The sequence below is a fragment of the Lissotriton vulgaris genome, chromosome 6, assembly GCF_964263255.1.
Source record: "Lissotriton vulgaris chromosome 6, aLisVul1.2, whole genome shotgun sequence".
NCBI classification, from domain to species: domain Eukaryota; kingdom Metazoa; phylum Chordata; class Amphibia; order Caudata; family Salamandridae; genus Lissotriton; species Lissotriton vulgaris.
In genome coordinates, this window is record NC_141694.1 from 424,877,456 (window position 1) to 425,165,813 (window position 288,358).

Genomic DNA, 288,358 nt, shown 5'->3' on the forward strand with positions numbered 1-288,358 from the left:
TCAAGATGGCTGGGCTGCTGCTCTGCAGCTTTATTGCCAGGGGTGGCCGTGGACTGGCTCCCATGGCTAATTTTGCTTTAAAAAAGTTGGGTATTTCATGAAGTAGCCGCCAATAGCTAGTTATTAACCTTTTCACGCTATTGAGAGCTCACGTTACTATGCTGGGTGTCAATGGTATACTTGCTTATGCATTTCATCATGCCTGAAAAGACTTATGGATTTCAGATACTTGTTGTTTCCTGTGTTTTGTTGTCAGCATTCGTCTAGGCCACGTCCATCCTTGGTATGGTTCCGCATCACGTTCACACTCAGGTCACCCTGTGGCAGGAGTCAGGGTGATCTGAGTCACTGACATTGTTTGGGGTGTGGGGGGGATGGGGGAGGAGGGTAGGTTTGCATGCACCGCCTACATTCAGTAGTGTTCACGTACAGCAAAATTCTGCCTTGAGTACTACCGACCTACATTATGCTTATTAACAGAATATCATGGTCTAAATAGTGGCTGAAAAAAATATTTTGTCCTTAATAAAGTTTGCAAAAATATACTGGTCAAAGCGCTATAACTGCAGCAGGCGATGATGTCACGCGCGTGCCAGTCACCTACCTGTGGCGCTTTTCTTACTGGCCGCGTCCGCCTCTGCAATCTGTAGCGTGGAAGAAAAAAAACGCAGCTGGTGATTTTGTACCCAAGTATAACGTAACAAGAACCAATGAAGGTGTTTATGTTGTTAGAGGAGACACGCAGATGACCTGCCAGAAACGAGTAGTTGAATATTGGCTGCCTGTGACACTAAACACGTCACTGTGCTTGGCACATACATCCCTTACCTACAGGCAGGCCACTATAGTTTATTTTAAAGTCAGTTGAGGAGTCGGGGAGGCTGGGGTGAGGAGGGTTTTCACTTATCACGAATACATGAGAGGCAGCATAGCCAAACTCAGCGGGAGAGGATATGACGTAATGGCCAGGCCAGAGCTGCTGACTTTAGAACTAGGGAACTAGGTTCGAGCTCGTGTCGGCTCAACATCCTCCTGTGCCTACCAAAAATGAAGATGTGCTTGTGTAAAGTAACTAACTGGTGCTCGGGTGAAGCGCTCGGGTCGTGCTCGCTCCATATAAAACTGCAAAACAAAAAGAAATCTCTGGCATTGTCTCTTTGCCTTCACGTGAACACGTCAATAGCGATGGGACAAAGGGGCATGTTCATGTTGTATGGCCAGCACTGGGGCTTCTCGTACGTTCCGGGCTCAGTTTAACAGGTATCTCCCGGCCACGCTCAAGCCCAGCTTCTGAAAAGAGGCCGCAGCCGGGACTCTTATCGGTAGGAGCAGCAGCAGACCAAGAGGAGCCGGGCCCGGCAGCTGTGCAATCAGAGAGCTCAGTGGAAATGACCTGTCCCGTGTCCGACTCCGAGTCTCCGGATTGCCAGGTATTGCCGGCAGTTTTGCAATGCGCTCATGTGTACAGTACACTTACTGCATCTTTACAATTACTTTGACTGAGGACATTGTCACCATCCCGCAGCACATGCCATCTTTACAGACCGACATTGTCACTGCAGTGAAATCTTGCACATATTTGTAATGCAGATGCTGGCTAGATATCAGATATCACAAAGTCTTTTGCTTTCTTTCTTCCAAATCAGTGTTCACAGGCTATTTATTATTTTCCTGACAATGTACCATGTTAATGATAAAAAGGGAAGAGCGCCGAAAGAAAAGTGTGACATCAAACGTCCTTCTGGAAGTAGTCAAAGACTTTTCAGACATTAAAAGGGACACACTTCTTTTCATTACAATGACATTTAATTGTAAAGTAAACAGGCTGTTTGGTTAGGTTACCTTCCTGACGACTGCCTGGCTTTAGTTAAATATATTGCAAACTGTCAAAATTAAGGGATGTTTGCGCCTTAATTTCTCTCTCACTGATTATTAGTATTTAGGTTTTCCGGATCTGGATTTGCTTGATGTGAAAGATCTTGACCCACTTTTTTTTAACCAGAAAAATCATACAATGCATCACCCTCCCCCCCCCCCCAAACACCCACACCCTTTCTCACCCCTTATCCGATACCCAGGTCCCCCTATAAATGTTCAACCTACTTACAGCAGGTGGTAAATGTATGTGGCAAATCCACATGGAATATGGAGTTTCTTGTGATTTAATGGCTGGAAAAAACGACCTCACGCACTGAGGGGCATATCATCTAGAAACTGAGTTAAAATTATCACCGCTTTGGCGGCAGAAAACTAAATCGGCAAAGATGGGCTTGATAATACGCCCTTGAAAATTCCAATAGAAGCCCATGTTCACAACAGAACATGGGCTTCTATTGGAATTCTCAAGGGCGTATTATCAAGCCTCTTATCTCCACTTTAGTTTTCTGAATTTGGAATGGCCTAATTGTGGGCCCTTTTGTTTAGATTTCTTTTTTGGGTGGACAGTGGTGCAACCTGGGGTTGGTGCATTAATCTGAGCAGGGGCAGGGGCAGAGACATGCTGTGGAAGCTGTACTGACCTTGGGTCAGTAAAACCCAGGGGATACTCCTGTTAGGCAGAGCAGATTTTTTGTAAGGACGAAAGGCTTCCTATCTTGGATCTAACTGGACGTGCTCCTTGTTGTTTTTGAAGCCCGCTGGGGTATTGGTACAGTGCCCTCTCACCAGTCTAAGGGAGACAGGCAGCTAGCTGGTGGCAGCTATGACTAGTGAGTGGAACAGGGGGCTTATTTACAAGCCCCTTGCGCGACCAGTGCGTCACTTTTAATATGGAAAAAAGTGGCGCACCGGCGCGCAAGGGCAGGTACTGTTCAATCATCTAACAACTTTTCTGGACGTATTATTAAAATACTTTCCTGAGCTCCGCCCCGTCCGGACCCCCTCTTCCGGGGCCCCCACTTACGCTCCCTGCACAGGGCTACCATTAGCCTAGAGCCAGCCCTGTTTGCAGCCATGTCAGTGCTTGGCCTTCGACACCAATATACTTCAATCTGCAAAGCAGGATGTTATGAGAGATGGTGTTGAAGGCTGCTGACAAGTCAAGAAGCACCAGGATCATGGGAGTCCCTTCATCTAGGGACATCCTTATACTGTCCGTAACTTCCATCAGGGCCGCCTCCGTACTATGTCCTGCTCAAAATCCCGATTTAGCAGGGTCTAGCAATTGGTTCTGCTCCAGATAGACTGTCAATTGCTGATTGATCATCTTTTCCATGATTTTCGAGCAGCATGGTAGAAGAGAAATAGGCCTGAAGTTTTTCATATCTGATGGATCAGCTGATGTTTTCTTCAAGAGAGGCTTGTTCAATGCATGCTTTCACTTGTCTGGGAAGATAGCCGTGTCCAAAGAGATATTACGGACTTCAGTAAGCAAGGGAGCTAAGATGGAGGACAGTACTTCCATGATGAAAGGAGGAGGGCAATCTGACTCTGCACCTGATTTAGCAGTGCCGCCCTTACTTGCTCTGTAGTAATGGTAGAAAAGGAGTCAAGCATGGGTAAGAAGGGGTTTCTGATCTTCGGGTTGGGAACCCTTGAGGCCTCGCCTCCTCCCAGAGAGTTATAGGTGTTATCTATCTTTTCTCTGAAGTAGGTGGCCAGATTCTCACATAGATCTTGTGTGTAGGGGACTGATGTGCTACTCACAGTGGGATTGGTGAATTCTTATAATATCTTAAACAGTTCCTGTGAGGAATTGTTTGCCTCCCTTTTCCGTAAGCTCAAATGTTCCCTTTTGGCTGATTTGCAGTGGCCTAGGTAGACTCTGTGTGCTTCCTTATTAGCCTGCTTGTGCTCTGGACATTTGGTTCTCCTCCATTTTCTTTCCTGGCCCCTGCATCGGCCCCTCTCCTCTTTAAGTTGTTCTGAATACCCGGGCTTCAGCAATGGAATAATGAAAGCCTTTTGGGTGGATGCCGATAATACTCCAACCTTCCTTGCCTCTTTAAAAACAGCCAACAACTTAGGGGCCAATAAATCAATGTAAGCTGAGTAAACCTCTATGGGCAGCCCATCGGGACCTGGTGTTTTATTACGTGACATGAGTTTAATCGCACTCCTAATTTCCCCCAGTGTAATTTCCTGTCCTAGCAGGTCTGCCTGCGTCTTTTCTAGTTGTGGTAGCGCTATGTCCGCTAAGAAATCCCCTATGGCAACCCCAGTAACACAATTTGCTCTGGTACAACTCATTATAATAGTCAAAAAACAACCTGTTAATCCCCTGTTAGGTATACACCAGATGTCCCAGTGGAGAGGTCAAGTTTAGTATGGGTGTACCTCGAGGAGCAGGGTCGGCCAACCATGCCAGCTGTGTGCTTGCTTTGTCTTGTTCCATGTGCGCTCATGCCGAGTATTTCTTGTGGTCGAAGCAACACAACCTCTCTATTTGAACAGCCACTGCCTCTCTAGCATCCGATACCTACCCCTGTTCATCTGGGTTCTCAGGACGGGCCCTTTCAGCTGTTCGCAAGCGTTGCTCTGCAGCATCTACATCCCGCAATAGTGTCTTCCGTACTCCCACCATTATAGTGATACACAGTCCCCTTACCACCACTTTAAAAGCGTCCCATTCCATGGGTGTCATCGACGCCCTACCCTAATTTTCAAGAAAGTATTGCGTGATTCCTGTCTCGACCTCTTCGCGGAAGACTGGGTTTTCCAACGCCTCTGGTCGCAACCTCCAGGCCATACTTGCAGGTCTCTCTTGGGCCCATTGGATCCACGACAATAACGGGTTATGATCTGAGAGTGTTCTCGTGAGATATTCACTGTGACCCACCTTAGTATGTATGTCTGGGGTGCATAATATCGCATCCAAACACACATGTAATTTGTGCAGCGCAAAGAAAAAAAAATATTCTCGCCTCCACGTTTGCTGCGCGCCCCACTTGTCTATTAGCCCACATCTACTCTGCCAGTCCCGTCTGATTTTGGAAATTCTATATATGGTCAATTCAGGCATTGGAAGATGAGATCTATCCATGTCGGTGTCTGTAATAGAATTGAAATTGCTGCCTATAATTACTAGGCTAGTCAAATATGGCGCTAACCTCCCTGACAGGTAGGCAAAAAAGGCTGCCTGGTCCACATTGGGTGCATACACACTACATACCGAAACATCTTTACCATTAAAGGGACCCACCACTACCACAAATCTCCCTTCTGGTTTCACTAAATGCTGCATCGGCTGAAAGGTGACCCCTGCTTTAACCCATATCTGCGCTCCACTGGCAAAAGCTGAGTATGTTGTGTAAAAAAGTTGCCCTTTCCATCTACGCTGCAGCGCTAAGCCTTCAGCACGACTAATATGTGTTTCCTGGAGGAAAGCAATTTGGGCCCCCCTGCGCACCAAGTAAGCATGCACCCCATGGTGTCTCAGCATTGTATGTAACCCCTGTACATTCCATGTGATGCATTTTAATTCAGATAACGTCCCCATATTGCAATTGAGGTCCCATAAGTGACTGCTCACTCCCTTTGGACACACCAGTGGTCCCAACTTCCCCAAAATGAACCCACAAAACACCCCAACATCCCCACCCCAGAACAGACCCTAAAACTCTAGTTCCCATCCTAACTAATAGGCTGACTTTCCCTCTGGTAGCTAACAAGGAACAACAAACTGAAAAAGGTTGGGGAGATGACTAAGAGCCAAGAGAACACAACTACAGTGCCATTACTATCTGGCGCCATACCCCCAGTGATAATTAAGCCCCAACATCCCGTGGGGCATTCCGCTCTGAGGTAGCTGCATTTTCTAGCCCTCAAATTTTCTCCCCCTGTTTTTTTAAATCAGCCAGTCCTTGATATCATTACATACCAATTGCAAGAATAAACCTATGGAGAAAGGGGAACAAGCAGGGGACAGTCCCTCCTACAAACTCTTGTATAAAAGTCTCACAATATTACGCATCGACGATCTCATCTGCTGTCCCAGCCGTAACATGCAGCAGCTGAACACTTTTGCCTGGTGGTAGTGAGAGAATCCGAAAAGGGGCACATTGGGTGTGGGGAACCTAAAATGATTGTCGCTTTAGGCGGCAGGCACCCTGAGAGCAAAACGAAGGCTAACCACAGACTACAACCAGTCAGGTGGCCTAGGACAGGCTGCAGCCTGCAGGCACCAAATATCTAGGGCCAGAAAATAGCAACTTTCTACAAGTGACATTTCCCAAAATTGCAATTTAAAATCCAACATTATGGTGACATATGAAATAAAAGTGGAGTTTAAGGCTAGGTACAGGGTTATTTTGTCAAATGCAAATTCAATTGTCAGTTTAAAACTGCATTCAGGCTGCAATGGCAGGCCTCACATATGTTTTAAGGGGTTACTTAAGTGGCTGGCGCAATAAGTGCTGCAGGCCCACTGGTAGCTTTTCATTTAAAGGCCCTGGGTATATGGTATATCCCACTACAAGAGACGTATACGTAAATTAGATGGGGTAATCCAATGTTATCATGTTTTAGGGAGTTACAACAAATAGTTTAGCACTGGTTAGCAGTGGTAAAGTGCACAGAATCCTAGGCCTTACAAAACGAATTTCTGCAAAAACTGGAGGGCAAAGGCAAAATGTTTGGGGGCAGACCACCCAACGGCTGACTGGTCTAACAGTGTTGCATTGTTATTTACGTTTTCTACCTGAAGGTTAGTATAATATTCTGATTTGAAGTATTTATGACCATTTATTTACTTGTTTTAAACTTTTGGTGAACTGATTTTGTTGGAGTGATTGGTCTAAATACATGAAATAAACATGCCTCCTTGTTGCTGCCATTGAGTGTCTCAGGCAGGAAGCTAGGTCTTAGTTCTCTCTGGAGGACAAGCAGTACGGCTATTCCTCAGGCTTTGTGGAGGTAGGAAGTATTGCACTACATATAGGTACCCATCGAGGTTCATGTGTTCTTCTCTCCTGCACTGATTTACAGTCCTTCATGCTGTTGAATCGTCATCTTGAACGAAGTACTGGCTGAGTGGGCATGCACTTTTTATTTCCAGATAATCCAACATTGGACTTCCAGAGCCAATCATAGGGGATACACATTTCGAAAACCCCCGAAGGTTCCTCTACTACTTGAGATGCGTATTTCTAATCTCGAATTCATGAGCTACTACGGTGTGTCCCTTTCTTAGGGTTCTCGGGCACTTTCTGCCTCTAAGGATAGAGATCCTTTTTATGCAAACTACTCTTCCGGGTTAGAGAAAGTAATCCGTCATGGCTCACTCGAGCAGGTGAGGGACTTAGAAAGTGTCTAATACAGTAAATAGCACTCCAGAACTGTGCTGGTCGATTGGCATAGATTATGGAATTGCAGAGTTGATTATGTAGAAGCAAATGTCTGTAGAGTTACTGTTGGAAAAGTAATCTTATGCCCCTCGTTCAACGCCGGCCTGTGACCTGCCTTACTGGTCTCCTGCACCTACTCCGGTTGTTGCCTGTCACAGCCCCAGGGGGGGTGCACCATACCATCCCTGCCATAACTGCGCCCGTGAATAGGGGGCCGATGACCACATTGCCCAGAGTCCTCCACGTCGCCTAGAAGCACGTCATCACCCAAGCGCCAGGAGGAGCTTCAGAATCACGCGAGGTCTCCCGCGGGAGGCACGCGGGCGAAGCCAGATCGTGGCAGGGCAGGGCCACGTTATTTGTCAATTGATCCTTGTACCCCTTGAACCCTATTTCCAACAACTAAGGGCAATTCGTTTTCGGACTCTACAGGGACTGTGGGAAGTGCAAAACATCAGAAACAGTGAGTAGTGTGCGATGAGATTGGCCAACTACAGATGACTATCTAGTTAAGGTGGTCAGTGCTATAGACGTCGAAATTAATAGGGCAGAACGTCGCCTATCGCTTGGAGTGGGGAATGGCCTAGAAAACCTATCCACCATGGACTCAGACGCAATGACAGTCATTGTACTAGAACCTACCCCTTCGGTGCACTCCAAGAGCCCTACTAACTCCCGAGCTTCACCACCACAAATTGTGATCCCCATCCACCATCCCCAAGTGGGTCCCCAGCTCAGAAACGGAAAATAAATTGTAGGAAGGATCAAACAAAGCCAGGGAATAAGGGCAAAACAAAAAAAGGGACATCCTCTCGCGACTTAAGCAAGGAACCAGACAATACATGTGTCCCAAGCCTGATGTCGGATGAGGAAGCTAATTTAATCATATCTACCGTAATACAAATAATAGATATAACTATCAAACTTTTGGTTGACAGAATAAATAATATAAACGCGGAGGTGACTATAATTGGTAATATTCTTAAAAACGCTTGTGGACCAGTAAGGTTAATCACCAAGTGATCCTCTTAGTATGCTTAATTTAAATGCAATAAATGCGGTTATAACCAATCCACCCCTTAGTGATACCGTTACACCCCATGGTTCTAATAGGAACCCTGGTGATTTAAGGGCTATCAGCCCCATACTATGGCAGCCAACAATTTGATAGTAAGAGGGGATATACAGGCAGATACGACCCAACGCCCACGCAGGCGCCCATCAGCGGTCATTGCCCAGCAGCGCGCCCCAAGCACAGAGCTGCTGACATCGCCCCCGCAAGCACACTCCACCCCCCACCCCCACCCACTATCACATATATGTTTACATGTTTGTAGTATCGGACCCCTGCTCACGGACGGTGGCCTCTCTGCCCCCTCGTGTTGAAGTAGGCAGAAGCCGCTGACGGCACTACAGATGGCGGCTGCAGGCGAGGACGCTGATAACCACACCGACAGCGAGGCTCCTCAACCTGAACGCCACATGCTCCACTAACAAGGCCAGCGACCGATGACACACCATGGCCCGCAGGGGCTGTCCCACTCCAAGTTCAGGCACACTTGCGCGCGCACACCTCTGACCTCCAGTTGCACTGTAACAGCATCGGCAACCAACACACCGTACAGAGGTGGCACCTACTAACACTGTGCCTGTGGGACAGACTTCGAGTGGGGAAGTCGCGATAGGAACATTGGGACACACCGACACGAACTGTTTTGTTTAGTTTGCCGATTTCATGGCTCAGTTCTGGGAAAAAAAAGAAAAATAAGACGTCATTTATGGACTTTTCCTTTCTTGACTTAAGAAAATGTGATCATCTTCTCCATGTCCTAGCACACCGGGGACACAAGGGACGCAATGACATGCCCTTTTTATGATGGCCCACACCCCCACGTTTACCGTTCATTTGCAGCCGGCCCGCTGGGTTGTAGGCTTTGCTATGTGTACTGTACCTTTGAACATTAATAAACGTCTTACAAAAAAAAAAAAAAAAAAAAAAAAAGAGGGGATATACAGGCAGGATCACAGAACAGTGGGGATGTTGTGGCTAATAAACACCAAATTGCTGTCTCAAATATATCCAGGAAGAGGGATGAGCTTGTAGGACCCATAGTAACATCTATTAACCTACTGCCAGACTGTAGTCCATATGTGGCCGTTATGGTTAATGTACCACCATTAGAAGTAGGTCAAAAAGAAAGTTATGACACCTTAAAAAATAAGGTGGTTCACTGGTTGCACCAAAAATGTAATTTTCTAGTGGGCGATGCAGATCAGGTTTTATTTACTAGAAGGGTGAATTGGATAGGGCCCTCAAGAAAGACTTTGCATGGGGACTGCATTATTATTAACTTTAAAAACCCGTCATGGGCACAAACGTCCCTTGAAAGTGCAGCCCCAAGTGTGCATACTGAACGCACTGTCTCGCTCCATCCCCTTGGCTACTTCTATAGACACTTAAGCCACCCTTTATCAGGGGACAGGAATACCAGTTTGAGAAAACCAATTAATGCGCGTAACCCTCACATATATTCTGGTTTGGCTAATTTCTAATTTCTAATTTCTAGGTTTGGTAAAGCGCAACAGCTACCCCAGCAATGGGGTGTCCCGGCGCTAAGAGACAAACTAACTCTTACAGAACGGGGAGGGGAGGATGAGGGCCCTAGAGAGCGGGGAAGAGGTGGGTCTTGATGGCTTTGCGAAAGGCCGGGAGACAATCTATGGAGCGAATACTTAGGGGGAGACCGTTCCATAGCTTGGGCCCCAGGACGCTAAAGGAGCGGCCACCAGTGCGGCTGAGTCTGATTCTGGGGACTGTCAGGAGGAATTGGTTAGAGGAGCGAAGGTCGCGGCCGGGGACGTATGGTCGGGCCAGATTTCGCAACAGGGGGGGGTTTCCCTGCTTGACGATCTTAAAGATCGTGATAAGAGCTTTGAATTTCACTCTGTGCTCCACGGGCAGCCAGTGTAGTTTACGGATGGTAGCTCTGGCTGAGCATCTGCGTGGGAGACCGACCAGTGATCTGGCCGCCGTATTCTGGATACGCTGGAACCTAGCTATTTCCGCTTTGTTTGCTCCCAGTAGAAGAACGTTGGCATAGTCCAGGCGGGACAAGATGGTTGCCTGGATAATAAGCTGGCGAGCTTTAGAGTCAAAGAGTCCAAGTATAGGCCGGAGTATCATCTAATAGATTCCAACTACTCAGTTCCCTTGACTGTAATGATTGACTGGTTACAGCTAGTATTCCCGAAAAGGGGGTGGGAGTTACTAGGCATTTGGATGAAGGTCCGTCATTAAGAGGTGGGCCTAGCAAAGTTCCCGATGTTACCACTATGTCTAATTGTGCTTTAATAGACAATATTGTATCCACATCCCAAGGAATGTATGAAACTTTCGAAAAAAGGGATAACTCCAATTTGAGTAATAGAACCACAAACACCATAAATACAATTAATAGTGTTACAACAGATGACAGTATAGAGGTTTTTGGTGAAGCTGCCATCAGAGCCCCCATCTGTCAAGGAAGCTCCCCACCTGTATCTATTAAAGGAGTCCCCATGAGCGAAACCGTCACCAGAGCCCTTATTTGTGAAGGAACCTCTCCATATGTATTCCATCAAGGAACCTCTTTGGGCAAAGGCTATACAATAGCTATTTGGAATATAGCCGGAATCGCAAAAAAGTCTGATGACTTAGGATGGAAGGAGTATATTAGCTCACTAGCAGCCCGCCCCAGCGTTGCTTGGGGCGGAAGGGGGCTGGGGGCTGCATTATTACCCCGGGGCAGAAGGTGGCTGGGGCAGCATGTTCTCCGACTCCCCCCCCCGCCGCCGCCCCCCGCCCGGACTCGAATTAAGTTAAGTAGTAGCAACCCCCCGCCCCGCCTCCCGCCTCGCCTCCCGCCCGGACTCCATAAACATTAAAGCCCGCGCTGGGCACCCGCCGACTCCCTCCCCCCTCCCGCCCCAGCAACGTACCTCTCACTGCCACTGCACATTAAAGCCCGCGCTGGGCACCCGCCGACTCCCTCCTCCCTCCCGCCTCCCGCCTCAGCAACGTACCTCTCACTGCCACTGCTCCTCCGGTTCTTGCAGCTCCTACCGGCGCTGTTGTCCTCCGCTCTTCCTGGTTCTGGCGCCGCTCCTCCCCTCACGTCGCTCATGTCGTCGCCGCTCCTCCCCTCACGTCTCTCATGTCATCGCCGCTCCTCCCCTCACGCAGACGCCGCGGCCGGCGCTAGTTGCAAGGGACTACTTTTTTAAATTTATTAATATTTTAAAAAACGTTTTATTTTTATTTTTATGTAGCCTATGTCCTTCTGCTTGCCCTGAGGTTTTCTAAGATGTCTTGGGTGTGTGGATTGGCGCTGTAGTTCCCGAGTTTACCTTGCCTAAAGGTGCAAGTTCTCTCTTTATAATAGTAGTATAGATTTGACATAATATGTTTGCAGGAGACTTGGAGTGCTGTAAGTGTTTATTTTGATGGGTTTTCTACATATAACTTGCCTGCAATACCCTCTCCCTCTGGAAGAGCTAAGGGGGATTGCTAATTCTATTAAAAAACAATTTACCGGTGAAAGTTAAAAGAAGTACCAACATAGGTCATCATTCACAGCTTAATTTAAATGCAATAAATGCGGTTATAACCAATCCACCCCTTAGTGATACAGTTACACCCCATGGTTCTAATGGGAACCCTGGTTATTTAAGGGCTATCAGCCCCATAACTATGGCAGCCAACAAATTGATAGTAAGAGGGGATATACAGGCAGGATCACAGAACAGTGGGGATGTTGTGGCTAACAAACACCAAATTGCTGTCTTAAATAAATCCAGGAAGAGGGATGAGCTTGTAGGACCCATAGTAACATCTATTAACCTACTGCCAGACTGTAGTCCATATGTGGCCGTTATGGTTAACGTACCACCATTAGAAGTAGGTCAAAAAGAAATTTATGACACCTTAAAAAATAAGGTGGTTCACTTGTTGCACCAAAAATGTAATTTTCTAGTGGGCGATGCAGATCAGGTTCTATTTACTAGAAGGGTGAATTGGATAGGGCCCTCAAGAAAGACTTTGCATGGGGACTGCATTATTATTAACTTTAAGAACCCGTCATGGACACAAACGTCTCTTGAAAGTGCAGCCCCAAGTGTGCATACTGAACGCACTGTCTCGCTCCATCCCCTTGGCTACTTCTATAGACACTTAAGCCACCCTTTATCAGGGGGCAGGAATACCAGTTTGAGCAAACCAATTAATGCGCCTAACCCTCACATATATTCTGGTTTGGCTACATCTAATAGATTCCAACTACTCAGTTCCCTTGACTGTAATGATTGACTGGTTACAGCTAGTATTCCCGAAAAGGGGGTGGGAGTTACTAGGCATTTGGAAGAAGGTCCGTCATTAAGAGGTGGGCCTAACAAAGTTCCCGATGTTACCACTATGTCTAATTATGCTTTAAGGGACAATATTGTATCCACATCCCAAGGAATGTATGAAACTTTCGAAAAAAGGGATAACTCCAATTTGAGTAATAGGACTAGAAACACCATAAATACAATTAATAGTGTTACAACAGATGACAGTATAGAGGTTTTTGGTGAAGCTGCCATCAGAGCCCCTATCTGTCAAGGAAGCTCCCCACCTGTATCTATTAAAGGAGTCCCCATGGGCGAAGCCGTCACCAGAGCCCTTATTTGTGAAGGAAGCTCTCCATATGTATTCCATCAAGGAACCTCTTTGGGCAAAGGCTATACAATAGCTATTTGGAATATAGCCAGAATCGCAAAAAAGTCTGATGACTTAAGATGGAAGGAGTTTAGTAGCTCATTTGACATAATATGTTTGCAGGAGACTTGGAGTGCTGTAAATGTTTATTTTGATGGGTTTTCTACATATAACTTGCCTGCAATACCCTCTCCGTCTGGAAGAGCTAAGGGGGATTGCTAATTCTATTAAAAAACAATTTACCGGTGAAAGTTAAAAGAAGTACCAACATAGGTCATCATTCACATCTACTCTGGTCGCACCATAGGGATGACCAGGATGTGTTGTTGATTAATTTTTCAACAATATATTTGAATCCACCCGTCATAGTATTGTTTTAGAAATGAAACAGGAATTAGATAATATTGTTAATAGGGAAAGTTTTTACCCAAATATTGCTTGGTTTGGTGATTTCAATGTTAGTATCTGCCCCTTGTCAATGACAAAGTGTGTAGGTGCCATAATGAAGAGGGTAATGATTACTTACATTTCCCACACACGATCTATGGTAATATCCTTAACGCAGTACTGTCAGAATTTGATTTGGATATTTTACAATGTGCTAAGGATAAGAGAGGACAGGAGATTCCAACTTTCACAGGAAGTTCTGCACATATTTTTATTGACCATGTTATAGTCTCTGTTAACATTGCCAACCTATGTTCCATCCCGCAGGTTGATGATCTGTTGTGGAGTGACAATAATTCAATTACAATGCGATGATATATATGGGGACGCAATAGAGTTGAAACACGTACAGTTATGAATAATATCACCCTGGCCCGCCCCAAAGGTATAAGAATAAAATGGAGTGGCGAGAACTCCTGTGAAATGTTTAAAAAAATCCAGGAGTGTGGCAATGAAATAGACCACAGTTTATTAGTGGGGACCGAACCACCTAAGTTACTGTCCAATTTTATTCAGATCAACGCATGTATTTCCAAACTGTTGACCGTGACGTCATCCAGGAAACAAATACATGCCAGGGGTTGGTTTGACCACTCTTGTACTATCTCTCTGAATCACCTGAAAATAGCACTCACAGATACACCTAGGGACAGTACAGCAGTCCACGCGCTCAGAGTAGAATATAATCTTGACTTAAAACGAAGAAAGAAGGAGCTCCAACAAGAGGCGTGGGACAACCTTGCACTTGCTGCTGAAACCTCAAACAATAAACTTTTCTGGTATACAGCGAATTCTAAAATTTTTAAAATCGAATCTGTCCTAGAACTTTTAACCTATGTGAGTTGTGAGGAATGGGTGACCTACTTTTCTAGTATTTTTAACCCCAGCAGTACATCCTTGGTAGATTTAAACATCCAACACTACTGGCCTTTTCTCCCGCTTGATATTACCTTGGATGAAGTCCTGTTAGGTATAGGAAATAGCAAAGGGGGGAAAGCACCAAGGGCTGATGGTGTACCCATTGATGTATACAAATTCATACCGGAATTTTAACCAGAGTTTTTAATGCTGCTGTAACTGAGGGGTGTCCGTCTTCATGGTGGGAATCTGTTATCATTCCCATCTACAAACAAGGTGATAAATCTGAAGCACAAAACTATTGTCCGATCTCATTACTCGACTCTTCAGTAAAAATTATGAGTAGAGTCCTATTGTTAAGACTGGAAGAGTGGGTTTTGGATAAGGATATTATGGCACAGGTACAATACGGTTTTAGAAAAGGGTTAGGTACGTTGGAACAGTGTATTAACTTGGAGCTTTTAATTGGAAAGTATACTAAAGTGAAACAGGGTCGCCTTTTTTTATGTTTTGTGGATTTAAGTAGTGCATTCGATTTGGTAGATCATGGAGTTTTATGGCCTGTTCTACTTAACCTCCGGGCCCCAAAATCTATTATTTATTTCCTGGCACGGCTATATCAAAATTTCACAACCAAAGTCCGTTATGGTCAGAAGGGCGAATGCACCCCTAATTTTAATGTAAAATGCGGTATTCGTCAAGGCTGTGTGCTAGCCCCTTACTTTTTACTCTGTTTATTAATGAAGTTGATGCTACACTTAAGATGATTCAGGCGGACTCCCCTACAGTGGAGGGCAAGCGAGTGCCGGTTCTGCTTTATGCGGACAATGCCGTGCTTTTATCTAGAACACTGGTTGGCCTCCAGAAGTTAATAGACGGGTTTGCAGTTTTTGTTAATAAGAGGAAGTTGCTGATAAACAAAACAAAAACCTTTACAATGGTATGCGGCCCAAAAATTAAATGCCTGAAGCCTTTTTTAATCAAGGGTAACAAAATACAAAATGTGGATAACTTTTGTTATTTGAGTATTTCCTTCTACTCGGATGGGAAATGGAATTATGAAACATCCCAGGTTCGGGCAAAATTGAGCAAGAGTATATACTGTGTTTTTAAATTTGCCGCCAACCTGGGGGACCGCCGTATTAAAAATAGGATTGAGATTTATAAAGGGAGATGCACATCTGTTGCACTCTATGGGGCTGGGCTTTGGGGTCACAAACTCTGTTACGATATACAGGTGGAAGAAAACTCCTTTTTAAAGAAACTATTATGCCTCCTGGCCTTAGCCTCCTCTGAACTAATCCATTGTGAGGTTGGTCTGAACTATTTGAGGGATTTAATAGCCTTGAGACCGCTTCAGCTTTGGAAATCTTTATTAAAAGAGGAGACTATTTTGACTAAATCCATTATGAATGATTGCGGAATGCAAAACGAAACTCCAGCTATGTCGAAACAGGAGTTAAAGAGTACTTTCCTGTCCTACAAAAATGTACACAGGAGGGAATCAGTAAGGGAACAAACCACGTATAAGTTCTGCCATCTGTACATAGATATGTTGGGTTTTCAAGCCTATCTTTCCCTTGTTACAAGACCCTCCCACCATTATGTACTTACAACATTGAGGCTAGGTATTGTGAATCTTTTGGTTGTGTTCCCTAAGATGAATCAGTACTCCGTTTCCCCCTGTCCCTGTGATGGGATTATAAAACAAAGTACGTTGCACTTTTCTTTTTGTTTTTATGTGACCTGTTTCTGCCCTATAGGATTGCTTATCTTAAACCTCTGTTTGAGAAGTATGAAACCAATATTATTAATGCTGCTATGACCCTACTTTTTGCACTTAAAGAACCTGATAATTGTTTTTATACCGCTATATTCATTCTAAGTGCAATTAAGGCCAGAAAGAGTATGCTGCTCTAACGTTGATTGTATCCCCTATTTTTTGTACAGGAAGTTTTATAGATCATGCACTGTGTACCTTAGTTTTTTGTACCCTTTAAAGCCCATGTGATTCGCTGCTATGAGTCCATTGTTTACATCTGGAGTTACGTCATAATCCATGCACTTTACACTGTAATGGAAAGCTTTATTGATTATGCACTGTGCACTTTAGTTTTCATAGGATTGCTTATTTCAAACCTTTGTTTAAGAAGTATGAAACCAATATTATTATCGCTGCTATGATCTTACTTTTTGCACTTAAAGAACTTGATATTTGTTTTTATACTGCTATATCCATTTTAAGTGCAATCAAGGTTAGAAAGAGTATGCTGTTCCAACGTCAATTTTATCCCGTATTTTTTGATTAGGGAAGTTTTACTGATCATACATCGCGCACTTTAGATCTTGTACCCTTTGAAGCCCATGTGATTCGCTGCTATGAGTCCATTGTTTACATCTGGAGTTATGTCATAATCTATGCACTTTAAATTGCAAAGTGTAGTTGTATTGATTATGCACTGTGCACTTTAGTTTTTGTACCATGCACTTTAGATCTTGTACCTTCTAAAGCTCATGTGACTTGATCCCCCTTAATGGTAACCATGTTATGCTGTTATAAGTCGATTGTTTACTTCTGGAGTTAGGGTATAACCTATGCATTTAAAACTATATTTTGTGAAGCTCCGGCGTTACTCTTAACATGTAAAGTTGCAATGTGTTTATTGTTTACATTAAGTGAACCGATGTAACGTACGATGAATATTGGAACTTTGCTACCATATGTCTATTTAATATGTATGCTTATTTTTATCAATTTTAAAATGTAATGTGTTATATACTGTGCTTTTATGGTTGTCTGTCCCAACCAAATAAAGCTGTTTTGAAATTTAAAAAAATTAATGTTATGTCACCCATAAGACATCTAAGCAAGTTATACGGTTAAAGGCGGGTCTCCAAGGTTATCAATTAAGGGCATCAAATGAATGGTACACATTTTGTATTGCAGAAGTATTTTTTGTTTTTTCATTTTTTTTTTGCAAATATGGGACTCATGCTTGAAAAACTTGTTTTAAATAATAATAATAAATCCAGTATTTGTAAAGCGCGAACAGCTACCCAACGGCATCCCGCTGGGGGCAGTCTGGAAGATTAAGCAAGCTAGTGTCCAGAGTCACATGGTGCTGGACTGACCTGCCGCCGGTGCCTGGCATCACACCATCAGCCCCAGATTCCAGCGTCAGTTGCCCTGGCGGGGGCACCACGCCTCTTGTTTTCTCAGATTCTATTTCACTTTTAGCGGCATACTCCCTTTTGTTTTCCTTCTGCTGTATCACAAAACAACCTTTTTCTTACCACAAACTTCAATGTTTCTGTCCATGCCCTACTTTAGTTCCTGCTCTGCATTAGAAAACGTCTCTTGAGAATACACTAATCAATAAATTCCGATTGATGTTTTTGATTGGACCCTTGATGCCCATCATCTGTTGTAGCTTTTTATTCTGCATTTGCAAGTGCTAAGACACTTCCAGTCGTCGCTGGAGATGAAAGGCTCACAATTACATATATATTCAAAATTGCAATATATAAAACATATTTAACTTAAGACTTGCTTATGAGATGACAAAGACTCAACAAAACGGGACCGCTCTCCTTCCTTCCCATTTGACTCTCCTTATTGACTATTTTATTCTTACTATTTTATTTTGTTTTGGGGTATTTGTAAGTGCAGAGTTCACAATGGGCAGTGTATTTTGCCACTGTTGGAGAGACTAAGGGGCCATATGTATCAAGGAACCAATTTGCGATTCTGTAATAGCGATTTTTAAGAAATCGCTATTTCAGAATCGCAAAATGGTATGTATCAAGAAAAACACATTTTTTTAGCGATTTCTTGATATTCCTTAATTGCGAATTCGCAAATTGCGAATCCCCAATTTAGGAATACTTTACCATTCATTGCTATGGGCCAGGAAGCCCATAGGAAGGAATGGGATTTTTTTCTCATTTTGCGAATTCGCAATTTGCTAATCGCAAATTGAGAATAATTTCAAGGGTGCAGGGGTATCCAAAGGACACCCTGTTGCACCCCTGAAATAAGCATAGGTGCCCATGTGGTGCACATACATGCCCTAAGGCAGGGGCCTTCAAACTGTGGGGCGCGACCCCCAGGGGGGCCGTGGAGCGATGCAAAGGGGGTCGCGCCTTCACAGTGCCTTCAGGGCTTCAGCCCCCCTCCTCCCCCATCCTGTGTCTCAGCCCGGGCTGCTGCAGTGCAGCTCACGCTCCTGGGGCCTCAGGTGGGCAGTGTCTGGAGTCTTATTTTTGGCCCGAGTTTTTCACAGGTCTTTAAAGACCATTAGCATATTTACATGCCTTTGTTAACTGATTACCAAAGCTTTGTTTTTTTATGGTTCCAGTACCCCCCCCCACCCACCCCCCGGACCCCCACTCTGCCTATTCCTTACATTTGTCTTTTTACACTTACTGCTGTAGTGTGAGAATGCATTTAATGAAAAGAAATATAAAGTTGGGTTGCCAAAAGAAACATGCCTGCTATGTGTTGTTTAAAGATCCTGCAGAGACCTGCTCTTGACACTAAATTGAGTTATAAATAAAAAAGTATGTATTAATTTGTTATGTGACTTTTCTGTCTTTATTTTCTTTAATTTTCAGTCATGTATCATTGAGGTATCCCTAGAACGCAATTAAACGTGCTTTCTATTTATATTTGCTGTTCTAAGTATTCACAGATAAGTGCAAAAAATACAGCTGTAGGTGACTGCTTATTTCTGGGCCATCAAAATAATGAGCTGGTAACCCTAATCATTAGACTGGAGGTTTGTTGCAGGATCAACACATTATTTATTTCCTCCAACCCTCAATCCCTGATTAATGCCATTATAGCAATAGTTTAACTTATATCTGAAACCCTACGCTTCAAGTTTCTGGGAATGCACCCTGCATTCAGACTACTCACTTCTCATTTTCGCCTTCACGTTCACGTTCACCCTGCACTCCCTGCGATCACAATGCACTCATACTGATCACCATGCACTCATAGCGATCACCATGCACTCATAGCGATCACCATGCAATCACAGTGATCACCATGCGCTCACACTGATCACCATGCACTCACACTGATCACAATGCACTCACACTATTCACCCGCTCACCCTGCACTCACACTGATCACCATGCACTCACACTGATCACCATGCACTCACACTGATCACCATGCACTCACACTGATCGCCATGCACTCACACTGATTGCCATGCACTCACACTGATCACCATGCACTCACACTGATCACCATGCACTCACACTGATCACCATGAACCTACACTGATCACCATGCACTCACAACATTCACCCACTCACCCTGCACTCACAGTGATCACAATGCACTCACACTGATCACAATGTACTCACATCATTCACCCGCTCACACTGCACTCACACCAATCACCATGCACTCACACCATTCACCCGCTCACCCTGCACTCACAGTGATCACAATGCACTCACACTGATCACAGTGCACTCACACTGATCACAGTGCACTCACACTGATCACTATGCACTCACATCATTCACCCGCTCACCCTGCACTCAGTGATCACAATGCACTCACACTGATCACTATGCACTCACATCATTCACCCGCTCACCCTGCACTCACACTGATCACCATGCACTCACATCATTCACCCGCTCACCCTACACTTACCATAATCACAATTCACTCACACTGATCACCATGCACTCACACCATTCACCCGCTCACCCTACACTCACAGTGATCATAATGCACTCACAGTGATCACAATGCACTCACAACATTCACCCACTCACCCTGCAGTCACAGTGATCATAATGTACTCATAGTGATCACAATGTACTCACACTGATCACCATGCACTCACAACATTCACCCGCTCACCCTGCTCTCACAGTGATCACTCTGCACTAAAAATTTGCTTGCATTTTTCACTCTGTACCTCACCCTGCAGTCACACGAGCACACTTCTCACCCTGCACTCATGTGACACTCCACTCACCTGTTCCCCCCTTACTGCTCAATCTGTAGCTCACTCAAACAAGGCCATCACTAACCATGCACTAATTCGTCCCACTCTGCACTTACAGCCAAACCCAAATTCATATGGTCACCTCACTTACCCTGCAGTTACTCCTTTTACCCTACTCTCACACTGTTGCATTGCTCACCGTGTAGTCATATGGGCACTCGTCACCCACACAGTGCAGAAGGTTAAAGTGCCTGGTACAAAGAAGATGTACCATGCACATCACAGAACTGAGTGTGAGTAAACTATGAGTAGCGCTATAAAAAAAATGAAATGTTTGTCAGACAGGTGATATAGAGAGATGAGGTGTATTGTTGGTGAGTGGTAGTGAGGGAATTCATGGAGAAGGTGGAAAGACTGTTGCACCGTGTGCGACTAGTGCTTGGACAAGCCCTGGCTGGGAGTGTTACCCCCCCCTGAAGTTTGGGTCTAGTGGATCCCCTGCTGCTGCCTATTATTTACATTTGTAGTGCGCTACTGTTACCAAAAGGTGTCCTGGGGCTAATAACCATCTGCCTGCAATGTGAGAGAGGGATCCGGGGTTGGGAGGGGAGAGAAGAGAGGCATGGAAGGAAAGGGGTGAGAGGAAAGGGGCATGGGTAAACTGCTTAACTCTGCACAAGATCCCCACGGTTTGAATGCACCCTTGCTGCTCCCGGCCATGGCCAGGTGAGCTTCTAATGTGGCAGCGCGTATTCCTGCGGATTGGGAGGCCCTTCACAGAGGTTGACTAGACATCTTTCTGATGTTAATTGCTGTATTTTGGTTATAAACTGGTACTGATGGGGTGAAATCTTTCCTCAGTATTACTATGTTTAAAAAAATTCTGAATAATAAATCAATGCTACCCCAAAATACGCAGCATTACAGAACATTATTTACATTTTCTAATCACACAATTTAGTCAAGCCTGTCGCATAATTTGGTCCTCACCTTCCTCATAACCTAGAGGTTTAGAAATTTTTGTCAGGAGGGGGTCCTTACGTTTTAAAATGTTGACAGGGGGTCTCGGCATCCAAAAGTTTGAAGACCTCTGCCCTAAGGGCATGTATGTGCGTCACATGGCACTATAAAAAATGCAGAAATTTGCATTTTTCAAGGAATTCGCAACTTACCACCAACTAGAAGTTGGTGGTAATTTGCGATTCCTTAAGGCCATTTAGCAATTTTTTTTGCCTTCTTACATTGCATTTAAGGAATCGAAAAATTTGCTATTCCTTAAATGCAATTGCAAATTAAGGAATCGCAGATTTTGCGATTCCTTATTTTGCATTGGATTTTCCTCCATACATATAATTTTGCGAATTCCCATTCGCAAAGGCTGAAATTCTGCGAATTTCGGCCTTTGCGAATGCAAATTTCAATGATACATATGGCCCTTAGTAAAATAACCAAAATTAATTCACAGAGAAAATAGATTAGGAAACTAATACGAAGGTTTTAGTTAGCTTACAGAATTTTAAACTATCTGCTTCCCATCGAGTTCCAGCCGAACATCTTGAACACCAAATGATGTGCAACCATAAATTGTGAGCGTAAAATTCCCAAGTTCTTCGCAAGTGTGGTTACTTTGCAGCACTACCACAGTGGAGCAAGACCAGAAAACTCTACAATCCAGGCAGAACTCCCTGGTACACCGAGATGACCCTGCATGAGAAATCTTGATTGTTTAGCGATTTTTATTCCGTTCTTGCCAGCACCGTAATGAAAGTTTGGCCTTAATGCCAGTGCAGATGGTTATGTAGTGGCCAATGTGTTTGCTAATGGCCACCTTGCCTAGTAGCCTATGTGCATAATACATGCCAGGATATTTGCATAGGACTATCCCTTCCAGGTGACAAAAGGACTCTTTTTTATGCTTGATTTTTTAACTGTTAAACATTTTAACTGTGCTAAATTTAAAAAATAACTTATTTTTCCAAATGTATTTGAAAACATTTCTTTCAAATCATACTTTTTCATGTCAGTCATAACATGCACTACAGATGTATCCCACCCTTACCTCATTACATTCTGCCAATTTTGAACTTTGCATTGTGCTAAGTTCTATAGGTGGAGGTTAATGTTTGCAATTCCATATGATATTTTACACATTTTTGTTACTTATTATAGTAAAACATCTAAAAACCACCAACATTTTCTGACATTACCAAGTACCGTTACCTCACCCACAGTTTATGGATAACGTTACATGGAATACTTAGATTATGTACACAAAAATGAGAGCACATTCACCCTAAAGTCAAAGATCTGTAGTGGAGGCGACTAGTAAACCACCTGCCTATCACTATGCAGCAAAAGAAAAGATGATATTGTAATAGGACCACTTGTTATATTTTCAATGGAGTGTTAACATGAATAGACAAGAACAGCTCAACTGACACACTTATTACGTGGTATGTTATGTTATGTTATGTTATGTTATGTTATGTTATGTTATGTTATGTTATGTTATGTTATGTTACTTGATTTCTAAAGCGCACAGCTGCCCCAGCAAAGGGGCGTCCCGGCGCTACCAGATCTAAATGGCACATAGCCCAGAAAGGTTGTCGCAGAGGAAACTAAGCCCATAAATTATACTGAAGAGAAAAGGAGGGTTTTGATGGCTTTTTCAAAAAGCGAACAGGACATCCATACCATGGATATGAACTGGCAGAGAGTTCCATAGCTTGGCGGCCAGATAACGAAACGAGCGCCCTCCTGCCCGGCAGAGTTTGAACCGCAGGACAGTCGCCATGTGTTGTCCCAGCGAGTGCAGCTGTTGACGGGGAGCATACGGGATCAGAAGATCTCCCAGAAGCGCCGGGCCGTCACATTTCAGAATCTTAAAAGATAAACACAGGGCTTTAAACTGGATCCGCTTATCAATCGGAAGCCAGTGCAGCCCCTGAATAGTGGACCCAGCCGGCACCAGCGGGGTAGACCTACCAGGGTTCTGGCTGCGGAGTTTTGGACTTGTTGTAATCGCTGTATCCCTGCTTTATTAGCCCCCAAAAGCAGAGAGCTAGCATAGTCTAGACGAGAAAGTATAGTAGATTGCACAATAAGCTGTCGTACTGCTGGATTGAAAAATTTTAAGAGAGGTTTAAGACCCCTTAACAGGCCTATACAGGTGGCAGCGACTCTTTTTGTATGGGTCTGGAATCTGAGCATGGAATCCATCCAGACCCCAAGATTCTTTACCACTGCCTTAGGCATGGGCATAGCACCGAGGGGCGCTGGCCACCAGTATTCATTCCACAGACCAGCGTTCTTGCCCACCAGTAAGACCTCAGTTTTACTCGCGTTAAGTTCTAAGCAGTTTTTTGCCATCCATTGAACCACGGCTGTCATCCCATCTCTGAATCTAGTGGCCAATATCGATGGTCCCTCAGCTAAGGTGATAACAAGCTGGGTGTCATCGGCATAGGACACCATCGTGAGGTCCCATTTTTTTGCGGCATCAGCCAAAGGCTTCACATAAAGATTAAACAGCGACAGACTCAATGCTGAGCCCTGTGGAACCCCCTGTCTGATGGAGTGGGATTGAGAGAAGAACAGAGGGGCCGACACATGGAAAGATCTCTCAGTCAGGAATGTCCTGAACCACTCTAGGGCAGTTCTGGTGACCCCTGCAACCTCTAAGCGATGGAGAATGATGCCATGTGACACCGTGTCAAAGGCTTCGCTGAGATCCAACAGGATCAGCGCTGCACTTTGACCGGCATCCAGGACGGTCCGGAGATGTTAATAAATTGGGACGGTCTCATGGGATCGGAGGGAGAGCCAGATTTAATTCTGCCACACAGTCTGGAAAATTCCTCCTCAGCGATCTCCTGGATCGCTGATAGAGTAGGGCTGGACTCATCCCTAAGGGCGAAAAGGTGGAGTCGGGGGACACGTGTGGGAAAGATTGATAAATCTTTTGAACTTTTTCCACAAAAAATGTCGCAAGCTCCTCACAATGTTGTTTGGATATTATACTAGGCAGGGCCGCTTTATTACACCGATACTCTTTAAAGATTTTAAATATGCATTTAGTTGGATTCGAGCTTAGCTTTATTTCCTTAGCATAAAAGGCCGCACATGCAGCACAGATGGCTTTGTGGTAGAGCTTGACTTTGGACAAATAGATTAATTTGTCTCCAACATTGTAGTCCCTTCTCCAAGCACGTTCCGCTTTCTTGCAGGCTTTCCTGAGGGCTCTCAGAGAATCATTATAGCAAGGACTCGAGTTGGAGGTGCGCCCCCTGGTCCATCTTGCAGGAATAAAGGTATCCAGGCCCTTTAAGATCCAGTCGCAGAACGCGGTGTAAGCCACCTCAGGGTTGGCCATGTCTCCTAGGGGGTTGGCCGTAAGGAAGGCGTGGAAGTCTTCTAGTTTAAATTTATGCCATGGGCGTCTAAGGACCAGGTTATAAGTATCTAGTCTATAAGAGTCTGTAATGGATAGCCTCAATTCTATCAAGAAATGATCGGTCCATCCCATGGGCTTGGGCGTTGCTATGTTCATGGCTGGGATATTGGAAAAGACCGGATCTAGTATATGTCCGGCTATGTGCGTGGCGTTGGACACTAATTGCTCCAGCTGCAGAGGGTCCAGGTCGGCTAGTAAGTTACATATGGCGCTATCCTGAGTCAGGTCAAAGTGGAGATTAAGATCACCCAAGATCGGGAAATTGGCAGATCATATCACAAGTGCGCTAACCGTCTCCAACAATGCCTCTATGAATTTGGTAGCTGGCCCTGGGGGCGATAGATAAACGACCCAGAGAAGGTAAAATGCGCGCTTATAGCTACCCTAAAACGGGTGCATTTGCACTCCCTGATATTCTCCTTAGTGAAAGAACAGGGATACTGAGAATTATAAATTATTTCAATGCCCCCACCCCTAGAGTCCCTGTTTATGGTACTGATCGAATAACCCACGGGGAGGGTGAGATTGGGTACAGCTGTCATGTCATCCTTAAGCCAAGTTTCGCATAAAAAGAGAATGTCCGGGGACTCCTCAGAGACTAAATCATGAATTTCCATATGGTGCTTAACGAGTGACCGTACGTTTAGTTGGAATATTTTAAGCTGGGCTTGTTGGACTCTTTCTACTCTTGCTCGAGCGAGCCCGGGGGCGGGTGTACTAAAATTACAGATAGAGCATTTCAGTTCTGTTTCCCCCATACGAGTGGGTAGTTTGCCGCAAGCCCCAGCACCTGGGTTCAATGCTAAGAGAGAGTTTCTCTACCATAGCAGAGAGGGTCACTCAGTTTCGCCCAGCCGGCCAGGTGATGATGGACATTTATGGAGGCGGGAAAGGGGCAGGAGTGTCAAATAACTGGGCCGCAACCCTGAAAATACCACCAAAATGGCGGCTTAGCCCCGAATATATCCTGCGACAGCACCTAATTTTCTGCGAGGGATCAAGGGTGGAAATGCGCTGAGTAGGCACAGAGTGAATAGTGTAAATACCAAATTTTAAAACACAATGTTAAAAGTAAAGTTAAAATGCCTATCTTTCCCGGCTGCGCCTCAGGAAAGTGCTACAGATCTAGTTTGCGCGTGAAAATCCCAGTGCGATTTAAATACCAGGAGGGGGTGGGAGTGTCCAACCACTGTGCCTCAACCCTGAAAATACCACCAAAATGGCGGCTTAGCCCGAATATATTCTGCGACAGCGCCTAATCGGCTGCGAGGGATCAAGGGTGGAAATGCGGTGAGTAGGCACAGAGTGAACAGTGCAAATACCAAATTTTAAAAACACAATGTTAAAAGTAAAGTTACAATGTCTATCTTTCCCGGCTGCGCCTCAGGAAAGTGCTACAGATCTAGTATGTGTTTAGATAAGCACTATCTCTGCCGGGAGAAATACATAAAACACAAAAAATCTAAGATTGATTGCAGATTTCTGACGTGCAGGAAAATCTGATGTCACTGTAAAAACATCTTAATATTGATTCAAAAGCAAATGGCAGAGGTGTTAGAGTTGTGGCGTCTAGGGACAGCAAAAAGTGAACTTGGTGTAATAAAATCAACGTGTAAAGAAACAATGCAGAGGTGTATGCGAACATCATCATAAAAGATTTAACTTAATTGCGTTGACAATTCCATGAATTGGCACGACAAGATGGGTTCATAGAGACACACAAAGTCATAACAAATGTCAGAACCAAGGTAAAAGAAGTGAGGTTTATTGTGAAAACGGCCCCTGTATGTACAATGTGCACATAACGCATGTAAACATTTGAATCCACCGTCTGTTATATACATATGACAAGCCCATGTATTTTTTTTTTTTACAAAAATACATATCCGCAGTCTCCCAATTCGTATTTACAACTGTATGGCTATTGCTTTGTAGATTTTTTTTATTTGTTTTTGTGTATCAAGTTTCCAAACTTTTGCATAAACCTTCCAAATTTGTTATCATTTTGTTGGTAGGTCTGATAAGCTGGAGAGTTATAGTTCATCATAGAGGATTGCCTTGTGTAACTGTGTCCCATAGGATTGCTTTTGTGTTCCATGACAGGTGTGTTAGTGTTTTCTGCTGTGTTTGTGGTCTGGGCTGAACCTTCTGTTTTGTAGAATGGTTCAAAGCGGCTATAAAGACGCCTGTCACTCATCCTTGAGATACAAGGAGTAATGTCGTGGTTTCGTACCTCTCTATGTGATAGTTCCCTTTGTGGTAATACCCTGTGTCCCATATCCCTTTGTAGCATGTCCCTTGTTGGAATGTCCCTTTGTAGAATGTCCCTATGTGACAGTGCTCTCTGCAGATGGACCCTTGGTGGCACCTCCCTATGCAACATATCCCTTTGTGGTACCTCTCTTTGCAAAATGTCCCTATGTGGCCTTACCCTCTGCAGGGACGTGGAAACATAAGCTGTGCCGTAACCAACTTCCATTCTTGTTTCTTTAGGATCTTGATACTGAATTTGTTCTGTGTTGAATCTAGGAGCTGAAGCATCTCCTGTAGTTTCTGAAAACTTGCTTTCAATTGGACCAGCAGTTGAACTCAATTTACTGCCCTCGTCTACCACTGATCTAACAGATCTGGCTGGACTAACACAAACACTTTCTTTACTCTTATATATGCTACTCTGCAGAGGAGTTGATGGTAACTTGTCCGGGTTTGGCGATGCCTCGGCCTTATTTTCATACTTCTTTAGTTTTACTGCGTCATCATCTTCTGATATTAATGTATCCGAGCTACTGCACATCCTATAAAACGCGGGGGTTTTACTTTTCGACAACGTTTCTTTTTTGTCTGGTGTAAGACTAAGCAATGATCTCAGTTTCTTTGATCCTTTTTTAAGAAAATTTGGGGAACCTTTATTTTCTTTCCTTGGAGACGACTGTTTGTTTGTTTCATCTCTGTAAGATTCGTTTAGAGAATCATAGGATAAATTTTTATTTGCACTGTCATTGTGAGATTCATACACATTTGCAGACTGTGTACTTGCAGTGTGCACGCTGTTTAACTGCTGAGTATCCTGCTGCACTGCCGGATTATCCGCTTCCCTGACTCCACCCTTGACCAAAGTGCTATATATGTAGTTGTTTGGTGGCCTATTGGCACTGTTTGCTATATTTAACTTTAAGCTCTCAAACATAGGCAAGCTGCGCCTTTTCAGCAGACTATCGTTTTGCTGACTTTTTACGTTGTCTCCTTGTTTATTGGCACCTAAAGATGTGTACAAATAGTTTGTTGTTGGCTTATTTGTGATGTGATTAACACCACGAGAGCATTCAGGAACTTGCAAGCTGCGCCTTTTATCTGCCTCTGGCAGCTGTTGGTGTGTTGCATATCCTGTGAAGGATTTGTCTGCTGTAAGTCTGATATGTGCACTCTCGTTAGATGTAATGGCCTTTGGTGTTACACTTTCTTGTGAGTCAATGATTGTTGAATTTGAATTTGTAGAGTTTGAAGTACAACTAATTGCTTCTTTTTGCTCTGGTAATGTTGGTTTAAAAACTAGTGAAGAGCGAAGGCGAGAATGGGTATAAATTGATGAAGATGGAGGATTTTCAGTTCCATCAGAGGTGTCTTGCCTGTCCCCGATTGATTCCGCATTTGAACCAGCTGAGAAATCAGATTGGTCATTTAAGTAGGATTCAATTCTCCAGTTTCTTAAGAATGACTTTGTTGTACGCTCAAGGGTAGGCATCTTCTGCTGTAATGTACGGACATGATTATCTGTTCCATGAAAAGACCTCCGAAGAGTTGAAGGCTTTTCTGAAAGATTAGGGCCCTTTGGCTGTGCAAACCTGCTAATAAATCCTTGAGTAGATCCGTTGTAGGTACCCATATATCCACCTCTAGAAGAAGATCCAACACTTGGGTTTTCGAGATGTGTTTTCCAGTTATGAGATGGCATGGGCTTGTAGTTAACACCTCTGTTGAGCATGAGATAAGGAGAAGATTCTGGTTTCTCCCCACCAGCATAGCTATGCCTCTTCCAATTTTCATTTCTAGTAGCCTGCTGAAGTTGCTGGATTTTTTGTTGTACGTTATACCCTGAATTAAGGTGTGGCTTATAAGTAGCATTTCTTATACTGTATATTTCATCTTCATTTATTGCATATCGCCCATGAGATTTTAAGAAGCTGGTATCTAATGTGTGCATCTTGTGATGTCTTCCAAATAGGCTTTGTTGACTAGAGGAGGAAGCCAGAGACGTCAGTGAGTGTTGATATATGCCATTATCCAATGACAGTTTGCGAGTTTTTCCAAGACATAATTCTTCCAATCCAAATCCATCGGGAACAAAAGAGCGAGCATACAGTGTCCTAAACTCCTCATCAAACGACTCAACCAGCTGTCCAGTTATGACTTGAACCATGCTCAAATTGACCTTCTCAAATGACCACATAAAACTGAAGGAAAAAGACAAAAATATGCATTAGTGCTAGATTATAATTAGTAAATGCAATTAAAGTTTTTAAGACAACAAAGTGTAAATCATTGCACACCTGGAAATGCTAGTTTTGATATCAGATCACTGAGTAGGAATGTCAATCGACTGAATTAAATTCAACTGCTTACTAAACTAAGTGAACCATATCAGTATTCGAGCAATTGCATATGATCAGATGCAGTACCGACAAAAGCAAATCTGAGGATTTATTACCCATGATGTTATAAGCATAATACTCTACATCACTCTGGGAAATTAAGATTTTGATTGAGGGTGTTTAAGACCCTTTTCAAGCAACAAGCACAATACCTGTGAGGGTGTACCACAAAAGTCACCAAATCAGCCTGCACTTAACTCTGTGGTAGCCTGGCACAAAAGCAATCACGCTTAACTTGGAGGCACTGTCTTAAGTAATTATGCAGCAAACAAACAGTAATAAAGTAAAAACACAACACAAGAAAAATCCCAAACTAATTTACTAAAATAGAGAACATTGTATTAAATAAAACAACACCATAACATATTAAATTCAATCAGCAGATTCAGAGTTATGAAGTTTTAAAGATCTAAGTGAAAAATGGCGCCTACCCCAAGAGTATCTGTTCATGCGAGCCCAGGGCAAAGTCAAAGGCTAAGGTCGACAATGAAGAAGCATATGTTGGGTACTCAAGGTTGATTGGGCATGGTCTCAACTTACCTTGTAACTTGGAAGAAATTTTGAAGAAACATTGCTGGCGAAAGTAAAGTTCAGGGAACAAGGCAGCTGGCAGTATCCAAAGAAGAGGCATCATCATTGGAGAGCTACTGAACGAAGATGCAGTAAAGATTTCTACATTCTGAATTTGAAAATCTCCAGTGGCACGAAGCTGAAGGCTGTAGTCGACAAGGGCTACATGAGGCTTGATAACCCTTGCAAGAGGTCCTGCTGAACAGGATTTGCTGCTGCGGAGAAGTACGTAGCAGGAGATACCACAAAGTGAGGCAGATTGATGAAGCACCTAGGGACTGGAGAGCAGGTATGTCCGACTGTCCTGTTGGTTTTTAGATCACTCTTTAGGTGTAATTTTTCCAAGCACTAACTTTCAGGTTTTGGCTGGAGAAGCACCTGTAGCATCACTTTCAAGGGTCCCGGTCTGGTTGGGCATGACTTGAGGGTCAAGACTCAGAGGCCTGGTGCAAGGTTCATGGTCTTTGAAGCGTGTTATGTACCTGTAGTTCACACAGGAGGCCAGCCACCTAGCCTTTGGGAACACTCTGGTTGTCCTGGGATCAAGCAGCAAGTCAAGCCTCAAGCTGCAGGGCTGTTTTCTGAGGGTACAAGGCATGCTTCAAGCCAGAGGGCATTTCTCTCTAGTAGCAAGGCAGTCCTCTCTAGTAGCAAGGCAGTCCTCTGAGATACAATGGAGGACTCAAGTAGGGGTGCAGCCCTCTGAAGTACAAGGCAGTATTTCCAGGGTTCCTCCACAGGTGAGGAGTGAACTGGAGAATTAGTCTAAGGGTCCAAGATTTGTACCTGGTGTCATCCTTTGGAATGGTAGAAACTGTGGGGCAGATTTACAAGACCCCTGCGTGTCAGTGCGTTACTTTTTGTGACGCGCCAGCGGCGCATTTTACTGCCCCATATTTACAAGTACAGGGAAAGCCACCCTGTGTGTCTTTTCCTCTCCTTGTAAATACAGCCCCTTTACACGCAGCACTTTGCATGAAAGGGGCATTCCATGTGTGTTGCTGTGGGTGCTCCCAAGCAACACCCATGGAACCAGACACACTTCCAGATTTACAAGAAATTGTAAATCTGGCAATGCGTCTTAATGCTACGCCTCCCCAGGGGAGGCATTGTGAGGCAGAACATGGAGAAATATATTAATTTCTTCTCCTTGTTTTCTTCTTTCTATGCATGCTGCATTCTGCAACACACATAAAAAGAGGAAATCACCCCTGGTGATAGTTTATGTGTCCCTTCCTCTACATAAACAATCCTTTAACTCAATGACGTTTTCCAAGTTCTATGTGTGCTAATACAGCACACATAGACGTTGTAAAATGCCATTTTTTATTGTTTGTGTGCAGGAAGGGAACCCTTCCTGTACATGAACAATCATCCCGTGATTCAGGCATCCTTGCACCAGTGTGCAAGGGTGCCTGCATAGGCGCATGGCAACAGTTTGTGCGCCAGCGCAGGGGGAAGAACAGAGATGCAACATATTGTTGTGACTATGTCGTATCCATGTTTTTCAAAACTAATGCAGCGTGGTGCAGCACAATGGCCTACTGCACCGCGTTGCGTTAGTTTATTGTAAATCTGCCCCTTCTAGGCTATTCCCCTATCTGGTTATGGAAATGTCCATCCTTCCCCCTCCACGTGGTCTAAGGTGCCAAAGGCTGTTGTCAAGTTTCTTTGTGAGTGTGCTGGAGGCTTCCCTTTGAAATGTAAGTAGGGCAGGGGACAGCTCAGCCCCACCCTACCAGGCAGGATGGCCAATCCTGTCAACACCTTATTCCTCTTTGTCTCACTGAGGGGTAAGAATATGCAAAGATAAAGTTGCAGCTATTCAGCATCACATGACCCAGAACAAATTCTGACTTCAAATCCACCTTTCCTATAAAGACACTTATTGTACAATTCTATTCAGATAAAACATTAAACATGACATTTCTATTTCTTCCCACTCAAATAGTAGCACTTCCTAAATTTAATGAGTGTCCCAAAGTTATCCTATGGAAGAGGTAGGCCTCACAGGAGTAGGACATGTAAATTCTAAAAAACATGTCCTACCTTCTAAATACAATGCATTCGGGCAGGGTTAGGTCTTACCATAGGGGTGACATATGCATTAAAATGAGAGGTTTAGACCTGATAAAAGGTTTATTATGCCAGGTTGAAATGGTAGTTTAACACTGCACTATGTCTGCAATTGCAGACCTAATCCATGTTTTAAGGGCTACTTAAGTGGGTGGCACAATACATGCTGCGGGTCCACTAGTAACATTTAATTTATAGTCACTGGATACATGTAGAATCACTTAACTAGGGACTTATAAGTAAATTATACTTATAAGCCAACTGTCAATTGGGTGTCGGCCTATTCTGTTCTGTTTTAAACATAAACATTTTAGCAATGGTTTGCAGTGCTGAAGTGCACATAGTCGTAAAGAGAACAAAAACAAAATGTTGGCAAACAGGGTAGCGGGAGAAGTCAAAAGAGGCTCAAGAAAAATATTATTTAACAAGACTCTTGCAGTAGTTCTATCACATTTTAAGTTCACAATTTTACTCTTTTTTACTTGGTCGCAAGCTCAAATGAAAACTTTAAAAATAAGTATGACTTCTCATTTTAGCCATGATCTAGCCTTAGCCCACTGCTCACAGTTATCCCATTTTAGGCCTTATTCTGCTTCCCTGGAGTATAAGATCTATCAGAAGTACTTGAAATTCACTCTCGCGCATAGCATGCGATGAAGCATTGTTTTGCTATGTTTGGGTATCCTGCCTTTGAATTCCTATATTAAACATTGGGAAAAGTTCACTGGCAAAGCAGGAGTTTGTAATCTCTGTAATGGTGGGGAAAATGATGGCTATTATAAATTCTCCGCCAAACGAATTAAAATATAGTTAATCTCGCCGTGCTTAACAAAGAGGAATGTGTCCATCTGTAATGAAACTGGTGCTCATGTAAAGCACTCTGATAGCTGATATGCTCGGGTCTAGTTTGCTCTATATAAAACTCTAAAACGAAACACACACAAAAAATAGTATATACATTTTTAAAATCCTTTCTACCATTTTACTAGCAATTGAAGAACTTATGGAACTCAAGAACTATTAATGCTTATTCTAGGAAAATGTATTTATGATAAAGATGCTGATGGCTCTTATTAATTTTCCACTAAATGAATTTGCAACAATGTATATTAATGTTTTAAAATGACCACTGTAACAGCATTAGTTAATTTATTAATGGGCTTAGTCAATTAACTGACTGGGACCTCTAGGACAGCTTTTTTAACCCCACACAAATCACTTCACTGCACACTCACTTGACAAAACCAGCTCTGTTGTAATCAGGTGTCGTAGCACACCTGAGGCACACTTGGTGCCTCGGGTGGGGCCCGATGATGAAGCATGCCACAAACTAGATGGTGGATGAGGGCCTTCTTAAAAAACAAACTGCTTTTTCCCTCAAAACAATTGCTTTTGACCCAATAGACACATCACCCTTTCCTAGTAGCTAGCTTGTTGATTTATACATACCCCCTGAGGAAACGAACTAACTACTCTAGTACCTTGCTCTCTATTTGATTACAAGCACAATCTATGACAGATATCAATACTGGAGAACAACAGTGTACAGGTAAGTTAGTTGTTTTGTCTCCAGAATTGAATCTTTCATAGATTCACTTGCTTTTATCCGAGTCGTTAGCACTGTAATTCCCTTATTTTGCGACTACGGCGAAGAACTTCATATGCAATAAAGAGACATATTGAAAAATTGACTAATACATATGAAGCATGAATCCAAGTAAATCGTAAAATAGCAAATAAACTGTAGCAACCAAATCTATAAAACAAAAAGAATTGATAGATATGAAAGACTATACCTAAAGCAAACAGATATCTCAGGACAGATTGACCCACTGCAGGGTCCACTTTCCATACTGAGTCTAGGCAGTAATGCTTAGTGAATTTATGCACATCGGACCATGTTGTCGCTCTACTAATGTCTGGAAGTGACACAAAAGCAAACAAGACTGTAGAGGCTGCCATCCTCCTCATGAAGTGCGCAGACACTTTTGCAGACAAAGGCTTCCCAGCCTTGTTGTGGCAGAAAACAATTGCAGAGGAAATCCAACGCGCAATACTGTTCCTTGAAAGGGCTTGGCCCTTCCGTGGTGAAATGAAAGGACACAAATAACTGCTCAGATTTTCTGAAAGTATTTGTTCTATGTATGTAGAACTTGATGCATCACTTCACATCCAATGAGTGCAATGCTCTTTCTGCTGCAGTTAAAGGGTTCCCAAAATACGTGATGAGCACAACTGGTTCATTCAAGTGAAAAGGATTGGAACTTAGGGAATGAATTGAGGATTTGTTCTCAATAAAAGTTTATCCTGTCTGAATTGAAGGAAAGGCGCAGCAATCGTGAAAGCCGGAATTTTACTGATACTTCTAGCTGGCGTGAGGGCCAAAAGGAGAGCCGTCTTCCAAGAAACATATTTTAAATCAGCCTTATGCATGGGCTTCTAAAGGCGATTTCTTAAGTTGAGCTTGATTCCCACAGAACTGCAGGGCACTTTAAGGGTTGGAAAACCCTACAGAGACCTTTCATAAACTCCCTAACAATTCTTGTTGACCACAAAGAAAGTGCACCTGGTTTTCTGCGAAACCTGGAAATTGCTGCCAAGTGAACTTTGATTGATGAGTGAGCCAATTTGATTTAGCTAAGTGAAGTAAGTAAGGCAAAACCTGTTCTGAAGTTGATAGCAAAGGATGCAATTCTTTCTCCTTGCAACAATAGCAGAATCTCTTCTATTTTGCAGCATATGACCTGTTAGTGGAATGAGATCTGGCCGGGTGTAGGATAGACCTGAAATTCAGAGGGATGTTTAAATCTGTGAATTCATAGGCATGAGGTTCCAAGCTGACAAGCTTGGAGAGTTTATTTGAGGATAAACAATATGACCGTTGTTCATTGAGAGTAGGTTTGGCAGTGGAGGTAAGCGAATGTGCGGAGATATCGAGCACAGGAGAAGTTCCATGTACCAAGACTGCCTCGGACATGCCAGAACTATGAGAATGAAATGACATGGTTATTTGATTATCTTGTTCAACACTCTTGGGATGAGGGGAACCAACAGGAATGCATAATAGAAAGTCCCCAACCATTGCATCTGCAGAGCGTTCCCCAAGAGATCCACTGAGGAAACCTGCTGGCAAACTTCTCTCACTTCTTGTTGTTTTCTGTCTCAAAAATATCCAGTTTTGGAGTGCCCCACAGTTTGAAGACTCTTCTGCTGTGGACTACGTTTAACTTCCATTCTTGACATTGGTTCTGGTACAGAATCAGCCCAATCGTTGTCCACGCCCGGAACATGCTCTATTTGCAATGTTATGTTGTGATGAATTAGCCACCTCCAAATCTCCTGGGCCTGTTCTGGTAATATGAGAGACCTGGTGCCCCCTTGTTTGGTGAGATAGATCATTGTTGTGGTGTTGTCTCTTCTTACTAGAACAAAGTATCTCTGGATTCTGGGAAGAAAACCCTGCAACTCCTAAAAAACTGCCATTAGATCCAAAAGATTGATGTGTGAAAGTGCTTCCTGAAGGGACCATTTTAAGTGTATTCGCAATTCCTGGAGATGCGCACCCCAACCGTCCACTGAAGTGTCCATTGTCAAAATATAATGAGGCTGTGCTGCTTTGAACGAGAGACCTGGAAAGATATTGATTTCTTTTTTCCACCATGACTGAGACCATTTCATTGTTAGTGAGAGAGAGATAATGTCGTCGAATGAGCCGTGCACCTGCACCCACTGCATGTATAACAGCTTCTAGGAGGACTCATGTGCAGCTGACAATTTGGAATCAACGGGATGCATGATGAGAGCATCCCCAGTAAGGACTTGAATACTCTCACAGAAGTCGACTCTTTTGCACGTAGAAGGTATGCTAAGCGCATTATCTTGAGCTTCCGTTCTGAAGTGGGATACGCCTTCATTGACTTTTCGTTTAGAAGTGCCCCTAGAAAAACTCGCTTCTGACTTGGAATCATGTGTGAGTTCTCCACATTGAGCTGTAACCCCAGAGACTCGAAGAGCCGCTTACAAGTCTTCGTAGATTTTTTGGTAGAGTGAAATGTATCTCCCTTGACTAGCCAGTCGTCCAGGTAGGGGTAAACCTAGTGTCCCTGCCTTCTCAGAAAAGCTGCTACCGGAGCCATACATTTTGAACTCTGGGCGCTGAGTGAAGGCCGAATAGCAAGACTTTGAACTGGTAGTGATCCCCAGCCACCTCAAACCTGAGGAATTGGCGATGCTTTGCATGAATGGGAATGGGAAAGTATGCATCCAAGAGATCGAGGGACGCTAGAAAATGTCTCTTGTTTATTAATAGGAGAATCTCTTGTAGGGACAACATTCTAAAAGACGTTTTTTTGATGTATTTGTTTAGCTGCCTGAGGTCTATGACCTGTCTCTATTTCCCACATTTTTTCTTTATTGAGAAGAACTTGGAATAAATACCTTTTCCTCGTTGCCCGAAAGGCACTTTTTCTATCGCCCCTTTCTTTAGAAGAGTCAAAATTTCCAATGAGGACAAATGATGATGATGTGTTTTACAAATTTCAAAGTGTGGCCGTGTTACATGATGTCCAGCAGCCATTTATCCTTTGTGATGGTTTGTCATTGATTTAGAAATAGAGAAAGCCGATGGGACCGAAGGTGTTAAGAAGGAAAGGAGGTGGCTGGCAGAAGATAAACGTCACTGACGTCTTGAGGAATCCTGTAATTTTCCTCATCCTGCAGGCTTGTGTCTAGCTGATTGCTGATTGTAAGACATGTTGGAGGCACAAAATTGCTGCTGTTGCTGTCCTCCATATTGTGATCTGTACCCTAGACCATATGGCTAATATCTATAAGATTAGTAAGACGGTCTTTGTTGGAACTGACTTCTTCCTCTACTCCACGAAAGGACTCAAAATGCCTTTGTTGCATCGTGCCCAAGGAACGTGCAGTTTCAGTATCCTTTTTGATGCCCTGAAGCTCCTCATCTACGTGTTTTCCAAAAATGTTTTCCCCATCGAAGGTCATGTCCAGCACTTTCAATTCGACTTCAGGGCAGTAAGACATCGCCCTAAGCCAGCCCTGTCTACGAAAGTCTTCAGCACCTGCCATTTGCCTGCAAGCCATAGAAGACAGATCCATTGTGGGGTCAATCACCTCCAAAATGCTCTAGCACCCTCCTGCAGGAGATCTTTTGCTTCTCTCTTTTAATCCTCAGGAAAGAATTTGAGAAGATGAGCCAGGTCCGACCATAACTGTGGATCATACCTCCCCAAGCTTGCTAAGACGTTAGAGGTCTTGATGGCAGTAGCTGCCATAGTACCGAAGCGCTTGCTGATGCTGTCCAAGTGTTTGCCTTCTCTGTCTAGAAGCACCGAACAAAGAGATTGTGCATTCCTGGAACGCCTCTGGGCAGCCTGCATTATTCTTGAATCCGGACGAGAATGGCGAATTAAACATGCTGGAGCAGAATCAGGTGCTTTTTATTTCTTTTCCATCCTCTGTAACACAGCAGGAACGGAAGCTGGGTTTGTCATTATCTTCAAACCTTCACTCCAAATGTAATCCACAATTGGAATGGATCTAACCGATTTCTTTGATGCATCTTTAAAATCATGAAGGAAGTATCCGGTTTGCACCACAGGCAGAGGCACATCAAACCTTCTAGAATCTCTCTCAAGCACTTCATGGAAACCCCCGATATCTCCCGTGTGGGAAGCCGCCGGGGGAGGGGAAGGCGATGGTAAAGATGCAGCCACATATTCATCCATTCTTAGCCAAGAAGGTCAGGATCCTGAATGAGCTCCCCTTCCTCTGGTTGATTGTCTGCTTCACTCTTGATGTATTCGTCCTGTATTGTAATGCACAGAGGAGCCTGTGTCTCAACATGTGCAACAGGCGGCAGAGTAACTACTGGTGGAGGTGGAGCAACTTGAATACTTGGACCACCGGGTGTCAACAGAACCGGAGCGTGGATGCCTAGAAACCTTTCATAATAATCCTTTAACATATGTCTAAGGTCGGTGACCAAGGCAAGTGGGACCAGCATGGAAACTCTCAGAACCTCCTGATGCTCTTCATAAACCTCATAAGGATAGTGCTCCTGAAAAGAGTCATTACTTTGGGCCTGAGGGCGACCTGAAAATGAATAATACCCTTCCATATCTTCTGATTGTTCTTGGGCTTCCTCTTCCTCATCAGTGTCCTGGCATTTGACTCTGAGTTGTGAGGGACTGTAAGCTGGAACAAAAAAACGTTCATCCCCCGATTCATCCGTATCAAGAAGGTGAGAAGGAAGCAACAGTGAGAGCTTGGGTAATGGTGACAATCCTGATGATTTTGGGTCTAAATGCAGACTTTTTGTATCCGTTGACGAAGCAGTCGACGATAGAAGACGCCTGATATTAATTGTCATAGATACTGACCGAGAAGGATATTTGATCACTGCCGTCACCGATGGTCCCACCGTCGAAGTTGTAGACACGATCATCGACACAGAGAATGTCGTTGTTGTCGACGATGATGCCGTCGACGATGAAAGCATCGTCACTGTGCTCGCTGCCATAAACGAAGCAGTCGTAGCCATTGAAGTCGGGGATTTAGAAGAAGTTCTCGATGACCGGTGTGTAGACGGTGCTTTCTTCGTCGATTAAGCCTGTTTGAGAGGTATGACAGGCTGAGAGGTAGCAGATGATTTCTTCAGGCTTGAATCTTTAGGCTTAATGGCTGTCTTTTCAGCAGTGGAGGGTTTTTCTGCCTTTATTATCTTTGAATCAGCCTTTAATGAGGTGAAGTCCTCATTTTTACGCGTTCTCTCAACTGAGGATGGCCCAGGGCTCTCTTCGACATCAGATCCAGATTCTGATTTTGATTTCTTTTTCTGGAGCCATACCAACAGCCAGGCCTCTTTATCCTTTAGTGTCTTTGCTGAAAAGGTTCTACAGTATTTGCAGTCTTTGGCTGTATGTTTAGGATAAAGGCAATAAAGGCAGTCTTTATGTGGTTCTTCAGAAAAAAGCCTTGCCTTTCCACAGGATCTACAGGGCCTGAAAAGCCTCTTCTTAGAACCTTCAGACATCCTTAAAGTAAAGAAGGTAGAAAACAATACCTTGAGGTGAATTCAAGCAGGGTCAAAAGTTCATTCACTGACAAACTGAGCAGAGTCCAGGGAGACTCCCTTACACACGACGTGTGGTTAGAAATCTAAGGTCTGATGGCTATGACTGGGTAGTTGGGGTCCTGGGATGCTGATGAATGTCAAGTTTGTCTTTGCTGTTGGTAGTTTCTGTGTACTTTTATGGTACTTCTTTTCTAACTACCGCGAGACACCCTCCATGATGTCAGGGAAGATACAAGCATGGAACTCTATGAAAGATTCAATACTGGAGAAATTGTGTACAGTAGCTTGAGTTATGTCATTTATTAGAAATTAAGTGGTTACAGTTTTCATGATAAATGGGAAGATCTGTAGAGTCATTTTCCCAAGAACATCAAAACATCGACCAATTTTGCTTTTTGTTGGGCATGGGTGAGGCGTGTCAATCGTTTTAACTGACTAACATACAAATTGCACTAATATGTCTGGAGGACAGATGAGGGATATTGTGTCTGATGGGTGGACAATTCTTGTTAAAGAAACATAACACTACAACAACATAACAGGCCAGTTTGTTGATACATCAATACAGAATATTGCTGAGTCCCAGTCCATGCATTGGTACATAATACAATAGTTAGGCACGTTACATTTGCACCTATGACTCATGAAAACATTAATCACATAAATCCAAGTGCTCTCTGACAGCAGTGTGAAAAAATATGAAATCAAATACACAGACTAACACAGCTTTTCACAGGTTTTGTCCAGCTCTCCTCTGCCGTATACAATAGTCACCGCAGTTCCCAGGAAAATTAGCATTGGGGATCCGTCACTAAGCATGTGTTATCTATTAGCACTTCATATTTATTCCACAGTTTGCATGTCGCCTGTTTGCTCTGCCCCAGCAAAATCGGTTTGCCCCTGAACCCAGGTCAGGAATGGTTCCCAAATGTTGCGGGTCGGGAAGTGGGGGGCATAAGTTCCCAGAATTTATTTAACTGTGTATGGCCATAGGTGACATCGGCTATCCATCCCTTAAGCGATAGTGCCCTCCTTTTACCCCAGTGCACTGCAATTTGACGCTTAGCGAATAATAAAAGCAGTGCATGCAACTTACGCAGCTTAGGTGGGGTATCTTTAACATATCCTAATAGACCTAGGACAGGAGATGGAGCATCTGATACTCCAATGATTTGGCTCATTGAGGTGAAAATTCTGGACCTAAATTCTGAAACTTTTGGACATTCCCACGCCACGTACAGAAATGAAGCAGGAGAATATTTCCAGCACCAACAGCTATTGTCCTTTCTGAGTCCATTACGATCTGGTGCGGTGTGTATCTCGTGGATGAACGTGGTGGATTTGGGCAGTCTAATCATACCAGCCAGCGTGCGGCCTGGCCTGTCCCTTTCCCTGTACAGCCTTGCCTCAGCTTATTTCCCAAGGAACTTACCCTCCCTCTGTGCCTCCTCAGAAAAGTCCAGCAGCTTGGCCTTCAGGAGGGCGACAGTATCGGGGTCTCAAGTAGAATAAAACCTCTCCTAAAGCTCCCTTATGTGAGTCTCCAAGGAAGCGATCGTGCCCCTAATAGCTTTCAACGCTCCCGCCTGTCTGGCGATGCACTGTCCTCTAATGATGACCTTAAATACCTCCCGGAGTAAAGCCACAGTGTCTACCGAACCTGTATTTATATCAAAATACTCAGTGATATCCGTCTGTATCTCCTGTTTAAAGGCTTCGTCAAGCAGGGCAAATGGTGGGAGGCGCCAGGTGAAAGCGCGTGGAGGCGAGCTTGGGATCAACAGTTTCAACAAGCATAGAGCGTGATCTGACAGTGAGCGCGGCAAGTGCACTACATCTGAATTCGAAGTGGCCACATCACCGGATACCAGCCAGAAGTCCAAACAGGACTAGGCAGCAAACAAGGAATTAATTATCATTTGTTCTCCATAAACATTTTAAATGATTCACTTTTAAAAATTTAATGGCAAATTCAAATTCCTTAATGCCACGTTTAAAGCATTTTCAATTCAATAAGAAAACAATATCCAATATTGCAAATTAAAAAAAACATTGTGTAATTAGTGTAAAAGCATTTTTTTTAAACTGTGAACTTACCTATAGGTTCCATACATAACTTTCTTACTGTCAACCAGTAGAAATTTCTGTTCCATTTTTCCACAAAATTTAGCCCCTGATTTGGAAAAGTAGTCCTGCCCTTTAACAGTTCTCACTCTAATATTCTGTTGAGAAAAAGTAACATACATAAATATTTTAGATACCCGTATTTATTCTGTGAAAGTGGGGCAAGTTTATTTCATACACATTGCTAGAAGAATGTTTTAATCCTAGAAACTCACAAATCTGGGCTTTGCTTATGATCTACCAGTTTCTACTTGGGGACATGCAGGCTAGGCCTCTAGATTTCAGAGTAAAAGATTAATTCGCTGAATCAGTGATTTATTCTAAAGCGTTATCAAGCTTTGAATGCTGTCTGCCATCTGATATTAACCTTACACCTTCTGCTTTGTTCGTAGACTGCCAATTGTTAGATAATTCTCATTGTCTAGATTCCGCCCCAAATGTGGAGACTTCCCCACAACAGAGGGGTCTCCGCCATGAGTACAAAGGCCCTTTTTGCATCAGGGTCTCAGTATCTACTGCGTAGAATCTATTCCCCAATACATTTTGAATGGACGTTTATGGACTTCTTAGACATACGCAGCAACAAAACAACTGAACGTATTTTCAGGAAATTTGGCAGAAATATATATTATGACATGGAAAGGATCCTCTTGGGCTTTTCATGAAAATACATTCAGCCATTTTGGATTCCTGAAGCAATAAATATTAGTGATATCTCAGGTTGCAGTTAGTTTCATGACTTTTCACATCATTTCCCCAAATTTCACCAACCTACTGTGATACATGGCAATGACAAGGCATCATGTTATCAACTAATGACTGACTTTACAAAAGTTAAAGGCAGCCATGTAGGGTTAGGTACACTTTGGCTATATACTGTGTTAAGGGCTTAAATCAAGATAATACATGGTATTATCTTTTTTCTCCACCCATTACCACTTTCTTAAAGTGGTAATAGGCAGGGAAAATGAATGATTTTTTCTATGTATTTTTGAAAAATGTATGGAGTACAGTGGCACTACCTAGGAAGTACGACAATACTTAAAAAACAAATTTAAAGGTGAAAAAATGCTCTTTACTACATTATATTTCACAGATAAAGTGTACTAAAGTTTATTGTACATTTTTAACATATTTGATTCTTTACAAAAAGTCTTCAAAGAACTCTGATAATACCTACAAATCACTGCACTACTTAAAGAAATAAAACATAAAAATAATGTTAAAACAATAAAAATACACTGTACTACACTATATCTCAACTAATAGTGTGTACTACAATGTATTTTTTGCTTTTTTGATATTTTTCTGTTTTTTCTGTAACTACTGGTCTACTTTCTATTTACTAGCACAGTAGTCAATAAACATTTTACAAAAAATGTATACAGATAAAATGTTCTTGCCTATTGTAACTAAATAAAGTGGTAATTGGGAGGGAAAAATAATAAAAACTGCTACTTACTGATATCTAAGGCCCTAACACAGAACACAGACAAAGTGTAGTGAAAACAGCTTGGCTGTCTTTTAGTTTTGTAAACAAAGTCACTCCACTACATTCTATACTACTTCACTTGACTGTATGACATGCTACTCCACTGTACGCCACTACAGTCTACGCCACTCCACTATATGCTGTTCTACTGTACACTACTCCACTCAATGGTATGTAACTGTACCCCACTCTCCTTTGCGACTGTACACTATTCCACTCTGCGGTATTCCACTGTATGCCACTCCTCTGTATTCCTCTCCATGCCACTACACTGTATGCTACTCTACTGTACGATATTTCACTCTAATCAACTCCACTCTGCACTATAGTTCACTGTACACAACCCCACTTTACGCCTCTCCACTCTACGCTATTGAAGTGAATGCCATTCCACTCTTTGCCACTCCACTGTCCTCTTTTCGACTGTATGCTATTCCACTCTATGCCACTCCACTCTACACTACTCCAATCTCGTCACGCTAATATACGCCACAGCACTGCACACTATTCCACTACATACTATGCCACTCCACTCAATGCTATTCCGCTGTACTTAACTTCATATGCCACTCCACTCTATACTATACCACTCTTTGTAATTCCAATCTCCACCACTCCACTGTACACCACTCAACAGTACGATATTCCACTGTACCTCACTGCACTCAGTGCCACTCTAGTCTATACCACTCTATGCTACTCCACTGCATGCCAATATACTCTACAGTATTCCATTCTACAGCACTCCACTCTTCTGCATGACACGCTACTCAGCTCTGTACACCTCTCCACTCTACTCTCTGACATGCTCTTTGTATATGACTCCAAGCTAAAACCTCTACAATATGGGATTCCACTCTACGCCAGTCAACTGTACGCAATCGGCTCCATGCCATTTCCCTCTATGCCACGCCAATGTACGCCACTTCACTCTATGATATTCCACTTTATGCCACTCCACTCTAGGCTATTCCACTGTATGAAACTCCACTCTATGCCACTCCATCCTGCATCATTCCATTCTACGGAAATCCACTGCACACTATTCCACTCTGCACCACTCAGCTCTATGCCTCTGTACTCTACACCGCTTCACTGTACATCAATACACTCCATGTGTCATTCCAGTGTACCCCACTCCGGTGTACACTATTCAGCTCTATGTCACTCTACTCTACACCACTCTATTCTACACTACTCTACTGTATGCCCCCCACTTCATACCACTCTCGTATGCCACTCCACTCTACGCTACTCCCACTCTGTCACTCCACTCTAAGTCATTCCACTCTATGCCACTCTAAGCCTCTTCACTCCACACCACTCCACTCAATGATTCTCAACTCTATACCACTTCACTTTACCCCACTCCATTCCATGCCATTCTACATTAAAATGTCTAAAGTTAGAGTTATACCTTAAAATTATATGTTGCACCTTCAAATTAATATAACTCGTGCACCTCTATATACAGTGTAGTGAACAACCCATGCCTTATTCATTCACAGCTTATACCATTTCATGTTACATAACTCATTGCATCTGAAATCCTAGCATTCATAAGAACGCTTCACATCATTTGTGAAAACATAGTGCATGGTGGAGTGGTGATTTCTAGTTAATGTAGTGTGGCTACCAGTTTCACTAAACTGTGCCTAGGGGTGTGCGAGGTATAATAATTAGAAGGTGGTGCATAATTTAGAAATGTAATAAAGAAGTATTACTTTAGATTTTCTAATGTTTGGCTTGTATAGAAAGAATAAAGTTTTAGTGATTCATAAGAGGTGCACACATTATATACACCATATTCGGGACTACAAACTCCTTAAATACATTAAAGTGCAGGCAGTTTCACTTCATGAAATGCAATTAAGTTGACACAGCCTCAGGAGTGCAGGCAACTTGGAAATGCAGAATATACATTTGGCACAGGTGGCCTGTATCAACTGATTTGGGAATAGTAGTAAAATAAATCTTGTTGCAAACCACTTAAAAAATAATAGCTTTCATCAGGCCAGTATTTTAACCAACAACAATCTGCTGTTTGGAAAATGTCGCTCTGAGTGCTTCGTAACATTATGTATCAAGAAATACAAACATGCCAAGAGTTGAAATTACAAGACTCTGTAAGGAAGTAAAAAAACATCATAGGTTCCTTTTTAGGTCTCGGCTAGCTTAGGCTGCGCATGCGCAGTCTCGCTGGCAGATCTTATGTCTCTAGTAGTGGGGCTTGAACCCGCCCCTCTTCTCCATTGGCTGGCCTCCTAAATGGTGGCCAGCCATTGGAGAAGAGGTCCAAGTTATGTCATTCTTTGTATCTAAGCACTGTCCTTTTCAGATTGGGGGGCGTGTTTTTTTACTTTCTTTCTCGGCTGTAAACAACAGTTAAAAACACGCCCCCCAGTCTGAAAAGGACGGGGCTTAGATAGAAAGAAGAACCATTTGTCTGTAAGCCCTGTCCTTTTCAGACTGGGGGGCGTGTTTTTGACTGTTGTTTACAGCTTAGAAAGCAAGTCAAAAACACGCCCCCAATCGCAAAAGAACGGGGCTTACAGACAAATGGCAGCGCTTGTTTGCCTGTCCAGTCCCTCACACCGGAGCAGGGAGCGTTTAAGGTCCAAGAGGCACCGGGTTCTAGCCTAGCAGGCGGCTCCTCACTATATGCTTTTGTGCAGTTCTGACTTCCCCCTGCTCCTCGCGGACAAGAGTGCCTGCTGTCCGCTTCCCTCGGAATAATCAGACCGTGCAGCAGCACACCGAGCCAAGCTACTTTGACCGTCCACCAACCTCTTGCGTTTGTCTTTACTTTTAGGGTGGCCTGGGGCTTGGGTGTTTAGTTATAGCACTTCCTTCAACCGTTCCTCCGTGGGCATCTGAATAAAGATTACGTAACCAACGATCTGCTAAATAAACACTTGGCGTCTATTATTGCCTGACACCTAACTGTGGAAATGTTGTGGTAGCAATGGCCATTTCTAAGGTGGCAGGCTGAATATTCATTGTTTTACCAACTCAATATCTTGTTGCATACCCACGTCCTACCCTAAAATGAAGAGAAGCGCATCTACTGCAGGAGGATAGTGAGCACTAAATGGCTCAGTGTGCAGCTGCTCTGGTCTGATATTCCGAGGGAGGCGGGCTTCAGCCATTCCTGTCAGTTGAGTGGCAGGTGCTGGGAAATGCGCTCTGTGACGAAAGAATGGCTGAACCTCGGGGAGCCTATAGCGAGGGAAGAGTCCACCCAATACAGGAAGAGTCTGAACTCGGCTGGGAAACGCCTCTTGGGACAGAGTCGGTGCACACTGGGGAACCAGTGAAATCCAGTCAAGCACAATGCCGTGCGCCGTTACGTGAGAGTCTCGCAGACGCACACAGCTCCTCCGGGAGCCTACACCTGCAGAATAAACACATCTCTTGAGTGGAATTATGAGCATAGTCAGAGCATCAGATTTCTTGTTGTGTAACGTTGCTTTGAGAGAAGAGTCTGGATAGAGTGGTTAAAATTATGCACAACACTGCTGCCAAGGTCGGGCTACTTATAAGCAGAAGGGAATTATGCGATTTTGCGGCCGTAGATTTCTCTGCATAATTATGTAGTTTCCACATTTGATAATCTGTAGATTTCAACAAAAAAGAAGGTTTTGAACTGAGCAAGCTATGCTCCATCGGCTGCATATGCACATACTAGTGTCCTGCTTCATACACATTAATCAGCTGCGAGGCTGCGGCTACTCAAAAACATTCCAATTAGTAGACTACTTTCAGGCCCCTTGCATCTTGTGTTTCTGGTGACACTACACTGGCTGCACTAATGAGACCGGCGACTCCGATTTATACCGCTTTTTAAGCATGAACGTTGACTTCCTAGACACCATCTCCATTCAGGGCAGTGCCGATTGCAACCTGCCTTAGGTCTAAGCATGGAGAGGCGACTACTCTGGGAAGTACCTGCATTACTCACTGATTAAATCCTCTTGGCAGCAGTCAGTGATGAGAGAGAAGGTGAGGGAGGGGAGTCACTTTGTGGGATGTCCTCAATCTACAATGGTGTGTGCTTTTGGTGGGTCTGTGGACTCAATTACATATCAGGCAGCACTATAGGAGGGAAAGCCAAAGGCTCAGCAGACTGCTCCCTGGCCAAGCAACACACTGTTGTGCAGCAAAGAAGATGTTAAAGCAAACTTGCCACTCTGGCCTGGTTAATTGGTTTCTTCCTCCACGTGGACCCAGGATCCCTTCAGCTGCTCAGCACAACAGCAAACTCCGAGTCTCACTGTCTGACAAAGCCCACCATTCTACTTATGCTGTCCTGGTGCAGAAGTGAAATGGTGGGTATACCCCATAATTAAACACCACACCATACTACTCCACCACACAAAATGCCATTCCACATAATTACATCCCACATAATTCCAGTACACTTAATACCACATAATTAATATCTACTAATTTCCAGTACATACTATGCCCCATAATTCCACTAGAAAAATTAATTCCACAATTTCAACACACACAATTTCACCACTAACAATTCCAAACCATCTATTTCCAATCCACACCACATATATCCACTCAAATCCAAAACACATGGGTAAAACATGTTCTTATTTACAGTACTACGTCCTCTAAGTGCAAGATCGACTCGCCCAGCCCAAGACACAGGCTCCTTAATTCCGAAACACGTGGGCTAAGGTAAATAGTTTATCATAAACATTAACTGGATGACTTTTTTCCCCCTCACTATTTGCAATTGTAATTTCACAATGGGATTACGACTACTTCCGGCCAAATGGGTAATGCATCTTGTCTCGTTTCAGTTACATACGTTTTTCAATATATATATATATATATATATATATATATATATATATATATATATATATATATATATATATATATATATATATACATATTTTTGTTGATTTTTTACATTATATATTTCAGTAATTCAACGTTGTTTAGCACCAATGTACCACGTGAAAAGCTTCAATCTGTCATTAAATGGAGTTGGGTCCATCCATTCCTTTGACAGACGAAATTAGAAGACGTTAGATAAAGAAAAACTGCAGTAATATAATGCAAAATGTAAGCATATTAGATATTCCTGCAAAACCCCATGGTTGGTATGTTCACCAAGGCATGTCATGATAACACACACCCTCTCACCCTCAACCACCCCCACACCCCCTCACCCTCTCACCCTCATACACCCTCACAACCCCTCACCCTCACACACCCTCACCCTCACACACCCTCACCCTCTCACCCTCACACACCCTCTCACCCCTCACCCTCACACCCTCACATTCTCACCCTCTCACCCTCACACCCTCACCCTCTTTGACATGGCTTGCCTGGGGTGATGACTTCCCTGGTTCCTATGCTTCGAGCCTTTGCAGGCTCTTGGAATTATGCCCTGGGGCTCTGTGTATTTGGCTCTGTATATGTGTGTGGTGCTCTGTGTGTGTGTGTGGCGCTCTGTGTGTGTGTGGCTCTGTGTGTGTGGTGCTCTTTGTGTGTGGCTCTGTGTCTGTGGCTCTGTGTGTGTGGTGCTCTGTGTGTGTGGCACTCTGTGTGTGTGGCGCTCTGTGTGTGTAGCGCTCTGTGTGTGTGTGGCACTCTGTGTGTGTGTGGTGCTCTGTGTGTGTGTGTGTGGCGCTCTGTGTGTGTGTGGTGTTCTGTGTGTTTATGGCGCTCTGTGTGTGTGTGTGTGTGGCGCTCTGTGTGTGTGGCTCTGTGTGTGGTGCTCTGTGAGTGTGGCGCTCTGTGAGTGTGGCGCTCTGTGTGCGTGGCGCTCTGTCTGTGTGGCGCTCTGTGTGTGTGGTGCTCTGTGTGTGTGTGGCACTCTGTGTGTGTGTGTGGCGCTGTGTGTTTGTGTGTGTGTGGCGCTCTGTGTGTGTGTGGCACTCTGTGTGTGTGTGTGTGGCACTCTGTGTGTGTGTTTGGTGCTCTGTGTGTGTGTGGCGCTCTGTGTGTGTGTGGCACTCTGTGTCTGTCTGTGTGGCGCTCTGTGTGTGTGGTGCTCTGTGTGTGTGTGGCACTCTGTGTGTGTGTGTGGCGCTGTGTGTGTGTGTGTGTGTGGCGCTCTGTGTGTGGCACTCTTTGTGTGTGTGTGTGGCACTTTGTGTATGTGTGTGTGACACTCATAGAGTGTGTGTGTGTGGCTCTGTGTGTGTGTGTGGGTGCAAATGCAATCGGTCTTGCATTTGCGAGAGATTAAGCTATTGGCATTGTAAATGACAATGCCATTTATTTATCTGTTTTCAAAACCAACACATAAATAACAATTTTGTCATTTACAATGCCAATAGCTCTAACTTTTGCAAAGGCCAGAGCGTTGCATTGTAATTGCTTGTTTACTTGGGTGACTTGGCAAATGTTATTGGATTGGAATATTTTAGATAGATTGGGGGTAGCATTTATCTGCATTGTATTTTTCTGGTATCATTGAGGGGGCAGCGGTAGCAGCTGCTGCTAGGCCTGGAAATAAATGTGGCTGTCACACGTTCAAAGTAGTAGTGGAGTCCATGATTATCACGGCTGGAGTTGCCACCCTTTTTAAGAAAACATACTGCTCATCATAATTCCCATTATGACCCTTCCTTCAAAAATGATGCCTGCGACGTCACCCAAACAACATGATTCTGTACTTTCTTGATCTTATATCTTAGTGCCGCCCATCTCGTGTTTTATGTATTTATTTGCCTTACAATCCTGTGCATATAGTCTGTGCTCTTTTTTATTTCTCTACTCTCTTTCATGTCTGTCAATCTGCTGCTCATTTTACTTGCTCCTCTCCGATTTCCTTGCCTACTCTCTTTGCTCTCTCTCTTATTATAATGTGTTTGTCACCATGTGCGTGTCACTGTCCTATTTTATTTCTCTCTAAATCGTTCCTCGCTCCTCTGCTGTCTATTTTCTTCTACATGAGCGTCTAATGCACAGAAAGTATATAAAAACGAAATCATGTTCTTGCTTCGAAACAAACACGTTGTCTGCAGAATCAGAGCGGAGCTTGGCGGGCGGGGGGCGGGCGGGCAGGTGGCAGCGGAATTAACCTTGATGTCAGTAACGCACCATTTACACTCAACCACGTCTGTTGCTCACCGTGAAATTGTCATGTGACTATCTGGGAACCGTGACAGTTAAAGGCAATACAGAGAAAATCTGCTCGAGCCTCGTTGGCTCAATTCTGACAGCTGAAATGTCGATTTTGCATAACAGCTCTCTAATATCGATCGGAACACGAGATGTTGCGTTCTGTTGCAGGAAACGTGTGTGCGTGTCTGTCCGTGTATATGTGCGTGTGTGTGTGAGCGTGCGCGGGTGCGTCTCCCTCTCTCTCTCAGTCCGGATGTGCAGTAACACAGTCTGATCTGATATCAAGCACTGATAAACTGGGCTAATACATAGCAAACCCTAATCCTTTCAAAGCCCTAGACTCCACTTGCTCCGGTCGAATCTCAAATGAGCAGGACCAGTTTAGCCGGAAGAAAAGGCCCTGGGCAATGTCTTGGCCAGTAGAGATTAGTGATTACAGGATATGATACTAGTTTTACGTGCTTTAGGCCCATGCTATCCTCAGTCTTCTAAACACAGAAATTACACTGCCCTGGACAAGTTTTTGGGCCTCAATGACTCTGTCCATGACTCCCACCTGTCACCAACTTCACCTCCTCTCGATGGTCCTTTGGCTAGCTTAAATTACTTCTGATCTCAGCAGGGCAACGGTGTAGGCTCAGGCACTTTCGCTATCCTGCTGATATCCCATAGTCCCCACCCACGCCTGTGGCCCCACACGATATATACACCATCCCACACAAAAAGACTCAAAAGTGCAAATTGAGACAACACCTTTTGGAACATTGCTGCAGGTGTATTTAAACTTGGGCATGGTAACGTGTTATTTTACGTGTAATCCACAAGACGGGGAGCGGTGGTAGGACCTAAGCCGCCCACCCGACTGAATCAGCCACAGTGCATTGGACTTAAACTTGAACCTGTGCTTTTACCCTCTGAGTGGATTCACCCCATCTCTGAACGACTTTGAACTCATACACAGGCGTGGATCATTAGCAGTCAATCCCCCATTAGTTAAGTGTGACAAATAGCGCACCAGCGTTAACCGCTGGCACGCACTGAGAGTTCACCGCCCTTGTGCTCAGGCCGGCTGGCGTGAGCGCGTCTATAAATAAAGATGGGCGGAGCCGTGAGGCAGTCTGCACCACACCGCAATACGGTGTGCGCCTTGTTCTTCATCAGCGCGCTGTAACGGACCCGCGCAGCAGTCACGGCGGGAGGGCAGCCCTCCCAAACATTGCATTGGCGACGAGGATGAGATGCAACATACGCCTGCTCCTGCCCTGCTGAGCTTTGCAGCTCACAACAATAAAGCAACAAAGACACCTCCAGAGTGTTGCAGGCCCACATGGTGACACCCCAAGTTACCCTGCCTCGTCTCCGACACAAGCAGCTACCTGGTAACAGCAACGGGCACAGCTGCTCTCCCCTGCATCCGCATCCACCAAGGAGGTCTTCGGTTACACGCTACATGGGGTGGTCATGAATGTACCAGAGGAAGCTGACACTGTATTGGCCCATACCAGCTTGGTGAGTACCACACATCTGCACACATGTGGACCCACACGTTACCCAGAGCCTTTGCGCCAGCACCCATACGCCTAGGCCCACCAAGAGAAGCCAGCGTCCTTGCTAGGCCACTCATCTGAACCTGCGTTTAGCACAATGGGGGATCAAGATGACACTACCCAGGCCCCTTTGCCAGCGGCTCCACATCACCCACCCTCCAGAGTCCTGCCTCCATTCAGCAAGTCGGCAGACCCCGCTACGGCTGCCCCAAGGTGGCAGATCTGGCTTGGCCACCTGAATAACTACTTCATCGCTACGAGGGAAAAGGATGGAGCAGTGAAACATTCGCTGCTGCTCCATTATGCAGGGGAGGACATCTACCTTTTGTTTAAACATCAGCCAAACACAGGGCTACGCTGCAGGGGTCAATGCCCGAAATGCTCACTTCGATCCCCAAATGAACCCTGACTTTGACCATTTTAAGTTGAGGCAAGCAAAGCAAAGAGAGGGCAAGTCAGTGGATGCTTTTCACACGCGGCTCAACAAACTAGCCACCACTCACCTCGCGGGAGACTGAGCCATGGAAGAAATCAGAGCCGAGCTAATCCTTGGTATACATAGCAAAGTCCTACGAGGCCTCATACTCAGGCAGCCGAACATACTGATGAACGACATCCTCATACTGGCATTGTCTCCCAACCTGTCGGTGGCATGAGCGGCAGAAATGGACATGGCATTGGTGCGTGGGGCGGAAAAGGGCGTGACAAACAAAGCAAAAAAGGCTGACGCAGTCCGAACACGAAACAAGACCTACAGACCACGTGATCGCCAGCCGTAGACCCCAAAGAACCACCGTGGGTACGAAGAAAATCCCACACAGGCATGCCGGGCCCAAAAGAAGACCTGCACTAACTGTGGCATTGCGAACCACTTCGCGTCATTGTGCTGGAAGAAAACACAGCGCAATGAAGGGAATGGACCGAACCACATGAGAAGGATGGTCTGACAACTATCGCAAGTCTCTCTAGCATCACAACCCGGAGGAAAGAAGAGGGAGCCAACAGCCTATCAAAGAGATAAGTCCACATCAGATGACGAAGGGGAGACGTACCTAATTGAAATGACTTGGAGTACAGTGGTTAAGTGAGAAGAAGTAGTTTATTCAATCAACAACCCCAGGAGCATTCAAGGACCAACTTCCTCAGCATCTGTGCATCTCTGATCTGCTCCCTGGATTCCACACTCTGGAATCCAGTGAGCACAGTGAACAGATGTATTTGCAGAGATGTTTACCAGACCATCCATTTGTTTGCACTCTAGATCGTTACATCTTGTAATGCTCCTCACATTCCACTGTTTGCCATCATCTAGCTTTACAATATTACCTGTTACACAAATAACTCGTTTGGGTTTTGACCATTTAGAAGAACCAGGTTTCCGATTGCCCATTAATTGAGAGCGTACCCAGTCGCCAACCCTAAATGCATTAGTATTACAAATGATCTTAGAATTGTGATTCTGAACATATTTATTTTGATATTGTTGAACCTTAGATGCGAGATTCTTACCATCAGTCACTTTTGAAATGTTTTTAAGCATCCATACAGGTTTAACCTTAGATCCAGCCTCACGCCCTTTTAATAAAGAAAACGGAGATATTCCCGTAGCTGTGTGAGGGGTATTTCTGTAACACCATAACATTTCCTTGACAGCATCCTTACAGTTATCATTATTGTTGCTGGCAAGTTGGATGCATTCCTTCAACACCCGGTTGAATCTTTCTATCAAACCATTTTCTCTAGGATTATATACAGAGGTGGTAATGTGTCTAACTCCAACTTTTTTAAGATAAGCGGAAAATTCTTCGGCTATAAATTGCGGGCCGTTATCTGATAAAATAGTGCTAGGGTACCCTTCTCTGCGAAAAATACCATCGCAAAATTCGATTATGTTGGAAGCTTTGATATCCCTTACAAAAGCTACTTCAGGCCATTTAGAGTGAAAATCCATCAAGACAATTGCAAACTTATTTTCAATACCTTTGACATGAAAAGGACCACAAATATCAATGGCAACTCTATCCCAAGGCTTTTCAGGAAATGGAGTTGCCGAAATAGTGGTTTCATGCGATTTGTGAGATTTGTCACTAGACATGCATGCTAGACAATTTCTAACACACCTGTCTATATCCTTGTCCATTCCAGCCCACCAAAAGTCATTCCTTGCCCTTCTCTTCATGCTAGTCATTCCACTGTGTCCTTCGTGTAACAAACTTAAAAGTTTGTCACGCAAAAGTGCAGGTACAACTAATCTGTCGCCCCTCCTAAGAATACCATCATGAAAAGATAATTCTGGCCAAACCATCTTAAAATCAGCTAAGATACACTTATCCAAGGATGACAGATCTACACCAACATGTAAATTATTAATGATTTGTTGTAATAACGTGTCATCAGTCACAGCTTGAACCCACTCTTGTTCGCTGATAGCATTATTACATGATTCTTCGATGCTGGCAACTAACCATTCATCTTTATCCTCAGAAGTATCATCATTGTCACACGGCAAGGGGAGGCGTGATAAACAGTCTGCATTAATATTTTTATGACCAGGAACATAATTTATTTGGAAGTTGTACTCCTGTAGTCTATATAACCATTTGGCTATTCTGGGAGTGGCTCTTGAAGCACCCTTAGTTGTGAAGATATCAATAAGAGGTCGGTGGTCTGTTCTTAATTCGAAACAAGTGCCCCAAATAAAAGTTTTAAAATGGTCTACACCCCACCAACATGCTAAAGCTTCTTTTTCAATAACGGAATAAGAAGGTTCGGCACCCTTAAGTGTGCGAGATGCAAACGCTATGATACGTTCAGCTTCATTGTGCTTTTGCATAAGGACAGGATTCCACACTCTGGAATCCAGTGAGCACAGTGACCATGAGACAATGACATCATTGCTAAGATACAACACATCTCCCTTTCTATAAAATAACAAAACTACAATGAAAACTAAAAACACATTTTATATAGATACATATGAGAAATACACCATCAAGGACATATGTAATCCTTCATCCAAACTGGTCGACATTTAGGTCTAGTAGATACCGACATAGAAATGGGTACATCATCTCTTTTCTCTACAGATGTATTTGCAGAGATGTTTACCAGACCATCCATTTGTTTGCACTCTAGATCATTACATCTTGTAATGCTCCTCACATTCCACTGTTTGCCATCATCTAGCTTTACAATATTACCTGTTACACAAATAACTCGTTTGGGTTTTGACCATTTAGAAGAACCAGGTTTCCGATTGCCCATTAATTGAGAGCGTACCCAGTCGCCAACCCTAAATGCATTAGTATTACAAATGATCTTAGAATTGTGATTCTGAACATATTTATTTTGATATTGTTGAACCTTAGATGCGAGATTCTTACCATCAGTCACTTTTGAAATGTTTTTAAGCATCCATACAGGTTTAACCTTAGATCCAGCCTCACGCCCTTTTAATAAAGAAAACGGAGATATTCCCGTAGCTGTGTGAGGGGTATTTCTGTAACACCATAACATTTCCTTGACAGCATCCTTACAGTTATCATTATTGTTGCTGGCAAGTTGGATGCATTCCTTCAACACCCGGTTGAATCTTTCTATCAAACCATTTTCTCTAGGATTATATACAGAGGTGGTAATGTGTCTAACTCCAACTTTTTTAAGATAAGCGGAAAATTCTTCGGCTATAAATTGCGGGCCGTTATCTGATAAAATAGTGCTAGGGTACCCTTCTCTGCGAAAAATACCATCGCAAAATTCGATTATGTTGGAAGCTTTGATATCCCTTACAAAAGCTACTTCAGGCCATTTAGAGTGAAAATCCATCAAGACAATTGCAAACTTATTTTCAATACCTTTGACATGAAAAGGACCACAAATATCAATGGCAACTCTATCCCAAGGCTTTTCAGGAAATGGAGTTGCCGAAATAGTGGTTTCATGCGATTTGTGAGATTTGTCACTAGACATGCATGCTAGACAATTTCTAACACACCTGTCTATATCCTTGTCCATTCCAGCCCACCAAAAGTCATTCCTTGCCCTTCTCTTCATGCTAGTCATTCCACTGTGTCCTTCGCGTAACAAACTTAAAAGTTTGTCACGCAAAAGTGCAGGTACAACTAATCTGTCGCCCCTCCTAAGAATACCATCATGAAAAGATAATTCTGGCCAAACCATCTTAAAATCAGCTAAGATACACTTATCCAAGGATGACAGATCTACACCAACATGTAAATTATTAATGATTTGTTGTAATAACGTGTCATCAGTCACAGCTTGAACCCACTCTTGTTCGCTGATAGCATTATTACATGATTCTTCGATGCTGGCAACTAACCATTCATCTTTATCCTCAGAAGTATCATCATTGTCACACGGCAAGGGGAGGCGTGATAAACAGTCTGCATTAATATTTTTATGACCAGGAACATAATTTATTTGGAAGTTGTACTCCTGTAGTCTATATAACCATTTGGCTATTCTGGGAGTGGCTCTTGAAGCACCCTTAGTTGTGAAGATATCAATAAGAGGTCGGTGGTCTGTTCTTAATTCGAAACAAGTGCCCCAAATAAAAGTTTTAAAATGGTCTACACCCCACCAACATGCTAAAGCTTCTTTTTCAATAACGGAATAAGAAGGTTCGGCACCCTTAAGTGTGCGAGATGCAAACGCTATGATACGTTCAGCTTCATTGTGCTTTTGCATAAGGACAGCACCCAAACCATAAGCACTTGAGTCCACCACAATTATAGAGGTATGATCAGGATCATAAGGTTTAAGAGCCACTGCTTTTGTGATGTCTTTTTTGATGTTCTCAAAAGCCTGTTGACACAAGGTTGACCATGCAAAAGAAACGCCTTTTTTCATCAACAATCTTAAATTATGCACCTTGTCAGCAAAGTTTGGGACGAATTTAGAATAGTATTCCGCAAGTCCCAAAAATGATCGCAACTGATCTTTATTAATAGGGTGGGGTGCTTTTTCAATGGCATCTAAAAGTTTCATTTTAGGTTTAACCCCTTCATTGGAGATGGTATGACCAAGATAATCAATTTCTTTGACTCCAAACTTGCATTTTTCCCCACATACAGTTAGACCAGCATTCTGTAATTTTTGCAACACACCGTGTACAGCTTGATCATGAGAAAGTATGTCTTTCCCCCAGATAAGAACATCGTCCTGAAAAATTCTTACATTAGGTTCATCTTTCAGGACGCTACACATGACTCTCTGAAAAACTGAGGATGCAGATGCCAATCCGAATGGCATCCTGAGATATTGGAAGGCACCCTCAGGTGTAATGAAAGATGTTAAATGCCTAGAATCAGGATGTAATTTGATTTGGTGATATGCGTTTGACAAATCAATTGATGAGAAAAACATGGCATCTTTAATGCTTGAAATCATTTCATTGATGTGTGGCAGAGGATATCTATCAACCCAGATATTTTTATTTAAGTCCCTCAGGTCCACACACATCCTAATTTTTCCATTGGGTTTGCGAGCCAAAACGATGGGACTAAGCCAATTTGAAGCTTCAATAGGTTCTATTACTTTGGCATTGCATAACCTGTCTAATTCATTCTTCAAAGGATTCCGTAGGGCAAATGGTACATTCCTTACTTTATGAACAGATGGAGTATTGTCTGCCTTTAAAATAATTTTGTGTTCAAATTTGGTCAAACATCCTAGTTCTTTACTAAACAATTTGGGAAAAACAGATTCCCATTTAGAAGATGGATCCTCATTAGTTACCAAAACATGCTCAAGATAATCATCAGCTAAGACTACTTGATCAGGATGATTAGGATTTAGAACTAACCCCATTTTTCTAAGATCTATCCAACTCAATAAAGCACGTCCCTGTTCAACAACATAAACTTTGGTAGAACATGATCTACCTTTGAAAGTTATTTTGGCCTCAAAATAGCCAATGACAGGTAATCTAACTCCACAGTAACCTTTAGGTCTTGCATCAGCTGTTACTAAGGTGTACTTGTTACCACTTTCCCACATGTTTTTATCAATGATGGTGTACGGTGAACATGAATCTGCCCACAGCATCATGTAGACATCATTTATCAATACTTCACATTTAGGCGGACAATAATCTTCAGAGATATCATTAACAAAATCATCTTGCAACATCATCACTTCAATATCATTTTCATTGCCATCAATTACTTCCTCATCACTGTCAAGGTGAGATTCTACGAGATTTACAGAACGCTTCCAGTTACTGTAATCACCAGTTCTACACCATTTGGCAAAATGACCGATTTTTTTGCATTTAATGCATGTAACCTTACTAGCTGGGCATTTAATGAAATCAGCAGTGTGTTTCTGACTACCACATCTGTAACAGACTCTCTTGGAAAAACTGGATTTATTTTTGGAAAAACTAGGTTTAACTTCTTTGTTATCGCTTTTATAATCAGTTTTTCTAAAGCCTGTAGATACAGCATTGACATTACTAGATTCATCCTTAGAACTTAACTCTTTGACATAGTGAGACGTATTCTCCATTTTTCTGGCTGTATCAAGAGTTTTCTGTAGAGATGGATTTTTTAGTTCAAGTAAACGCTCTTGAATTTTGATGTTTTTAATTCTATTTATAAACTGATCTCTTATTATTTCTTCGTGTAAATCTTTGAACTTACATGTAATGGCTAAGGTTCTTAAACATGCCACATATTGTTGTACATTTTCACCAGCTAATTGTGCTCTAGAGAAAAATTTGTGTCTTTCAACAACTATACTCGTTTTCTTACCGTAATTCTCTTCTAATGCTTTTAAAGCATCAGAATATACATCAATAGCTGTATCATTGGAACTGGTTTCACTAGTTTCACTTGTTTCATCATTATCAATAACCGTTGAGACAACACGATTTGTTACAGGTAAAGTTTTTAAAACTTTTCTGCCTTCAACACCCAAATTATGTTTAAGTAATGCTAATTTTCTAGATGGTAAAAATACATCACCGCCTATGGCTTCTAAATAGGTCTCAAAGGATTCTGACCAGTCTTCCCAATTCATAGAAGGTGGACCAGGAGACTGCAGGAACTTGGGAGGAGCAACTACAGAAGATGAAACATCCATAATGACTTAATACAATTAAAATAATAAAATAACACTTAGTAAATGCAATAAAATAATAAATTAAAATAATTAATGTAGTCACCGTTGTCAAAGTGGTTTGAAAATAAATAACTAAAATAATTAATGTAGTCACCGTTGTCAATAACTGATATTAGCTTGAGAAACTGTTGTCAGGCGTTTATTTCATCACATTTGTACTTATTGTTCCATGTTCAATTCTTGTTTTAAGTTCACTTCATGGAAAAATGTTTTCTCAAAAAGAAAAAATTAAATAATCTTGTTTATAAATGATAACGTTTTAATAATGCCAACTATAAATAATGAATTGTAGACTTGCCGAATGAAAATTGAGTCCGACGAGTGAAATAATCCTTTTTGTTTACTTTTGACGTCTGAACGAGTGAAGTAGCATTGGTTGCCAAGGTTACTTAAAATGGCCGCTTGCGGAGCGTCAAACGTGATGATGCAGTGACTGCAGCGTTGAACACGCTGATGTGGCAACGCGATGACGCGGTAGCTCAGAAAAGGAATGCAGCGTTGAACGCGCTGAATGATAGCGCGATGTGGAGAAGAATGCCGGTGATCAGCGTTAGACGCGCTGAGTGGCAGCGCGGTGTACACGCGACAACAAACAACACGGCGGCATTATTTGAATACAGCAACGAAGTAAGATGTTAGCATCCTCAGCATTTTCAAAATGACGAAAAGTAGTAGTCTTTAAAGCGATGGAAAAGAAGAAGATTCTTCGTATTCTACAAATGGCATTAAGATTACGATGCAGTATGCTATTTTGACATGTTAAAAACAGTTTATATGCCAAAAACGGTTTGAAAATTGGATTTAGGTTTTCAAAATACAAAAAAAAATCCAAAATGAGCGCAAAATAAGAGTTCATTAGTTTTAAAACGATAACAATAATAAAGGTACCTTGAAACTTTTATAAATGTTCAGGCTTCCTGGGGTTGTATGAAGAAATCTTCAGTTAGTAGAAAAAAAATCTTCAATCCAAGTCTTCTTTTCTTCTTAAAATGAATCCCATCCTCGTGGCCACTGAAATGACTTGGAGTACAGTGGTTAAGTGAGAAGAAGTAGTTTATTCAATCAACAACCCCAGGAGCATTCAAGGACCAACTTCCTCAGCATCTGTGCATCTCTGATCTGCTCCCTGGATTCCACACTCTGGAATCCAGTGAGCACAGTGACCATGAGACAATGACATCATTGCTAAGATACAACACTAATCTCATTCACCTGAGCCCTGAAGAGCAGGAGGCGAACCCAACCCCGCTGCATAGTACAGATCGCAGGGACGGAAGTCAATGCAGTAATCAATACCAGAGCTTCAGTGACTGTAATGAGGGTCTAGCAATACAACAAGTTAAGACTCAGACCGGAACTAGGCCCAGATCTTCGCCTATGGAAGCGACTTGCCAATGCCTCTCCAAAGCAAAATGACCATGCCAGTGCGGTCAGAAGACACCAAAATCACCATTGATATCCACGTCACTAACTAGGAGGTAGACACGCTGCTCAGTGGCCACGCAGCTGAAGACCTGGATGTGGTAATGTTCGCCAAGAGACTACAAGCAGACCAGACGGAAGAACTACTTAGCCAGTTTGGAGACCTGTTCAAGGGGCTAGGGAAGATTAAGAGAGCCCCCATCCGACTACACAAAGACCTGACCGTCCTGCCAATGCCCTAAGACACTGGAGAATCTATTTCCACCTACGGCCACTGGTGGAGGAAGAGTTGCTAAAGCCCGAAGATCAAGGGGTCATAGAGAGTGTCCTGGCCCACGCCGTGGATGTCACTGATGGTAATCGCGGAAAAACCGTGTCAACCGGGGAAGATCGGACTCTGCATTGACATGTGTCTCCCCAACAAGGCCATTCTGCGTGAATGCCACATAACGCTGACTATAGATGACATCTTAGCAGACCTGAATGGGTCCAGATGGTTTTCGAAGCTGGACCTGAATGCGGGCTATCACCAACTAGCCCTCCCAAAGACAGTCAATACATAACAACTTTCAGCACGCACCTAGGCTTCCAGAGGTATAACTGCTGAATTTCGGCATATCCTCTCGGGCAGAAATATTCCAGAATGCTGTAAAAGAAATCCTGGTCGGACTACCCGGCGTCCTAAACGTGAGTGACGATATCCTCATTAACTCCAAGACAGCGGAAGAACACTATTGACACTTAAGAGCCACACTGAAGAGACTCCTAGAGAGTACCTACTGTTCCAACAGAAGATAGAATTCTTCAGATACACGTTTACCCAAGAGGGTATACAGGTTGATTCACGGAAATCTCAAGTATCAAGACCACAACCCCACTCTCTGTGGCGGAAGTACGCAGCTTCCTGGAAATGGCCACGTACTGTGGCCTCTTCATTCCAGACCTGGCCACCCTTGCAGAGCCCCTCCGAATCCTCACTCGGCAGACGCCAGGGTCCAGCCAAAGAGGCGGCATTCCAAGCAGTCAAGAAAGTACTTCTCGACCACACCACTCTGGTGTACTTTGACCCGGCTAAGAAGACAGAAAAACTAGTAGACGCCAGCCCCCTGGGCCTAGGGGCCGTCCTCACACAAGAACAAGAGTTCGGGCGTTGTGCAGCCCTAGCATACACCAGTAAAGAACTTTCCCCAACTGAGAAGGGATATTCTCAAATCGAGAGAGATACCCTAGCCATTCGGTGGGGCTGCAGACACTTCCACTTATACATATGCGGACACCAATTCACCTTAGTCATGTATCACCAACCACTGGTGCCGATATTCAAAGGATCAGCGCCCCACCCGCCGCCACACATCGAAAGATGGGCCATCGGGCTCCAGCACTAAGACATAGATGTAGTTTAGCAGCCCGGCGCCAAGAACCCAGCCGACTTTCTGTCATGACACCCAGACACAAATGGAGAAGACAATGGAGAACCCAGCAGTAATGACACAGAGACACACCTGAACCTTATCGTAGCACTGGTGTGCCCCCGAGCACCGACGCTCGAGGAAGTAGCTACTGCAGCCTAGCAAGACCCAGTCATGATCAAGGTCCGGGACACTATCCAAGGAGGGCTGAGGCGTCAATTCCTGCAGACTGCAAACACCTGGTCAAGCCCAGAGAAAGAAAGCCTGATGCACATGTTGAGGGTCCACAACGAACTAAGCCTCACCCAAGGGGGCATTCTCCTCCGAGGACCCCAGATCGTCATCCCGGCATCCCTGCAGCTATAGGCAACGCAACTCGCCCATGGGGGCACCAAGGAGTGGAAAAGATGAAGGCCCACATGAGGGAGAAGGTCTGGTTCCCGGGGATGGACACTCAAGTAGAAGAGACAGTCCGGAAGTGCCTGTCCTGCCAGCTAACGAGCGGGCCCAAAAGGCCAGCACACATACTCACAGAAGAACACGGCCGACGCCCATGGAAAAAAGTGAGCATAGATTTTGGGAGCTTCCCTGATGGGTATGTCACACTAGCCCTCACTGATAGCTACTCAAAGAACCCAGTGGAGGAAGTCGTGCAGTCAACCGCCTTCCTTCATGTTGGCCCTGCTCCAGAGAAGATTTTTGGCATGTTTGGATGTCCGGATGAACTCCGCGGCGACAATGGGCCCCTGTTCCAAGGACACAACTTTATGAGTTCATTCACCACCATGGCATCTCACACCGGCGCGTCACCCCACAGTGGCCCCAGGCCAATAGAGAGATTGAACGCCTCATAAGAACAATAAACAAAACCCTCTGCATCACCGTTGCAGAGCAAAGCAACCCAGAACAAGAACTGTAGAGTTTCCTGCGGGAGTATTGGAGCACACCGCACTGTTCAACACGCCAAGCGCACTGGGCGCTAATGTTCCACGGCGCCCGCTGAGATGGTCTCCCCACTGTGCCGGGGTGGTCTTTTCCCCCATTTGACAAAAGAGGTGTCCTCAGGAGAAAGAAGCGCAATAACACTGCTAGCCAAGCTCGGAGAGCGGCATTCCGCCAGTTAGAGCAAGGAGACACGGTCATCATGAAGGACAGGAGGCCTGGGGGAAAATGCTGGACCTGGTACGAAGAGTGGTACTGGAAAGTGATCAATAGACAAGGGACCATGGTGACTAATGACAACGAGTGAGAAACAGTGACCCGCAACATCTTGTGGTTCAAACAAGTGGACATGCCCAAACCTCCCCCTGCTGTTGCAGACCACACTGAGGAGACCAAAGCCAGCCAAGGGGAGCCCCAAGAAGTGGACAGCCACCATCCAGGGATTACCCCGACACCGGCATGTCCGGAGGCTGCCTGCAAAACCCCTGTCTACCTCCCGGACCCAGCACTCTAGTCCCTGCCTCCACTACCGGCCGGTGCCCCTCCAGGTACGCCCTAAGGGGGAATCCTCCACCGAGCACTTATCTGAGAGACTTTGCCTGTCATGTAAGTGAACCATGAGACTTTTGAGGTCCAGTCAAGGAGTGAGTTAGGATGGGATGTGACAGTGCACCATCGTTTACCACTGGCGTTCACTGAGAGTTCACTTCCCCTGCGCTCATGCCGGCTGGCGTGAGCGTGTCTATAAATAAAGATGGGCGGATCGTAAGGCAGTCCACGCCACACCGCAATACTGTGTGTGCCTCGTTATTCAGCATTGTGTTGTAAGGGCTCCTCACAGTTGTCACGGCGGGAGGGCAGCCCCCCGAACATTACACTAACAGTGCCAATTGAGGTAATATAAATTTTTATAGTCAATTGTGTCCCCTAACGTGAACCCCACCGTCTCCATGTACGAGCTTAAAGTGCATGTAACTTCCCTCCTCGACCTGCTATGAAGACGCAAATACATTTGCGTCCAACGTTAACATGTCCTCTTTCAGATCCACCATGAATGGATCGATAATTCAGTTTCTAAGTATGCCTTGCCAACGTCTTTTCATGGTGCACTTTTACGTTTTTCCTAACCCTGCAGAGCTAGGCCCTGATTTCTGCCATCGAGTCCTTTCTGTTCTCTGTCTCCTGAAAGCTGCAACGTGGGATCCCTCCCTGACCTCTGTCCTACTCCCTGCGCGGCGAGCGGTGCCCGGCTCGGCCTGCTTGCCTGCCAAAGACAGTATTTTGCCTTCAAGTTATCAGTATAGCCGAGTTCAGCTCCTCGAAAACACATTCCAGTCTAGCAGAATAGATAAACATTTCCCCGGCTGCAGAGCAAAGGGCCCGGCCTCTCTGTCTCCATGCAAGTAATTCATTGCTCCTGTTACCATGGTAGGCCCATGGCCCCTCGCATTACACGCAGACACGTAGTCACATATGCACCCATTAATAGTCAGTATAGCGTAGCCTCTGCCCGAGAGACCTTTCCCTCTAGATAATATAGTTCCCCAAACACAAGATATCAGATATGATTTAGGAACGAGTCGATCTGACATGCCAGACTTCTGTCTCTTTCCTCTAGTGTTAAATGTCAAGTCCCCTGCACCCTCCAGCCTCACGTCAGTCACACGTCATGCTGCTGCGTGCGCATCCTTGCTACAGATTTCTGCTGACACTGCAAGATTCCACTACGTATCCACCCACTTGTGACACTTTCATGTGACGTTTCTAGCACACATTTCTGTGTACGCCCTTGTGCACGCCTTCTGATTACGTATTGTTACGCACATGGGCTCTTATCTCGTTTCTCTCAGCTGTTACACCTTCTGTATTCCTCACCATTATGTGCATTAACTATAAAAGTTGTACTCTGTCAATAAAGTATGCTCTATCCCTTCCTGATCCTTTATGGTGAAAGGAACATGATATCCTGGTTCGAACCATTCCATTTTATGGAATAAAACCCATTTTGAAACTCAGATGCCACGGACTTTGACTCTTATTTTCGATTGAGTTATTTTATTGAACTTTACTGCATAGAAATTCAGCCGGTAAATATTTATTTACCACATTAATTTGGCGCCCGAATAGGTACCCCTCCCCCACCCCACGCGCCGGTAGGTGCGTTGCAGGCTTTGCCCCCTGCCCCAGCCAAGACGGACAATTACGCGTACCCGCAGGATTTCCTGTATCTCCCTCAGGCCTACGGAGGTGACGGAGACTGCGATCAGCACCCAGACGAGGCGGTGAGGAGTGCGGAGGATCCCGACCAGAGCCCAGCCAAAGAGAACAAGGTCCGAGGTATCTAGAGGCCCACCAGTTCCGAAGTATCTACGTCACGAGTCGAGTCGAGTCCAGTCCGGTCCAGTCCAGTCGAGTTGCTGGGGACGCATCTAGACGGGTGCATTACTATGTATCCGGTAAAGACGGGTTTGGGTACACAGACCCGGTCTGCACTGTTTTAGCAGTGTATCTGTACTGTTTAGCAGTATATCTAGACATTCAAGGGTTCGATTTTGTTCTCGTTTTAGAGTTCTAGGGTAGTCAATATGTGTTCAAAATGTTTTTTATGTGATTAATGTCGTTGGTATGAGTGACTGTTTGATATACATTACTGTGTTTCTGTGTCAAAAGTGTGTTCAGGTTCAAGTAAGTATCAAGTGTCAAGTACCAAGATGCCATTATTCAGTAAATTAAAACAGATAGGAACAAGGAAAGGGATACTAGAGGAAGCAATTCCTGTCCCACCCAGGGACACTCCCGGAAATTTTATGTACCATAAGCATGGCTTAGATGCCATCTTATACCTAGATTTATGGGCCGATTATACTAAGAACCTAGAAGAGAAATATAGATGGCCCGTTACAGGGACATGGGATGCAGATTGCATCATGAGAGTAGAAGAAGCACTATGGAAAAAGAAAGCCTGACAATCTCAGAAAGACGCTATAGATTTGTGGCGTAAAGAGTCGCATAAACGAACAGAAAAATAATTCAGAAAAGCAGAAAAACATAGAGAAGGTTCAGAAAAAGCCCGAGAAAATGAATTAGTTGAGGAAGGTATACGAGTCAAAGCAGAACAAGTAGACCGACAGCGAACTACTCTTGCGAATGGTATGTATCCTCTTTTGGCCGAGGGTTTACCTAAGGCCACCCCGGAAGTACCAAAAGATCTGCCCCCTCCATTAGTTCCGACTAAATTACGCCACAAGACCGCAAAGGACATATTCCTTTCTTCCTATTTAGACGACGTAGCTCCCGCATATACAAATCCACGTGTCCATGCACCACCTGCTGACGGCAACCTACTCCAAGATGATCTACACCCACTTCCGCAACAACAAACTCTGCCTCCTCCCGTTCCACATCCTGCGCCTGTTCCCCCAGCCCTTCCCGCACCTATTATTCCTGGCATTCATCCGCTAAATCCTTTTGGACCTGGCACCTTGGGAGGTGCGACAGGAGGTTTCCAAACACCGCCACAAACACACCGACTGACTTATAGGGATTTAGGGATTTAGCAAAACAACGTACACCTCAAACAACGAGTTACGACATACTTAAAGAGCCTCTCACAGACTGTAGATATGATCCAGTACCCGGTAAAGACGACAGAATGATGCTAGCATCAGTACGTCTATGACGAGTTGCAAACCATTTAATGTTACTACCAGGAATGATTGATCATCTAGACAGAATATATCATTTTGTCCAAACGGGGGAAGGTCCTGAAAGTATTGGCGAGGCCATGGCATATCAGAAAGTTGACACTCAAGGTATGATATTACGTTTCTTCATAAACTGGTTGATAAGAGATCAAGATAGGCCTGGTGTAGACAAGGAAGAGATGAAAGCACTTAACAAATGGGGTCAGAATATAGCAGACGGAAAGCATGATAAACAGAGTTGTATAGACAACATGTACAGAAGGATCCGAAAAGCAGTAGTACAAATACATGAAAGAAGAAAGCTTGAAAGAGAAATAGATACAGATAAGAATGAATCCTCGGAGGAGGAGGAACAACCAGAGACCACAGCAGAAGCATTGCAATTAACAGCTAGAGAAATGATAGCATACGTAGGTAAGGGAAGACCCTTTAATAATACAATGCGTCCGGTACGTCCAGAAAGTAAGAGACTTTTTCAAGCAGCCATGTCAAATTCAAGGACTCCTGAACATTTGTTTCAGGCTACCGATAAAATACTTCAAGATCGAATGGGGTACCATGTACTCGATTCCATGGATGAACAAGAACTAGCCCGGTCCGCCGTACAATGGGCTGACAATTCTAGTACGTATAATGATGATGCAGTAGCTCAGACGTTTTTGAGCCTTTCCCCTGATGAGCAAAAATTAGCTAGTGTATACATGATTCAGCATCTCATTACGTTGTTTAAAAGCCAACATTCTGATCCAGGTCCCTTACCGGATATATTAATAGAACTGCTCTCTAATAGATGGAGAGGCCTAGGTACTGATTTAATTAAAGAAATTCTAGAACATAGACACAAGTATAGTACTTTTCTGAAACCTCAGTTTATGTCAGCTCCACCACCCCCAGAAAGAAAAATGTTTTACTTTGACAGACAGAATCCCTTACGAGAAGTACATCCAGTAAGAAAAGATGATGACACACTAGAACGTGTATATGTATATACACCCCTCACTAAAATAGAATTGCTAGAAATGAAGAAACTAGTACCCTGTCACGATAAAGACCCTGCAGGTTTTCACCGAGAAATTAAAGATATGCTACTCATGGGTGACTACACGTACTCAGATATTATGAAAATGTTAAAAGTACTGTTGCCTGCTGGCATTTACGAGAAACTTAAAGAGAAAGAATGGGAGGTGGGAGATAAAAAGATTAATTGGACCGAAATAGAAGACGAGGAAAATGGTCGTACTCCAGGGTTAGGCCTTGGGGAAAAAGCTAAAGCATTACCAGGATTAATTGTACAGGTTTTGCCAAGATTATTGACAACGAAAAAGGAAGACTGGGACGCAATCTCAGCCTGTAAGCAGAAACACGATGAAGACACTAGTGACTTTTATTCTAGATTCGAGAAATGTTTTATTATTAATAGTGGCCTGAAACCAAGTAGCGAGTCATACCCGCACCTTTTTGTCACCAAATTAGTCGAGAATTCCCTGCCCCAGGTTAAGAACCGTGTATATAAAGTTGAAAGCACATGGCAAGCAAATACGCCATCCCAAATGTTACAAATGTTACAGTACCACCAGAATAGAATTAGAGAAGAACAAGATCACAAACAAAGACGTATGAAAGATACGAAAATGAAAATGTTAGTTGCACAGTCAGTCCCAGCTGACGGTCAGAAAAGGGGTATGACACAGTCTAATAATTCGGCGGCTCCCGTTAAAGGGACATTCAACTATTGTAAACAGCCAGGTCACTATGTAAATGAATGTACAGTCCTGAAACACAACATAGCCACAGGTAAAACTAAAGAGAGACCCCGTCAGCCTAGACAGGACCAGATCCAACAACATGTTCCACAGAACACCCAGCCAATGCATGCTTCCCAACAGACAGTACAGACAGTAGCGGTACCACAGCCACAGCCTATTGCCGCGACACAGCAAATTTCACAACAGATGTACCAGTATGCACAATCTGATTATCCCGATTATCAGCGATACACATGAAACAGCCTAGAGAGGGAGGTTGGCTTGCCTCTTATTGAAATCCCTGTAGATCAAGAGGGTCCTTATGTACATAGTCAAGTATTAGGAAAGGATAGAAAGTTTCTGATTGACACAGGGGCAAGTTGAACAACAATAAGTCACGATGAGGTTCCAGGGGCACCCCTCTCAGGCTCACAGAATGTTTCCCTTGGTTTTTCAGGACAGCCTATTGTTAATGAAGTATCGAAACCTGTTCCCCTAGCAGTTGGTCCATTGTCACGCACTACAGACTTACTACTCACGAAGTCATGTCCAGAAAACTTGTTAGGTATCAAGACACTGAAGGCTCTAGGAGCAGTAATATGTTGTTCTCCGGAAGGAGTTAGACTATTTCTACGTGACTTTAAAGGTCACTATGTGTTACGAGATTTTGATGACAGATTGAAAAACGTACCAGAACATTTGTGGGCGAAAGGCCCAACTGATGTAGGTTGTATGCACATTACACCATACCGTGTTATACTCAAGCCAGGAGTTGTACTGCCCCGAATCAGACAATACAAGTTACCACCCGATGCTGTAGAGGCTTTACTGAAAATCATTGAAGAGCTCATTGCACAGGGAGTGGTTGTAGAAACCGACTCCAATCTATGTAATTCCCCTATCATTCCGATTCTTAAACGTACTGACCCAAATGCACCACCAGTTTATCGGTTGGTGATTGATCTGCGAGAATTAAATAAATGCATTGTGCCACAGTACCCTGTGGTCCCCGACATCTCATCCTTATTGACTGCTATTGATTCAGAGGCGACGTTCTTTACTGTAATTGACCTCAAAAACGCCTTCTTCAGTGTCCCCATTGATCCGGAGAGCCAATATCTTTTCGGATTCTGTTTAAATGGTCGAAGCTTCAAATTTGCACGTGCACCTCAAGGATTCACAGAAAGCCCCAGCATCTATAGCCAAGCATTGAAAAGACAACTTGACAGTATTCAAATGCCAGTTAACACGGCCCTGCTGCAGTACGTCGATGATCTGCTGATCACCGCCCGTAGCGAACCTGAATGTGGACATGCATCACTGACGGTTTTACATTTCTTAGCTGACAAAGGACACAAGGTGTCTCCTTCAAAGTTACAATTCTGTGTTTAGCAAGTAGTGTACCTTGGGCACTTGCTGTCCAAGAGGGGGAGACAGCTAACACCTGACCGCATCAAGTTAATTGCACACTTACCGTAACCTACGACACAAAAGGAAGTACGGGCCTTCATTGGCCTCACCTCTTACTGCAGGCAATGGATTCCCCAGTACGCATTTCTAGCCAAGCCACTTATACAGTTGACAACACAGGAGGCAGCGACTTCGACTGTCCTCCCTTGGACTCAGGAACACACACAGGCTTTTGATGAATTAAAGAAAGCATTATGTCAAGCACCAGTTTTAGCAACACCTTGTTACAGCAAACCTTTTACACTCTTTGTTACAGAACGTGATGGTACAGCATTGTCTGTCCTCACACAAGATCAAGCAGGTTCACATAAGCCGTGTGCTTATTTTTCGAGTACATTAGACCCAGTAGCCCAGGCTCTGCCTGCGTGCTTAAAATCAGTTGCAGCAACAGCCTTAGCAATCCGACAAAGTGATTCCATAGTGTTAGGACACCCCCTGACAGTACAAGTTCCACACTCTGTGGAAGTTCTTTTAAACAGAACACAGACTCAACACTTGACTATAGCACGACTGACAGGTTATGAATTGACATTATTTCAACCACACATAGAAATCAGACACTGTAGCATACTCAATCCTGCCACATTGTTACCCTCGAACATTACAGATCCAGTTCCACATGACTGTATAGAGATCATTAATGCAGTAACAAAGCCCAGACGAGACTTGACAGATGTTGCACTGACTAACCCAGACCTGACAGTTTACGTGGATGGTTCATGTATGAGAACAAGCACAGGCGAATTAGTGGCCGCATATGCAGTGACCACTGAAACTGAAGTCAAAGAAACACACCGCATTGATACACTGTCTGCTCAAGCTGCAGAGCTTATTGCTCTGACCCGAGCCTGTATAATAGCCAAAAACAGGAATGTTAACATATACACAGATTCACGTTATGCATTTGGAGTTGTACACAACTTCGGTGTACTCTGGCAGGAAAGAGGTTCCTTGACCTCTCAAGGAGCCAAAATCCAACATGGTCCCCTCATTCAAGAATTATTGGAAGCAATACATCTGCCTTCAGCCATAGCTATCATGAAGTGCAAGGCACATACTAAAGTTACCGACACCATTTCCCAGGGTAACGACCTGGCAGATCAAACCGCGAAACACACAGCTCTGACTCATACACATGCTGCTGACATGACAAAGACAATAGTTCCGACACCGACACATTGCATGACAGTTAAGGATCCCGCACTAGATGTAATTGACATACAGACACATGCTACTCCAGATGAAATAAAGAAATGGACTGAACTAGGAGGGATCCAGACAGATCAGGGATGGATGACGAAGGGAAAAGCCACATGGTTTCTCCCCGACTCTATGGTTCAAGTTATGATCAACACTGCACACAGTCCAGCACACCTGGGAGAAAAAGCCATGTTAGACAGTTTACAGAATCTCTGGTACAACAAACATTTACGAGCAGCAGCAAAACAGAAAGTGCGTACTTGCATGATCTGTTGTCAGTTCAATCCAGGTAAAAGCATCCCCGTAGAGCAAGGTGGATTCAATCCTCCCGATTACCCTTTTGAAGTCCTCCAGATGGATTATATCCAGATGGAACGATGTTGAGGATTCAAAAATGTCCTCGTAGTTGTTTGTGCACTTTCCCGTTGGACAGAAGCATATCCAGTCCCAGATTACACTGCTCCGACCACTGCCAAGCAGCTGGTTCGTGAATTCTTCCCACGGTACGGTTTGCCCCGTGTCGTGTACTCAGATAACGGCCAACCATTCTCGTCCGAATTAATGAAGCAGGTTTCACTCCTGCTAGGATATCAGTGGAAATTCCACTGCGTCCGACATCCCGAGGCAGCAGGTCTCGTGGAACGCCACAATCAGACATTGAAAACACGTCTTGCTAAAATCTGTGCCGAGAAAGGGGTAGACTGGATAGTCGCCTTGCCAGTTGCATTGTTTTACATGAGAATGGTTGCACACTCCCGAACAGGGCTATCCCCGTATGAGGTGGTCTTTGGTAGGCCACCGAATATGTGGGGGACGCCTCTGCCTCGAAAAATTACTGATGTTAATAGTAATATGTTGACAGATTACCTTGCCTCCTTGATGTCTGCACTACAATCATGTCGTTCACAGGTAGCTGCAGCCTTTCCCGACAACACCGAGGTGAAGCCGCACGAGATTACACCGGGAAACTTTGTTTTTGTACGCAATTTCGACAGGAGAAGCGCGCTGGAGCCCCGCTGGCAGGAGCCGAAGCTCGTCTTATTGACCACGAGGACGGCAGTGAAGTTGGAGGGCCGCAAGGGATGGGTCCACATGAGTCATGTTAAAAAACTTTACGGATCGCCGCCAGAGACTGACTCTTCCTCCCCCTCTAGGGACTGCCCAGATTCCAGTGACTCTAAACTTCCCCTGGTAGAGAGAACTCCTCAACAGGAATATAAATTAAAGCTGAGGTCTAGCAAGTCAGACAGTTTAATTGTTTAAGTCCTCCCCTAGGTGAATCGGTTAGACAGTTTCTGACATGTACCCGTTAGACCCCAATAGAGAGAGAGATAGACAGAAACAGCTCAAGAAACGAGAATATTGTAAATCTCTTCGTAGTCACTGTATTGTGACATTATTGATTTTGTTTTTTCTGAGTCTTACGATTATTGCTGCAAGTATTCTGCTCCACATGTATTTCCCTCTTTCCATACATACACATTTCTTTTCAAACAGCACTGTCGAGCATACCTTCAGTGAACTGCCCCCGCATGAGTTGTCTTACCGACTTGCGCTGCGCAACAATACTTTTATCAGTATGTTACATCATTCTCATCAGACCAGCAATGCTACCAATTGTTGGATATGTGGTCGACTTCCTCCCTATCAGAAATACAAGGGAGTCTTGCCCCTCTTCCCGTATCCGTTCACGCATAATGGTTCCTGTGGTGCCTGGTTTAGTTTAATAAATTCTTTAGACTCTGCGTCCATAGTCTACAAAGGCAGTTGGGTATGGGGAAATCTGAACACAGTTCTACATAAAGCATGTTACCCTAACAAGGAGGGTCTCCCACAAAGGACAGGGACCGATCTAGAAAATGAAGTATATGGATTAGGTAATTATACACTCAACCTCATGATTCTGAATGTCCAGTCTGATACAGGACCAGACTTACCCTCTATGTCAGTATTACCCATCACCATCAAAGGCGAATTATGTGTCAGAAAGAATGGTTCAGTACCTCTAGGTCATAGTAGATGTACTACTGTGATCGAATTCAGTGATAAAGGCAAGTCTACATTCAAAGCTACCCGCCATTCCTATTTCATTTGTGGTCATACAGCCTATATACGTTTGCCACTAGATTGGGATGGGACATGTTACATTGCATTCCTTCTGCCACCTGTTTTTCTAGCTCCACCTGATTATCATAGAAACTCCCATCTAGTTCATAGACCCAAAAGAGATCTTCCGCTTGTCGACTATACTGAAACGGCATGGGAACGATACACAGATTTCAATAAAGGTTTCTTTCCCTATTTAGGTGCTGTCTTTAATAGTAAATCTATACGTCACTTAACCAGAACCCTCGAAGCAGTAGTGAACGAAATTACTTCCGCTCTAGGTAACTTGACCGAGGAACAGTCTGCTATGAGACTTGTCGTTCTTCAAAATCGTCTCGTCCTTGACGTCATCCTGGCCGATAGGGGCGGGGCCTGTAAAGTCCTCGGATCGAGCTGCTGTGTTTTCATTCCAAATAATGCACCGTCAGTATATAAAGCCATAACACGTCTCCATAAGATTGCAAGTCAGATACATCAGAATCCAGGTACCTGGACTTGGTCCGGTTGGTTCTGGAGCGTGTTATCAGCCTGGGGTTGGAAAGTCCTATCCTTCCTCGGAATAGCCCTTCTCATAGTATTCAGTTGTTGCCTATGTTTACAATGTGGGCCGGCGATTTGCGGCTTGTGCGCCACATCCTGTTTTCCTCATCCAAGTCCACGTTCTAAATCCCGCCTGAAAAAGGAAGAGCAAATGATGTTATATGAACAAGTAGATGGACTAATGAGGATTGATATATCATGAAGGGTCCGTAGGGGACAAGGAGGGAATGAGGTAATATAAATATTTATAGTCAATTGTGTCCCCTAACGTGAACCCCACCGTCTCCATGTACGAGCTTAAAGTGCATGTAACTTCCCTCCTCGACCTGCTATGAAGACGCAAATACATTTGCGTCCAACGTTAACATGTCCTCTTTCAGATCCACCATGAATGGATCGATAATTCAGTTTCTAAGTATGCCTTGCCAACGTCTTTTCATGGTGCACTTTTACGTTTTTCCTAACCCTGCAGAGCTAGGCCCTGATTTCTGCCATCGAGTCCTTTCTGTTCTCTGTCTCCTGAAAGCTGCAACGTGGGATGCCTCCCTGACCTCTGTCCTACTCCCTGCGCGGCGAGCGGTGCCCGGCTCGGCCTGCTTGCCTGCCAAAGACAGTATTTTGCCTTCAAGTTATCAGTATAGCCGAGTTCAGCTCCTCGAAAACACATTCCAGTCTAGCAGAATAGATAAACATTTCCCCGGCTGCAGAGCAAAGGGCCCGGCCTCTCTGTCTCCATGCAAGTAATTCATTGCTCCTGTTACCATGGTAGGCCCATGGCCCCTCGCATTACACGCAGACACGTAGTCACATATGCACGCATTAATAGTCAGTATAGAGTAGCCTCTGCCCGAGAGACCTTTCCCTCTAGATAATATAGTTCCCCAAACACAAGATATCAGATATGATTTAGGAACGAGTCGATCTGACATGCCAGACTTCTGTCTCTTTCCTCTAGTGTTAAATGTCAAGTCCCCTGCACCCTCCAGCCTCACGTCAGTCACACGTCATGCTGCTGCGTGCGCATCCTTGCTACAGATTTCTGCTGACACTGCAAGATTCCACTACGTATCCACCCACTTGTGACACTTTCATGTGACGTTTCTAGCACACACCTCTGTGTACGCCCTTGTGCACGCCTTCTGATTACGTATTGTTACGCACATGTGCTCTTATCTCGTTTCTCTCAGCTGTTACGCCTTCTGTATTCCTCACCATTATGTGCATTAACTATAAAAGTTGTACTCTGTCAATAAAGTATGCTCTATCCCTTCCTGATCCTTTATGGTGAAAGGAACATGATATCCTGGTTCGAACCATTCCATTTTATGGAATAAAACCCATTTTGAAACTCAGATGCCACGGACTTTGACTCTTATTTTCGATTGAGTTATTTTATTGAACTTTACTGCATAGAAATTCAGCCGGTAAATATTTATTTACCACATGAATTACTCCTCACCTGGCCACTTGAGCATCAGGCTCAATGATGAGCCTGCTCCTTGAAGCTACGAAAGGAGGACCAAGCCACTTCCGCGGAGACCATAAAAAAACATACAGAACCGGAGATTGCCAAAATGGAAAAAGAGTTGGCAACCGCCAAAACACCAACGATGGGGAAGGCAGGTGAGCTTGAGCATATAAATGGCCTCCCACCGCACACCACATCATGGAAGTGACCTAGGATGTTATCGCCAGGGTTGTGTCTACTCAAACACTCCAGGTGACCATGGGGAAAGAAAATGAACCACTAAATCCCTGCCCACTAACATGACGTTCTGCGCTTGATGGCGCAGGCGCAATGCCTCATCAATCCAGCCAATTAAAAATCAGGCCATAACAAAGTCCTTCCTTGTTGGATGTAGCAGTTTGAACGCTGCCCATGCTGCTGAAGATTTCATTTTGCACACTTTTATTGGCCTAGTAGTGTACAAAGGAATCTGCACCCATGTCTCTGGGCTTTCTCGTGATTACCTATAGTCCTATTCATGAGTTCCGAAGACAGGAAAACTGGGGTTAGGAAGGCGGGTGAACATCACCACCATATGGTGGACTGTCGCTAAGCCACTAGCATGTGACAGAGTTGTCGAGCTGAGTCCGGTATGCAGGCCTAATGAGCAATAGGAAAAAGGGTATATTTATTGGGATGAACACCCGAACGAGGAAATAGACAAGCACTGGTCCAGAGAAATTACTGCCATTGTTCTCATTGGCCACCACAGGCATGAATTACCCACTGCTTGGGATGGTTTTTGCTAAAGGGCCCAAAAATATGTTTAAAAGTGGTAAATGGACCTCTTATAAGTGTTATAATGTGATTGGGAGTTACACATTTTTTTAGAGTTCACAGAAATCCCAAAGCTTGGTTATTTAAATCTATGAAAACAGATTCTTCTGCATAAGTGTAACACTAAACAAGAAAATGTTCTGACGGCAGAAACCTCCCCTTTCCAGTTAATAGCAATGTCGATGGAAGACTGCATGTGCATCCGTTTTACCACAAATGTATGATGTTACAACACTTACATTTAAAACGCATGCACTTACAACACCGTTTTTACATCTGAACATCCACTACAACGCATTCCAATACATCGCATGACACTACATCGCATATTAAAAAAACTACCTTTACAACACATTCCATTACATCACATGCTGCCTTTACAAGGCATACCATTACATTGCATTTAAGGTAGGTATTGGATAGTATAGGGGTACAAATTACTATTCTAACTCCGGGGGTGCAACAGTAGGGTAAGTGTTGGATAGTGTAGGGGTTAAAATTACTATTCTAACTCCAGGTGGTGCAACAGTAGGATAAGTGTTGGATAATTTGGGGGTACTATGCGTTGTAACAGCATGCATTGTAATGGTATGCGTTGTAATGCCTGCGTTGCAGTGACATGCGACATAGTGTCATGCGTTGTAATGGTATACGTTGTAATGCCTGCGTTGTAGTGACATGCGGTGTAAGTGTAGTGCAATGAAAAGGTTGTTTCCCTTTTACCACCACACAAATATATAGGTCAGCAGTCACACTTACTATCTAGGTCTAAATAAAACAATAAAACATCTTATTGACTTTTTTTACTGTATGATTTTTAGACAGCAAAGAAAAACACCTAATATATATGTATGTGTGAGAACATGGGCAGGCATTTAAAATATTATAGAAGCTTAATCATGTCTTTTTTGGCACCAGTATTAAATTGAAGTTTGTCGGAAGCAATTAACACACACATTAGGAGCAGCTTTTTTTTAAACCAGGTATTATAGGTTTTGAGATTCATCTCAAAACTCATGACTGAAAATTAGAAAATGGAACTGAACACAAGGATCCTCTCCTTGACTAAACAACTTACTTGAAGAACATGCTCCTCTCCAGAGACCAACTAAGCGCAGAGCCTAAACTTGAGCTCCTGGGTTAGCGGGATTGAGGGCACTGCATGGCCAACAATCAGAGTTTGGAAGGCTTACAAAAATTGGTCTGTGGTCTCGCCATCCCCTCCAGGATGGCAGAGATGACGGATATGGCCTAAAGAAATCACCAAGAACAAAGCAAGTGTCTTTGGTGATGTCATCAACAATGTAATATGAATAATAATTATTGTGATATGTTAGGTTATACGAAATGTAAAATATATATATATATATAATATATATATATACTATATATTATTATATATTAATATATATTACCTACTGATGGTCGCCAGTAGGTAGTTATAGTTAGGATCTAGTTACCATAGGAAAATGGCAACATTCTATTCGCAATACCTTTGGCGCCGATTGATGAATCTTTGTGAAATTTTCAAAACTAATTCTTTGTTAAGGTCAGCTCCTATGTTGAAAGTTTGGGGGTGATTCGTCAAAGGGGGGCTGAGAAAAAAGGGGGTCCGAAAACGTGTTTTTTTAATGTTAATTTCCATAGGAAACTTTAGACAAGGCTACAGGTCGAACGCATGAACGGAATTACACCAAATTTGGCAGGGAGAAGGGCCTTGGTCTAGTAAACACGATTTTGTTTATTTGGTGTAAATCTGTTCAGTAGATTTTGAGAAATATCGAAATTTACAGATACCGATATTTGAGAATACTGCCATCTGGTTGGCTGAGGCGTTATAAGCACAGGCTTGCTGCTGATTGGCTGCGAGCGCTGCATACGTTTGCAACTACGAAGTGTTGGCTGCCATTTTGTAATTCCATTGAAGTAAGGGGGAAAAAGGGCGAAAAATGTGCGAAAGACGAGGGTAGGAGCACTGTAACCTGGGGAACAGCGTTTACAACGCAACTTTTACCACGCACTACCTTTACCACGCAACTTTTACAACGCAAGTTGTTACAACGACTTGCACTGGGGGCGCTGTAGGATAGGGAAAGGTTTAATTTACTATCCAAAACCTTCCCTACTATCCACGGGGAATGGAATTGAAATAGTAAATTAAACTATTCACTAACCAGCGCCCCCCAACGCAAGTCGTTGTAACGACTTGCGTTGTAAAGGTTGCGTGGTAAAGGCATGCGTTGTAAAAGCATGCGTAGTAACGACATACATCCCTGTAACCTTTGTGGGGTGTTTAGGGTGTGCTATAGAGGGGGTACAAAGTGAACTAATCATACCTACCGGTGTGAAAGTGTTGGGCTATGAAAATTAAGTGAGGTATTGCCTAGAGTGTGATGCTGCGGAGGTGAGGTGGTGCGTGACTCGGGGATTAGAGCGGGAGCCCAATTTGTGTGTCTTATGCTGTGATGTCATGTGCCGTGGCCACTGCAGTACAGCTGTGGAAGTAGTGTCAGCATGTGTTTATAACTACTAGGATGAACTACTGACCCGTACTGGTCTGAAAGTCGTGGGTTATGGAAAATATGTGAGGTAGTGTGTAGAGTCTCATGTTGCTAAGCTGAGCTGCTGCCGGACTTGTATCATATGCTGTGAAGTGATGTGCTCTGGTCGCTGTGCCACATCTGTCCAAGTAGTGTTAGCATGTAGTTATAGCTACTAGGAGGAACTTATGTTTCGAACATTGTAACTTGTGTATGGTGCTTAGGGGGTGTTATATAGGAAGTGCAAAGGTAAATTTGTATGTATGTAATGAATTTGGTATTTGGAAAGTGGAAAGCACTGACTCCTACAGGTCTGATGGCGCTGGGGACGTAAGGTGAGGTGCTGCTAGAGTTGGGAAGAAAGCTGACACCTATTGTGAACTTTTAACCTGCACATGCCGTTAAATGTTTGATAAAATGTAGCAAAAGTATATCGTTAGGTTGAAAAAAAATTAATGAGCTTTTACCCTGCAGGTGTCTCAGAAGGTTCTAGGAAGTGTGGTGATGAAATAGGTTGAACTTGTGACCTGTAAGTGGTGCAGCACATTAAGTAGCTTTTCGTGTGGAAAATTAAAAATTAACCAATGGAGGTACGTTTTGGAAAGTCGTTGAAGGAACAAAGTATTCTAATTTGTTCTTTACATGTATGTATGTGTGGAGAGACAGAGACATTGTGCCATTTCTGGTTTCATTCTTGATGAAGTCGGAGCATTACATGTACTATGTGACAAAGAAAGAATTGTATGCATGTGTCATTTGAAATATGGATAACAACTGCAAAGGTGAGTTAGAAATGAACAAGGTGTGTTATGTGTTTTATAGTAGTGATTAAGTATTTGAGGTGATGTTTTAAATGTTGAAAGTATTTTTTATTTCAAAGTAATATAGTGTTAGTAAAGTGTGGTGTTTGATATTAGTTATAACATATGCATACCATTTGAGCTGTTGTTATATAATTACATTATGTATGTTTAGCAATTTTTCACAGAGAAGAAGTGTAGTTTGTCATCTTTATAGGGCTGTATGATTTTGAAAATGAGGTACAGCATTATTTGGGTTTGTAATGTATTTGGGGAGATAAAGAAAATGTCGCACATTTGCAACTGATACTTTTTGTGGAGTAGTTTGGGAATTATAACTTTGTTTACTCTCTTTATCCCCTACTAAACACTCTACAGAGTGTTTAAAGGACTTTCGTAACATATAGATGTCTAGCTAGTAAAGGTGGTGTAGTTCTACTCGGCCCATTTATAAACCGTGCTATGGGATGGTTTATGCTTTACCCGCCAATTTGCATGTTTGAATACTTTTTGTTGAAATGTGTTCCGGCACACACCTATTAAAATTAACCTTGTGTATGGGTATTATGACGCTAGTAGAAATGGTGGGGGTTTCTTTTTGATTTCGTACGGTTAAGGAAGGGCAGGGGTGGGTGTTGGGGAGGTGGTTATGTTGTTGATTGAAACACAGAATTTAGTAACGTGCAGCTATCGAGCTACTAAAGACGATATAGTACTACTGGGAGCCATATGGCATGGGATATGTTTTAGTCACAAATTTGCATCTTTTAATGCGTTTTGTTAATGAGCTTTTCGGGAGACATCTGTTAAAATTAAGCCTCTGTATGGCTATAGTAGTGCTTCTACATTTGCTGGGGCTCTTTCTTTTATTGCGTAAAGTTAAGCAAGGGCGGGTGTTGAGGGGGTGTCGCAGTACTGTGACTATTTATAAACCATCTTATGGTATGTTGTATGTTTGAGTTGCAAAATTGCAGGTTTTATTAGTTTTTGCTGATGAGCGTTCCGGCAGACACCTGTTGACATTAAGTCTATGTGTGGTTATAGTGGTGGTAACGGGAGTCCTGGGGCTCGTTGTTTCATTTTGTAAGGTTAAGCAAGGGCATGGGTGGGTGAGGTGTGTATGTTGCTGATTATAAGACGGACATTTGTAACGTGGGCATGTGTAGTTATTTAAAGCAATGTAGTTTCACTGGGCCCATTTGTAAACTGTGCCATGGGATGGTTTATGTTTACCCGTCAATTTACATGTTTGAACAGTTTTTTGCTGATAAGTGTTCTGGTAGACACCTGTTAAAATTAACCCTGTGTATGGATATAGTGGCGCTACTAGGAATGGTGGGGGTTTCTGTTTGATTTCGTATGGTTAACTAAAGGCAGGGGTGGGTGTGGGGTAGGTAGTTATGTTGCTGTTTGAAATGCAGAATATAGTAACGTGGAGATGTGGAGCTACTAAAGGTGATGTAGTACCACTGGCAGCACTTATAAAGCGCCCTATGGCATTGTATATGTTTTACACGCAAATTTGAATGTTTTCATACATTTTGCTGTTGAGCTTTTCGGGAGATATATGTTGAAATTAAACCTCTGTATGGTTGTAGTGGTGCTTCCATGTTTGCTTGGGCTCTTTCTTTTATTGCGTAAAGTTAAGCAAGGGCGGGTGTTAAGGTGGTGTAGTGGTACTGTGACTATTTATAAACTGTCTTATGGTATGGTGTATGTTTGAGTTGCAAAACTGCATGTTTTAATAGCTTTTGATGACGAGCGTTACGGTAAACACCTGTTGACATTAAGTATATGTATGGCTATAGTGGCGGTAACGGAAGTGCTGGGGCTCGTTGTTTGATTTTGTAAGGTTAAGCTTGGGTATGGGTGGGGGAGGAGCGTATGTTGCTGATTAGAAGACAGACATTTATAAAGTGGGTATGTGCAGTTAGTAAAGGTAATGTAGTTTCACTGTGCCCATTTATTAACCGTGCTATGGGCCAGTTTATGTTTTTCCCTCCAATTTTCATGTTTGAATACTTTTTGTAGATATGTGCTCCGGCACACAACTGTTAAATGTAAGTCTGTGTACAGGTAAAGTGGCGCTAGTAGGAATGGTGGGGGTTTCTGTTTGATTTTGTACAGTTAAGGAAGGGCTGGGGTGGGTGTGGGGGAGATGGTTATGTTGCTGATTGAAAAACAAAATTTAGTAACGTGCAGATGTCGAGCTACTGAAGGTGATGTAGTACCACTGGGAGCACTTATAAGGTGCCCTATGGCATGGTATATGTTTTACCCGCAATTTGTATGTTTTAATATGCTCTATGGTGTGGCTCTATCTTTAATTTTGTAAAGTTAAGGAAGGATGGGGAAGAGTGTGGTGCAGTGGCAGTGTGCGCATTTATGAATCGCTTTATGGTATGGTATATGTTTTTCTGGCACATTCCCATGTTTTAATACGTTTTGGTGATGGATGTTCCAGCAGACATGTACACAAATTACACAACATTTCTGTGGATAAGACATCTTCGTGCTGATAGAAACTCTTGTACTGTGGTAGAAGGCTGATAGCGTTGATGGAAAATTATGAAACTTGGTGCCATTGTAGATTTCAATGGAAGGCTACACTGTTTGTTTGTTACTATGGTGTAGTTAGGGTTCTAAGGGAGAAAAACAATTGGGGGGGCTCTAAAAGGGGGGCCAAAGCTCTTAAAGGGGTGTGGGCTATGTAAGTTGGGGAGTGGTCTAAATCAAGATAAGAATGATTGTGTGCTTTAGAAAATCCTCTCCAATTATCGTAGTTTTGGAAAAAAACATTCCTTAAAGGATTTCCCTTTCTTCTACAACGTGGGTAACGTAGCGTGATGTCTCCAGTTCTCAGTAGTGAGCAAAATAAGCATGCGTACATCGATGTGCATGCTGTCACAGCAGTGTTATAAAAAAAAAATTGACTATCTTTGAGAGGGCCGAAAATAGAGCCTGGTAGAGAGTCGTTTGGAGGCTGCTTGAAAAAAAGTGCCGGTCCTCAGACCCAGCCCAATAAAAGCGCAGTATCCATCCAAAGTAAGCACTGCGCCATTCAACCATCTTTTAATTGATGCATATATTCCTACTTATATACATACATAAATGTGTTTGTCCGCAAATCTTAAGCATCTATGAGCGCACTCGCCTATAGTAAGCACTGTGCCATTCATGCAGCGATACGCCTATATATGCATATATATATATCTGTCCCAGAATCAATCCTAATCTTTTATCAGCCCACCCTTCTATCATAAGTACTGGTCTCTACATTCATTCATCCTTCCATCCATCCATACATTGATCTATGTATCTAGGTATTGATACATCTAGCCATGTATCCACTCGCCCGTTATTCAACTATGCGTTCTTATTTCCGTGCATCGTCCGCCCCCGATTCCAAATACAGCATATTATACTCATCCAGCTACCCTCTTAAGACGTTGAAAAGGCTTGAGAAAAGCATTGACAGGCAGATTTTTTAATAAAGAATAACAAAGCTTTGAGTTGCTCTTTGTGGAGCAGACTTCAACACCCTTCTCTGGTGGTGTTTTACACAAATTTACATCTACTGAAAGAAATGTAAAGGAGCTTTTAAGTGTGATACGGTAATTTAGAAACATAATGTTTTGTTGAGTTGTTTATAGGTACACTGTTTTAAAGTGTCCGTGACTGACAGATACTGAATACCTGTACTTCTTATATTTGAGAAAGTATACCGGGGGGGTGAGAACCTAGAGTTCTATATTTCCATGTGAAGTACAGTATAGGAATATAAAAGTAATGTTTATATTAAAGAGGGGGTGTGAGAACTTAGTGAGGCAGGCAAAGTGTGTGTTTTTGTAGCACTAAAACAAGACCGTTTGTAAGGTGAGAGCAGGTTTGTGCTGGGGTTGCGGTCGTTTGCAGTGGCGCAACCAGAGGGAAATTTTGGGGGAGCCTAATTCTTTCAGCATTAGGCAGAGTGGAAATGTAGGGGCTGTAAAAAGGGGTGAAAAAGAACGGAGTCTCCTTTATAAAAAATGATGTTTTGAAGACCAGTGAAGTACTCGGTGTGGCTCTGTGTGTGCGCCAAGGAAAGCTGTGTCAGAGAGTCCAGGGCAATGGGCGTTGCGTGCCTGGTGGTGTGTCTGCTAATCACCCCAAGATGATGTTGTTCCTGCATTGCAAAAAGAGAAGGGAAATCCTGAGCGAAAATGTCTATCTTTAAAGGATTTCCCTTCTCCTACAATGCGAGACACTTGGCATGATGTCTGCACTTCTAAGTAGTGAGCAATGTGCACGCTCTCACAGTGTCACTGCAGTGCAATAAAGAAAAAAAAACAGATTACTTTTGTGAGGTCAGAAAATAGAGCCCTATAAAGACCCATTTCGAGGCTCCCAAAAATAAAGTGCTGGTGGTCACATCCCCACAGACACCCCCTCCACTTAAAGCCCTGTGTGCAGTGTTATGTTTGGGAAGTTATAGATACAATTGTTAGGTAATGGACATTTTTGTGTGTGCTGTTTGGTTAATAATATCATCCTAAGTATATAGATATATTTTTTTTAAATATTATTTATAAAGTTGTTTGCGGTGGGTTGCAGAGAAAGTGCTCTGGGGTGGTGGGGTGTGGCGGAGAGGTGAAAAGTATGAGGAAGTGCAGTTATATATAAATTGTAAAGGAGTATGTAAATAATTAAATAAATACTTGCTGTATTTTCTATGGCACTACTTGTCATCCTAGTGCTCTTATGTCGTGCTCCATCACGTTGCAGCACTGGGTCTGGAAGTTGTTAGTGGAAGTTTTGTAATTGTATGTTATTATTTTAACCCTTTCCTTGCTGCCGTCGGCCATTGGCCAATGGCAGCACTACCTCCCCAGTGCTGCCGTCGGCCAATGGCCGACGCGGCCCCACGCGCGCACGGAAACGCCCGCACCACGGCAGAATTACCGCCGCGGTTAACGGGTTAACATAGTGAACAAAAGTGAAAAATAATATAATCTATTTTTTGTTTTTCAGAAAATTATTTCGTTTGGATTGAAATTTGGAAATGCCTAGAAGAAGTGAAAAAAAAAAAGAGAAGAAAAATATATATTTGATGACAAGGAAAGATCTTGAAGTAGAAAAGAATGCCAGTAGTACAGAAACTATTTGTTCGACTAAAAGCAAAAGACAATTTTTGAAAAAAATATTACGAACATATAATGAGAAAAACATCACACAAAGCAAAAAGAAGAATTTTTCAGGTAAGGTGAAGCAGAGTTCAATTTCAAATACGAGGAAAAGGAAACAACACATAGAAATGGTATCTGCTACTCGGGGACAAAGCAATTTCAATTAATTCCTCAGAGACTTTTTCGATCTGGAGTGACTCAGAATTTAATAATGACATGCTGCAAATATAAAAGAAAAATCTTGCAGTTCAAAGAGAAGCAGCCTAATGAAAGTATAGTGGATACTGCTTTCAATTTAAAACAGAAGGTTTTTATTTTGATTTTAAAGAGAATTAAACTATTGGATAAAATAGTCAAAGTATTGAAAGACAAAAGTAGAAAAAAGGGACTTGTGAACAGAACCAACTTTTGCAAAATCTTTAGTGGACATTGGAGACATACCTCTACTACTGAGCCTTTTTTTAATGAGGAAAGTTACTTCCAGGAAAATAGCTTATCATTTGCAGTTGATACTGGAGGTTGTTGCTACGAAGTTCAGGATGCTTGTCCTCTACCAAAGGAGGAAATGGTTGGTAAAAGTGCAGAAGAGTTAATAGCTGAAGAAGTGCAAGGGAAATGTCCACGAGCTCCTGTGTATAAAGTATTTGTAGTATTCAAAAGGAATCCTTTGATATAATGCAACATTTGATACGAGAATATACTCATAAAAATATAAAACAGAAGATTAAGCTGGTACAAGGACTAGATCCATGTAATGTATGAAAATGGGCACTCTCTGGCTTGTCATTCAAGAAAAGTTTGTAAAAGTGTTTTTCATCATTTGAGGATGTTAGCAGTACACCATTCAGAAATGCGGAAATTTGTAAAGAAACTGTACTATGTGAAAAGTCCTGCATAACATTTAAGTGAACTGCATACAAGTCATTTTTATGGTTCTTTATCAGATGTTTGACAATTATTGATGTTGGATGAGATGAGAAAGTGATTAGTACTGATCAGTTTGAAGAAGAAATTAGAAAGTTTAATGTAGTGTGCTCTGAAATACCAAACTATGTTTGTGTTTGTTGTTGAGGTACTCGTTATAAAAGTCAAAGTAGGAATGCTGATTTTTTTATTTGAAAAGTGAAACGGAGAACAATGGTAAGTGGGAAGGATTTGCAACGTACTTGTTCGTTGAAGGTCGATTTGAGTTAGGTAGTGATCAACGCATATGTAAATATTGTTACAAGAAATTAGAAGAGAACAAAATGCCTGCTAGAGCAGTACATAATAACTTGGAATAAGTAGTGGCCAAATTGAATACATATGAGTCAGTTCTAATTCAATCTGTTTATCCTTTTCAAACTATAATTCGGATGGAGCCTAAAACAGGTAAACTGCCATCAACAGACTTGCAAAGAGGGCTGAAAGGAAGAGTGGTGCACTTACCGTTGGATTTTAAGAAAAACATTCACTCCGACTGTCAGCCCACTGAACTGCCACTTCTTCCGCTCAATTGCACTCTCCTGTTCCTCAAGCCGAAATGCCGGTTGACATCTCAGTGGACTGCGACTAGCGCAGCGGGGTCAAACTCGAGACTCAGGCGGGGCCGCACTACATCAAACTCGAAGTTTGCCTTTGATGAGATGACCACACTCAGGTTAGTTTATATCTTTCCACCATTTATTGAGCGAAGACAGATACAGCAGCGGACATCGTTGCACTCAAATTGTCCATCACATCCCGACGCGTTTCGTGCTAACGAGCACTTCTTCCTGGGGTTCTGGCGTTGCAGCGAATGAAAGAGGCATTTTCGCAGCTCCACATTTCTATAATGATAGTCCTGCCCATGTGGGCGTGGCCACAACTGTGGCCTGATGGTACATGTAGTGTAGCGCTGTTCTCTTACTTCAGTGAGTCGCCTAATTTCAATCCTGTATGTTACAATTACTTCCAAGTGGGTGTGCACTCCGACTGTCAGCCCACTGAACTGCCACTTCTTCCGCTCAATTGCACTCTCCTGTTCCTCAAGCCGAAATGCCGGTTGACATCTCAGCGGACTGCGACTAGCGCAGCGGGGTCAAACTCGCGACTCAGGCGGGCCGCACTACATCAAACTCGAAGTTTGCCTTTGATGAGATGACCACACTCAGGTTAGTTTATTTCTTGCCACCATTTATTGAGCGAAGACAGATACAGCAGCGGACATCGTTGCACTCAAATCGTGCTGAGATGTCAACCGGCATTTCGGCTTGAGGAACAGGACAGTGCAATTGAGCGGAAGAAGTGGCAGTTCAGTGGGCTGACAGTCGGAGTGCACACCCACTTGGAAGTAATTGTAACATACAGGATTGAAATTAGGCGACTCACTGAAGTAAGAGAACAGCGCTACACTACATGTACCATCAGGCCACAGTTGTGGCCACGCCCACATGGGCAGGACTATCATTATAGAAATGTGGAGCGGCGAAAATGCCTCTTTCATTCGCTGCAACGCCGGAACCCCAGGAAGAAGTGCTCGTTAGCACGAAACGCGTCGGGATGTGATGGATGATTTGAGTGCAACGATGTCCGCTGCTGTATCTGTCTTCGCTCAATAAATGGTGGCAAGATATAAACTAACCTGAGTGTGGTCATCTCATCACAGGCAAACTTCGAGTTTGATGTAGTGCGGCCCCGCCTGAGTCGGGAGTTTGACCCCGCTGCGCTAGTCGCAGTCCGCTGAGATGTCAACCGGCATTTCGGCTTGAGGAACAGTAGAGTGCAATTAAGCGGAAGAAGTGGCAGTTCAGTGGGCTGACAGTCGGAGTGCACACCCACTTGGAAGCATTTGTAACATACAGGATTGAAATTAGGCGACTCACTGAAGAAAGAGAACAGCGCTACACTACATGTACCATCAGGCCACAGTTGTGGCCACGCCCACACGGGCAGGACTATCATTATAGAAATGTGGAGCTGCGAAAATGCACGAAACGCGTCGGGATGTGATGGACGACTTGAGTGCAACGATGTCCGCTGCTGTATCTGTCTTCGCTCAATAAATGGTGGCAAGATATAAACTAACCTGAGTGTGGTCATCTCATCACAGGCAAACTTCGAGTTTGATATATATATATACATATATATATATATATATATAAATATATATATATAAACATGTGTGTGTGTATATATATATATATATATATTCATATATATATATATATATATATTTATATATATATATATATATATATATATATATATATATATATATATATATTTACACATGCACAAAAAAATAAGGTTTACAGGGACATTATGGCTAGGCTCACTCACACAAAACCATTAAAATTCAGCAGTTATACTTACCTGAGCTAACCACAATGCAGTGCTTATGACCTTAAATATTACATCACTCATGACATGATCAGTGACATCACTGGTGTAATCCAAAATTACGTCATCTAGTGAGTGAAAGTGTTTCATAAATATTTCTGGGACTTAAAGATATATAGTAAGGTACTGCATATGTTAAATTAATATTCTTTCTAAACTAGTAACAAGTTCTACTGTTTCAAACATATGTCCTCTGAGTGGATATGTGACTGTCTGTGTCAGTGTGGGAGTGGGTGTCTGAGTGCTGAATGTGTGCGTGAGTAGGTGTTTGAGTGGATGTATAGGTGAATAAGAGGGTGTGTGAGTAGCTGTATGGGTGTGTGAGTGAGTGTGTGAATGGCTGTATTGGTGATTGAGTGTGATTGTCTGTCTTGGTGAGTGAGTGGCTGCCTTAGTGGCTATATGGATGGGAGAGTGTGTAAGTTTCTGTTTTGGTGACTGAGTGGCTGTGTGAGTGGCTCTATTGGTGGGTGAGTGGGTATGTTAGTGCATGTATAGGTAAGTAAGTGGCTGTTTGAATAGATGTATTGGTAAGTGAGTATGTGTGAGTGGTTGTTTTGTATAGTACGTGTCTGTGTGAGTGGCTGTATAGGGCAGCAAGTGGGTGTGTGACTACTTGTATGGATGAGTAAATGGGCATGGAAATGGTTAACTGGATAAGTCAATGGATGTGTAAGTAGGTGTATGGATATATGGCTCTGTGAGTAGCTGTATGGGTGAGTTAGTGTTGGACTTGGCCCTTTTTGGCTAATGTTCCTTAAACTTTTTTACTTCCTGCTAGACCTTTCTCTGACATAATGTTGCCGACTTAGATGCTTTGGGCACTTTGCCACTGCTGATCAGTGTCAAAGTGCAAGTCTTCCCTGTATAAAGTGTTATGGTAATTGGTTGTCCATAATTGGTATGTTTGTCTTACTAGTAAAGTCCCTAGTAAAGTGCACTATGTATGCCAGGGAAGGTAATGCAAATGCTACTAGTGGGCCCCCAAACAACTAGCCCTAAAAAGAGATCCCAGGCCTGCCTGCGTGCAGTTTGTTAACTGCCTTGATGTCCTTATAAGTACACCCATTTGCCAGGCTTTACCTTCCCTTTTTGTGCACATCAGGCACCCCTATAAGTGGCCCAAGGTACCCCCCCTGGTCAGGGTGCAGTGTATGTGAAAGGGAGGACATGTACTGCGGTATGTACCATGTCCTGACAGGGAAATAATGCTAAATGTCACTGTTACAAGGCCATCTTGCCCATAGGACCTAATGGGGAATGCTGTGTCCCATATTTGCAGCATATCTTCCCATAGGCATAAGATGGAAAGGTGGAGTTTTGTGTGCCTGAACTCAGAATGTAATAACAAATATTTTTGTGAAGATGGTTTTTAAATTGTGTGCTTAGAAACCACGTTTTTAAAAGTGGCTGGTTCCTTTTCATAAACCATCCTGTGTGCCTCTGCCTGTTTGTGTATTGACCATCTGGGTTTGGATGTGACAGGGTCTGGGAAGTGTTCTGACCCCAGGGAGGACAAGGTGAGACAGCAACAGGCTGCCCTGCATTTGATGTGGGGGGAGTAGCCCCCTGGATGTGAAGAGGGCTGTGTTGCTGCCACAAAAGGATGGCTCCACCTCCTGCTGAGTGTCTGGGCCCCAGACCCTGACTATCAAAGGAAGAGGGTGTGCACTGGCAGGAATGTAAATGAAAATGTGTTGTATTTGTAAAGCGCACGGCTGCCCCAGCGACGGGGCGTCCCGGCACTGCACTCATACCACTGTGGTAACCTTCCCGGCTTTTCCCTGTGAAATGTCCACTCCTGGGCACCCCCAAGGTGAAGTCAGGCATCCAAGTGCTGCTGGGGCCGTTGTGGAGATTAAGCAAGCTATTGCCCAAAGTCACATAGGGGGAGGCATGATTAGACTAGGCACCGAGGCGAGAATTCATAGGTCCGGGAAGATTGAGTCCAAGAGCCACCGAGGCGGGAATTGAACCATGGTCGCGGGCCAGACCTCTGCATCAGGGTCTGCCGCTCTAACCATTGAGCCAAACTTCTCCACCCAGGAAGACACCCAGGTCTGGTTTGGACCGGGGTCAGAGCCCCCAGAACACAAAGATTTCAAAGGCATTTTGGGTATAAGTGTAAGAGCTGAAACCCCTGAACTCAAGACTGAAACCCAGATTGAAAAGGAATTAAAACTACTTTGTGGTCAAGAAGAACCTCTGCCAAAGAAGAACAGCTGAAGAGTGACCTGTGTTATTCATAGGCTCATTCTTTGGAAGTTGCCTATATGCTTTTTTATTTTCCCTATTCACAGGAATCCCTGATCTAAGGTTTAATGTTTTCCCATTTGATGAACACTACAAACCTTAAAATTCTATCTATGAACATTTGCGGGCTTGGCAATACCCGAAAAAGGCAAAAAGTAGCCCAAAGTTTACGGCTGTCAGGGGCTAATCTAGTATGTCTCCAAGAGACACACATAGAAGGGTCACAATTATATCTATTAAACAGCTTAGGATATAAGGTTATAGTGGGAACTACACAAGGGACCCGTACCAGGGGTGTAGCCATTCTAGCCCGGTATAACTATCTCCCTCAAACTATTAGATCTAAGGCAGATTATCAAGGGAGATGGATGCTTACCGAATGCCGTATCACACCTACTTTCTTGTTTACCTTATGTTCCATCTATGGGAGTATTCTAGAGGATCCTAAGGTGCTTAATCAAATCTCCGCTGAATTGGCTCATTGGCCCCTGCCTATTATCCTGTGTGGGGATCTTAATATTAACTTACCTGCGAACTGGGGAAATAACCCACAATTCCCTCAGACCTCTCGCAAACCTAAAGTGCTTTTGGCTCTTAAGAATCTTTTACACACCCACTGGCTGGTTGATATTTGGTCCTATTTGCACCCTAACATACCGGGTTACACATTTTTTTCCAGTCCCCATAAATCTTTTGCACTGTTGGATTTCTTCTGGTTTCTACATCCCTAATTCATTTTAGCGAAATTGAATTACTTCCCAGCATTCTTTCTGATAATAATCCCCTAAGTCTTAACATCCGGAGGCTGATCACACGCAAGTAAACGACTTCTTGGAGTTTTGAAAGAGCACTCTTACAGGACGAATGTTATCATTCCCATAAGAAACATTGGATAAAGTCCTTTCTTGACACCAATCTTGGTTCAGCCCCATCTATGATAGTTTGGGACACTGTAAAAGCCTGTGTTCGTGGGGAAACCCTTCAATACTCCCTTAAGAAAAATAAACTAGAGAAAGCCAAATTGATAGAATTACAAACAAAACTAGCTAAAATGGAGGAAAACCTTATCTTAGTCATTCAGTCTAATGGTGAGATCGATCCGGCACAATTGTCGATTGCGGCTGCTATGGCTGAGATTTGTTCATTATTGGCTGATAAAGCAGCTTCCAAATGGACTGCGGCTCGTGAGAAAACTTATGAATGCAGTGAAAGAATTGGCCACCAACTGGCTGTGAGAACTAGGTTACAGGTTTCAGCCAGCTACATTCAAAAATTGTAAACACCTGCAGGAACTATCACCAACGACCCTGTAGGAATTCGCGCAGCATTTTCTAAATTCTTTCAAGACCTGTATTCTGAAAGTGTAGCTGCCACCTAGACACCTACCTTGATTGAATTTCTTTAGCAACACTGATTAGAGAAGAGTGTGAGCTATTTGAACTTGCTCCATCCTGGGAAGAGATAGTTAAAGCTTTAAACAGCCTGCCAGATGGGAAAGCTGCTGGGCCAGACTGTATCCCAGTGGAATGTTATAAGGTTTTTCTCCCACAAATTAAAATTATTCTAAATGAAGTTGTGACTCAAATCTTTCAGGGTGTCTCTCCTCCTCAGTCCTGGTCTAACGCCAAGATTATAGTGTTCCCCAAAAAAGATAAACCACCAATAGAGATGGGCTCATACCGGCCGATCACCCTAATTAAAGGTGATTCGAAAGCATACTCTAAAATTCTTGCCTCACGGCTTACGGCTAGAATCAAAGGGCTAGTTTCCAGTTGGCAACATGACTTTATCCCCGCGAAGGGTACAACCGAACATACTCGCAGGCTCATTACACTGCTTGACGCCTCACAGGTTTCGGGGGACCCAATTGCAGCAATCTTCTTAGATGCTGAAAAATAATTTGATTGTGTCTCCTCGAACTATCTGTGGGGTGTCATGCAGGGAATGAAGTTTGGGTCCAAAGCCATCCAAGCAATTAAGGCATTATACATTTACCCCACCGCTAGGGTATCCATCAAAGGGGGACTGACGGAGCTGATTAAAATCAAGCGGGGGACCCACCAAGGTTGTCCCTGCTCCCCACTGCTCTTCGTCATCTAAATTGAGCCTTTTATTAAAAACTAGAAGCCAACAAGGCCATACCACCTGTGAGTAGATTCGGCAAAGAAACCTAAATCATGACCTATGCCGATGATCTGGCCTTGGTTACACTGGATCACTCAAATGATAACCAATAGTAAGGTCAGCTGGGATGATGAAAGGGTAGTGGCTAAAGCCAAACTTTTGGGCATTAACAACATAGCCAATACTGACCTTATAGTAAGTCATAACATCGACCCTCTCATTGCTGAGTCAAGGAAAGCCCTGAATCGCCTTAACAACTTACATCTCTCCATTGTTGGGTGCTGTAATTTTTTAAAAATGACCTTCTTCTCAAAAATCTTATACCTTTTTAGGACTACACCCTTAGAGTTTAACAAGCTGACTCTCGCAAAGTTTGAAAGTCTGCTTTCTCAATTTGTATGGGCAAACTCTCAGCCCAGAAGGGCATTTACATTTTTGTCCCTACCTCGGGATAGAGGGGGTTGGCCCTTCCCAACTTAAAACTTTATTATTGGGCCACAGTGCGCAACCGTGCCCTATATTATTACAAGATTCCCTCCTTTTCCCGCTCTTGGCTTGTCCTCACCTTTCAAACTTTTTATAGGACCCTGAGGTAATCTAAATTTTATGGTCAAGTTGTGTTCCCTAGCAAGTACCCCACCGTCTCCATGTACGAGTTAAAGTGCATGTAACTTCCCTCCTGTACCAGCTATGAAGACGCAAATACGTTTGCGTCCAACGTTAACATATCCTCTTTCAGACCCACCATGAATGGGTCGAATGGTCCGTTCCTAAGTATGCTATGCCAACGTCTTTTTGTAGTGTACTCCTACGTTTTTCAGCTCTGACTGAAGTAGGCCCTGAATCTCTGCCACCGAGCCTCTTTTCTGGCTTCTGACTCCGAGAAATCTCTGCCCAGGCAGCCCCTGTACTCGTGAACTCTGACTTACTTTCAGCGCGGCCCCTCGCGCTCGGCTCAGCCTGCTGCCTGCCAAGATTGACTATAACCTTCGAGTTATCTGTTTCCCTCCCCGAAAATACATTCCTGCCTGCTAGCTTCAGTAAACATCCTTCCTCAGCTACAGGGCTAAAGGGCCGACCTGTCTCTGTGCAAGTAATTCATAGCTTCGTTGCCATGCTTCCATGGAAGGCCCCATGCCCCCACGCTTCTCATACAGACACCCAGGCGCTTATACACGCACTCACAGCAAGTATAGAATAGCTTCTGCTCTAGAGACCTTTCCGCCCAGATAGCTTAGTTCCTAAACATCAGATATCAGATATGATAGAAGCACAAGTTGATCTGACATGCCAGACTTTTGTCTCTTTTCCGTCAGTGTAAATGTCAAGTCCCCTGCACCCCTCCAATTACACGTCATTCAGCTGCGCGCGCATCCAAGCTTCCGATTTCTGCTGACATTGCCACATTTTCTGTTAGTGCCACCCCTTTGTGACACCTATCAGTGACGTTTCCAGAACACACCTCTAGTTCACGCCTCTTGATTACGCACATGTACCACGTGTATATTGTTATCTTGTCTTCTCTCAGCTGTTACGCCTTCTATACTGTTTTCAATGGTGTACAATAAGTATATAAGCTATGTACTGTTAATAAAATGTTAGCGCGCTCTATCCCTTCTGACACCCTGTGTGGTGGTCCGAACATGATATCTTGGCCATGACTATTCCTTTTTAAGGAATAAAACCCTTAGAACTCTAACACCACGGACTCTGTCTTTTTTCATCCGATCTGAGTTATTATTGATTAAGTACTTACCTGCATAGAAATTAAGAGTAAATTATTTATTTACATCATTTTGGCGCCCGAACAGGGACCCCTCCCCCACCTCACGCGCCGGTTGGCGCATTGCAATCTGTGTCCCCTGCCATCAGTTAGATGGAATATACGCGTACCGGCAGGATTTCCTGCATCTCCCTCTGACCCACGGAGGTGACGAAGACTGCGATCAGTGCCCAGACGAGGCGGTGAGGAGTGCGGAGGATCCCGACCAGAGCCTAGCCGAAAGAAGCAAGGTCCGAGGTGTCAAGAGGCCCACCAGTTTTCCGAAGTTTTCCGAAGTTTTCCGAAGTGTTCCGAAGTTTTCCGAAGTATCGAGTCGAGTCCAGTCGAGTTTTCCGAGGCCTTCTGTTTCCGTGCTTCCCGGTGAGTACCATTGCTGGGTCGTATCTAGACGGGTTTGGGTACACAAGTCCGGTCTGCACTGTTTTTAGGCAGTGTATCTGTACTGTTTAGCAGTATATCTAGTATTCTGAAATTCTGCACTGTTACAACAGTGTATCTGTACTGTTGAGCAGTACATCTAGTATAGTGGGGTAGTCATCTATGTCTCAAATGTCTTTTCATGTAATTAATGTCGTGGTATGAATGTGATTGTTTTTCTTGTGCATTATTGTGTTTTTCTTGTATAAATAGTTACATTCAGAATTAAGTATCAAGGATCGAGCCGCTTACCCCGAATATTCCCGATATACATGAAACAGCCTAGAGAGGGAAGGTGGCTTGCCTCTTATTGAGATTCCTGTAGATCAAGAAGGTCCTTATGTACACAGTCAAGTATTGGGAAAAGACAGAAAGTTTTTAATTGACACAGGGGCAAGTCGCACTACAATCAGTCATGATGAAGTTCCAGGGGCACCCCTCTCAGGCTCACAGAATGTTTCCCTGGGTTTTTCAGGACAGCCTATTGTAAATGAGGTATCAGAACCAGTTCCCCTGGCTGTGGGTCCATTATCACGTGTTACAGACCTGTTACTCACGAAATCATGCCCAGAAAATTTGTTAGGAATTAAAACATTGAAGGCTCTAGGAGCTATAATATGCTGTTCCCCAGAGGGGGTTAGACTCTTTCTGCGGGATTTCAAGGGTCATTATGTTCTGCGTGAATTTGATGTCAGATTGAAAAATGTACCAGATTACTTGTGGGCAAAAGGCCCAACTGATGTAGGCTGTATGCACATTACACCATACCGCGTTACACTCAAGGCAGGTGTTGTATTACCCAGAATCAGACAATACAAGTTACCACCCGATGCTGTAGTGGCTTTACTGAAAATCATTGAAGAGCTCATTGCCCAAGGAGTGGTCGTCGAGACCGACTCCAATATCTGTAATTCACCCATCATTCCGATTCTTAAACGTACTGATCCCAATGCACCGCCAGTATATCGGCTGGTGATTGATCTTCGAGAATTAAATAAATGCATTATTCCACAGTATCCTGTGGTCCCCGATATCTCCTCTCTATTGACTGCTATTGATTCAGAAGCAACGTTCTTTACTGTAATTGATCTCAAGAACGCCTTCTTCAGCGTGCCTATTGATCCAGAGAGCCAATATCTCTTCGGATTCAGTTTAAATGGACGCAGCTTCAAATTTTCGCGCGCACCTCAAGGATTCACAGAAAGCCCCAGCATCTATAGTCAAGCACTGAAAAGACAACTAGATTGTATTCAAATGCCAGTTAACACCGCTTTACTGCAATACGTCGATGATCTGCTGATCACCGCACGAAGTGAGCCCGAATGTGAAAAAGCATCACTGACAGTTTTACACTTCCTGGCCGACAAGGGACACCTTCGAAGCTACAATTCTGTGTTCAGCAAGTTGTGTACTTGGGTCACTTGCTGTCCAAAGTGGGGAGACAGCTCACTCCCGATCGCATTCAGTTAATTGCAAATATGCCACAACCCCAGACACAAAAGGAAGTGCGGGCCTTCATAGGCCTCACCTCGTACTGCAGACAATGGATTCCCCAGTATGCATTTCTAGCCAAGCCACTCATCCAGTTAACGACACAGGAGGCAGCGACTTCGACTGCCCTCCCTTGGACTCAGGAACATACACAAGCTTTTGAAGACTTAAAGAAAGCCTTATGCCAAGCGCCAGTTTTAGCGACACCATGTTACAGCAAACCGTTTACACTTTTTGTTACAGAACGTGATGGTACAGCGTTGTCTGTCCTCACTCAAGATCAAGCAGGTTCACATAAGCCTTGTGCTTATTTTTCTAGTACATTGGATTCAGTAGCCCAGGCACTCCCTGCGTGCTTAAAGTCAGTAGCAGCAACAGCATTAGCAATCCGACAGAGTGATTCAATTGTTTTAGGTCATCAGTTAACAGTTCAAGTACCACATTCTGTAGAGGTTTTGTTAAACAGAACCCAGACTCAACACTTGACTATAGCACGACTGACAGGTTATGAATTAACACTATTCCAGCCACACATAGAAATCAGACGCTGCAGTATCCTGAACCCCGCAACACTGTTACCAACAGTTATGACAGATCCAGCCCCACATGATTGTATAGAAATCATTAATGCAGTAACAAAGCCTAGACGAGATTTAACAGATGTTCCATTGACAAATCCAGACCTGACACTTTATGTGGACGGTTCATGCATGAGAACAAGTACAGGAGAATTAGTGGCCGCATATGCCGTGACCACTGAAACTGAAGTTAAAGAAACACATCGTATTGACACACTGTCTGCTCAAGCAGCAGAGCTCATCGCTCTGACCCGAGCTTGTATTCTAGCCAAGAACAGAAATGTTAACATATACACTGATTCCCGTTATGCCTTCGGAGTTGTACACGACTTCGGAGTCCACTGGCAAGAACGAGGTTTCCTGACCTCTCATGGGGCCAAGATTCAACACGGTCCCCTCATTCAAGCACTGTTAGAAGCAATACATTTGCCCTCGGGCATATCAGTCATGAAGTGTAAGGCACATACTAAAGTTACAGATTCTGTTTCCCAGGGTAACGACCTGGCAGACCAGACAGCAAAACATACAGCACTGACTCACACCCAGATTACTGATGTGACAAAGACAATAGTATCGACAAAGTGTATGGCAGTTAGAGATCCCGCCCTAGACGTAATTGATATCCAGACACATGCTACTCCAGATGAAATAAAGAAATGGACTGAACTAGGAGGGATTCAGACAGATCAAGGTTGGATAACGAAGGAAAAATCTATATGGTTTCTCCCTGACTCAATGGTTCAAGTCATGATAAATACAGCACATAGCCCGGCACATCTAGGAGAGAAAGCGATGTTAGACAGTTTACAGAATCTCTGGTACAACAAACACTTACGAGCAGCAGCAAAACAGAAAGTGCGTACTTGCATGATCTGTTGTCAGTTCAATCCAGGTAAAAGCGTCCCTGTAGAACAAGGTGGATTTCATCCTCCCGATCACCCTTTTGAAGTCCTCCAGATGGATTATATCCAGATGAACAGTTGTCGAGGTTTTAAATATGTCCTTGTAGTTGTTTGTGCTCTGTCCCGTTGGACCGAAGCATACCCAGTTCCAGACTACACTGCTCCGACCACTGCCCGACAGTTGGTTCGTGAATTCTTCCCACGGTACGGTTTGCCCCGTGTCGTGTATTCAGATAACGGACAGCCATTCTCGTCCGAGTTGATGAAACAGGTTTCCCTTTTGCTAGGATATCAGTGGAGGTTCCACTGTGTCCGACATCCCGAAGCAGCAGGCCTTGTAGAAAGGCATAATCAGACACTAAAAATTCGCCTTGCAAAGATCTGTCAGGAAAAGGGGGTCGACTGGATAGTCGCCCTGCCCGTGGCACTATTCTTCATGAGAATGGTCGCCCATTCAAGATCAGGGCTATCCCCGTACGAAGTGGTCTTTGGCAGACCACCGAATATGTGGGGGACGCCCATTCCGAAGAAAATAACTGATGTTGATTGCCATATGTTGACAGATTACCTTGCCTCCTTGATGTCTGCACTCCAATCATGTCGTTCACAGGTTGCCGCAGCCTTCCCTGACAACACCGATGTAAAGGCGCATGAGGTCCGTCCGGGGGATCTGGTACTCGTCCGGAATTTCGACCGGAAAAGTCCGTTGGAGCCCCGCTGGAAGTCCCCGAAGACCGTTCTTCTCACCACGAGGACCGCCGTAAAGATAGAGGGGAGAAAGGGGTGGGTCCACACGAGTCACATCAAACTTTGCAATGAACTAAAAAACGGACTAAAACAGGACTCTGACTCGTCCACCCCCACCAAAGACTGTGTTGAAAGAAAAGACTTTACAGTGTCTGAACGAGAAAAGACTCCCCAAGAACTATATCGTATGAAACTCCGATCTAGCAAGTCAGACAGTTTAATTGTTTAAGTCCTCCCCTAGGTGAATCGGTTAAATAGTTTCTGACATGTATCCCCTAGATCGAGATAGAGAGAGAGAGAGAGAAGCAAAGAAACGTACATACTGTAAATCACTGCGTAGTCACTGTATAGTGACGTTGTTAATAATGTTTTTTCTAAGTATTCTAATTATTATTGCCAGCATTCTGCTACCTATATATTGGCCTATTTTCAGGCGTGAACAATCTGTTTACAATGTCTCTGCTGAACACACTTTTAGTGAACTTCCTGCACATGAACTCTCTTACAGACTTGCGCTGCGCAACAATACATTCATTAGTATGTTACACCACTCCCATCAGACAAATAATGCTACCGACTGCTGGATATGTGGCCGACTCCCTCCCTACCAGAATTACAAGGGAGCTCTGCCCCTCTTTCCGTACCCGTTCACTCACAATGGCTCCTGTGGGGCATGGTTTAAAATAATTAATTCCTTAGATCCGGATATTGCTGTTTTCGATGGGGGCTGGGTTTGGGGAAACTTGAACTTAGTCCTGCTCGACGTCTGTTATCCTGATAAAGAGGGACTTCCCACTCGAATAGGAACTGATCTAGAAAATGAAGTATATGGATTAGGTAATTACACAATTAGCCTTATGATCCTTACTGTTGAATCCGAGGCTGCTCCAGTTCTGCCCCATATATTAGTATTACCAGTCACAGGTGAATTATGTGTTAGCAAGAAAGGTTCAGTACACGTAGGTCATAGTAAATGCACTACTGTGGTCGAATTCAGTGATCATGGTAAATCGTCTTTCAAAGCTATCAGTCACTCCTATTTTGTTTGTGGTCATACCGCATACATACATTTGCCTCCAGATTGGGATGGTACCTGTTACATTGCGTTCCTTCTGCCACCTGTTTTTCTAGCTCCCCCAGATTACCATAGAAATACGAATCTAGTACCGAATAGACCCAAAAGAGATATTCCACTTGTCGACTACACAGAAACGGCATGGGAACAGTACACTGATTTCAATAAAGGATTCTTTTTCTTTCTAGGACCTGTCCAAAACAGTAAATTAATACGTAGATTAACTAGAACACTTGAAGCAGTAGTACATGAAACTGCCTCCGCCTTAGGTAACTTAACAGAGGAGCAATCTGCTATGCGGGTTGTTGTCCTTCAAAATCGTCTTGTTATTGACGTCATCTTGGCAGATAGAGGTGGAGCCTGTAAGGTCATCGGGTCAAGTTGCTGCGTTTTCATCCCACAAAATGCACCATCTGTCTATCAAGCTATTACCCGTCTGCATAAAATTGCGAATCAGATACATCAGAATCCAGGCACCTGGACTTGGTCCGGTTGGTTCTGGACAACGTTAACAGCTTGGGGATGGAAGATCTTATCCTTCCTAGGCATTGGCCTTGTTATAGTATTCAGCTGCTGCCTGTGCCTACAGTGTGGGCCAGCAATATGTGGACTGTGTGCCACTTCCTGCATTGAACATTCCAGTTTTCTCTCAAATAGTCAAAAGAAGAAAGATGAACGAATAATGTTACAAGAACAAACTGATCGATTTATGATGATCGATATATCATGAAGGGTCCGTAGGGAACAAGGAGGGAATGAGGTAATCTAAATTTTATGGTCAAGTTGTGTTCCCTAGCAAGTACCCCACCGTCTCCATGTACGAGTTAAAGTGCATGTAACTTCCCTCCTGTACCAGCTATGAAGACGCAAATACGTTTGCGTCCAACGTTAACATGTCCTCTTTCAGACCCACCATGAATGGGTCGAATGGTCCGTTCCTAAGTATGCTATGCCAACGTCTTTTTGTAGTGTACTCCTACGTTTTTCAGCTCTGACTGAAGTAGGCCCTGAATCTCTGCCACCGAGCCTCTTTTCTGGCTTCTGACTCCGAGAAATCTCTGCCCAGGCAGCCCCTGTACTCGTGAACTCTGACTTACTTTCAGCGCGGCCCCTCGCGCTCGGCTCAGCCTGCTGCCTGCCAAGATTGACTATAACCTTCGAGTTATCTGTTTCCCTCCCCGAAAATACATTCCTGCCTGCTAGCTTCAGTAAACATCCTTCCTCAGCTACAGGGCTAAAGGGCCGACCTGTCTCTGTGCAAGTAATTCATAGCTTCGTTGCCATGCTTCCATGGAAGGCCCCATGCCCCCACGCTTCTCATACAGACACCCAGGCGCTTATACACGCACTCACAGCAAGTATAGAATAGCTTCTGCTCTAGAGACCTTTCCGCCCAGATAGCTTAGTTCCTAAACATCAGATATCAGATATGATAGAAGCACAAGTTGATCTGACATGCCAGACTTTTGTCTCTTTTCCGTCAGTGTAAATGTCAAGTCCCCTGCACCCCTCCAATTACACGTCATGCAGCTGCGCGCGCATCCAAGCTTCCGATTTCTGCTGAAATTGCCACATTTTCTGTTAGTGCCACCCCTTTGTGACACCTATCAGTGACGTTTCCAGAACACACCTCTAGTTCACGCCTCTTGATTACGCACATGTACCACGTGTATATTGTTATCTTGTCTTCTCTCAGCTGTTACGCCTTCTATACTGTTTTCAATGGTGTACAATAAGTATATAAGCTATGTACTGTTAATAAAATGTTAGCGCGCTCTATCCCTTCTGACACCCTGTGTGGTGGTCCGAACATGATATCTTGGCCATGACTATTCCTTTTTAAGGAATAAAACCCTTAGAACTCTAACACCACGGACTCTGTCTTTTTTCATCCGATCTGAGTTATTATTGATTAAGTACTTACCTGCATAGAAATTAAGAGTAAATTATTTATTTACATCAACCCGATGCCTGGGGCTGCCTGTGGCAGCAGCTGGAACTGGGTTACTACAAAAGGGTGAAATTTAAGTCTCTTTTGAGGGCATTTAAAGTCTTTTCAGCCATATGCACGTTTTTCAGTATAGGCAGACTACATTTTTGCACCCCTATTAGAAATAACCCTAACCTTCCGGATATCTTTAGCTCTTTCTATTTCCAAAATTGGATAGAAAAAGTTATAACTAAACTAGGAGACCTCTGTTCAGCCGGCGAGATCTTGTTGTTTGAAGATCTTTAATTATTATATAGTTTAGACAAGAGGGACTCTCTGAAGTACTTAGCTGTGAATTCTTTCTTCATAAGAAAGATTGAGGGTCCGTCGGGTTTCACTAAGTGTAATCTGATAGACAAGCTTTGTGGGGACTCGTTACCACGTATTGGAGTTATCTATAACATATTTAACATCCTGATGCCTAATGATCTGCTTTTAACATCCTCTAAGTGGCAACAGAAATTGGATATCACTAACAATACTTTTTTACTAGCACTTAAATCTGCACAAAGCGATTTGCTATCTTCTAACCTTCAGGCACAGTTTTATAAGACTTTTTTTTCTACACTCCCAGTAAGATTGCAAAATGGGGCTCAGGTAAACAAACATACTGTCCCCGTTGCTTCGAGTTTAAAGCTGACTCAATCCACATGTTTGCTAAATGTACTAAATTAGAGCCTTTAATAATTAAAATTCAACACTTTTTGGGGCAGGTGTTATCCTATAATCTGATGCTGGTTCCCGCTACGATAATGTTGGGTGTAGCGGATCGATTGACTGAAGAAAGGGAGGAGCACTAATGTTCATCGCTATGGCCGTTCTTAGGCTATGCATAGCTTCTTCTTGACTAGATCCTGACCCTCCAGTCTTTACACACTGGTTATCTCGCTTTTACTCAATTCACACATTAGAGAAGGCAATATATTCAAAAAAGGGACTCAGAGCTAAAAAAAAGGGACTAGTAATCTGTGGTCCACTTTCTCCCTGGCTCACCCACCAAGGCTAATTGTGGGATAACCCACAGATTCATTCATTGCTCTCTACATATATGTATATGCAATATGGTTTTGTTGCACTGTTCACTTTAATGAATGTTTCTATTTTTGGGGAAATTATTGTTTTCTTTCTTTCTTAAAGATATTGCTGCTGTGGGTCAAAAACTGCCTAAAATGAACTTTTGATCTTGATGTAATGCTCATTGGTATATGTAATATTTCATTATTATCATGCTTCCCTAGAAACGGCCTTCTATACTTATATTCTCCTTGCCGGGGGCGGGAGGTGCTGCTACTCTTTGATTATTTTATCTTCTTCTTGTTGTTTTGTACTCGCTGTTTTTCACCGCAGTTGAAAAAAAAAAAAAAAAACGGCCTGATTTGTCCATTCCTTACTGCATTATTCTTGCTTTACAAACTGCCTGATTCTTACATTAAGGACTGTTTTGGTACCACATTACGAACTGCCGAACTACATAGTATTGCATTAGGACTGCATTAGAGATCATGAATTGCTCATTAAAACCGCAAGAACCTACAAGTGATTGCTGGCCTAATAACCGGCAAAGAGAAATATTACCAATACGCATATGTTGGCTTTTCTATCATTTTGTCTCATAGTATTCATTTTTATAAAGATACTGCTATTTTAATGAAACCAGTGTGGTATTCATTTATGGTGTTATCACTGTGTTATTTGGAGTGTAGTTGCAAATACTTTACACATTGCCTTCGAGATAAGCCTGGCTGCTCATGCCAAGCTACCAGGGGGTTAGCAGGGGCTATCTAAGAGTGTGTCCCTCCTTACCCTGACTAGAAGCAAGGGTCCCTATTTGGAATAAGGTACCTTCCTCAACCAACTAGAGACCCCCAGTTCTAACAGTTAGTGTTAGTGTGAGTGAGTGTATAGGTGTCTGGTTGGGCGTTTGAGTGGCTATATGGGTGAGTAAGTGGGTGTTTAAGTACCTGTATGGGCCTGTGATTTGGCTGTGTTAGTGGCTATATGAGTGAGTGAGAAGGATGTGTGTGAGTCATTCGTTTGGGAATGGGTACATAGGTGGTTGTCTGTATGATGTAATCAGTGATGTCATTTGAGATGTTATCAGTGATGTCACTGACCATGTCATGAGTGATGTAATATGTGAGGTCATAATAAGTGCATTGTGGGGCCATAGCTTATAGTTGGCTGAGGTGAAATCTGAGCGTAACTAAAATGTACCCGTTTTTTCAGTAAATTTGTAAGTTTGTTATAATGTTGTTTCCTAACTATAAAGTCCTTGTAACCATTGGTTTTCAAAGTGAATTTCTAAGGTTTTTAAAATGTTATTTTCTAACTATAACTTGTTACCTTTGAGATTGAGTGCATGAATGAGAGCACAAGTGTTTCAATGGGTGTGTGAGTATGCGTGTGAGTGTCTGTAATGCTGGGAGTGGCTGCATAAGTGTCTCCCTGGGTGTGCAAGTGGATGCCTGAGTGTCTGAGTGAGTCTGTGAGTAGATCCTGAGTGCCTCCATGGGTGTGTGAGTGGGTGAATGAGTGTCTCAATAGGTCTGTGTTAGGAAGGTGGTTCTGACACTATGGGCTGCCCGGACGTTTCCCTTTTTGAGCACCTAATTGTTGAGCTTTTACTGTGGGGGAACCTCATAAGTTGGGACTCACCCACAGTGAACTCAGGATGAAAGAGACTGCATGGGGATTTTACTGTTGTCCCCCTGGCTTGACCAGGCCACTGTGCAGCAGCTGGAGTAAGGGGCACTGGGCTGGTTACATGCAGACACATGTGTACATGCGTATGCACATGTGTTGGGGCTGCGCAGGGGAGATTCCTAGCATGCACAGTCAAAGTGCAGGTGCAGATAGAATGGTATGGCAGGACTGATGCAGAATGGGGTGGTGACATGGAATAGGCTTTATACACTGGGAAGAAACATGCTAGGGAAAGTCAGTGTGTTTGACCTTTTTTTCACTTCATTATTCCCCTATGGGGATGTGGAGCCCATGGGCTACTTTAACTTTCCTAAGGCCTACAGATTCCAGACAACACACTAAAGTCCACTGTAACGAGTGTGAGAAGAAGTATTCTGCAGAGTCCGAAGTAATATTTGTACTGCTTTTGGGTCATGCAGAACTGTCATATTTCTCTGAGTCACCCAAAATCAGGTACTGGTTGTGGGCTGACCTCAATAGCCTGGATTGATGACTCTTCTTCCCAGAGCGAAGACCTCCTCTCCATCAGCGGCAATCACTGGGTGCCAGGCACCAGGCAGCACCAGGGGGGAAAGGCAGCATGGGGGGAAGACGCTTTCAGAGACCATGTGGCAGGAGACCCTGGACGACACCACTTTGAACAAACCCAGTGGCTGGGCAGGAAGGAGAGAGCAGGGGCAGTGAAGTGATGGGTCGCTGTATGATAGGACAGACAGAGACTTCCTTCCAGCCCGATCCTCAACTTCTAAAAAGTGCTTGCACTGGAAGAGAAGGTCTCTGGGGTGTGGTCTGCTAAAGCAGAAGGTGCTGGAGCCTGGCGCAATGGGAAGTTGGAAGTTGAAGGAGTAACCCCCTGACTGCCCCCAGGATCCTGAACAGCACCCGGAGAAGAGTCTAGGACCAGTGCGCAGAAGAAGGGGCCTCTGTGCAGGGAGAAGAGAGACCCAGGAGGAGAGCTGGCGAAAGGCTGGCGCAGGGAGCCAGTGAAGACAGCTTCCTGCTAAATGTACCCTTCTTGAGACCAGGAGAATGAGGGAGAGTGTTCTCAGTGACTGGGGCTGGTCAAGAGGAGCAAGGAGAACCACAAATTGTGAAAACAGCCACCTAGGGGCCAAGATATGACCCCCAGAAGGTAGGCAACCTTTGCCCCTCAGTGGACCTACAACGAAGTGCATGGGGCTCTGCATCCGGTCTCAACTATGCCTGCAGGGAGGGCCAGGTCCCCGGGGGATGTCCCCAGCAGAAGGGAAGCCGGGGAGCGCCGTCACGCTCCCCATGAAAAGCCCTGAAAGGGGGCCAGGAGCCCACCCAGGCCCCCGCCGGTGGTGGAGGCGGGGGAGTGCCGTCGCACCCCCGCGAGGTCTGTATGGGCCCGGGACCATATCCCCGGGCCCCAAAGCCAAGCAGGGAGCACCATCGCGCTCCCTGTGAATGTGTGTGTGGTCTGTCAGGAGTCCAACCCGGCCCCCGAGGAAGAGCCGAGGTTGGGGAAAGCTGTTGCGCTCCCCGGGACAAGGTGCTTGGGGACCTGGTACCCCATCTCCGGGCCCGTGAGGAAGGAGGTGGGAGTGCCATCGCATTCCCCAGTGACCCCGCCCGAACAGCGGGATCTGACGTGTCTGCCTGCTGGAGTGGGCAGACCAGACCAGAGGCCGGCTCCCATGGCAGCACGCAAGAGTGCTGGCCGATCAGGGAGCTGGTGGGGGTGGGCTCCCAGCCAACATGGTGGCAAAGCAGGGGTCCCGGTGGGACTAGAACCCCCAAAAGGAAAGGTCGAGGTGGAAATGCAGGGGCCCGGGTGGGACAGGGCCCTGTGGGATGAAGAGTAGCCATGGTTGGGCTCCCCGTGCCTCAGGAAGCACTTACCGTCAGGAGCAGCCGGGGTGGGCTACCCGAGCTGCAAAGTCTCCTTTGGGGGTCTGAGTGAAACCGGGGCCCCCACCGATGAGTGGAGATGTGGCGAAGCACCAGAAAAAAGTGCAGCGCAGCTCTCCCTGGAGCAGGGGGTGAGCCGCTGCTCTAGCATGCAAACCTTACCATAATGCCTTGCAGGCCAGGACCGCCCTGCAAGGTCAAAACATCCTTTTCTCAGCTTGTGGTGGCCCCAGGAGGACGGGGTCTCCAGCATATCTGTGCCAGGGTACAGGGGGAAGTGCAGGAGGAACACAGTCTGCCCCAGCACAACAAAGAAAAGTCCCTCCTTAAGCCTTATGGGGACTTAAAAAGAATAACCCCTCAAGGGCTCAGCCAGCATTTTAACTCCTCTTGGGCTGGAACTTGTGTTCTACAGCTGGATGAGGGTTGAGAAGTGCATCAAGGAGTGAAGGGCTGAGTTGGGGATGTATGGAGAAGGGCATCCCCTGGAGATGAAGAGGTGTAATTGCACCAAGAAATGTAGTGCATTTACTAATGTTATTTCTTTTAGAGGTACTGAAGGTCACATGTGTAATGTGAAGTACCTGTGTAAGGTGATGTCATAAGCAAAGTGGGGTTATGTTGTCAGACATTCCTGCTAGGGTGTCTGGCTGTATATGCATAATCCTGTGATTTCATCTGTGATGCCTTTAGGGGCTGTAATTGCAATGAATTCTAATGATCCACAAATGTGATGAGTACTGTTGTTCTAAAGTGAGGCTTAGACATGTATTATTGCTGCTGCGCTTAGGTGAAGAACCCAGACTGCTAGCACTTAAGATGTAGAGGTGTATACTTCATGGTCAGTAGGAATTGCTCGGTCTGGGTTGTGTGTCACCAAGGCAGGGTTACCTATTTTAAATGCTTGTTGGGATAATGGGGTGGGTCGCCACTGAGATGGTGCCAGTGCCCAGAACCCTCGCTCCAGGTTATGTTCAACTAACTGCATTGGGGACAAGATGATGTGTATACCTGGGAGGGGTGGTACTAGACCCCACCCCCGACGGGAGGGGTGGAGATGTTATGCAATGTCACAAAGTAATTCCAACAGCTTCTGTATATTTGTAAATTGGTGCATAGTATTGCGTGGTGTGTGTTTAATACATGTACTCTTACTTTTATAAAGCAAAGTACAGACTGGACAATCAATTATTGAGTGTTATTTCTGCGTACCTGCAAATGGCAATTACTAGCCCACACCACCTCGAGTAAGCCTCAGACTGCTTTGCAACGCTACCCTCTGAGAGTCAGGTGCTACAATTGAGTGTTTGGTTCCCAGTGAAGGATAAATGTAGTCATGTTATTTGTGTAGGCATCCCAGATGCTGCCTCGTTTTCCAACAGTCAGTGGGAGTGAGAGTGTCTGAGTGGGATTGCGAGTGCCTCCATTTGTGTGAGCCAGTCTGTGAGTAAGTGCATGATTGTCTGAGTGGGTGCATTAGTTTCTGTGTGGGTCTGTGAATGGGTGTGTGAGTCTTTAAGTGAGTCTGTTAGTGGCTGTGTAAGTGGCATTATTGGTCTTTGAGTGTGCACATGAGTGTCTGAGTGAGTATATGAGTGGGTGCATGAGTGTCTGAATGGGTCAGTGCATGGTGTATGGGTCTGTGAATGGGTGCATGCGTGTCTGAGTGAGTATCTGAGTGCATCTGTGAGTGGATGTGTGAGTGTCTGAGTGGGTCTGTCAGTGGGTGTGTGAGTGCCTGAGTGTGTGAGTGGGTGTCTGTGTGGATGTGACAGTGACTCAGCCACAAAGGAACCGCAGCAGCCCTTTAATACAATAGTCCACAGTTTTGCACACAATATCTACCCGAGTGGAGTTCTTTCTACTGGTTAATTACTAAGTGCTAACTCCTTGGGTAAATGTCGAGTCTGTATTCTACACTACAACTGAGTAATGGAGCACGAGGAAATGCTGCTAGTGAGATTGTGTTTATGTTGGCAATGTGATTGTTCCTGGTGCATCTTCATCCAGAAATCTGTGAAAACATGAATCCTTCTTTAAAGAAGACAGCGAGACTACAGAGATGTAAATCTCCAACAAACAAGGCTCCCTCTTTTTAACTAGATAAAGTTAGTGCTTCTTTGAATCAAGAACACGCCACTATAATTGGTGAGAAACGCAGTGGAGGGCTGCTTGTTAAGCTGTTCATCATTAAGTCCAAAGGCAGAAAAACCTTTGAAAACCCATAAAGTGGACAGAGTGGGGTCAAACACAAGGAGCTTCCAAGTGATTTTCACATATGAATACTCTTAGCAATTTAAAGTGAGAACCATGGACTCTGCTCTGACCAGGACAGGTCAACAATGTAAACCACCTGTCACAGTCACAAATAGATTGCGCTTCAATAGATCAATGATGCAGTCACCTCCACGAAAGATTTTAGATAATTTTTCAAAATGGAATTGCCAAGAAAATATATTTGCTTTGCCTTCGCCAAGTGCAAGTGTTAGGATCATTTGTCCTTTACAGAAGTGGAGCTTGAATAGGGGTACCTGCTTTGTTTATATTTGTAAGTGCCTCCCGTAGAGGTTTAATTACTGTGAAATGAGCATCAGGTCCAGGATGACACTATGTATTAGGGGAGCTGGCAGTGCAGCTCCCCTTCTCAGGCGAATTTCACCATGGGGACCTCATCCACAGGCCCTGGGTGAAATTTAATAGGGGATTTAATGGGGGAGGGTGGCTGCACAGCCCTCCTTCCTGGGATCGATTTTGGCCCAGGAACCCGATTACCCAGGACCAAGCCAACATTTACGGGGAGAGGGGAGCCGCTTGGCCCGCCTCTCAAGGCCAATTTCGGCCCCGGGCCCCATACCTTGGGGGTCTGGCCATGTCTAACAGGGTGCCCTGGTCCCACCCAGAACCCACAGTGTGGTATTGGAGTGCATGGGAGTCTCAGAGGCTGCCACGGTCCCAGTCTGCTTCCCGCCTCCTGTTGGACCCGGCATTGCTTCTGTATGTAGAGAGCTGCTGAAAATGCAGCTCCCTGCATGAGATAGCAATTGTTTCATTTTTTTCCCTGCCTGCATGTCTGCGGTTAGGAAAAGAGATGAAAAGAAAACTCTACTTCCAGCAAGTGGGAGTGGTATGACAGCTCCTGCTTGCTGGAAGCTGAGTGTTTGCTTTTGCTTGGCATGAGCTGTCACAGCTAATGCCAAGTAAAAGCAAATAGCTATTTCAAGGGGATGGGCTCCCCAGGACATTGCAGGAGCTAGCCATGGGGGGTGGTGGTCCCCATGGCATGTATGGCTCCAGGAGGGGGGCTGTGTTGCATCTCTCCTTTGATTATCAAGCACCTATCCCAGGAAAGTGGTGCTCCCTGGGGCTGAGCCCCCCTCCTACTTAAAAACTATAGAAAGCCCCAGGAAGGTGGTGGTCACCAAGTCAGTTGTCCGCACCAATCCCCTCTTTAATGTGCATTTTTGCCCTGGGGAGTAGGTGGTCTATGGGGTCAGGGGGGTCCGTGCACCCCCCCAATATTAGTTTTTATGTGTAGCCCCGGTGAAGTGGTGATCCAGGGGCCCAGGAGGGTCTAAGTGGTCCCCTGCATTGATAAAACATAAGGCGTGGGATGATGGAAATCGATCTGGCATAAATAGCACCTTAGAGGGTGGCCCCCAAGCTCCCCTCCTCATTCGTTAAAGGGAGCATGACACTTCAAATTACCTTAAAATTCACGAATATTCACACATTTCGCTATAAATGAAAAGAAAATGCTTTTTTGCACTGCCAGGATTCCTCTTGGACTCCAAGGTCAAGGTTATGGTTTAGGGTATTCGTACCCTACCTCTTTTCTTTCTTTCTGTTTTTTGGTGGTGCCAATACTTCCTGGTTGAAGTGTTGCTAGCCAATCAGAACTCTGCAGATGTCTGCGAATGCGTGTTATTATTGGTTAAGGACTCAAGTTTGTAGATACATAAATTTGGATTTTCTTTAATTTCTTACAAAATAATTAACAGATTTACACCAAATAACTGTAAGCATAATCTGTGAATGCTTTCTGCCAAATTTGGTGTAATTCCATCCAGTGGTTTGGGCTGTAGTCGTGTTCAAAGCCCATGTAGGAAATACCATTAGAAATACACTTTTTTTGACCACTCCCTTTTTCTCAGCCCCTTTGCCGGATCGCTCTAAAACGTTCCATGCACAACTAGAATCACCAGCACACGTTATTTGAAAAATTTTATGAAGATCCATCAAACAACATCAAAGATATAGGAGTGGACTCGCAGATCCTATGAAAATTTGATTTGTTGCCAACCCTTCAACCAGAAAGTATTGGCAGCCATCTTGGGGTGTGGATTGAAGCTGAGTCCGCACATAAGTAAAAAATTAAGAAAAGGGAGCATGGTAGGACTACCCTGATACCCCAGATAGATTAAAAAGCGTATTTTTTAGAAAATGTAGCTACAGCCTTTAGAAAAAAGAAACATGTTCTTCAGGGGGTTACTTTTCTAAAGACCCAAGGTGAGCCACATCCTGGGGGCACGAGGGTAATCACGGAGGGGGCTCATGGGGCCACTCTCTTAGGCTTTTCTGAATCCCCAGGGACAGCCACCCCCTGGGCACTTGAAATTATAAATGTGGGGGGTTGCTCAGCCACCCACTGCCCTGTGGACCACCACCTCCCTAGAGCACATGCATTCTTTAATAAAAAGACAATGTGGGTAGACACTAAGGCCTCCCCCGCAGCCCCGGGCATGGCCACTTACCTGAGGCAGTAATACAATGCAGCAGAGCCATGTAGCATGTTATAAATGATTTAATATGTGAGGTCATGACTAACTATAACTGCTGGGTTTCACTGGTTTTGTAGGAATGAAACCTGGGCCGAACTAAAACATCCTTTAACCTTTTTTTTGTATCCCTCTTATTGTGATTTTATTTGATGGCTAACTTAATGCAATTTAATTTTGTGTTAGATTGTTGCTGATGCAGCCGTGATGTTGCACATTGTTATATTACAAACGTACATGTAACTCTTTATCCTGATTGAGTCCATTTGGAGTGAGGCTGGAGTGAGATTATGTATATGGATTTCATTTAGTACGATTTCTTCTCACAATCTCACTGCTATGATATTACTTCATATGTTTCACAGTTGGATATATTTGATTCTTGTTTGACACCGTTTAAATATGTTCAAGGTATTTCTTTTTTAGTTGACATGTTGTACTGTCAACATAAATTAATTTATCTAGAGAAAACCAGCACATATATAATGAATTTGCTTTTACGTGTGTTGAGATGTTTGAATATACACACTTGCCCTATTCCTGTGACAAGCACATTTTTGCTTATGTGGATCTTACAAGGCTTGCAATGTGAGTAGTCACCAAAACCTGGCTGTACTAGCCAATCCTGTTGCTGGTTCTTTACAAAAGTAACTGTGCATTTCTTTCTTTTTCATTTTCCTTGCCATTCTGTACATGATGATTGGGTTATTCTCTCCTTTATCACTGATGGATGTATCCATTAGTAGTATATGCCCGTGTTTTTTCGTCTTTGCAGATTCCAGTGAGAAATTGGTGATCATTCTCATTCTGTCTGAGTTTTCTTCTTTTTTCTTTGGTTGTATTATATGCCCCTGTTTTTGACTTTTACTTGTGTCAGTCCTGATTGTATTACTTTTTCCGGTATTTTCATGCTTTAAATCTCTGAAAAGTTATTTTGGTATGTTTCTTAAATTCTTTTTCTTCTGAAAAATTTCTTTTTGATGACAAAAATTCGCCATAAGGGATACTGTAATTCAAATTGGTCGGATGGAGGCTTTCTGCATACAGTAAGGAGTTATTTGGATGATCTTGTTTGTGTGAATATTTATCTGTCCAGAAAGATTACCCATGTAGTGTTGATTTAACATGTGAAGTTAAGATTTGTTGTGTTATTGTTCAAGATTTGTTAATAAGTTTAAAAATCTTTTGTCGATCTATCTCAAGCAATGAATAGGTTGTTGACGACTCACATAAACACATGATGATATGATTTACATATTGGTTGATTGTTGATCCCACCAGCCCATATTTTGCTTTCCACAGTTTGGTGAAAAAAAGCCCATGGCAGTGCAGTGTAGTAAGTGTGAATTATTATTTGACAAATAGGAAGATGTTGTTCAGACTATTTTCATCAAGTCTGTTAGCATTTAATTGTGTTGTTGTAGATGGATGCTTCTATTTATAAAGAAATGTTCCCAGGCCTGTATTCCTATGTGATGTTATATACTGCTATAGACTGATATCACCACCATAGTGATCAATTTATATGTGACTTCCCATGGTATATCCCGAATATGTTGGAGCAAATCCACTATGTTTCTTAAACATGACCTAAGGTATTTCACTAATGGGGCTAGGAAAAAGTGTATATAATTTGAGGTTGGTTCAAATAAAGATCCTTTGGCTGAAACTATAGGTCCCCATGGTGGCTTAACTGACAGGATGCTTTTGAAAGTACATTGCGGTCTGCATATCAAAATGTAGTATTGAAATGAATAAGGGAGATATTTGAGAACTCAAAGAAAATGTGTCCTCATGTTAGCTTTTGAGACCGTTAACCAATCTTTCAAAGGAAAAAAGAACCCCCTTGTCTTGTTCACCTGTGAAGGAAATGTTTTACGTTTCATAACATTGATTCCATCAAGATGACTTCTGGTGCACCACACTTTTACTATGAATGCAGTATGCCATAGCTATAGTTGTTCATTAAAACACTGGGAAGTGGCAGAAGAATATTGGGGAATCAACTTACAAGCTGCTTCTCCTGTTAGAAGTACATATTTTACCCAGAATATCATACTTTATTCCAGCATGGCTGAAGAAGATAGCATGAATTTCCAGAAAATATGCTCTTGTTTTAGCTTCTGAGTTCCTTTCACAATGCCAATGAGAAAATCATGAAAGAAAAAAACAACAGTTTTCTCTCAAACATGGTTCATTAAAACCCAGCAGAGGATCATCATTTTTGACTGGGTAAAAACACATTAGAACACACCACAATTCCTAAAATTAGTATGACAGTACCAACACATTATTTATATTGTGAGTAAAATCTGTTTTCACCCTTCATGCATGCTCTTTTTTGCGACCATCAAAATCAGGCTTTCTCTATATACTTGTAAATGGGGACCATATCCATGAGTCTTGTAATGACTGCTGTAAAATTTTGTCCATGTTGTGTCCAGCCAATCAGGCTTTTCTGGTTCCTTTTGGCAACCCTCATGTGCTTCTTGGGGTAAGGGTGTGCTCACCCTGCTCCTATACATATTTTTTTAATTCATTTAGAGCCCTGTAACAGCTACTACAAAATATTGTTCAGGCTGTGGCCAAACAATCAAGATTGACTGGTTCTCTTAAAAGTGGTGGCCACTCAGAGCCTCAACATATTGTTCAAGCTGTGGCCAATGAAACATTATAGATTAGTCCCCTTTTAAAAGTTGCCATGCAGAGCATTTCTGGACAGCATCAGTCCAGCTATACCTAGCATTTTAATCCCTTCATGACCATTGCATGTAGATCTAGATGCGTACATTTCTCAAAAACTGCGGAATCTATTTACACCAAATATTGAAAAGCACGCTTTCTATGTAAAGTTCTAACTTAGTGCAAATTTGGATGTAATTTCTTTCTGACATTTTTGCTCTCACCTAACTATAACTACACAGTGGTGACTGTTTATTATTATGGGGTTTTAATATAGTCTCTCACTCCCTTTTGGGGAGATCATGACAAATCCTCTATTGCCAGAAACCCCTTGCCACATTGATTAGCATGCTAAACATACCAGCAATCATGTCACAGTATTTTCTTATATTCTCAACGTAGGATCTAAAGGAATGTTTGGAAAAATAATTGGATTTTTTCCTAGTTGGATGTGCAGACAGCCTGTTAATAGGCTGTTTTTCTATCTTTGTGACTTGTCTAAGTGATTTTCCAATCCTAATTATGTAAAGGTGTGATAATCTGACAATATAATAATATAATCTACCCTGTTAATGCCTGCCTGTTTCCAGACATTTCAATTGATAAGTGTCTTGCCTATTCTAATCATTGTTCAATATCAAATCATGTTCACTTAGCCACCGGCCTATCCTGAGTAATTTGTGAGCTAGTTTCCATACCTAATCGTACAAATTACATTTGGCCTGTCTCTCAGTTTAAGTGTGTGTAATTTTTTTGTTTAATGCATTCACATTATATTATTGTAAATTCTATGGTGGTCCATTGAGGTGGATTGGCAATTTGCGGATAATAGTACAGCAATTGTGAGAAGTGATTGGTTATGTAGTCGCCGCTCATGTATGCATTCTTACTCCACCTGCTACAGTGTAAGTGTATATTGTGCTAAATGTGCTACATTTTGGTTGTCTGCATACAAGAGAGCTTCTATTGTGCTGTCTATGTGGGAACAACTGATCATTTCCGACATTCGAAGGGAGGCAGCCAAGTATTCCATGTCAAATAAGAAACTAAGGGATAAAGGAGACATCCTTATCTTTTGTCCCGTTTGATTTGTAATATGCATAACAAGTGACTAGTAAAGGTTGCACGGCCTGCCAGCAATTGACTGTGGACCTGGTGGGAGAATATAGAGAGTGGTTGGGATTTTGTAATTGGCCTAATCACCTAGGGCTAAATATTAGTAACATTGGTGTTTGCAATTACCAAATAGTGAATTATTGTGACTTAATATTTTGTAATTGCAACCACTAATGTACTAAAGTATGTTTTACTCTTTTCATGAGTTCTAGTGGGTAGTAAGTATTTATTTATTTATTATTTATTAGTGACATTTCTAGACCGCGAACAAAGGCCCATGGGCGTCTCGGCGCTGGGATATCTGTAGTATTTAACCTGAGAGGGGGGAGCTGAGTTTAATGATTAAAGAGACAGGTCTTAAGTTGCTTACGAAAGGACCAGAGAGAAGGACTGGCTTTAATCGAGTGGGGCAGCGTGTTCCATAACTTTGGAGCTGACACCAGGAATATTCTGTCACCCCATGAAACAGTTTTGGTACGAGGAACCACAAGGTCAAATAGACTTGAAGAACGTAGTGTTCTGGATGGACAATAGGGAATCAGATTTTGGACGAGATAGGCTGGTCCCAGGTTATGCAGAGCCTTGTACACAATACAGAGAGTTTTACATTTTATTCTGTTTCTGATGGGTAACCAGTGTAACTCTCTGATGGTGTCCGAGGCGGATTGATATTTGGGAATTTTTCCCAGGAGCCTAGCAGCTGAGTTTTGTATAATTTGTATTTTGTTTAGGACTCCTTCTTGTGCATTAAGGAATAAAGCATTGCAGTAATCCAAGGTGGACAATACAAGGGAAGTGACCAGGGTTTTACCAGCTGTGTCAGGAAGGAAGGGGAGGATTTTTTTGATGAGTCTCAGTTTGTGGAAGGCTGAGGAGGTAATCTGGTTAGCGTGTGGATGAAAAGTGAGGCGGTCATCGAAGATGACTCCCAAAATCCTCACCTTGCTGACAGGCTCGGGAGGAGAGCCTAATGGAGATGGCCACCAATTGGATGACCATTCCGGAGTCAGTTGTCCGAAGATGACTACTTCCATCTTGTCGGAATTTAATTTTAGGCAATTGGAAGCCATCCAGCTCCCAATTGCTACCATGCCTGATTTGAGAGCTTCAGCTATTTTATGGCCGTTGTTCTTAATGGCAAGGACCAACTGTGTGTCATCTGCATAGGAGGTAAGGCTCATCCCATGTGCACGAATAATATTGGCTAGGTCTGACACATAGATGTTAAAAAGTGTTGGACTTGGGGATGAGCCTTGAGGTACTCCACATGGCAGAGACAAGGTGGAAGAGTGAAAGGATCCCATTGTGACCACATGGGTTCTGTTGGCCAGAAAAGAGGCCAGAAGTTTCCTGGCATTATTCTGGACACCCATGTTTTCGACACGGTCGATCAAAATAGCATGATCGACCGTGTCAAAAGCTGCCGATAAGTCAAGCAGTATCAAGACTGCTGTACCCCCAGCGTCGCGGATGGATCTAATATCATCCGTCGCTTTAATCAAAGCCGTCTCCGTCCCATGGAATTGGCGGAAGACAAACTGGGATTCATCAAGTAGATGATGTTGCTCTAAGAAGGCGGAGAGCTGTTGATTCAGAGCTTTTTCAGCTGGTAGGCTAGCAATAGGCCGGTAGCTCTTTGGTTCTTCCATATCGAGATGTGGCTTCTTTAAGAGTGGTTTAATGAGGGTTTTTTTTAAAAATGTCAGGATAAGTGCCTGTACTAAACATGGCGTTGCAGATAGAGGTGATGGCAGGAAGAACCACTTCGATAACAGGTAGTAATACTTTAAATGGACAGGGGTCAAGTGCAGAGCCTGATCTAATGGTGGATATAATGTCCGCAATCTGGGAACTAGAGATTTCTGCAAACTGAGAGAGGATGGGTCCAGTATGAACGGCGGTCGATAAGTTAGAAGGGAATTTGGTGTTTTTAGCAAAGGCAGAATAGATGTAATTGACTTTATTAAAGAAGAAGCTAGCTAGGGCATCACAGAGAGGTTGTAAGGGAGGTGGAGTCAAGTTTGGAGAGTAGCCTGCTAGCTGCTTAGTGGTTTCGTACAGAGCCTTGTTGAAGTTTTTGGCCATTTCGATTCTATCGCTAAAGAATTTTTTCGTGGCTTCATCATCAAAAATAGGCCTACCTCATGATTAATAATGAGGTAGGTGTCAGTTTGCGACCCATTGGGAATTGCAAAAATCACAGGGATGGTAGCCAGCGGGGGACATCTGACCACCATATCTTTGATCACTTTTAAATAAAACTATTTTTTTTTTTAAATGGAGCCCATTTTCATTGAGGAAACATGGGATTTGTTTAAAAAAAAACAATGAAAAGTTTTATTTACATTTTTTAGCAGTAGGCATTGGTCCGTGGGACCACTACCTGCTCTTAAAAATATTTTTCCAACCATTCTCAAAGGGGAAGGGATCTCTAGAGGAACTTTGAGTTGGTGATAAATTACGAATCATTTGTATATAACATTCAGATTCAGTATTTGGAAGGGACACCCTAAACACGCCCCTTCCAAAAACCAAATCGCAAACACAAATTGTGATTTGGTAACATGGTACCGAATTGCAAGTTGTATTCTGTACATATGTAAAATCATTTTAGCTGTAGGAAACTGACCGTATGGCCATTTTTAATCGTAAAAATGAATCATATATGTGGCTCAGAGTGTTATAATTAGTATCAAGTTTACTGGTTTATCTGTTATTTCAATACATTGGCCACATTGCTCTGAAAACTATAATATAAACCAGAATGTAACATTTGCGCCATACTTATTAAGGATCAAAATTAAATGTATAAGTGAGAACGCAAAATCAGTCCTAACTTTTTTATGCTGCAGTTCTTCAATAGGTAATGCACTTTTTATTGACCCTTGCCCATGGAGTCCACTCATTTATTCATACTGTCTGATCTTCTTTGTGGATGACAATAACATATGTGTACTGGTGGGGCATTTGTGTGTGCATGCCATCGACTGTTGACTCTGGAGTTGTCACTTGCATGTTTGTCATTGATCTCTGCTTTCATAGTTTGCATTAGGTATGGCATGACAATGTCGATATAGTTTTGTTGGTCTTCAGGCTCCTGGAGTTCAGATGTTTTTACATTCCATTTTCATACATATAACAAGGGAAGCTGGGATTACATAGCAGGGGAGCACCAAATTCTGCAGCAGGGTTCACTAAATTATGTTGCAAGAAAAGGAAAATCATGCTGCATAATGCAGCACATATTATGATGCCATTGTTTCATTATTTTGTCATTTGTACACTTGAAAATAATGTCTGGCTAAATATTTCACTTCACTGGTGCCACTTACAACCAAATACAGAAAAAAACAACAGAAATATGATCAGTTGGCATTTGCAAAAGTCCTTTTGAGCTTGGAAAAAATCTGCAGAATATGCAGCAGACTATGGAAAACCTGGCACATTTCAGCATATCCATATGTATGTAAAAAAGCCTCAGTTGCAGAATCAAATAATTTCAGTGGCCCTGCATATAAGTAATACCTAAGGTAGACACTAGAGACCAGTAAGGCAAGGTGAATTGTATTTATAAAGTAGGACGTGGGGTTAAGTTTTACATGTCTTGGTTGTGAAAAACATCCAAATGTATTTTTCACTGCCATAAGGACAGTCTCTCCCATTGGATAATTTTGGGGTAACTTATTACATTTAATAAGTGTTAACGTTTGTTTGGAAACAAGTAGAAATGGCATGTTAGGAAACAAATGTATTGTAATTTAAAATCTCTTTAATGGTAAAGTCGCATTTTGGATTATAATTGTGAAAATTCCACTTTTACAAAGTTGTATTTTCCTGCCAAAAGTTTCTAAGACCGTTTAGGAGTTTTCAGCTGTCTAGGCCTATTAATTGCTCCCCCATTTAGGATGTGCATTCGGCACAGATAGTGAATATTCAGCACTAGGTGTGGGCAGGATGAGACACCCAGTCAGGATGGCTGGGGTGGACCTGCTCTCAACCCCACTTACTTTTAAAGGAATTGTCTCTAGCACACACAAAGGAACCTAACACTAGACTATTTCACCCCCAGGCTTCTTGAAGAATTGGAACGGAAAGAGAAGAACTTTCCAGAACTAGATGTGGGGGTAACCTAGAAAATTCTCCTTCTTCAATGTATGTTGTGTTATGTTATGTTATGTTATGTTATGTTATGTTATGTTATGTTATGTTATGTTATGTTATGTTATGTTATGTTATGTTATGTTACCCGGTGTTTTGTAGAGTGCTCAGCTACTCAAACAGAGTGTCCCGGCGCTTTCAGACCTGACAAGGCACAGAACAAGGAAAGAAGGTGGAATTATTGGCCGAACAACCACATTTTGAGATCCTTTCTAAATGATAGCAAGTTCTCAGTCTTCCTTAGAGACAAAGGTAGTGCAATCCAAGATCGGGCGCCAGATATCTAAAAGAGCAACCCCCAATGCGAGCCCGCCTAATAGTCGGTACCGTAGCCAGTGACAATGACGCAGAGCGCAAAGCTCTGGACGGCTGGTGCGAGCCAATTCTGTTCCTAAGGTAATAGGCTCCCGAGCCATGCAAGGCCTTGAAAGCTTTGGTGAGAGCCTTGAAAGCAATGCGTTTCGGTATAGGCAACCAGTGAAGCGATTTCAAAAGTCCTGTTGCGCAGGCTCCCTGGCTAAGGGCAAAGATTGCTCTCGCTGCCGAGTTCTGCACCACCTGTAAACGTGACAGGAGGTACTCAGGGAGGCCTAGGTATAACACATTTGCATAGTCCAGCCTTGAGCCTATCAAGGCTTGGACCGTAGTCCTTCTGTGGGCAAGGGATAGAAGTGGCAGACATTTTCTAAGCATTTTTAAAAGACCAAAGCACTGATCAACCAGTCTCTGAATCTGAGGTTTAAAAGTGAGATAATTGTCCATCTTCACACCAAGATTCTTAGCAACCGCCATGTCAGCGGATAGTGGAAACATAGCCGCCGGCCACCAGGACTTCCAGCTAGGATCTGGAGGACAACCAAAAAAGAGGACCTCAGATTTGTCAGAGTTACACTTCAAGTCGTTCAGTTGGAACCAGGCAAACACGGCTCCAAGGCAGCTCTTAATGCGCTCTCCACTGAAGTCCATTTTCTTCTCACACGTAAAAAGAAGCTGAGTGTCATCGGCATATGAGACAATCTGGGAACCATAAGACTCAGCACCAATCATAAATATTGTCCCTCCTGAGTCGCTCTTCAACACACTCCTGGACCTGCGAACATTACAGAAGAAGGACTGCCTTCTTCTCCAGAAGTCCCCCTGCTGCTTCAGGCCTCCCTTGTTCCCCTAGAGGACATCCCTGCTGCTGAGTCCTGTCTTGTTCCTCAGAGGACTACCGTGCTGCTATCAGAGCACTGCCCTGTTGCTTAAGGCTTGCTTTGTTCCACAGAGGCCTGTCCTGCTGTTTGAGGCTTCCCTTCTTCCACACAGGACTGCCCTGCTGCTTAAAGGCTCACTTGCTCTCTTTGAAGGAAGACTAGACCTCCTCCCTTTATCTTTGACTACATTCGTGAGTCTAAGGGAGAGTTGACTGATCTCCTGTTTTGAGCTACAGAAACACATCAAGCTCCTAATGCCTCCCTGCAGCTGCCCAACTGACTTTCTGCAACTTGACCTGCATTTGGACCTGCCCAAGTCCTGCTGGCCTCTTCAAGAGTGAGTTCCTGATCCTGAAGAAGTGCCTCTCCAGGTCCTGGGCTCTTGTCTGCATAAAAGTGCATCCGAAAGCAATCCAAAAGTTCTGGACTCTTCGTGCCAGAGTTTGAGAAGGTAACGTGTTCAGCGGGACTGTATGCAGGCCCTGGTCCATCGCAGTCGGGCTGAACTTGTGACTTTTCTCTGGTCTAGCACAACCAGTTGACTGAGAGTGAGGTTTTGTGCTTTTAGGCAAACTACCTACCTAAAAGCTTAAATTTGCATATCTCTGGCTCTACTGACATGATTCATTTTGTTTTGGTCTCATCTTATTTATTAAAATGTAGTCTTGTTTTGTAAATTGTTTTGGGATTTTTCTTGTGCTGTGTTTTCACGTTAATTCTCTGTGTGTATTACATAAATAGTTTACACAGTGCTTCTATCTTAAGCCTGACTGCTTTATGACAACTACCAGAAAAGCACAGGTTAATTTAGTGACTGTTGTGGTTTACCCTGACTAAGACTGTGGTTGTTGCTTGAGTGGGTCTTCCACTCATCTCAACTATTCTTACAATACACAATCTGGTTATGTTGCTAAATGTCTTTCAACATTCATTCACAAGTTCCGTGGGTGGGACCGAGAGAAGAGTTCAGACCATACAGGTATTATTTCTGTCGATATTTGATGCATGGCGGTGTGAAATGAACCTAATTTCATGATAATTATACTTATTTCATTCCTAATGGTTTCTAGTGTGACATCCAACGCTTTATCTGTTAGATGCCTGTTTTTCATTTTGCTCACCTCCAGAGGCAGTTTCAGATATAAGTAGTTATCTGAATGCTTCTGGCAGACAAAGGAGGTGTGATGGGTGTCAATGTTTCAAGTTCCTCCTGGCCTGAATGACAGGGTGTGTGTCAGAAATTGTAAGTGCCTGCGCTTGTCATGTGATGTCTGGAATAATTGTAGTGTTTCCACACATTTGGGATTGGCTGCAGCTGTCAAACGTGTTCGATTTGTTCGTCATTCACATCTGCTCCTTACTGGATGTAGTAACGCAGAGTTATAGCTTTCTCATGGATGGTGAGGGGGAAGGGTTCTAGTCGAAAGTGGTTGCTTTGTTTGTATGTTAGTGAGGTGGTAATTCTTGTATTGAGGGACACTGCTCAATGTACTTGCCAAAGCCGAGACGCAGGGTCCTTGTATCCTAATACTGACCCCTAAATGTGTTTTTAATGTGCACACCTACAAGGTGCTCCATCAAGGGAATAGAGCCAGGGCATTTTCTTTAATTTCTTCTTGGGCCCCTCTTTTCAAATCCTCCTACCATCGGGGATAAGTTAGTCGGCACGGATTTGCCCTCCTTGATTTTAATTTCTATCAGCTTGTTCATTGCAAGGTACTGATTGTGAGAGTTTCTTTGGCATTTCCGGCCTCAATTATTGCACTGATGTCGAGTCAGCGACCCGTTGTGCATCCCTTCTCGGCGTGTCTTCCTTCCTCCGGGTAGTCGACTCCCCTCAGATGATGTTATCTCAGCAGTTAATTATTCCTGTGTCTAAGGTTAAGCGCTCACACCACCTGAATGATGAAGTAAAAGTTGCTGTACACCGATGGTGCTGCCAGTGATCCCTGGACCGGCCAGTCTCCGGAATTACTTAACGGTCTCCCCTCCCATCTGCGCGCTAGCTCTGCTTTCTTATCTTTCATGCAGATTCACCTACAGGTCGGTGGATCCTTCTGGGTATGGAGCTTCAACACATTCGTGCCCACTGCCTCTCTGTGAGATTAATGTATTTTGGCCACGTATCGATTCATTCCCCATTTTGGGTTCAGGGAGACACCACGCAGTCTCACTGCTTCGGAGCAGGCCAGGAGCGGCGTGGGATCCCGCCTCATGTTTATGGGACACAGTGCTTAAGAAAGGTCTCGAGCTCCTCTTGACATGGAGTCCTTTTTTTTCCTCCTGCGACCGTTGCAGGTCGAAGGTTTCCTTGCTGCCGGTAGAGCTAGTCATGAAGTTGCTATCTAAGTGCGTGGCTGGTTCCGTCTTTCATCAATCAAAGGATGGTAATAATACAGACAGTTGTTTGACTCACCTTCCATTATAAGGCATCGGTGTCTATTTTGAAATGTCCCAGAAAGTGCTGTCCAAACTGCAGTCGGTCCAGTTTAGAGCTATCCTAATTTGTCTTCTGATAACATATGACCACCTCGCAGTGAGGTTTCATTGATTAGGATGGTGTAGTATAACAAACCATATTTATTTTGGAGTTCAGTCCTTCGTGTGGAAACTAGTCCAGAATTCAGCACTTTAATTATTCAATTTCATAGCTTTTCAAACTTCTAGCAGATTTCTATGTTGTATTATTGAAACCAAACGATTGGTGACTAACAACGCCCAAGAAATGCACAGACAATATGTCAGTTAGGATTGCCAGAACAAATTCCAAAACGTCAATAAAATGTCTTAGTTCTTTTCATTTGTATGACCATGTTTAGAGCTTTCTTTCAGGTGAATGTACTTTAAACTCATTGTAGGAGATGAATGAGTGTAGGATTAGTAGGAAAGTCCAAAGGCCCAACAAGAATCACACCACGGGGTCTGCAGTGCAAGGGCCTGGCACAAGCTGAACTCCCATCTTAGAGTAAGGCATGCACTCCCTGCAAAGGCCATAACACCAGGAAGTCCAGGAATACTCCGCAAGCATCAGGCGCAATAAGAAGGACTGCTGAGCGGTGTCATGTGGTGCAGCATCAAAGCTGTAGATACGCCTGTCCGTGTTGGACCTTTCGGCTGCATCAGTATCTAGAACGGGGCCACCATAAGCTTTTCTTACTTTTCTGTGTAAGCACCTTATTCCTTTCAGCATTTTTCACCCATCCTTAAAGTCTTCTTTTTTATATCTACCTCTTCTTCAATTGCTTTTCTCCAGTATTTCCTATTTTCGACCACTTATTCTATTCCTTACTTCTTTCTCCATAGCCTGCAATCATCTCCCTCACCCTACCTCACAGCCTCTCTGAAACATTTGGGATCAGCATATCATATTATTATTTCCTCTCCTAGCCTCTCAACAAACAGTTCCAAAACTTCTAAAACAACAGTCTCAAGGTAATATCTGAAATCCTTATAGCAGACTTGCATTTAAGCATTAAGAATAGGTCCCTCAGAACCACTCTAATATTTTTCACTCCTGCTAATGCTCCTGTACTCATGCCCTTGAATGTGAGGGGGAGGGGGCGGGGGGAGGACGGGGGATCGCCCACTCCGCCTAGAGAAAACATTCCTCCAAGAAGTCCGCGGCCCGTTAGCTGGTGGCCACCATGTTCCCCAGACCCTATAATCTGTTCCTGGTTTCCGTTTGTTTGTTAGTTGTTGTCATCATCTTCATGTGCCAATGTCCATATCTGATATTGAGTAAAACAGTGTGCTGCTGTTCAGTGTTTATTTATAAAGATGTCTGAAACTTTTCTTTTTCTGACAGAATTGCTGACACTTGTGTGAGTGGGTGTTCCTTGCATTTTGGTTTTTGCCTCATTTTTGGGTGAACAGAACCAAATGTTTATCTTGTTACTTGTTATTGAGAATAGCATTTTTCTTATTTTTGTATTTGCATCTGACATGACGTCTCACCTTGCTCAATGAGGACAATTGGGTTTATTGTGATTTCCAAACTAATATTAAAGTTCATAGCCTTCCAAGCAATAATCAAGGCTGACTTTCTGAACTATCAACTGTTTTAGAACTCAAGCTCAGTGTCATGGGTAAAAAAACACTTTTCTCAACATCAGTTCCACAATAGCCACAAACTGGTTTATATTATGGAAGTGCCTATTTACATGGCCGCCTGTTAAATAGTACATCATCTCTGCTATCTACCCGTCCGGCAGCAATATAGTACATAATCATAAACAAATATGCAACAGTTCATACAAAGGTAAGTGCATGAATTATGAATTATGCTAAGCCATTTACAAATGAAAAAAACTGTAAAATCTATTTTGAATAAAAATATTTATGATATTTTAATATTTAGGTGAGATATGTAGGAATCAAACTTTTATTTCAGGACCTATTGGAAATGACACACAGATATTCTGTGCTGTACTCTAGGACTGTTTTGCTTCCTGCAAAAAAATTGAGTATGCTTTTAACGCATGTTACATAAATGTTTTATTAACTAACTAGCAGCCCGTCCCGACTTTGCCGGGGAGCAATCAGGCTTCCCCGACCCCCGCCCGCCCGCCCCGTTGAAAATATAGTTTACAACAGAATGTTCATGTGCAAAATTCCACTACCACAAAGTTTGCAGAAGTACAAACATGCATTTAAACATATTAGCAGAAACAGGATTTTGTGCGTCTCCACACCTTCTATGAGAGCAGCAGTCGGGGTATAGAAAAACGTGTAGGCGCCAGTATTTGTAAGCTTCCCTTTCACTTCCGGGAGGCATAAACATACCGTGGTGGAGGGCATTTAAACCAAATAGTTGTTCTCCTACACCCTGGAGAGTCCTGGCTCACAGCTATTAGCCCGGCCACCGCCCGGCCCGTCCCCCGCCTGCCCCGACCCCCGCCTGCTCCGACATGGGTCCCCTTACCTCAGCCGCCGCTCCTCAGTTTACCGCTCCTCGCCCCTTCACCTGACCGCCGCTGGCCTGTCCGCTGCTCTTCACGTCACCGCTCCTCCCCCGCGCCATGTCCGCCGCTCCTCGTCTGGCTCCTGGACGCCTCTCCTCACCGCGTTCCTGACGTGAGTACGCACGTCGCGGCCGGCGCTACTTCGGAGGGACTATTTTTTTTTTACTGTAAATTTTTTAAATTACGTTTTTTTAAATGTTATTTATATAGCCTATAACCATCTACACACTCTGACGATTCCAACGGTGTATCAGGTGTGTGGATTGGCGCTGTGATTCCCGAGGCTGAAAGTTCTTGCTTTATTATAGCAGTATAGATGAGAATACATAGTTTTGTTAAAGTTCATGATCCTTTTTTAATTATTTTTGAGGACTGGGCTCTTTTGGGCCTTCTTATGGAAGTGTTATGCTAGCTTTAGGCATCTTTTTAAGGTGGTGGTTATGTTTGCCTAGTATTTCAAACCTGGCAACACAGCAGCAGTGGACAAGCAGGAACAAACTGGGAATGCAGATAGGTGGTATATAGGCCCAGAGGGAGAGACACATAGGGCCCGATTCACAGAACTAACTTAAGACAAAATCCTAAACTTACTACTTTTGGTATTCGCAAAATGCACTTACTACTTTTGGTATTCACAGAATGCACTTACTACTTTTGGTAGTCACAGAATGGATTTACGACTACTAACTTTACGTCCGCACTCCTGCCGGAAATTCCGGCCGGAGGCAGAGATTTTCAGCCATGGCTAAATCCCCACCTCCAAGCCGGAAGCTCTGTCTCTGGGCCAGAAGCTACGCCTCAAAGCCGGAAGCTCCGCTTCTGGGCCGGAATTTCCATCCCGAGTGCGGCCGTAGAGTCGTAAATCTATCCTGTGAATACCAAAATTAGTAAGTGCATTCTGTGAATACCAAAAGTAGTAAGTTTAGGATTTTGTCTTAAGTTAAATCTGTGAATCGGGCCCATACAGTGGGCAATTGGTGCCTAGGGCAGAAGGTAAACTGGGTGTGACACAGTAGTGGGGCTTCTGTGGAATGGGGAAGTGAAAGCAGGATTCAGGTAAATAATGCATGCAGATTATTCACTGGAGGAGTTCACTATGCTGCCTGTGGAAGAAAAAACACTTGATCGTAGTACTCATTCACCCAGCACAGTGGGATTCAGGCACATATGCTTATAGGTTCCAATCCATAAGTGAACTCTTCAGTCACACTGAAAGTTTAGTCACCTGCACAATGGATTTTAGGCATTGTAGTTAGATTTTGAACATGCTAAGCCATTTTCGAAGTGGAAGGGCCCACAGTGCTATCTCAGTGACTAAATCTGTTAGCCAAAGAAAATATAACTATAACTTATATTTCAGGACCTATTGGAAATGACACACAGATATTCTGTGCTGTACTCTAGGACTGTTTTGCTTCCTGCAAAAATATTGAGTATGCTTTTAACGCATGTTACATAAATGTTTTATTAACTAACTAGCAGCCCGTCCCGACCTTGCCCGGGAGTAATCAGGCTTCCCCGACCCCGCCCGCCCGCCCCGTTGAAAATATAGTTTACAACAGAATGTTCATGCACAATGGATTTTAGGCATTGTAGTTAGATTTTGAACATGCTAAGCCATGTTCGAAGTGGAAAGGCCCACAGTGCTATCTCAGTGAAAGAAATCTGTTAGCCAAAGAAAATAAAAATCTGGGTGACAGGATTGGAGGCTGTACCTGACTAAAGTAATTGTGGATGGGGCAAAGGAAGGAGGGGGTATGGCAGGAGGAGGCTGGTGAAAATTAGGAGGGAATAATATGGACCAGAAAGTGGTTTACTAGTACGGCTCGGATGACCAGAATCACGAGGATGAGGACAAAAGCAAACAGGCCCAGTGAGACCTAGTCTATGAGTACCAGTGTTATCAATGCCAGAGAGGCCCATGAAAATAAAACAATATAAGGAACAGGTCAAAGAAAAACAGGATTAGGAGGGCCAGGAGGAAATGGAACAGGGGATCTGGACCCAGTTGACAAGGGCCCAAAGGAGCACCAGGGATAGAAGGAACAGAAGGCCTTGGACCTTAATGATGAAGAGGGCCTGGTAGAATGAACCAGAGGAAAGAGGACAACCAGGATTTGCATGCCCAAGTAGATGGACAAAAAAGGACCAGTACCAGGAGAACAATGCAAAGAATGGCCAGAGATAGGACGGCAAAGTCACAGAGATCGGACAAAGGCAGACCAGGGAGCGACAAGCAATTGCACCCATACTGGAAAGACCACAACCAGAAAGGTCCTGGGCTAGCAGGACCTAGACATATTCAATTAGAATGACCAGGGGATATAAAGGGCCAGGACGTCTAGGCCTAGTGAGACCAGCAGCAGACAGTCTATGAAGGTCAGATTCAGGGGGATCCTAAACCAGTGTGCAAGAACTACCTGAACCACGGAAACATGCAACATAGGAACTATGAGAACCAATGCCAGTACCAGGATGAAGAAGACCAGCCTCAGGAGGACCATTATTATAAGGACTGTAATAGAGGGGACCAGGGACAGACAAGAACAAGGTGGGATAGGTAAACCAGGAGGGCTGGTGGGACTAGGATGGGGCAGGGTACTGGTAGAGCTAGTGAAACCAAGGCCAGTGGGGCCAGCACCAGAAGATCCTATACATGAGTACCAAATACAAAATGTAACAGCACTAAGACAAGATCCACATGGACCAGGAGCAGAAGGTCTAGAACCAGGCAAAATAGGGGAAGACATAAACTCACGGAGCAGGACCAGGACTGATAGATGAGAATTGGAGTAAGGGGTGAAAAAGGTCAGGACCAGGAGCCTGTGAAACAGGAGACAAGGATAAAAAGGACTAGGTATGAATACCAAACAGACCAAGAAGTACAGGGTCGCTAAGCTCTAATGTCAGCATGCAGAACTATGAGGGCAAGGAGCAGAAGGACTAGGGCCAAGAGGCCTCAGTCAGGTCAGGAACTGGTGGACTAGAGCCCTTAAGACCAGGGACCAGATGGAGGATGATTAAGTGGACTAGAAGGATCACAATAAACAGGACCTACTACAGGCCTAGGAGGACCAGAGATGTCAGAACCAAGGGGATTAGGACCTGAGGATCGAAATGGAGCAAAAGGACTAGAAACTGGGATATTAGGGCCAGACAGGCAAGGATCAGGGAAACCAGGACACCCAGAGCCACAAGGACTAATAGGACCACAATGAGTAGGTCCAGCCCAAGAGGAACTAATAAGTATGAACAAGACCAGTGGACACAGTACCAGATGGACCAAAATGACAATGAAAAGGTGAACCAGAAGGGCCCCAGCATGGGAGTCGACAGAAGAATATGAGGGAAAATACTATGTAAAAAAAGATAAACTTACCTTGCGCTTGCCACATTGCTGACTCAATCATTTTATTATATTTTTCTCGTTGTCATCTGTTGACAGCTTCCACCCTCCCATGGCACTCTTACCTGCACCGGCCATCACTGGTGGCAAGGCTTGGCCAAGATAAGACACTGAAAGACATAGCTGACGTTCCTCCCATCTTTTTTGCGAGGTGGTGAACCAAGATAACCCTATGCCAGCTCAAGATCACATAGTGGTGGTGCAAGAAAACATAGTTTGGAGCAACGATCATATTAAGCTGACTCGAGGCCATACAGAATCAAGTCAGGAACACACATTTATGTGAAACAAAACACTTGGTGCTGGCTTATAATTACTTATGATTCAGAAAAGGGGGTGGTGATGGACAGAGTATCTGAATCAAACAGAACACTCGTACCCAGTCAACAGATCAGGGCTTGATCCATCACCGTTTTTTTAGCTCACTGCACCATCCCAGCTCAGAACCTGGCTACATGCAAATTAGTCTGTCCTTGGCCCAGTGCATCATGGGAACAGGGCAGACCAAACTACTAAGCCAATTCTTATACTGGAAAGGAAAGAAGCTTCTGGGGACCGGTTTCTGGCATTACAGCCGTCTTCGGCCCGGCTTGCTTGAATCCTGATGGTGCAGTGAGCAAGGGACTCACATCTGAGTATACCCTTCCACGCTTATGGTGGACAAAACAATTCAGAAAAGGGGGTGGTGATGGACAGAGTATCTGAATCAAACAGAACACTCCTACCCAGTCAACAGATCAGGGCTTGATCCATCACCGTTTTTTAGCTAACTGCACCATCCCAGCTCAGAACCTGGCTACATGCAAATTAGTCTGTCCCTGGCCCAGTGCATCATGGGAACAGGGCAGACCAACCTACCAAGCCAATTCTTATACTGGAAAGGAAACAAGCTTCCGGGGACCGGTTTCTGGCATTACAGCCGTCTTCGGCCCGGCTTGCTTGAATCCTGATGGTGCAGTTAGCAAGGGACTCACATCTGAGTATACCCTTCCAAGCTTACAGTGGACAAAACGATTCAGAAAAGGGGGTGGTGATGGACAGAGTATCTGAATCAAACAGAACACTCATACTCAGTCAACAGATCAGGGCTTGATCCATCACCGTTTTTTAGCTCACTGCACCATCCCAGCTCAGAACCTGGCTACATGCAAATCAGTCTGTCCCTGGCCCAGTGCATCATGGGAACAGGGCAGACCAAACTACCAAGCCAATTCTTATACTGGAAAGGAAACAAGCTTCCGGAGACCGGTTTCTGGCATTACAGCCGTCTTCGGCCCGGCTTGCTTGAATCCTGATGGTGCAGTGAGCAAGGGACTCACATCTGGTGGACAAAACGATTCAGAAAAGGGGGTGGTGATGGACAGAGTATCTGAATCAAACAGAACACTTGTACCCAGTCAACAGATCAGGGTTTGATCCATCACCGTTTTTTAGCTCACTGCACCATCCCAGCTCAGAACCTGGCTACATGCAAATTAGTCTGTCCCTGGCCCAGTGCATCATGGGAACAGGGCAGACCAAACTACCAAGCCAATTCTTATACTGGAAAGGAAACAAGCTTCCGGGGACCGGTTTCTGGCATTACAGCCATCTTCGGCCCGGCTTGCTTGAATCCTGATGGTGCAGTGAGCAAGGGACTCATATCTGAGTATAACCTTCCACGCTTATGGTGGACAAAACGATTCGGAAAAGGGGGTGGTGATGGACAGAGTATCTGAATCAAACAGAACACTCGTACCCAGTCAACATATCAGGGCTTGATCCATCACCGTTTTTTAGCTCACGGAGCAGGACCAGGACTGATAGATGAGAATTGGAGTAAGGGGTGAAAAAGGTCAGGACCCGGAGCCTGTGAAACAGGAGACAAGGATAAAAAGGACTAGGTATGAATACATGGGAATGAAGACCAAACAGACCAAGAAGTACAGGGTCGCTAAGCTCTAATGTCAGCATGCAGAACTGTGAGGGCAAGGAGCAGAAGGACTAGGGCCAAGAGGCCTCAGTCAGGTCAGGAACTGGTGGACTACAGCCCTTAAGACCAGGGACCAGATGGAGGATGATTAAGTGGACTAGAAGGATCACAATAAACAGGACCTACTACAGGCCTAGGAGGACCAGAGATGTCAGAACCAAGGGGATTAGGACCTGAGGATCCAATTGGAGCAAAAGGACTAGAAACTGGGATATTAGGACCAGACAAGCAAGGATCAGGGAAACCAGGACACCCAGAGCCACAAGAACTAATAGGACCACAATGAGTAGGTCCAGCCCAAGAGGAACTAATAAGTATGAACAAGACCAGTGGACACAGTACCAGATGGACCAAAATGACAAGGATAAGGTGAACCAGAAGGGCCCCAGCATGGGAGTCGACAGAGGAATATGAGTGAAAATACAATGTAAAAAAAGATAAACTTACCTTGCGCTTGCCACATTGCTGACTCAATCATTTTATTATATTGTTCTCGTTGTCATCTGTTGACAGCTTCCACCCTCCCATGCCACTCTTACCTGCACCGGCCATCACTGGTGGCAAGGCTTGGCCAAGATAAGACACTGAAAGACATAGCTGACGTTCCTCCCATCTTTTTTGCGAGGTGGTGAACGAAGATAACCCTATGCCAGCTCAAGATCACATAGTGGTGGTGCAAGAAAACATAGTTTGGAGCAAAGATCATATTAAGCTGACTCAAGGCCATACAGAATCAAGTCAGGAACACACATTTATGTGAAACAAAACACTTGGTGATGGCTTATAATTACTTAGCACATGTCTAAGATCAAACAACACTGTCCCACAGTTACACTGGGGTGATGAATCAGTGTCAGGCAGCACTGACCTATGACCATGGCCAAAGCAATTCAGATCTGCAGTAAAATTATAAACAGCCTCCCATTATGCATAACTATAAACCTGGCTAGTTTGTACAGAGGACCCTGTGACAATGATGGATCATCATGACCAATTTCTTTAATTGTGATGGACTGCTTAAATACTTCAGTGTGCAAAGGAGACAATCTAGTTATTCATTGAAAATTGGCTTGGCACTTTTTATATGTGAATGTGTTTGGTTTTGTGTTTGGTGTTTGGGTCGACTCTAAGCTCACTTTCGGACCTCAGGTCAACCGTGTGATCGGCTCATGCTTTGGGACCCTCAAGACCCTGAGGAAGGTCTTGGAGTTCCTTCCCATCAAAGCCCGCCAAACACTTGTGCACGCCTTAGTCACCTCCAAAATGGACTATGGCAACCTGCTCTACTTGGGGACCCTCGAGAAGAACTTAAACCGTCTGCAGGTTTTACAAAATGCCGCAGCCCGGCTGGTCCTCAGACGGCCTAGAAGATCAGCCTCAAAATCCGCGCTTCAAGCACTCCACTGGCTCCCGGTGAGAAACAGGGTGAAATTTAAAGCACTCTGCACGTGCCACCGGATTATCAACGGTAGGGCACCCCTCCCCTTGCAAGATCTTCTGACACAATATGAGCCTGTGCGTTCCCTCAGATCATCTGGCACGCGACGCCTGGCCATACCTAAGGTGTCCAAAGCCAGGATGGGTGGCAGGTCCTTTAGGTACCTGGCAGCGTCCAGTTGGAATGAACTCCCTGTGGCGCTCCGCCTGGAACCCTCAGAATCCACCTTTAGAGCTAAACTGAAAACACTTCTCTACTCTCAATAGTGTTCCTCCTCCCTCCCCTCCAGCCTGCACTAGGATCTCAGCGCGGGGACACGCCGTCGGCGTCACCATGCGCTCTACAAATCTCCCTATTATTATTATTATTAATGACTTGAAAACTGGACTGGAAAGAGGCGAGCCACATGAGGCTTATGCAGGGATTCTTTAGTCTTCTTAATTACTTCAGGTAAAATTTGAACTTATGGCAGGGAGGATTGACACCAAAAAGAATTATAGATGAATTAAGAGGCCGAAAAACACAAAGTCAAGAGCTCGACTTGCAGCACTGTGCGATGGCTTCTACATCCCTTCTTCTGATCTTTACATGAAATCCAACAACAATGTCACCTCTATCCTACACTGCATCTGGTCCTTTATTTTATGCCTCTTCTCAGCACTGCTATCTGCACTGTCACACGATGTGCAGGTAAGCAAGATTTTTGTTGTTCGTTGAAATGCTCTAACCACCAAAATTTCACTTACTCTAAGTCATGGACGTCAATTTACCAAAATGCTAGGGGTAGCAGAAGTGACATTGCATGCCCTTTGACCTTTACTTTGACTAACGCACACATGCTTATACATACTAACACATTCACACACATCTGCACATAAAAACACTGTCTCCACAAGCTTGCATGCAACATACATTTAACAGCATTTCTTACTTACTTTAGCTTCCAGATATGGTCATATTTCAGCTAATGTACTCCACCTTTTATTACACTAAGAGTAAATGATATTATTCACTATTTGTATAAAAAAATGACAGAAACCAGGCAAGTGGAGCTCCAACCAGCGTCTATTAGGTAGAGCTGCCACTGTGTTCTAGGTACTGATTTGGTCACCTATGATGCCAGGGGTCGCAATAGCAGTACCAGAGGTAGCAAAAGGCAAGACAGGGGTCGCAGCTGTGACCCCTTTTTGTTAAATTGAACTTTGCATAGGGTCATAAATAAGACAAGCCAATACCATGAATGAAGTGTTTAGTGGGGCACCATTTGTTTGTGGAAATATTTTTGATCCTAACAATACAAAAAGGTGTGTTCATCAAGGCCCGCTGGATTTTTGATAGAATACTGTAGGGGCACAAACTTCCACCAACCATGGAGCACCACTTTCATTTTCCTGCTCTTTATCATATTATCACTGTGTGTATTTCTGTACCTTTAAGCTAAGTTATTCTCATCATCATATGACTAAATATTGTTATTGAATGGGATTGAGTTATGGAGTTAAGAGGATTTCAATGGGTACTTTTAATCACTTATTGCTGCATAAAAGATAAATTCTACAGATATTGAACAGATGAAGGCTGTAGAAGTTTGTCACTCTTTGAGATAGTGCAGGATCATGATATTGCATTATTCTGTTTTCTTTCTTCAGTTGCCCCTATTATCCTTTATTGGGTATAATATGAAAATCCAAATATATTTTGTGTGCCATTACAATTAGCACATATATGAAATGTGAAACAGAATATTAAAAGCATCCTTTTGTACTCATCTTGGTAAAAAAAATTATACACCTGATGGAAAAGTGTCAACATACTTGCCTCTAAACCCTGCCCTTAATCCTGCCCTTAGCCTCACCCTATCTCTGGGTTCATTTTGTGAGTTCCTATTTAAAGCACTACTTTGGGTTATTCTATATCTGAACCCCGGCACTTTGACATGGCTTTAGAAGAGTAAACCACTCTAACTAGTCTTTGTGGGTAAACGTAAAGTAGTAGGTTCATTTGTGGAGCACCAGACTGCCCCATATAGGGCCTCTGAAGTCTCTATGTCTTGGCTCATTGTGTAGTGGAGTAGCATACTGTGCCATGTCTGTCAAAATAACTTGGAAACATTCAAATATTTTTGCCATTTAGACCTTTAATTTAGTGCCTGAATCTAAGCAAGTGTAAGCACTAAGGACCTCGTGTCACTAAAACACATGGTTTGTGATCACAAAAGTGCTTATCATTATGTAGAAAAAACTACTTTTTATAACTTGGAAAATAATTTTGACAGGTAAAGGAACATTTATGACTGCTTACGAATTGCAGATAGACGGGTTCATGAAAGAGGTTTCCTCTCTCCCCTTTTCAATTCGGGAAGGCATTAACTGAAATGTTATTCCTTCAATTGATGTTGCAAACAATTGATGACCCAATGGCCCCCTATTTGTGGTGGAAACTAATGTGGAAATGGGAATCATGTTAGTAGCCACAGCGGTTAGAAGCTTTCCAAAACCTAAAAGTATTTAAAAAACACTGCTGCTTTGAAAACATTTTTTTTCCATTTTGGAATGCAGTCCTAGAGATGATGTCCCTTGCAGGCCACCATTTCTGTGATTACAGCCAATAGCATAGGGTCGCAAATTGGCACTTGCCTTAAGAACATTAATTAGGGAGGTTGATCTGCAGCCCCCTGTGATTCAATATTTTGTGAAATGCCGGCACAGTGCATATGTTGGTGTAAAAAATACTATTTCATTCACAAAACATATGTAGGGATTTTGCAATCAGTTTTCGTGAATGAAATTATACAGCAGGACGCTAACTTTCATAAGGAGATGAATGACGATTGTTTTCATTCCTTGCTTGCATTTCTACCTGGTGTAAGTAAATGGTGACGTTTTTCTGCTATTTGCATGGCAGTTGGCCAAACAATCCAAAATCTCTTCTATTTAGCCAGCAGCTAGGTAAATAGTAATGTTTTTCTGCTATTTGAGCAGCCGCCAGCAAAACAGTGTAGATTCTCGACTATTTAGCCAATTGTCAGCTAAATAGTAAAACGTTTCTTCTATTTGTATGGCCGCGGGCCAAACAGTACATATGCCCTACCATTTAACCAGTGGCTAGTTAAATAGTGAAGTATTTCTGCTATCTGCACATCCACGGGCAGAACACTGCAGAATCTCTATCATTTATGCAGCGGCCAGGTAAGACATGGCTTGGTAGTTCGGGCTGGACTGTTCCCATGAGGCACAGGGTCAAGGCTGATTTGCATATAGCCATTGTCTGTTCTAGGGTGATGTGGAGTGATAAAAAAACGATGAATTTAGGCCCAGATCTTTGTACTGGGGTGAATGTAAGACATTGTTCTGCATTCTGTCCATCAACTGAGTTTTTTGCAATTTTCACCCCGAGTCCCAGGCTCTCCACATCACTGGAGTCAAGCTATCCAGGCTGAAGAAGGCTGATAGCCAGAAACCGGTCCTTGGATGCTTGATTCCGGTCTAGGAAAGACATGGCTTGGTAGATCGGGCTGGACTGTTCCCATGAGGCACAGGGTCAAGGCTGATTTGCATATAGCCATTGTCTGTTCTAGGGTGGTGTGGAGTGATAAAAAAACGATGGATTTAGGCCCAGATCTTTGTACTGGGGTGAATGTAAGACATTTTTCTACATTCTGTCCATCAACTGTGTTTTTTGCAATTTTCACCCCGAGTGGGCTGGATATGCTCAGACGTGAGTCCCAGGCTCTCCACATCACTGGAGTCAAGCTATCCAGGCTGAAGAATGCTGATAGCCAGAAACCGGTCCTTGGATGCTTGATTCCGGTCTAGGAAAGACATGGCTTGGTAGTTCGGGCTGGACTGTTCCCATGAGGCACATGGTCAAGGCTCATTTGCATATAGCCATTGTCTGTTCTAGGGTTGTGTGGAGTGATAACAAAACGATGGATTTAGGCCTAGATCTTTGTACTGGGATGAATGTAAGACATTGTTCTGCATTCTGTCCATCAACTGTGTTTTTTGCAATTTTCACCCCGAGTGGGCTGGGTATGCTCAGACGTGAGTCCCAGGCTCTCCACATCACTGGAGTCAAGCTATCCAGGCTGAAGAAGGCTGAGAGCCAGAAACCGGTCCTTGGATGCTTGATTCCGGTCTAGGAAAGACATGGCTTGGTAGTTCGGACTGGACTGTTCCCATGAGGCACAGGGTCAAGCCTGATTTGCATATAGCCATTGTCTGTTCTAGGGTGGTGTGGAGTGATAAAAAAACGATGGATTTTGGCCCAGATCCTTGTACTGGGGTGAATGTAAGACATTGTTCTGCATTCTGTCCATCAACCGTGTTTTTTGCAATTTTCACCCCGAGTGGGCTGGGTATGCTCAGACGTGAGTCCCAGGCTCTCCACATCACTGGAGTCAAGCTATCCTGGCTGAAGAAGGCTGATAGCCAGAAACCGGTCCTTGGATGCTTGATTCCGGTCTTGGAAAGACATGGCTTGGTAGTTCGGGCTGGACTGTTCCCATGAGGCACAGGGTCAAGGCTGATTTGCATATAGACATTTTCTGTTCTAGGGTGGTGTGGAGTGATAAAAAACGATGAATTTAGGCCCAGATCTTTGTACTGGGGTGAATGTAAGACATTGTTCTGTATTCTGTCCATCAACTGTGTTTTTTGTAATTTCCACCCCGAGTGGGCTGGGTATGCTCAGACGTGAGTCCCAGGCTCTCCACATCAGTGGAGTCAAGCTATCCAGGCTGAAGAAGGCTGATAGCCAGAAACCGGTCCTTGGATGCTTGATTCCGGTCTAGGAAAGACATGGCTTGGTAGTTCGGGCTAGACTGTTCCCATGAGGCATAGGGTCAAGCCAGATTTGCATATAGCCATTGTCTGTTCTAGGGTGGTGTGGAGTGATAAACAAAACTATGGATTTAGGCCCAGATCTTTGTACTGGGGTGAATGTAAGACATTGTTCTGCATTCTCTCCATCAACTGTGTTTTTTGCAATTTTCACGCCGAGTGGGCTGGGTATGCTCAGACTTGAGTCCCAGGCTCTCCACATCACTGGAATCAAGCTATCCTGGCTGAAGAAGGCTGATAGCCAGAAACCGGTCCTTGGATGCTTGATTCCGGTCTAGGAAAGACATGGCTTGGTAGTTCGGGCTGGACTGTTCCCATGAGGCACAGGGTCAAGGCTGATTTGCATATAGCCATTGTCTGTTCTAGGGTGGTGTGGAGTGATACAAAAACGATGGTTTTAGGCCCAGATATTTGTACTGGGGTGAATGTAAGACATTGTTCTACATTCTGTCCATCAACTGTGTTTTTTGCAATTTTCACCCCAAGTGGGCTGGGTATGCTCAGACGTGAGTCCCAGGCTTTCCACATCACTGGAGTCAAGCTATCCAGGTTGAAGAAGGCTGATAGCCAGAAACTGGTCCTTGGATGCTTGATTCCGGTCTAGGAAAGACATGGCTTGGTAGTTCGGGCTGGACTGTTCCCATGAGGCACAGGGTCAAGGCTGATTTGCATATAGCCATTGTCTGTTCTAGGGTGGTGTGGAGTGATAAAAAAACGATGGATTTAGGCCCAGATCTTTGTACTGGGGTGAATGTAAGACATTGTTCTGCATTCTGTCCATCAACTGTGTTTTTTGTAATTTCCACCCGAGTGGGCTGGGTATGCTCAGACGTGAGTCCCAGGCTCTCCACATCACTGGAGTCAAGCTATCCAGGCTGAAGAAGGCTGATAGCCAGAAACCGGTCCTTGGATGCTTGATTCCGGTCTAGGAAAGACATGGCTTGGTAGTTCGGGCTGGACTGTTCCCATGAGGCACAGGGTCAAGGCTGATTTGCATATAGCCATTGTCTATTCTAGGGTGGTGTGGAGTGATACAAAAACGATGGTTTTAGGCCCAGATCTTTGTACTGGGCTGAATGTAAGACATTGTTCTGCATTCTGTCCATCAACTGTGTTTTTTGTAATTTCCACCCCGAGTGGGCTGGGTATGCTCAGACGTGAGTCCCAGGCTCTCCACATCACTGGAGTCAAGCTATCCAGGCTGAAGAAGGCTGATAGCCAAAAACCGGTCCTTGGATGCTTGATTCCGGTCTAGGAAAGACATGGCTTGGTAGTTCGGGCTGGACTGTTCCCTTGAGGCACAGGGTCAAGGCTGATTTGCATATAGCCATTGTCTGTTCTAGGGTGGTGTGGAGTGATAACAAAACTATGGATTTAGGCCCAGATCTTTGTACTGGGGTGACTGTAAGACATTGTTCTGCATTCTGTCCATCAACTGTGTTTTTTGTAATTTCCACCCCGAGTGGGCTGGGTATGGTCAGACGTGAGTCCCAGGCTCTCCACATCACTGGAGTCAAGCTATCCAGGCTGAAGAAGGCTGATAGCCAAAAACCAGTCCTTGGATGCTTGATTCCGGTCTAGGAAAGACATGGCTTGGTAGTTCGGGCTGGACTGTTCCCTTGAGGCACAGGGTCAAGGCTGATTTGCATATAGCCATTTTCTGTTCTAGGGTGGTGTGGAGTGATAAAAAAACGATGGATTTAGGCCCAGATCTTTGCACTGGGGTGAATGTAAGACATTGTTCTGCATTCTGTCCATTAACTGTGTTTTTTGCAGGTAACTAGGGGAGCTTTTCTTCTATGTGCACAGCAGCCGATCATACAGTGCAGAATCTCTACTACTTAACTTGGAGCCAGGTTAATAGGGATGCTTTTGCTGTTTGTATGGTTGCTGGCCAAACAAAGCCGAATCTCTGTCATTTAGCCAATGGGCAGGGTAATAGTGAACTTTCATTGCTAATTTCAAGGCCACCAGCTAAACAGTAAACCATTTCCAACATGTAGCCAGCTGCAAAGTGAATTGCAGAGAAAATTCATTAGTGGGTAAATATTCCATCTATACTACTATTATAAAGGAAGAACTTTGAACCTTTGAGGCGGGTAAACTCGGGAACCACAGCGCCAATCCACACGCCCGATACATTGTTGTAATCGTCAGGGTGTGCAGATGGACATAGGCTATATAAACTTAAAAAATATACGTACCTGACGTAAGGAGGAGGAGCGTCCAGGAGCGCGAGGAGGACCAGCTGACATGGCGCGGGTAGGAGCGGTGAGGAGCGGCGGACAGGCGGTGAGGAGCGGCGGACAGGCGGTGAGGAGCGGCGGACAGGCGGGGAGGAGCGGCGGACAGACGGTGAGCGGCAGATGAGGTAGGTTATTTATGTATTTATTTAGGAGCGGTGAGTGGTGGAAAAATTAAGCAAAAATGAAAATCGCAAGCAAGAGGAAGCAAACGGAGCATTACAAAAGTGAGCCAAACAGTACATTACAGGAGGAAAAAGTTACGTGTGCAGGTTACAAAAGCGTACATCATGAGCATGAGGAAGCAAACAGAGCATTACAAAAGTGAGCCAAACAGTGCATTACAGGAGGAAAAAGTTACGTGTGCAGGTTACAAAAGTGTAGCAAGTAAACATAGAGGTATAGGAGGAAAAAGTGACGTGTGCAGGTAGCAAGAGGAAGCAAACGGAGCATTAAAAAAGTGAGCCAAACGGTGCATTACAGGAGGAAAAAGTTACGTGTACAGGTTACAAAAGCGTAGAAAGTAAACATAGAGGTATAGGAGGAAAAAGTGACGTGTGCAGGTAGCAAGAGGAAGCAAATGGAGCATTAAAAAAGTGAGCCAAATGGTGCATTACAGGATTGCTTTTGTGCAGCAGGGGTATTTCCTGCACAAAACAACCCCCTCAGGGATTTTCCTCTTTTTTATATTTGCTGCACAATGTAACACACATAGAAATTAGGAAGAAACAAGGAGGCATAGGAATTTCAAGCATCCTCAGGTTTACCATTGTAGGTAAATATGGGAATGTCATGTCAATGCTGGAGCCTCGTCAGGACCCACCCCAAGATGCACAGCTTTTTTAAATTCATAAACAGAACAGTTCCAACAATTTTCTAGTTGTTGTTCTTTTAATTTTCTTCAATTAAATCACTAATCCACAGTTATTCCAATGTTTTTAGTTATACATGTTTCATTCAAGTTCAACATACGCCCATCCACGCTTTTCTTCTATACAGATCAGAATTCACCATTCCTCACTCCACAACGTAGTTTAAAAAAAACAATGCGTTTTGGGCATTGAATGCCCTTCCTCAGGGCTAACTACTATGAAAAAGATCACATATCGCAAATTAATCCCCATCCCTGACTCACAAATTTACCTGTCTCTCACTACTCATCCACAAGTGTGATCTCACCACCATGCATCCCAGAATCAAAACAAACGTGCTATCATTAAATACATTGTAAAAAATAAAACAATATAAAATAAGACTCTAACATGTGCCTTAATTGTATTCCAAATTAAACATGCTGAGTACCCAAAGGCCATAACCTCAAACTGAACCACTGTGCCCACAGAAAAGAAAACATTTTCATGCCAAAACATAATTAAAACAAATGTCTTCAAAATCTCATTTATCTCAGCCCGAATACCTTTCAAATTTGCCAAACGCCCAAATAGACGTGCTCAGTAAATTGACACCAATTTCTCGAGTCCATTTTAAACATCACACATGACAAAACTTAAACTGGTGAAACCTATGCCAAATAACCAAGAGGCGATATGAGGACGCTTCATCTTACAGCCACTCCGCTGCTGTTGCCTTTCCGTATTGTCAGGTACAGAGGTGCAGTTTCGGGGAGAATCTCGAAACTACAGCGTGAAGCCCCGTGCTTTTCTTTGCTGTATTAGCCTGGGGGTGCACGCCTTCCTGGACTGCGTCTCTGGCACCCTCGCTGACTTTACAGACATTTAATGTGCTGCGTGCAGCTTGAGAGGCACTGCTGCCCTTGTGACCCAGAGACTGTGCCTTCAAACATCCATGGTGACTCTGCTGCCCAGGTGCCCCTGAGCGTTTGCCCATCTAACTGACTCATTTTGACTTTGGTGGTCCCCCAATCCCCTTCCCTTCTGCTCCTGTGGCTGCCCCCCTCTGCTCTGCTCCTCTATGGCCGCCATTTTGCTGCTGCTCTCAGCTGCTTCTTTCTCCTGACCCTGGCCCACCATCTTGTCCGTTCCCTCGGCCTTTACCCTTCTCCCTCGTTTCCCCCTTGACGATCCTCAAATGTTTCTGATTTGCCTTTTTTCCATACCCCAGTATCACTCCCACCCTCCGACCCCACTTAATGGAGCTCCGCTTTTCTGTATATAGATATAACTCTAATCACTAGTATATGCAGTAGACCTTTGTACTCTCTACCATTCCTATGTGACTGTTAGAGTATATCCATTTGTATCCCTTCCCTATGTAAATAGAGATAACTCTAATCACTAGTTCATGCAGTAGACATTTGTACTCTCTACCTTCCTATGTGACTCTTAGAGTATATCCATTCGTATCTCTTCCTTCAGTGACTTTACTATATGTACACTTGCAATTTTTCTTTCTGTTTATATCTCTTCTTTGTGTGACCTTTCATCTTGTACATTTGCAATTGTTTCTCTTTGTATCTTTTATGTAACGCATGTAATCCTTAGTCCTTATGTTTTGCAACTGGTTCTTATGTAAAGCACTCTGACACCTTCGGGTAAAGTTTGCGCAATATAAAATAGCATTAAATAAATTTAAAAAAATAAGAAAGCAAAAGAGCTAAACAAAACACTCCATGCTTCCACAATACAAACCAAAATATAATACATATTAAACATACATAGAATATCTCCCGTCAAAATCACCCAAATACCATCTTCAAACAGGCACGGCCCGTGCCGGGCGTTATACTGGGGCGGTGACGTCAGGCAGGGGAGGGTCAGGGTGGAGGGTTGTAAAATGCGGGATATGGACTATTAGAGGTAAGTACCGATACAAATAAATAAAACGAATTTCGTTGCCCATGCTGCATCACATTTGGCCTGACGTCACCGCCCCAGTATAACGCCCGGCACGGGCCGTGCCTGTCTTCAAATCCTCATCATTTTACATACCCATACAGCAAAGTGAAACACATAGCATCATAATAAAACAATTATACATTTAAAACAATGAATGTGCTAGTCGAGTCGAAAGCCTGCTAATGGGTGAACATCCGCTATACTGCTGTTCAATGTCGTCTATTTTAACCATGGTTTCTTTTTGTCAGGTTTATGTCCTTTTTAACCAAGTTTATCGACGGGTGCAAACCACCCGTTGGACGGAAAGGGGTTTATATGTAGTATTCAACAAAAGTGGCAGAATGCACTTCAGGATTTACAAGTTTTCACAATGCTCCAAGGCTATGTGTTGCAGCGTGCGACGCTGAGCGCCCTCCGTCCGTGCACGTAAGATAATTATGTAAATGATGGAGGCTCGTCAGGTCCCACCCCAGGATGCGCAGCTTTTTTAAATTCATAAACAGAACAGTTCCATATGTAGAACTTGGATGAAACATGTAAAATTGAAGAAAATGAAAAGGAATAACTACGAGAAAATTGTTGGAAATGTTCTGTTTATGAATTTTAAAAAGCGGCGCATCCTGGGGTGGGACCTGATGAGGCTCCATCATTGACATAATTATCTTACGAGCACGGACGGAGCATGCTCAGCGTCGCACGCTGCAACACATAGCCTTGGAGCATTGTGAAAAATGGGCAAAACTTGGAGTGCATTCTGCCACTCTTGTTGAATTAATATGGGAATGTGCCACAATCCAGTGGGTGGATGCATGAGAACACCCCTACTCCACACATGGAAAGCCATCCCAGGGCAGAGTAAAGCAATGCAGCAATTTGTGCTGAATTGCGTTGCCTTACCCTCAATCTATAAAGCTCATGGTGGCCTTGCTTGGCTTGATAAATCTGACTTAGGTTTTGCGTCATCCTTACGTCCCCTTCCGTGGAGCAGGGATGATGCAAAATCTACAAAAATATTTCCCCACGGAATTATTTTATATATCAGTTCTTGAGACCGCGCTCTGCATACTTTAAGCATAGTTCACACAAAACGTGCAACTAACTAGTAGACCATTTCAAAAGTGAAATATTTGAAGTCCTTTCCATGGGGATTAGATAATAACTGAGTTTGAAATTCGAATGCCTCACTCTCAGTCTTTGTTCAGGAATCAGAATTTTGCTTCCACGAAAGAAAAACCTAAGTCGTGAAGCAAGTGTTTGCACATTTCAAATCAACTAAAGAAAGCGGTTAATGTAGATGCTTCCATTCTATTACAGGATTCGTTTTGTTTTCACGCTGTGTTTTAGCAATAATTCAAAGAAAACAAGCACCGAACAGATAAGTCATTTTTTGGGAATAACTGGCGCAACACATTTACAGAAGTAATCAACACAGAGTACCATTATGCATGTCTGTATCTGCTAAAATCAATATTGTCTCTTGAAGCCAAAACCCAGCCTGAGGTATTGCAAAAGAAATGTGCCAAGTCAGCTGGAATATCTCTCTGCAGTATTAGAAAAGGAGTGGCAAGTGGCTGAAGAATGACTATGTCCACAAAGCTTCTGCTTAACAATGTGGCGAGTCCTTGAGAAATGCTTATTTTCAGCAAGTTCATGGTTTCGCAATTCCATTTCCTAGATTTGCATTTAATTTCTAAATCAGTAAATGGCTCTGCAAAAAAAGTCACAATATAAAAATTGGGAGACATTCCCCACTAAAAATGTGTGTAATAAAAAAAATCTGGGTATTTAGTGCAGGCTATTTGGAAAGCAAAATAGGCGAACCTATATAGTATTTACAAAGAGTGTACGTTTGAATACATGATGATCGCAACTCATGAGCATGTTATTTTTCTATAGCAGCAAATATTGACTGACTATTTCACAAAACGGATGGAAATGACTTTATAACAGTAGCAGTCCATTAGTGTCATATAGAATGATGTCTTTATTAATATATTGCAGAGATAATGCATTTCTATCAGTTTTAAACCATACAATATGCCCCTCCCTGATTACCCGATTAGTAAACTGGAATAGGTATTAGCAAAGTCCATAGGTTTAACATTTGTATGGCGAGAACACACTGTAAAAACGCCAAAGTTATCGTTTCAAAGTACAAAAAAAAATTACAAATGAATATTCGGTGCTGTAGAAAATAAAACCTTGTTGGGTCCTGGCTGCAGACAGCTTTAGCTTTAGGGTTTCCAATTCATAACATCACTCACTTAGAATGGGCTTTCCATTAGGCCCTTGCTAATGATTTGATAGCTTTTGTGGTCTGTTTCAGTTGTCGTTCTTGATTTAATGGCTTTACTCCTTATTATCATTTTTGTCACACCAAGGAGAAATTGTGTCAGTTTCTGATGAGCTATATCTTTCCACTGCATACTTAGCATTTTATTTAGTATTGTGCACGCCCTAGGAAGGCTTGTACTTCCTTGTTTTTCCCCTATTTTCCCAATGTATTCGCCCCTCCTACCAGTTCTCTTTTCACTACCCTCCGATGTTCACAAACCTACGCCCTGTGTTCGAATTTTCATTTTTATTACTTTTTATGAGAGCCAGGCAGCTATAAAGTGCTGCCAGGGTCCTCTTATTTTTTTTTTGCTTTGTGCAAGTGTCTTATTTTTTAACATTCAAATTTACCATATTAACATAGCCATCTACCATATTAGAACATCAATTTCAAAACGCGTCACAACACACATATACATATATGTCATGAAGCACGAATCACAAATCAGATATGACTCCTGCACACACGTCGAAAGGGCATCTTGGAATCATTATTCATCAATGAATGTGCATAAGCCTTAGCTCATGCATGCAATTGGCCACAAGCAATGGCAAAACCTACAGCTCGACCCTTTAGAGTAATGAACGATTGCTTTTGTCAATGCTTGCTTTTATGTATCATTCATTTTTTTCAGATGCTTTTTCAGCTCTTACTCCCCAGTACTTCCGGAATACTTGTCAGCTGATTTCTGATACAATATAACTGTAAAGTAGCCCCTTATGTATTCCATAGGAGACCTAAGGACACACCCAAACCGGAAATAGAAAGATTGTGAGGTTAAAATACTCCCATGGGCTGACCCAAGATGTGAACGACCGTGTCTCAAGCCAAGGGCATGAGCAATCCATTTGCTCATAAGCCACTGCATTCTGCATGAATGTTGAGAAGGAAGCACAAGCAGATGCTTCCGGGTTTTAGTGTCTATTTCTATACTTGTACATATGTTCATATTTTTAGAAAGCGTCTTCTGCACAATTGTCTCATTGTATGTTATGCACTCTCATCCAGTTCAATGAATAGTTGTATCCAAAACTAAAAGAAGAGTGTCTTTTGATTTATTCAGTTCTATGATGAAATGTTGTATTGTATGCTCATTTAGACATGTCGAATGAATGTATATGATTGATTAGATTACCTAAGAGTAACACATGAGGTGATCACATGAATACATCCCATATACTAATGGCCCTGCTCCTGGATCCCTAAAATGAACTGTGAGACAAATTCCTTGACTTCTACACCAACAAAACTCGTGCTCTAAGAGACAACATCTCTTCCACCACGCAGTGGTCTTACGACACTCACCCAACATTACTTGCCTACTCTACCCCTTTTCGTGATTCATCCCCAGACACTGATGATGATGGACAAATCTGAATGACATTCAAAAAATCCTACTCATTGTGAAACGTTTGCAATGGAAAAACCTACATCTCGACCCTTTGCACTGTTGACCTTCCCCAATGCGATAAACAATTTCTCATTCTCCGTGTGATCAAGACCACAAGCACATTCTATCATCGTTCCAGGTCTACAGAAACCTTCGGCAGACCTAGACAAGTTCAAACTATGACCTATCTCAGCCTGCATTAGAAAGACAATTGAAACAGAAACTGTAGTAATCTGTAAACTTTCATCACACCTGGAATCAAATGGCATTTTCAGTGAATTTCAATCAGGTTGCAAATGCCTCAGGGGCACAGAGTCAACAGTGTTATACACCATGGAAGAACTAGATAATATCCAGGACCAAGGCATATTCTGTATCTTAACTTTATTAAACCTCTCATTCACATTTCTACACAATCAACTTCAAAGCCTCTTCTGGCATAGCAAATGCTATATAAATACCATTTAGATTGGAAATAGAATATACGTATTAGACAATAACTGACCATCTTTTGAAGTGGTATTATCAATTGAATGACTCCAACAACGATGTATCCTGATAGAGAGGTTAAGGCCTCAGTGAACAGGTTGCAGGGTGAAGAGGCTGCAACCAGGTTTGACCATCTAACAACAGCCCAAAGGAAAGAAGCAGAATAGAGGCAGACAAGGAGGAGGGCTAGGCAAATGTCTGTTTAAGGAAATAGTTTTTCAGCAACATCAACAATTTGAGAAAGTTAAATTCCATGTGTAGTGATAGAGGTAGTGAGCTCCTCACTGCCTTAAATACGAAAGCTCATTCCTCTGAATACACCGCCAGCCATATTAGGATGGTGTAAAATGTATGCTTTTCCGGCGTGGAAAAGCATACAGACCTTCACTTCGGGGGCCCGTTGCGGGCCCCCTGGGTGAAGGGGGCATGGGGGTTGCACTTGGGGGGTACCTATGGTACCACCCTGCATTTGCATGAACAAAGCAGCAGGCACCACGGTGCCTGCCGCTTTGTGCATGTAAATGCGCTGCATGCATTTTTAACATTGCGGCGGGTGCAGCTTGAAGCTGCACCCACCGCAATGTTAAAGATAGAGGATGTGACCGCCACCCTGGCGGTCACATCCTAATCTGCACGGAGGGAACGCCGCTGCCCATGCGGACGTTCCCTCCTACTCTGGGGTCGCGGACGGACTCAAGTCCGTCCGCGATCCTAATGAGCCCCTAAGTTTGGATTGGATGACATTAAACATCTGGAAGGAATGTAAAGGAAAACAATTGACATGTAATTTGGAACTCCGACATTTAAGACTGTAAACAAGGCATTCACATTTTAACTCTTTCGCTGTGCCGAGAATTCCGCCGCAGCGCTAAGGGGGTGGGGGGTCGAGCAGCGCTCGCATGCTCGTGACGGAGCCGCTCCGTCACGAGACGCGGTTGAGCTGTGCTCGTGACGGAGCGGTTCCTTCTCGAACGCGCCCGCTCAATGGAACGCTCAGCGCAGGCGCGAAATTCGCGCAGGCGCGCAGAGCGGGCCATGACGGAACCGCTCCGTCATGAGCACAGCTCAACCGCGGCTCATGACGGAGTGGCTCCGTCATGAGCATAGAACGGGTTAAAACGCTGCTTTCTGCTTGGTATTTTTATGTTGCTTCAAGATGAAAAGGACATAACTCAGTTGGTTCTGGACTCTTTGGACTTTGGATATAAAATTTGTTAAGGAATCTAGTGTAGAGGAAATTGGCAACACTGAAGTTTAGACAATGATTAATTAAGAACTGGGGAATTTATTTTTATTTATTTATTTATTTATTTATTTATTCATAGTGTTTTATATAGCGTGAACAAGACCCGTGGGTATCAGAGCGCTTAACAGGAAGGAATTACATATAAAGACAATAAAAGCAATACTAACAACAAGAAAATAGTGAGGTAGAAGGCACTATACTGTATGGACGCGATTCAATATATATATTCATAATGATTGTGCCATTGTTATTATATAGAGAGCAAGGCTTGGCTTGTGTCGTGGTAACAAACCATGCTCGTTGAGGTAGGGTTATAAGGCGATTCAGTGCATATCAAGGATAGTAAGTATAAATAAATCAAGTGCGGTAGAGGTTATATATAGTGGATGTGACATATACTTAAAGTTCCACATATATGGATAAATAAATCAAGTGAGATAGAAGTTATATAGTATGACTGTGAGATATAGTTCAAGTTCACACATATATACGAGGTAGCAGCGGTATCAGTTCGTTGTTCGATGATGATCTTCCAGTTTTCCATGGAGAGGGCAGCACTCAGTTAGCGTAAATGATCATCCCGGTGATCCTTAGGTTACTCTAAGTAGGGTATTTACTCATCAAGTGGCTCTTCAATTCTCGTTTGAATGTTACTGTATTTTGAATCTTCCTGATGTTTGGGGGGAGTGAGTTCCAGATTCTGGGGGCAGCTCCGGAGAATGCTCTGTTGTAGGTCTTTTTCTTGTGGAAAAAGGCTGGTCGTAATAGCAAATCTTTTGCACTTCTCGTTGTTCTGTTACCTCCTGAGATCTTAAGTTTCTTGGCTAGGTATCTAGGTGTGTTGTAGTGAACCGCTTTGTGCGTGATACAGGCCATCTTCATTTGAATTCTGGCTTCATAAGGTAGCCAGTGTAGTGCTTTCAGGTGAGGAGATATGTGATCGAATTTCTTCGTTCCCGTAATGAGTCTGGCCGCTGCGTTGAGGCAGGCTTTTAGTGGTGCTGTGGATGTTTTTGGCAGGCCCGCCAATGTGGTGCAGCCATATTCGATCCTCGAGATGACTAGTGATTGTATAGCCAGTTTTAGATCTGTCTCAGTGATAAAGGGTTTCAGTTTTCTTAAATAATTCAGGTGGAAGCGGGCGCTCTTGGCCATTGCGTTAATATGGTTTTTCATGTCGAGGTTCTTATCTAGTGTAATTCCTAGTGATTTGGCTGAGTTAACTAGGGTCGGGGTGCAGTTTAGCGCAGTCACCAGTTTAGTCCACTCTATAACTTCAGATTGGCTCCTTGTCGGTGAGATTAGCAGGAATTCGGTTTTCTGGGCGTTTAGTTTCAGATGATTCATTGTTAGCCATTGCAGAGCACTCTTTAGTGTCTTGTTCATTAGGTCAATGTCCTCCAGGGAGGCAATCTTTATGTATAATTGCGTGTCGTCCGCATACATGTGATAGGATACCTGTGATTTTAGAAGGATCTCCGTGAGGGGTTCTACATATAGGTTGAATAGATCAGGGGATAGCGTAGAGCCTTGTGGGACCCCTATTGCGTTGGGGCTCGGGGAAGAGATTGCTTGGTTAACCAGGAATCGCTGAGTCCTGTTCTGTAGGAAAGAATCAAACCATTTCAGCACGTTTCCGGACAGACCCATCCTGTTTTGTAATCTGGTCATAAGCACTTCGTGTTTTACCGTATCAAAAGCTGATGATAGGTCTAGGAGGATCAGTAGGCAAGATTGATTTCGGTCTAGGGCTTGTAGGGCGTCATCGACAATGTGCAGGATCGCAGTTTCGGTACTGTGCCCTGTTCTGAAACCTGACTGGAATGTTTCTGCTTCTCAAGATACTAGTGTATTTTCATCATAATATTTAGTTTGTCTACGAAAGAAAGAAGATGCACATCAATGAATGCCTTGCTTGTATACCTATATAGTAACTCTCACACCAAATCACTGTGCCAGGTGTTCCTATGCAGCTCTGTAAGACCGAGCCTCCAGGCAGTTAGCACCTCTTCAATCATCCATCTGCAGAGTTCGCGTTGAACAGGCACGTGGCCACACCCCTCTTGCCCACAGATTCTACCTATGCACTTCTTGCCAGTTAGCTGCTAATGGCATAAGATACAGTAATGGGCGTTCAAAGAAGCAGTCAGCACCCGCCCAACTCGGAGAAGGATAGTGTCGCAGAGTGTGGAATTATAGGGTAGGTATGTTTGCAGCAGCCATTGTTAGTTGAGTGACAGTTAATTGATGTGAAAATCATAAGTCCACAATATACCGCACACACTTGATAGAGTTTGTTGGAGCTTCTTCCATACTATATAAGATTCTGATGCAATAGTGTTCTGTGCACTGTGTAACCTACCGTTGCTTGCAAAATTCTGCCTATTACAGCCTCCTAGTCATTATATAAAGATATTCACAATGCCAGCTAACCTAATTAGAAGCCCGACCCACCACATTACAAAACTAGCGAACACAGCCTACACAATGGCCCACACTGACCTTTCTAGACTGACCCATCTGGCACTGCCCGATAGACCAAAGGGTCCAAAAAACAGTGTTGTATGTACAGTACGAAAGTGTTCTGGGCGCCAGTCTGACTTTTTTTAAGTTTGAAAAATGTGGGACTTAACCACAGAATATGGTTTAGAAATAGGGCCAAAACACTTTGCAAAGCTCTATTCTTTCTTGAAATGATTAAAAGCAAAAGCAAAAAAATACATTCTCGTTGCATACCCAGACATAACTTGAAAATTGAAACATGCAAAATTCTATATACTATGAATCCTTGCATTAATACAATCACAATATATGAACGTTGTCGCTTCTGAGAGGGACATTTAAATTACGCTGTGACAAAGCCAAATGTATCAACAAATTTCCTTGATGTGTGTGACCATGTATGGACCATAATTGATGTTATTGCCAAGAAGAGCACACGTTTACCTCTTTTTTAGGAAAGTGGCGAGTGTTCCTGTCACTGGAAAACCACTTTTGAAAAATGATGACAAACTAAGTGCTTAATTATTTGTCAGAAGATAATTGTGTGTTACATTCCAGCAGCGTTCTTAAATGGATTGACAGAAAGCTTGAATACTTCACGTTCCTATTAGTTAAGGATCGGAGAGAAAAACACATATAAAATAAGCAAAGTATGTGAGTGCAGGTATTTGTTGAGAAAAGAAAGGAAGTTGAACGCCAAATAATTCCACGGTTACATGAAATTATTAGGCAGTGTGCAACTAGATTTTCATTAAAACTTGTCTATTTTCCTAATTGAAATAAAGTAGCAACCAAGGCAAGGGGATATAGTTTTGAGTTGGTAGAAACAATATGAAATACATTTATATGCATATTTGTTCTTATGTATACTTTCAACGAAACAGGATACATCATTTCAGAAAATGTAACATTTACATTAATAAAACTAAAATGCATTCTAAAGGTCTTTATATGTTGAAATTGTATAAAAAGCAGTTCGGGCACAGGATTGAGAGTCCGTCTGGCTACTTCACAACTACTTCTAGTACCACATTCGTTTCATATCTGACGAGGAAACCTTCTTTTCAAGAGGTCTGAATCTTGTAGCTCCACTTCACGAAGGATGCAGATATATTCTATTTGCAGCGCATGTATCCCTTCAACGAAATCTGGGGCATATTATCAAGTGGGTTTATCTCCCTATTACCTACCTGTCGCTAACACCAGTTAGCGACAGCTAGTAGGAGATAGCGACCATCTTGGGCCCCACTTTGCATGTCAGTGATATTTATCACTAATGACATGCAAAGTGGGCGTGCCAAGATGTTATCGACTGGAAACAGTCGCTAACATCGCTATCTCCTATTACCAACTTTTGGAGATATTCGCGCTAAGCGTGAATATCTCCAAAAGCTAACACCTGCCCTGAGCAGTTCTTAGCCATGTTATCCAATGGGAGGTGGATAACATGGCTAAAAGCATTTGCTCGGTAATGCATGATTATTGCTGACTTTTCAGCGATATTCATGCATTTCGGCCGATTTTTATCGCTTAGGAGATAAACCTTGATAATATCAAGGCTCCTAAGCGGTAAAAATCGCCGCAGCTCGTCGATAAAAATATTACCGCTAAGCCAACCTAGCGATAATTATCGCTAGTTGTTGGTAATATGCCCCTCTATTTCTGAAAAGAAGGACCTCCTTTTTCCATATTCAATGTGACTCTGAGTATTAGTTGGTCATTTTATCATGTGACATATATAGTTGGGATAATTCGCAAGAGCAGAGTTATAAATGGGTAACAAGCGTCAGATTGGAGGTCCCGATCAACTTTAAAACTATCGTAAAACACAGTCAATTCAAGCTTAACTTTATCTCGTATGTTGTGGTTCAAGGACTGACATTCTCCAACCCAAGTCCAACTTGATGCACATTTTTCTACAATGTATATCATTCGACCCTTCTTGACTTAATTCTGTGTAAGCATCTTAGGGAACAAGCCCAGGGACCTTTCCAAAACACAGACCCAAGATTTAATAAAAGTAGCTACGACCTTCGTTCACATCCTCAGCTGTTACTTGAAACAAACGTTTTGAATGGATAAGCATTTCCTCAATCTTGGCATGCCCCTCCACGTCTGCTTTCTTGTTTTTTAAACAATTTTATTTAGCATTTTCAAACAAGTAAACATGACATATCGCACAATTCCACTAGGAATAATAAATCTTGCTGAAAAATGATGGAAAAGCAGAACATCTATCTACACTCAAAAGTTATGAGAAACTCAATACAACATACCAGGGCCGGACTGGGAACAGTAATCAGCCCTGGCAGGTTGCTGCAATACAAGCCCTGGGTGCAGGGTGTAGGAGAGGTGCAAGCAAAAAACACCACTCCTGCTTTTTTTTTACAGGGGGCCGATATTTCAGCACTGCAGTAAAACCAGCCCCCCAGTAAGAAAAGTGGACCTCATGGGCAGAAAACCACCCCCCATCCCTTGGGCAAACTTGGGAAACACCCAGTGACCTCTACGGCCAGCCCGGTTTTGCAACATACCACCCCATGCCGGTCATATCCATGAATATTACATTTTGACAGATCCCTCCCTCCTCAGGGTCAGAAGAGGACATAACGTGGATGCCAGAGGTGCATATTATTTTGGGCATTGTCATGTGAAGCCCTGATTACAACTATTGGCACTATATTGATGCAGTGATTTTAGCATAAAGTACCTTTGATGTGTCAAAATCCAAGATGAAAAAAAGCCAGCATCAGAAAACACAGCGATGTGTTGGTCCTTGAGTACTTGGAGATGGATGTATCAGTTCTGCTGCACGCAGAAGTGTTTAATCGATTTCAGACTGCAAGTAGAAGTGATGTGTTGATTTTCAAAGGTTACCCTTTCTGGAGGTGATGCTTTGGAAACTTTTGCGCACAGGTGTGATGCGTGCTGGAGGTCTATGTGGTGGCACCAAAACAGGCCCTGTGTCAACTCATAGATAGGTGATGCATTGATTCTTCGAGGAATACAGCAGGACCTGCATAAGAGACGGAGTGGGGGTCTCGGATGTCAGAGACACTGTGCGCTGGACTTGGGCTGAGGCGGTTCTTCGGATCACGAACAGGCACTGTGTTCATTTTTTCAGTTGCAACGCAGTGATGTGTTAGTTTTTCAACCGCACGGCAAGCCTGCAGCAGTAAAAATGATGCTAAAAGGGTGATACATGCATTTTTAAGTACAGAAGCTGCAGAACCACCTCCAAGGACCCAGAACTGAAAATGGCACCACTTGGCAGGTCAGAACTCACAGCAGTGGAGTTGAGAGATGCAGCAGGTAAAGTCTTTGATGGCCCGGGACTTCCTAAAAAGGGAAAAATGCTCACAAGCCCTTGCAGAATCTTCTTAAGCAGAATACCAAAGCAAAGTCCAATCTTTGTCGTCTTCAAGAAAGAAGTAGCTAATGTAGGCCAACTCAGCAAAGCAGCACAGCTAAGGGGCAGTACTCCTCCTGACAACACTCCAGCTCTTCCTCTTGGCAGAGTCTAGTCTTGTTCCAGAAGAGTTTAAAACACCTGGGGTTATAGGTCCAATACTTGTACCCTTTTTGACCTTGGAAGTAGGCATACTTCGAAGGATAGATTATGTAGTGCACAGATCCTGCCTCGCCCTGTCATAGCTCCAGACACACTACAGGGCGGTGGAGACAGCTGTGTGAGAGGTTAGGCACAGCCCTATTCAGGTGTCAGTGACAACTCCACCCACCACTCTAACTCAGGTAGGCCCATCAGTCTGGTAATGGGCAATCAGGATATGCAGGGTACACTCTCACTCCCTTTGTTTGACTGTCTAGAATGAATGCACAGACTGTGTCAGACTAAACCAGATGTTGATTCCACAGGCAGGCAGAGACACAGAATGGTAAAGCAAGAAAATGGCCACTTCCTAAAAGTAGCATTTCTAACACACAATTTAAACCAACTTCATTAAAGATGTATTTTTAAATTCTGAGTTCAGGGAATCCAAACTCCAAAGACCTATCTCTTCCCAATTGGAAGTTACACTTGTAAGAGGTTAACAGGCAGCTCCAATTATAACCTGTGGGAGAGATATACCTTCCAATAGTAAAAAACAAAAGAAGCAGTATTTCACTATCAGGACATGTAAAACACACCGGTAAATGTCCTACCTTTCATATACACAGCACACTGCCCAGAGACTACCTTGAGCCTACCTTACAGGTGCCTTATGTGAAGCGAAAGGGAAGGTTTAGGCCTGGCAAGTGGGTGCGCTTGCCAGGTTGACATTTCAGAAAAGGGGGGTGGTGATGGACAGAGTATCTGAATTAAGCAGAATACTTCTACCCAGTCAGCAGATCAGGGCCTAATCCATCACCGTTTTTTAGCTCACTGCACCATCCCAGCTCAGAACCTGGCTACATGCAAATTAGTCTGTCCCTGGCCCAGAGCATCATGGGAACAGGGCAGACCAAACTACCAAGCTAATTCTTATACTGGAAAGGAAACAAGATTCCGAGAAAACCCGGTTTCTGGCATTACAGCCGTCTTCGGCCCGGCTTGCTTGAATCCTGATGGTGCAGTGAGCAAGGGACTCGCATCCGAGCATACCCTGCCACGCTTATGGTGGACAAAACGATTCAGAAAAGAGGGGTGGTGATGGACAGAGTATCTGAATTAAGCAGAATACTACTACCCAGTCAGCAGATCAGGGCTTAATCCATCACCGTTTTTTAGCTCACTGCACCATCCCAGCTCAGAACCTGGCTACATGCAAATTAGTCTGTCCCTGGCCCAGTGCATCAGATACTCTGTCCGTCATCACCCCCTTTTCTGAATTGCCAGGTTGACATGGCAGCTTAAAACTGCACTTGCAGACACTGCAGTGGTAGGACTGCGGCATGTTTGCAGGGCTACTTATGTGGGCTTGCAATCTCTTTGGACTGGGTAAGAGTGGTCTGCTTAATTCAGACACTCTGTTCATCACCAACCCCTTTTCTGAATCACTTTTGTAGGTGGCACTATCAGTGCTGCAGTCCCACTAGTATCATTTCATTTACGGGCCTTTATCAACCACAATGCATGTTACTAGGGACTTATCAGTAAATCAAATATGCCCATCATGGTTAAACAATTACCTATACAATTTAGACAGAGAGCATGTGCACTTTAGCACTGATCAGCAGTTATCAAGTGCCAGAGTCCTAGAGCCAACAAAAACAGGTAAGAAAAAATAGGAGGAAGAAGACAAAAATGTAAAAAGGGCCAGGGCCAAAACAAATGTTTCCATCATGAGAGCAAATATTAAAGGGGATAATGTAGTGGCCAAAAGCTACAGGGTAAATACTGGGGAGCCACCAAACTGCCAACCTTCTGGGAGTGGAGAACAGGAGTGGACCTTTACATGGCCGCCAAAAGGTCACTAATAAGGCCAGGGGATGCCCAATGGGGTCATTGGTTAACCTATTAAGGAATAGACATGGGAGACAATGAGGCAACATCACATTCAATGTTGTTCCAATGAATCATGACAGATGACCATTCCACACGCTATGTTGTTTGTTGAATGCCTACTGTATACGAATTTATAATGTGCTGTATTACGATAGAATGATGACACTACTGACTACAAGTACGTGAGTGGCTCAGTATATACCACCAACCGAAAGTATTCTTTGAGGGTCCCACAGATTTTTTTCAAAGGGATCCTCCTAAACATAGCTCCCACTCACACTTGATTTTTTTCCGATACATGCTTGGGAGACGAGTGTGTCCTCTCATCTCTTAGCTTCTTATTCCCTCTACTTGATATTTAAGGTAATTCTTGACGTTATCCATATTCACAATATCTAAACTCACATTCTAAAATATATGCTTCGATAAAACTATTTGTTTTTCCATGCATGGACTCTACTTTTCATCTGTATTGTTCAAATTCAATATATTCTTGGCTTTCCATGCATCTAGTAAACTGATAACATTACTAACCATTGTTTTGTCAGTGTTGGCATTTAACTCCCCCCACTTTTAGCTGACTGAATAATGCATGTCACAACATACTTATATAGCCCATGAGAGTATTCTTCCTAAATTCAAGATGTCACCAAAAATAAAGGTACAGTAAGTGGGCTACATGAGTGCTTTCATTTGTGCATATTTGTTTCCGATCTTTCTTGCTCTAAATGGGAGAGAAAGATGAAACAGCATAAATATTGTTTTGAGTTTTGGGGTTCCATGGTCTTTTTGCAATATGCATGGATCCCCTTAAAATGCATAATTTTCAAAGGGGGACCACAGAAACTTCACAGCAAAAGATATTTTTGTTACTTTCAGAGGAACAGTAACCCATCCTAATAAAAGGGATAGACACCCATCTACGGCCTCCTTGACCTCAAGGATTTTTCCAACATAACTATCATAAAAGGAGAGTGTAGAACTGCATTTTACTGCTCATCGCCTCGTGCAACAGTTTAACTTTTGCAGACAGAGCATATAAAGAACCTCAGCCTCCTTACCAAAAGAGAGAGAAAGACTTTCTCAAGATAATATCGTCTTTCATATTCCCACATTTTACAAACTTTAGTCAATGCTCCTTTACTGCTGTAAATATACATCCAAAATCTGATGGAGGACATCTTTCACAGTATTAATCATTGAAGGAATTAAATGTTCAGCATGCCCTCTGAAATATGAAATTTGGTAAAAATCTCAGATTGTTTTTATTATACTATGACCTTCTATAACCAAATCCAATATAGCATCCCATCACTAGTTTACCAGAGATAATGCCTTACCACCCATGCTACAGATATGTCCACTGACACTTTCAAAATGTTTAAATGTTCAATGATATGGTCCCCAGGGATCAGGAGCATAGCCAAAGAATGACAAAGACTAGTGAAAAGGGTTGGACTTGGCCCTTTCGGCAGGGTCATCCCAAAGCAATTTGCCTTCCTTCTGTATTTTTTCGGACCTGTTTTTGTTGGCTTTATGACTCTGGGCACTTTACCACTGCTGATCAGTGCTAACGTGCACATACTCTCTCCTGTAAACCTGGTAAGATTGGTCTACACGTATTTGGCATATTTAACTTACCTGTAAGCTACTTGTACAGACCTATTCTATGTACCCAGGGCCAGTAAACTAAATGATATTTGTGGGCCTGCAGCATTGCTTGCGCCACCCACAGAAGTAGCCTTTCAAACCTGTCTCAGACCTGTGCATGCAGTTTTCTGCCACAGTGACTTGACATTTAAAGTGCTTGCATGAAACTCTGAAGCTCCCATTTTACGACATATAGGTCACCCCTAAAGTAGTCCCTAGGCAGCACTATGGTTAGGGTGCTGTGTAGGCAAAAGGTAGGACATGTGTCTGTTGTGTGGCATGTCCTGGTAGTGATAACAGCCTGTTTGATTTCTCACTGATGTGAGGCTGCTCCTCTCATAGATCTACATTGGGAATTCCCTGATATGTGTTTCAGTGTTAATTTCTGATATGAAAGGAGTAGCATTGCCATGCTTGGTATGTTTGGAATGGTGGTGATGAATCCTTCTAATGGGTAAAAGCAGATTTTTGTATTACTATATTAGAAATGTCACTTTTAGAAATACAAAAACCACAGTGGATGGACAGAATGCAGAACAATGTCATACATTCACCCCAGTACAGAGATCTGGGCCTAAATCATATGGCCATGTCTGAACTGGGGTGGTGTGGAGTGCAAAAAAACGATGGATTTAGGCCGAGATCTCTGTACTGGGGTGAATGTATGACATTGTTCTGCATTCTGTCCATCAACTGTGGTTTTTGCAATTGTCACCCCGAGTGGGATGGGTATGCTCAGACGTGAGTCCCATGCTCTTCACACCACTAGATCCAAGCAAGCCGGGCTGAAGACGGCTGGAATGCCAGAAACCGGTCCTCGGAAGCTTGTTTACGGTCCAGGGAAGGCATGGCTTGGCAGTTCGGGCTGGACTGTTCCCATGAGGCACAGGGTCAGACTGATTTGCATATGGCCATGTCTGAACTTGGGTGGGGTGTGGAGTGCAAAAAAACGATGGATTTAGGCCCAGATCTCTGTAATGGGGGGAATGTATGACATTGTTCTGCATTCTGTCCATTAACTGTGGTTTTTGCATTTGTCAACCCGAGTGGGATGGGTATGCTCAGACGTGAGTCCTATGCTCTCCACACCACTGGATTCAAGCAAGCCGGGCTGAAGATGGCTGGAATGCCAGAAACCGGTCCTCGGAAGCTTGTTTCCGGTCCAGGGAAGGCATGGCTTGGCAGTTCGGGCTGGACTGTTCCCATAAGGCACAGGGTCAGATTGATTTGCATATGGCCATGTCTGAACTGGGGTGGTGTGGAGTGCAAAAAAACGATGGATTTAGGCCCAGATCTCTGTGACAGGGGCTTGTTTTGTGCATTCACTCTAGACTGTTACAAAGGAAGCTGAGGTGTGTCCCGCATATCCTGATGAGACTCCCTGGCCTACAGTGATGCGAGGAGTTGTCACCTGCAACTGAATAGGGCTGCACTTGCCTTTCACAATGCTGTCTCCACTCCCCTGTAGTTTGTCTGGATCTGAGGCTAAGGATTGAATGGAGATATTGTGCACTTCTATAATTTGTATTAAAGTTTCCCCCACATTGAACACATTATGAGTATAAGTACAGGGGCTTTGACCCCATGATGGTAGACACTGTGTGTGTGGACTTTGTAACCAGATGTTGCTAGCTCTACAGACTGCACATTCAATCAGGGATTTCAATCAGTCAGGGATTTTAAAGCACGCTACTCCCCCACGATGGTCTCAATGCATGGGTAGGGGTTTGAGCAGCTCCTGGTCATCCGAAGAGCCAGGTCTTGAGATCCTTTTTGAATAGGTGCAGTGTCAGGCTTCGTCTATTGCAGAGGGGGAGTTCATTCCAAGTCTTGGCGGCGATATAGGAGAAGGATTTGCCGCGTGCTCTGGTCCTGTGGGTGCAGGGGACTGTGGCTAGGGAAAGATTGGCAGAGCGGAGTTTTCTCTTGGAGGCTTGGAAGGAGATTCTTTCAATGAGGTATTGGCGTCCATTGTTGTGGAAGGCTTTGTAGACATGTGTGAGTACTTTGAAGGTATTTTATGTCATGGGATGTCGAGAACAAGTCTGGCTGTAGTGTTCCGGATGGTCTGGAGTTTACAGAGCAGTGTTTTGTTGATTCCGGCATAGAGTGCATTTCCATAGTCCAGTCTGCTGATGATGAGTGCATGGTGACGGTCTTCCTGGAGCCATGGGGGATCTATTTGAAGATCTTGTGCAGTATGCAGAGGGTGTTGAAGCATGCAGAGGACACAGCGTTGATCTGACGTTTCATGGTGAGCAAAGAGTTGAGTATGATACAGAGGTTCCGAGCATAGTCTGTAGGGGTTGGTGCGTTTCCAAGAGTGGGGGCCACCAGTTGGGGTTCCATGTGAAGGGGGTGAATCCGAGGATGAGGACTTCTGTTTTCAACGAGTTGAACTTCAGGCAGCTGCTGCTCATCCAAGATGCAACGTTCTTCATCCCTTCTTGGAAACAGCACCTGGTGATGTTGGGTTCCTTGTTGAGGGAGAGGATGAGTTGGGTGTCATCGTTGTATGATACTATGTTGAGTCCGTGTTTTCTGATGATAGATGCGAGGAGGTCCATGTAGACATTGAAAAGCATGGGGCTGAGGGAGGATCCTTGGGGTACTCTGCATCTGATCTCTGTAGGTTTAGAGAGGAAGGGCGGGAGTCTTATTGTTTGTATTCTGCCTTAGAGGAAAGATCACATCCAGTCTAAAGCAGTTCCCTGGTTGCCGGCGTCTTGGAGTCTGGTGGCTAGTGTGTGGTGGGAGACGGTGTCTAGGTGGTCTAGGAGGATGAGGGCTGCGGTGTTGTCTTGGTTGAAGAGGATGCAGATGTCGGCAGTGGCGGATATAATAACAGAGACTGGAGGAGTCGAGGATGTTGTTGGTTTCTATGAAGTGAGCTAGCTGGATGTTGATGACTTTCTCAGTGACTTTGGCATCGACGGGGAGAAGAGACATGGGCCTGAAGTTCTTGAGGTCTGTCGGGTCTGAGGATAGCTTCTTGAGGAGGGGTTTGAAATCGGTGTCTTTCCAGTCATCAGGAAATGTGGCCACCTCGAGGGAGCAGTTGATCGTTTGTTGTAGTTCGTGTGCGATGGCAACTGTTTGGAAGATGTGAGGGGGCAAGGGGCAGTGGGTGCTCCAGGGTTGATGCTTTTCTCCGTCTATGCAGTGTCTTCTGCGGTGAGAGGGTTCTAGGTGAGGAGTGTCGGCCGGTGAGCTGCCAGGTTGAAGACTGGTTTTGGGCCCCTGGGGGCTGTTTTTGTTACAGGGGTCAGCAATATCGGCCCTCTGTAACAAAATTGGTCTAAACCGACCCTAGCAAACAGCTCGGCTGCACCTCCCTACTACCCACTGGGTGCCAGCGGCGCAGTTTGCCAGGGTTAGTTTTGGTTCCCAGTCCAGCCCTGGGCATGGCTGTGGTCTTCGTTGTAGAAATTGTCGTAGAGCGTCTTGTCTTAATCTCGTGGTGAATCTGCATATTATGTACAGTGATGATGTTTTTACGACATGTGCAAATCTGTAAGTCTTTACTTTATCGAACTATCTGTGATAGTATAACAATTGCCTAGATGGCAAAGTAATTTATGGTTTATGTGGTTGTGGTCTAAGTGTCATATACAATTTATGACATATTCTTATATAAAATTGTGTGGAGTCTCTATTGTGGTGTATTGATGGTGTCACTGATGCGTGTGTGTATTTGTTGCGCAAATGCTTTACACATTGCCTCTGGGATAAGCCTGACTATTCTGCCAAGCTACCAAGGGGGTGAGCAGGGGCTATCTTGGGTGTGTAGCTCCCTTACCCCAACTAGAGTGTTGGGTTCTGCCTGGCTTAGGTGCATTCCTTAGCCAACCAGAAACCCCATTTCTAACAAAAAGCAATTCTCACCCAGCACAATATGAATGGTAAGAAAATTGAATTTTGATTGAGGGTATGAGAATGCATCGAAAATCATAATCACAACACTTGTCAGGGTTAACTACTAAAGTCATCGATTAAACCTGTGCACTGCCCTCTGGTAGCTTGCCACAAAGCAGCCCGGTTTAACTTAGAGGCAATGTATAACGTTTGTATGCAGTACTGAAACAGTAATAAAGTGAAAGCTCAACAAAAGAAAAACATCGAACCGATTTGGAAACATAGAGTAAATTACAATATATAAAACAACATCAAAATGGCAAAAATTCATTAGGAAGAACCAGAAATATGAACTTTTAAAAATTGAATTAAAAACAGTGCCAAAAAGTACTAAGAGCCAACTGTGACTTTCTGGTTGTGCTAGATCAGGTTAAAGTCAAAGGTTAAGGCTGACCACGGTGGAGCTAATGTCGGATACAGGGACCAGGTACGTCCATGTGGAAAGTTTACCTTCGGACTTAGAAACTCTTATGGAGAAAAAGTAGTCATCAACGAGTCATCGGCGTGAGAAGCTGCAAACTGGATCCAAACCAGGGTTGGATGATGGCAGGTTGCTGAAGAGATGGTTCCAGTGCACTCATTGATGAAAACCATAAAGCTCAAAAGTGGGCAAAGTCTGCGCCCTAAAAGGTCTTGATGTTAATGGGATGTTGCTTGGCATCGGTTCCAGTGAAGCTCTCTAATTTCAGAACTAGATACTTTTCTACAAGTCAGATCTCCCTCAGCTGAGCAAACCAACAAGCTGAGGCTGCCTGCTGATACAACATCGATGGTTGCAACTTCCATGGTGATCCCGGTCTGCTTTGGTTCTCCAGGAAAAAAAAATATTTTTAAGACCCACTTCTTGCAGTTTGGGGACAGGAGGAAGAGATTCTATACCAGCCAAGGGTCTGGGACCTGGAGGACATTACTTGAGAATTAGGACTCACTGCAACGAAGGCCAGCAGTAGGTCCAAGACAGGTCTAGTTGGTAATGGTTAGATTAGCAGTTGAATGGAAAGGGCCTCTGGAAGCCTGTTGTGTCTCTATAGCTCTAACAGGAGATCAGCCAACTGACCCTTCAAGTTTCTTCTAGAATCCTGGGTTCAGAGCAAGCTTGGCCAGTATTCCTTCAGGTTCTTCAGACAGCGGAGTCACACTTTACCACTGGTTAGCAGGAGTCCTATGACCCACAGAGTGGGTTCAGTAAAAGAAAGCAAACATTATATGTGAATGGGCTATGACTATGAGTCTGCCAAAACAGCGCTCACGTTTCCATGCTACATGCATTATTAGTTTGTCTACTCCTGGATTCTTTTTTTGAGGGGATTCCAGTACTTGTATTACTGATTTAATACACAGACCTAAAAAACAGACTGTCACCACTGGGGCTTAAAGTAAAAAGAATGATTCCTGCACGCTGATTTTATCACTGGTGTAGGAGTGCTCCTGGGTCACCTACAGAGCTCTAAATTCAGATATTTTTCCTTTGCATTCTGGGACTCTTAGTCATGACTTGATAGTGTAATAAGCTGGACTTGAAATGTTGGAATGCAGATAACAAATAACATGGACTAGAGGAATTACTCACTCATTGACCTGACATAATATGAATGCTTCTCCAGCAGTCTACCCCTTTAGGGCTTTGAGTGACCAAACTGAGCTGTGCACCTAGAATGCCCTCCATGGGCCATAGCAGAAAGTCCTCCAGTTATCTTTCCCCTTTAAGTAAAGAAATGGGCACAACACCTCACTTCTATCCCATGTGTCTTGAACTTCGAAATTCCCCTGCAATTTGGGCACTGGGTGGTTCTACATATATGAGCCCCATGCCTGTCCTCACTCCAGTCCTCTCGTGTTTTTTTTTGCAAAGACAAAGTGAAAATGAGCCAAAGAAGCTAGCACTCGCAAGCTATGTGTGTTCACAGCTCCACATTGAAAGATCCACAAATTTGTCTGAGAGAATGGCGCCCTCCGGAAATCATGTCACTGACTTAATTCCGAGAGTGGGTGGAAAACTCTGCACCGCTGGCGAGTTTGTTGAGTATGGCCACTGTGTGCTCCTTTTAGAGAGTGGAGTTCAGCAAAAACTCTGCCACCCGCCACGTTGCAGAGTTTACTGCGCCCACTAATATTATATGGAATATGCAGCTCCATCATTCCATTTCCCATTAGCCACCTTTCTGCATCTATCTCCAAGTACTTCGAGACCACCTTAATGCTACTAATGGTACTTCACAAATAAAATACATAAACAGAGTGCTGCACCGAGTCTCATAACATAACAGATTATATTGGACAGGGGTTTGTTAAAAAGTGTATAATTCCTAAAATCCTTACTCATGATGGATTGTCTGAGAATCTTTGACATTTTGCCTGAAATGTCGCCACATCCATGGCAAAGGACCTTATGGGAGTCTGAAAAGTAAAAATGTGCACCCCCATTCTGAGGAAAGCATTCCAGTGACTTTTGAGAAATATAGGTCCACAATGCTCCATTCCTTTTCCCACTTCATTAGTGTATTACGTCAGCGTAATTAACATCAGTTATTATTTATGCAGCAGGAGTTGAGTAAACAGATGCCCTAATAAGTGATGTAATTTTATTTTTGAATATTTACCTATATGTATTCATGTTTGGAGGCTGTGCAGCAAATGATACGTTGACCTAAATGATGTGCCCCTTTGGCATGCCCCAGTGCAATATCCTTTTGTGACAGTAAGTAATATTGAGACTGAAACGTATGTGTGCAGTTGATTTACAGGGTATCACCTAACCTCATTATGTGACTGTCTCCTTTGACTTGCACAATTGCAGGCTGTGCAGAGCCTGCTGCATGTGCTGCCCCAGCCCAGCAAGGGGGCTCCAGTCCTGTGGAAACAGTAAGAGCACCGGCAGAGTGTGGCTATCACTGGAATGAGCAGCTGTCATCATGAAGCCTCCAGCTCCAACTACCATGCTAACAACAGATATACAAGGCAGCTTAGGTCTAATATAAACTACAGGATCTTTGTAGGTAGAACAATAGTCATCCCGTCCATTAGTGCTCCCTAGCCAGGTCAGCATTTGGATTGCAGATATCCAGCTACTGTCCCACAGAGTTGTATGATTTTACAACGCATTCCGTTGTAACGCATGCCTTTACCACACATTCGATACAACGCGAATGCCATCACCACGCATATCCTTTACCACAAAAATTACTTTTACACGCAAACTTTTACAACGATTTTCATTGTGAAACTATGCATATAAATGGCATATTCATGTTAAAGGATTTTCACCCTAGAAATGTACCTTTTTAATTTACCTCTCAGCGACACCACCCCTTCATTCCTCCTTACCTCTCTTCTCCTTGATTTTCCGTGGTGACGTTATACGTCGTTAAGACGAAGCGGAAGTGTTTTTCCGTTTCCTCTTCCGACACCGATTGCCTCCACATCTTTTCCTTTTTTCTTCAGAAACAGGTGCTTTTTTTTCGGGGGGGAAGGGGGTGCCCCCCAGCACCCTTTTTTAAACCCACACTTTTTTTTGTGGGGGTCTCCCCCTTTTTTTTCAACTTTAGCACACATGCCTTTACTACGTATTTTGTAGTAAAGGTATTCGTGGTAAAGGGTTTTCGTTGTAACCACACATGCAATGTAGTGCATGCGTGTTTATGGTTGTGCGTGGAAACGGCCGCGTTGTAGTGGCCGTTTCCCGTACCACAGCTGCAGAATGTCGCTGTTGTAATACATGACACATGTTCTTTTAACGGGCACCAAATTTTCTGCCAGCGGTCGTTTTCATTCCAGGCGGAAAGCGTAGCCACTTCATAACCTGTCTCAATGTGGAATGAGTTCTTGGTAAGTATTGTAATGTTTCCCATTTCTTTTGGTGTAACCCTATTTAAGTGTATTGAAAGGGAAGAAGGGCACTGGATGATACTAGGTCGAAGCAACTCTGACTGCTCTAGGAACTCAGTGGAATTTGGTGGACTTTTTCCTGAAAAAACGTGGAATTTAGTGTAGTGAAATTCTGCATGCTCCACCCAGGCTTACTTAGGGGCCCATTAGGATCGCGGACGGACTTGCGTCCGTCCGCGACCCCAGAGTAGGAGGGAACCGCTGCATGGCCTGCGGAGTTCCCTCCTGTGCAATTAGGATGTGACCGCCACCCTGGCGGTCACATACTCTATTTTTACCATTACGGCGGGTGCAGCTTCAAGCTGCACCCGCCACAATGGTAAAAATACATACATTGCATTTGTATGCAGAAAGCGGCAGGCACCGTGCGGTGTAAGCCAACCGTGGCGGAAAAGCAGCAGACTGAAACCAGGACCCACCAGCCATCCTAATGTGGCGGTGGGTCTTTGGTGGGTCCGCTGCAGTTTTTCTGCATCGTCCGGGCCGGCGGTGGCTTTCGCCCGCCCAGAGGATGCGGAAAATCCGCTATCCTAATAAGCCCCTTAATTCGGAATGAAATTAGTAGTGCATTGTTACTGTGTTGTGTTGCTGTGTGCTTTATAGAGGTGCTTTTTATCTATGTCCTAAATTGGAGCACGTCTGGGGTGATTTTGATGGATATAGGAACGTTGTCATCGATCCTGTTTACATTTATAGAGAAGGCTTAAGGGCAGATTTACAAGCCCCTTGCGCCGCTTTTACGCCGCCGTTGCATCATTTTTGTGATGCAGCAGCGGCGCAAAAGATGCGCCATGGTGCGGGGTATTTACAACGTGACGCATCTGGGAGATACGTCACGTTGTAAAGCCCTGTGCCATAAGGAGGCGTTCCGGCACATGGGGGGGGGGGGGGGGGGGCGTTCCTGCGCAGGATCGCCTCCTAAAAGTGGCTGAGTGAAATCTACAAGATTTCACTCAGTCACTTTTAGGCCAATGCTGCGTCAAAACCCTGTGCTTGCTTGAAGCAGGCGTAAGGATTGGCACAGCATTGGAAGAATAGGCCCCCCAGAGCATTGCTGGAGCTGCGTCACGCTCCCGACTCAACTCCAGCAATGCGCCACTTTTACGGCACAGATGCGTGACTCATCTGTGCCGTTTTTGCCCCATGGTGCGCTGCATTGTAAATGTGGCGCATCATGGGTGGCGGAGCGGCGGCGCACAATTACTGGCGCATCCCTGCTAATTTGCAGGGATGCGCCAGTAATTGTAAATCTGCCCCTAAGTGCTTAGTTTTTTCTACTTTTTTATCTCCTGTCTGAAGGTGTGCTGAGGAGTACTCGAGGAGGTGAGCTTGTCTGAAGACAGGCAGCATTGCCAGTTGTGATGGTTTTGTAGATGATGTAGCTGAAACTGAAGATTATTTGGACAGGAAAGGGTAAACAATGGAGTTTCAGCAGGGTAGGGGTTATGTGGTCATCTTCTTGAGATGCTTAACGAGATTTGCTGCTGCATGCAGAATGCCCCACGAGGTGCCAATGTAAAGTATAAGAGATCATGGAACGAGGCTTCTCTACCATTCAGGAACAAAAGCATGAGGGCCTGAACAGCAGTTCTGAAATACTTTCCTGGGTGCTCCTGGGACTGATGCGAACTGAAAGGCACATTCTGACATTGTCAGACAGCCACTTCCTCACTCAATGCCTCTGTTGAACTTCCACGAGCATGCTAATTTCCATGGTGCTCAATTGACTTGGTTCAGCCATGCTAGCATGTCTTGCTCGTGAGGACTTCCCTGGTCTTTCCTTTGCTGGTGCTGATCAAGTGATCATGTGAAAACCCAAATGGCGCATATGTTAATATCGCTGGTCAGTGCCGAAGTGAAATATACATACGATCCACTAAATATGCATCCTTCAGGCAGAAGGAATTGATGTGATTTGTAAATCTAGGCAAACTCTGTAGAAGCTCTGCTAGCTACATTTTACTTGCCCTTCATGTGAATGTCAGCAGGTGCTGCTGACACGTGGTTCCAACTCAAGAGATCTCCATATTTACTGGCAATCAGAAAGGTGGAAGACAGTCAGAAACATGGCTTCACCCATACAGAATTCTTGTAAGCAGTGGGATCATCAGTGATTCTAGGGATCTGGGGCCATATGTATCAAGGCAAAATGGGTTCGCAAATGCTGAAATTCAAAGAATTCCGGCGTTTGCTAACCCATTTTCGCTAAATGGTATGTATGAAACATTTTTGTTGCAAAATAAGGAATCGCTAAATTTGCCATTCCTTATTTTGCGATTGCATTTAAGGAATTGCAAATTTTGCGATTCCTTAAATGCAATGTATCAAGGAAAAAAACATTCCAAAATGCCAATAAGGAATCGCAAATTACCACCAACTTCTAGTTAGTGGTAAGTTGCGAATTCTTTCGAAAAAGCATTATTTTAAAAATCAAAAGGTGCCATGTGACGCTCATACATGCCCTTAAGGCATGTATGTGCGCCAAATGCGCACACATGTCATTTTCAGGGGTGCAGCAGGGTGTTCTTGAGACACCCCTGCACCCTTGAAAATATTCACAATTTACTTCTAGCAAATTGCGATTCGCAATTTCCCCTTCATTCCTATGGGCCTCCTGGCCCATAGAAATGAATGGGAAATTATTCCTTAATTGCGAGTAGCAATTTGCTAATCGCAATTATGGAATTTTAAGGAATCGTTAAAAAGAAGCGATTTTCTACATACATACCATTTTGCGATTTCTAAATAGCGATTCCTTAAAAATCGCTATTTAGGAATCGCAAAACGGAATGTTGATACATATGGCCCCTGAAGACTTAAAAGCTATGCTATCTGCACTTCGCTAATGTTTCCAACAGGATACTTCATCACTATCTACTTCACCATACCGCACCCTACTTTTGTGGCTCTTCTTAGGGTGCAGTACACTCTTCTATGATTTGGACACAGGTGCTTCATGCAAATTAGTACTGCTGACCCTCAAAAGTTGATAAATTCGTGGATTGCTGAATGGTATGGTGCTATAAGAAGCTAGATACATGTTATCAATTCACTATGCTCTTCATCAAAGGCGCCAAAACAGGCTGCTTTGGCTTGTATGACATTTGCTTCCTCAGCAGTGCAAATTTGCGTATGATTTTCTTGTACTGTGAACGCCTCTTGGGTAAGAGGCAGAGTAAATACTATATTTCTTTGTAATTATGGAGACTGGATAATTCGTCACATATAATTTTTATATTATCAATTGGTATTGTGGGTCAGCATTTTCTCGGTTGTCAATGTAGAATGGCAGGATCAAATTTGCGCAAACCATATTGGCTGTCAATATATTCAAATGAATTCAAATTGTGGCCTGTGGCTTGTAGAGAAGGGATATCTCTTGCTTTGAAATTCTGTCAATTGTGTTGCTCTTAATAATAATACCATATTGATCTGACAGCCGATAGAAGTGTATTGAAGGTGCATGTTAGCCAGCTGTTCAATCAAAAAGATAATGTGACAAGCAGCACATGAATAAAACATGCCTAAGAGATTGGTGTTGCCAATTTTGAATTGTTCTGAGAATTGTTTGCTTCAATAAGGGATGCTTCAAAACCGATTAAAAATCCTTTTTTTAAAAGTGAAAGTGTGTCCCCGGGAGTACTTATATAACAAACAGAAGCAGGTCGTTGAAAATAAAATTGGTAGACACTTATTACATAGCCATTCCTCCTGCATAGAAATGTTGATTTCAACATTCAAAACATTTCAATATGAAGTCCATTATATATATATGCAAATAATTGAACCATTATTTTGACTGCATACAAAAAAGCCCATGATAGGAAACCAATTTGACGATGAAGTAAACAGTTTTGAATGCTTGATGGGCGGGTGCATTTCACGATCTCAATAAAAGAAAGTGGTATCTAAAGTTTAATTTTCTTTTTAATGTACTTTCTTTCAATATAGATTCTGGAATGCTTCAGAAAATATAGCAAGTCGTGCGAACATTATCCGAGTGCCCATGTCCCTTTGTTTTGTTTTGCATATAAGCTACTGTGCAGGTGATTACAAAGGGTGGATGCTACTGAGCCCCACAGCTGAAATGTTTGAGGAATTCTTTGATAGTCAATTCGAGGGTATACAATTTCCCACCATCAGAAAAACAACCTTGCCCTGGTGCAGGCTAAGGGTTTTCTGTAAAGGTTTAGTGATACACATTTTTACAGAAAGTTTAACTTTAAGGGACTGAAGCCTTTTAATTATATGCAGGTTTTCTTCCAGAATCCTTGAAAATCTTCTCCTATTCTACGTGGGGCATCCTGAACTGCATGCAAAAAATTTATGAAGTTGACTTTTGAGATATATGCAAGTTGAGAACAACAACAACAAAAAACAGGCGCAAACTGTAGGAGGCACAAACTTTGGTAATGCTGAAGCTCAACTAAGACAAGACAAAGGCACTTATTTTCGAAACAAAAGATCACCAATGAATAAAACAATACCAGAACAACAATTATACAATCAGTAGAACTGCAGATTTTTAATTTTGAAATTTGAAGAAAATTTAGCATAATGAGCTATTGGCGTCATCTGGTCAGGCTAGACCGAGCGAAAGTCACAAGTTCAGGCTGACGGGGATTGAGTGCGGGAAGGATGCAGTGAGCAGGTAGTCCTGCTGTAAGAGCTATCTTCTCAAATTCTGGTGTGAAGGGTTCAGTTAGTGGTGGAAGAGGCCATAAGGAGCTGGAAGACCATTGTGGATAGTTGTCGCTGTAGCACGGGCCAGCTGGGTGTCAAGGATGGTCATTGGTAGAGCTTCAAGTTGGCAGGCACCACAGGCTGTTGTTGCTGTAGAATGAAGAGCAGATCTGGCATTGCTGGTTGTAGCTGGAGGTCGCATTAGCGTGGAGGACAGGTCTTCACTGAAGCTTCACGATGGTGGTCCTTGCGGGTGGCGGAGTCTCAGCGTGAAGGGGCCTGTTCAAGATCACAAATAGCCACAACTTCAGGTTTTCACTTTTTCTTCTTGGGAGGAGCTCAGAGTGATACCAGTCAATGGTCCATGACCTGGGGTCACTGCTTGGGGATCAGAAACTCACTCCACCAGAGGCCAGCTGGGCTCAGGCGGATCCAGTTGCAAGCTCAGTCAGGTCTTGTTGCAGCAGTTCAGATGGGCAGTTGCAGGGAGGCATCCGGAGCTTGTTATGTTCCTCTAGCTAAAACAAGAGGCCAGCCAAATGACCATTGGAGTCACTCATGTTAGTCTGGGATGAAGTTAAGAAAGCCCAGACTTCCATCTCAGACAGCAAGGCAGTCCTCAAGCATCAGGGCAGTTCTTTTTCAGTAATGTCCACAGGTCCAGGAGTGTTCTGAAAAAGTGCCTCTTGAGGTCCAATATTAACACCTGGTGTTTATTCCACCTAATACCCCCAAATTTATTTCTGAAAAGTTATTTTCCTTCCCCTATCAAGGGTCCGGAATGTCTGGGTTGACAAAAGGCTGGTGTCAGGTTAATTTGCGTGTGCTGGAGGGAAGCACTTCAAAGTGAACTGAGGCAGGGCACAGCTCCATCCTCAGCCATCCTGGCAGGATGGCCCATCATGCAGAGCCTTAGTCCCCTTTGCCTCACTGTCTGGAGGAATACACTAACCCTAACAGCAGAACCATTAACAGTCATGTGACCCAGGATACTGACAGAAGGCACAAATGGTTAGGACATGAAATGCCTACTTTCTAAAGGTTTTTCATTAATAACAACAATGGGTATGGCTCAAAAACAGCAAGGCTGAGCACCTATAAATCAACAACCAAGAAAGAATGCCAATGCTGCTAATAATTTCCAAGTAAATTAAGAAAAGATGTGCGGACCAGCCATCATTGCACCTTTAAGCTCATTTGTAGCTTTTTTATTTACATTTTTCATCATCCTAAATTTTTTTCTTCAAAACAGTATATCAAAATACATTATACAAAATGACCACAAATATTATACAATAATTCAAGAAACACAAATAAAGCAATTTATCCAAACAATCACACAATTCTCACCCTTTCATTCATTCAGCTTTCATCCTTCCATGTACATCACAAATATTCACAATACATTCACATGCACAAAGACCAAAACATAATGTTGAAACCAATCTTTTTGTACTAAAAAATTGTGAAATTATTACAAATTTTTTAGAAAAAATCATGGTTATATACACATTATTTACAACAAGCAATATGTTTGGTACTCCACTGGTCTACGCGTTTTAAACCCCAATGATTAAGGGATTCTCATCAGGACCAAAAATTCACTGAAAAACAAGCAGAGACACCAATCAAAAAAATGACCTTGCTTAACCATTAAGCACCCCTAAAACCAGCAGTTGAAACAGCCTTGGTTTACCTTCTAATGAATATATCAACTATTTCAGGTTAAAGGAAACCTTAGGTATGGTAACTGAAGGGCCACATGGAAAACAGAGAAAGAAAGATGTGAACGAAAAGAATATGAGTTTTTTGCAAAACAACCATCCGTGTATACCAGTATTTTATATACTACCAAAAAATCATAAAAATGCACAACATCCACCCGGTGAACCAATTGTCTCCGGATGTGACTCCCTCCTTGAACCAGTATCAAAATATGTTGATTGTTTTCTTAAGGAATTTCTGCCGGGAGTAAAATCTTATCTTCAAGACACTACAGATTATATTAATAAATTAGATGACGTCCCATTCACAAAGGATAAGGATCTATTGGTGACATTAGAAGTCAATTCCTTATATACACAGATTCCCCAAGATGAAGCAGTGGCAGTGCTTGTCCACTACTTGGATGGAAGAGAAAGACCTACCAGAGTACCTACAGATTTTATCGTCAATCTTGCCTCATTCACGTTAAAAAGGAATTATTTTTCATTTGGAAATGATTTCTTTTACCAGACAAAAGGGGTGGCGATGGGCTGTCCGTTTGCGCCGGAATTGGCGGTACTCTTCATGTCCATGTATGAGGAAACGTTCATACACAACAATAATCCATTTGGAGACCATATAACAGCATGGCTCCGATTCATCAACGACATTTTCATGGTCTGGACTGGAGGGGAAGAACAACTAGATATTTTCCATAAATGGTTAAATTCCAGGACAATGGACATCCAATTTAGCATCTCCCAATCAGCCCATAAAATAGCATTCCTTGACGTAGAAGTCTACTCAGACACAGGAGGTCTAGCAACAACGCTTTTTAAAAAAACCAACTGACAGAAATAAAGCACTCTTGTATACAAGTAACCACCCTAGGAGCTTACGCGACAATTTGCCCTACGGGCAATTTTTAAGAATTCGCCGAAATTGCTCCTATGAAGATGAGTATGCCCTACACGCCAATAATTTGATGATCAAATTGCCAGACCGTGGATATCCAAGGAAACTAGTCAAATCAGCTATGAAGCGCGTGTGGCGGACTCCACGTGAGACCCTATTGGAACGGAAGAAAAAGTCAGCGACGCAACGCCAAGTGTGTGTCACCACATTTTGCCCAGACTCTAACAGATTAAAAAAGGTAATCAACCAAAATTGGCATCTCCTAAAGCAATTGGATGATAAATTTGCCACGGCTCCTCTATTTGCTTTCAAAAAAGAGAACAGTATATCAAACTATATTGTTAGAGCGGGAATTAAGAAGGAACCAAAACCCACATTGAAACAACAAATGGGATTGGAACTGGTAAAAGGGCACCATAAATGTGGTACATGTGTGTGCTGTGAGTCGACAGTCGAAGGATCGTTATTTACCCACAAAGGAATACATTGGAAACATGACACCTTTTCCAATTGTAAAATGAAATATGTTGTGTATTGAGTAACATGCCCGTGTGGGCTGTTATACATTGGAAAGACAAGTCAGGAGATACGGCAGCGGCTTAGTCGACATAAATCTTGCATCAGAAAAAAGGTAGAAATAGCTCCCCTGGTAAATCATTGGATAAAAAAATCACACACGGAGAGAGATCTCCGCTGGATAGTGATTTCAAATGTTGAGACCGATCCGCGAGGAGCAGATCGCGAGTTAAAATTATCAAGGAGAGAAGCACTATTGATCGTCAAATTCGAAACAGCAGTGTCAGGATTAAACGAAATTTCAGAATTGTATAAGCTGTGATTTTAACACCATGCAGAAGGATCACTTAGTATTCAGACAAGGTATCCTGAGAGGAAATCAAATTGAGCTTCAGTCATACCTCGTAAATATAATTTTTGAGCCTTTTTACACACCTAATGGTTGCCAAACCATTTCCCCAAATAAAATCTCTTTTTTTGAAAAGTACGGATAGAAGACTCGAACCCCACCTCGAAAGAAAGCCAGTGGAGGCTAGGGTAAAGAAAGACTACACGGAAGTTCGAAGTAGCTCATGCTTTCATTTTTTATTTTTTTCATATATGAAATTCAATGGACACATGCCACGAAAATAATGCAAAAAACACAGTTGATGGACAGAATGCAGAACAATGTCTTACATTCACCCCAGTACAAAGATCTGGGCCTAAATCCTTCGTTTTTTTGCACTCCACACCACCCTAGGTCAGACAATGGCTATATGCAAACCAGCCTTGACCCTGTGCCTCATGGGAACAGTCCAGCCCGAACTACCAAGCCATGTCTTTCCCAGACCGAAATCAAGCATCCAAGGACCGGTTTCTGGCTATCAGCCTTCTTCAGCCTGGATAGCTTGACTCCAGTGATGCGGAGATCCTGGGACGCACGTCTGAGCATACCCAGCCCACTCGGGGGGAAAATTGCAAAAAACACAGTTGATGGACAGAATGCAGAACAATGTTTTAAATTCACCCCAGTACAAAGATCTGGGCCTAAATCCATCGTTTTTTTGCACTCCACACCACCCTAGGTCAGACAATGGCTATATGCAAATCAGCCTTGACCCTGTGCCTCATGGGAACAGTCCAGCCCGAACTACCAAGCCATGTCTTTCCCAGACCGGAATCAAGCATCCAAGGACTGTTTTCTGGCTATCAGCCTTCTTCAGCCTAGATAGCTTGACTCCAGTGATGTGGAGATCCTGGGACTCACGTCTGAGCATACCCAGCCCACTCGGGGTGAAAATTGCAAAAAACACAGTTGATGGACAGAATGCAGAACAATGTCTTACATTCACCCCAGTACAAAGATCTGGGCCTAAACCCATCGTTTTTTTGCACTCCACACCACCCTAGGTCAGACAATGGCTATATGCAAATCAGCCTTGACCCTGTGCCTCATTGAAACAGTAATAATAATAATAATAATAATAATAATAATATGAAATTTGTAATGCGCTCAGCTTACCCGGGGGCATCCCGGCGCAACAGACCAGAAGGAGAGACTCAGCTAATCACTACTATGGAAACAAATGGGTCTTAAGAAGTTTCCTGAATGGTAGGATCTTGGGCTCTGAGCGAATCTTAAGGGGCAGAGAGTTCCAAAGAGAGGCCACTTGCACAGAGAAACGCCTGCCCCCAGAACGAGCTCTTCTTACTCTCACTAACTGCAAAAGGTGTTTTTGGTCCGAGCGCAGCAGACGTGGGGGTTTGTAAGGACGGGCCATGTTAGCAAGGATAGGGGGGCTTTTGTCATGTAAAATTTTGTGGGCTGTACATAGCGCTTTAAATTTCACCCGCTCCTTCACGGGGAGCCAGTGAAGCGCTTTGAGGGCCGGAGCAGCAGACTGCCTTCTGGGAACATCCATAAGGACTCTCGCAGCTGCGTTTTGCACCTGTTGGAGGGTTTTGAAGGTCGCTTCGGGAGCACCGAGAAATAGCGCATTCCCATAATCAAGCCTCGATAGAATTAGGCCACGTATCAACAGCTTCCTTGCTGGATCAGGGAGCAGAGGTAGCACCTTTCGGGCTGATCTCAGTAAGCCAAAGCAAACCCCTGCGGTCTTCCTGGCATGAGTCCTGAAGGACAGGTCTTCTTCCAACCATACTCCCAAGGACTTGATCTCCTTCTTGGGGGATGGTGGGTCACCAAGAGACCGGGGCCAACAGCTCGCAATAATGGAGGGGCTGGAACAGTCCAGCCCGAACTACCAAGCCATGTCTTTCCCAGACCGGAATCAAGCATCCAAGGACCGGTTTCTGGCTATCAGCCTTCTTCAGCCTGGATAGCTTGACTCCAGTGATGTGGAGAGCCTGGGACTCACGTCTGAGCATACCCAGCCCACTCGGGGTGAAAATTGCAAAAAACACAGTTGATGGACAGAATGCAGAACAATGTCTTACATTCACCCCAGTACAAAGATCTGGGCCTAAATCCATCGTTTTTCCCACTCCACACCACCCTAGGTCAGACAATGGCTATATGCAAATCAGCCTTGACCCTGTGCCTCATGGGAACAGTCCAGCCCAAACTACCAAGCCATGTCTTTCCCAGACCGGAATCAAGCATCCCAGGACCGGTTTCTGGCTATCAGCCTTCTTCAGCCTAGATAGCTTGACTCCAGTGATGTGGAGAGCCTGGGAAAATAATGCAGGCACAATGTTTTTTCAAGATAAAACATCCACTTTCTCCGGTAATTATTCCTCTATCGGGAGGGAAACCAAACTCCCATCATGCTTTGCACCGATCGTGCTCGGAGGTCTTCAAAAACCAATGAACAAGCTGACCAGCATCTTGGAACATCCATTGGCCAACACCTCTGCAACACCTGGAAGCAGCTGTCAGCGCGATTAAGGTGAGAGGATTAATGGCGGCCCGCACGTCCGGTAGTTTCATGACTGTTGGAAAAAGGTTCTCCCGTGGTAAAAAAAACGCTCTCTCTCCTTGCAGACATCTAAGGAATTGTTTGGAATTGGTCCCGACCTTGCAGACAACTCAGAGTGGAAAGTGCCGTCACTTGATGAATCGCAAAGAGCAAGGTAAGAAACTCCTGCTTCAACAAAAATAGTGGCATCAGAACGTCGTTTGGAATTGATGGCTATAGAGCTACAAAAGATTCCATTCTTCCTCTCCAAAGGTTCAATACACCGAACGGCTGCTCACGAGTTTTAAGGCACCTACAGTATATGATGTATTTACGCTAAACAACTTTACCATTACGAAGTAAGTCTTCGTTCACATTATAAATTTTACGACTGAGTATAGTTAATTAAAAGACGGGACATTGATTTTCCTTTCTCTCTTTCTTTCTCTGTTTTCCGTGTGGCCCTTCAGTTACCATACCTAAGTTTTCCTTTAACCTGAAATCGTTGATATACTCATTAGAAGGTAAGCCAAGGCTGTTGCAACTGCTGGTTTTAGGGGTGCTTAATGGGTAAGCAAGGTCATTTTTTTGATTGGTGTCTCTGCTTGTTTTTCAGTGAATTTTTGATCCTGATGAGAACCCCTTAATCATTGGGGTTTGAAACGCCTAGACCAGTGGAGTACCAAACATATTGCTTGTTGTAAATAATGTGTATATAACCATGATTTTCTCTAAAAACAATTTTGACTACTAAAAGGATAATTTGTAATAATTTTACTATTTTTTAGTACAAAAAGATTGGTTTCAGCATTATGTTTTGGTCTTTGTGCATGTGAATGTATTGTGAATATTTGTGATGAACATGGAAGGATGCAAGCTGAATGAATGAAAGGGTGATAATGGTGTGATTGTTTGGATAAATTGCTTTATTTGTTTTTCTTGATTTATTGTATAATATTTGTGGTCATTTTGAATAATTATTTTGATATACTCTTTTGAAGAAAAAATTGAGAATGATGAAAAATTAAAATAAAAAAAAGCTACAAATGAGCTTAAAGGTGCAATGATGGCTTTTCCGCACATCTTTTCTTAATTTACTTGGAAATTATTAGCAGCATTGGCATTCTTTCTTGGTTGTTGATCACTTTCTAAAAGTGGCATTTTCAGAATTGTGACTTAAAATACAACTTTACCATTAAACAGGCTTTTAAATCACAATTAATTTGAATGTAAACAGCATATCTCTATCTTCTACCAATCTAGAGTTATCACTTTAATTTTAATAGGGTAACCCAGTGTTAGTCAATGGGAGAGATAGGCCTTACAACAGAGAAAGACAACTTTAAGAGTTATTCATGGCCAGGACATGTAACACATGTTCTACTTTTTTAAAACAATGCACTGTGTCCTATGGGCCTGTAGGGCCTACCTAAGGTGTGACTTATATTGCTAAAAGGGAAAGTTTAGGTCTTGCAAAAGTTGAATTTCCTTCACCAAAGGGGCAGGTTAAAATGGCAATACTTGCTGAAGTGGAAGGCATGAGAAATGTTTTAAAAGCATACTTTAGAGGGAGGGCACATTGAGTGAGGCAGACACACTAGAATAATTTAATATTCAGGCCCTGCGTACATGTAGTAGCGCCTCTTAGGGACTTACAGGTAAATTAAATGTACCAATTAGGCAGATGGCAGTTGTACCGTGTTTTAGGGAGATAGTGCAAGTCCATTATCACTGGTTAGCAGGGAAGAAGGACAGAGAGTCCTAACGGCAACACAATGCAAAAATCTGGCGGAGACTCTGCTAAAAGGGCCAGGTCCAACAGTCATGCACTAATTGTAGGCATTTTTGTGATCAAGGAAAGATCAAGACAAGGGGACACTCCATGACTATCGCAACAATTCAGGACAATATCCAGAGTAGCTAATGAATGCGCAGCAGAGGCGGAATTTCAGAGATTGAATGAGATTAATTGATAACAATATCAGTATGATATTCAAAATTGAGCAGGCATCCAACAGCCCTTCGGTCTGGCTAAGGCTTCCCCCTTTGTCATTCCAGAATAAGCCTAACACCACCCCCCCTCCCCAATTTAAAGATCTCTGTCATCTAGATGAGGATCACTTTGGCTAAAGAGCTTCTGCCAATGCGGAGGCTGTACTTTTGTCAAATCTTCATTTCCAAAATCCTCACAGTAGCCAAGTGGCAAATGAGTCACTGGGGGCTCGAGCTGTTACTGGCACCCACCAAACATTGCAATTATACAACCAGCTCCTAGTAATGTTAAGAGTCACAGATGCATGATCTGAACATACAGCAGTATGATTTTATTATTTTCAAACTGACAGATCATGGGTTCCTCCAGACTGCAGCTGTTGTTTGATGTTAACTTTGCCCCCTGTAAGATCACTCAAAGCAGATACAAAAGTTAGACAAAGATAGGCCAGAAGTTCATTGAGAAGGATTGTCAATAGCAAGCCCTATGTTAAAGGAAAAGACGGAAAAGCATAAAATAGATACATAATGTTAATTGAAAACATGGTACTGAACATGTAGCTCAAAAATATATCAATAGGGAAAACAAGGCCCATGCAAGAATATTTTAAGTGAAACTTGCCACAGTATACCTGTGGACAATACTTTGTGCTGGAGCTTTGCAAAACAGAAAGCTTTGGAAAATGACGCAAACAGCAGCTATGGTCAACTTTACGTGCAAAAGCTATTTTGCAGTTAATGTCGACCCTGGTGCAAAACTAAAACAGATGTGACATGTATGGAGTGGAATGATCCAAAAACATAATTTGTCCCAAAGTCAGACATAATGACGTGATGTGGTGGCAAAAACAAGTGGGTAAGCATTACATCACCTGATATACATTAAAGCACAAATCTTACATGTTTGCAATGCAGCTTTGTGATTGGTTTTGAATGTCCTGTTTCAACGCTCAGCTAGGGAATGGGAGCCTCTACTTGGTGTCCACGCGGGATGGAGTGCAGCCTACATGGAAAACGGGGAAAGAGCACATGACTGGTTTGGGCTACCCAAGAGGGTGGACCAGACAGTTATTGCGCACTTGGAAGTGAGCAAACCACTCCTCCCCATTCCCTGCTCTGAGAGAAGAGCAGTCCAGCCAACCCACCTGCCTAAAAAGCAACAGGAAAATAAAATAATAACAACTCAAAGTTATCATTTTATGTTTTTACTTTACTTTACAGTGCACTGCTTAAAAGCAGTGGGGTGACGCTCCTCCGCCATAGCGGAGGAGCTATCCCTGCCATTTCCCCTTTTTTGCAACTTTCTAAAAGTAGCATTTTCAAAATTGCAATTTAAAACCAAACTCTACAATAAGAGGATTTTTCATTACAATTCCAAAGACATCAAACATGTAATATGGTAACCCCAATGTTAGTCTAAGGGAGAGGTAGGTGCCGAAGTAGGTAAAAACATATGTAAGTGTTTTGTTACTCTACCAGGACATGAATGAGGCAAGATTCAAGGGCTACTTAAGTGGGCGGTACAATCAGTGCTGCAAGCTCAATAGTAGCATTTAATTTACAGGCCCTATTCACATGTAGTACCACTTTAGAATGGACTTACAAGTACAATAAATATGTAAGTTGGAGATAAGCCAATGTTACACCAATGTTACCATATTTTAAGGAGTAAGCATGGGCACTTTAGTACTGGTTAGCAGTTGTAACGTGCAGAGTCCTAAGGCCAGAAAGATAAGAGGATGAAGGCAAAACGTTTGGGGGAACACCAACCTAGGGCTGGCAGGTTTAACAGTTTGCCTTTATGTTTATGTAATTGTGCAATGGTGAGTGTCATGGAACAGCCATTTTAGTGTTAGTGACGCTAATGGTACCAGTGACATATGACTACGCACAATTTTTGTGTTCATCATGCAATGCAGCACTGCAATTTTTCAGCAGGTCTTGGTTGCATGAAGAATAGTAAATCTGGACCTAAAAGTCAAAGAATCAGTGTTAAAGACTTAAAGGTCCTAGTATCACGGCGGAAGCTGCTGCCAAAATGTGCACATCACAGGTGACCCCATTGACCTAAATGCAAAAGTATTTATATTGGGTCTTTTAATTGAAGAAATCCTATATCTGGAAGTATTTTCCTACTAGGATTTGTTGGTGTTCAGATGGACTGTGGGAAGCGAGTTTCTCCCTCACACACAAATATGAAAAAGAACACAGAATGGTGCATGATGCCTTAAAAATATGTGTGTAAAGGGAACTCATAAATGTGAGAGGTTATGGGGGCTACTGAGGACATACAGCGGATACCATGAGGTAGCCTGAGAATCGCCAAAGTTTATTGAAAGGAAGAGAGCAAGTATTTGCTCCCTGAAACAGTCTGCTCTGTTGCAGCATCCCAGACAGACTTATGACGCTGTTTTGTTTCAACCTTAGTTAGATCATTTTCAGTCTCCATCTAAATGTGGCAACTGTAATTCTGAATTGCAATTGAGCTTTGTTAGGCAGCAATAATCCATTAAAAATACTTCTTTTTAAAACACTAAATAAACATAAAATGTGTAAATACACAGTTTAAGTATATCTGGAAGATTCAAAGTAACCTGACGACTTAGATAATCATTTACACCACTCTAAAGTTTATTTTGAATAGCAGAAGGTCTAAAGTTAAGTTATCGTTGAACTTAAACAGAAGGCATTGCTAACACTTCAAGAATGAGTCTTGAGACATCACTAACATTCATATGCACGGCATAATTACCGACGCCATGAAGTCTGTGAGATAAAAGGCCTAAGCTTGTTTTATTTTGGAACATCTCTAGTAAAGGAACAGCTGTTGACCATCACCGCGGAAAAGTAGTCTTTGTTTCTTAAATAGATCAACCTCCCCTAGCATGCACACTTGAAGAGGAATGCCTTGGAAATGTGAGAACAACTTAAAACATTCTTTCTCGAAGAATGAAAATGAATAGGCACCTGGAGCTCAATCTCATTAAAGACATAAGATGAAAGAAGCCTACTTGGTGTTGCTTTCCCTAGAAAATTGTAATAAAACAAGCAAACACGTTTGGATCTTCACTACGTTAGATGAATTTATGTTAATTAATCAAAAGGATCCCGCAGTCATATTTTAACAAGGAAACTGTAGAAGGTATTTGATTTAAAAAAGTACTACATTTGAAAGATTAGAATCCTACCAGGTTTGAGACAACTCAAATATGTTCACAGTACAAGGACAGATATTTTGTTCCACAAGTTCTACAGATGAGTCAGAAGGCATGGTTAAAATAATTACTGATCATGCAATTTACTTACAATTCTGTTTCATAAATAACTAATTTGAAAGAACTACAGCTGCGCCTGTCGTTTTCATAAATTGTTTAGTAAGATAAAATGTTCAAACCCTAACTAGTTCAAAGCAGCTGGTGTGTTTTGAAGGATCACAATATTGTCACCTTTAGATTAAACTAAGTACATCATAGGAAAACAATCTTTGCTCAAATTTTCGACACCAGGTATGGAAGGAGAATATAATGATTTTTTTCGCGATTCCTCGTGGAATAAAACACTTCCAAAGAAAGTACATATTGCTCCTTGAACGAAGGTAGACGCGGTTATTAAAAAGATTAGCTCTAAGTGAAGCTAAACAGATATCTGTGTCTGTGGATGGCAACATGCATTAATTGTGCTCAGATGTATCACGGTAAGGTATTTCATTCTCCTTAATTATCCCTCATGAGAGGGACATGGACTTTGAAATTATGAGTTCACTTTTGTAAAACAGGAAAAATGAAGGATTCACAGCCCTTTCTCAGTGTTTTGTAAATCTGTAAAAAGAGATCATGTCAGGACTCCAGTTTCATATTGCCAAAGTAGTTGATGCGTCACGACAGAATCACAGCCAAGTCCCGTGGAGGGAGTTTGGTGGGGAAGGGAGGCGGTGCGGGGGAGGGGCAGGGTGTGAACTGCTAAAACCTGGAATATGGATAATTGCAGGTAAGTAAACAATTTAATAAATTAAACGAATTTCGTAGCGCGCTGCATTTTGCGATGCAGAGTGCGCTCCGAAATCAATTTTATTTATTACATTGTTTACTTACCTGCAATTATCCATATTCCGTTGTTAACCACCCCCCACCCTGCCCCTCCCCCACACCACCTCCCTGCCCCACCAAACTCCCTCCATGGGCCGCGGCTGCAGAATCATCATATCCAATTCGGATGTAAGCCTTTGTGATTTAGGGCCCTATTAAAATGGAGGATGACCCGACTACAAGTTGGTGGTCCAGCAGTTTGAATAAGGATGCGACTGCCACTGGTGGTCTCAATGTCTTTTTTATGTATTGTGGCAGGTGCCTGAAACATATCCCTGCGCTAAGTGGCAGGCACAAAAGCCCAAACTGAGGCCCAGGGAGTAAGGAGGGGCCTGCTACGGGACTCCAAAGTCCCTTTACTGTCTCCCTTTTCATGGCAGGCTGAAAATCGTAATGCCTATGTCTGTGCCTGGGAGGCACCCCCACCATTGTACGCATTATTCCGCCTCCGACGGACAGTCGGATCCGTAGCGGTAAGCCTTTCCGACCACCATCCAAATGTGGCAGGTAGAAAAGATGATTGCGATGGCGATGGGACCACCACCCATGGGCTGTCGGTGGCAGTCCCACCGTCATCTTTGCAAATTAAAGATTTTCCGTATTAAAGTGTTGTTTTCCTTACAACATTTAACACGGTCCAATGTGTGATTTACAAGAAAAGCAAACGCTTCCTCGCCATTACAAGTACATCTGAAAACATTTTTAAGTGCTTAGGAAATAGTGAGGCTATATGTCTAGATATGTTAGAACATGCAATAATTCTGTTCAGATGCACGCAGTGTATGTGTTCACTAAAACGACCGATGCATAGCCTGTTAACCTTCTTAAGGCAATCCCAAAACACTTTATTGGATTTTGTTACATAAGGCATTATAAAGTAGGAAAACATAAAGTTGTGAAATGCAGCTCAATCATACACACCTGTTTCAAAAAATGAAATAAATCATTTAAAGCAATACAGCCCACTAAACGTGGCCCAGTAGTCTAAATCAGTAGGTGTATCTTGATAGAATTACTTTGTTCTCACATTCAGAAATGAGCACGATTGACATCAAATGCAAACCAACTTCAAAATGTCTTGAAGTTTGAGCACTAGAAGTTATATTTTTCTACATATTCCTGCTTGGTACAAAGCGTTTTGAAAGAACATACTTTTATTCAATCTACACAGACGGTGAGACTCGTCTTGAAAAGAAAAGGTTTAAGCGTTGTTAAACTGGCAATTTAGTGGGAGTCTGCATTAGCTTTGCTCTGATGCCTCAAAGTGAATATTCGTTCATTTTCATTTTCCACTCGTTACCTTCTTTTTGGCCTCCTTTTTATTGATATGTCAGCCAGAAGATACAAAGATACAAGGGATGCTAGAAGAGAACAGCTGGTCCTTCTCTTCTTTTATAAGCAGAAAAATAAAATCCCCCCTCGCTGAACCATGTCCCAAAAAACTCTGAACAAAGAATTCAGGTAACTGAATCCAGGAGTCATCAGGAGATTATTTCTCATGCGGGAATCTTACATTCAGAATTTTCATTGCTTCTCTCCATCTGTCTCTTATCTATCTTGCTCTCCTCTCTTTTTATTCGTTCTGTACTTTTCTCCATCCATCTATTTATCCATTAAACCTTTATTCAGCCTTTTCCATCTGTCCATCCTTCCTTCTCTCCATCTTTTATCAGTTTAATCCATCATTGTTTCTCTTCGAGTTTTTTTGTCTTTTTCTGGCCTTTTGCATCCATTATCCTGCCATCCTTCTTTCCATCCTTCCATCTTACCTGCCTTCTTTCTTCTCATCCATTACTCTTTTCTTTCCAATTATTCCACTCTGCTGCTAAAGTAGGGGGTGAATGATGCCCCTGTAAGCAGTGTCTGTATTGTGATGATCGAGAGGGGCTATATTTGAATCATGTGGTGGTCAATACTGGGTGAGTACTTGTCAGAACTGGGATTCTTGGTTGGCTGAGGTATGCACCCTGGCCAGGCAGGAACCACCACTCTTGTCAGGGTAAGCTAAGTTCACACGAAAAGATAGCCTGTGCTCACCCTGTTGTAGCTTGGCACAGAGCAGGCAGGCTTTTCTAAAGGGGCAACGTGTCAAATATGTGTACAACACCCACACACAGTAACAGAATCAATAGAACGCATAAAGAATCCACACAGGTGTAGACAAATTGATTGTTAGATTCTAAACAAAACAAGACCACAACGACAAAAAATCATTGTATAGAATAAGTCAACACTAGCTCTTAGAAGCAAATAACGCTTAACTGGTTAATTGAGGATGGGCCGGATGGAGGCAAAGTCAAAATTCGGGCAAACCGCGATAAAGTGCCCGCAAGCTACAGGACCCATACAGGCCCGGTGAACAAAGTACCTTTTCTGAGCTGCTGCATCAGCGATGCACAGTTCCGCTGCATTGGACTCTTGAGATGCTGAATTGGTTCAGAGAGTGAAGTGCCAAATTCACTAGCTGGTTATGCTACATGCAGACAGAAGCTGCGTTGATGTCTGTGTTGCAAGTATCTGGGTCCACTTGCAGTGCACCTGGCACCGGAGCTGAAGTAGAGAGTTTGATTTCACTGAGTCTCAAGCAACAGAAGGCAAGCCTCTTGGAGTAAACTTGAATAGAAAGTAGAGTCCAGCTCTCCTTCAGCAAAATCAGAGTGGAGCAGGCAGCAGGACAGGAAACAGAAAAGCAGGCCTTTTAGGTCAGCACTCCAGCTGAGTCCTTTAAGCAGTACAAGAGCTTTCTGGCAGAGCTTAAGTTACAAGTCCAGTAGTGTCTCATTTTAGGGGCCAGAGACCCAGTACTTATACCCAAAAGTACATTTCTCTGCCATGCTGTCTATGGGAGGTAAATCAGCCCTTTGTGTGGGCGATAGGACACCACCTATTCAGTGAAGTGTTGACCCCTCCCTTCCATCCTACCCATGCAGGGCCACCAGAATGCAGATCTATGTCATTGGGTACTCAGACACACTTAGACTTCCTGTTTTTGTGGCTGTATAGAGGGAATGCACATGCACAAAGTGCAGCTGTCACCCACCCCAGATGTGTATTGGGGACAGGCTTCAAGGCACAGAGAGCAGTGAGTGCAGAGAAATGTCAACTTTTGGCATTTCTAAAACAGTAATGTTAAATCCAGCTGCACCAGTAAGGAGTATTTGTCATTACCATTCCAAATATATTTAAAATGAACTAGCTACTTCTCTCTAATCAGGAATTACAGCTTAAAAGTGTATTAAGGAATTCCTAATGTTAACCTGTGAGAGACGTAGGCCTCACTGTAGTGAAAAATGAATTTAGCTGTAGGCCAGTACCAGGACATGCAAAACATAAAATTATGTGTCCAACTTTTTACTTAGACAGCACTCTGCCCATAGCTACCCAAGTCCTACCTTAAAGGTGGCTTAAGTCTAAGAAAAAAGGAGTTTAAGGATTGGGAAGTAGTTTTTAATATCCCAAGTTAAAGTGGTAGTAAAGTGCACACACAGCACTGCAATGCCAGGCCTGAGACAGATTTGAAAGGCTGCATTTGTTGGTGACACAGTCAGTGCTGCAAATCTTACTTACAGCATTTAACTTACAGGTCCAGGGTGTACGGTATATCACTTTACAAGGGACGTACAGGTAAATTAAATAAGCCAATCATGTATACACCATTTACACACGTTTGAGGAAGAAGCACATGCACTTTAGCACTGGTCTGCAGTGGGAAAATGCTTAGAGTCCAAAGGTTAACAAAATATGAAGGCACAAAGCAAAAGGTTTGGGGGAAGACCACCCTAAGGGCAACAGGTGTAACACATCTCCCACCAGCTGGAAGTGGAAAGGTCTACCCAGTCTCTAGGGAGTTCCCTTCACTAAGGTGGAAATACCTGGATAGACCATCAGCATTGGAGTGGTCTACCCCTGTTCTATGTTCCACCCTAAAGTCCATCCTCTGTAGGGAAGTGGACCACCTCAACAGTTTTGGATTCTCACCCCTCATTTCCATGAGTCACCTGAGGGTTCTGTAGTCAGTCTGAATCAGGAAGTGAGTGCCAACCAAATATGGCCTCAGCTTATGCAGTGCCCAAACGACAGCAAAAGCTTCCCATCCTATAGCACTCCACCACAGTTCCCTGGGGGAGGAGTAACATCCTGGGGATGAAGGCTACAGGTTTGTCTAGACCCTCCGCATTAAGTTGAGACATACCACTGCCCCAATGCCATGCTCTGGGTCATCTGTCTGAACAATCAACTCCTTGGAGAAATCAGAGACCCTGGGCACAGGAGCTGGGTATGTGACTTGCTTAAGAGAGACAAATGCAGTATGGCATGCCTCGGTCCAAATCACATTTCTGGGCTGCTTCTTGGAAGTCAGCTGTCACGGGGCAATAATGGGGCCATGGCCCTTGACAAATATCCTATAGTACCCAGTGATGCCCAAGAAGGCTCTGACCTCATTCTGGGATTTGGAGGCAGCCAGGCCATGATGGTTTCTCTTTTGTCCTGAAGAGGTTTCACCTTCCCCCTGCCCACCAGGTGTCCCAAGTACACTTAAGTCCTGGGCAAACCGTAACCTGTTGATCAGCTCATGAGCCTGGGGTTTAGAGTGAGCATCTGTTTTGTCACTGAGTTAAGCCCTCTATAGTCCACACAGAACCTCAGTTCAGGTGCGGTGTCCACTGGGACAGCTTTTGGTACCTGACCACAGGACTGACCAGGGGCTACTGGAGGGTTCTATCAACCCCACCTCCAGCATTTTAGAAAACTCTTCCTAAATGCTGGATCTCACCTTATCTGACAACCTGCAAGACTTGTTCATAGGGAGAGGTTGTCACCTATGTCCATATCATGGGTACACAGGGGGTACCCCCAGGGATAAGGGAGAACATAGAGGAGTACTGTACCAACACTTGGTGACAGTCTCTCTGTGGTTCAGGAGTTAGAGTGGTGGAAAAGAATTGCTTCCTCAACAGACTCATCTTTCTCCTTTCAGTCTCAGAGGGCAGGGAGAGGTTCACTTTCCACTTCCTCCTCGCCATCTGTCACCAGAAGCATGGTGACCTCAGACTTCTCAAGTGGGGTTTGAGATGATTGACATGCTGCACCCAGTGGGATTAGGTAGGGGTGTTGAGATCCACAAGGTCGGTGGTCTCACCCTTTTTCTCAATCACATCATAGAACCTAGTCCACCAGTCCTGGAGGGTCCTGTGCTCCACAGGCTCCATCACCCACCTTTTTCGACCAGACAGCAAATCCACAGAGGTAGATTTCTTGTAATACCACTCTTTCATGACAGCCTGACTAGCTTTTAAGTTACTCAAAGCTTGCTTCCATAACATAGGCATTGGCTCCTAAAAGCCATCTTATAGCTCATGATGCCCAGGAGAGTTTTCCTGGGAGCCTGCTCCCACCCTTCCTTCACCAAGCTCAGACGTCCTCTAACATGGTGCCTAAACAGAAGCTTAAAGGGGCAGAAGCCCACTCCCTTCTGTGGTACCTCCTGGTAGGCAAAAAACAAGAATAGTATGAGGATAGCCCACTATTACGTGAAGGCCTCATGTAGGTCTCTAATTATGCCCTTCAAGGTCTCGTTGAATATTTTATCAAGCCCATTGGTTTGTGGATGGTAATTAGTAGAAGACCTGTAGATCCAGTGTAGGAACACTCCTTCCACATTGACTGAATGTATGCAGAAATTACGTTTTTTTCCCCTGTCAGACACAACTTCCTTGGGATAACCTAATTAGAGACTTTTCCACTGCATGTGCTGTCATGGTTCTCAGACTGATTGCCTCTGCATACATGGTGGCATGATCGAATGTTGATGCCCATCCTCTCAAAGGATGTGCCAACATTAGGAAGTGGGTCGAGGGGCAGATACGCCTCTGCCATGTCTTCCCACTAGCAGGCAGGTCTCACAAGTCCTATGGAATGTTCTTGAATTAGTCTTGATCCAGGGCTAATAAAAGTGTGGGACAAGCCTTGCATAGGTCTTGTCTTAACCCAGTTGTCTTGCCAGGGGAATTTTGTGAGCCAGCTCCAGTAGGAAAGCTTTGTGGCATTCGGGGACCACCAAGGCCATTGTTGTTCCATGAACAGAAACCTTAGACTCACTGTAAAGGAGGCTGTCCTCCCAAAAACGTGGTGAGTACCAGAGGCATTACCTGCTTCACGGGCTTCAGCCTGTTGTCCTACGCCCTCAAGGGTTGAGCACTCTCTGTGCCCTACAGAACTCCTCCTTGGTGGGTCTTCCTGGTGAGGTAGTGTGGCTCACTGGTTAGAGGCGGCAGACCCGAGAGCAGAGGACGGCCCGGGACCAGGGTTCGATTCCCGGCGCGGCAGGTTTCTGGACCAGGGTCAGCGGACTCGATAATTCTCTCGCCTCGGTGCCCACTCTGATCAGCGATCACACTCGGCAACTCTGGGCATTAGCTTGCCTCATCCTCACTAACGGCCCCACCAGACCGCCGGGGATGCCTGGTCTCACCCTGGAGATACCCATTAAGGGACCATCTCTCAGGGAAGCCAGGAAGGGTTTTGCAGCGGTCGAAGCGCCTTGGGACCCTACGGGTAAGTAGTGCGCTATATAAATGCCTATACATTTACATTTACATACATTCCTACTACATGCCATCTAGCAATGACAGGCAGGTCAGTAAGAGGTGCAATGCCCTGTTCAGTTGGCTCCAGGTGGCCACCTCAGTTGCCCCATCCATCTCAACAGGCATACAATCAGGAGCTGATTTCCCATGCCTCATGCCTTTCCCCATTCGTAGCAGCTGGATGGGCCATTATTTCAGGCTCCAGCCCTTTCAAACTCCCATCCTGGGCAGCGATGGACCTTGTCATAGCACAGATCCAATCAAGTAACCCTAATATCTCCATATGAAGCTTGAGCTCCACTTACGTCCAGGCAGTGTGCTCAAAGTCGAAAATGCTCCAATTGTGGAACATTATCTACAACTCAAACACTCTGAAAAAGAAATGACCTGGTGGGTCATCGAGTTGGTCAAACCAATGATCAGACAAAAAAGCGTTGACAGAATCTTGACCCTGAAAGAGAACCGATGGATTGAAATTGCAGACAGCATAAAAAACGGAATGAATTCCTCCACTGAGTGGCACACCCTTGCGTGTCTGAATTGATGCTACTTGCAACAGTCTGCCCTCTTTCCATAGATCTCACCTTGTAGCTTTTAATTCCTAGTTCGAATCATACATTCCCTTTCACTATGAGCACAAGTGATAGGCTGTCTAGTTAAATAACTTCTAGAATGTATGTACTCCAGTCATAAGGATTATAAATAAGCTGTTATATATAAGTGAATACATAGGCTCTGTTTTAACCAAGTTGCTTTAAACCAAGCTGTAGTTTTATGTTTTTCTCCTTAAAGTATTCTGTTCCCTAAGCATAGAGATTGTGCGCGCACCTAAATTGCGACAGAACCCATCAGAATTTTTTCATGTTTAATTTTATATGCATTAATTGTTTACTGCTTCATGTTGTCTCAAGATCTATTGTATAACATGAATAATTACCATGATCATATGTCTTTACTGTACTAGTTAACTAACATAGTACCAAATAGCCTTCCTCTAGTCAATTCACCAAAAGGACTAGGCTTCAAATGTTTTTTACAATAATAAAATGACAGGCTCTCACTAGAGCCTTACGCTGTATATGGTTGAAAGATAATTACAATCACCTGGTGATTCGTAGAAACTTGGTTGATTTTCACACAACTAATTGTGATTTTCGTTCAATTATAGCTCGCTGCAAAATTCTCAGGCCAAAGGACTATGTCAAAAGGATCTAAAACTAGTTACCAAACGATTGCTTTCGCATGTTTAAATATGGCCGCCAAGCTTGTATTCAACAAAAAGTCAGTCGCCTGTTGCTGCAGGCCGTAGTCTCGCGATAATGTATGTCCCGAGACCGCGTAAATCAATTTAAATAGCAGTACCCTTCCCCAGAAGCTATCAACTGTGTTTACCAAATTAGCTGTCGCTGCCGACGTTGACAACGGTGTTGCTTCGTGTTTCCGACCTCACAAGTAAGTGTTGGCTTCATCTGCCCAAGCTACAGGGGCACTTCGCACGGTCTTTAATTATACATCCCTTGCAAGTTAGTGCACTATACTGACAAGGTTTAATACTTTGTTGCTTTTAAACCAATGCTACAAGTAGCGCTCGAACTAATTCATCAGGCATTTTGAGACGTTCTCCGACCGTCCCCTTAAATGTCTTAATCGCCATATAAATCTTTAGGGCGGAGCTGCCTCCTGTTCCTCTCCACTCCATAAATGCTAAAGCCTGTAGCCTTGTAGCTGTCTTCGTAGAATTTTAACTTTTGTTGTACATATATCGCTCCACATTGAGGCTTTGACCGTAGAAATTGTCTGGCACTAATAGGCATAATCTTCAGGGTCATTCACACGTAACCTGTTTGGCATAAGCTGTACATGACCCCCGTATTTCCAGCAATTGCCCGGTTTATAATTAGCTGTTCTTGACACAATGAAGCTGTGTTCTCTACTGATATTTATCAGCAGCACTTAATCCTACAATGAATATAACTCTGTTTTTTCATCAACTATTGATTGAAAGTCACAAACGTTAATAAGACCTATCCTTTCCCATTTATAGATCGTGACTTCCCACCAGCTGCCTTTGAAGTAATAAACACATTAAAACCTGATGGTATTTTCTTCTGCTGCTTCATTGAAATTAAGTTTCAAGGTAATCTTCACCACAAATATGGTTCACTGTATCAAAATAGATCGTCACGTTGCAATATCGTGAACCAGCTACCCTTGTTTTACAGCATTTTCTACCTCGAAGCTCCTGTCCCAATAGTTGACAGAGTTTTGTCGTCCACTGATTCACCTCAACCAGCATCACTGACCCAATTGGGAAGTGTATGTTTCAGAACTTTGAGTAAGTGAGACTCATTCACAATTAACATTTTTAATTGCTTGTGATTCACCATGAACTGTTTGATTGATATTTAGTCGCCACACCGACTAAAAAAAGTTGTATTAATATCTTTGTGTCCCATGCATTTTATGATTAATTGTTATAAAAATGCCTTATATTTTCATTCTTTGATAATTGACATGAGTATCATTTATGTAATGCAGTATAACCAGGTTGTAATGTTATGGTATTTTGTTACAGTTTTTCAGAGGGTCACCACTTATAATGCACAAAGCCCATGTCCTGATGATGGTCTTATGAAATAATCTCCAAAAGACCGAAACGTCGACTATTGAGTCTAATTCTGCTCGTTATTCATCAATCACGATTGATTTTCATTTACTTTTGGATTTGAAGTCATTGTGTTATTATATGTTAGCAGTTTAGACCTACCTTCTGATGTATTATAGGAGTATATAAGACACTCCTTTTATATCCCAAAAGCATTTTTCTGTACCCTGTTTTATCACTGATTAAATTCCTTTGTCTTTAAGAAAATAATAATCTTTTGACTCAAAAAACCTGGTTATTGTATTTATTCATTTTGTTAGTGTGGTAACATTATTGACTTGTATTAGAGAAACTATATTCAGCCACTAACTTGTAGTAGTGTGGGTTCTTAATTAACTAGAGTCCTTAACTTGCTGACACTGATAATTCAAATAAAATACCTTGCTGGCCCATTTTTCTCAACGGCTTTCCCCATTCGTAGCAGCTGGATGGGCCATTATTTCAGGCTCCAGCCCTTTCAAACACCCATCCTGGGCAGCAATGGACCTTGTCATAGCACAGATCCAATCAAGTAACCCTAATATCTCCATATGAAGCTTGAGCTCCACTTACGTCCAGGCAGTGTGCTCAAGGTCATTACCCAACAAACTGTCCACAGGCAAGTTTCTGAAGACCTGACCCCCCCACTCAAATTGAACAAGGGCCACTGGGTAGTGACCATTTCTGTTGTCAACCACCACAATCTGGTGGAATGCAATGGAAATTAACTGCCCTGGGGAACCAGCTGACTCCTTACCATAGTCATACTGGCTCTTATATCCATCAGAGCCTCCTCACCTTGTACATCGATCGTGACCCATTGCGTATACTTGGTAGTATTTGAGGGCACATGAATCTTAGGAACCATCTCACTGTCAACCAGGGCCACTAGGGTTACCCCACTAAACCCCTCATCCTATTTAATGCGACAAACTCATCCCCCAGCTCTACATTAGCCTCCCTTGAAATCTTTCCTCCAATGGGAGTTGGTGCTCTTTTTACACTTGGGATCTCCCTTTAGTGCCCATACTCATAGCACTCCCACTAGTTAATGAACTTAGGCTGCTGACATTTGTCAGGGTAGTTTTTCCTCTGATGGCCAGATTGGGAATGAGAACCAGACCCTTTCCCCTGTGAGTTGTTTGGGGGACCTTTAGAGAACTCTGCCTTTTTATTTTCTCCTCCTTCTTCTGGTGGGAACCTTGACCACCCTTTTGGGAGTCCCCTAGATGCTTTATTGGACACTCTCTTGTTGACCCAGATGTCCGCCTAATTATCAACCTTCCTTGAATCAAAAAGATTACTATCAACCAGGTGTTGGCACAGCTCTGTAAAACAAAGATCAAGCATATGCGCCTTCAAAATCAAGTTGTACATTCCTGACTAATCATCTACTTTGCTGCCCCTCAACCAGCCCGCAGTGTCTTCCTTGCATAATCTAAACAGTCCACTCAGCTCTTTGATGTGATCTTGTGACTGGCCCTGAACCTCTATCGGTATTTCTAAGGTTCCAGCCCAAACTTACAAACCAAGACTGTCTCAAACTGAACAATGACAAGACAGAAGTTTTGGTTTTCCAAAAGAACGCTGTGGAATTTCACATAGTGGCCGAACAAATTAGGGCCCACGTTCATCCCCAGCACCCATGCCAAGAACCTCGGGGCATCATTGATAGCAAACTCGACATGACCACCCAAGTCAACGCAATCACACCCTCCTGCTTCCATACCCTGAAGATGATGAGAAGAATCTTCAAATGGCTCCCAAGCAGCACCTGCAAAACCTTCACAAACATTGTCATCATTGGGAAGCTGGACTACAGAAGCTACCTCTTTGCCAGGCACCACAAACAACTCACCAGAAGGCTGCAAGCCATTCTGAAAATGGCAGACAAAATCATCCTCAACCTCCTGTGCTGAACACCCTTCATGCCACACCTTATGTAGCACGCACAGTTGAAAATCATCACTAACTCCTTCAAGGCACTACACAACACTGGCCAGCATACCTCAATAGTCACATATCCTTTCACAAACCACCCAGGAACCTCTTCTCAGCTAGACTCCTGCGGATATGAAGAACCAGATCCTAAGGTTGGACCGTCTCCTAAATCACCCTTGAAGCGAAAACGACCTATTGATAAATATCAGAGCCTCCTCATCACCTCTAGGGTTCCGCAAGAAGCTGAAGACCTGGTTCTTCAATTAAAGATGAGGCCTTATGCACACTTGCTCAGCACCAGGATACCCTCCCAGGTGATACTACACATACACTAACATTATGTTTCTAATTTGATATATAATTGTATAGGCATCATGCAAATACACAGTGCCCTGGAATGTTAAGGGCTGAACAAGAGGCAATGAGGTTCTGTAACAATCTAAATTCATAGGATAAAAGTGGATATCCTAGGCTTCTGAAAGACATATCTGATTTACATAGTAAGATGGATGTTAATTCCTTTGAAACTGGTAGGCGATCGGCTAGCGCAGAGATCCAGTTGGGGAATAGATTGCTGTTAACTGTGAACTGGCATGGCTTGTGTGCCTCATAGGGATGTGGCTAAGTATTTTTAAAATTTGGCATTGGAACTATGCTCACTTTTAGTAGGAATCGTATTGCTGTATTCAATGCTTATTTGGACCCTTCTCTTACTAAACGGAAAACATGCAATTTTATGTGAGAAACCTGGAGACATTTTTACCAATGTCCAAAAACAATTTAGTCAACTACATATTGGCCCATGAAGATCTCAATAATAAGACTCAAACTAATAAACTACCCATTTCTGATTGTTGCATTGTTATAATAAGCCTACACACAACGGTGAGATGGAAAGCACAGCAGCACACATTCAACAACACTTTACTTAGGCTAGAAGTGGTCGCACAAATGATGCAGAACTACATCACTATATTGCTTGGAAGAAAGTCTGTGAAGTAATTGGTGGTTCGGGGTGCTTCTAAGTTATATGTTAGACGAGAATGTGTTACAACAAGCCCTGTTATCAAAATCAAAAGGAAACATGCTGATAACATAATTATGTTTTTAAGGTAAAGGGAACTAGGGTTAAACACGCGCAACTTGAATTTTTTAGGCCATATGGCTCTGCAAATATCTCCCCAAAATTTGTTGGTTCCCTTTATGAGATAAACATTATTTCCAAATTGGAAAAAGCCTAGAGTATAGGCAGACAGTGATTTTCAGTTGAAAACAGAAAAATACCTTACCCGGTTTCTTTGAACTTGAAATCCCTGTTTCTCTGTCATTTTAAGAAAATGACACATTTTTGAATCGTCAAGCAAAATATACACTGAAATCCCTCTTGTAGAGGCCTCGATGACTTCCTTAAATAAATCCACATCAGTAAACATGTCCATGACAATAGCAATGACCTGTAAATTGAAACATTTGGATAAATAAAAAACATGCTCGTAAACATTTTGTACAAAAATAAAGTATAGTTAAAAGAAATAAATCAGCACTAGACCAACATGCAGCTGCGCATTAACATTTTGCATTAGTATATTAAATATAACAAAGAAAAGTTCCTTGTTTACTTACTAAAGTTTTGTTTTCAACACAAAAACATACAGATTAAAAGAAGCAATGTATATTCATTAAAACATTTGTTTAAACTAAGAAGAGCAATTAATACATTTAGGGATTATAGGAGTAATATAGTAAAATTAGAAATTATGTTGCGACTTTAACATATCTGGTTCTTAAAATGATCCAGTTTTGCAAAGGTAAAGGAGACAATCGTGAATAAATTGTGTTGTTAACTGCTAATGAAATACATTGGCGATTCCCGTACCTGCCACTGTGTGACCCACGAAATCAACTCCCATACACGGTCTCCATGTGATGAGCCGATATCACACAGTGCCAGGGAAGAGTAGCTGAAAATCACTGTAAACTGTGTTTTTCCAGGTCTTTTTCCAAGCTTTGCACTGCCATGTCCAATAACACCTTAGCAGCGTCGAACGTTCAGCGCCCAGTGCTGAACGTTCGAATAACGGGTGCGGCCCCATCAGCAAACGGTTGTGCGCAGCACTGGCAAGGTAGTGCTTGCGACGACCGTTGGCCGACGGCAGCACTTAAAGGGTTAAGAGGTGTTAAAACATCCCAGGACATCAGCAAGTTTTATTTTTTGGGGAGGGAGCTCACAGGCAGTGTGTGGTTCAAAAGAGCCTTCTAAATATTTATTGACACGTGGCACCGCCACCTTCATAGCCCCCCCTCCTCACTCTGTGAGATTGTTCTTCAAGTTGGGAGGTATGATTTCCGCAGATCAGCACCTGAGCTCTAGGTCAGAAACATGGATCAGCAAGACAGCTGCGTGTCTCGAAGTTGTGCGGTCTGCAGCACTTGAACTAACTCAGTGTAACTGAGTTAGGGGTGCAGGTGCAGAGCCCTCTTCAGGGCCTTGCGGACTAGTAAAAAAGCATTTGGATATGGCCCCACGTGTGCATCAGGGGAGCAGATTTTCCAGAATAAAGTGGAAACTTGCAAGGAGTAGCATAATATAGCGTAATCTGATCAGCATTTGGGCATAGCTATTAATGTTCATTAAAGTGAGTTTTAAAACCAAATTATCTAGTTACACTTTACAGCCAATCCACCTAGATATGTAGAGCCACTCTTCATGCATTAACCCTGAGAAATTCTGAATAATATGAATACCCTTTAAACATTGAACAAATAAAAAAACAGGAGACAGGCTCCAGTAGTGTAGTATGTGTCCTAGAGCACAGAAGGAAAATGTAACTGCCCGCCCACACTCAGGGTTCAGTAGGCCTATCTAGCCTCTTGGCACCAGTGCCACTGTACCTGCTCCACCAATGGAAGCTACACCACTGGTTGGCTCTTACTGGTCTAGAGCGCTTGTTCTTGATAAGCATCTGTATTTGTATGTCATAACATTTCTCCTCCAATCTTATTTGCCAGTGGGAGTGGCATGAAGCCAAATGTAGTGCGTATCCTCTTTGTACACAGATGTTTCAAGAGGTATAAATAATGGACAATATCTCGCTTTTGGTGTCCTGTTCTAAAACATGTTTAAATGTGGCTATCTAAAGTTTCTCTCTTTTCAATAATTTAATTTACATAATCTCTTGTTTTTAATATTCCCGGAATACTTTTCTTTTGGAGAATAAAGCAGTAAGCTCAATGGAGCCAAACCAACACCTTTTCAATAGAGAAAACACAGTTTGTCTTGGACGCATTTGCAGTCCCAACTCTTTCAAGCTTGACTATTATCAAAATGGACCAAACATAATTTCTGCTGATGCATTCAGGTGTCCAGTTATATTAATATAGACACACAGGCACAGAGTTACTAATTTGTTGTGCAGTGCAGTAACCAACTTTTTGTGCTGCATTGTGCAATGGGGAAATCACAGCACAGCATTCATCTATAAAGATCAGCCTGTTGTTGCAGTCATTCTCTGAAAATGTCAATCTGATTACGTTGCCTTATGTGGTGCACAGCCAACCACCAAGTTGCTAAGGTGATTACGTGCTATCTGACCTAGGATTTACATAAGGAAACCACACATTGGGTGAGTGCGCTGCACCACAGCAGACATGCAATGCATTTATTTGTTTTTATTCAAGAAATGTACACATTTCTCCCTATTTATGACAACATGAAGTAGGTGTTAACCTTTAAAGCGTGGAGGACAACCCAGGTAAAAGATAGGTGATGATTACCCCAGTCATCGTTCGGGGAGGAGACCACAGCCCACTAGATAGACACAAGGAAATATTGTTTTTATAGTTGAATCTGTTTACTGTCAGCTCCTGGAGGGTGGATTGTGTCCTAGGCTTCTGAAAGACATATCTGATTTACATAGTTAGATGGATGTTAATTCCTTTGAAACTGGTAGGCGATCGGCTAGCGCAGAGATCCAGTTGGGGAATAGATTGCTGTTAACTGTGAACTGGCATGGCTTGTGTGCCTCATAGGGATGTGGCTAAGTATTTTTAAAATTTGGCATTGGAACTATGCTCACTTTTAGTAGGAATCGTATTGCTGTATTCAATGCTTATTTGGACCCTTCTCTTACTAAACGGAAAATATGCAATTTTATGTGAGAAACCTGGAGACATTTTTACTAATGTCAAAAAACAATTTAGTCAACTACATCTTGGCCCATGAAGATCTCAATAATAAGGCTCAAACTAATAAACTACCCATTTCTGATTGTTGCATTGTTATAATAAGCCTACACACAACGGTGAGATGGAAAGCACAGCAGCACACATTCAACAACACTTTACTTAGGCTAGAAGTGGTCGCACAAATGATGCAGAACTACATCACTATATTGCTTGGAAGAAAGTCTGTGAAGTCATTGGTGGTTCGGGGTTCGGGGGGCTTCTAAGTTATATGTTAGATGAGAATGTGTTACAACAAGCCCTGTTATCAAACTCAAAAGGAAACATGCTGATAACATAATTATGTTTTTAAGGTAAAGGGAACTACACACAAGGACACAAGGAAATATTGTTTTTATAGTTGAATCTGTTTACTGTCAGCTCCTGGAGGGTGGATTGTTTACCCACAACTGCCTTCAGGATGGCGGAGTGAAACCCCACTACCAACCAATGACAAAAGGCTGAAAAAAAGTAAGGGTGTGATTGACCTGCCCACTCATCGGCATGTGTCTCCCCCCCACAACAGCCCATCAGTCTGGCTTTCCCCCTGGGGATGGATTGGGGTAGTTTTCCCCAAAAATATTTCTTCAAGGGAAGCGAAAGACTACATCTCTGTGAAAAAATAGGCCAAAAAACCTTTGAGAGGACTCCTACTGTCCTGAGTTTGATCCATTCCTGGTGTGTGGTCGTATGAACAGCCACACATGTGAGGTAGAGTTTTTACTGGGATAAGTATGGGAACACTGGGTGGTAGACATTTTGTGAATCCCTGCAGATTTCATGCTATGAGGAAGATCCACGATTTTAGGCAAAGTATGAGGTTTGGAGGACACTATCAGTACGAATATGTCATGGTATTCATGCATGTCACACCACTCTGAACTCCCCTCAGTATCTAGTTTTTGGAAATATCTAGTTTTGGTAGGTTTTCCTGAGTAACTGCCAAACACAGGCCCACATTGCAGGTATCAACATCACCAAGCCAGGTTGTTTTATTTTATACTCAGATTTTATTTTGACGTAGAAGTAGGCGGTCTACACTACATTGACTTGAGCCATCATGTTGAGCTTGTCATCTAGGATGATCCCTTGATGTCTTGATTGGTTTTTGGGTGTGGGTGTAGGTCCTAGCTCCGAAGGACACCAGGTGGAGTTCCATAAGGAGGTCCTGTTGCCAAAGACCAGTACTTCGGTCTTGTCAAAGTTGAGCTGTAGGTAGTTGGCTCTCATACAGTCTTTTATCATGATGATGCAGTTGATGAAGTTGGTCTTGGTGAGGAATGTCTTGTAGGTCAGGACGAGGATGAATTGGGTGTTAGTGGTGTTGGAGAAGATGGTGACTGGATGATGTTGGTGTCATGCATATGTAGAAAAAAGGGGGGGGAGGAACGATACCTGTGAGACTCCATATATCAATCTCTAGGTCTCTGATGTGACAGATGACAGCCTGACCCTTTGGTGTCTTCCCGTGAGGAAATATGAATCCATTCAAGAGAAGATCCTCGTATGCCACTCTCGTTGAGTCTTCTGACAAGGCGGGCCTCTGTTATACTCATTCCAGGATGATTCAAATGTAGTCAGTGGCTACAATGAGCGCTGTTTTGTTCCTATGGTTCTTTGCATCTCCTGGAAATTTCTTTGACAAAAATATGAGGAAAATGCAAGTTTTTAGCCAAAGGTTGAAGGCCAAATTGGTAAAAAAACATAATGGGATCAACATGAATCACACCACCCTGAACTCCCCAGGGCATCTTGTTTTCAAAAATGTCTGGGCTTGGAAGAATTCTCTAGGGTAGTGGGTGAGCTAAGCTGAAATTCCACAGCTACCCACATTGTAAAAAAAGAATTGATTTGGGGGTTTTCTGTTGCAGGCCAAAGGACAGGACTCACTCGTGTGGGACCGTTTGTATCAGGAAAAGTGTGGAAGTGCTGGGTGGTAAAAATTTAGTGGATTCCCAAAGCATCTGGAACTTTCTCGTACAGGAATGTGAAAAACATGTATATTTTTATCCCACATCTGAGGTTTGCAAGGTTGTATGTGTAAGAAAATGTAATGGGATCCGCACAAGTCACTCTACCCTGGACTCCCTTTGGAGTTTAGCTTTCAGAAATGTATGGCTTTTTTAGGTTTCTTTGTGTGAGGGCTGAGCCAGTGTTGGGTGAAATGTGATGTTTACAGGTCACATTTTGGGATGTCAAAGGCGCTAGACCCAGTATCACATGTGGTGTACTGTTTTTATCAAGAGAACTGTGGGAACACATAATATTAGAATATTTGTTATTACCAATTGTTCATCTCTGTATTTCTGGCTTTAAAATGTAATTTGTGTGCTAGAAAAAACACATTTAGCCAAGTGTCCTTTGAATCACATACTAGTATGGTTAACCACAAATACAGAGGTATACAGATAACCACTGTTTCTAAACATCGTATTTTATGCTTATTTTATAGACACATAGGTTCCCACCTGATCCATTTTTGATTCATTAGATTTTACCATATGAATTGCTGCATGATCAGTATATAATGAGTAGCACAGTTATTGGCTCTCAGTTCCTTTGTGACCCGAAGGATGTGTGAAGGTATATTCCTTCTGTAAATCGGGCATCATGGCAATAAATTAGAGATGAAAACCTTGTCACCAATTGCTACTTTGTTCTACTTGTTTTTATTGTGTTTTTTTTAATTCCAACAGTTTGTTTTCTTGGGAAAATGTTTTGGTAGCTACACAAATGATGATTGCTAAATTAAGAATATTGCCTACTTCTCAAAAATGTATCCATTTCTGGGGTCACATATAGATTTCATGCCTGTTTCACCTCAAACTGCAAGTAGTGTAAAACCACAAAACGTAAGAAAAATAACTTCCTCCATGTTTTAGACAAAACTGTGTTAAATAATATTTTTGGTACACCTCTGCTTGTTCCTGAAAGCTGGAAGGTTGATGACTGCAGTACAGCAAACCTTTCATTTATGTCATTTTAGAAAAAAAACATATGTTCTTTCACAGCCCTGTTTTCTCATTTTTCCCCAAAAACTAAAATAATCTATATTTTGGCTATTTCGTCAGTTGCCTCTAGGAGCATTCACAAATCCTGAGCACATTAGTATTCCTAGAATGTTTGAAAAAAAGAGACACCATTTTTATCTGCATATCTTTAGTGGAAAACAAGTTAGCAAGGCCTTTGCACAAAATGCCCAAACGTTAAGAAAGCACTGGGGTGGAACAGCCTCAGCAGCTAAGTGGTTAATTTCTGATGCAAAGCCCAGTTTAGCTATCTCAGTAGATCAGGCTCTATTTGCACTGATCAGCTCCATTAACGCTCCCATGACGTAAAGCCAGACAAAGTAGTTCAAAGCATTTTTGCTGAGAAAAGGACACCTTTCAAGCATAACACACATTTTGCACTAGGTAGAAAATAGCATGCACTTCTTGCATCGCTTTGTGCTGTGATAAAGCCTTAATACATTTGGGCCATTTATCTTATTAAGGTCAAATTTGGCCGCCAATACATTCAATCACATATATAAATGAAAAGATGAAGGAAAGCTTGAAACTTGCCATGGACATCTAGTTCTGAACAACATATTGTTCAAACCTCTGGTTAATCTACACATATAAACATTGTACATCGCAACATAGAAATTCTATGGCATTCGAATATTTAATCAAAATATCTAGATTCAATGAGTTGATGATATTTTGGTTAAAAAATATGCGAGCCAGCACAAACCATCCTGTTGCTATTCTGTCCATGGCTAAGTCATTTGCAAGCCGCCTGTCTTTCTCACATTAATATTTTCAACATAGTCATGACTTAAATATTTTTGAAGAAGTCATTCTTCCAAAAAATTGTCGTTCCAATGAATTACCCCATAATCCATAACACAACCACTGAGAATATATATTTCAGCGTTAGTTGCATTTTTAAAGCAATATTTTCCCTATTTTAACTGGTTTCTTACTGAGCCAATTGGCAATGTAACAGATCTAAGTTAACCACGCTACTTCTTTGATATTTCCTAACAAGAGAGACACAGATAAACAGTAAGGGTATATTCTTGTTAATAAAAACAAAAAGACCTTTTGCCAAATGCCATATTTTCTTGTCCTTTCTGTGCCTTTCGAAATTAACTGAACAGAGATATTAAAGGTATGTAAGACACAGAATACAATGTTGTTGAGGGAAAGTGGAAAACATTTAATTTATGTTTAATAAAATCTCTACGTACTATATTTCAATTTTATAAATTTTTGCCAAGTTTTAACAATTTCTCCAGACTTCATAGCAGAGAAATTCAGGATAACCTCTGGTAATTAATATAGTTTGAGGTCTTGATTCATAGAGCGTCTCACTGTGCCTCTGTTATCAGGCATAACCTGGCCTATTCATAAAAGGTAGCTGACAGTTGTCACATGTAACTTTACTTGTTTTTTTTTTTTAAACCTTTATTGACAAACATAGTTATACAGTTACAAGCATGTAGCCACTCCGAGTCGGCTGTCACCATTGTCAGTAAATATATCGGATGAGTCAGTTACACAGCACTTCAGCCGACAACCCAGGGGTCCGGCGGCAATTAAGCAAACATGTCATAGCCATATATTCAATCGCAGGAGAAATAAGGTCTTTTTCTTTTATGTTTTTTAGGAAAACCAAACAAACCAATAAAAAGGAAAAAAGGAAATACCTGTTGAGGCAAAACAAGAAGCTTATATACAAGTGATCCTTCGGAAGAGGGAGAACCGTGTCCAAGGATCGTATACGGCAACAATTGAAGCTAAAAAGCCACATGGAAAGCAAAGAGGGAGGGGGAAAGGGGGAAGAGAGCAAGCAAGCAGTATATTGATGAAAATCAAGACCAGAAGGAACATCCAGCTAAGGGGAGTGCAACACCTCCGGTGGATTCACAAAGGGGGAGTACAGATCTCTCCACGATACTGGTTCCACTGATTCCATACCCTCCCCCACTTCTTGGGCCTGCCCCGGGCGACATAGACCGTTTTCTCGCGAAACATACACCAGTCCAGATTTCTTGACCAGGCTGAGAGACTAGGTGCCTTCGACGATCCCCACAGTTGCGCAATATCACGCTTATCGACCATATTCCCTAAGGTGGCCCACTGTGTCTGAGCCACGTTATAGTCGTTGGGCTCCCACACATTCAGAAGACACCTTCGGGCCTCAGGCAAGATCAAAACACCCGTCACTTCTTCCATGACGCCATGCACACGGCTCCAAAAGGACACCACCGCTGGACATTCCCACAAAATATGCAGGAAGGTACCTACCATTCCACACCCACGCTTACACAATCCATCCAAAGAGTATCCCATACGTATCAACCGAGGGCCCGTCATGTACACTCGGTGTAGGATTTTCAATTGCACCAGTCGCAGACGGGCCGGGATCGCCACCTCCTTCGGGGAGGACATCGCTGCCTGCCAATCCTCATCGTCAAGTTCCAATCCATCTCTGGTCCAGGCCTCACGGAGCTGTAAAAGAAGGTCTGCCCGGTCATTGATCAGTTTCTTATATATAAGAGAGATTGTACTGTCCGGGACATGGCCGTCGAGCACTCTGTCCTCCAGGGGTGAGGATTCCGGAACTAGAGTGCCGGTCGGGATGACCGACCAGATGGCATGGCGGACCTGTAAGTACCGGAAGTATTCTCGATCACTAAGTTTATATTCAAGTTGCAGCTCATCAAAAGTCTTTATCCTGTCTTTCTGCCAAAGATTCCCCACCTTGCTGATACCAATGAGATCCCATTTCTCAAAGCCCGTGGTAGTCCACAAATTGCCTTACCTCTCGGAGACATAGAGTGGAGTTGCTCTAGTGACAGTGTCTGACCAGCCCATAGCCGCATTAGCGTTATACCAGATCCGCACCGCTACCTTGGTGGGCCCCGTTAATGTCGTATCTGACCGTTTGGAGTAGAGTGCCCTGTAGTAATCCCCGCCCGGAAGCAGCCATTTGTCCCTAGCACAGGCTGGGTTAGAAACTGGGCCATACATCGCGTGATTAACCGAACTCAATTGGGAGGCCGAGTAGTAGTGCCTGATATCAGGCAACGCTATACCGCCATCGTACCAAGGCAGCGTGAGCTTAGCCAAGGCAATCCGGGGACGTCCGGTCCACAACAACTTTATTTGGAGGCTCTAGATCTCATGAAATTAGTTGGTAGGCACAAGGTCAAGAGTGTTTTGAAGTGCATATAAAAATCTAGGGAGGGACATCATTTTGAAGAGAGCTGCCCTGCCCACCAGGGACAGCGGCAGGCTACACCAGGCTTTCACATCAGCCTGCAAACGGAGAAGCGGGGGGAGCAAGTTGCGCTGATACCTGACTGCAGGATTGAGCAAGACATATATACCTAAATACTTGAATCCTGAAGGCGAGATTTGTATCGGGCAGTTGCGCGGCACGAGTGGCGTATCGTCCGTGAGCGAGTAAACACAGGACTTACTCCAGTTGATCACTAAACCAGAGTTTCTACCGAAGGAACATAGGACGTCGAACAGCACCCATAGAGATTTCCGAGGGGAAGTGAGGTAAAGGAGAATGTCGTCCGCATACAGTGAGATGCGGTCTTCAAAGTCAGGGGTCCATCTGATACCCTTGAGTGACGGTTCCCACCGCAACCAAGCGGCCAAGGGCTCCAAAGCCAAGGCAAAGAGCAGTATGGACAGGGGGCACCCTTGTCGCGTACCCCTCCCCAGGACAAAAGAAGCCGAGACCCTACCATTAACAACCAACTGGGCAAGGGGCTCTTCATATAGTAGCCGGACCCAGCCAATAAATACCGGTCCGAAGCCAAACTTCGTCAGAGCCGCCCATAGGTACGGCCATTCCACTGTATCAAATGCCATGGTGGCATCTAGAGAGACCAAAATGGCTGGCTCACGTAACGTCTCGCCCCTCGCCAGTACACTGTGTAGACGACGTAGATTCAACGCAGTGTTGCGGGACAGAATAAAGCCAGACTGATCTGGGTGCACCAAATCCCCAATCACCTTAATCAATCGATTCACTAACAATTTTGCCAGGATATTGGGTTCAGCATTAAGAAGTGAAATGGATCTATAGGAAGTACACAACTCACTGGGTTTTCTTTCTTTATGTATTACTGCGATAGATGCCAATCTCTGATCTCGGGGGAGTGAACCCTTCTCCCTGGACTCTAAGAACATCGAGCGAAGGTACGGCGCCATTTTGTTCGGACACAACTTGTACAGCTCGATAGGTATGCCGTTCGGGCCTGTAGCTTTTCCAGAGCGGATGGAGCGAATAGCGAGCGCAACTTCATCGGTGGAAAAGTCCGCCTCCATAAGCTCTCTGTCAGATTTGGACAAGCTAGGCAAAGCGATATCCCTGAGCAAAAGATGTGAGTCCTCCTCTGGCCGGTCAGAGACCGGCGCGTACACCGTTTGGAAGTGACAAGCGAACTCTTCCACGATCTCCAGTGGATCCGTCACACGTACACCATCCACTCGTTCAACAACCGGCACCACTCGATTCAGTCTCTCCTTCTTGTCCAGCCAAGCAATCAACTTCCCCGCCTGGTCGCTCACATCATACAAGCGGCCCTGTTGCTCTCGATTCATGGCTTTCGCGGCATTCGTAACCAAGGCTTTATAGTCAGACTGTTTCAGTTGCAAAAAATGCACCTTATATCACATGACCCCGGCCTCAAGATCCATCTCCAAAGCAACTATATCAGATTCTAGCTTCTCAACCTCTTCATTGTGGCGTTTCTTAGAACCGGCAATCAGCGATAGCGTCTGAGCCCGTATAACAGTTTTAAAGGCTTCCCACAGGCACACAGACGAAGACACCAATCCCTCATTTTCAGCAAAGTAATGGTCAATAGCCTTAACCACCCCAGCCCTGGTCTCCGGAAGACGGAGATGCCAGGGATTGATCGGGGCGACCTGGCCCCCGTTGCCCAGATGGAGATCAATGAGTATCCATAGCGGGGAGTGATCCGAGATGCCTCTAGGTAAATGTCGGACCTCTCTTACCGATGCTGCTTGGGCTGCAGGCATGAGGATGTAATCCAGTCTAGCCAAGCTCCCATGTGCCCCAGAGTGGAAGGTATACTGAGCCTGCCCGGGGTGGAGCATCCGCCAACAATCAACCATACCAAACTTTTCCAAGAAGCCACCCAGGCAGGACTGCGACTGTGTGAGAGCTCTGGGAGGATGACAATCCTCCAAGTCGCTAACAACAGAGTTGAAGTCTCCAACCACCAAGATTCCCTCAGGAAGCCCCAACACTAGTTTCCCCAGGTCGGCAAACGTGGGGGTCTGTAAACCCGGGGGGAACGTATATTGAAAGGATGGAGATCGCCTTCCCCTCCCACCTACCAATGATGGCCGCATACCGTCCCCTATCATCCAGTACTGTATCATCAATCTCCAATGGGAGGGAACTTCGGATCATAACACCAGTCCCTCTGGATCCCGAGGTGAACCCCGAGTGTGCAACCAACCTGTAGCCTCTCCGGTTCATAGCATGGAACGTGTTCCCCACCAAGTGCGTTTCTTGCAACAATACAATATCGGGGGAATGGCCTTTTAAATATTGGAGTATAATTCCCCGTTTTATCTTGTCCCCCAAGCCGTTGATGTTCCAACTCAAAACTCTCAACCCCCTATCCCCCATCCCATAAGCAGTGGCAGGGTCCCCCAATCCCAGTGAAGGAAACACAGATCACAATATGCAACAATGCGTAGCCTCTGAAACAATTCAAACGGATAGAAATAACCCCCCTCCTCCCCCAAAATGCCCCATACACACATCCCCCCACCCTGCACCCCTGCGTTAATACAAAAAACTACCCCAAGTTGCAGTGTGCCTGTCGCCCTACCCAAGAAAACTAATCTTCAAGAAGAGAAGGAAACACCCCAGGAGTAGCAAAAGTCCCAAACTCCCCGCCGGCCCAGGGTTTGTCTCATGAAATTGTCATTGACCCAAAAATAAAACAATCAACCGCAACACGGTACGGTGGTTACACACGCCGGTGTCCTTACTCCTCCTGGTCCTGTTGGCCTCCCTCTGAGCCTTTGGAGTGCTCCGCATTGTCCCGTTGCGTCGATAATGTGTCCAACCAGTCACTAACCACCTCTGGCATATCAAAAAATAGCACACGCTCATTATGTTCGATACGCAGTCGGGCAGGGAAGAGCATGGCATACTTCATGCCCAGATCTCTCAGTCTACGCTTCGCCCCGGTAAATCCCAGTCTCTGTTTCTGCACCGATTGAGTGAAATCGGGGTAGAAGCTGATTGACGCATTCTCAAATTTGGTGGGGCCGTTAGTCCTCGAGGCCTGTAAAATGGCGTCTCTGTCCCTGAAATTGAAGATCCTCGCAATGATGGGTCATGGTGTAGCACCCTGTTTGCGTCTTCCGCCCCAGAACTCTATGGGCACGCTCCACCTCAAAAAATTTACTGAGGCCCTTAGGGGCAAGATGGTTTAGGATCAGGTCTTCTACAAGGAGGTCCGTCGATTGATCGGCTGAGGACTCCGGAACTCCGACGATGCGAACATTATTGCGCCTAGCGCGACTTTCAAAATCCTCAAGCCGGCGGGCAAACTGTTCACTCGAGGTTCGAAGGGTCCGGACCTCGGTCTGGAGATCCGAAACGTCGGTGGTGAGACTGGCAGCTTTGAGATCCAGCGGCTTGACTCTCTCGTTGGTCTTGGCCTAGTCCGCCCTGATCAAGCTAACATCCACAGCCACAGTGTCAATCTTGGCAGACAAAGTTTCATATTGTTGGCCCATGGATGACTTCATACTTGCAATGGCGCCCATCACATCTCAAAGGGTCAGCTCCTCCGTTTCGGGGGGGCCACCACCAAGGTCCTCAGAGGTTTTACCAGTTCAGCTGGGTGAACCCTTGTTGCGCGCAAATCGGTCCATAATGGTGGTTTGAGTAATGCCACCTTGAGACGTGTTCTTGACCGTCCGTTTGTGGCTATTGGACTTGCCCGCCATGGTGGGCTGCGCACCCCTTGGGGGCTTTTGGGACCTGGTGAAAATGGCTCCCTACGGAGAGAAACAGCGAGAAATCAAAGTGCTGGGCGCCGATGAAGAGCAATCAAGCGAGTGTGCATACGGGCCAGCAAGATCAAGGGACAGTCGTCTCCCAGCCATCTTAGACAGGAAAAACTAAACCGAAAGTAGACCCCGGGTAGCTGTCTCCTTCCATACGCCGTTGTTGTTCAACTACTCTCGGGGTGCTTCGAATGCCCAAGTCCTGGGATGACTCACGGTGTAGGCCTTCAGGCTTCAAGATGGAGTATTTCAGGTGTCCGGCATCCGATTTGAATTTTGAAAAAGGCCATGTAGTTCAGGAGAGTCTCAGCTACAATAACCCGTAGTTAGAACCAGGATCCGTGACAGGATAGATGTTGGAGGCGGCGAGGGTTTCGGGAGCTCACAGCTCACGCGACCATCTTGGATGCGCGCAAAGCTCCTCCTCCAACTTTACTTTTTTTGATTAACTTTAATAATTTTGTTTTTAAAAAAAAATCATAGTGTAAAGATATTGAAAAGTGTAGACTAGATGTTTTCTGCCTCTAAGAGAGGTGTACCCAAATTTACGAGTGTATATTACTCTTGCTAAAAAGAAACAGTAGTAACTCCAGCACCACACATAGCCAACAAATGATACTGCAACACCTAACGACAGAACATAATGGATGTAAGGACTTAAAATGAGCTCCCTAGGAAATAATGTTAAATTAAAATATACAAAAACATGGTTACAAAGATAAATAAAAAAATGTAAAGTGAAAAAAACAATAATATATATGTATTATTTAATAAGAAAATATTCCAACCACTTTCTTGGAATTTCAAATTAGTATAACATTAAGGGGTCGATTCCCATTCTGGAAACTAATCCGTACAACGATTCGGATTCATAGCCGTTTCCGTACGAATCGTACAAATCCTTCCGAATCGTGTAGTAGGATCCGTAGTAAAAAAAATACGTCCGAATCGTAGTGAACAGTACGAAAAGCAAGGGAAAATCTGCACAATATGGACCCTGAAAGTGAACTGTTCCAATCGTAAACATGCCGTACGACCCGACAAGTACGATCCGGACCGGGGACCGAGAACGCGATTCATACGGGAGCCGCTGTATGAGGAATTTGTACGGAGAGCCACACATTCACATAGGCGCCGTACCACTGCAAGCATTGGGGTACGCCCTATTCCCCTATGCTCTGTACCCCTACGCATCGTACAGTGTGGCACCGTACCCCTACGCATCGTACCCCGTGGCACCATAACCCTACGCACCGTACCCCTGCAAGCATGGGGTGTACCTGTGTACCCGGGGGAGTCCGTTTCGCATGCGGATCGAGTTGAAATCTGCTTTTATGGACGTTTCAAACTCCGCGAAGGAAAAGAGACGTACGGAGTGCTGTCGTAACGAATCGTACTTGCTGGGTCGGAAAAAGCTGCATCGATCCGTACAGACGTTGCGTTCTGCATGTTCTGAAGGTGATTTGTACGTATATGTAAGTCGAACGGTGTTTCGTACGATTCGTACGGAGATCTGCTTTGGCTTCGGATCATACTTCATCGTACGTACGGGACGTTGAAGGTATACGATTCGTACGGAAAAACTCTCCGTACGGCAATTCGTAGGGGATATTCCTGAATCGGAATCAACCCTCAAATGTTAGTAAAAAAATGAAATAAAATAAAAATGAAATCAAATTCTATACCTAACTTTTAATAATAATAAAACCTATGTTAAAAAAAGATTTTTTTCAACAGAAGGTGGGAATTTATTCATTGTTTTAAACTTAAGAGCAAACTGTACATTTATAATATATATTAAAATTAAGTGAAGTTATAATTCAAAATTAAATGAATAATGCAGTATCATGGTTTTCTTCAGCTCTGCATTTCAAATAAATATATACAATTAATTTACAATAGTATTAAACATAAAAATATTGTACTAACTGCAAAGTTTCCATAAGTGTGCCATTTGCATCAGTAATTAGCACCAGGATTCATCTACCTCAAATTGAGGGACCAAATACCTGCTATATGCACCCATGTTGAGTGCAACTGGAAGTTTCACATCCAAAATGTCATTTGCACCCCCATGGTGATTTGCTATGTTGGTATTTATTTACAGCTTATGAACCCCAAACTATGAAGAGCTCCTTTATGACAATTCAAACTGTGTTTTTCAAGGGGAGACAAGGACTTTCTGTCAACAAATAGATTAAAGGATAAAGTAACTTTAGAGCGAAATTCAAAATACTAAGCAGTTTGTGACTCCATGTGGGAGTCTATGTCTTTGAGAAAAGAGAAAGGACAACGGTCTGGGATCATGGACTCTTTGCAGAAGAAAAAGGTAGGAATCCAAACAGGCAAACAATTTACACATGCATTATCTTGAAGAACAGCTCAGTGACAATGACTTTTAAAGGTGTTTCTCAAAAAATCTCATATTAAGAAAATTGTTTTTTTCAACTCAGCACTTAAAACTTTTATCAGTGGTTTGAAAACCGGAAATGTGAACAATTTGCCAATTGAAAATATTCATATTAGCACAAATAAATATTTTGCCCTCTCTTACAGGTCTCAAAATTGTTTTGACCTACTAGCTCGGTCTGTAGTATTATGCAACATAAACATTTCAGACGACAGACAGAGTAAAATAAAATAGACTAAGTGTAAGTGTAGGAGGTTTATGTTAGTGTTAATCTGAGAAGGAAACAAAGATCAGAGTGGCTGTTATTCTGAAGGTTTGATTCTCTAGATTTGTAGCAGACTAGGAGGAAAATTTACAAGGGGGTATTGCCACCAGAACATCACTTTTAGTGACGTTTTGGTGGCAATATCCCCTTCTCCTTATTTGCAAGATGGATTTCACGTGGTTTAACACTACCTTGTAAGTAAGGGCCCTTTTCACGCTTCACTTAGCATGAAAGGGGCGTGCAATAGGTGTTGTAGTTGGTGTTCTGCTGCAACACCCATTGCTTTTCGAGATTGCCTCATATTTACAAGGAAGGGGCAACACCGAAAACTGAGGCCAGGTAAAACCTGGTTTTAGGAGGGCTATACGAGGAGAAATTTCTAATTTCTCCTTGTTGTTGCTCTTTCTATGTGTGCTGCATTCTGCACCACACATAAACACAGCAAATTGCCTTTAGAGATTGCTTATGTGGAGGAAGGTGTCCCTTCCTGCACATAAACACTTGCTCCTGCAATGCAGGCAACCCTGCAACAAGGCGCAAGGGTGCCTGCTCTGGCGCTAGGCAACATTTTTAGCACCAATGCTAGGAGAAACGCAGGGCTGTGCCGTATTTTGGTAAATATGTTGCATTCCTGTGTGTAAAAAATGTCAGAGTGCGGCGTTACCAATTTTGGAGTACCACCGTGCTCCGACATTTTATTGTAAATATCCCCTTAATCTTAAGCTTTCGTATTATGCAGATTTATTGATATGTCCAAAATATTAATAGATACAATAGTCTAGGGACGGGAGCAAAATTACGCTCTTGAGACAGTGTGTGGATTGCATTTATATGAATAGGCATGGTTTTTAGATATGCAAATTTTGAAGTTAGCTAGTTTGATAACTATCATGGGAAACAGAAGTGAGTAATTCAGTCAGGCCATTCAGGATAACCTTGATTTCATTTAACTGCAGCACCAAGTTGTGAACATTACTGGCCTCAGCATCATAGATATTTTGGTTTCATTTAGGAGTTGGCTGATACCACAATATGTGGTGCGTCCATTTGTCCTGCCTCTCCTTCCAGGACATGATATGGATTAGAAACAATATTAAATATTGCTAGTCTCAACAAATGGTGTGCTTGCCCTTTTAGCCCTAATTAGGAGCAAAGGCTACAGCATGAACGCTGACAATAATGTCATGCAGTCGCGACAGTAAGCTTAAACCTTCACCTTAGGTCAATACATGACTCTCTGTCTGGGAACACTAAACAAAGAAAGTGTGAATGGCAATAGCTGAAATGTCTTATCTTTGACGTTGCTTTAAAGCTAATTTAATCCCCCTGGCTAAGAGTTACTTTGAAGAATAAATAACAGGGGGACAAGTAATGAGAACACTTTTCATGGACACAAAAGAAGCTGTTTTACTATAAAAATTGGTGATTACCTTTGTGCCACGAACATATTTAAATGTTAAAGTTATCAAGGATGCATTGAATTGTGGTCCACCTAATTTGTGAAACAGCATCCTTTACAAGCGTTTAAAATCTCAATTTCGTAAAAATAACATGACTCATTCAGCGAGGCATGGAGTCACACAAGCACATTATGCTTCACGATAACCCTCTCAAAGGACTGTCAAAAAATAAGGCTGCTTTGAGTAAGCATGAGCACACAAGAGACTCTCTCGCCTCGGTGCCCACTCTGATCAGCGATCACACTCGGCAACTCTGGGCATTAGCTTGCCTCATCTTCACTAACGGCCCCACCAGACTGCCGGGGATGCCTGGTCTCACCCTGGAGATACCCATTAAGGGACCATCTCTCAGGGAAGCCAGGAAGGGTTTCGCAGCGGTCGAAGTGCCTTGGGACCCTACGGGTAAGTAGTGCGCTATATAAATGCCTGTACATTTACATTTACATTTACATTTTCTAAGATTCAGTTGTGTTCATCCATTGAAATTCGGTTGCCATGCATTGGTGTAAGTCTTCCTCCCTCTGAAAGTTTTGCAGACCTTTTTCTGAATCCATAATAAAACCAGTCATATTTAAGCGAGAACATTGCACGTTTTGTAGATTTACAAGATCATTAATCTTTCTTTTTAAATTGAATATATCAAATTACAAATTGGTCCTGTTAATATTTACATTTCAGTAACTGGGGACAGAACTTTTGGATCTGTGTGCAGATCGTCCAAAATACCCAACTACTGAAGGTAAGTACCATAATAATGTATTAAAAGGTTAAAAGGGCCAGCAACATCTAAGAGGCTGGAATATGTAGAGGTGATATAGTCAATAAATGTTGACTTTCACATGTGTCTTATAGCACTTATGGAAGATACTGAAAAGAAATTAATTGTGCATTGTTAGATCCTTTTGTGTTCTGACGAGACAGCATTATATGCGTTGGCTCCACCCATATTTTGGTTCCTCTGAGTACAGCATTTGAATGGGCCAAATGTGGGTGCTTCCTCCCAAAGGAATATTTCTATTGCAACTTTTAGGCATGAACTCGGTAGACTAGAGTGGTTGGTTATGGTGGCAAGGCAGTGAACATAGCTATAAGCTTGAACTATGTATACTGAATTGTTACAATAAAGGCAGTTGGCCTGATGTGTTAATTGTGTAAAGGGTATGATTAGGCTGTCCTGTTTTCAGTTTCTATTTTTGGTAAATTCTGGTGGGGTTTTTTCAGTGTTTTCAATATCTTAAAAAACAGTTGTTATCAGTGGTTACACACTTTCACGCCACTAAAAACAACAGAAAAAGTGTTTTTCCGGTGTTTATGGAACATTTTGCTTTTATCATTGCTTGCTTTCTGCACTGAAAGAACATGGTATATAGACAGTGTACGTATAGTGTATATGACGTCCAAAGAGATTTTTGCAAATTAATCTTATTGCAGTACACCATACAATACTTCTTCAGTGAGTCTTTGGTCATGTGTGCTCGTGCTTTCCTTCCCATGTAAACTTCTGTGAAAAGGCCCTCTCAGCATTCATAGCCCCTTGGGCTGAGATCCGTCAGCTAAGGGACACAGATGGGATGACTCTTTCTTTGATGCCACATAAAGCACGAAATGATAAATATTTGTGTTTTAGTTCCTGGGCATAAGAAAACAGTGCACCAGAATGGACTAAAAAGTCAATAGCATCCCTCATTAACTCTGAAGATTGTAAAGATGCTTTCAGCATACCATCTAACAAGTGGCAAGGATCTCCTACAGGGAATCACTTCAGCTCGAGTATCAATTTTGACAGGTAATCACACACATTTTTTATATACGTAGCTGAATCACTACAAATACAAACAATATCACTCCAATCTTTGTTGAACCTGGAAAGAACCTTTTTTGCAGAGCATAACAAGTGAAACTGCGTTCCATGCTTTCCAAAAGTCTAGTGTCACGTTTTCACCACTATCCCAGATGCTTGGTAATATATATAGTTGTCACTATACCTTGCCTTTAATGTTTAAAGCCTGAGGTGTTGGGAATTCACCTACTATCAATACTGACCCACTAGAAACTATGGTCTGATGTATTAAGGGTTTTTACCCATTCTCTGTGGGTAAATGTGATGACACATATTAGGAAAGATTTTTTTGAAACTAGCCATTTTACCTATTAGTGAAAGAATCAAATGCAGCCAAAATATCAAATGTGAGTTTGATATGTCCTGATTCTCTACAGTTTATAAAATAATTAAACTAAACCTAAAACGTGAAACTAAACCCTGCATCTTTAGACCAAAGGCCATAAAACTGAAAAAAGTAAAAGGAAGAAGAAACAATATTTTAGTGGCATCCCTAAAGAACAAAACTCAAGCAGAATAATGTTAGCCAGTCTTTCTTACTGCTTACTGCTAGCTTGTATAACAAAGTTACATTTTATAGACCCCTTCAGTAAGAACAAAATTACTCTTTCACTTTCTTTTTCCTTTCTTTGAATGGCATTTAGTTTGTGGTTGTGCAGGTGTTTTTTCAGTGTTTATATGTTTTCACCGGTGAGGGCTATTTTTCTTTCAGTGGGGTTTTATCAGTTATTATAGGTTTAAACCTAAAACCCAACAGCCTAGGTATGATCAATCCATTTAAGGCTGGATTGTGATTACTCAATATCAAATTCTGCAGAGAAGGATTTTGTTACAGGAATCTAACAGATCGCTATAGCAACAGAGGATTTTTGTTTTTTCTGTTGGTTACCCCTTGTAATAAACTGTGGAGATAAAAGATTTGCTCTCTGATAATCCTTGCTAAACTATCTTAAGAGATTTAGAATGTTGCTTAGTCTACTGTAATTGTATATATCTTTGTAATTGTACCACTCTGTGCCTGATGGTTGTCACACAGAGCTGACCTGAGTTGACTATGGTGAGAAGCCTTATGCCTGATTGATGAGTTGGAATCTGTTAAGCAGATGCCACAGGTCTGTTCTTTTTTTAGGGAACAATATGACATAGGAACCAGTACTGATTTATCGTGTACGGTTTTGCTAAAGCCAATTGACCTCTAACAGTGGATTGTTATAACAAAGTCCATAGACAAGCTAATATGGCCATTTAATCTCATCAGCTACCACAAAATGAAAGTGTTTTGGGGCTGGTCACCCACTCTGAGAAACTCTGGATTTTCATTATGATAATTCTTGTTAGGCCCTATTGAGAGGGATTGTATATTGGTTTACCTATTTTTATTTTGGTATGTTTGTGGTTTTATAACCATATGCATGATGGTTGCCGGTTTATGACACTTTCAGTTGGCCTGTGTTGGTTATTGTGTCAAGCTAATGGTAAAGGCTTTAAGCGTTATCAGTTCACTGAGAAAAGTCATGTCAGATTTATTGGAAAAAGCTTGAGTTAAAAATGCTGAACATTCAAGGGTGGATTGTATTACACTGTGCTGAAGCCTGAAAGCAGGTATATTATTACTCGGAATCTCGCATATTACTGTAGGCAAAAGATTCACAGTTGGTGTCCAAAATGAGCAACCTATGGTGAAAGATGATTTGTGCAACTGTAATTGTCTATATATTTGAAATTGTATTATGGCATACCTGATGGGAGCCTAATGGGGAAGCCTAAGCCCAACACTGTTGCTCTAAATATGTTATGGTGACAAGCCATTGACAAAGGTTATAGACCTGTGGTATAAGTTTATTGATTGATGTATTAAAAATCTTTACAAAGCGTAAGTGGTCAATTATGTACATTTGAATTACAATGCCTCATTAAAATGCATTTTTTTTAAATGGGTTAATCCTTTTAAAATTATATACATACATTATTGATACTGGTTTAAGAAAAACAAATTCATATGGTTAAAAGTTAGTGGAGAATATAGTCATATAATAATCAAGAGTTGTATCATTCTAATTTTTTCAATGCAATTGTTAAAAATGTTGTGAACGCAGAGTTAATGGATATATGGTCAGGGGAAAGACATCTAATCAATGCTTGTCTGCATGTTTTTATCTCTCTTTCATTGACTAGCCTTTTTAGTTAAGTTGATCTTTCATTTTTTAGTTCTGGACAAAGGCACAGGAGATGTATACAGTTTTCCTCACCAGCTCTGCACAACTGACACAATATGTTGTTTTCAAGTTCTTGCCAAGGTAAAGCATGGTATTCTCCTGGCCATATTCCGAATCGTGCTTTAATGAAGATATGTTTGCTTTCCACGGCCATGCTGTGTCCAGATACTGCTGAGGCCTTTTTGAAGCCGTTTACTATGGACCAAGCGTGTTTCCTATTAGCAAAAGTCTCTTTGTCACTTATCAATCATAGGTAATCTGTTGTTTTATTCACAACTTTTTTGAAAGATTCCTGGGCTATAGTAGTAGTCCAGATCCCCCTATCCCCAAATTCATCCAGAGCCTTGTCTAGATATAAGGTTATATACCTGATTGTTTATCATGAAAGTTGTGATAGAGGAACTAGGCCTGATATATTGGTTGTGAAAAGCATATGATAAAGTCAAAATGCATTTAATGGAGAAATGGTACCATTTTATATTAAAGCATATAGATAGGTATTTTGTTTCATGGAATCTCACAGATTACCTGAGTAGGCAAAGGCTTTGGTATTGGTCCCCCCTTGGCAAATTGTGGATGTAGAAGATTTACACACCCTCTTAGGAGAAATAGTATTTTGGTTTGACACTGTACTTTTGTATAGTTCTGTAAATGTATCAATGTATGCCTAATGGTTGTCTTTTGGGAAAGCATAGGGTAATACAGTAGGCCTATAATAGTTATGGTTATGGTTACTTACCTTTCCTCTTTGTTTTCTGAGTTAGCGCCGGGAAACCTACGGGTAGCTGAGCGCTTTACAAATTTAAATATAATAATATTAATGGTAACAAGTCAACGATAACAGCTATAGGTCTGACTGGTTTAATAGCAACTTTTATTTCAGATACAATATGTCTGATCTGTTTATTATGAAAACCTATGACAAACTTGTTAGGCCTGATGTATTAAAAGTTTAACACATATGTTAAAGTTATTAGGCTTTTAAGGGCAGATTGTTTTTGCATTTTGTAAAATACTGCAAGCATGCATTTTGTTTCAAATAAATCTCACAGATTGCCTTGACTAACCCTAGTAATAGAAAATGTGTGCTTTAATAATTCTTGCTAAACTCTCCTGTAGCCCTGACACACTTAGCTATCTACTAGGATTGTGTACAAAATAAATAAATATTGCATACACCCGTATATGTATAAATATATCCTATATAGATACACAGAGGGCTGCTGGGCCAGTCTTATACCATCTGTTTGTCAGAGTGTCATTTACACACTACTTCCATCCATTATAGCTTCATGCATGGAGTAATGGTTCAATCCACAGTATTTACTGCATCTCTGCCCAGTAAATTAAAAATAATTTTTAGCACATTCATATTCCACCATTTCTAAACACGTGCACAATCACCAGAAAATGAGTGCACTTCAGTGTCAAGTCTAGTTGGCCAGTCCTTTAGTGCTCAATTTCCTTGTTTTATCCTTACCCTTTCATCTATTAGCTTATTTTCTTTTTAAAATGCATCCCAGAGCTGCCCAGGCAGTGATGCTGGCTGCTAATTTCATCTGATTTGTGCTGCATTCCATGTGCCCTCTTCCTCTAAACCAGACAACCATTATGGAATGCTGATGTTCATAGTGTATCATTGTTTTACCATCAGAAGATGGTCAACATACTGGTTGTAAATGTGGTGGTCAAGCTAGCATGTTAAAACAGTTATAGACTAAGTAAAATACGACTGTAAGATGGACAGCCACTGCTATATTTGCCAGCATATTCCTGCCAAATTTAGAATGTAATATGGTTTCTTTTTTCTACTGGTTTTCTTTCATTTATGTTGCACATGCTGTTGAGTTTGTGTGAGATTTTGGTTGTTTCTGAGAGAAATGCAAGAAAAAGTCAGTGGATGGATGAATGAGTGCAAAGATGAGTAAGAGAGTGCATATATGATGACTTAAGTGCTTAAACTCATGATGATTTGAAAGGCACTTATAAACCAGAACTTTTGGCATTGTTAATGCTTGTTTCTACATTCATCACATTTTGCCCATTGCAAGCCTTAAGGTGGTAAACTCATTGCCCCCCTCACCCATGTGATCCTGCCATGTTGTCCTTAGGTTTGTCCAGAAGTGAACTCTAAAACTCCCTGCATACAGTTTGCACACTGTGAATTATTGGTGAAGCATTTACATGTGTGATCAATAAGGTGCATGTGTCAATGACGAAAAGGCTACATTACTATATTATCCACCAATTGATGAAACACACCTGCAAACCAGTGAACCTATTCACATACCCCCATCCCAGGGTTCATGGCAGAATGTGTACCTAGCCAAACTAGCAACATCTTCATGTTCACTTCTTTTGTTTCAAGTATCCCTTTGGGTTTACAAACTCAGATCACAAAGGAGTTAGCCATTTAATAGACATTTGAGATGTACTAAAAATATGTTATGCCTCTGGCTACTAAAATGCATCTTATCCAAGTCCACCTGCAAAATTGATCAACATTCTCTTTGCACAAAATGCCCTATGAATCCCTCAACCTACATAATGTAGACCCATTGGGGCCTGGGACTGTTAGGACATATTTAAAGGGGTACCAATGTATATCCCTGTATATAATGTGGGCTGCCTAACCAATTGTACAGGTTATTTAGCATGTCCTGGTTTGTACAATAGCATAAACACCAGACAGCTAAATGAATAGGTCATTTATAGCAGATCACTATAAATGTATCTCTTCTTAACTGAAAAAATTGACATATTTATGATGGGTTTAAGCTTATTTAGAGACCCACCCACAGCTAGAAAAAATTATTATATCTATTTAGGAATCAGTGCGACCACATCTCTCGACTTTTGTAGTGTAATGAGTCTATTTTCACCTTTTAGTTCAAACAGAATTCAATGATGCTTAAATAGTACGCTACATTTCATATGTTGCTTTGTTGGAATTATTGACAGCTACACAAACTACACTATGTACTATTGTATTAATATTGTAGTTTAAGAGTGAGGGTGACGGTTGCATGGGATATGTACATGCAGCAGCTTGTTCATCGTGTTGTGGTATGTCATAATGGTATGGAATGTCAGGCATGCATACAAAGGGTTACATGTAGAATGTTAGGGACTTTTACGTGTTGGAAGTTGAATAATTCCATTCATAGTGTTTGCCATTGGCTTGTGGGCCTTTATTTATTATTTGTGAAAAAAAGTAATTCCCAAGAAGTGTTCTGGTTTCTGGTTCAATATTTCATCGCTACAGTGACCTATAGGAAAACCTCTGGGTGTGTGCGTTCCTGTCTTGAGCAAAAACAGAAACAGTGGGGCATATTATCAAGGGGGTTTATCTCAGCTTTTTTGGCTTTAAAAGCCAAGAAAGCGGAGATAAAATTATCTCCCTATTACCTAGCTGTCGCTAACACCAGTTAGTGACAGCTAGTAGGAGATAGCGACCATCTTGGGCCCCACTTTGCATGTCAGTGATATTTATCACTAATGACATGCAAAGTGGGCGTGCCAAGATGTTAGCGACTGGAAACAGTCGCTAACATCGCTATCTCCTATTAACAACTTTTAGAGATATTCGCGCTAAGCGCGAATATCTCCAAAAGCTAACACCTGCCCTGAGCCGTTCTTAGCCATGTTATCCAATGGGAGCAGGATAACATGGCTAAGAGCATTAGCTCGCTAATGCATGAATGTCGCTGACTTTTCAGCGATATTCATGCATTGCGGCCAATTTTTATTGCATTTGCGATAAACCTTGGTAATACCAAGGTTTATTTGCGATAAAATTCGCCGCAGCTTAGTGGTAAATTTTTGTCTCTAACCAAGCAATAGCGATAATTATCGCTAATTATCGCTATTGCTTGGTAATATGCCCCCGTGTTTCCTGAGAGATGGGTAGAAAGGAAAAGTCACCTGTAGCAAATCTTATGTACAGCGCCATTATTGGGCACATTGTACTTGCATAGTTCTGATAAAATCCTATACTTTTTACATTGGAAACCTTTGCTCTTTGACTTTGTTTTAGTTGACCATTTAGCTTCATGTTTTTACTCAATATTGTAAAAAGGCAACCATATGTATTCCAGGCTGCCACAATCAATTAATTTTCAGTGCTGCCACCTTGTGAAATCATAACTTCATACCTTTAAAAACCTACAAGTTCTATATCCAAGCTCTGGAATCTTAAAGCACATCTAGAATAGAGTCAGAATTATTGCCAAAATAAGCCCACTGAGGAGAATAAAATAAAACATAAAAACAAAAGAAGAGATTCCAAAATTTCATTTTTTGAGCTAGGGGAGATTTATTTTAGCGGACCATTTGCAAATGCTTAGAATTCTTCAATAGAAATCTTCAAAGTACTGAAATGATGAATCACCCTTCTACATTTAGCCTAGTTAATAATTACTTACCTTATTTGTGTAATCAAAATAGTTGATCTTTACCCAGTGCATGCATTCACTCAAATGCATTTTGCATTGCTTTTAATTCCAAGATATTATACCCTAAAAGGAAAGATGCTTGTGTTGTCTAAAATATCACCATTGTAGTATCTTGCTATCATTTAAAACAGGTTATGAATACAACCTTGATGTGAGTTGTCCTTGTCTTTTGATTAGCACATGTTTTGATAACTTTTACGCCAATTTATTGGTACACTCATAATTCTTTATAGTAGGATTGGGTGAATCCACTACAAAAACATTCTTTAGAGCCCATAAGCTGCTGCAAATAAAGCCTATTTTGCAATGAACATGGATTTTGGAAATAATAAAGAAAGTGCGATGCTCCTATACTAAAAGGTTCTTGAGGACAATAATATGGTTGTGGGTTTAAAAGTATTATAGGTTTTGGAAGTCCCTCAACAGGATGTCCAGTTGCTCATAACAATCTAGATGAGAGCTATGCAGCACTATTTATGTTGTGTCATTACTTAATTGTCTATAACATCTTCATCAACCCCCTTTTTGTTTACTGGTTCTAAAGAATGGTTGAGTTGTTGAGCCAGGCTAGTGAGTGTTTAGTAGCTTAGGTATACCCTATAACATCAAGGATCTTGAAAATAGTCTGTGACAGGGAGTATGGATAAATCACTTTCACAAATTAAGTATAAAGATTAAAAATCTCATCAAAGATGGACACATTTACATTTGTAAATTACTTATTTACATAACAATTAACAGGTTGTTATAACAAAGTATTCCCACTGTTCTTGGTCTAATTGTGAGTGGTTTTATTGGTTGTCATGCAGCCACATTAGGCAAACATTGAGCCTATGTTTTCTCATACAGTAAATTATTTGTGCTTTTGGATTACAGGGCAGTGGGTGGTGCAGCTTTATTTTTTTAATCATTACCTAGTTGTCCTCCTAATGTTTGCTTTAGTCCACGTTCTGATATCCAGCATACGATTTCCTATCACCCAGTAACAATCAGGTTCTGTTACAACATATGGTAATAACATCAGTTAGACCACGTGAACAGATAAGATTGCAACAGTAAAAATAAAACAGGTGTGCTCCACAAAGTGACTGGATTCAGAGAAAAGAAACAAAAAAAGCTGGTACAAGTGTGGGAGGCAATTGCAGGTGAAACAAGTAAAGCACTTTGTGTTATAACATATAATAACATGAGGCACATCATTTGAGTAATGATATCAACATGAAATATATCACAAAAACTGATCAAGTGAGTGAGTGGGGGAGTGAGTTAGTGAGTAAATTCGGGTTTTATGAGTTACAAACACTGCATACATCGTCCAAGTCGTTGCCTATGGGCATCAGTTTTATACATTTAACATATCTAGAAGTTTGTGGAAAACCACATGAATTTTAAAATGGTTATCTAAAGAGATTTTCAAGGTAATACAATGATTAGGGATAAGAAACAGATTGCACAGAGGAGTGGCCTGGGAAACCAAACTTTGGCCACGTCAACTGGAACATGAGTGCATAAATTCAAACCACTGATTTCTTCAGTGTATGGGAACTATCAAACCACACTGAATGTATTACCCCTAGGGCAGTCACACGGGAAGGCAGCCAAAGCTGTTTGTTCAAGACCTACACATATTGAGGGCTGTGCTCTTGTGTTACAACATGTATTTATTGAAATACAAAGCAAGTTTGACCTGTTCCTTCATGATGCAGCTAATGCTTCAACACCACTAACTGGCATCAAATACTCTGTTTGCCAGGATATCTGCCAAACAATCTGACACACCTGATTATCCCCCCCTTTTTGACTAGTATCTCTGTCATATATGGCTCTCATTGACAGCCACTCGCGTGCACCTCAGATTCTAAATCTGGTTATTCTCTGCTGTGATACAGGAAAAGTGAGTAACAAAATGTGTTACCCACTGTTGATACGACATAAAGAAATTCCAGTATGCTCTGAGAGCTTGTCAGTGCAGCACTTTTTAACTTCTTTGATGGAGGGCAAAGGACACAGCTTCAGGAGAGGAAGGGGTAAGATAGCATCAGGTGTTTTGTTTTACAGTTGGGATAGGGAGGAGAACCAAATTCTCTTCTGGCACAGTAAAACACGTGAAAACAGTTGCAGATGATATTGACAGTTATATCTAACATAAAGCTATAGATATATAAAAAGTTGAAAAGTGGAATAATTTTCACCTGTCGGTTAATAGTAACATCATACACAACTCAAGCTTCATTGTTGTCAATGTCTTGTAATTATGTTATAATCCTATGGCCTGTCAGGCATGCATACAAAGGGTTACGTGTAGAAAGTTAGGGGAATTTACGTGTTAGAAGTTGAATCGTTCACGTCATAGTGTTTGCCATTGGCTTGTGGGCCTTGTTTCGTAATTATGTCAGAATGCTATGGAACGTTAGGCATGCATACAAAGAATTACGTGTAGAATGTTAGGGGATTTTACGTGTTGGAAGTTGAATCGTTCACTTCATAGTGTTGACCATTGGTTTGTGGGTCTTTATTTATTAATTGTGAATAAAAGTAATTCCCTCAGTGAAAAACATCCTTATTATTCACTCTCCAATTATAATGTTTTTGTTCAAGTTGATAATTGTATTGAAAGATCTGAGGTTCATTTTTATACTTTTAGAGACTCTTGCTTTTGTATCAGCGTCATAAAAGAAAATATTCAAATCCCATTAAAATCTGATGGAAAACAACAAATGCAACTAACCCCTATTATCTGCTTCATTCACTTAAATCATACAGTTCTGCAGCTCCAATCGATTGGCTATTATCATTTATTCTTTCCTTTTCATTTTAGTGCCTCTCTTATAGTTAGAATAGATAGCATCAAACGGTCAGTTTGTTTGTTTCTTTCTTTTTGTGTTTTATTTTAGATAGCAAGGATGCATTTTACCTTTGTTAGTCAAAGTGTTGGGCGTGTCTTCTCAGCCTGGTGAATAAGTGCCTAGCATGTGCTCACTTACAGCTCAGAATTCCTCTTTTGACATTTCTTTATTGTGCACAGTTTGCCTGTCCATTCAAGGAACAGGCAGTTAGATAGTCTATGGTGCTGCCTACCTTCACGTGGCCCAATGCCAGCATATATGCTAGGAGGTTGAGGGACTTGATGGCTCTGTAATTCAGACAGGCATTAGGAAGTGGATTGTACTGTCTCAGAGTAAATAATCAACTAATTGGATTAAAATAGTGTGTGAAATGAATATTGTGTAAAAAGATTGTGGCTACCAAAATATCATGAAACAGAATACGTAAGGTAAGACTATCGGGCCTGATTCACAAAAGTAATCTGAGACAAAATCCTAACTTTACGACTTTTGGTATTCACAAAGGGCATTTAGGAGTACTAAAGTTAGGATTCCTAACTTTGGTACTCCTAAATGCATTTTGTTTCAGAAAAGTGTAATATTTAATATTGTTTACTTTAAAATAGCTGCAATTAATATTGTGTTTTATTAATGTAATATGTATTAGTTACAATATCAGGTTTAACTGCTATTATTACTATTATAATTTATACTTTTTTTAAGTATAGTTAGTAATTTTAAAAGTGTAGTTACCAATATAAGCAGTAATTGGGTCCTTGGGTTTGTAGGGGGATAGGGTGAGAAGTTAATTAAACTATAATGAATATATTGTTATTGTCAATTAGACATTTTATTGTTCATTAAATATGTAATTACTTATTAATTATATACATTTGTTAGTTGTTTAATTGTTTTTCTATTTGTTTAATTCACATTTGCTAATTATGTTTTGTATTTTAATTTTAAATGTATGTTAGTCATTTATATTTTAGTAGTAAGATGATGGATTTATGAGGAACAGGGTGGAAACTTTAGTACATTGTAATAAGTAAATGTAACCCCTCCAAAGTCTATTGACATTTCAGACTCTTACAAAAGGATCACTAAACAACATTGAGCTGTTTCAGTGGATATAAATTGAAGGCTTTCAGTGTTCCTGTTTTTTACTGGTTTTTACAGATAAATAGAGACAAAAACAATGTTTTTCCTACCTGTTTTTATTTTTAAAAGCAGAAAATTGTGCTTTATGTGGGTGACCCTCTACACTGCCGTTTGTGATTTCTAGGATAACAGCTTAGCACATAGACAGCATGGGAAGTTTAAAAACAGGTTATGATTTCCCAAAATACAGGCATTTGTTAACATATATTTGTATTATAATGCTGTGTGTTTAGCGTTTCACTATATTTGGCTTCTTAATTTGCTAACATGTGACAGGAAGAAATGTATGAGTGCATGTTTATCAGTTAAATAAATGTGGAAATATACCATTTTACGATTTCATTTAAAAGCAAAACTCAAAATAAATATGGAAAAATGTTAATAAGATGTCCCAAAAATAAATATGCATAGATACAGAGAGAAATGTTAAAAAGCATAAATACCATAAATCAAGGAGCATGAGCTACCAAGTGGTACCATTCCACATTTGTCATTTTTCTCAAGTCGTAGATTTTTAGCCAATTTTACTTTTCTTTCTGTGACATGCAAATTTTGCCAATCCTAAGTATTGCACTTATTTGTTTGACCATCAAATATATTTTTTGTTTAAAAAACACTGCTGTCTGACTGTGTGATATGTGACATTGGGGACTTGCAAGTTGAGGGCCCGATCATGATCAGGCTATATTTCTTGTGTGCTTTGTGAGCCCTCAGCAACAACACGTTTTGCAAATGAGCTGGTGCTCAATTGTATCCTAATTACATGGAAAGGTATCAAACACAGAATAAGAGCATGTAATTCCTTATTTGTGCAAGTTTAAAGTTTGCATTTTTGGCTACAGCGATTTGCACAAGGTTTCACCAATTGAAACTCGATTTTTTTCATAGAATAACATTATAGGTACAAACTATGATATGTTGTTGTGTGCTTAGGTATTTATCTGCTACTTCAGCAAAAATCTTAACCCAAGATCTATTATCTGTTAATTCCTGTTTAAGTCATTGTCAGCCATCGAATATTAGTGTGATACGGCAGCCAGCCAATAACAGCTATTTAACTACAGACCAATAAACCATTAATTACGAGGTTTCACTTTTAATTGGATTTTAAGTGACCCTTTCTGACAACTGCATCTTCATTAATGTGAGGGTTACTAATGCTCTGTAGATTGGTCCATGGTAAATGTGTGTAGTTAGGGAGCCGTGGCTGTTAAATCTGTATTCTTTTCTATTTATTGTTCAGATACAACCTTTGTGTATTTAATCTGATGCTGAATTACTATTGCTCTAAATGGTAAATACTTTTTTATGTTCAAAAAACTGAAGTTGTTAAAAAATATACTAGCAACGAAAAACATTTTATTAAAGAAGTCAACATTTTACCTAATTCATTTTATAGCCTTTGTTTTAACTTCTAAGAAAATATGACCTTTCAATTTGTAAATTGTTATTCCTTCAAAATATCATATAAAAAATATTGTGAGATAGTAATATTGTTTCAGAAATATTTAGAATATTGATTTTTAAGGTCTTTCATATTTATTTATTTAAACAGCTCTACATTGTATTGTTTTTTAAAGAGTCAGCTGAGTTTTATTTTTGTGTTATAAGTTGTTAATATTTTAATGTAAACTACATTGAACTGCTCTTTAGTGTTGTTTTTCGATTTTATGTCATGTTTTGTGCGTTGTTGCGTTTGTAGGTAAAATGGTGGGAAGTTTAAAAAAATATATTTATTTTGTAAATGATTATAACATTTTGTATACATTTTAATTATTGTTGTGTTGTTTAAATATAATGTTTGTATGAATTTATGATAAGTGATATTAGATCTGAACTGTGTAAAGTTTAATATTTTACCTACTGTTGATTACACTGGAATGGGACTATTAGTGCTTATTGTTACATTCTTGTAAATTTGTTTTCTCTTTCCCTTTTAAATGCTTGTTGCCCTTTTAATTGTACTGTGTTTTTTGTTTTGATCCATGGCACCTGCTTTGCAGTTGTGATTACATCACATGGAATTGTGATGGATTATTTATCTGTATCTCAGCAGCAGAAATACTGTGCTCTTCCTCATTAAACTGGATTTCAACTTTAATGGAACTGACTCCATTTATTTGGAAAACTTAACACTTACCCCTCCAAGTTTCAACTATTTCCCTATTTTTCCTCTTGAGAACCAGCTCCTTGAGAATGTCACCCCTTTGGAGGTGGGGAGGTTAGCAGCAACTACCCCTGGTGGAAAGAGCTCCTCTCCAGGAGTGAAATTAGCCCAAGATCATCCAAAGCTACCCAATGGAGCTTGTGGAGCTACACTGCTGTTTCATCAATTTCCCTTGGGGTGGACCAGGGTACGGGCAAAAGCCCTCATTCAGGATAACTTGCATTGGAAATGGGGCAAAATACTGTCTCTTTAACAAATAATTTACTCCACAGTTTGTGAATTTATTGTGTATATTATAATAATATAAGAGTATTTTCACACCATTTTCAATACGATTAAGGGTCAATATTAAACAGTTGTCCCACACAGTACGTTCAGTTAGTTGCATGGTTGGTTATAGCATTTTATATTAAGGATGGGGTAGAGGACTCTTGCTGTAGGAATGAAAGATTAAGTGGTGCTGAAGAAAGCAGACAGTAAAACATGGGTGTTCCTTGATTATCATAGGCCCATGCTTGTGGACTTGCCTGGCACAAAACCTAAAGGAGTCAGGAAAAGTAAACAGACAAGGTGGTGTAATACATTTAACTGCATAGGATAGTAAACAAAGTGTCTGTCAAACTGTCTGTTAACCCCATGAAGCAGCTGGGTATTTCAGACTTATGGGTATGGGCTGTGGCAGAGTCAGACAGCAGAGCTGTGGATGAATGTTTTGCTCTCAACTGGAGAGGCATAGGCATTGCCACTTGAGCGAGTCCAAGGTTCTGCAATAAGTTGAATGTGTGTGGACCCCCAGGCACCTCATTTGCCCCACACTTAAAAGCTTCAACTCCTGTGAATACATTCCCAGGGACACACTGATAATTTACACCAGCACATTTGCCAAGAGCATAGATTCTAAGAACTGAACAGTGCTTTGTCCAGCAATCTCAAAAAGCCAACCACAGATCACAAATCATATACCTTTAGCATTTTTATTTAGTGAATAAGCAAAAATATCAACAGCCAGACACAAAATGTTCACATACCATTTAAATAACACCATGATCTTACTAAGTGATTTATTTAAAAGCCCCTTTTCTGAGATAATTTGTTGGACACATGCGCAGGATGTATCTTGTCTTCAGTATATGTACACACTTCTATGTGCATAGTCTGACGGGTGTTCAAGTTCTGCATGACCCCTGGCAAGTTTTAAATGATGTAAATGTTTGCATTGCCTAATGAGTTTGGTTGAATTTTTGTAACCTTGAATCATATGCAAATATGGATGCTATTCAACAAAACATATATTTTATTGCTGGAGGGATGCCATATTCAATCTGTTAAATACCATTGTGTTTGCAGTAAGAAATAAATTGTTGGCACATTCTAAAGGCATCTTTTAAGAGAAGGCAATAGTTAATTTGGAAACAAGAATCTAATGTTCCTCAAGTGACATCAAAATAACATGCACAAGGGTACCAAATACGTAATTTTAATTTTGATTTTAATCACATTTCTTGTACCAGTTACACTTCACAAAAATAAAACATGTTTAGTGCACTTCTTTGAATTTTCACACCCAAGAAAATGGCTGAAAACCTAAATGTAAGGAAACTGGGCTATTAGTTGTGCAGGATGTGGTGCTGCACAAGGACTAGGTCCACAATTACCCCCTCACTGAGAACCAAGCAATCCGTTATAGCGCCTGACTCTCTCAGGGTAGCGAAACAGAGCTATCCTAGGCCCGCTCAGAGGAGGAAATGTGGGCTATTAATCACCATTCTTTAGCAGTCAATATTAACATCCAATAAATAATTTACTAATCTGTGCTTTTCTGTTGAAAAGGAAGAGTACATTACACACATACTACTTGATACTATACAGTATATTACAAACATACATAAGATAGGTGGAAATACCTTGGTGACACTTGGAAATCACATTTGACTCCTAAAAGGTCATGACCTTTAGAAATCACAGTGCATCCATCCCATACTATATACCACATTGTAATATATGTGAATGTCACTTTTAAAAAGGCAGGTCCTTGACTTTATCAAGGTTACTACATTCAAAGGCCACTCTATGACACTACTCCACTCTATTGAATTCCACTGTACTCTACGACACGCACTCCACTCCATGGCATTCCACTCTAACACACTCTACTGCATGCCACTTCCCTTGATATCACTTTCAGCACTCCACGTGACAACCCTCCTGTCGATGACACTCCAGTCACCAATGCATGCTTAATTATAATTAGGAAAGATTATTTATTCTTTCTATATAAAACCAACTCAAACTACACAACCCTTACAACTTTTAACAGTATAGTTATGACTTAGTTATTATCTGTGCCCGTCTGAAACATCCTATATAATGCACCTCTGTGTTGTGAACTTGCTAGTCACACTGAATTAACTATAATAACCACTCTATCATGCACAGTATTCTTATAAATAATGTCATTTGAGATGGCATGAGTGTTGTTATGAATGCTATGATTTACCATGCTATAATGAGTTTTATATGAAAGGGTATAAGCAGTACATGGAAAAGGTGCAAGTTACAGTTAATGTAGTGTAGTTAGCAAGTTCACAACACTGTGTACGAAGGTATGTGAGCTACATAACATTTCATGTAAGTTTGGGTATAGGGTAGGAAGGTGTTGAAAAGTGGGTTATTAGAGTGGTAAACATGCATCTACCACTGACAATAAGGCCACTAACACAGTCTAGGGCTCAGACTAGGTCTCTGATAATTACGAACTAGCAGGGAAGGCCAGCTCGCAATTGAAGGTCACCGGCTTGGCTCTCAAAGTTGAGTTGGTTCCCCCTCTGGAGCTTTTCTTTTCAAAGTTGTCCAAACTTCTGGAACTTCTTCCTGAAGTTGCTCCGAAGGTCCCAAAGTGTTCAAAAGAATACAATCAAATGGTCTGGAATATCAAGGTCAAGCAGGAGGGCACTCCTGTGTAATGAGGTGTGAGGCAACACCCAGGAGCATGACCACTACCTCAAAAGTGTGGCATAATGGTATTCTAGAATACATTATTCCTCCAACATTTGATATGGCTAAAGTCTCAGCACAAAAGCAAGAGCTAGTTAAACCAAGCTCCAGTATGGCTCTTTTCCATTGCTCTTCTCCCCCTGAGATCTACAAATTCCTTCCTTGAGCCTGCCATCTGGCTAGGTTCAGAGGGGGTGGGGTGGATGGACCTGGCCTTCTCTGCCGGACCGATTCCTCCTTTGAAGCTCATGTGTTACGACCCCTCAGCCCTCTTTTCTTGCATTCCTGTGTAGCAGAGCCCTCTCCTACCAGATTGCCTCTCCTCCTGGGTGCCACTTATCACTTCATAAAAGCATTCGGGCCAATCCTGTTAATTCTGACCAATCAGGGAAGAGGGCAGTAAGGTGAAATTTACAGACAAGAAAGTCTGATAACTTCTTTTCTGTAGACTTTGGGGTAAATTCGATTATTATTTGGAGGTGGTAAAATGCACACTAGTGTATTCATTCTTATACATCATATTTAACCATTCACACTTGTGTAGGCGTGCAAGCTCGTTACGCGCCCTGTCCCATTGCGCCTTTCAATGAAAACTCAACATGAAGGAACCACATTTGGGAACAATTCCAGCTGCACAGCCAAATTCTGAACTGTATGAATCCAATAAATCGAGTTTACCAATTACTCTTCTTTTTGCTCCTTATTTTGTTCCATATTCTTTATCATGTTGAACGCTTTTCATTTCAATTTATTTTACTCATTTGTATGTCATACGCAGATGCTGACAAAAGCACTGGATTCACAGTCCAGAATTTGGCTCTGCAGCTGGAATGGTACCCAAATATGGTCCCTTCGTGTTTAGATAAATTCAGCAATAGCATATTGTTGGATTTATCAATACCATTCTCCTAAATCCGTGAATGATAATTTTTGGTAATCCCTATCGATAGTTATGAGTTCATAAAGTATTGCAATGTTAACCTAGTTGGCTGGGGATCAACAATAGGGAAAATGAAAAAAGCTATAAAACATCTCTTATAAGGATCCTGCGTATAGCTACCGACCCCCCATCCCCAGGACACCTAAGTGAGACGTTAAGGGTCCTGAATATGTCAGAATCGTATAGATCCTGACTCACAGTGCTCCTAGCACAACCCTTGACTTTGGGAAGGACTTTACTATAATGGTGGAAGTGAAATGTGCAATGTCTCCATCCCCTATTGCATATAAAACCTATTTTATAAGAGTCCTCCTTATAATTGCATGCCCCCCACCCCTGTTACACCTAGAGGAGACCCTGGGTTACGTAATAATCCACAATATTGTAGTTTATCACTTTTTAAGTGCCCCTACTACCAAAGTCGAGTTGGGCACACTTTACATTTAAAAGCAGTGCTGCAATTCGGGGCTGCTTTTAAACTGAGCTTAGGGCTCTTAGCAGTGAACACGTGCAAGTACAGAAAGGACTGCTGGCCTCTAAACTACTATATCATATTAGATACTAGGGACTTATATGAAGTTTTAATACCCATGCCCTGTAATGTACTAAGGACTTATAGGGTAGGTCCTGCCAATCATAGGGATACCCTAACATATAATGTACGCTAATGTGTGTGTGTATTTTTTCACCATAGCACTGGCCCTGGGCCTGGTTAGGCAGAGATCAGGGACAGTCAGAATCAGGTACCACCAGTACCAGTCAACAAACAAAATGGGGGTGCCAAGGGCACACAATGACTTTGCAACATAAGGGTATGTTTTAGGGCTCATGAGTGGGTAAGAGTATAGAGTGGAAACCATGTTTTAGAGTTTAGGCGTGGGTAGGGGTATGGGGTCATGAGGTTATTTTAAGGATTTAGGCTGAGTAGAGATATGACTGACTGACTGACTGATTTTTTCTTGTAAAGCGCACTACTACCGAGGCATCTTGGCGCTGCATTAGAGTCAGGCATTTAGTTCAGGCCTCTTGTTATTACTTGGGACAAAGCCATGTTTTTATTTCCTTCCTGAAAGCCCGTCTGTTTGACAGTCCTTTAGGTTGAAATGGAAGTGTGTTCCAGAGTTTGGAGGCCAGGAACGAGAAGCACTTTCCTCCACAGCGTACTCTCTTTATTTTTGGGATTTTGGCCAGTCCCAAGGATTAGGATCTGAGAGTTCTGTTTGGGACGTAATGTGCAAAAAGAGATTGAACGTCTTTCGCACCCTCTCCAAACAGGGCTTTATGGACAAGACAAAGTGATTTAAATTCTATTCTTCTCCGAACTGGGAGCCAATGAAGGTTTCTGATGGCTTTGGATGTGGGGTGATGTCTGGGAAGCCCGAGCAATACTCCGGCTGCTGCGTTTTGGATTACCTGAAGCTTATCCAGTTGCGCCGCTCCCTTTCCCAAATAAAGTGCATTACAGTAGTTGATTCTGGACATAATGCTAGCGACAACTACCGTTTTCCTTAGGTCAAAAGGGATATAGGGAATAATCTTTTCCAGTCCTCTTAAGATGAAAAAACATGCGGGCGTGACCTGATTAATTTGTGGAGCCCTAGTCAGGTTTTTATCAACCATTACTCCTAAATTCCTGACTTTTGAAACTGGTGCCTCATTTGGCCACCATTGTTGACTCCAGATTGGATCCTTTGTGCAAAATTCCAGGACTTCTGTTTTTGCCGTATTTAGTTTTAAAAAATTAGTATTCATCCAGCTCATCAAGGACGAAATGCAATTACATAAGTCAGTGGCTCTGGTGCCTTCTGACTCCGCTACCGATACTATGAGTTGTGTATCGTCAGCATACGATACCAATTTGAATCTGTGGCTCTTTATCATTCTGGCTAGTGGGGTTACATATATAGTGAATAATGTCGGTGATATGGCCGATCCCTGAGGTATCCCTCCATATGGGGTGGTAAAAGTATTTTTAGGGCTTAGGGTTGGCTAAGGATATAGGGTGGTAATCGAATTCTTAGGGTGTAGGTGTAGGTAGGGGTGCAGGGTTGTAAGAGTATTTCTTAGGATTTAGGAGTGGGTAGGTGAACAGGGTGGTTAGGGGGTTTTAGGGTTTAGGGTGGGTAGAGGCATAAAATGGTAGGGTATTTGTAGGGTATAGTTGTGGGTAGAGCTATAGGATGGTAAGGGTATTTTTGCAGTTTAGGACCAGGTAGGAGTATAGGAGGTAAGGTTAAAAGTCGGGATGAAAATAATGTTTTTTAAAAGGGAGATTAGGGAATCATTCCCACATAAAAAATAATTTACGAATACATATGTACACATTTCACTCTATTTTTCCAAATTGATGTGGGATCTTTCTTGTGTTGTGTGTTCAGTTTATTACTAAGTGTCGCATAAATACTTGACACACTGTGTCTTAGTTAAACCTGACTAGTTTTCTACCAAGCTTCCAAAAGGTTAAGCGTAAGTTAATGCTGTGACTTTTTGTGATTCACTCTGGCAGGGATTGTGGTTTTTGCTTGAGGAGGGCTCCCACTCCATCAACCAGAAACTCAATTTCTAACAGACACCTTTAAAAACACCTGTGGGAAAAGTGTTAGAGACAATGCTGGACACCATCAGAACCTCAAAGTAGTTGGAAAAGAAGTTGGTAGGACAGCACTCAAACGCCATAATGGGTGAGAGGCCCCTGCCAACAACTGATGCTGGAAAGACTCGTTGGTTTGGATAGCTGGTGTAAGCTGCTTTACTTGGCAACATAGAGCTGTCATTTTAAAATTCAGTTTTTTACCATAGCATTCTGTAGCAAAACATTAAAACCTGTCCATCTCTGATGCGGCAAGCATGGACTTTTCACCCATTGGACAAGTGCAATGTGTGTAGCATTCTGGAACTGTGTGACACAGACACCCCAGATCATCAATAAACCATCAGAGTGATAGGACAATGTAGGTCAAACACCACCCTAACATTCTAGTAGGTGAGAGACCCATGCAAGCAGTTATTAGGTTTTCATATAGGTTTTAGATTGATAAGACACTATTTCTTTACTTTTTACAAATACAATGCAATCTTTAAACTATCCACGTATCTTTTGTGAAGGGAACACACATAACATGACCATTTATGAGCTTCAGGAATGAAGAGTTTCATGACAGAGACTTTCAAATACATTGACAGATTTAAGTCAGTGAACCAAGATACTTTTTACATTGGATGAATACTCTTAGAATTAGAGATTAAAAAGATCAGAAAGTGTAGTGAACGCATGGAGCATCCTCCTCCCAGAAATGATGAAAACATGAATAAGATACAAATACAAATATCCTGGATCAAAATGGGGGGAATAGAGAGCACTGATAAACCAATGGTAATGGAGGAAATGTGGCCCACTGCCTAATATCTAAGGGCCTTATTATGGGTCTGGCAGTGCACAGACTGCCAGACTCATGGTGGTGGTCTATCAACCGCCATATTATAATTAGGTGTGTCGGGGCTGTCATGAGACCACTGCAGCCACTCTGTTTCACGGTGGTTGCATGGCAGTCCTGAGCCCGCAATATGCTTGGCGGGTCGATGCAGCCCCTCAAAGCATATTACAAGTTTCCTCACTGCCACACTTTTTATGGTAGTGCGACCGCCATGAAAAGTATGGCAGTGTTGAAACAAAGTGGGCCATACAGGGCCCCCCTAGTGCTTCACGTAATGTGGATGCACACAAGGGGGCAAAACATGCCCCTCCTGTGTGCATGCACACCAGTACCTGCACGGCATGAACTGCAGCAGTCCATGCCATGCAGGTACTACCTTTGATGTTTCCATTTTGGTATCTATTTCATAAATACCGCCCTGGAAACACCAATGAACCACCCGCTTGATCAGGAGAAAACAAATGATCTGGCAGGCGGTTCCTACACAGGTTTGGCAATGCGGAAGCGGGCGGTCCAGATCCCTCACCACCATACTTATAATAAGGCCCTAAATTGCAGACCTTTCATTCTGAAAAAATAAAGTAATATCATTATCAAACTCTGTGCTTGTCTGTGGTATAAAGAGCACAGCAGTGTAATCAATTAAATTAGACAATATTTAGACACAATGAAGGCAGACTGTGCTTTGTCACACTGTAACTCTTGGCAAACTACTGTATGTCTCTCTTCCTCAGTAAATATCCATAGCCGTATAACATAAAACGAAATATGAATTAGTGTAGTGCAAATGCGAAGTGTGCAGTGTGCTGTCTAATGCTGCCCAATTGCATGACCAGCATCCTCCCTCCTCTTCCACATCACTTTCTGCTTTCTCTAACGCAGCTTTGATCACACACTCTTTGAGATTCCTCTAATACAGTGTAAATGTTATCTGTGAGTGCCGTACTGCTCCTTGGAAATTAGTTTATTCTATGTCAAATACAAAAAATAAATAAAGGTAATAACTTGCCAATGCAACTAGGCAGACATTATCTGTCAGCAAGTTCTCTGTTACTCTTACAGTTTACAGTAAATGCTAGAGTGTTCCTTCTTAAAATAAGTAGGAGCAGACGCCGTCTCTTGGAATGCATTCTCAACTGATGGAAACATCATGACCCTCGTTATTAAGACCTTCATTAGTAGTAGCCACTTAATTCCAACTGTCTGAAAATGGTACTTATTACTTCCTTTCTGAGGGGAGCCACGTAGTTCCACCAGTAATCCCTGATAATTCAGCCCTGAAGAGATAGCAGTAACCATGGCATCAAATCTCAATTAGGATGGACTACTAGGCTCAGAACTGGAGACCTCATAATGCGACTATAAATGGAAACGTGTATGCAATGACTACAGGTGTTTTTCAGTACTGATTCCCTCCAATGGCTGTTTTTATGAGTAGTACTGCTGCTTTAATATTAAGTAACTCAATATTGTTCACATTACGTTAGAATGAAACCCAGAAATGTTACTTAGATAATCAGACTTTGTAGAAGGTGAAGACTGCAGCATCTAAACATGCTCAATGATTTATGAAAATAGTGTTTTGTAATGTAGGTCTCATTAAAGTGCTCAAAATCAATAGAGACTCATTGCTAAATATAGAGCTGCGCATGGCGTTCCCTCTCCTTTTTAATTTAATATGTATATTCGTCAGATGTTCAATATTTTATGAAATATTTTTTGATCAAGCAACATATGCTGTGTGTCACACTACATTAATGATGTATTTAATTTCTGAAAGTCAAAAAGTGGTTTGCAATCTTTGCTGTCTACATGTCAGTTCACTTAAGTGATTGTGATACAGTAGTCACAAACAAGAAACAAAGGTCCTGGTTTAGATCTTGGCAGACGGGTTACTCCATCACAGCGGTGACAGATATCCCAATCACAGACGTATAAATATCATAGGATATAATGTGATTTATATTTTGGCGGTCAGGAAGTCCATCACCATTGTCACGCCTAAATCAGGCCCAATGTCTCCATTGGTTTGCAACCTTTTAATGGATAACATTTGTTCCAATATTTACAAGACTCATTGCATCCAAGCACTACTTATAGATCAAACGTGAACAGATGGTATTGATAATTTATAAAAACACAGTACCTTTGTAGTTCTCAATAGAAAAATGTTGTAAATAATGTAACATTGCAGCAATGAACACTATAAGAGAGGAAAGTGAGGATATGAAAGAGGAGTGTAGTTTTAGAGTGATTTAGAGGTATCCTTCCAGTTTCACCAAACACTCTTTAAGCCATTTTGGAAAAATCCCATGGTGAGTCACTATTCACAAATTACAAAACGAGCTTTACCTTTAATCTAACTTTTAGTCATATTCCTGTTGCTTTGTTGTTTCCAATCTGAATATATCTACAGTTCTTAATTTGTGTTTTAAGCAGGAGCTGTCCATTTATGTTAATTTGTTAAAGAAAGGTCAATATTTTCTAAAAAGGTGTTTATAACAGTAATATGAAGTGAGCAAATGCCACAACAAGCACAGGTGGGCCAGGATGTACTATTTACTATACACCTGATTCAATGTAGTGCTGGACCATGTCAATTCTTTTCGAGTTGAAAATGCCTGAATTTTATCTGCTATAAATAAATTAATAAAGTAAAGTGCGTCCTATTTTAGTGGAATGGATACATGTAAAACTTTTATCCATGCTACTTGTCAAACGTGCAATTATATTCCACTCTCCATGGGGGTAGATCCTTTAATTTAATGGTGGAAAGCTCCGTTAGTGGATGATTTCAGAGGGAAATCCTTTCAGACAGAAAGTAAACATAGCACTTGAAACCTCTGTTACTGCCATGAAAGAGCAGCACTTTAGCTGTCACATGATGTCTAACAAACTGTCCTAGACTGGGACCAGTGTTGTTCCAGGGAGAATGCATTTCACAGCTGACTTCCAAAACACGCATTCAACTTCCCAGTCATATATTCTTAAGTCAAATAAAAGTATGGTTTGAAAGCACGATCTCACTAGCACGCTGCAATGGCAAGCCCTATTAACATAGGAGATTTAGGAACACTGACCAGTGTTTTATGCAGACGTGCCCATATATCCGAAATAATAGAAGTTATTATGCTGACAGAGAAGGCAGAGGAATGGTTCTTTGATTTTCTTTTCTGAGATGCATTCTCTAAGTTGCTAGAAACTGCACAGTTTGAAACAGGATTGGTAAAAATTAGCACACTCCTACAAACCCCTTCACCACAGCTCTATTTCTCTGTCTCCCTTTCTGTTTCTCTACCTCTATTTCTCTCTATGCCCTCCCTTTTCTAAGTCTAAGTCTAAGTCGTGTTCTCTTCCTTCAACTGTACACAGTATTTATGCATTCATTTCTTCAGCAGTTATCTAAAGTGTGGGCTGTACCTGCCCGGTCACAGAACGGTTCACAAAAACTATTCACTGATTGTAAGTTATGACAGACTAGTTGCATTCAATTTGACCTTTGTTGCAGTGGAAAAGCCATTTACTCTTAACACAACATAAAAAACAATCTTGGCAATACAACTCTAATGTGAATTTTGCACTCATTTAGAAAAACAATACTGAAACTGAGAGAAGTTGAAGTACCTGCACTATGAAAGTGTGCTTGGATTTGTAGAAATAAAAGAATGTAGAAATAAATTTGACCATGTTTATTAATTGGTTACTATATAATTTTTATCAAGGTCTATAATGCAAAATAACACAAATTATTAATATGGAGCAGTATATCTATGTACCAAATTAATCTTAAATGCAATTGTGCAAATATTAATGATGAGGCTTAGCATCTCCATTACCTTCTTTGTAAAGCACCAAATGAAACAGTGGTGCAAAATCTTTATGCAATATGGTATATGAATGAAACTTTCAGTATCAACACATGACAATATTAGTCTTAGATTTTCTAAAATAATGTTATTATAATGGTTGTTAAAACTAGGTTGCACGTAGGCACTTCTAAAATGTTGGTAGCAGGCCATAATTAGAGTTGAACTTTATGTGCAATAATCACTGACAAATGTTTCTATTATTTCCACTTATGATATTGTTGATTTATGTCATTATACTTGAACATAATTATGAGTTATTTTACTAATTTAGAAATGCTAACTTTAAAATGCATTGAAAAGCCCTTTTCCTTCGGCTGCATTATTTCATAGCCAGGTGTAATGGACTTGTGTTACCGTTTCCTCAAATGTTGTTTAATCCTTTCTGTTTATGCCACATTCTTTAATCAATACACACCATTTCCATTCCTTCGTTGTGGGTGAATTGGTGGAAACTTGATACTTCGACTTAATCCATGAAGAGCAACAAACTACATAAGCACTTTGTCAACTAACCTGTGAGGATGGAATGGACAGTCGTTTCTCATGCGCAGCATGGGGAAATATATTGGAGTATCAATTTTGTACCTGGTGAGTGGAAGAACGGCCACATGATCATCGGACCATTATATGGTGACAACTGATGTCACAAATAGATGACTTGGAATATAAAAACTGACTTTCCTAGGAGGAGAGAACCACCTTTCACCAAAGCCCCTTTTCTCTTCCATTGCCTTCAGCCTGACTGCCAGAATATCTTTTCATGCCCCTCACCTTTTTCTCTTTGCTGATGATCTTGCCTGATGGTGATTTGGAGGTGTCTGGTGAGAGATTAGACTTGAACGTTCCTATTTATTGTGCCAATTTCCCTTTCCCATGGCCATAGACTTTTCCTCAGTGGACTTTAACTTGATCCCTTTGCTCCTGCTAAAAGAACTCTTTTGAATCATCCTCCTGCCTTCGTTGGTGGTAGGAAACTCTAAACTGAACCATCCTCTTTATAGATTAATTTATTCAGCAATAGATTTACTTTGACTAAATGTGTGGTCTTAGACTACGAGCTATAGGACTTGTAATGTAATGTAATGTAATGTAATGTAATGTAATATGATTCTTGAATAGCGCAGGCTACACTCCAGGGAGCATCTTTGCGCTTTTAGAAAGAGAGCCTGAAACCGGGGGTCTGGTGGATTGGTACAGTTTAGACTAGGGATACACATTGTGTTTCGGATAGAGTATAGATCCAAGTTTTGAGGATCTTTCTAAAGATGGATTCAGTGGGGATTAGGCGGAAGTGTGGTGGGAGCATGTTCCAAGCTTTGGAGCCTAGAACTGCCAGGGCTTTCCCTCCTCTCGTTTTGAGTCTAAACTTGGGAATGGTGAAGAGGTTGGCAGTTTGGGATCTAAGACATCGTGAGGGGGTGTAATGATTGAACATACTCTGTATGTAGCTAGGTCCTTTCCCATTGAATGCTCAGACTTGTGACTGAACAGCCTAAAATGTTACTTATATGCACTGAGTGATTGATAATCAAATGTTCTAAATGTGGAAGAGTCTTTCATCGTGTATTAATGTTCTCTCTATAGAGAATGTGCTTACAATTATCTGATTTCTAATCCATGATAGAGTGTTATAGTCCAAGAACAGTGTGCTAAATATTGATCACTAATTTGTGAGTCGGTCACTAATTATTGTCCTCATTGGGTGGCCAAATGTTAGACACCCTGATTTCTTACCCTCTTTGCAACAAAGAAAGGTCTATCAGAGAACCAATGCTTCTGTGGGTGAAGTATAGAATCTGAGAAAAGTGACTAAGTTGAAAAGTTATTGATGGGCCAAAACTACAAAAAGAACTTTCCCTTGGAACACTTTTAGAAGGCTAAAATTGTGATACCAATACACTTAACAAGAGAAGTTAAAAGTCAATGATTAAGAGTAATGGGATGGGTAGTGTTTGAAATTTAACGACAGATGTAAATATGGGCAGGCTAAATTTACTCAACAAGACCACATCATATTTTAAAGCAAGAATATCACAGTCAATTTTTTCAAAGTTTCAGCTTTCAAAAGGCATTATGCTATGAGATGCTATTGTTAATGGGTGAGGAAGCCTTTGAGCAGCAGATATGTGTTATTTCTTGAACAAACTATAAGCAGATATAAGCCACATTAAAACTTTGGTGGACGAAGTGCCATCCAACAGTGTGCAAAGAACATTACGTCTCCCACCATGACCAGTGAGGCAACGCATATTATTTGTGTTATCATCCATTCAACTAAGAACCATTGTTTAGTATATGCCAATTGCCCCTGGTTTCAGGTGTTTTATTCAAGGTAGCCCCTGTTGCCTATTCTTCTCACCTCCTGGTATAAGGCTTGATTGCACTTCACCAAAAAGGTTTCTTCATTTATTAATTATTTTGAGCTCAGTCTCCAAGCATTTTGCAAGGACTTCTGTTAGGATAGGTACTGGAGAGAGTGGATGGCAACGGTTCAGATCATCAGTCCCACTGAAGGTTTACATTTTTAAGTTTTGTGCCAAGAGTCCCATTCGCACTGGAGAGGGCCGCAAGGTGAGCATCCTGGAGGCTGTCGGAGTTGCATGAAGAGCAGGCTGGGCTTTGCAGACGGGCGGGGTGTAGCTTCACATTGGTGATTCCCCACTGGCGGTTGATGCTGTGGTGTCAAGACAAGGGCTGGCAGCGGCTCATGCTAATTTGCAGTCCGAGCAATGTGGTCTTGGTGCAAATGGGCTCGTTTGAAGTTGTGGTAAGAGCACACAGGATTGATTTAAGCTTGCTGAGCTCCACCAAGGATCCAGGAACTGAGGGGCACCACTTGGGGGTGAGGAACTTGATGCAGTAGGGATCAGGAGCTGGTTGATGTATTTTATGTCCGTAAGGCTCAGATCAGGAGGCCAGCAGCCTAGCCTTTGGAGTCACTCTGGGTCCCAGGGTTCAAGACGAAGTTGCAGGTCCGGTTCTTCTCCTCCAGGCAAAAGGGTAGCAGACAGAAGGTACGTACAGCAGGGCAGCAGTTCCTTTAGAGCAGCAGTTCAGCAGCCAGGCAGTGCTTGTTGCAGATAGTCCTTCTTCCTGGCAAAGTATACACAGGTCCAGTAGTGTACTGAAGAAGTGGTATCTGAGGTCCAGTATTTATACCCAGTTGTACTTTTGTAGTGGGAGAGGAACTTCACTCTCCTGTCCCCAGACTAACTACAGGGGGTTTGCAGCCCTTTGTCTGGAGGTATGATACAGTATATTAAAGCTTAAGTGGGGCTCTGCTCAGTTTCTCCCTCCCATCCTGCCAGTGGTGGCCCATCCAGGCACAACTGAGCTCGCTTTTGTGTGTGGCTATCCAGGAGGTATACACAAAGCTCAGCTAAAAGCATCAGCCAGTTGTGACCCAGGTACGTGCTACAGGCACTAAATGGCTAAGGTGAGAAAATGCCAACTATTTAAAAGTAAAAAAGAACGAGATATCTAGCTGACCATTTATTAGGCTGCCAGCAATTTAAGCAGACTTAGACCAAAGTCACCTTGTGAAATCACCAATTGATTGTGTTTCAATTGTTTTTGTTGCTTTCACTTTTTTAGCCTAATTCTTACACTATGTAAATTGTGAAGTATTGTCCATATCTACCTTTTGTACTGATAAAAGGTATGATCATTTTCAAAAAAGAATAATTAAATTATGAAGACCTTCTTATTTGGGACTTTGGTCTAAGTCTGCTTAAATTGCTGGCAGCCAAATAAATGGTCAGATAGATATCTCGTCCTTTTGTAGTTTACTGGCACAATCTAGCTGTGTGACATAGGGCCCACCCCTTGTTATACCAAACTTTTTGAAAGTGGCATTTTCAAAATTATAATTTAGAATCTAATTTCACCATAAGTTAGGATTTTTCATTTCAAACCCAAAGCCAAAAAATATGAACTGGTTACCTGTTCACATTTGGAAATTACAGCTTACTAAATGTAATAAGGTAACTCCAATGTTATCAATTGAAGGGGTTGGCCTTGCAGTAGTGAAAAACAAGTTTTATAGCTTTTCACTAGCTGGACAGTAAAACATAAATACATTGTACCCACCCTCTGGGCTGTCCAGGGCCTATTCCAGGGGTGACATGTGTATTGAAAAGAACAATTTGGACCTGGCAAGATGGACATTATTTGTGAGAAGTTAAGGGTTGCAGCTGTAACCAATAGCTTTCTCCCTGCTACTTCTGGCACCTCAATTGTGACCCCTGGCCTCAGAAGGGGCAACCGTTTGCCTCCTCTGAGGCCAGGGGGTCGCAAAGGAGGTGCTGCTTCCTTCTACTCCTGCCACTTCCTGTGTGACCCCCTGGACTCAGAGGGGGCCAAACATTTGGCTCCTATGAGGATAGGGGGTACAAAGAAAGTGCTAGAAGTAGCAGGGAGCAAGCTAGAGGTCACAGCTGTGACCTCTGTCTAACATGCTTGGCAATGGGTTTTCTTAGCCAGGGTGAAATGGCAGTTTACACTACACACACACAGGCTGCATGGCAGGCCTGAGACATGTTTTAGTGGCAACTTAAATGGGTAGCACAATTAGTGCTGCAGGTTCACTAGTAACATTTCATTTGCAGGCCCTTGGCTTATGTAATTCCACTTTACTAGGGACTTATAAGTAAATAAAAAGGCCAACTGGGTATAAGTCAATTTTACCTTGTTTAGACGACAGATAACAAGCACTTCACCACTGGTTGGGAGTGGTAAAGAGCACACAGTCCTAAGACCAGCATAAATGTGGTCAGTAAAAATAGAGGAGGAAGGGAAAACATTTGGGGGAAATCCAACCTAAGGCTGACAAGTCTATCACCTACATTATCTACAAACTCAGCTGATTCATTTATCCCAGATGGTATACAAGCTCACCACAGCTCGTGTTTCTCAGAAAATGAAGAAATGAAATAAAGAAAAAAGAAAGCAACATCCCTTCACCACCTGCGCATCCAGATCTGTAATGACATACCAGCATGTATTAGGTCTTACCAAACCCAACTCCAGTTTAGGAAAGAGCCAAAAATACATCTCTTTTGAAGATCATTTTCTCACTATAGCAACAGTCAATTTGCACTCCCAGAAGCCTACTACGCCTCCAATCACTTGTTGATTGTAACTTTGCTTTTAATCCTGAACAATGCTTCACTATCTTTCAGCTATGTTTGCACTATGCAAATAAAACATACATACATTCCAATCTACCTACATACAGATATACATCTTTTTAGGATGCTTTTTTGGGGTTCACAGCTTTTGGAAAAGTATAAACTTGCTTCATAAATGTGTTACTTTCATTTCATACTCATAACTAGGTTTGTTTAGTAGGTATTGTTTACATGAATTTTCTATAGCTTTACAACACTTCCTTTTTCATAATGCTCCTTTGAGTACTGTTGTACTGACTTTCTAGTCTTAATCCGTTTTAGTTTATTTGGTACTTTTGCATGGAGGTTTTCAAGAATACTGAATTCTATGTCTGAGGAAATGGCAACTTGAGATACCAGTATACCCTCAGCCTAGAAGATGGCATATACGTTGTTTCGAATTCTAACCCATTGTTTGGATCTTTTTGATGGTCTGAGGCAATTGTTTTTGAAGATTGGAGAGAAAAGGGAATACTGAAGCAATCAGCCAGTTCACATGGATCAGTGTCTCAGGTTTATGTTTCCCTTCTTCAGTAATACTAGGTCTAGGGACGTGCATTCAAATATGAAGTGTTTCAAACCTGTGTGAAATAATTGTATAATAGGAATGAAGAGGGTTAGATGTTTCCAGTGTATGTTGAAGTCTCTAAGGAAAATATTGAGGTATAAATATATGATATGTCAAAGCTACCAAGTTAATCTTAAACACAAAGGTATAACAAAACATAAGGGAGTGCCTTGGAAATACGAGAAGGGGACTCCTTCAAACCAAAAAATACTTTCAGAGAAAAGATGACAGGCTGTTGGAGGGGTCCACTCAGGACCAGGAACCCATAGCGCCCTGGACACTAGGGAATATGGGCAGGTTGTCAAATTTGTGGTAATCCTCTTCCACAGGTTGGTCGATTTCCTGCAAGACATTGCTCAAATGCCTGTCAATGTCACTCCACTGCACTTGTAATTGTGCTTAATTCCCCCTTCTTCCTTAGCCCTTAAGCCCTGGTCCACTTCAAGGTACATCTTCCATGTTGCTTAATATCTTGCTCGATTAACTTGTACAAAAGCCATGCTAACCCCGCTGCATGTCCCTCCCCAATACCTGACTTTGTACTTGAGCCACCTCCCTTTTTCAGGTTTCCTTGTTTCTTTGATATGTCTCTTAGACAGTAACTTTCTTCAGGAAGATTTCCCATCCAGAGCTGCTGCATTGCTTTATACTGTATAATCTGATGTGCCAAATAATTTCTGAATGTTTTTACATTCATTCAGCTACATGTTTATGTTGAAAAACCAAGAAGGAAGAACTAGTCCCAAGGTTTCCAATCCTTTGGATAAAGCAGATCATTGATTAACACTAAATAGTGCAAAGAGGTATTTCTATGTAATTTCTCGCTCCCATAACCATCTCCCAATGGATTACAGCATGCAAACTGCAGCTATACTGGGAAAAGCAATTGATAAAAACCTGCTTGCTTCAGAACTGCAACCCACCTTCCCAGGCATTTGTAAAAATAATTAAGAATAAAGTATATATCGAAAGAGAAAAAAGAAAAGATATATTTTAACATCCAAAGGGACAGCTCTTTAAGGGCATCAGTGAAACGTGTCTAATAAGTGATATTAAGTGATATGCTAAACATTTCTTCAGTTCTTTAAATATTTCATACCTCTGAAAATGGCAGTTGCAGTGGCACTGTTTCTCTTGAGATAATCTACCTTAAATTTCTTCAATCATTGTCATCCAGTATCCGAGCTAGACATGTCTAGGAAAACTTGTACTACATAATTCTAGCATCTCATTGCAAATGAGCTGATTAATATACTGATGAAAGGGGTAGTAGGCAGAGACGCTATTTTGTATTACCAGAGTGTTACCATGCTCTGAACTTAAAGCTATTTTAGGGATGTGCCATAATCTCATCTTTCATTCAAATCAATACTTGTTATTGCACATTAATATAAATATGGCTACAAATAGGCACAACAAATTATCACACCAGTTCAGATGGGCATATCTTGCGCACTGTAATACTGAAATATATTTTCACTACCACACTGATTCTGATGTCTGACAAACTTTCAGTTTCAGAAATTCTGATTTTCAAGGCATGGCTAAGAAGTTCACCAAGAAGGTTATATAACTGAATTTATAAGAGCTTTATTTTTAGCACAGTGCATCGATAAGCACATTTTACTGAATAGATCAGTACAATACTGAATCAGCAATCACAGAATGTTTGCTGGAAGTGTAAAGATATAGACTGGGGAATTGAAGGTGTAAAAGACAAGTTTGCTGGTGCATAAAAGACTGCATGCAAAGTCTATAGGGGTTTGAAGCAGTCTATGGCCTAAGGTCTATTTTAATGCATGAGTACTTAGGCACTGAATGGATGATTACAGTTCTGCAAAGAAAGTGCCTGACTGAATTTACAACAGCTTCAGTTTTACCACAGTACATAGATAAACAAATACTGCTAAATGCCTTACTACAATTTTGAAACACTAGTGTGGGAATGTTTGGTGAAAGTGTAATGATATATATACTGGGAAATTGAAGGTATAAAAAACAAATTTGCAGGTACATAGAAGACTGCATGCATAGTCTGTAGAGGTTTAAAGCAGTCCATGGCCTAAGGCCTAATTTGCTCTATGATTATTTGGGATCTGACTAGATAATTACAGTTCTGCAAGGAGAGTATGTAGCTGAATGTATAGCTGATTTACTTTTACACCACTGTATAGATAACCACATAATGCTGTATGGTTCACTACAATACTGAAGCAGTAGTGTGAGAGTGTTTGGTGAACGTCTAATGATACAGACTGGAGAAATTGATGGTATAAAAGGCAAGTTTTCAGGTGCATAGAAGACTGCAAGCATAGTGTGTACAGGTTTAAAACAGTGCATGGCCTAAGACCAACTTTGTTCCATAATTACTTGGGTACTGACTGCATGATTACAGTTTTGCAAGGAGAGTGCATGAGTGAATCTATAAGAGCTTCATTTTTTGCAGATGTAATTACCGGATTCTCAGACCAAGAATTACCCACTCACCTAGATGCAACCAACCCGGCCAAAACGTAACACCACCCCTTACCGGACCCTATTTACAACAGTTCCTGAGTACTTACCCGGGAATGGGGAATTTGCAATATACAAGCTTATACCATCAAAAACACTGCTAGATCTAAGGGATTACTAAGAATAGTCACTAATAACTACGGAATACCATGTCTTATCCTATGGTCTCACCTTATAGCCCCGCGACAATCTGGCCCGGACTATTCTACCCTCCTTCTCATATTGGAGAGCAGCTCACTCTACCACACCAACCACAATTGGTGTTCTCATTAACGCCCTATATTGAGCGATCTCACTACACACCATCCCCAATTGATGTTCTCACTAATGCCCTATCTTGAGCGATCTCACTGTCATATTAATACCTTCTTCTCTCTCTCTATTGGGGAAGTTTCTAAGTACCTAATATTTACTGGGAGTATCTTCTATCTTATATAAATTGTTATCCCTCACGAGATCTCTGACATGAAATTAAGAGAGACAGTTTCCCAAAAGCCGACTGGCAAAACCCCAGGTCGCCTACTGATTGAAAAAAAATGTTTTTTTAAAGAGCGAAGTCCACAGCAATGGAGACTGAGTCTAAGAATAAAAAAGTAGAACATTATCAAAGGACAGGAATTAAGGGCCTGAATATGATGACGGTGGGACCGCCAACGACAGCTTCTCAGTGGCAGTCCCACCACTATCGTAACAGTTTACTGCCTACCATATTACAATGGCGCGTGGATGGATGGCGGTTGGAAAGACCGACCGCCACGCATTGGAGGGAGCCACAATCCCTACAATGGTGGTGGTGCCTGCCATGTATAGCCATAGGGATTAAGATGTCCCTCCTCGCTGGCTGTTTCATGGTAGTTTACATTGGGCTCTTACGGTGGGCTACACTTAAACCATGGCCCTCAGACAGGGCACCATAGGTGCCCCCCTACATATCCCTGCACCATGTGGCAGGTACAGCATGGTGCCTCCCACGTAGTGCAGGGATATGTGCAGTGTCCCCTTTTTGTACTGTGGTGTGTGCTGCAGTCAGCAGCACCCGCCTCAATACAAAATATAGGCATTGCAACCACTGTGCTGATGGTGGCATCCTAATGCCAATGGCGGGACTGCCAACGAAAGTCCGACCGCCATCCTAGTCAGCACCTAATTTAGCCAAATTCAACACATTATTAAACAGAAGTGGACCGAGGCAAGTTTGTATTCAGAGAAATACTATTTCCATGCTGAAAAGCCTTCCTATACCGTAGTCTGTAAAGGATTTTTAAAACTCTACATTTACTGTATATATGGTTTTAGATGGATAATTAAGAGCAATGTGTGTGGTTTACTCTGATTTTCCTTAGTTTGATGGTTTCAGTCATTACCTGAGAGATGTGTAAAACTACTCAAAACTCGTTTTTTCCAATCGCATACAATTTAACTAAGCTGCAAGAAATATTTTCTAATCGCTTTCTTGTTTGTGACCCATTAAAACATCCACACATCATTTTTATCCATTATCTATTTTTTTTGTTGCAAATTAGAGTACTGAAGTAGTCATAAAAGCTGCATCCATTTTCAATTAGATGATCAAAAGTTCTTAAAAGCTTAACGAGCAAAATGTGAGTATTCAGATTGCTTAATGCCCCTCATTTTCTAGTCTTATTAGCATTGTCTTAGTATATTTCCACAATTGATGTAAAAAAATCTGAAACAGACATGTTCAAAACTTAGACAGACAGACAGACAGACAGACAGACAGATAGATAGATAGATAGATAGATAGATAGATAGATAGATAGATAGATAGATAGATAGATAGATAGATAGATAGATAGATAGATAGATAGATAGATAGATAGATAGATAGATAGATAGATAGATAGATAGATAGATAGATACCTACACAATGTTTTGTAATTTATCGGGGATTGTATATATTTTTTATTATGCATGACATTTTTTAAAGTGATGTATAGAATTAATTAACAGTAGCGTAATTATAGTTTAATATTACATAAATGTTTACATTTTAAAAGTATTAAACTACGTTAAATTTTAAATAAAAGTATGTATTCGTTTTAGATAATATTTTTGAATTAAATTCAATGTATTTATATTTTTAACCAGCTAAAATAATGTACTCTAATGCAACATTATTTCCTTTTGGATATAATTTTAAGTTTCTATCTGCAGCATTTTCTTTGGGAGGGTGTTCCAGTATACCTGGTTAGCATTGTGTGGTGCTGAACTTACTCCACCTCTGAGCTGGAGTACATTTATATTTATGACAGTTTGAGTCCTTTTTGGCTGTTTGTGAATAAGAATGCTCTTACTCTTCTGTGGGTGGGTGTACATCTCTACTAAACCATTCCTTACTCCTCCCTTAACCCCTTGGATTTAGTAGAAAGTATTCCCCATTGTGCATCCACCTCCCTCTGTTCCTTTCATATTTGCTTCTGAAGCATATAGCATTGTGTAACTTCAGTGAATACCAAAAGTAGTAAATTCATTCTGTGAATGCCAAAAGTAGTAAGTGCATTCTGTGAATACCAAAATAGTAGTAAGTTTAGGATTGAGTCTTAAGTTAATTCTGTGAATCGGGCCCTTAGTGTTTTCCATCTTGACATGTGCTTCGGCCGCCTCTTTCATCTAATATGGGTATGGTCACATGTCATCTCTTATTTGCCCTATTTCCCTCTCATCCACATAGACCTCTCTCACACCACTTCATGCTCTGGTATACTTATTCACGTATCTGGTGCTCTAACGGTTCCCTTATCAGTCCCATGTCTCACAAGTCTTGCATCTCACTACTTTCTCTCATCCAGCTCAAGTCTCACTTTCTCTATTATCTATTTTGTGCTTTGTCTGACTCCACCTGGTGCTCCAACCTTCACCTTTCATCCACTGCGTGCTGTATTATCCTGGCCTAGGAGGTAGAACCGAAGGCAAGCCTGAAGGAGGAAGAACATATTTAACGATGGATCGGACTGTGATGTGGGACAATGCATACAAGTGCCCCTCATTTTCTAGTCTTATCAGCATTGTCTCATCTTTCACTTTCTCTGATTATTATTCACGCATTTATGATGCTATCCATGAAAACTGTTGTGAGACCGATAAAAAGTAAATGCTTTTGTATTGAAAGTAAGTGGTCAGGTGTTTCCCAAAAATACAGTGTAGTTCTTGTTACGTGTTAGTAAATCCCCCAAAACCATTAATGAAATATAGTTTGAAATAACAAGTAAAACAGATGCATCACTGTACATCAGCCTGTGCTGAAGCATCCAGACGGCATGTTAACTTTCCCTCTTTTCTAAAATGTGATCTGATATTTTTCTTCTCCCGCAATAAGTCTGTAAGTTTCTCAAAAAGGTAAAAGTGCAGCAGAGAAAATGCATCATTGATATGCAAATATTGAAAAATTCTGACTTTCTAGCACTTACAAAACGTTCACCATAAAACACAGTGCTAATGATTTCATACAGGCAAAACAATTTACTAGATGAATTGGAAATTGGACGATAGAGACATCTATCCTTTGTAAAGTAGCTTAACTATTAATAGCAACCCGATACTTTTTATGCCCTTTAAAAATACTACGTAAATTGTAGCAAAACCAAGATTACTCCCATGGTCTGCTGTTTCTGATACGTTCTAGATGGAATGTAGAGAGACAGGCCTTTTCTTGTAATTGGAAGTCCCGTTCAGTGAGTAAGACTTTACAGATTAAAGATAGTGCGTGCGGTTACCTGTATTTCTTTCCAGAGGCTTCCTTAATTTTGAGTGTTAAAAATTGAGTTATTCATTTGGGAGAGGGTACTCCTAACAACTAAATAAACTTACGCTAGTTAAGTCAAAACATATCACTGCTTAACTGCCGCAGCTATGGCACTAGATGCATGTCATCGCGAAGGAAGTGCGTGCAAAATTTAAGGTGTACCACAAAACAGTAACGTTCCCTAACCAAATTAATTCATCAGGGAAAAATTAAATGAGCACAAATCCACCAAGATCATCAAAATAGGTTAAGGGGTACCATACATATGAATTTTTAAAGTTTTGATAAAAAAGCGCCCAAAAAGTTAAAGCACCAATCAAATGGCACTGTTCGGGTACGACCGGAATCTAGCTGTGATTTCAGACTGCAATGAAGCAAAGGTTGGACACACCAATCTGATTTTTCTGAATTTGTTTAGCTTCTGAATTGGTGCCTGATTAAGATGTCTTTCGGGCCACCTCTGGCAGCCCAGCGGGCTGACTACCAGATTACAATCCAGGCGGCAGACCCTAAAAGGTCTGGGGAAGATAGCCACCTCCGACAGGATTAGTGGTTCAATCGGGCTGCGGTCGGAATCGCAATCCCGAATGAAGGGGGTGCAAAGGCAGGCATTGCCGTCAGGATTGCGATATCCCTTTCAGACAACCTTTTCATGTCAGAAAGACCGCCATGATAAAGCTGTCAAAATAGTTTTTCGGTGCCCCAAATAGGACCTGTGTCCATTATCGGCCAATGTAAAGTGGCCATAGTGGCACATGTAGTGCCCACGAACTCCATTCACTGTGTTCCATGTGCTCCTTTAGATGGTGGCTTGTGCCACACCTCTTTTGCTGGGCCAAAGCACAAGCCTCTGAGTAAAGTACCACTTTGTGACCACCAGCACAACGTTCACATCACAATGTGGCAGTTGGACCGCCAACTTCTTGTCAGGTGATCTCCTGACCGCCATGATAGAGGTCAGCAGTCCAACCAACCGATATCGTAATACGGCCCTAAGTCTTATTTTTTTAAAGTTAAAAGTTTCCAGTGGGGGAAAGGTCTAAGCGTGTGGTTGAACAAAGCTGGATACCTTGTTATTAAGCTCCTGCTGAAGCCGTTGGGTTTGGTGCCAAAAGCTCAGAGCGGAACAAATATGGATTTCATACCTGCTCAGAGTGTTTCACCAGTCTGAAAGATTTGCCTTTTTCATCTGGTCCAAAGTTTTACCTTCGATAGTGGGCCGGATGCACGATCATTTTGCACGTGCAAAATTGGTTGCAAATTAATTTGCGCATGCAAAAATGGCGTACGGAATGTACCAAATGCACTCACAAACCACAAAATTGTGCTGTGACTGAATATCGAGTCGCAGAAAAAGTGACCGCTTTTTGCGTATACCAAATTGCGAGTCGCAAATAGCGTCTCGCAAAATAATATGTACGACTAAGCTCAAAACAGGCCATTTGTGCATGCAATTTACTACTAACCTGAAACAGGTGGTTACTGGTCCCAAACTATAAAAACTGACCCAAAATGCACCAGAACCTTTCCAAAATGACGCCCTGTATGTAATAGCGAGATACAGATACTTGCGGCTCTGCAGAGGAGGCGGAGACAGGAGAGGATTTTCAAAATCAGGCTGACATTGTTTAAGAAGACGGAGGAAGAGATATATGAACAATATAGGCTGAGTAGCCCTGTCATCCTAGACCTCATAGAAATTCCGAAGCCTCATTTGGAAAGTAGAACCCGACGCAGCAATGCAATTCCAACACTTGTTGTGCTCCCTCCATCTATTGGCCAAAGGTAGTTATCAAGACGAAATTGCAGTGGTTGAAGGTGTATCACAGAGTGCGCTTTCTCGTTTCTTCCACAATTTCCTAGATGCCCTGCTACACTAGTTCCATCAATACATCGATGTGCCAAGAAATAGTGAGGAACTTAAAAATACCAAAATGCAATTTTATAGAATAGCAAGGTTCTTACAGGACATAGGGTGCATAGATGGGACCCATGTACCCATATGTCCACCATCACGCATAGAATATATATTCTGTAATAGTAAAAGCAAACATTCACTCAACATCCAAGTTGTCTTTGACGCAAACCACATCATCACAGACATTGTAGCCAAATTTCAAGGAAGCACACATGACTCATACATCTTCAGACACAGTTGCATATAACAGAAATTAGAAAGAGGTGACCTTGAAGAAGGATACCTACTAGGTAATGAATCCCCATGCCCACAGTGCGATGTATTTGCACATAAATGTCTGTCTGCATGTTGTCTCAACTTCTCACACCTCCTCACAGGTGAAAGTGCATTTGCACTGCATACCTGGATCCTCACATCGTACCTGTCTCCCTCCAACACATATGAAGTGCGATACAACAGGGCACATAGACGCACCAGGTCAGTCATCAAGCGCACATTTGGCATACTAAAATCAAGATTCAGGTGTCTACACAAGAATGGCGGTGTCTGCCTGAGACAGTCTGCAAAATTGTGGCAAGCTGTGCCATACTCCACAAAATTGCATGCAGGTGTGGCTTGCCCATGGAGCTCTGAGATACAGACTCAGGGATGAAGAGCCTGGACCACCAGCCCACAAGCCAAGCGAGGGGAGCTCAGCAGCAGAGGGGAGAAGGCACAGGGACCACATAGCCAGACATTACCACTCATATGCACAATAAACTACACAAGAACGAGGCAATCTGCATATTGCAATTTTCCTTTATTTGAAGGGCATATTGATTTAGAGTATGGGACAATCTGTCCATCTCACACAAATTTTACAACGCAAATTATGAATGAAAAGTGGTTACCTCACCACACAAAAAAGAGAAATGAATGTATCAGAAAATAAAAATGTTTTTTGCTCCTATGTCCAACATGTGTGGATCTGGCACTTGGGAGCATAGAATGCTGACTGCTGCTTTGCTGCTGGATTGGTGCATCTGCAGGAGAAACACTGCTGCAGCTGGACACTTCACTGCCACCAGTGTCTGTGCCTCCTCCGGTAGCTAGCATGCTTGTTTGAATAGCCTCAACAGCAGCAGTGATTTGTTGCAGGCCCCTTGCTGCATCGTCACTGTAGTGGCCCATTTCAACCTGCAGTACCAGGGTGTGCTTACTGTGCTGAGATGTGGCCGTTGCCAGCCGACCAATTGCCCTTGTCATGGAGTGCATTTTGTATGACCTGCTGCACTCCATCGTCCTGTTCTGTACTCTGTCCTCTTTCAGCTCTGTGCACAGCTGCACAATAGCTCCAGTGATGGCATCAAATTTACCCTCAATACGCGCTGATTGTCAGCCAATTGTTGTCTTGTATTGGCAAATACCCTGCGCAACTTCATATTGATCCTCCTGATCTGTTTCTGTTGCAGGTGCTGAACATTTAACATGGAATCCTCAAGGCCAGCAAAAGGAGACTGATTGACTGCTCTGGTGTGGGTGGGAGTGTGCATGCGAGATTGAAGCAGCCTTCCTGATCGCTGGGTTGGACGGTGTACCCTGTCCCTTGTGCCCAGAGTGTGACGTGATTTTGCTTGCTGCTGAGGGGCTGTTGTGTCAAGCTTGGAGCACTCCCCAATGACATGGAACAACCTGGATCATCCAGCTCTTCATCAATTTGGCCCTGCTCTTGCTTAGAATCTCTGTCATATCCCCTTGGCTCTCCTGCCAAAGGTGTATCTATGTTGCAAAAGGAAAAATAAAGGAAATGTTTTGAGTCACTATCTCTGTGGTGGTACTATGTTCACAACTCATCATGCCAGTCCCTAACAGCAATGTTTGTGTCACGTACTACATTTCCCATGATGCACCAACTGTGACTTTTTTATCGTGTAGACGGAGCATGTAAATGCACTTGGGCCTGTGTGTGTGGGGCATGAATGTGGGGTGCTGGCTCTGAGTGTGACATAAATATGGAATTAATTTATCATTTACCTGGGGGTGGTGGAGGTTGAGATGTGTCCAGGCTTCCAATTTCCACTTCTGCCTTGGGCACAAGTGTGGTTTCCACCATTGCCTCTGCTTATGAGGCTTCCGGGAGGCTGGCTGGACCACCTCCTGTTGGTTGCCCATCACGCAGCCATGCAGGCACCCTCTCCTTTCCCATGGAATGAAGGTCATACCACCTCTTCTTAATGTCACCGATTGACCGGTCAGGCACACCAAGGGCATTCACGTGCAGCTGCATGTCACGCCATATTTTTCTTTTGTCAGATTCTAGCACAGGATTAGAACTCTGACCAATTAACTGCTCATGTTTGTTGCAGTACTCTCCAATGATAATGTCAATTTCTTTCACTGAAAACTTCAGTTTGTGCAGCCTCTTTTTCCCTTCTTTCTCACCAGTCTGGCTGGCAATCTTCCTGTGCTGTTCTCTCTTTGGCTGTCAGTGTTGTACTGAGCTGCTGCACCTTGCCATGTGCCTTTAATGTTGTTCAGGATTCTCCAGGGACACCACTTCCTCATTTGGGGTCCTTCTGCTCAACCAGGAAGGTTTTTTTCCCAATGGTTATTCACACTCGCTATTTGCGGATGCAAAATGCATGCTTTCAGCCGCAAACGTTAATTACGCATGCAAAATGCATGCATTCAACCGTGTACGCTATCTTTAGCGTGTCATAATTGGCATAATTGCAATTTTGTGTTGCGAGCCATTTGCGAGTACTGTGTTGGTACATTGAATTTAGCAACTTGCAATTTGCGGCCGTTCATCTGGCCCTTAGTTACTTATTGTGATATCATTTAATAGAGAGTAATCAGAGTCATCAGAAGGAAGCTGTTTCCCTAATGAGTCATTAATTCCTTTCATTATGAAGAGTCTGGCATTGGGTTGTTTCCTTGATGCTCCTACTATGAATGTTAGTCAAGGAATTCGGAAGCCTCTGGCTTTAAAGTTATGAAAGATGGGGAATATCTGCAGATATAGTCAGGAGATAATTAAAATGGAGCATCATTTATTTATGTTGAATGTACCTGCCTGTAAATACCATCGCCTATTACTTTCCACCTATAAATATCTGGATTATATGAAAGGGCGCATGATTGAGGAGGTGAATGTGTGAGTAAATGAGGGCGTGAGGGCGTGATTAGGCGAGTACACTTGAAATGCAGTCTATCATTGAATTCACTCTTATTATGCAAGGACAACATTTTTTCAGGACAAAGACTGCTAACAAAAAGCAATATAATCTGTTAATAATAGATTATTGAAATATTTAGTTGGAAGCAGATTAAGGTGTTAGTGATAATCATTTATAATTCAATACACTCACTATGCTGCAGTTAATGTGTCCATGATGATAGGAAGTCCAGCTGTTTGAACGAATATGTGAACATCTGCAGAACTATTTGCAAAATGTGTGCTGGAGAAATGATAAAATCTAATGGGAAATCCTGGGACAATTGCTGAGACAACAGTTAAAATATATGGCAATGTTTCTCATTTGAAATGTTTGGAACAAAGGGTCCTCTTGATGACTGCGTTATTCTGACTGTGTGGCTTCCTTGCAAAAATGAACTAAGCAGTTACCCATTGCTTAACCTAAAACGCAACTTAGCAGAGTTGAGATTAACACAGTACATATCAATACTGTTGCTAATTTATGTATATCGTGGCTGATGCTGCAATGCCTCTAATGTCCAGTCATTGGCCCGTCCTTAGTGATGCTTTCACACACTCAAGCTACCAAACATTCGAACATAGACAGATAATGTGCAATACCTTTTGTTGGTCTTGGTCCTTTCTGCAGGGTAATCCCCTAACCTTTTGCCTTACTCCTCCATTTTTGCTGATTTCATTCTTGTTGGCCTTAGGACTCTGTGCACATTACCTATGCTAACCATGCTAAAATGGTTGTGCTCTCGCCTCGGAAAATAGTAACATAGGCCTACACTTAATTGGCAAATAACTTTACTTATAAGTCCGTAGTATAGTGGTAAAACATGTACCCTTTTCCTGTACATTAAAGGCTTCTAGTGAGCCTGCAGCTCTAATTTGTGCCACCCACTTGAGTAGCCCTTTAAACATGTCTCATGCATGCCATTGAAGCCTGTATTTGCAGTTGTAAGCTGCTATTTTGATCTGGCAAAGTAAACCATTTGCCAGGACTAAACTTTCTATTTTAATACATATAAGTCATCACTAGGGTAGGCCCTAATTATCCCAAAGTGCAGGGTGCAGTATAATTGAACAGTTGGACCTGTACGTTTAAGTTTTACATGTCCTGGCATTGAATACCTCCTAAATGTGTTTTGTCTTTACTATGAGGCATACCTCTCCCTCAAGATAACATTGGGTTAACTTATTACATTTAATAATGGACAACTTTCAATTGGGAGCCAGTACAAGTGTTGAGTTTGGGGTCTATGGAATAGTAATTCAAAACCCTCTTTAATGGTGGAGTCAGATTTTAAATCACAACTCTGAAAATGCAACTTTTAAAGAGTTGGCATTTTCTTGTCCTAACCATTTGGGGCTTGTAGCCTGAAATCTGGATCACATGACTAGGTGTAGCTGGCAGTTGGTGTTTGTGTCTTGCTCCCAGACTGTGAGATAAAGGGAGGATGGTTGTTAGCAGGAAAGGCCATCTCAGAATTGTTGAGGGGGAGGAACTGTCACCTACTTCACATTCACATCAAAAAGGCTTTGCTTGAGCACACTCTAAAGGGTTTGACACCATACATTTGTGACCCCAGACAAGCTGGGGCCAGGTCAGGGAGGCCGAGAATTCCACACACCGCTGGAGTGCAAACCTCCAGAACCTTCCCCTACTTCAAAGTGGGCACCAGGTATAAATATTGGACCCTCAGACGCATCTCTTCAGTACACATTTGGACCATTGAAATACTCAAAAGAATGACTGCTGTGCTCTCTTTGCTGCAAGAAGGATTGCCACTCTGCTGCCCCGCTTTGCTACCGTGCTGCCCTCCTGCATTAGTGTGAAGGACTGGTCCTGCATCTTGGACCCAGGACCACCAAAGTGACCACAAGGGCTAGTTATATGGCCTCCTGATAACAGCCTCAAGGATTGAAAAGGCTCTAAACACCTAGAACCCAGCACCTGGATTCAGTCTGTTGTGAGTCTTGCTCCACAAGAGGTGCCACCCCTGTCCTGGACCCTTGGAAGTGGGTCCAAAGGTGTACTGCTAGCCCTGCTGATGTCTTGTTGGCAGAACCAATGCAGTGCAAGGCATTTCCCCGCAGCTTCACTACGGAACCGATGCAGCGCGATGCATCCCCGACCACGGATCTCACAGTGCAGCCCACAGTCTCCTTCGAATTTCCGCTGTGTGATGCATCCTTGATGCAGGCCTTCGCACCACAAGCCCTCGTTGACTAAATCCTCGGTGACAATGCAGGACTTCGCATCACAACTCATTTGGAAATGCCAGTGCACAACGCATCTTTAATGCAATTCTTCGCATCGCAAGCTCTCGTTGACAAAACCCTCAATGATGACGCAGGACCCCGCATCACATCACCACAGCTATGGGAACTGCCTCTGTGAGATGCATCTTAGACTTGGGATCTTGCAATGCTCCGTAACAAGATTTAAAAACTTTGTTCAGTGGGCCTAACTGGTCCCTGTAGCCGAACCACGCTCCATATTGGTCAGCTTGAACTTGTAACTTTGTCCCAGTCGGGCATGACCAGATAACCACAGTTGGTGGTTTGCACTTCGAGGCACTACTTTCACTTAAATATTTAAAATTGTATAGCTTTGATTAGCATCGCAAGCCTCTCATAGACAGAATCCTCAACGATGACGCAGGACCCCACATCGCAGTTCCACAGCTATGGGAAGAGCTGGCAGTACTACGTAAACAAGATTTAAGGCACTTTGTTCATTGGGCCTAACTTGGCCCCTGTATCTGAACCACGCTCCATATTGGTCAGTTTGAACTGGTGGTTTTGTCCCGGTCCTGCATGACCAGATAACCACAGTTGGTGGTTTGCACTTCTAGGTACTACTTTCACTTAAATCTTTAAAATCGAATAGCTTCCATTCGATTGTTCGAATTTTTGTCATTTTGGTTTCAAATACTTTATAACATTTTGCTCTTGAGTTAAACACATTTGTGGGATTTTCCTTGTGGTGTATTTTCACTTCATTACTGTTTGAAGTGCTACATAAATACTTCACGCAATGCCTCTAAATTAAGCCTGACAGCTTTGTGCCAAGCTACCAGAGGATTTAGCACAGGTTAAATTGTGTTTGCTTTTGACTTCATCCTGACAGGGCTTGTGGTTTCTGGTTGAGTAGGGTTTCACCCTGCCCCTAGACCACCAACCCAATTTCCAGCACCTCTTTGAAATGTCCAAATTTTGTTGAAGATGTCTAAAATGTCCCAAAAAAAGTTAGAATTTATAAATCAACTGCCAAAAAAACAGCACTACACATTTGAAGCATACCAACGCATAAGTACCATTACCCTGTGTCCAAAAGTGTTGCTGTCTCTCAATAAAAAACCAAAAAAGGCTAAGAAATATCTGTGTAGATGATTTCCATTCTTTTCCAGGTCCCAAACATTAGTATCAATTGTTGCATTGTAGAGACAAAACCTTTGATTGCTGGATTAAAACACAAGTTTCACTCTATTGTACCTGACAGCACACTAAAAATAACGCAATTTTATTACAAATAAAAGAGCACTTTTAAATACTTGAGTCAGTATGTGCGCTGTTTCATTTAATAGAGTATAATGTTGTTCCATCTATAATATAAATCTAGGCCACGATTAGGGTTCACATTATGACTGACTTGCGTTTTAGTTCAATGATGACATTGTGATTGGGGGACCAACTCACTAATGTTTCTAAGTTCATATTTAAATACTATTTTTAATAAATGTCTTTTTATACAGTAATGGAATGTACAAATAGGAAACACTTCAACTTGAAAAAGACATCCACCATTTTGGAGTTTAAAGAGAATGTATCATATTTGTACATTATGTTTGTTGCATGATTGCTCGTGCATGGACCCTTTGGGTCAGCTCTGCTCACCTGGTCCTGTTAATTTGTGGATGTGCTCACCACTATTTGCAACCCAGGCTTAGTACATGGGTCTGTCAATCAAAAAGGCAAGGACTGGAAACATGAAGCCATGCCTACATGCACCAATTTGAAAACTCTACAATTAAGACTTTTTGTAGGGGAATGAAGAATAGTGTGTGCAATGAAAAAACATGTAAAATAAGTGATGCCAAGGCAGGAACTCCTGGCAATTGTGTTGTGTACGTGACTGTAGTCATGATTTCTCAGGGGGAACTATGAGGCCCAGGTGTGTTGGTTCAGAGGTTCAGAGATGCAATGAGAAATGTGGGTTTTGGGGTGTAAATGTATTCATGGGTAGGTCGTTGAGTCTGGGTCCCTGAGCCTGGTTTGCTATGTTTGTGTTGACTTTTCTTGCCATTCTTATTTCACTAAGCGCTTTTAACTTTTTTATTTTTTGGATCTGGATCTTAAGTATATATAGTGAACAGTTTACCAAAAAAAATGTCAATCTCAACTATTTAAGTACTACTTGCATGGGCACAAAGTTGCTACTTTCTGGAATTCACAAACATTGGCAGAAGTTGACTTGAAAAACTCCACCAGTCTCAGATTTCCATACATACTACTGGCAATCAATCACCAAAAAGGTGATGGGGTGAAAACTTGCAAATAGTCTAACCATTGGCAATTGCTTGATTCTCCACTGTGCCATTCTAGATAGACGCAAATCTGTAGTCAACTTGTTACTCTTGGAAACACTCCATCATGAACCTTGGTCATCTCACTCCTCCACCCGACTGCATTTTAGCTGGGAAATTTTAGATTCAATCTTCCTGAATCTTATTGACTAAATTATGCACTTGGTAATGCGCTGTATAGAAATGTGACTTTTTTCTTTAAATGTCTGTGACGAGAAGATAGGCAAAAGCTGATGCATTACTGACATAGCCTCGGGTGCACGCCTTAGATTACATATGAATGTCTGGCTTACATTCCTTTTGAACTAGAGCGAATTGCTTATCTGAAATGGATTCATCATAGGCCAACATGACTCTTCTAATAGTTTCAAAATTCACACAAATATGGTAAGGTAGAAGTAGACTAGCCATGTTTTATGTGCGAGTTGTGTCTGATGTGATAGGGATGAAAATTAATTGTTATGGAAAATGAAGATGCAGGCACTCACCGCAACCTAATACGCAGACTTCACAACGCAGAGATCCAAGATATGGCCCTCAAATGGATCCGCTCCTTCCTCTCCAGCGGGTCAGACTCCCCCCTTTCCCCTTGGACCCTACACCTACCACCTACCGAGTCCCCCAGGGGTCACCGTCAGCCCCACGCTCTTTAACGTCTACATGGCTCTAAAATTGAAATTCCTATCACACCAACTTAGAATATTCAAACACAGTGTCCCAAATAACATTCACAAATGCAATATTATGTTGAGTCGATATATTGTTCTTTTAATCCATAAGATTCTCTCCGAGTCCAGCCAACACGTGTTTCGTCGTAAGGGTAAGGACCCCCGACTTCATCAGGGCTGGGAAAAAAAACCATATAACCAATATTGTAATCCCGCCGTACATCGGGTATTATACATGCTACATCTCTATTAAGTTTTCCAATGGTCGTGCAAGTGGGTATTAGTACTTCATTCTTAGTTCATAAATATCCCATTAAAATGGTATGTGTGTATCATAGAGAATGATAGAAATTCAATGTAAACATTGATTTAAAAGCAGTATAATTTACAGGTGGAAGATAGGGAGTGTGGGTGATAAATAATCCCAATCAGAAGAAGAGAAGGATAACCAGAGGGTGAAAGAATACCCTCCTCAATCAATTGGCATTGTCCGACTTTTGTTTGTGTGTCAGTGTAGCAACCCTAGGTGTTTTGTCAATCCTCTGAATAGCCTTATTGATAGTTTCTGCATCATACCCTCTCGCCATGAATCTATTTCTCATGTACAGTTTCTCCGAGCTCGTGTCAGTTCTCCAAAGGGAATGGATTGGATCTGATGTTTAGGGTGTGCACTAACAGCATGTAAGATAGCGTTACATGAAGTCGGTTTTCTATATAGTTTGCTCTGTATCTTGTTATTCTCAATGAATAATGTTAGATCCAAAAATGTTATCTGAGTCCTGCTCATGGTGTAGGTGAAATGTACCCCCATGTCATTTGAATTTAAATATTCACAAAATTGTCTCAGATTGTCCATGTCTCCAGACCAGATGAGTAAACAATCGTCAATGTAACGACCCCAGTATATGATGGATTCACTCCACTGTGTACCCCCTGGACCCCAGATCCACTCCTCCTCAAACCTGCCCATGAACAGGCTTGCATAGGAGGGAGAGAACCTGGAACCCATGGCCACGCCTTGTTTCTGTCTATACCAACTTTTCTCAAATAGGAAAACATTGTTTTGCAATATGAGCTCCATCATTTTCATTAACATTTCCGTATGAGCCCACTGAGATGCGGGTCTCTTATTAAGGAATTTCCTTGTGGCATTCAGCCCTACGTCTGTCCTGATGTTCGTATAAGTCTTATATACATATTAGCTCTTGTGCACTGGGATATAGTGTGTGCCACCTACTCTTGATGACCTATTTTCACGCGGGATCTACTATTTCCACTTCGGTGAGGCATATTACAGATTTGATACTATGATCTTATACGCCATGAGTGAATATATTGCTCACATGATTGAGGAGGGTATTCTTTCACCCTCTGGTTATCCTTCTCTTCTTCTGATTGGGATTATTTATCACCCACACTCCCTATCTTCCACCTGTAAATTATACTGCTTTTAAATCAATGTTTACATTGAATTTCTATCATTCTCTATGATACACACATACCATTTTAATGGGATATTTATGAACTAAGAATGAAGTACTAATACCCACTTGCACGACCATTGGAAAACTTAATAGAGATGTAGTATGTATAATACCCGATGTACGGCGGGATTACAATATTTGTTATATGGTTTTTTTTCCCAGCCCTGATGAAGTCGTGGGTCCTTACCCTTACGACGAAACACGTGTTGGCTGGACTCGGAGAGAATCTTATGGATTAAAAGAACAATATATCGACTCAACATAATATTGCATTTGTGAATGTTATATGGGACATTGTGTTTGAATATTCTAAGTTGGTGTGATAGGAATTTCAATTTTAGTATTAGATCTACGGATCATTGGTGGGTTTGGATGATAACCCATACCTAGGCATCCAACGACTCTGATTGACCTTAAGGGATAATCCCGTAATTGCCGATATTTGTTGCAGCGCCATTACCATCCAGGAATATCATCCCCATCCTACTTGTCTACATGGCTCTGCTCGCCCCCATCGTCAGAACCTACAGACTCAACATTGTGTCATACGCAGACAACACCCAACTCATCCTCTCCCTATCCAACAAACCCAACACCGCCAGACACAACTTTCGAGAAGGCATGGAAGCCGTTGCCAAATGGATGAAAAACAGCTGCCTAAAACTAATCACCAACAAAATGGAAGTACTCATCATGGGCCCAAACCCCGACGCCTGGTACGACACCTGGTGGCCCCCCGCACTCGGAAGCCCTCCCACCCCCACTGACCACGCACGGAACCTGGGAATCTTCTTGGACTCAGAGCTCAAAATGGACCACCAGTTCAACTCTGTCTCGTCCTCCTGCTTCCACACCCTCTGCCTCCTACATAAGACCTTCAAATGGCCTCAAACAGAGAAAGACCGTCACTCATGCTGTGGTCACCAACAGGCTTGACTAGGGTAAAGCACTCTATGCCAGAATAAAAAAAAAACCTCACCTGCATGCTACAGAACATCCAAAACACCACTGCAAGACTGGTCCTCAACCTGCCAAGACACTGCCACATCTTCCAGCAGCTGCGCACACTCCACTGGCTCCCCATCGAAGCTAGAGTCACCTTCAAGATGCTAACTCACGCTCACAAGGCCCTCAATGACACCGGACCAGCATACCTGAAAAGCCGACTCAAACTCCACGCACCCCAAAGGACCCTACAATCAGCCCAGCTCCCCTACGCTGTGGTCCCCCACACCAGAAAGATCAGATCGGAGGCCGCTCCACCTCCTTCCGCGCAGCCAGAGCCTGGAACGACCTTCCGCTCCACCTCAGACAGATAACATCACTCCCCATCTTCGCAAGAAACCTCACTACCTGGCTCTTCGACAGATCCCCACCTTGATGGACTGGAACCTGCGACCACCCCACCCTCCCCCCAACACACCAGTGTCTTGAGACCCTTACGGGTGGGTAGTCGTGCTTAACAAACACCTGATTGATTGATTGATTGATTGAGGCACTATTTGTGACTATATCCTAGCTGCAGACCCACCCTTCTTAAGTATGTTCAATAGTTTCGGGGGCTCTAAACTTCTTCAATATGATCAATCATGAATTACCGGTTCCAATACCATATGTAGCTGCCAGTTTGTCCACAGATATTTCCGTCTAAGTTTCAACACATATTGAAACACATTTGGATGAATGGGAGCTTTCCCGCACCTAACTAAACCTGGAACAGGGTAGAGCAGTGTCTTACAAACATATCACTACACCTGGCTCAGAATTGGGTCCATACTATGAGATTATTGCCTTTTTGCTGTGTATGCAAAGATGCACATGATGATAGCAATCGGGCAATAAAATGAAACAAATATCAATGGGATCATAAATATCAAAATGATAATTTTTCCCAGATCAACTAAAAATTAAAACAACAATACATAGTTCCAGGACCTTACAAAGCTCCGCATTAATGTTTATGCTATTCCAGCATGTACGTTGAATTGACGACAGTAGAACTAGGCATTAATAAAATGTCACAAGTGCAAATAACTTTATGAAACAAAAGACGTCTCTACACGATATGCCTGGAAGAAACAATGCAGGTCAATCATTACAAAGAGGGCGCGGATAAATCTCAGTTTTACTGGGATGCATAAAATAATGTTTTCATCAGGACACAAAATTGATTGGAATTACGTTTTGCGTTATGTAAAACACTAGTTTGAAATGACCTGGGAAATCTCCACTGATAGACAATTTTCAGCAATGCATGTAAGGTTCTAATATCTTATAGACAACCGAGAGTGCTTCTCAAGTCTTCTTATAGAACATATACAATATCATATCAGAATGCTGTGTCTGAACAAGTTTGTGCTCGTTAGCTCGGCCACCATTCACTTAAAGAAGGAATGAGATTTGGTAAAATCAAAGCATCTGCTAATAGGTACCGAACAGTTACCAGATTTGTGTCATAGGTATAATTTTACATATATGAATCAATTTGAGAAATGGAGACATAGGAGCTGCATAAATATGTATATGAAATGTGTGGACGGTTTTCACCAGTGACGGCTCTTCCGCTGTGGCGGAGGTGCATTGCCCCACTGCCTTCAAGCAGGAAAATAAAGGAAAAGGTAATATGATATCATAATATCCTCCAGCTGCGACAGTTTTCGTGAGGGGGTAGGGTTGAAGAGCAGGGGATCTGGGTACAACCCTCCTAAGTGTGCAATGACTGTCTCTCTGGATGGCAAGAACAGTCAAACGCACTTTCCCTGTTCTCCATGCAGGCTTCATTACAGCCTGCATGGAGAACATGCCCATTCCTCCAGCCCCTGGCTGAGCGCTCAGACCAATCAAAACGCCGCATTTCAGAGTTGTTATTGGCTGCGGGGAGCGTGAGAGCCCTGGTTATTCCTGTTCCTGGAAGACGAGAGCTGTAGCAGAGGTGCGGGACTGGGCAGGAAGGTAGGTGTTCTTTTTTTTAAATATATATATAGTGCCCCCCGAGCCCCCTCACACCTGCTCCGCCAACCAAGAGCCATGCTGGCCGCCACTGGTTTTCACGACATAACAATGTGCCCTAGAGTAAACCCCAATAACATAATTGCAGTGAGTTTAATATTATGTAAAACCTACAGTACAACCACGTATCATCTGAGGCAAGCGCGACTTGAAACCAATAAAAATAACGTAAAAAGCAAAGACGCCAATCGTGTTACGGCTTTGGCACGGATAGATAGGTTAAGACCATAAGAGAGCTGTTAAAAGAAGATAATAATCATACTCCAATGGGTCCGCATTAAATATTTATAGAAATAATCTGCGTTATTTAGTGTACGCAGATACTTGGAACAAAAATGTAAGAATGATTTGGCGGCAGTATGGTAAAAGCTATTAAGGAACACACATAATGTATTAATGTATAATCATGTTAGAGACCTACAATATAGAAAATATAAACGTCCATTATATTCTGCATATGTAGACACTCAATTACATTATAGTTTGATCTAGTGACCTGGCAGCGATTTTGTAAATTGCATTGATGGGAAGCTCAGCTATTAGCACAGATTTGCTCTTGCATTCTACCAGTGGCATGTTTGCAATGTCGAAACTTGTGCAGGAAATTATTCTAAAACAGTGAGCAACTTAAAACTTTTTACAAAAAGGGGCAACGAATAAAATCTGGTAAAAGTGCATTCCCTTCAAATTACCATGGTTTGGTTACAAATAATAACTTCAAAGCCATAGAGAGGCCGAACAAATACATTTGCAAACGGATGCGAATTAAAATAAAGATGAATTCGACAAAACATATAGAGATATACTCTTGCGATGCACGTTTCCCAATGTGTGTTAATTCACTTTTATATAAAATATTATATGTTTAAAAAAAACGTAGGAAAAAATGTAACGCGAATTTTAGAAGGCACCTGCTCCATGTTTCTTGCTCAGGCATATTCTAAGCAACAGTATTTCATTTTGATGATGGTGTGCTTCCGTCAAAGGACAGAAAACAAGACCCAGAAACAAATCAATTACGCTACTATCATTCGTATATTTTCAGGCCTTTTGCACTGTTTGTTATATAAAATTGTGCTACATTGTTCCATTACCCCAACGCCTCGATAAACAATCCTAGCATACATGGCCAGTCCTATGATTTGTGGGGCCACTGGCTGGATAGGAACATGCGAGGCCCCTCTAATTTGCATAAGATGTTATCTCACAGGAATTTACTTCATAGGAAGTGTCAACTTACCATTCATTTTCTGGCAAGAAGCTACTTCTCTAATGTGGATATCACTGAGATGACCACAAATACAAATAATAGCCATAATAAAATAAGTGCAAATATTTTAAAGCTCTATTATGTGCAAATACAACAAGTCAAACTGGGTTGAAAAGCTATATCCCTCCAATACAGTTGTAAGACAGATTGCCTCAAAGATATACAGTGGGCCTTCATGTGACTCTATGGTACTCCAGTTGCACCAGTGAAGTTCAAGGTTACGGCATTTGGTTTTAACAGGCATGGGCTTCAACACAAAGGTTTACATGCTGGTTTGGATGAGTGAACTGCAAGTGCTCCATTAAATAACAGAAAGCACTGATTGCAGAAAATATGAGGAAGAGATGGCACAGATGACATACACAGGTGGGGTGCCAAATATATTGGTAGGCAGGAGAAGGACCAAAAACTGGACCAATCCCACAAATTGAATGCCTAAACCCAGCAACTACTCTCAAACATAATTTTTAAGAGATTATGGGCCATATGTATCAAAAAGAGTTTTGTGATTCTGAAATTGCGATTTTTAGCGAATCGCAATTAGAGAATCGTAAAATGCAATGTATGTAGGATTTGCTAACAATTTTGAGAACCCTATATATTCCTTATTTGTGAATCGCAAATTGAGATTCACAAATAAGGAATACCTTCCAATTCATTCCTATGGGCTAGGAGGCCCATAGAAATGAATGGGAAGACATTCTTAATTTGTGATTACCAATTAGAGAATTGTGCATTGATGATGCAATTTCAAGGTTGCAAGGGTGCCAAAAAACACCCTGTTACACCCCTGAAATATGCATGTGTGCACATTTTAGGCACATACGTGTGCGACATATGGCTTTTTTAAAGAAAATCGCAAATTACCACCAGCTTGAATTTGGTGGTAATTTGCAATTCCTTACGGCCATTCAGCAAATTTCTGGTGCTTCCAGAATTGCATTTAAGGAATTGCAATTTGTTATTCCTCAATTGCATTCGCAAAATAGAGAATCACGAATTTTGCAATTCTCTATTTTGCAATGGCTTTTTGGGATGATACATCCCAAAAGGCTTTTTCCATTCGCAAATGGTTCGATTATAAGAATCTGCCCATTTGCAAATGGGAAAAAGGCTTGATACATATGGCCCTAAAAGAGCTGAACTAACTTAAAGATATGATATAAAGAAAGTTCGACCTGGCATCATTGGTGTGGGTTTCTGCTGTATTTTTGCCTTTTCCTCCTGAGTTTTTGCTGTGTGTTGGACCTCGTTTTGCTGGTCTAGATTCTTTGGGCACTTTGCCACTGCTGTATAGTGCCAAAGTGCAAAGTGCTCCCTTAGTAAATTATTGTTACGGATTGGTGTTTCCATGATTTGCTTATTTGATATACTAGTACAGTGCACTGTGTGTGCCCAAGGCCCGTAAATCAAATGATGCTAGATGGCCTACACCACTGATTGCACCACCCCCCTAAGCAGCCTGTAAATGTAACTTAGATCTGCCACTGCAGTACCTGTGCACAGTTTGGTACTGTCATTTCGACTTGGCAAGTGCACTCACTTGCCAGGCCCTACTCAACCCCTTTCTTACATGTTAGTCACCCCTAAGGTAGACCCAAGGTACCCCTGTGGGCAGGGTGCAGTGTATGTGAAAGGTAGGACATGCAGGGTGCAGTGATTGTGAAAGGTAGGACATGCCCTGATGTGTGTGGCATGTCCTGATAGTGAAATACTGCCAGATTTATGCTTTACTATTGTAATGCTTTCTGTCCCCACAGGATAGAATGGGGAGTTTGCTTATAACATCTTATAAACATAACTGCTCAGGGGAACAAGATAGGAAAATAAAGTTTGATATGCCTGAACATAGAATGTTAAGATGCATCTTTTATTGAGGGTAATTTTTCCATTCTGGGTTTGAAAATACCACTTTTATTGATTGAGGTGTGTCCTGCCTTTTTAGGGGAAGTCTGGGCTGGGCTGAATAGACTTGAGCCGCATTCAAAGTAGGGAGAGGAGACTTCTTTCACACCTGAATGGGCCTGGTGTGCCAAGAACAATGCTGTCTCCATCTCCTACCAATAAGCTGCACCAGAGAGGACAGAACTGGTTTTGGCTGGGCACAGGGCTTGTCTGCCATTAGAGAACAAAGGATGTTGCTGGACTTCAAGAGGCCAAAGAGCTGGAAGAAACTGGAGGAGGAGCACTGCCCCATTGCTGTGTGCTGTCTGGGGTTGGCCTGCAGTATCTGTTTCTGACAAGGAGAGGAACAGTGTGTGTATCCTGCTTTGGAAGTGTCTCTAAGGGCTTGGAAGTGGAGCTTGCCTCCTGTTCAAGATGTCTCAGCAACAGCAAAGACCTCACCATCCTTCTGAGCACCGTCTCTGAAACCGCTAGCAGAAGACAAGGGTAACCAACTCTGTCACAGAGTCTGTCATAGGATTCCATGTCCTGAAGGCCCCTTAGAAGGCACTGCCGCACTTTGTACCACATCCTTGGTCTCACCAACGCTGCCTTCAAGATCATCACTGAGCCGTTGCTCGCACCGCATCCTATGGGTACCGCATTCCGCACCGCCTCGCTTCACCCAGCCTGGACGTCACCTTTGCTGCCCGACCTGTATATCGACCAGCTCCGTCGCCTGCACTGCAACCTGCCAGCACCTCATTGAACACCTCCTTACCCTCACCCTCCTCACTCTGCACCGTCTGGATGATCGTCACTGAGCAGCTGCCTGCACCGCATTTTTGGGCTAAAGAACGGTGATGGATTAAACCCAGATCTTTTGACTGGGTGTGAGTGTTTTATTGATTCAGATGCTCCGTCCATCACCACCCCCTTTTGTACTGCACCGCATTGTGAGGGCACCGCACCCTGCAACGTTTTGTTTGGTTTGCAATGCAACCGTGATGGTTGCCCATGGCCAGCTCGTACCATTGTGTGGGCTTCAACGGGCAAAGGTACTGTTTTCGAGTCTGTCTTCACTTTCGCTGATCCCGCAAGGATGCGGTCAGCGGGAATTGTGAGAGTGTTGTTTTCAGCATCGAGGTAGCCCCGGACGGAGCTACCAACTCAGAAGAACTGTGTTTTTCAGCTATTTCTGCAATTTAAAGGTTATCTTGCAAAGTAACTATTTTTACAGTATTGTATTGTGGATTTTTTACATATTTGGTCTTGCTTTGGTTTAGATAAAGATTACTTATTTTTCTAAACTGGTGTGGTGTCCATTTGTAGTGTTTTCACTGTATTACTGTATGTGTGCACACATATTTTATACACTGCCTCTCAGATTAAGCCTGTTTGCTCGTGCCAAGCTACCAGGGGGGTGAGCAGAGGTTATTTTAGAAGTGTACCCCCCTTATCCTGAATAGGAAGAAGGGTCCCTACTTGGACAAAGGTGCAGACACTTGCCAAATAGAGACCCCCATTTCTAACAAAGATGAGATGGGTTAAAAAAGAAAAGAATGTGTAGAAAGGGAAAAACCTGCCAAAAGCAACAAAGGGAGCCAGACACTAAACAGACAAGTAGTAAATTCAAGCAACAAAACAAGAGGGCTTTATTATAGCAGACTTTACTATAGGAGACTAATCTAGCAATGTGAAATAGATTGGGGAGGTTGTGTTTAACTTTCGAAATAAAGTTTTCATTATCACTGAGATTTGCAGTTTTAAAGATTTGAATTCACATTTTAAGTCACATGACCGTAATATCTCAGAAGACACTTGCCAAATTGCGAAGGTTACAGACATGTCGCTCAACTCAAATTTAGCCTAAGAAGCAACAACCAAATTGCACCTACCATCAGGTAAATCCACTGGATCTTGGTTAAAGAGATAATTGAATTCAAGAACCATGACCGAGCACGTACAGTATACATAAATTAATGCCAGTCATGCCCCAAGCTACCTTCACCAAACACCTTTGGTCCTTCCAATTGCAAATTCAAGAGGTGCCTTCCTAAAACTACTGGCCACCCACTCTCCTAGGCTCAATGACTGGCTAATCAACCTGTGTGCAATGCTGTACTCTATGGAATGAGTCACTCACTCCTCAGTCAGCTCCCCTCTTCAGTCCCCTTTTCCTGTACACTACCCCTTCTTCTGAACTCAAAAGCAAGGCTAATTCAAACTGTACTGCTAAAAAGCAGCACTTTCCTCAGGCCTCACTGTCACTCCTTGAGGTTTGGGAACATTTGTTGTGGGAAGAGGTGCACGTCATCTTGTGCTTGTCCAGACCTGCCCATTGTTATTCTGCACTTGACAGTGATCAGGCTATCTTTGGTAGAATGCCCAGACTTAACCTGTGTAGCAGCCTGGTAAATGTATTTTTAGCGCTCTTTGGGACAGGATAACTAGTGTGTAGCATATATGGCTATAGTTTCTTGGACAGTTGGTGTCAAATGATGCACTGTAAAACACACTGGAGCAGATACCTAATAGGCCTTCCAGCTACTTTTACAAGATATATGGGCTTATTCACTTTTCCCTTTCCTCTGAGTGTTTTGTTAAATTACACCAAATGTGTAGATAATGTACATTCCTTTAGTTATTGTTCTATTGAAATAGATGAATGAAAATACCACACCAAGGGAGTATCCTGGCACTAAGGTATTTCCAAGGGACAGGTTGACTATACTAGTATATGGAAAGACCGATTTTAGGTTTTTTCCCAGAAGATTTAATATGCACCATAGCTTAAGACTGAGACATATCCAGTCCGATGCAGTTAGAAAGGAGAAGGTTCTACTTCCAATATGTTCCCTCTAAATTACAGGATGGCACAAGTGCATGGCTGTTACAGAGTGTAGGATTCTGGAATATATGGAAGTAATAATATAGTGCTGAAGAATGAGCAGGCCCTTTTATGCACTCCACAATGGCAAGTGGATAGATCCTTTGGTAGCTGGAATCAGTAGAATGATGAATAGAAATGCTACAGTATTTAGGGCTGCCTCGGATGAGAATCCTATCACTGTTCTTAATGATCTGAAGGGTACCAAATGCAAAAGGTGGGAATTTCAAGGAAATTAACACTTGGGTAATCTGGTTATATGAAGATAATTGACTGTACAACAGTCTTGCGGAAGTGACAGGAGTGAAAATGCAGCATTGTGTGTTGCATATGGATGTAATAGACCTAGGGGCAGATGTATCAAGCGTTTTTTTGTCGCAAACGCTGCGAATCGCTAAATAGCAGCGTTTGCGACAAGAAAACGGGAAATGCAATGTATTAAAGAAATCGCATTGCAAAATAAGAAATCGCAATATCTGCGATTTCTTAATTTGCAAGAACTGGTATTCTGAGAATTATTTAGCAATTCCTTATTTTGCGTGTTTCAAGTTTTGCGAAATTCGCAAACAAGTAATCGCAGCATAAGAAATTGCAAGAAGATGTATGAAAAATTTGCAATTAGTGAATTTCAAAAAATCGCAAATTAAGAAATCGCAGTTAACACCAACTACATGCAGGTGGTAACTAAAACAAAATTATAAAAAGGCACCCACAATGCACTGATTTTTCTTCAAAATGGCTCGACTATACCTGATAGCCAGGAGTCTGCGTATTCAAGCTATTCACAGAGGAGACAGAGACAGGAGAGAATTTTCAGATTACGCATCAGGCTGTTCCAGCAGACTGAAGAGGACATATATGACAAATACAGACTTCATCGAAACACCATTTTGGATCTCAGTGATAAATTGAAACCTTTTATGGAGCATCCAACAGGCAGGACACAATCAATTCCAACCCATGTGCAGGTATTGTGCTCACTGCACCTTTTGGCGTCAGGGTCTTTTCAAAGCGTCATTGCAGAGGTTGGTGGGGTGTCACAAAGTGCCCTTTCACGCTTTTTTCATGTCGTCCTGGATGCAATGCTGAACAGGATTCAACATCACATCTACTTTTCAAACACCCAACAAGCCATACAAGAAACCAAGTCGGATTTCTATCAAATTGCACGTTTCCCACATGTGATTGGATGCATTGACGGAACCCATATTGCCATCACTCCACCAGCAGCCACAGAATTTATTTTTCGAAATAGGAAAAGCTACCACTCCCTCAACATCCAGATTGTGTGCAATGCAAAATATATCATCAATGATATTGTTTCAAAGTACCCAGGCAGCACACATGACTCCTTCATTTTCCGACATAGTGGAATTCATAGACGTCTGAGTGCTGGACAATTTGTAGAGGGATACCTGCTAGGTAAATCACACTCATGCATACATCCATCCATACATCATTCATTTGACAATGGAAAATACAGTTACTCTTTTGTTTCTTCCATGCAGGTGATAGTGACTATGCAGTGCGTGACTTCATCCTAACGCCATACTTGAACCCAGCAAATGCAAGTGAGAAAAGATACAACAGGGCACACCGGTCAACCCGTGGGGTCATTGAACGCACATTTGGCATTTTAAAAAGCCGTTTCCGCTGCATTCACAAAAGTGGAGAAGTTTGCAATACAGTCCTCAAACCTGTTGCAAAATTGTAACTAGCTGTGCAATGCTCCATAACATGGCTATGCGCGAAGGCACAGACATTGAAGTGAGTGAGTCAGACACATCTGATGATGATGACGTACCTCCACCTAGAAGGGCTGCAGCAAGAGTAGGAGCAGCGGCTGGCCGTCAAAGACGGTCTGAGATTACACGGATTTACTTTTAGGTAAGACAAGCAATTCTACAGAATTTCTCATTTTGACAAGTGCTGTTTTTATTCACAACACACAAACCATAGTGCAGTTTTCAAACAGAATATGTTAGTTCACAATAAATGAAAAGTAGCACAAATGTAAAAGAAAGCCATGTTAGACAATGCAGTAATGCAAAAAGTACTGCACTGTAAACTGTCACTTCTTGCGCTGGTGGCTTGGCGCAGGGCATTCTTCTGATTGCATGCTTTCATGATCAGGTGCAGTGCCAGCACGCCTTACACTTCTGCGCTGGGTCAAGTGAGAAGTTGGTGTGGGGTTCCTACTACTCCTGCTAGAGGTGTCCTCGCTGTCAGCTGAAGCAATGAGAGCGCCAGAGTTTGTAGTTTGCAACATTTCAACTGCAGAGGTCACTTTATCCAAGCTGTTTGCCATGTTATGTGTGCATTCACTCATTTCACGCTGCATGTTGATGCTGCGCCTGGTGAAATTGGATGTCATGGTACTTAGCCTATTAATGGCTTTTGTTTAACCTTGCATTCTCACATTTGCTTGGTGTGCAGCCCTGTTGCGAGAAGTCTCAGTACGTTCGAGGGTCAGACACAGTCTGTCAATTGATGCTGCCATGCTTTCTTGATTTTTGTTTAATTTTAATAGCTGTCTATTTATTGATCGAAGGGCCTTATGTTGCAGGCGCTGCACGTGAAGCATATCCTGCTCCAGACCGACAAAAACTGTAGGTGTTTCAAGTTGACCACTGCTGCTCCTAAATCTAACCAACCTGTATGTACGTGGCCTTCTTTGACTTTGGGGTTGCTCTTAAGAGCCACGAGGGCACACTGTGTCATGGCCACTGTCTATTGTACCCCCATCATTATTGACATCTTCTTCCAATGGTGGCAGAGGAGCTACCTGCCTGCGCTTTCTGCGCACAATTGGAGTAGGGGCAGTGCCATCAGTGCATCATCCTTCAGCATCAGATACAACATGGGGAGGTGACATATGAGTTTGTGTTTGAATGTGCATTTTGTGACATATAAAGTTTTTTTAATTTTTGGACAACTACCTTTAACTATACTATATTTCTGCATTCTAAATAAAATTACAAACTTTTCATGTGTTTCTGTGATGGAAATTTGACAAAGTAATGAGTGCACTACAACTCCCATGATGCATTGTTTGCTATATGTTTACCTGTCTCACAGGACTGCTACATTCCTCACACTGAGCACATGTACTACACAAACACACATGCATTACACTCTTCTTCTGGACTTCTTTGCATGCATCTTACCTTGTGCAGTTGGTGTAGGGTCAGAGCTGTCTATATCATCACTCCACTCACACTCTCTGGAAGCAGGGTGGATTCAACAAGTTCCTTGTGTGGTGTCGGTTGATCTGCTGTTGAAGTTCCACAACCAGTTTTGTTTGCTTCCTTGATTCTTTCAGCAACCCTCTCTTTAGATCTTTGACGCATGTCATACCATCTTTTTTTCAGTTCTTCTATGGTACGGCTTGTTACTCCAACAGCATTCACTTTTTGCTTAATCTCCAGCCAAATTTTTCTTTTCCTTGATTCAGGAACTTTTAATGCCTTTTTCCCAAAAAGCAACTCATGGCTGCACACCATTTCTTCTATCAGAATATCTTGTTCCCTTTCCTAAAACTTGTATTTTCTCTTCCGTTTGTCTCCAGTAAGCATGGGTGAATTTTGCGAATTCGCGATCCGCGAATTTGCGGACTTGCGAATTCGTGATTCGCAAATTTCGCGAATTTGTGCAAATTTGCGGATTTTTGTTTTTTTGCGTTTCGTGGGGTTTTTTGCGTGTTCGCGGGGTTTTTTGCGTGTTCGCGGGGCTTTTTGCGTCTTCGCGAGCTGCTTGCATAGCGAAGTTACCCATGCAGTTGTTTATGGGAGAGGGAGAGAGAGATAGATAGATAGATAGATAGATAGATAGATAGATAGATAGATAGATAGATAGATAGATAGATAGATAGATAGAAAGAGAGGGAAAGAGAGAGGGAGAGAGAACGAGAGAAAGAAAGAGAAGCCGGATCTCTGAAGGGCCAGATTCCTGAGTTGCCCCTACAGAACATACAGCTTTTTATTTTTAGCAAAATGCATATGAAAATTGTGCTGTAAAGGTCTTTTTTAGTTTAACCCCTCCTGACAACTCAAAATGGGTGTATTTGCCATCCTCTACCTTCTTTCTGTTTTTTATATCTGTAAGTGCTTCCTGATGAGGTTTAATTCCTTGGACAGGTGCCTCGTTGCCTACTTGTAACTATTCTCTGACCCTGCTTCAAGGGTCAGAGCAGGGTCAGAGAATAGTTGCAAGTAGGCAACGAGGCGCCTGGAAGCAATTAGCAGCAGGTGTCCAAGTTGAAGTTAATTTGTTTGTAACCCTTTTGTAAAAGGTTACAAAGAAATTAGGTTCAACTTTTGCACCTGCTGCTGTAACCCTTGCTTGGCTGAAAATTCGTCCCCGCTGATTCGCGGATTTTACCGCGATTTCGCGAGATTCGCGGATCGCGAAATCGCGGAAAATCCGCAAATTCGCCTGCGAAACGGATTTTACGCCCACCCTTAGTCTCCAGCCATTCCCTCCTGTGTGTTCTGGGACTCCATTATACTCCAAACAGGTCTGCTCTGCCTCCAAACACTCTTCCAACTGCCACTGGGTTTGGCTCAGGCAAGCAGGTGCAGGCAATCACTCCCACTTCCTGGGTGTGATGTCATCAGCCTGTACCTGCATTGCAGATTCCCGTTTTTTGCGATTTCTTAATTTGCATATTTCGCAATTTAAGGAATCACAAAATATTCTCAGAATTATTAGCGATTTTTAAGAAATCGCGAATAAATCGCAAAAAACTACATACATACCATTTTGCGATTCTGCAATTGCGATTCGCAAAATATCACAATTACAGAATCGCAAAACATAATATTGGTACATCTGCCCCCTAGATAACACACTGTTTGGCAGCATTTTGTGTTGCATGTGGAAGTAGTAGAACTAGATAACACACTTTTTGTCCAGACAAGGAGAGAAGATGTTGGAAAATGAATCCAAGATTTTTTATTAATGCAACCATGGCGGTTGATTGGCCCAGCTCCATTGGCCACCAAAGAGAAGCGAATTTAGTACCAGGCCCCTTAAAGATGCAGATGCCTGATATTTCACTATAAGGTTTTAATGAATTTGTCTATATCCAGAAAGACACAGATTGCATGCAAGTCAAAACATTTTCTTGGTTAGAGACCAGATTGTCATTGAATTAAATGATAATTGGGGTATCAATATGCAACGAACATAAGCAAAAAAAAACCAAAGGATTGAATAACTAAGGCAAACTGGGTAAGATGAAGAATAAAAAGCAGAGGCCCAAGAAATTCTACAAGTCAGAGGTTTAGTACATCACCAAAATGGCATTGGAGGCGTCTCAGAAAGGAAAGAGTTAAAGCTATGCCAGGGGAATACCTTGAATTATAGATTGTTCAAGTTGAGTTAAAAGCACTGGATGGGAAACTGACAAATGTGACACTATAATTTAGTAATATCAAGGTTGCTCTGCTTTTCTGATCAAGAACCAGGCGCAAACTGTCTGACACAGTTAGCAATGCTACTTCCAACTCAAGGAGAGGTCAGAATTCAACTGGCAAGCGATCAATAAGTAAATTATTTTCTATAAAAGATATTTGTCAGTTGACATATTTATCAAGAATGTTTCAGAAAAAGGCTGCAAATAGATCTTTAGAAGATGCTGAGAAGCTTTGAGCCTGCAGAAGGATTTTTTAAGCAGAAGAACAAACACAGCTTTTTAGTTGTTTGTTTGTTCTTTTTTATATTAATAGGGACCAATGACAAGGAAAGGGTGATACTGCAAATGCAGGTCTGGGCAGGGGCTATGCAAATTAGATGTCCATTCATGAAATGGGCAGGAAAAGGTCCCAATTGGAAGCTAGATTTATTTGAAAGATCAAGAGTAGTAAGAGTACTCAGAGAGCAGGCTGTAATTCCATAGACATGTCGAGGATGCTTCAAGATCACAAACCTTTGTGAAAGATGACACAAATTGCAAATCTAAGCCACATTTTCTACTTGGAAAGTAAAGAGACAGGTAATTGCAAACTTTGGCAGAAGGCTCAATGTACTTAGCAGCACATGTTAGTTCAAAGACACTTTTACCTCTCCTACAGCCGCTTATGTTTTTTTGCTGATTCTGCCCACTTAAATCCACCTCTTTCCACTGCGCTTTACTTTTTACCTCTCTCTTCTATCCCCATCTTTGTCTCTTCTTGTTCTTGTTATGTCCCTCTTATATCAACCTTTCTCCACCATGTTATATGCCTCATCTCTCCACCTGCCTCTAACTTTTCTCACTGATTCTGTCATTCTATATCCACCTCTCACCAGTCCCTCTCTCTTCTCTGTGTAAAGTTTCCAGATAGTTCCGTCTCTCATACATCTACATGCCCTATCCATGTACTGCCCTTCACCTATCATTTCTTCCTCCACCCTTCTAATGCTTTTTGCTGGTCTGTCCCCTTAACACCCATCTGTCCTTTTTTAACCCCCTGCCTCTTACATTGTATCACTGTTTCTTCCTCTCTTACATCCGCATCTCCCTTCAATACTCTACACTTCACTTTATCTCTACTACTGTCTCTTACCTTTCTCACTAATAGTGACACAATAGTGGCCCCTGGGTCTAATTAGTTGTAGTCGTAGTGTGGGCTACAACCCCCTCCCTGAGAGGGAGGAACTCAGGGATGTTTTAATGGAGATAATGAGATCTACTAAACCTCTTGATGAGCAGTGTGTGATGAGAGGTAAGTGAAACAACATTTTGAGTGACTAAAACTAACTCTATGATATGCTAAACAATTTTAATATGGCATTCATAGGTCAGGATTAAAAGGTAAAGCTTAGACTGAGGAAGGTTCAATTTGTCAAAGAATTGAAGAGGTCGACATGTTTCAGCCTAACACTCCCTGTAGGGAGGTAGCAGCTTTCATCAGGACCGGAGTGTGTGAAAGAAGTGACGTTTAATATCCACTTGGACTACCTTGAATCAGTGGAAGAAATGTTTATTTACAATCAGTATGTGGAGTGGAAGATCACTCAAATGTTGATTGTACTGGTCAGCAAACTCCCCAAAATATTGCCCTGCAACAGGTACTTGCATGCTGCACCATGGCTGCAAACCTGGAACTCATACAATGGCACATTTTTAATGGGATGATATACTCCTGGGGGGCCCAAATGCTGTTAGAAGGGCACGTGCCCTGGGCAGCTGCCCACACCGCCCATGTTTAGCACTGCCCCTGCTGGCACGGGGACACCAAATCTCTGCTTATGGGCAGAATGCGAGTGACTCCTGTTCACAGCTCCTGTGTTTTTATGCTATTTTGTAGTTGGAGGTGCGTTTGTTTAGAAGAACGCACTTTGAGCTAAAAATATAATCCAAAATGCCAGATCGATGTTTCATATAATTTCGAATCATTTTCCTGAAATTTCAGGTTATCATGGAAAAGGAAATTCTGCAAACTTCACAAACCCCTACAGAAACCTCATAAAACTGGTTTTAAGTACATGCTAATGATTAATACGTGAAAGACTATGGGCCTCATTACGATGCTGGTCAGACAAGCACTGCCAAGGTGTTGGCAGTCTGGCTTCCCTAATTAGGAGAATGTGACAGCCTTCACGGCGGTCGCAAAGTGCATATTTCCTATTGCGGCTTGTGCTGAAAGCTGCACCACAAGCTGGAATAGGAAAATTACACTTTTTAAACATCCATGCACTGTGTGACAGGCACCATGTGGCGCCTGCCATACGATGCATGGATATTTAAGTTGGCACCACAGGTGCCCTCTCAGACCTCACTGAGGAGGCCGCGGAAGGGACTGGGGCCCTGCTAGGGACCCCCAAAGTCCCTTTCCAACAGCATTTCTATGCGGATCGCACTGCCATAGAAAGACTGTCTGAAAGTGCATTGTATCCCACACTACAGTGCTTGAGCAGAAACCCTCTACATTTTGCGGATTACAATCCACCCCGATGGGCTCCTTGATTCTGTTAGAGACGGAGCAGATTCCCCTGCAGGTATCACTCGGACAGCCTGTATTCTAATACCGCAGTCGGACTGATTCCTTTAGGAGTTGGGTAGACCATCACCGACGAGCTGTCGAGACGAGATGCCCAACATCGTAATGGGGCCCTAAGTTCTGAGATAGACATAACAATACAAATAATGTCTGATGTGTGGTTTTCATTGTTCATGTCTTTCCATAGAGGTAGTGTGTTTTCTAACTCTAACTTCAGTAGGTATGGGAAGAGTGCCATAGACATTGACTAGAATAACCCACTCAATCATTTGTTTCTCATGATAACCAACCTATTGATACCTGAAAGTAGAGGATTTTAAGCTTCCAACCCACACAACACATGATGTGCACATACAGGTGCCATGATTATAAAATACAATGAGCCTGTAATTAATACTTTAAATTTCACTTTGAGCCCAATTCACAATGTTCTTTTTCTTTTAAAAAGTAAGCCTTTCTCATGGATTCCACGAGTAGTCTACACTATATGGAAATTCATCTATCTTGTTGCTGTGTTCTCATTGTTTTTTTCTCCAACATTAAAGCCCTTTGAAATGATTTGTGAGAAGCTGATTGTAGCTCCTTAGCTGAGCTCTTACACTCTAAGCACCTCCTTGGCAAATGTTTTGTAAACTATAACTAAGTATTTATACCCAGAAAGAATTGTTCAGATCCAAGTCCCATTGATGTGTGAAGGAAAAACTACCCACTTGGTGTTTCACAAGTATGACAAACTATTGTGAGGTCTCCAGAACACACTTACGATGCAAGAATTCCTGCAAGATCTCAACAGCCATCTTTATCAAAGCAGTTAATTTAACCAACCCCAAAACCTTAACCATGCTTTGTAATATGGATTCATCAATTTTACAATAGCAGCAGCTCACTGACTGCTAGTGAAGACCACAGAAGCTTGAGAAAATCCATAGGAGCCAAATCAGTTAGACTATGAAGATATAGAATTTCTAGGATGGAAGCTAAATCATCCACTGACACAGCAATTGAAATTTAATGCAACATATAAGCTCACGTTCATCAAGAATCCGCATCTACTGAGTTCAGAAAATTAAAGGTTTGACTCACAGGGAACTGGAGGGCTTCGTGTTTTGTTACTGTGCATTTGGCAGTTAGAGAAAGAGTGCCATAAAACAGGAAGCCTGACAGGCGTACCTTTAAGCATTCAGAACTCTACAATTGCACAGACAAGACCAGCACTGACTCAATCATATGATTTAATGAGACTCTTTATCAGATACATCATTAAGTTGCATTCTTTTAAATGATTGCTCTCTGAAGCCAGGCCATAAGATACAACTACTTATTGTTGAGTGTAAGAAATTTGGTAGTTAGTTGAGGGGGTGAGAGCCTCACTCAAATAATAAACACAGTCTTTGGTAGGAAGAACCACACAAGTCATTTAATAAATGTATGCTTAACTGTTTAGTAGCTTGGCACAAAAGCAGTCAGGCTTAACTTAGAGGCAATGTGCAAAATGTTTATGCAGCACTCAAACGGTAATAAAATGAAAATACAACACAATGAAAATCCCAACCCAATTTATAAAAATATAGTAACTTTAAAAAAAAAACTCACACCAAAACAACATAAATCCACTAAGTAGAACCGCAGTTAAGGATTTTAAAAGTTTTAAGTAGAAATACCAACAAGATGCACAAAGCACCAATCTGGCTGCCCTAGACCTGGTTACAAGTCAAAAGTTCAGGCCGACCAGTCAGTTACAGGGACCAGGTTCATCCTGATGGAAAGTTTACCTTCTAACTTAGTCCAGTTCCACGTGAGGAGCCTCAGTTGGAGCTTCACGTTGGCAGTGGGGTAGTTATCAATGCAATGAGCTGGCTGCCTATCGGAGCTTCATGTTGGCGGGAAAGAGCACTGTGCTGATGAATTCCTGAGTTTGTAGCCTGAAAGGCACTCCAGCAGTTGGCTGCAGGTACTGTGTTAGTCACTGTGAAGTCCACTCGTGTTCACATGGAGACCGGGGAAGGTTCCTTTTTGATGCATAGCACCCCGATCTTTGGTTTTCAAATGTTGTCCAGCTTTTGCAATTGTACATTGAAGGTATACACTCTAACACCAGCCAAGGGTCCAGGGCCTAGAGAGGCGCCTCTGTGTAATCAGGACTCACTTTAGTAAAGGGCAGCAGCAAGGACCAGGCAGGCCCATTTGGTGCTGTTCAGCTGCGCAACTGCAGGGAAGTCCTCTGGAAGCTTGTTGCATCCCTGTAGTTCAAATTAAAAGAGTTTGAACTCACTTCCAAAGTCACTTTTGGGATCCTGGTTTCAAGGCATGCAGGTCCAGACTCTTTTCTTCAGACAGCAGGTCAGTCCTTCTTCTGAATATTCGCCGATCCAGAAGTGTTCTGATGAGTCCGATGGGCGCCACTGATATACATTGTGCTAGCCAGTGTGCTGAGGTCACCCCCTTTGTCAAACCGTAACTCATTCTTGTCATTTCGTCCACTTCCCCTGGAGTGGCTCGAAACTATCTAGGGTTACAATGAGCAGGCAGGCCCATGTGTGGACTACATTTGCCAGTACATGGCTGTCAGCTTTAGAAGTCAGGAAAGGAGTAGGCACCACCCTTGGGCTATCATTTGAAGCCCAAGGAGGACTGAGTACAACCGTCCAAGCCATCCGGCTCAGGAGAGGAACACCCTTTCCCACACCCAAGGGCTATTTGTTCCCTGTATTGACGGAATACATATCACAGCACACCAGTGTCATTAAAAGTCATGTGACACTAACTAGACACTAACAGAAAGGCACATTTAGTTTAGGATGAAAAACGTTTACTTTCTACAAGCAGCATTTTCAGATTTGTAGTTTAAAATCCAAATTTACCATTGAAGAGGATTTTAAATTGCAATTCAAATGATTGAAAGCAGGATGTCTCTATCTCCTCTAAAACTGAGGTTATACTTATTAAGTCTACTTAGGTTAAGAACACTAAATGGACACAAACAGCAAAATCTACCCAATTGTATAAGACAAAAGTTTTGGAGGTTCAGACCAGTAATACGCTGATCAGCAGCTTCTAGTCCTACCACTGGGTGACTTCAGAGTCCCATGAGTTGCATTGTACCTGGTAGGGCCTTTGCTATCTTGATCTTTTTGCTAACTCACACCACAGCCTGATCATTTCAGTCTAAGATAGGCAATATGGGTTAATATACATTTAGAATAAACAGAATCAACTGGAACTAATTGCGGCTATAACATTTTTATTATTATTATAATAGGGAATTTATTGAGCGCATGGCTTCCCTAAGGCTTCCCAGCAGTGTATGATTAGTTACTGATAAGATGCCGGTGACTTAGAGATGTTGCTTAAACAGCCAGGATTTGATTTGCTTTCGAAATTGCAGTTCATTATCTAATTTCCTACACTCTACTGGAATAGAATTCTAGAGTTTGGGGGCCAGATGTGAGAAAACTCTTCCACCCCATCTTTCTATCTTGGCCTTTGTTTGTGCTAGGCGATCAGTTGTACTAGACCATAACCGCCTGTGTGGAGTGTATGGGGAAATAAGCTTCCTGATTTTTTCTGGCCCTTTATTATGGCGTGCTCTGTGTGTAATGATCAGAGCTTTAAATGTTATTCTTGCATCTATCGGAAGCCAATGAAGGTTCACTAAATATTCTTTAGCCGATTGCCGTGTGGGGATATCACGGAGCAGCCTGGTAGCTGCATTTTAAACTATCTGCAGCTTGCGCGTGATGTATTTAGGTGCTCCAAGGAACATAGCGTTTCCATAGTCTAGTCGGGAGGTGACCAGAGAGTTGACCACTGTCTTCTTAGATGAATTGTCACCCTGTCCAGAATTTTCCTCAGGCTTCTTAGCAGTCTGAAACAGGTTGCGGCTACCTTTTTGGCTTGGGTCCCCATAGACAGGTCGGATTCTAGCCAGAAACCTACGCTTTTAGTTATGTCTGTAGGTATAGGCGCCTTATCTAAACAGGCTGGCCAGGCTAAAATGGGGGTGGGTGCCAGTTTATTTCCGAGATGTAATATCTTGGTTTTTTCCCCATTCAGCTTTAGGCAGCTTCTCCTCATCCAATCTTTGACTTTTATCAGGCAGGTAAACATCTTCTCCCCATCTCTGCTGTTTTTTGGATCTAGTGATGTCACCAATTGTGTATCATCAGCATACGAGGTCATTGATATGTTGAATTCTTGTACAATCTCGGCCAGGGGCTCCATATATATATATATATAAAAGGGTTGGTCTCAGGGCTGATCCCTGTGAAACGCCGCACTCTAGCCTCATATTTTCTGAGAAAGTAGAATTTTCTTGTACTTGGAAGGTTCTTTTGTTCAGTAAGAATAACAGCTATTTAAGTGTGTCACCCTGTATCCCAATGTTAGATAACCTTCTGTCAAGCATTTGATGGTCCACCTTGTCGAAAGGTCCAACAGGATGAGCACCGCGGATTTCCCCTGGTCTAGTGATTGTCTCAACTCTTCTACTACTACCAGTAATGCGCATTCCATGCTATGTTGTTGATAAGGAATCTTGCAATTTTATATTCCAGCACCTTCCCTACTGTTACGGGGACTGGTGTTGGAATGTAAAATTATAAGATTACTAAATCCACGCCCTCCAACGCAAGTCGTTGTAACGACTTGCTTTGTAAGACTTGCGTGGTAAAGGCATGCGTTGTTACAACATGCATTGTAACAACGTACATCCGATGTAAACTTTCCAGATCTGATAGGAGACTCTTTGTGCTAGAAAGTTCCTTGTTTTCTAGGTGCAGATTCAGGTCTCCCAGAATAGTGATGTGTCTTATTTTGAGAAAAAGACTGGTCAACACTTCAGACAGTTCTTCTAGGAATTCCCGTGAGGACCTGGTGGATGGTAAATTAAGAGGCCTGATAGGGCAAAATTTGAAGAAAAGAGAATCGAGAAGGAGAGACATTCACATCCTTTCAAGGCCAGTGGCTCTGTAGGGCACTTGTAACCCTTTTTAAGAGGATAGCAACTCCCCCCTAACTGGCCTATCCTATATAGCCTGTGTATCTCTTATTCAAGGAATAATGTAAATGCATAAACCATGTAACTTTACAGATTTGTAACTATCCATTTGAGTGTAGAAAAGCACAATTTTTGAAGTAACACAATAAAAAACATAATAGAAAATACTTTACTTGGTATACTTAGGTGACATATGACAAAAGTTCCATAGGATGGAAGCAGATATGTATGATCAGCAGCCCCTCAAAATGAATTTGTAGTGAATTTTTCTTTCCCGTATGCGAAGAACGACTTGCCAGTACTTAAAAAAAGGAAATATTTGAAAAGTTGTGGGTCTAGGGCTGCTAAAATAGAATAAAATCCATTCTACTGTTTAACTGGATACCAAAGTCCTCCAATGATGGAACATGTTAAATCACATTGGCCAGATTCACACCAGCATTTCTGGATTGGCAAAAACAGCATATCTGCCTGTGCAAGTTAAAAAAGCACCAACTTTCTATGCACAATTTTCAGTGCAGTTTACAAGTTTAATAGTGAACAGCAATGCACTGTTTGTAATCCTTTTGAGCCGCAATGGTTTACAGTCACCCGGGCCGGCTTTAGCACTGGTGGTGCTGGGTGCGACAATTAATTCTGGCTCCCCCATACCCCATGACCTCCTTCTCGGATTGTATCACCACCAGGCAAAAGTGCCCCTCATCTCTCCAATCATACATTATTGCTCACCACAGCGCCCCTCCACAGGTCAGCGCCCAGTGCAGCCGTATCGGTCGCACTGCCCCAAAGCCGGCCCTGTGGTCACCAAAGAGGTGTTACTCCCTTCATGCAATTCGTATGTTAATGTAGAAATATTTTTCCATTACCTCTATCCTTGCAAAGCATATAATGGATCTCTATGATGTCACATGACTGCAATGCCACTTTTTTGTTGCATTGTTCCCTGTAACAATGGCAGCACCCTACTAATTGCATACTGAGACATCCTATGCAGACCCCTGCGTTTTCTATTACGTACAAAGGGGCTCCGAACTAATTCCAGCTTCATTATTATTTAAAAGGTGGGTGATGTGCACCTCATCGTGCAAGAACCTCTGGAAGTCTTTAAGATGGTCCTTTGCTACACTACAGGCATAGTGTAAGGAACTTGGGGGCCCTGGGCAAAACATATTTTGGGGGCCCCTGTTCGGAACTGCTTGAAAAATATCATCAAATTTCAGCTCTTTCATGTCCTCTTTAGCCACTTCATTTGACACTGAACAGGCATACACATACACATTCGAAATGTGTTTACATATACTATCCAGGGATACTGAAATGTGTTTTCAATATTGTAGCACAACAGCAGTTTACTAATATAACTGCAAATAATCTCTGTGACATCCTCCAGTTTTTCATATGTGAGGTCCTGTTTTGAATAAAATAAACTTTTTCATGGATTTTTCATGAATCATAAACACATGTCTCTACAAAATATCTGTAATAGACTCTCACACATCACCCACATTTAAAAATAAAAGAAAATCGGTATTTAAAACAATCTGTTTAAGACTTATTTAATGTCAACGGTGCAAGACTGTGCAGAACAGAGCTGGCGTTATCAAGGGCCCCTCTGAAAGTCTGGGGCCCTGGGTCACAGCCCCCTTTGCCCGTATCTTAAAACATCTCTGACTACACAGAAACACGCGCTGCTCGCATCCCAATGAAAAGCACTGAGCTGCAAGCGACCTCTATGGGGCAGATTTACAAGCCACTTGCGCCTCTTTTGTGCCACCGTTGCGTCACTTTTGTGACGCAGCGGTGGCGCAAAAGATGCGCCATGGTGCGGGCTAATTACAACGTGATGCATCTGGGAGATGCGTCCCTTGTAAAGCCCTGCGCCTTAAGGAGGCGTTCTGGTGCAGGGGGGGTGGGGCGTTCCGGCGCAGGAAATCTACAAGATTTTACTCAGTCACTTTTAGGCCAATGCTATGTCAAAACCATGCGCCTGCTTGAAGCAGGCGTAAGGCTTGACGCAGCATTAGTAGAACGGGCCCCCCCAGAGCATTGCTGGAGCTGCGTCGCGCATGGGATGCAACTCCAGCACTGCGACACCTTTATGGCACAGATGCGTGACCCCATGGTGCGCCGCATTGTAAATGTGGGGCATCATGGGTGGCGGAGGCATGGCGCACAATTACTGGCGCATCCCTGCTAATTAGCAGGGATGCGCCAGTAATTATAAATATGCCCCTTAGTCCGCTAGACTGGTGCATCCTTGCCTTCTACGATCTTCTTCTGCGCCCTTTGTGCAACACATGCGAATAAGCGATTGTTTCCTTCCTGCCATCCTCCAGTCAAAAGAGAAGGATATATCATTCAGACAGGCTACCCTGCAGAATGTGACGAGGAGCCCCTAAGTCTCCCATATCTCACAGATAATCATTGGCTTGGACCCCAATGGCGGCATGTTGAAGGTTTGGGGGGCCCATAAGGAGTTGGGGAACCCTGCACAGCATTAGGCCCCTGCAGTAATAGTAATTAATCACACGCACTGCCCGAGAAAAATCTGTTTGCTTTTCCTTTTCAGTACAAAAGACAGTTCAATTAAATCACCAGCAGAGCTCGAGGATACCACCTTTGTGACGCAACCGTACTCAACGCCAACACTGAAAAATGTGGTCAAAGATTAAGCCATAATAGGAGAAGAGACTTTTGTTTAGTGAGAATTGTCGTGCCATTGAGTGCGTGCTCGCAGCGTGTGCTGTGCATGCAGATGCAGTTATCTGCAATGGAGGCTTCAGATAATTCATTTGTCAGCTTGCTTAGATTAATGGTTTGTTTGCCTCCGGCATCGCACACAAGCCTATGTTACCCACAAGGACGCAGGTGTCAACAGTGCTCTTGCTGCAGGCGATCCTTGCCTTCAAGATCGCGTGCCTTGCAATTCAAATCAAATATAAAAAGGTTTCAGCACTTTAGAACTTTAATCAGCTGATATATTCAAATATGTTACCGAAACGATAAATTGAAAGTGAGCATAGATATTAAAGATTACCTACCACCCCATTGTATGCACAATATATAAATTCATGAACTGAGTGCGCTTGAACACCCTCCTATGTTTTCTGGTATGTCTTGAGTTTTAAAGGCTGAATCACAACGTATTTTTGATATTCTCTCAAATGTCCTTGGTGGTAAGTCAGACAGTCTTTGGTGAAAATATTTTTTATCACTGTATAATAACAGATTTGTGAAGTTGGCCATGTGTGACTAGAATGTTTGTGCATATTTGTTGTGTTAAATGTTGTTGTGGTGGCGACGTGGGCTTTTTGTGCTGCTGCGATTTATGATGCATTATTGCATTATGCTGGTGTGTTGACTGCATTGGCGGTGCATTCTGTTTTCCAATATTTTGTTGTGTATCACTATGATTTATTTTTGTTGTGTTGTTCGTTTGATATTATTTTGCGTTTCTGTTGGTGTTCTTTTTTGCTATGTAATTATGTTAGAGATACCAACAGATGATGATGTTATGTTTAAATCCTAAAGCAGCACATTAAAAATTCCTCCCATAGGCAATATAATGGACACATTCATGTATTCTTGTTGTATGGCTGACAGCATGAAACAATAACATATTAGGTGACAAGAGTTCTGCAATAAACAGAAATATGCATTGTATTCGCTATGTCAAAAAGTAATGTCACACAGCATTTAAAAAACATATATGCATTAGTCTGATAAAGAAAACTGCTAAGGAGAGAAAAAGCATCAAACTACAAATAGTTCACAACATCCAATGTATGTAATATCAATTTTACCGACGTCCTCTTGAAGACTAACTTGTTGCAGCCAACTTCCACTCAACATTCGTGTGGATTGCAAATGCATATGTTATTTCCAATAGAGCAAAGCCACTTAATGGATATCTTATGGCAAAGAATATCAACCTCTTTGTATCGTGTTGATGTAAGACTCACAAAGTGTAACTTTCGACTCTGCTGCAGTAAAACGGAATACATATGCAGCACAGAACTGAGGCTGATGTAGGATTAGAATCATGTTTCAAATACCGGCTATTCTTAATTTCATCATTCGAAGAAATTATATATGCACAATGAACTTTGTGCTTTGCCAATTCACTAATTTGGTGCTATAAAACATATCTATTATTATTGAAAGAGCTTCATATGCTTACAGTTGGAGCTGACCCTTTCTGAAGGGTCACCACCAAATGTTTGACTTCCTCCTCCTATCTTTCTGTACTCGTTTTTACTAGCTTTAGGAGTCTGTGCACTTTACCACTGCTAACCAGTGTAAAACTACATGTGTTCTCTCCCTAAAACATAGTAACATTGACTCATACCCAAATGGCATATTTAATGTACTTATAAGTCCCTAGTAAAGTGCACTACATGTGCCCAGGGCCTGTAAATTAAATGCTACTAGTGGGCCTGCAGCACTGCTTGTGCTACCCACCTATGTAGCCCTCTAACCATGTCTCAGTTATGCCACTGCAGGACCTGTGCGTGCAGTTCACTGCCACTTCGACTTGGCATTTAACACTACTTGGCAAGCCTTAAAATCCTCTTTTATTATACCCAAGTCACCCTTAAGGTAGGCTTCAGTAAACCCTGAGGGCAGGACCTTAAAGCAGGGTTCTGTGTAACTAAAAGGCAGGCCATGAAGTCACAAGTTTTACATGTCCTGGTAGTGACAAAAAGCTAAATTAATTTATCACTGCTGTGAGGCATATTGCTCTTATAGGCTAAGATTAAGAATTCCTAAAATATCTTTAAGTTGTAATTCCTGATTAGAAAGGTGTACCGGCATCATGTTTCATATCTTTTAAATGTTAATGATAAATCCTCTTTACTGGTAAAATCGAATTTTATATTACTATTTTAAAAATGCAACTTTTGGAATGTGAACATTTCTCTGCTATAACTGCTCCGTGTGCCGTGCAGCCTGCCTCCAATACATGTCTGGGATGGGTGACAGTTACACTTTGTGTATTCCCTCCAGACAGCCACAATCACAGAAAGGCTACGTTTGGCTGAGTACACATCTACATAAATCTGCATTTTGATGTCCCTTCCTGGGCAGGACGGGGCTCACACTTTCACTTCAAAGGATATTGGGCAGAGCTCACACAAAGGAATGATTAAACGCCACTGATAGCCTGGCAGACAGGACTTGGGTTAAAGGGATACTGGTGCACTTCAAAGCATTTCTTTGAAGTTTCCCCATTTCAAAAGCAGTTTGGGTATAAGTACTGGGTCTCTGACCCCAGCAAATCAGACTCTTCTGGACCTCTGTCAGAAGAATGGCTGGGTTGCCTAAAGGACTCAACTTTATTATTTATCTGGAAGGCCTGCTTTTCTGTTTGTTGCCCTGGTGCCTGCTGCCCTCTGACTCTGCTGAAGGAGAGCTGGACTCTGCCTTCTTCCAAGTGATCTCAAAGAGATTGTTGGCTTGCTTCCTGTTGTTTGAGACTGAGTGGTATCAAACTGTCTACCCCTGCTCAAGTGCCTGTCTCACTGGAAGTGGAGCATATACCTGCAAGACAGATTTTTGATGTAGCTTCTGTCGGTGTGTAGCAGAACCAGCGCATTGAGCCAGCTGCAGCAGAAAAATTAGCACATTGCTTCAGAACCAGCGCTTTTTCTTCAGAGATCGATGCATCTAACAGCGTGTCACCACTACTGCAGGTTGGTGACATTGACGTATCCCCTCAACTGTGTGGCAGATACTGGTTCATCGCTCGATGTGTCTCGACTACAGCACCTGTGTTCAGAACTGACGCATCACCTTCACTGCAAGGAGATGATTGACACATCTCACTGCTAATAACCAGGAAAAGTACTTTGTACACCAGGACCTGCGTGGGTCACTGGCGTAGCTAGGGGGGTGCGGTGGGGGCAGTCCGCCCCAGGCGGCACTATTTTGGGGGCGGCAGCTGCGTGGTACTGGTGGCCAGCCCAGGATTTACTTAGGCACATAGTCGAGCAGCACTGTACACGTCACATGTATGTAAGTGCACTGTGCAAGTTAGGATAGGACTGCACTTGTTCAGATTCTCTTAAGCATTCCGAAGCCCGACGTTGACTGCAGTGCTCCCAAAAAGTCAAATATCCTCATATGTTCGCCCCGCCCGTCTCTCTGCTCTCGTCTCCGTCCTCGTGTGCTCTGGTATGCGAGGCACACTCCCAGCGCTGCAATAAGCAAAAATTCAGTTCATTACATTTTGTGGACCAGCAAGAAGGACCCCAAACATGTCTCACGTGGAAACCGGAAGCACTCCCACAGCCACAGAGGAAAACGGACTGCTGGGTAAAAAGAACCGGGAGAGAAAGAAGGAATGTTGAAAGAAAAGGGTGAAAAAAAGGAAGTAGGGATGATGGAGTAGGAGGATGAATGGATACGTGGATGAATGAGTGGGTGAAAGAAGAAGTGAATGATGATGGATGGACAAATGAAAGTATAGTAAAGGGATGGGTGGATGGGTGAGTGCGTGAATGGATAGGTGGATGGACAAGTGAAAGGATGGCAGAACAAATG

General features: G+C 42.7%; 1 protein-coding gene across 1 annotated transcript; it reads right to left on the bottom strand.

The window, feature by feature from the left end:
* Window positions 1-26,494: 26,494 nt before the first annotated feature.
* Window positions 26,495-193,054, bottom strand: SACK1B (scaffolding CK1 anchoring protein B). Its single transcript, XM_086926441.1, has 3 exons — window positions 192,892-193,054; window positions 41,239-41,363; window positions 26,495-29,201 (listed from the first exon to the last, which is right to left on the bottom strand). Exons 1-3 carry the CDS (start codon window positions 193,039-193,041, stop codon window positions 26,693-26,695), a joined length of 2,784 nt encoding a protein of 927 aa, XP_086782567.1. The 5' UTR covers window positions 193,042-193,054; the 3' UTR covers window positions 26,495-26,692.
* Between the last annotated feature and the right edge of the window lie 95,304 nt (window positions 193,055-288,358).

What these genes read in the sequence shown, in the direction of transcription:
- SACK1B (XM_086926441.1), bottom strand. Translation starts at nt 193,041, where the DNA reads ATGGACATGTTTACTGATGTGGATTTATTTAAGGAAGTCATCGAGGCC. An exon ending in TTCAAGTTCAAAGAAACCGG is followed by an intron (nt 41,364 to 192,891) that starts GTAAGGTATTTT and finishes TTTTCTCAACAG; the next exon opens with AATATTAGAGTGAGAACTGT. An exon ending in GTTATGTATGGAACCTATAG is followed by an intron (nt 29,202 to 41,238) that starts GTAAGTTCACAG and finishes TTTTTCCTTCAG; the next exon opens with TTTTATGTGGTCATTTGAGA.